The 234,564-nt window shown below is 42.2% G+C and overlaps 1 protein-coding gene across 9 annotated transcripts; it reads left to right on the forward strand.

Annotated features, from left to right (window-relative positions):
- The first annotated feature begins 41,939 nt into the window (after positions 1–41,939).
- LOC132378224 (protein PALS2-like) lies at positions 41,940–229,666 on the forward strand. Of its 9 annotated transcripts, none has more exons than XM_059944941.1 (14): positions 41,940–42,123; positions 134,194–134,253; positions 135,143–135,247; positions 148,225–148,343; positions 152,340–152,492; positions 180,611–180,763; positions 186,456–186,683; positions 196,347–196,478; positions 200,498–200,606; positions 200,719–200,787; positions 205,865–206,026; positions 225,410–225,612; positions 227,156–227,284; positions 227,717–229,666. In XM_059944941.1, exons 3-14 carry the CDS (start codon positions 135,211–135,213, stop codon positions 227,891–227,893), a joined length of 1,671 nt encoding a protein of 556 aa, XP_059800924.1. In that variant the 5' UTR covers positions 41,940–42,123; positions 134,194–134,253; positions 135,143–135,210; the 3' UTR covers positions 227,894–229,666. The 9 variants fall into 9 exon arrangements, with proteins under 9 accessions (XP_059800924.1, XP_059800926.1, XP_059800922.1 ...); XM_059944943.1 differs by having other exon boundaries at positions 135,146–135,247; XM_059944942.1 differs by lacking the exon at positions 41,940–42,123 and adding an exon at positions 71,644–71,716.
- The last annotated feature ends 4,898 nt before the right edge of the window (positions 229,667–234,564 follow it).

Consider the following 234,564-nt stretch of genomic DNA (forward strand, 5'->3'; position numbering starts at 1 on the left):
AATTTTTAATTGGGAAAGGGCAAATTATGAGGCTATAAGGCTAGAACTTGCAGATGTGAATTGGGATGATGTTTTTGCAGGGAAATGTACTATGGACATGTGGTCGATGTTTAGGGATCTCTTGCAGGATGTTAGGGATAAATTTGTCCTGGTGAGGAAGATAAAGAATGGTAGGGTGAAGGAACCATGGGTGACAAGTGAAGTGGAAAATCTAGTCAGGTAGAACACATGAGGTTTAGGAAGCAAGGATCAGATGGGTCTATTGAGGAATATAGGGTAGCAAGAAAGCAGCTTAAGAAGGGGCTGAGAAGAGCAAGAAAGGGGCATGAGAAGACCTTGGCGAGAAGGGTAAACGAAAACCCCGAGGCATTCTTCAATTATGTGAAAACCGAAAGGATGACAGGAGTGAAGGTAGGACTGATTAGAGATAAAGGTGGAAAGATGTGCCTGGAGGCTGTGGAAGTGAGTGAGGTCCTCAATGAATACTTCACTTCGGTATTCACCAATGAGAGGGAACTTGATGACAATGAGGACGATATGAGTGAGGTTGATGTTCTGGGGCATGTTGTAATGAAGGGAAAGGAGGTGTTGGAGTTGTTAAAATACATTAGGATGGATAAGTCCCTGGGGCCTGACGGAACATTCCCCAGGCTGCTCCATGAGGCGAGGGAAGAGATTGCTGAGCCTCTGGCTGGGATCTTTATGTCCTCATTGTCCACGCGAATGGTACCGGAGGATTGGAGGGAGGCAAATGTTGTCCCCTTGTTCAAAAAAGGTGGTAGGGATAGTCCGGGTAATTATAGACCAGTGAGCCTTACATCTGTGGTGGGAAAGCTGTTGGAAAAGATTCTTAGAGATAGGATCTATGGGCATTTAGAGAATCATGGTCTGATCAGGGACAGTCAGCATGGCTTTGTGAAGGACAGATCGTGTCTAACAAGCCTGATAGAGTTCTTTGAGGAGGTGACCAGGCATATAGATGAGGGTAGTGTAGTGGATGTGATCTACATGGATTTTAGTAAAGCATTTGACAAGGTTCCACACGGTAGGCTTGGGTTGGCAAGTTTGCAGATGACACTAAGGTTGGTGGTGTTGTGGATAGTGTAGAGGATTGTCGAAGATTGCAGAGAGACATTGATAGGATGCAGAAGTGGGCTGAGAAGTGGCAGATGGAGTTCAACCTGGAGAAGCGTGAGGTGGTACACTTTGGAAGGACAAACTCCAAGGCAGAGTACAAAGTAAATGGCAGGATACTTGGTAGTGTGGAGGAGCAGAGGCATCTGGGGGTACATGTCCACAGATCCCTGAAAGTTGCCTCACAGGTAGATAGGGTAGTTAAGAAAGCTTATGTGGAGTGTTAGTTTTCACAGGGTGGCCTGTGGAAAGCAGCCAGTGAGTGAGTGGGCCAGTGAAGGAGTGGAGATTTGAGGCTTTGACTCGAGACGCTTCGACGAGAAGAGGCGGAGGACGAGTTTGTTCCCAGTTAGTCTTTTCAATGCCTCCTGAGACAGTAATGTGCCTCTCCTGTGAGATGTGGCAGTCTTGGGGGAATGCCCCTCTCCCGCAGAGTCACATCTGCCAGAAGTGCATGCGGCTGGGCGATCTGGAAGACCGTGTGAGGAATCTGGAGCAGCAGCTGGATGACCTTCAACTCATAAGGGAGAATGAGGCAGTCATAGATGAGAGCTACAGGGAAGTAGTCACACCTGGGCTGCAGGAAGCAGGTCATTGGGTGACAGTCCGAGGGGGGAAAGCGAAGGAGGGTAGACAGGTAGTGCAGGGCACCCCTGTAGCCATTCCCCGAATAATAAGTTTACCGTCCTGGATGCTGTTGGTGAGGACGACCGATCAGATGTGAGCCACGGTGGCAGGGCCGCTGGCACTGAGTCCAACCCTGTGGTGCAGAAGGATGGGACGGAAAAGAGGAGAGCTAACGTCATTGGAGACTCTATAGTTAGGGGAGCAGCCATGAGATTTTGTGGACGTGAGAATGAATCCGCATGGTTTGTTGCCTCCCGAGAGCCAGGGTCCGGGATGTCTCTGAACGGGTGCATGACATCCTGGTACGAGAGGGAAAGAAACCAGAAGTCATTATACATGTTGGGACCAGCGACATAGGCAGGAAGAAGGATGAGGTCCTGAAGTGTGAGTTTCAGGAACTAGGCAGAAGGCTGAAGAACAGGACCTCAAGGGTGGCGTTCTCAGGATTGCTGCCAGTACTATGTGATAGTGATGGTAAGAATTGGAGGAGATGGCAGTTGAATGTGTGGCTGAGGAGTTGGTGCAGGGGGCAGGGTTTATGATTTTTAGACCATTGGGATCTCTTCTGGGGAAGGTGGGACCTTTACAGATTAGATGGGTTGCACCTGAACTCAAGGGGGATCAATATCCTTGCTGGTAGGTTTGCTAGCATGGTTCGGGAAGGTTTGAACTAACTTGCAAGGGGGATGGGACCCAGAGTGATAAAGAGGTGAAAGAAGTGCATGGAGTAAAGCCAGATCTAACATATGGAGAGGCTTTGAGGAAAGAGAAGCAGAATAAAGGGTGTAAAGGTAGTAAGGTAGAAGTGCTAAAGTGTGTGTACATTGCAAGAAGCATCAGGAACAAAGGTGATGAACTGAGAGCTTGGATACATACATGGAATTATGATATAGTGGCCATTACAGAGACTTGGCTGGCACCAGGACAGGAATAGATTCTCAATACTCCTGGATTTCAGTGCTTTAAAAGGGATAAAGAGGGGGGGGGGAAGGGGAGGAGGAGTGGCATTACTGGTCAGGGATACTATTACAGCTGCAGAAAGAGTGGGTAATGTAGCAGGATCCTCTTTTGAGTCAGTACGGGTGGAAGTCAGGAACAGGAAGGGAGCAGTTACTTTACTGGGGGTATTCTATAGCCCCCCTGGTAACAGCAGAGATATTGAGGAGCAGAATGGGAGGCAGATTTTGGAAAGGTGCAAAAATAACAGGGTTGTTATCAAGGATCAGATGAAAGAAAGAAGCTTAAGAAGGGGCTGAGAAGAGCAAGAAGGGGTCATGAGAAGGCCTTGGCAAGTAGGGTAAAGGAAAACCCCAAGGCATTCTTCAATTATGTGAAGAACAAAAGGATGACAGGAGTAAAGGTAGAACCGATTAGAGATAAAAGTGGGTAGATGTGCCTGGAGGCTGTGGAAGTGAGCGAGGTCCTCAATAAATACTTCTCTTCAGTATTCACCAATGAGAGGGAACTTGATGACAGTGAGGACAATATGAGTGAGGTTGATGTTCTGGAACATGTTGATATTAAGGGAGAGAAGGTGTTGGAGTTGTTAAAATACATTAGGATGAATAAGTCCTGGGGGCCTATTGGAATATTCCCCAGGCTGCTCCACGAGGCGAGGGAAGAGATTGCTGAGCCTCTGGCTAGGATCTTTATGTATCGTTGTCCACAGGAATGGCACTGGAGAATTGGAGGGAGGCAAATGTTGTCCCCTTGTTCAAAAAAGGTAGTAGGGATAGTCCGGGTAATTATAGACCAGTGAGCCTTACGTCTGTGGTGGGAAAGCTGTTGGAAAAGATTCTTAGAAATAGGATCTATGGGCATTTAGAGAATCATGGTCTGATCAGGGTCAGTCAGCATGGCTTTGTGAAGGGCAGATCATGCCTAACAAGCCTGATAGAGTTCTTTGAGGATGTGACCAGGCATATAGATGAGGGTAGTGCAGTGGATGTGATCTACATGGATTTTAGTAAGGCATTTGACAAGGTTCCACATGGTAGGCTTATTCAGAAAGTCTGAAGGCATGGGATCCAGGGAAGTTTGGCCAGGTGGATTCAGAACTGGCTTGCCTGCAGAAGGCAGACGGTTGTGGTGGAGGAAGTACATTCAGATTGTAGGATTGTGACTAGTGGTGTCCCACAAGGATCTATTCTGGGACCTCTACTTTTCGTGATTTTTATTAATGACCTGGATGTGGGGGTAGAAGGGTGGGTTGGCAAGTTTGCAGACGACACAAAGGTTGGTGATGTTGTGGATAGTGTAGAGGATTGTCGAAGATTGCAGAGAGACATTGATAGGATGCAGAAGAGGGGTGAGCAGTGGCAGATGGAGTTCAACCCAGAGAAGTGTGAGGTGGTACACTTTGGAAGGACAAACTCCAAGGCAGAGTACAAAGTAAGTGGCAGGATACTTGGTAGTGTGGAGGAGCAGAGGCATCTGGGGGTACATGTCCACTGATCCCTGAAAGTTGCCTCACAGGTAGATAGGGTAGTTAAGAAAGCTTATGGGGTGTTACCTTTCATAAGTCAAGGGACAGAGTTTAAGAGACACAATATAATGATGCAGCTCTATAAAACTCTGGTTAGGCCACACTTGGAGTACTGTGTCCAGTTCTGGTCGCCTTACTATAGAAAGGATGTGGAAGCATTGGAAAGGGTACAGAGGAGAATTACCAGGAAGCCGCCTGGTTTAGAGAGTATGGATTATGATCAGAGATTAAGGGAGCTAGGGCTTTACTCTTTGGAGAGAAAGAGGATGAGAGGAGACATGATAGAGGTGTACAAGATATTAAGAGGAATAGACAGAGTGGACAGCCAGCGCCTCTTCCCCAGGGCACCATTGCTCAGTACAAGAGGACATGGCTTTAAGTTAAGGGGAGGGAAGTTCAAGAGGGATATTAGAGGAAGGTTTTTCACTCAGAGAGTGGTTCGTGCATTAAATTCACTGCCTGAGTCAGTGGTGGAGGCAGACACATTAGTGAAGTTTAAGAGACCACTAGACAAGTATATGGAGGAATTTAAGGTGGGGGGTTATATGGGAGGCAGGATTTGAGGGTCGGCACAACATTGTGGGCTGAAGGGCCTGTAATGTGCTATACTATTCTATGTTCTGTAAGTCGAGAGATAGAGTTTAAGAGTTGTGATGTAATGATACAGCTCTATAAAACTCTGGTTAGGCCACACTTGCAATACTAGCAACAGTTTTGGGCCCTTTGCCCCAGAAAGAATGTATTCTCATTGAAGAGAGGATGGGAACAAGTGCAGAGAGACAGAGGGGTTTAAAATGAGGGTAGAAGCAAAAAGTAGTAAGGTGAAAAGTAAAAGTGGCAGGCAGGCAAATCCAGGGAAAAAGCAAAAAGAGCCACTTTTCAACATAATTGTATAAGGGCTAAGAGTGTTGTAAAAACAAGCCTGAAGGCTTTGTGCGTCAATGCGAGGAGCATTCGTAACAAGGTGGATGAATTGAATATGCAGATAGTTATTAATGTATATAATATAGTTGGGATCACAGAGACATGGCTCCAGGGTGACCAAGGATGGGAGCTCAACATCCAGGGATATTCAATATTCAGGAGGGATAGACAGGAAAGAAAAGGAGGTGGGGTAGCATTGCTGGTTAGAGAGGAGATTACATATTAGAAAGGAAGGACATTAGCCTGGAGGATGTGGAACCAATATGGGTGGAGCTGCATAACACTAAGGGGCAGAAAACGCTGGTGGGTGTTGTGTACAGGCCACCTAACAGTAGTAGTGAGGTTGGGGATGGCATTAAACAGGAAATTAGAAATGCATGCAATAAAGGAACAGTAGTTATAATGGGTGACTTCAATCTACATATAGATTGGGTGAACCAAATTGGTAAGGGTGCTGAGGAAGAGGATTTCTTGGAATATATGCGGGATGGTTTTCTGAACCAACATGTCGAGGAACCAACTAGAGAGCAGGCCATTCTAGATTGGGTATTGAGCAATGAGGAAGGGTTAGTTAGCAATCTTGTCGTGCGAGGCCCCTTGGGTAAGAGTGACCATAATATGGTGGAATTCTTCATTGAGATGGAGAGTGAAATAGTTAATTCAGAAACAAAGGTTCTGAACTTAAAGAAGGATAACTTTGCAGGTATGAGACGTGAATTGGCTAAGATAGACTGGCAAATGATACTTAAAGGGTTGAAGGTGGATATGCAATGGCAAGCATTTAAAGATCGCATGGATGAACTACAACAATTGTTCATCCCAGTTTGGCAAAAGAATAAACCAGGGAAGGTAGTGCACCCATGGCTGACAAGAGAAATTAGGGATAGTATCAAGTCCAAAGAAGAAACATATAAATTAGCAAAAAAAAGCAGCACATCTGAGGACTGGAAGAAATTCAGAGACCTGCAGAGGAGGACAAAGGGCTTACTTAAGAAAGGGAAAAAAGATTATGAGAGAAAGCTGGCAGGGAACATAAAAACTAACTGTAAAAGCTTTTATAGATATGTGAAAAGAAAAAGAAAAAGACAAATGTAGGTCCTTTACAGTCAGAAACAGGTGAATTGATCATAGGGAACAAAGACATGGCAGACCAATTGAATAACTATTTTGGTTCTGTCCACTAAGGAGAACATAAATAATCTTCCGGAAATAGTAAGGGACTGAGGGTCTAGTGAGATGGAGGAACTGAGGGAAATACATGTTAGTAGGGAAGTGGTGTTAGATAAATTGAAGGGATTAAAGGCAGATAAATCCCCAGGGCCAGACGGTCTGCATCCCGGAGTGCTTAAGGAAGTAGCCCAAGAAATAGTGGATGCATTAGTGATAATTTTTCAAAACTCCTTAGATTCTGGATTAGTTCCTGAGGATTGGAGGGTGGCTAATGTAACCCCACTTTTTAAAAAAGGAGGGAGAGAGAAACCGGGGAATTATAGACCGGTGAGTCTGACATCGGTGGTGGGGAAAATGCTAGAGTCAGTTATCAAAGATGTGATAACAGCACATTTGGAAAGAGGTGAAATCATCAGACAAAGTCAGCATGGATTTGTGAAAGGAAAATCATGTCTGACGAATCTTACAGAATTTTTTGAAGATGTAACTAGTAGAGTGGATAGGGGAGAGCCAGTGGATGTGGTATATTTAGATTTTCAAAAGGCTTTTGACAAGGTCCCACACTGGAGATTAGTGTGCAAACTTAAAGCACACAGTATTGGGGGTATGGTATTGATGTGGATAGAGAATTGGTTGGCAGACAGGAAGCAAAGAGTGGGAGTAAACGGGACCTTTTCAGAATAGCAGGCAGTGACTAGTGGGGTACCGCAAGGCTCAATGCTGGGACCCCAGTTGTTTACAATATATATTAATGATTTAGATGAGGGAATTAAATGCAGCATCTCCAAGTTTGCGGATGACACGAAGCTGGGTGGCAGTGTTAGCTGTGAGGAGGATGCTAAGAGGATGCAGGGTGACTTGGATAGGTTAGGTGAGTGGACAAATTCATGGCAGATGCAACTTAATGTAGATAAATGTGAGGTTATCCACTTTGGTTGCAAGAACAGGAAAATAGATTATTATCTGAATGGTGCCCATTAGTAAAAGGGGAGATGCAATGAGACCTGGGTGTCATTGTACACCAGTCATTGAAGGTGGGCATGCTGATACAGCAGGCGGTGAAAAGGGCAAATGGTACGTTGGCATTCATAGCAAAAGGATTTGTGTACAGGAGCAGGGAGGTTCTACTGTAGTTGTATAAGGCCTTGGTGAGAACGCACCTAGAATATTGTGTGCAGTTTTGGTCCCCTAATCTGATGAAAGACATTCTTGCCATAGAGGGAGTACAGAGAAGGTTCACCAGATTGATTCCTGGGATGGCGGGACTTTCATATGAAGAAAGAATGGATCGACTAGGCTTATACTCACTGGAATTTAGAAGATTGAGGGGGGATCTTATTGAAACGTATAAAATTCTAAAGGAATTGGACAGGCTAGATGCAGGAAGATTGTTTCCAATGTTGGGGAAGTCCAGAACGAGGGGTGACAGTTTAAGGATAAAGGGGAAGCCTTTTAGCACCGAGATGAGGAAAAACTTCTTCACACAGAGAGTGGTGAATCTGTGGAATTCTCAGCCACAGGAAACAGTTGAGGCCGGTTCATTGGCTATATTTAAGAGGAAGTTAGATATGGCCCTTGTGGCTAAAGGGATCAGGGGGTATGGAGAGAAAGCAGGTACAGGGTTCTGAGTTGGATGGTCAGCCATGATCATACTGAATGGCGGTGCAGGCTCGAAGGGCCAGATGGCCTACTCCTGCACCTATTTTCTATGTTTCTATGTTTCTAAGAGAGTCCAGAGGAGGTTCATGAAGATGATTCTGGGAATGAAGGGGTAACATATGAGGAGTGTTTGGTGGCTTTGGGCCAGTACTCACTGGATTTTAGAAGGATGCTTGGGGATCTCATTGAAAGCTACTGAACGTTGAAAGCATGAGATAAGGTGGATAGGGAGAGAATGTTTTTCTATGGTGGAGGTATCCAGAACTAGAGGGCACAGTCGCAAAACTGAGGTGTGACCTTTTAGAACAGAGGTAAGGAGGAAATATTTTAGCAGAGTAGTGAATCTGTGGAATGCGCTGACACAGACTGCAGTGGAAGCCAGGTTTGTGGGTATATTTGAAGCGAAGGTTGATAGTTTCTTGATTGGTCATGGTATCAAGAGATATGATGATAGGGCAGCTGTATGGGTTGAATGCAATCTGGGATCAGCCATAATGAAATGGTGGAGTGGGTTCAATGGGCAGTATGGCCTAATTCTGTTCTATGTCTTATGTTCTTACTTGGCTTTATACAGTCCTTAACTTCCCTTGTCAGTCACGGTTGCCTACTCCTGTTATTTGAGAACTTCTTCCTCTGTGGGACATATCCTCCATATTGAAGTCCCTTATTACAATCATGTCATTACCCTTATTACTTGCCTTTTCCAGCTCTCTTTGCAATCTCAATCCCACATCTTGGCTACTATTTGGAGTCCTATAAATGATTCCATTAATGGCCTTTTCACCCTTGCAGGTTCTTAACTCCACCCACAATGATACAACATTTTCTGACCCAATGTCACCTCTTTCTAAAGATGTAATTCCACCTCTAACCACCAGAACCACACTACTGATAATACCTTCCTGCCTGTCCTTTTTGATACAAAGTATATCCTTTAATGTTCAGCTCCCAACTATGGCTCAATGATGCCCTTAAGAATCATACCGACCTATCTTTACTTGTGCCCCAATTTCATCCACCTTATTCCAAATGCTATGTCATTTAAAGGCAGAACCTTCAGCCCTGCATTCTTTGCCCTTTTGAATTTTGCTTCTGTGGTACAATTTAACTCATTGCTGTCTCTGCATTTGTTCCCCCTTTCATTGACTTGTCCTTCTTCTGCAGGTTCACAGATGAAATTAATGGACTAATGTCTACAAGTCTACTGGGGAAATCAGGGCTCTGATGGCCAAAGCCCTGTGTCTGCACGTCCACTGGGGAAATCAGTGCTCCAATGTCTGCAAGTCTGCATGTCCACTGGGTAAATCAGTGTACTGATGTCCGCAAGTCTGCTGGGGAAATCAGTAATTCAGGGCTCTGATGGCCAAAGTCCTGTGTCTGCATGTCCACTGGGTAAATCAGTATACTAATGTCTGCAAGTCTGCTGGGGAAATCAGGGCTCTGATGGCCAAAGTCCTATATTTGCACGTCCACTGGGGAAACCAGCGCACTAATGTCTGGAAGCGTGTGAGTCTTCTGGAGAAATCAGTGCAACGATGACCAAAATCCTCTGTCTGTGAGTCCACTGGAGGCTGGTAATCCAGAAGTGGCCTGTCTTGTAGTTGGAGGGGAGTGAGTGAGTGAGTGAGTGAGTGTGTGTGTGTGTGTGTGTGTGTGTGTGTGTGTGTGTGTGTGTGTGTGTGTGTGTGTGTGTGTGTGTGTGTGTGTGTGTGTGTAGGGCTTGTTTGGCTGTTGTTCTGGTGTTTTTGCTTGATTTGTTCAGTGAACATTGTGGCCATGCTATGTTGGTGAAGGAACGTGTGGCAGCACATCCTTAGATTCTGTTGGTTGTTAGTGTAAATGGTGTATTTCACTGTGTTTCAATATACATGTGTTAAATAAATGAATCTGAATCAATTTTCTGAGAAAAAATTCAGGCATCATCTTTCAGCATCTCCCCTTTCTGTCCCTTATCCCTGTATCCAATACTCCTTCAGATCTGAACAATGAATATTGTTTTACTTTTCTTTTTAATCTTCCTTTCATATGGCTGACCAGGAGCAACAGCTAAATATCCAGTTAAAGGTCTGATAACCACACTAATGCTCTCAAGCATAGGATATATATCTCTGTAACCATCTAATTCATTTCCAGAAGAGTGTATTGTTGTGTCTTCCATGTTGTGGCTACTAAATTCCCAAAATGAATATTACCTTTAAATGGGAACTAGAAAATCATTCAACTGCCTGTAAATTATTTCAGCAAGTGTAGACGTCAGAGCGTATTCATCAGACCTCCATCTTCCGAGGCGCTTCCTTGCAACCAATAATATTTCTGAGGTTTTCTCTGTAATCATTCCTCAACCCCAGCCAATACATTTACATGCTCACTTTCAGCATTATTTGTAAAACAAGTGCAAATTTTTAATAAATATCTGCAGTTCTTTAATCTTGCATGATTAAGACTGTACCCTTCATCAGTCAAAGTGATTAAGAATTTCAACATTATAAGATAAGATTAGCTTTATTTCTCACATGTTCATCAAACCATACAGTGAAATACATCATTTGCATCTAGGACCAACACAGTCCAAGGAAGGGCTGGGGACAACCCACAAACTTTGTCACACTTCTGGTGCCAACGTAGCATGGCTGTAACTTACTAAGTGTAACCTATGTTTCTTTGGAATGTCAGAGGAAACCCATGCAGTTACTGGGAGAACATACAAACTCCTTACAAACAGTGGTATGATTGAATCTAAGTCACTATTGATGTAAAAGCATCATGCTAACTACTACACTACCGTGTTTCTGCTTTTTTGTTTCCTTTTCCTGGGTGTCAACATCTCAGATGAACTACCTTGGACACAACACATTGATACAATCAGAAAGCAGGCTCTACTCCATTAGCAGGCAGAGGAGATTTGGTATGTCACCAAAGGCTCTTGCAAAATTTCTTCAGAGGTATAACCATATAACAATTACAGCACGGAAACAGGCCACCTCAGCCCTTCTAGTCCGTGCCGAATGCTTACTTTCACCTAGTCCCACCTACTTGCACTCAGCCCATAACCCTCCATTCCTTTCCTATCCATATACCTATCCAATTTTTTAAATGACAAAATCGAACCTGCCTCTCCCACTTCCACTGGAAGCTCATTCCACGCAACTACCACTCTCTGAGTAAAGAAATTCCCCCTCGTGTTACCCTTAAACTTTTGCCCCCTCTCAACTCATGTCCTCTTGTTTGAATTTCCCCTACTCTCAATAGAAAAAGCCTATCCACGTCAACTCTATCTATCCCCCTCATAATTTTAAATACTTCTATCAAGTCCCCCCTCAACCTTCTATGCTCCAAAGAATAAAGATCTAACTTGTTCAACCTTTCTCTGCAACTTAGGTGCTGAAACCGAGGTAACATTCTAGTAAATATAGTGGTTGGTACAAACAGTGGAAAATATTCTGTCTGGTTGTATCACCACCTGGTATGATGTTGTCAATGCAGAGAATTGCAACAGTCTACAGAGGATTGTAGTCTCAGTCACAGATACATCCATCCCTGCCATTGTGGACATCTTCAAGAGGAAGTACCTCAAGAAGGAGGAATCCATTTAAAGACCACATACCCTTTTCTCATTAATACCATCAGGGAGGAAGTACAGAACATGAAGATACCCACACTGTACAGGAACAGCTTCTTCTCCTCTACTATCAGTTTTCTGAATGGTCCATGAACCCATGAACACTACCTTGTTATTAATCTTTTGGACTATGTTTATTTTTGTAACTGATCATAATTTTTATGTGTTGCACCTTATGGAATACCCCTGTATTTAACAATAAATAAGTTAGGAGAGCCATGAGAAAGCCTTGGCGAGCAGGATTAAAGAAAACCCCAAGGCATTCTACAAGTATGAGAAGAGCAAGAGGATAAGACGTGAGAGAATAAGACCAATTAAGTGTGACAGTGGAAAAGTGTGTATGGAACTGGAGGAGACAGCTGAGGTACTTAATGAATACTTTGCTTCAGTATTCAGCAGATGGAGTTTAATGCTGATAATATCACGAGGTGGGGACAAGGGTGCTGGGAGAGGACCCACAAGGAGGACACAAACACTTCTTTCTTAGGTTCAATAAAATATCGTTTATTACTCACTACACAGAAAATTGGGAAATCAAGGAGGACAAAGAGGAACATAAACCTCGGACTAGGGGACTAGGGACTTGGATTGCCGCGGACCTGGGACTTGGAAACTTGGAACTGGGATCACCACAGCCAAGACTTGGACAGGGTGAACATGGACAGCCGCGGACCTTGACAGTAGGAATGTGGACAGGCACGGCAATGACTGGGACCCTGGGGACTACGAGACCAGGACCTTGATTCACCACAGCCAGAAAACATGGACACCATGGATTGCCTCAGCCAGAAACATGGACACCAAAACAGAGGACAAGGAACCTTGAGCCAGGACTCCGCCTTCAGATCACGCATCAAGCCGGGACTCTTCTTGGGGGGGATAGACACAGACATTGGGCATGAACATCGAGCTGGAACTCCGCCTTCAACTCAGGCACCGAGTCGGGACTCTTCTTTGGGGGATAGACATAGACATTGGGCATGAACATCGAGCTGGAACTCCGCCTTCAACTCAGGCACCGAGTCGGGACTCTTCTTCTAGAGGTAGACACAGACACTGGGCATGTACATCAAGCCAGGACTTCACCTTCCACTCAGGTACCGAGCCGGGACTCTTCTTCGAGGGGTAGACACAGACACTGGGCATGAACATCGAGCCAGGACTTCGCCTTCCACTCAGGCACCGAGCCGGGACTCTTTGAGTGGTAGACACGGAAAATGGGCATGAAGTTGAGTCAGGACTCCGCCTTCAACTCACCCCTGGCAGATTGACCTTGCCCGGACCCACTTTGGTGAAGGAAGGAGAATTGCTAGTACTCCACTGCAGGCTGGATAACTCTGGCATGAGGTAGTGACAGCGACTTGCTAAGGCTTCTTAACACTCTTGACCCGAACGGCTAAAGCAGGGTCTTACAAGCTGCCGGTTCAGGTCGACAGTAGATCACCTTAATTGCCAAGCTCAAGGGACATGTGAAACGGAATTAGAAGGGAACAAAGAGTCAATGGTCCGGATCATAAGGCAACCTAACTAAATTTAAAGGGGAACCCATCCGGACCATGACAGCTAAGTGTGAGGTGTTACATTTTGGTAGGAATAATCCAAATAGGACATACATGGTAAATGGTAGGGCATTGAAGAATGCAGTAGAACAGAGTGATCTAGGAATAATGGTGCATAGTTCCCTGAAGGTGGAATCTCATGTGGATAGGGTGGTGAAGAAAGCTTTTAGTATGTTGGCCTTTATAAATCAGAGCATTGAGTATAGGAGTTGGGATGTAATGTTAAAATTGTACAAGGCATTGGTAAGGCCGAATTTGGAGTATCGTGTACAGTTTTGGTCACCGAATTATAGGAAAGATGTCAACAAAATAGAGAGAGTACAGAGAAGATTTACTAGAATGTTACCTGGGTTTCAGCACCTAAATTACAGAGAAAGGTTGAACAAGTTAGGTCTTTATTCTTTGGAGCATAGGGGGTTGAGGGGGGACTCAATAGAGGTATTTAAAATTATGAGGTGGATAGATAGAGTTGACGTGGATAGGCTTTTTCCATTGAGAGTAGGGGAGATTCAAACAAGAGGACATAAATTGATAGTTAGGGGGTAAAAGTTTAAGGGGAATTTCTTTACTCACTAGAGGCAGGTTCGGTATTGTCATTTAAAGTTGGATAAGTATATGGACAGGAAAGGAGTGGAGGGTTATGGGCTGAGTGCGGGTCAGTGGGACTAGGTGAGAGTAAGCATTCGGCATGGACTAGAAGGGACGAGATGGCCTGTTTTCGTGCTGTAATTGTTATATGGTTATGTGGTTTATGTGGTTCACTACAGAAAAGGATCTTGGCAATTGTAGGGAGGCTTACAGCGGATTGAAAAGCTTGAGCACACAGTATAGGCATTCCTTCTTAGGAGGATGTGCTGGAGGTTTTGGAAAACCTCCATCAAGTTGGATAAGTCTCCAGGTCCAGATGAGATGTATCCCAGGCTTCTGTGGGAGGTGAGGGAGGAGATTACTGAGCCTCTGGCAATGATCGTTGCATCATCAATGGGGACAGGAGAGGTTCCAGAAGATTGGAGAGTTGCAGATGTTGTTCCCTTATTGAAGAAACAGAGTAGAGGTAGCCCACAAAATTATAGACCAGTGAGTCTTACCTCAGTGGTTGGTAAGTTGGTGGAAAAGAACCTGTGAGGCAGGATTTATGAACATTTGGAGAGGCATAATTTAATTAGGAATAGTCAGCATGGCTTTGTCAAAGGCAGGTTCTGCCTTAAGAGTCTGGTTGAATTTTTTGAGGATGTCATTAAACCTTTGATGAGGGTAGAGCAGTAGATGCAGTGTATATGGATTTCAGCAAGGCATTTGATAAGGTACCCCAAGGCTTATTGAGAAAGTAAGGAGACATGGGATCCAAGGGGACTTTGCTTTGTGGATCCAGAACTGGCTTGCTGAAAGAAGGCAAACAGTCACTGTAGACGAGTCATATTCTGCATGGAGGTTGGTGACCTGTGGTGTTCTGCAGGGATCTGTCCTGTGACCCCTTCTCTTCATGATTTTTATAAATAACCTGGATGAGGAACTGGAGGGATGGGTTAGTTAATTTGCTGATGACAGAAAGGTTGGAGGTGTTGTGGATAGTGTGGAGAGCTGCCAGAGGTTACAGTGGGACATTGATAGGATGCAAAATTGGGCTGAGAAGTGGCAGATGGAGTTCAACCCAGATAAGCGTGAAGTGATTCATTTGGTAGGTCAAATATGATGGCAGGATATTGTATTAATAGTAAGACTCTTGGCAGTGTGGAGGATCAGATGGATCTTGGTGTCTGAGTCCATAGGACACTCAGAGTTGCTGCTCAGGTTGACTCTGTAGTTAAGAAAGCATACGGTGCATTGGTCATCATCAACCATAGGATTGAGCTTAAGAGCCGAGAGATAATGATACAGCTATATAGGACCCCGGTCAGACCCCACTTGGAGTACTATGCTCAGTTCTGGTCACCTCACTACAGGAAGGATGTGGAAACTATAGAAATGGTGCACAGGAGATTTACAAGGATATTGCCTGGATTGGGGTGATGCCTTACGAGAATAGGTTGAGTGAACTTGGCCTTTTCTCCTTGGAGCGCTGGAGGATGAGGTGACCTGATAGAAGTGCATAAGATGATGAGAGGCATAGATCATGTGGATAGTCAGAGACTTTTTCCCAGGGCTGAAATGGCTAACATGAGAGCGCACAGTTTTAAGGTGCTTGGAAGTAGGTACAGAGGAGATGCCAGAAGTAAGTTTTTTTTATGCAGAGAGTGGTGAGTGCATGGAATGGGCTGCCGGCAATGGCAGTGGAGGCGGATACAATAGGGTCTTTTAAGAGACTCCTAAATAGGTACATAGAGCTTAGTAAAATAGAGGGCTATGGGTAAACCTAGGTAATTTCTAAAGTAAATAAATGTTCACCACAGCATTGTGGGTCAAAGGGCCTGTATTGCATCTAGTTTTTCTATGTTTCTATGTTTTACTGCTGCAAAACAACAATTTTTACAACATGCCAGTGATAATAAACCTGAGTCTGATTAACATTAAAGCCTGTTGTTATATATCAGATTTTTCTTCCATCATGGGATGGTGATATTATTTTCCGTAGGATGGTGGAGTGCAGAACTAGGGGGCATAAGTTTAGGGTAAGAGGGAAGGATTTAAGAGGGGATGATAGGTTACATTTTTTACACAGAGGATGGTGAATATATGGAATGAGCTACCAGAGGAAATGGTTGAGGTAGGTACAATAATATCATTTAGGAAGCATGGAGGGGCAGGGCTGAGAGAGATATGGGCTAAAAGCAGGAAAATGGGACTAACTGGGTGGCAACCTTGGTTAGCATGAGCTGGTTGGGCTAAAGAGTCTGTAGCTGTGCTATATTGCTCTATAAGAGTCAAAGTCAAAGTAAATATATTATCAAGGTATGTATGCATGTCACCATATACTTCCTTGAGATTCATTGTAGACATTCATGGTAGAACAAAGAAATACAAGAGAATCAATGAAAAACTACACACAGAGACTGACAAGCAAGCAATGTGTAAAAGAAGACAACCTGTGCAAATACAAAAAAGGTAAATAATACTGAGAACATGAGTTGTAGAGTCCTTAAAAATAATCCATAGTTTGTAGAATCTGTTCAAAGACATATCCTTCCTCATTAAAAGCTTTAAAGTTCTCATGATTTTTCAATGTTCAGAGACTGAATATATTTTGTTACATGTCTCACTTTCAGTTTTTTGTACAGTATTTCTGCTCTTTACACCTCCTTATATGATCTGCATTTATATTCGGCTAAGACCGTCCCCTAAATAATGATCACTTTGCTAATCTATCGAGTTGCAGCTTAACACTGGACCTGGTTAACTTCGTTATTGCCCTCCCTCTCACCCTGAAGGTTCCAATTCAAAATGTCTAGCTGACAACTACTTTTCTGCTTCCACACCTTTATTTATCCCAGTCCTTGTTCGTTGTTTTTGACTACAGCTATCTAGAAAACCATAACACATAGGAACATAATTAATCCATTTGGCCTATGAAGTCTACTCTGCATTCCATCAAGACTGATTTATTATCCCTCTCAACCCCATTCTTTTGCTTTCTGCCCATAACATAAGAATCTGTCTATCTTCATTTTAAGCAACCAAAAACAAATTTCACAACATATGCCAGTGATACTGGTTTTAATTCCGATATACCCAATGACTTGGCAATGAATTCCATGGATTCACCACAGTCTGGTTAAAGAAATTCCTCCTCAATTCTGTTCTAAAGAGATGTCCTATCTGTTCAGAGGCTGTACCCTCTGGTCCTGGACTCACCCACTATTGGAAACATCCTTTCCACATCCACTCTGTCAAGCCTTTCAATTTTCAATTGGTTTCAATCACAGGGAGAATGTGCAAACTTCTCACTGATAGCATTTGAAGTAGGAATTAAACTCAGGTTGCTGGAGCTGTGAGGTAGAAGCTCTCCTGGCTGCATCACTGGTTGTATACCTGTGGCACCTGTTAAACAGAGGCTCTCCTTAAAGCATCACTGTACTGGCCTATTGTGTACCTGTGCTGCCCATGGTGATCACATACACTACATACTTACAAGTAGAACCTTACAGTACATTTGTGCTTAATAATAAAATGCATTCCCTACTTTAATCAAATACGTAACTGCTTTTATTCCATTCTATTTTAATAGTTAAAGTCTGAAATTATCATCGTGCCTTCACCTAGCTTCAGATCTCCTCACTTAGAGAGGAAAAAGGGATCAGACTCCTGCAATAATGGTGGTCTTCTTAACAGGTAGATGAACTTTCTTATCTCAGCACCATTGTCGGCCAGCACAACATTGCCTTCTGCAATAAAGGTGATCTTCTTAACAGGAAAGGTGAGCATTCTTCTTTCAGCACTATTGTTCTGCCCACTGCACATTGTCACAGTAATGATTATGGATCTGCAATCAGTATCTGACCAACTTATTTTGTTCACCACTTTTATGTGTCATTTTATTCCCATTATAACTGAGAATGTATCAGACAGGCCATTTACTGTATTGGCTGAGCCATCTGGCATTTCTGGCTTCTCCAAGCCTGAATGCTCGAAACCGCAGTGAGCAAAATGGTTCCGAATTGTCTTACTATCAGTGACAAAAATCACTGCTTTTTGAACACAAACACACACGATTAACCTGCTATCTAAAAACTGATTGTTCTAAGCATGTTGTAGTGTTTAACAGCCACACAAATGACCCTAGCTGACGCTAGTTAGAATCTATTCATCAACAGTCTCCAGCTTTAATTAAGCAGCATATTGTCCCAAATAAATGAAGGGAATCACACCATTTTCTCAAAATAGTTTTTTGTTCAATAGAGTTGTCCCAAAAAAAAGACTGTCTCAATTAACTGATGGCCCAGTTAACTGGAATGCACAGTATATCTGGAGCATTTAGCTACGAGTGAATATTAGGTAGAGCGGAACTGTTTACTTTAGAATAGAAAAAGCTGATGTAAGATTTAACTGACTTTTGTAAAATTATGAAGGATCTGGGCAGAATGGATAAAAGGCTTTTCTTTTTCCTTAGTTGAAATCAATAACTAGAGGCTGAAGTAAATTAGTTGCTAAAAGGATTTGAGGGGAGCTGAAGAGCATGAAGAGTCTAAACTTTCTGTATTAAAGGGTGGTAGTGAATGAAACGGTCAGCACACCTAGAAAAACATAGGGATGAATACTTGAAAAGATATCATCTAAAAGGTTACAGATAATTAAACAGGAAATGAGATTAGTCAGGATAGCTTCTTAATGAGTGGTTTGTAAACGAATACCTCCACTGCACCACACATTTCTACAAAGCTATAAAAGAAACTCAAATTTTATGATCAGTGATGAAATATAGCAGCACACACAAATTACTGGAGGAACTCAGCAGGCCAGGCAATATCTATAGAAAAAGTACAGTCAACGTTTTGGGCCGAATCCCTTTGGCAGGATGGGAGAAAAAAAACTGAGAAGTAGATTCAAAAGTAGAGGGGAGGGGAGGGGAGGGGAGAGAGAGAGAGAGAGAGAGAGAGAGAGAGAGAGAGAGAGAGAGAGAGAGAGAGAGAGAGAGAGAGACATCAGGTGATAGGTAAAACCTGAAGGGGGAGGGATGAAGTAAAGAACTAGGAAGTTGATTGGTAACAGAGACAGAAGGCCATGGAAGAAAGAAAAGTGGGAAGGATCACCAGAGGGAGGCAGTGGGAGGGCAAGGAGATAAATTGAGAGAGGGAAAAGAGGATGGGAAATGATGAAGGAGAGGGGAGGTTGGGGCATTACTGGAAGTTTGAGAAATTGATGTTCATGCTAGCAGGTTGGAGGTTAACAAAACAGAAAATATTGTTATTCCTTCATCCTAAGCATGGCCTCGTCACGACAGTGGAGGAGGCCGTGGACAGATATATCGGAATTGGAATGGGAAATTATAGCCATCTCAGCTAAACCTAATTAAAGTTGCCTACAAGAAACTTGTGATCTACAGACTGAAGCAGAAGAATTCATATTGTAGAATAAGGAAATGACAAAAACTAAACCAATACTTTTGTGTCTGTCTTCATGGAAGAAACCCTGAAAGTCTCCCCGAAAATAGTGAGGAATTAGAGGTCTAGAATGAGTGAGGAGATAAAAGAAATGAGGGTAAGTGAAAAATGTTTTGGGCGGCGTAGCAGCATAGCGGTTAATTTGTACTCCTTCCTTACCCATCTCCCTTCTTCCGAATTCTTCATCCTTCCTTTCCAGTCCTGATGAAGGGCTTCAGGCTGAAACATTGACTCTTTATTCCTCTCTATTGATACTGCCTAACCTGCTGAGTTCCTCTGGCGTTCTCTGTGTGTGTGTTATTTAGGGCATAGAAAAATTGATTATTGCATAGGAGCACGTACACATGTTAATCATCATATTCAATGTAATCATAGTATCAGAGAGTTACTATTGTAATCTGATGAACTGGCTTACTTACCAGATTTCCTGGAATTTAAACATGCAATATCAACATTTAGCTTTTACTAAAGAAAATTTTAGAAATTCTGAATAAGTTTGCAGGGAACAACCATTAGTTGCATTTACCTGCTATTGGGTGTTAATTTGCAATGTACAATGCTTGATAATAATATTGAAAACCATTAAAATGTGTTTCTCTTTATATTTTTGAGACAATCTGTTTTTCTATAGCTGTGTAAACACAATTGACATGCATAAAGCCATGCATGTGTCCTTTAATCTCATTAAATTTTGACCTAGTTTTCATTTACAGTGCCGCAAAGCTGCTTGTTACAGCTTTTTAAAATGACCAAGCAATTCAATATAAAATGTATTGCTCTCTCAGTTTTAAACCTTGGTTACTGTCAAGACTAGAAATTTGTGCTTGCTTAATGCTGCATACATAAATACAGTATATCAATCCATTTGATCTTCTAAATTGTTCTCTTCTTGAGAGTTTATTTAGTTTTCACGGTTGCTATACAACATGTATGTAGCTTCCTTCATAAAATATCTTCCATATTTATGCCTAACATATCCTTCTTTTATGACATATCTTCCACATTTCTGAGGGGAATTGCCAATAAATTTAAAATGTGAAAATAAATTTATCAAAATTATTACACATTAATTTAACCTAAGTGGAGCATATGTAACTATAAATTTTGTAAGTTTTGATGTATGTTTTATAATAAGTACTTACTTAACTTAAATGATTGATTTCAAATTTGAAATAAAATGCTCCAATTTCAGATAAACATTCTAACTACAGGGTACTGTGCAGTGCTTGGTTTGTACAAGATTGAACTCATGGCCATGATAGGTCAAAGGAAAACTGGCAGAAGACCAAGATTCAGAGTCTGTACGATGATTAAAGGTAGATGATAAAATAAAAACAAAAAACAGTAGTAGATGATGCAGGGAGGACATGAGTTGTAAGACTAACAATTTGGTACTAATCCCTCCATAAACAAACACAAATCCCCTGTTCTGTAATCATGAAAAATTTTTGAAAATGTGTTAAAATTAAATTATATGCAATTGCTGGAAAAAAATGCTACAGCTGTATTGTTTTTAGCATTTATTTTGATACCATGGAAAATGTTTTGTTGACTTACTGACTGAAACTCAACCTCAAATGGATCATATTACCCAAAGAACATGTAATACATTGCTAACAATGTATGTAATACACAATTGTTTCTTCAAGAATTTTCCTTCTATGCTTTGAAATGTGATTCTTTTGCCAGTGTTAATGTGCATGTGTACATCAATTAATTGTCTGATAGCTATACAAGACAGCACAACCTGATGGCATACCTCCTAACTCTTAGGCAAAAACACATGACATTCTGACAGCCATTTGAGAATTTGTATTTATAACTCTCAAACATTCAGTATCATAATCACAGTGATTTCTGACGAAAATACTGAGGAACTCAACAGGTCAGGCAGCATCTACAGAAAGGAATAAACTACATAACTCTGTCTTGTCAGTTACTCCTTTTTATGATTTCTTTTACACTTTTACAATCTTTGAAGTGATTTCTAACAATGATTTAATTTCAGCAAAACAGATTTTTATTGGTGAGACACTGTACACTATAAATCTACTATAAATCTCACAGCACAGATCCCTGCCTATTTTGTTTCTCAATTATCTTGTTCTTACTGGTATAAATCAGTGCATAAATTTGAGAAGAACATTTAATACTCAGTGCAACATAATATTGCTTTTGATTTTTGTGTTTTGATTATTCAAGGTAAGTTCATGGCAAACATTATGAATTAGATATGGTAGAATTAGGATGATAACATAATTATTCAAACATCATAAATAATCCTAAAGCATTTTTTATGATGAGGTTTATCTGGTAAAGGGTTGAAACTCAGTTTTTTAGTCACAGTGAACCATTTGAAATGTTTCATTGTGATAAATTTCGCACAAGTTGTTATAAAAAATCTCCATCATAATAACAAATTAATTATAAGTTTAGTATAGAACTATATCAAAGTTCCCCAAGATGAAATGTTTCTGAACAATCCTAATTCAAATTCATAGGGACAAATAACCTTTCTTCACCTGTCTTGGTTTGTCTGATAACTTGTAATGAAATACAATTTTATCAGCACTTTGTAAATAGAAAATTATTCACTCTATAGATTAATAAACATAAAAATATGCAAATTGATTCTTCTGAGTTCTGTGCATGACTGAGCATGAATTGTATTAGATTAAATAATAACATAAGATGATTTTTCCTCAATGACCACATGTTCAAATGATTCTAATCTAGCTCAGAATGCATAGAATGATGCACCACAGAATGAAGCTTCCACAAGGGTATTCAGCAATGGCAATACCTGCATCCTGTATATGAATTAAAAGAGCATTTCTGTGTTCATGTAACACCAATAATATCATACCATTTAGTTAACATTTGACATCCAGTAAATTGCTATGCATGTACTGTACATCTGTCATGAATCTACCCATTTTTCAGTATGTCTATATACCCTTACTGTTTATTGCACTTCTAGGTTTCAAAACATCTGCAGACTTTAAAATTATGTTATTGGTATTTATGTGCAAGAAAAAAGCTATGGTGATAGCACTGATCTATAGAGACTATCACCCATTCACCTTGAGAAACAAGTATTTTCTAGCTTATTGCTAAGAAAAGAAAATTCCTTGCTTCTGATGCCTCACCAGTTTTGCACTACTTCATTAATGATCAAGTTTTTATTTAATGTTGATAATATTAAATTTTAATATATACCTGTTTGAAAGATTGCATAATTTTCACTAGCAAACTTTCATCAATCTTAAAGATAAAAAAAATAAAAATTAGCTTTATTTGACACATGTACAGCAGAATATACAGCAAAATGCGCCTTTTGCATCATATCAAATTAGTGAGGATCGTGCTGGGCAGCCTGCAAGTGTCATCACAGTTCTGGCACCAACATAGCATGTCCACATATCTTATGGGATGGACTGATGCACAAACTGAGAAAGCAGGGATGAATTGGAAAGGGACAGACACAGCTGCATGGCCCAAAATATAATTCCTAGAGAAAATAGTACTGGCCATTATTGAGGCAGCTGTTGCTGAGGTTCTGGTCAGCAGCAGCAGAGCTGAAGCTGTCAAAGATGTCAGTGTGTCACCCCTAATCCTCTTGCTCATGTCCCATTTCTCTTGCAACACACACACTTTTCTGATTTATTAGTAGCAGATGTTGCAAGCAAACATCTCTCACTTTCACTGCACACCCACCCCTTTCTCTGTATTACAGTCCTCATGGCTTTCTCCTTTCAAAACGCAACAGGGTTAAGCAGCAAAGATGAAGGTTTATGGAACATGACAAAGTCAGGCATGATCAGGCAGTGAAGAAGGGAAGTTTATGGAGCTTCTCATGTTACCTATTTAATTCAGCCCAATTATTTAAGGGTCATCATAGAGTCATAGATTTTGTTCAGCACAAAAACAAGCTCTTCTGACAAGAAATAAAGTCAAAGTGGAAGTAAATTTATTATAAAATGCATATATGTCACCATATAAACCCTAACAACTCTGAGATTCATTTTCATATGGGCATTCAAAATAAATACGAAGGAAGCACAATAAAATTAAGTAAAAACTGCACACAAAGAGAGAAACAACAGATGTGCAAAAGACAACAAATTGTGCAAATACAAAAAAGCAAAACAAAAGATAAATACATAAGTAATAAATATCTAGAACATGAGTTGTGGAGTCAATGAAAGTGAGTCTATAGGTTGTGGAATCATTTCAGTGTTGGGGTGAGTGAAATTATCCACTCTAGTTCAAGAGCCTGATGGTAGAGAGATAATAACACTGGTCAACAAAGGTTTTGCTTTCTGAATACTTTTGGGTGTATTTAATGGATTTTGCTGATCATGAAAATCACCATGAAATTTCCCTATTATACACCATGGTTTTGAAATCACCTATATTTGTTATTTCAATTCATAATTCAAGTCAATTAAATTGTTGACCACAATGTAAGCTAAAAAGTTTTCTATCTTGTCCAGGCATGCCTGGGTATGCTAAGGAAGAGTGAATGCAGCTTGGGGGAGCAGGTTTTAGAAAGGCTATAAAAAAAATCGTGCACACACCGTTCCATGCATTGCATTTACATGTATATTGGTTTGTGATCACGTTGATGCACTTGTTCTACATGCATAACATATTGTATAACTGATGCACCATCAATAACTCTCGGAGACAGGAGGCAAACGATAGGCTTTTATTAGCAGCAAAACAGAGCACGGCATCTCGGAGACTGAGGGGGGAGCAGTGCCTCCAATCGCCCTTATACAGGGCTGTGGGAGGAGCCACAAGAGCAGTCAGCAGAGGGGTGTGTCCAGACAGGTATACCTAGTTTACCACAATAACATAAGGTAATTGTACTTCCGGAAGTATAACCATATAACAATTACAGCACGGAAACAGGCCATCTCAGCCCTTCTAGTCCATGCCAAATGCTTACTCTCACTTAGTCCCACCTACCTGCACTCAGCCCATAACCCTTTCCTGTCCATATACTTATTCAATTTTACTTTAAATGACAATATCGAACCTGCCTCTACCACTTCTACTGAAAGCTCATTCCACACAGCTACCACTCTCTTAAAGAAGTTCCCCCTCATGTTACCCCTAAACTTTTGCCCCCTAACTCTCAACTCATGTCCTCTTGTTTGAATTTCCCCTACTCTCAATGGAAACAGCCTATTCACGTCAACTCTATCTATCCCTCTCAAAATTTTAAATACCTCGATCAAATCCCCCCTCAACCTTCTACGCTCCAATGAATAGAGACCTAACTTGTTCAACCTTTCTCTGTAACTTAAGTGCTGAAACCCCGGTAACATCCTAGTAAATCGTCTCTGCACTCTCTCTAATTTATTGATATCTTTCCTATAATTTGGTGACCAGAACTGCACACAATATTCTAAATTTGGCCTTACCAATGCCTTGTACAATTTTAACATTACATCCCAACTCCTATACTCAATGCTCTGATTTATAAATGCCAGCATACCAAAAGCTTTCTTCACCACCCTATTCACATGAGATTCCACCTTCAGGGAACTATGCACTATTATTCCTAGATCTCTCTGTTCTACTGCATTCTTCATTGCTCTACCATTTACCATGTATGTCCTATTTTGATTAGTCCTACCAAAATGTAGCACCTCACACTTATTTGTGATAGCAAAATGTCTCACGAATGTTGCAACTGCCACGATACTTTCTGTTATATTTGTGGTGAATATACACTTAAATCTCAAAGACAGATCATGACTCCACTTATTAAGAAAGTCCATGAGCTCTACTTTGGGTGTAAAGTTGGTGACCAAGGCAAAGCCTGGGCTCCTAACATTTGTTGCACAAAATGCGCTGTTGATCTTAGAGCTTGACTCAGAGGTACTCGGAAGTCAATGTTGTCGATGTCCCAATGATATGGCAAGAGCAGAAGGAGAATGTGAGAGACTGCTACATCTGTCTGACCAGTGTGTCTAGTTTCTCTGCTAAAAACAAGAAATCCGTTGAATACCCAGTCTCCAATCAGCCTTGAGATCTGTGCTGCATGTTGATAGTCTACCAGTACTGAAGCCACCAGAGACGTGGAGTCTAGAGGAGGCTGTCAAAGAGGCCATGATGCACAAGCCAGGAATGGAAAACGACACTGATACTGATTCAGATTTTAAACCCTTTATGTCGAGTGAGCTTCATCTGATAACTCAATATTAATTAAATGTTCTGGTCAGAAACTTGAGTTTAGAAAGGGTAAAAGCAGAATTACCGGGTTCAAGACTGCAAGGGTGGAATCTGCTGTTACTAGGCAGAAAAAATTCTTCAAAGAATTTCAATATTTGAGAGAGATGTTTCCCAGAATAAAATTATGCCAAGATTAAGGAAGGCATGTTTGTTGGTCCACAAATCAAACAGGTCATCAATGACAGGCAAATCGAAGAACTTCTAGTGGAACCAGAGACAATCAGATGGAAGGCATTCAAGGGTGTTGTTGAAAATGTTCTTGGCAGCAACAGAGCACCAAGCTACATGCAGCTGATTGACAATATGCTTCAAACATGAAAACAAAGAAGTGCGATATGTCACTAAAAATTCATTTAGACTTCTTCTCTGCAAATCTTGGCTCTGTCAGTGGCAAGCATGGTGAAAGGTTTCACCAGGTCATTGTGATCATGGAGGAACTTTATCTGGGCAACTGGAGTCCATCAATGCTGTCAGATTATTGTTGGAACTTAAGGGAGAAGCCTCAGACACTGAGTACAAATGAAAATCATCAACAAAACATTTTTAGCTCAGTTGAACTATTGCAAAGTGTCAGCACCATTATGCAATTAAATGTATTACATTCACAATAAAAGTTGATTTTTTTTCTCCAAATTCCTATGTGATACAAGTAGTCTGAAATAATATTTGTGTTCAGCTTCAAGTGGTCTATCATAACAAAAAAAATTCTGAGGAAGCAACACATTCAAAAAAAATTACTGTCCAGTGTAACTGTTCCAGAATCTGGTGCTGTGGGACCTGAGTCTCATGTATCTCCTTCCAGATGGCAGCAGCAAAATGAGAGAATAGCCTGGATGGTGGGGGTGGTTGCTGTTTTCATGTGACAGTGCTCCTTATAGATTTTGCTAATGAATGGGAGGGCTTTACCTGTAAGAGACTGGGCTGAATCCACTACGTATTGTAGGTGTTTCCATTCAAGGAGATTGGTGCTTCCAAACCAGCCCATGATGCAACCAGTCAGTTTATCTCCACCATGCATTTATTGAAGTTTGACGAAGTTTCAGTTGCCATGCTGAATCTTTGCCAACTTCTAAGAAAGTAGAGGTAATGTTGTGCTTCCTTTATAATGGCACTTATGTGCTGCACTCAGAACAGATCCTCTGAAATACTAATACCAATGAATTTGAAGTTGCTGTCCCTCTTTACTTTTGATCCTCTGATGAAGATGGTTTCCTCTTCCTGTAGTCAATAATCAGTTCCTTGGATTTGCTGATGTTGCGTAAAAGGTTGTCGTTGTGGCATCATTCATCCGGATTTTCAATCTCCCTCCTAAATGCTGATTCGTCACCGCCTTTGATTCAAACAACATTCAAATCAACTGAGATGGATACTTATGCTAATTCCATTTCCCTTCATATGACTCATATCATTCTCATCTTTTCCTATCTGTGTACCTGTCTAAATGTTTTATTTAAATGTTGTTTCTTCCAATTCCTCTGACAATTTGTTCCATATATCCACCACCCTTTGTGTTGTGCACCTTGGTCTGGAGGAACATTGTATTGTTTGGTATTGAATGACAATAAATGCAGCACAAATACAATGCTTTTACCTGATCTATCTGTTGTGAGGTTTCTGACCTCTGTCTGTTGCATGCTATTCCTACTGTTTAGTATGCATTTAGTAAATCACGCCTTCCATTTGCCAATTGAAGTAAGGTTGTTGTGGGTTTGATAGCAATCATAAACTAATGTAAAACAATCTTGCTCCAGATGGCGCACAATCCTATGGATGCCATGGCTTGAGCTTCCGTATTGGCTTGGAATACACCCCATTTAATATGATGGTAGTACAGACAGACAGACATTCTTTATTGATCCCGAGGGAAATTAGGTTTGGTTACAGCCACACCAACCAAGAATAGTCTAGAAATATAGCAATATAAAACCATAAATAATTAAATAATAATAACTTAATCATGCCAAGTGAAAATGAGTCCAGGACCAGCCTATTGGCTCAGGGTGTCTGACACTCCGAGGAAGGAGTTGTAAAGTTTGATGGCCACAGGCAGGAATGACTTCCTGTGATGCTCAGTGTTACATCTCGGTGGAATGAGTCTCTGGCTGAATGTACTCCTGTGCCTAACCAGTACATTACGGAGCGGATGGGAGACATTGTCCAAGATGGCATGCAACTTGGACAGCATCCTCTTTTCAGACACCACCGTCAGAGAGTCCAGTTCCACCCCACAACATCACTGGCCTTACAAATGAGTTTGTTGATTCTGTTGGTGTCTGCTACCCTCAGCCTGCTGCCCCAGCACACAACAGCAAACATGATAGCACTGGCCACCACAGACCCATAGAACATCATCGTCCGGCAGATGTTAAAGGACCTCAGTCTCCTCAGGAAATAGAGACGGCTCTGACCCTTCTTGTAGACAGCCTCTCTGTTCTTTGACCAGTCCAGTTTATTGTCAATTTGTATTCCCAGGTATTTGTAATTCTCCACCATATCCACACTGACCCCTTGGATGGAAACAGGGGTCACCGGTGCCGTAGCCCTCCTCAGGTCCACCACCAGCTCCTTAGTCTTTTTCACATTAAGCTGCAGATGATTCTGCTCACACCATGTGAAAAAGTTTCCCAACGTTGCCCTGTACTCAGCCTCATCTCCCTTGCTGATGCATCCAACTATGGCAGAGTCATCAGAAAACTTCTGAAGATGGCAAGACTCTGTGCAGTAGTTGAAGTCTGAGGTGTAGATGGTGAAGAGAACGGGAGACAGGACAGTCCCCTGTGGAGCCCCAGTGCTGCTGACCACTCTGTCTGACACAGAGTGTTGCAAGCGCACGTACTGTGGTCTGCCAGTCAGGTAATCAATAATCCATGACACCAGGGAAGCATCCACCTGCATCACTGTCAGCTTCTCACCCAGCAGAGCAGGGCAGATGGTGTTGAACGCACTGGAGAAGTCAAAAAACATGACCCTCACAGTGCTCGCCAGCTTGTCCAGGTGGGCGTAAACACGGTTCAGCCGTAACCCAGTACACAGTAGGACCAAACCCTCCTTCCATTATTGGTCACTCTGCCTGGTACCAGCCCCAAGTGCTCCTCCAGCTATTGTAACTCCTCTCCCCCAAATCTGATTACCCAGTGCTGAACCGCTTCCCCCATTACATTCCCCCACACCACAGTCACTATCCCTATGATCCCCCAACCCCTGATACCGATGCCCTTTCCCACCGGGTAACCGACCGCTGACTGATGAACTGGCTTTCCAGTGCAGGCCGGCCCCGCCAGGAGGTCACCTCACCTTCCCGATGACTATTCAGCGCTGTACCCTCTGCCTGGGTCGCCAGGCCAAACCGACCGACTTGTGCCCAATCAGTGGTGCCAATGCCAAGCGTGAAGTATATGATGTACGAAGTTCAGTCCTGGGATTGGGAGAAAGCTCAGTACTGCAGTACTGTAATGGAGGGTGGTGGGGGGGGGGGGGGGAGAAGGGAATGTGGGGAGAAGATTGATCTGCAAGTCGGTTCTGAAGGCAAATGGTCTCTACTGAGCAAAGAATGGCAAAAAGCCCAGTTGATGTGGTTGGTAATGAGGGAAGAATCCAGTAATTGTGGAGGGGTTGGTAAACGTGGAGAGGGGACTTATTTCAGTGGGAGCAAGTTACTGGATGCAGCTTGGCGTGCACCCACGAGATAAGTTCATTGGCTCGGCCTGGGCATGGGTCGGTCAAGACAGCCTGGCAGCCCAGGTGGAGGGTGTGGCGCTGACTGGCAACCAGGAGGGTGAGGAGACCTTGGGGTGGGTCTGGCCCAAACTCGGGTCTCAGCTGTGGGTGGGGGGAGGTGGAGCCAGTGCACAGCAGCTGTGCCTCCAACAGCATCATTGCTCCAGCAGTTGATGATTTCTGGACCAAATCTCAATGAGACTAGTATCATTTCCAGAGGTTATAGAGGAACAGCTGAGGGAATCATCACCAGTGGCACCATCAAAGCCATGGGTATATAGTCGCACTGCCTCATGTGTGCCTTGGGAAAGGCAAAGGCTAAGGGAATAAACCCATATAAAAAATTTTGAAAAGAATCCTAAGGTGAATTAATGGTTTACTACGTCACCTTTGGGCAACTCCAGCAGCTGCACTGGCACCAACTGTATTGGTTCTTCCTTTCCAGTGGACTCTGCCAGTAACACCGAGGGGTCTCTTGACTTCAGGACAGCCCAAGGCCTCCATATTCTCTCGCCCAAGCCTGTGACATAATGGAGAGGACACTCCGTCGATGTCACAAGATATTGACACAACACAGGAAGTGGCAGTTCCCTGTTATAAACTCATCTGATTGGTGTAGAAAACGAGTGACAGGGCCACTCCTGATGGTGGGAGAGATCATCGCATTTCACTGGACAGCTACTGCCCACCTCAAGTTGGGCAGCTCCAGCCAGAAAGGTCCTGTCCTGCCACTGCTTGCCTGTCTCACTGGGTGTGTGGGGCTCAGAGTTCACCTTGACAAGGAAGATGTGAGTTCGCACCAGGTAGAAGGATTAAAACTAGAAAGACGCCACCACCTCTCCACCTCACAAGTTGGAACATCTGGACCTTGTGTCCCAGACTGACTGATGATCTCCAACAGAACGATGATGCATTGCAAATCAGCAATCATTGACAGGGAGCTCACTCGGCTGAACATTGACATTGCCTACCTCCAGATTCTGGTTCCATCAGAGAGTCCAATTACACCTTCTTTTAGCAGGGTCTCCCTCATGAAGACCCAAGGCAGTATGGTGTTGGTATTGCATTGAAGAATTTTACCATGGAACCAGCAACAGACAGAACAGAAAGGATCCTTGCTCTCCACTTAATGTTGCTTTCTGGCCCCGTAAGCCTCTTGAGCATCTATGCTCCAACAGTTTGTTCTTCACTAGATGCCAAAGACCAGTTCTATGAGGCCCTGGATGAGGCAATATCCAGAATCCCAAGCAGTGAAGGATTGTGCCTGCTGAGAGACTTCAGTGCTAAGAGTTGAAGCTGGCCATAAAGCATGGCTTTAGACCATAAGAGCTAGGAGCAGAATTAGGTCATTCAGCCCATTGTACCTGCTCTGCCATTTCATCATGGCTGATCCCAGATCCCATTCAACATATACCTGCCCTCTCACCATATCCCTTGATGCCCCGACCATACAGGAATCTATCAACTTCTGCTTTGAATATATCTATGGACTTGGCCTCCACCACAGTCTCCATCATTCTAAGACAAAGGCTGATCTTGTATCAATACCTGCTGTACAGCAGTTCACAGATGCCTTAAAAGCTGCAATGAAGACCAGTTCTGGAGACAGTACTTTTATTGAGTCCAAGTGGTCACATCTCCGTGATGCCATCTGCAGCTCAGCCATAACAACATTCGGAAAAAAGGAGCACAAGAACGCAGACTGGTACGAAGCACACTGGGAAGAAACAGAGCAAGTGACTGAGGCCAAGAGAAAAGCCCTGCTGGCCTATGAGTAAAACCCCTGCACCAGACACACTACGCCCTCTGAGCTGCTAGAAACAAGGCACAGCAAACTGCGCAATCTTGTGCAAACAACTACTGGCTGAATTTGTGCAGAAGATTCCAATCTGCGGCTAACAGTGTGAATGCAAGAAGGATGTTTGATGGCTTCAAGTGAGCAACAAGCCCTTCAGCCACTAAGATAGCCCATTAAAGTCGAAAAATGGGGTAGTCATCATGGACCAGAGCCTTGCATCTGGAGTCCCAGTGTGGGTTCAGAGCAAGCAGATCTACTGTGGACATGATGTTCTCACTGCGCCAGCTGTAGGAGAAGTGTCACGAGCAGCAGAAACCACTGTACACAGCCTTCATTGATCTGACCAAGGCACTCAACCTCCTCAGCAGAAGCAGACTCTTCAAACTCCTGCTGAAGATTGTCTGCCCCTTAAGATGCACAGCATCACATCATCCTTCCATAAGGATATGCACAGCACTGTCTGCTTCAGTGAAGTAACTGATGCCTTTCTAGTGAGCAGTGGAGTGAAACATGGTTGTGTCCTGGCACCAACCCTCTTTGGAATCTTCTCCTCAAAGCTCCTTCACTATGCTTTTGCAGACTGCACTGTAAGAGTTGATGGCAAGCTGTTCAACATTGCTTGTCTGTGCTCTAAGAACAAAGTTAGGACAGCCCTCTTCTATGAGATGCTGTTTGCAGATGATGCAGCATTGACGTCACACACTGAAGGATGACTCCAACAACTGATTAACTGCTTCACCCATGACTGCAAGGAGTTTGGGTTAACCATCAGTCTGAAGGACTCTAATGTCATGGCCCAGCATGCAGAATCTCTCCCAAGCATCACCATTGATGGCTGCTCTCTTGAATAGTCGACTCCTTCAACTATCTTGGATCAACCATCACCAGTTCTCTGTCCCTCAAAGCAGAGTTGCAGCTGTCATGGTCAGACTGAACAATAGAGTGTGGAGCCACAGACAGCTGACAAAGAAGTACAAGCTGCGGGTGTACCAGGCATGAGCACTCAGCACACTCCTCTATGTCAGTGAGGCTTGGACACTATACATCAGCTTAGAGAATAGGCTAAACTTGTTCCACCTATGCTGCCTCGGGTGCATTTTTCACATCTGGTAGGACAGAATCACCATCACAGAGATTCTTCAGTGGGCTGACACCTCCAGCATCCACACACTACTCAGCCACAGATGCCTCAGATGGTTGGGTCATTTCAAATGTATGGACCAGGGACACATTTCCAAGGACATGCTGAATGTGAGGTGAGTGAGGGTGTTGCGCAGGAGGAAGACCATGCTTCTGCTACAAGGATATTTGCAAGTGTGATATGAAGCTCGCAGGCATTGACCTCAACATATGGGAGGAACAGTTGAAAACCAGACAGCATGGAGGGCCACAGACAAAAACAGTGTATAATGTGCTGAGATAGCAAGGACCAACATGTTCATCAATTAGAGAACAAGAAGAAAAGCCAGAGCTGCATTACCCAGAGCGCTTTCCTCCTTCATCTGCAGCTCTGTGAAAGAGACTGTCACTCGAGACTGGGGCTGTACAGCCATTCTAGAAAGTGCAAAAAGCCCCAAGTTTGCAAACCCAAGGACCATCAGAAAAAATGTCACACTACTGTCTAGAAAAGTTCTGATGACAACGACGAGTACCCAATAGCTCTCTCATCCAACTGCTTTGGAAACATGTATCAGGAAGGACCTTTAGCCTTCCAACTTTTATATACCAGTTCTGCCATTAATGTTTCCAGTGTAGAGCCTGAAACTTTTGAGCTAGTTTTCAATGTTTCCTACAATAGACTCACTTGTTTAATGATCCCACTGTGTCTTCCAACCACCAGGTATCTCTGCTTCAAGAGATATAGACTGGCTTTAAGCTACAGTCCATTTCTCTTTGAAGCCAGACAATATTGCACTTATCCTATCGCCCTTACCCTGCACACTGCACTCTGTCAATTAACTGCAAGGTTAACTCTGGTTAGATGCAGAGCTTAATTATAATTGGAACTAACCGGTAGCATGAAGGTAATGTGTTGGTTACACTGCAATCAATGGGTGCAATTAGTCACGCATTATGGTCTCCTCTTCTGAATTATCACCTCAACCTTTCTGCTCATAAATTCTGTCCAATTAGAAAACAATTTGGCAAGCCCACGCATTCTATTTACTGCCCGGCAGAGATGTTGATATAGGTTGAGAACTCTGATTTGGAGAGTATTGCTTGAACTTCTAGGCTGTCCGCACTGATTGAAATGGATGCTACTGAGTTTTAGTCCCAAGCATCCGATGTTTGGCCACGCAGTATACAGGGATAGACAACCCATCCTTTCATCATCATATGGTCAAAGCCTCAACGGCGTTGTAGACAGCAGTTTTTCTAGAGAGATGACCATTGCTCAAGAAGCTGGTAAGCCACACATTCTCAAAACCATTAAAGTTCAGCAATGACCGATGGTCTCAGCAGCAAAGCTCAGACCTGAAAAATGGATACATTGAGCAAAGTTCCAGTGGCCTCATCATTGAACTTCTACAACTTGCCAAGGTGGTTGGCCACATGTCTAGACAGTATAATTAAGTTTTTATGGCACAATTGCTTGCCTCTTTTGTGAGACATTGTCAATATCAAAAGGGTCAGAATCAGAATCAGGTCTATTGTCACTGTCTTATTAGAAGTAAAATTCATTGTCTTATGGAAGCAGCACAGTGTAAGGACGTAAAATTACTACAATTTACAAAATAGATAATGTAAAAATGGAATAATAAGGTAGTGTCCTTGAGTTCATGGACTGTTCATGAATATAATGATTATCACATGCTGGTGATAATAAACCTGATGCGGATTCTGATGGAAAGGAAGAAGCTGTCCCTGAATTGTTGAGTGTGGGTCTTCAGCTTCCTGATGGTAGAAAGGAGAAGAAAACATGTCCTAGATGGTGAGGGCCTTTAATGACGGATGCTACCTTCTTGAGATGGAGCTGGCTGAGCTTACAAACTTTTTGCAGTCTTGTGCAGTGGAGCTTCCATACCAGGCTGTGATGCAACCAGTCAGGATGTTCTCCACCATACAAGAAATTTGCAAGAGAATTTTGTGACAGACAAAATCTCTTAAAACTCTTAATGAAGTAGGGTCGTTACATCAATGTGTTGGACCCAGGACAGATCCTCAGAGATGTTGTCACCCAGAAGCTTAAAGATGTGCACTCTTTCTGGATGGTGTTTGTTCTCCCGACTTCCCTTTCCTGAATTCCACAATTAATTCCTTAATCTTGGTGACGTTGATTGTGGGATTGTTATTGCAACATCACTCAACCAGCTGACCTATCTCACCCCTTTTAGCCACCTCTGGATCAACAGAGTGGGATCACTGTTTTTCCAAGTTTGTTTGTGATGTTCCTACCCATGATCACAGATTCCAAGACATATATTTAACACCCAGAACAAAATCATACTTTAATTTGTTATTTCCTTTTGCTTCAAATAATATAAATGTATTAAAAAGGAGGTACTTTGTTACTTTTTTCAATTCTTCCTTTTTATTTTTATTTAGAGATACAGCACGGTAACAGGCCCATCTAGTCCAATGAGCTCATGTCACCCAACTACACCCATGTGACCAATTAAACTATTAACCCGTAAGTCTTTGGACTGTGGGAGGGAACCAGAGCACAGGAGGAAACCCATGTGGTCACTAAGAGAACATACAAATTCCTTACAGCCACCAGCAGGAATTGAACCTGGGTCACTGGCATTGTAATAGCATTATGCTAACTGCAACACTACTGCGCCATACAGTATCTATGACATCCTTAATAATTTATGAGAATCAGAAATTATCTGACCTTTGGAACTAATGTAGATGATCTCACAGAACTCCAATTAATACTCTTTTACCCACTCACTTCATCATGAAATTTTTGTAACTTTCTTTATCAGCTTTCACCATGTCAAAGTCACCTAGCTTAAGTATCATCAGCAAACTTTAATCTTTCTAGCTGTTCTTCCATTCATCAATTTTATGGCTGTTAGTTGCATTCACAATGGAAATTCCTTAAGCATACCACTTTACACTCTGCCAACTGGAGTGCATGCTCATTATCCTTACCTTTGATTGTCCATGTCAGGAGCTTGTCCTCAATTCCATGTCTTCTCATTTTTGTTAATTGTTTTTGTGGAACTTTGTTGATCTCTTTCCAAATATGCATTAAATAACATTTACTGTCATTCCCATATTAGTTAACTCTACAGAAAAAACACGACTCATTTGCTAAGTTTAGAAATTTATTATAGCTCTCTGATCAGCACATATTTGTGCAAATAGTAATATTCCCTGTAACAGATATTCCACAAATGGTTATATTGTGCCCTTGTTTCTTTTAATTTTTTTAAGCAGCGGTGACATAAATTTGTGTTTCCATTCTAAGAGACAATTCCAAATGAAGTTTTGATTTGGAAGATCATGATCAATACAACAGCAATTTCCTCAAATTTATTTTAATAACTAGAGAGAGAAATGATCAATTCCTGGAAATCTGTGTTTATACCTCACCTCACTTATTTTATTATCAATATGTTTTAAACCTATAAACCTCATTAAATTTCCCTTAAGATTTCTGAATTCATAAGTGAGGACTGAAACAAATTAGCCATTCATCAAATCTGCCATTTTCTTATTTCAAATTACAAATATCAAATAAAGTTATCATTACTTTTAGGAAAAAAATACCTTTTAATATATTTTAAAAATTCCTTGTAGACCGCTTTTTCTCTTCCATTTTTCACTATTGTTCTATTCCTTGATATAAGTTTGTTATTCTATTTTATGCTAATATCCTGCACTTACAGAACAACAATGAAAACGTCATGCTCTTGATTTTTAGGGTATATATGCTTCTTGTAATATACCCAATATATTTTGAATATCTTTTATTGTTCATCTGTACTTTTACTTGTAAACAATTTTAACCATGGGATCAATTTTGATTGATCTCTCGCAATTTGAGCTGCCCTGTTAAACCACCTGTTCATGGTTATACTATTGATTTAACTCGGGGGTCGGCAACCTGCGGCTCCCGAGCCATTTGTGGCTCTTTCACCTCTGTGCTGCGGCTCCCTGTGGCTTTGGGAAATAATTGGTCAGTATTTAATTAAAATGTATTTTATGTTAGTTTGTTAGCTTTTGAAATGTAATTATGGTGATCTTGTACATTTCCTGCCACATCCGAAACGGCTCACAATTAGCCGGCATTCCGGCTAAGGGAGATAGCCTACGGGGGTTTGTGAGTACGCGTCTTTTGCAGCATCTGCGTCCATGGGGGCTGGGTTGAGGGAGGCTTAAAAGCAAGGCTGTTTAGTTCGAATAAAGCTATCTTTGACTGCAGTTTACTGACACCGCTACAACGTGTTTTTATCGCTGGCTGTCCAGACGGAAGGTGCTGAAACGCTTTGTCGCGTGTCTGGAAGAAGTGAAAACTTTCCTGGGCAGCAAAGGGCTCACCTTTCCTGAGCTGGAACAGCCAGAGTGGCTGGAAAAGCTACACTTCATGGTAGACATGACAGCGCACCTGAACACGCTGAACACAGCTCTTCAGGGGAAAGGACGTACAGCCCTGCACATGTTGGAGGATGTTTTGGCATTCGAGCGCAAGTTGACAGTGCTTGCCAGAGATTTACAGAAAGGCACTTTGTCTCACTTCCCCAATTTGAGAGAGTTCAAACAAGGTCACGACATGATAATTTCGGAGTATTTACATTCTGCAATCATCGCAATGCAAACATCGTTTGGGAAACGCTTCTGTGAGTTCAGAGAGGAAAAAAACACATTATCCTTCCCGGTCACTCCCTTAAGCATCGATCCTTCCCTACTGAATACGACTGCATTGGCAGGTGTGAGTCAACCTGATCTTGAGATGGAACTGGCCGACATAGCCGACAAAGACATATGGGTGTCCAAGTTTAGACGCTTGACAGCAGACCTTGAAGATGTTGCCCGTCAGAAGGCCGTTCTTGCTCAGAAACACAAATGGAGTGATATTGAAAACCTCACAGATGACAGCTTGCGATCCTGTGTAAAGATGAAGGTGACATCATACAGCCCTGATGTGCAGACGCTGTGCGCTGAGGTCCAGGAGCAGAAATCCCATTAACCAAGTATGATAAATATTTTAATTGCCTATTATTTTACTTATATTCATATTTTTTCATAGTTCAGTGAAATAGTCCTTTCATTTTTCAGGATGACAGCTGGCTGACGTTATTTTTGGTTTGCTGCTGGCGGAAAATTTAAGTTCGGCGTTTTTCATAAATACAAGAAGGACTCAAATAGACATTGAATATTTTACTTAAAAGTAACTTTCAACCCAACGTCTTTTTTTCGGAGTTCAAAATGTTTTTGTTGCATGCAGAAATGTAATTTCGTTTTCTCTGCAGGAGTTCATCAATTTCATAAATGCAACACATTATAGTTTGTTTATACATAGCATAAAGGCAAAAAAAAACGTTGTATGCAGTGTTATTTCATTTTAAATGTCAAACGGGTTTTGCGGCTCCCAGTGTTTTCTTTTCTGTGGGAAACGGGTCCAAGTGGCTCTTTCAGTGGTAAAGGTTGCTGACCCCTGATTTAACTCAACGTTGGTTATTTCTTTTACTTTTGCTTTAAAAGTAGATATTGTCCTGGGTGACTATAAAAAATTCACAAAAGATTCTCTTCTTTTTAGACTGATGCTATATACTTCCTCCAGTGCAAAAAAATTAAAGCTACTTACCAGAATTATTTTCACTTTTGATCTCAGTGCCCGTGTGCCCTGCTTCTTTACTTCTGATATTCTGCAAGGCAATAAGCAATTTTCAGCAAAACCTCTTTTAGTTCATCAATTTTACCCTCAGCCTGCTTACACTTACTAATTTTCCTTCCTTCCCATGCTTAAAAGTGTCTTTTATCATCAACACTACATCTTTTCCACTGTCTCTGTGCTATATAAAGATCTTCTAACCTGCATTGTGCATCTGCTGGACAGGTCCCAGTGGTTATCACCATTGAGCAATGAAGCAGAATTGATTAGAGAGCATAAGGTAAAAGAACCCTTTGGGGAAAGTAGTCATAATACGATCAAATTCACCCTGCGATTTCAGAAGGAGAAGCTCAAGTCAGATGTATCAGTATTACAGTGGAGTACAGGGTATTACAGTGGCGAGGAGTTAGCCTGAATAGAGTGGAAAACAACACTGGCGATAATGATGACAGAGCAGTAATGGCTGGAATTTCTGGAAGCAATTTGGAAGGCACAAGATACATACATCCCAAAGAGGAAGAAGTAGTCTAAAGGAAATATGGCACGACCATGGCTAACAAGAGAAGTCAAAGCCAACATAAAAGCCAAAGAGTGGGAATATATTAGAGCAAAGATTAGCGGGAAGTTAGAGGATTGGGAAGCTTTTAAAAACCAACAGACAGCAAATAAAAAAGTCATTAAGAAGGTAAAGATGGAATATGAAAGTAAGCAAGCCAGTAGTATTAAAGGGGATACCAAAAATTTCTTCCAAGACATAAAGCGTAAAAAAGGGGCGAGAGTGGACATCAGACCACTGGAAAACAATGCTGGAGAGGTAGTGATGGGGGAACAATGAAACAGAGATGAACTAATTAAGTATTTTGGATCAGTTTTCCCTGTGGAACACACTAGCAGTATAGTGGAAGTTCCACGTGTCAAGGCCATGAAGTGTGTGAAATTACCAGAACTAGAGAAAAGGTTCTTGGGAAACTGAAAGGTCTGAAGGTAGATAAGTCATCTGGACCAGATGGTGTACACCTTATAGTTCTGAAAGAGGTGGCTGAAGAGATCGTGGAGGGATTTCACTAGATTCTGGAATGGTTTTGGAAAGACTGGAAAATTGCAAATGTTATTCTACTCTTCAAGAAGAGAGAGAGGCAGAAAAAAGGAAACTATAGGCCAGTTATTGTGACTTCAATGGTTGATAAGATGTTGGAGTCAATTATTAAGGATGAGGTCTCAGGATACTTGAAAGCACATGATAAAATAGACCCTAGTTAGCATGGTTTCCACAAGGGAAGATCTTGCCTACAAATCTGTTGGAATTCTTTTAAGAAATAATAAGCAGAATAGTCAAAGTAGAATCGATTGATGTTGTGTACTTGGATTTTCAGAAGGCCTTTGACAAGGTGCTCGACATGAGGCTGCTTCACAAGCTACAATCCATGGTATTATAGGAAAGGTTCTAGAATGGATAAAGCAGTGGCTGATTGGCAGGAGGCAAAGACTGGGAATAAATGGAGCCTTTTCTGACGCAGCCAAATGGTGTTCCACAGGAGTCTGTGTTGGGACCGATTCTTTTTACGTTATATGCCAATGATTTAGATGATGGAATTGATGGCTTTGTTGCAAGGTTTGCAGATGATATGAAGATAGGTGGAGGGGCAGGTAGTTTTGAGGAAGTAGAAATGCTTCAGAAGGACTTAGATTAGGAGAATGGGTGAATAAATGGCAGATGGAATACAGTGTCAGGAAATGTATGGTCGTGCACTTCGGTAGAAGAAATGAAATGGTTAACTGTATTCTAAAAGGAGAGGAACTACAAAATCTGAGGCGCAAAGGGAGTTGGGAGTCCTTGTGCAGAACATCCTAAAGGTTAATTTGAAGGTTGAGTCTGTGGTGAGGAAGGCAAATGCAACATTAACATTCATATTAAGAGGACTAGAATATAAAAGCAAGGATGTAATGTTGAAACTTTATAAAGCACTGGTGAGGCCTCACTTGGAGTATTGTCAGCAGGTTTGGGTCCATATCTTAGAAAAGATGTGCTGAAACTGGAGATGATTCAAAGGAGGTTCTCGAAAATGATTCCAGGATTGAATGGCTGATGACTCTGGGGCTGTATTCACTGGAATTCAGAAGAATGAGGGGTGACCTCATTGAACCCTATCAAATGGTGAAAGGGCTTGATAGAGTGGATGTGGAGAGGATGTTTCCTATGCTGGGGGAGTCTAAGACCAGAGGACACAGCCTCAGAATCGAGGGTCATCTTTTAGAATGGAGATGAGGAGGAATTTCTTTAGCCAAAGAGTGGTGAATCTGTGGAGGCCAGGTCATAATGTATATCTAAGGCAGAGGTTGATATTCTTGATTGGTCAGGCCATGAAGGGATACAGGGAGAAGGCAGGAGATTGGGGCTGAGAGGGAAAAATTGGATCAGCCATGATAAAACAGTGGAGCAAAGTTGATTGGTCAAATGGACTCATTTTTTCCCGAAATTTTACGGTCTTATGATTATACCCTTTATGCTGAATTTTGTGCTTCAGTGCATTTCATACTTATGTTATCAAAGTTCAAAGTAAAATTATTATCAAAGGACATATATGTCACCATATACTACTCTGTAATTCAATTCCATGTGGGCATTCACAGTAAATACAAAGAAACATAAGAGAATATAATTTGCTCTTGCCTGGATGAAATAATTTCCAACAATACTCAACATTTAAAACATCAACATCTCATCCACCATTTTCAACCCGTATTCCTTCCACAACCAATGCACCCTGGCTTTAATATATACCTCTTTTAGCTTGTTTCAGGCAGCTCCAGATCAGTTATTTCATACGAATTGTTATTTTCCCCCTTTCAGTATATGTAAACATATATAGGGTTTTAAAATAAATCTGACAATGAAGACAATGATGATAGATTTCGCATAGTAAACAGTAAAAAGAGGTGGCAGTATGCACTTGAACAATTAGAATCAGGTTTAACATCACGGGCATTTGCAATAAAATTTGATAACTTTGCGGCAGCAATACAATGATCAATATAGAGAGAAATCTGGATTACAATAATTATATATGTGCATATAGTTAAATTAAAGTACGTAGTGCAAAAACAGAAAATAAAAAGTGTTGACGTAATATTCATGAGTTCAGGCAGAGGGGAAGAAGCGCTGAATATGTGCCTTCAGGCTTCTGTATCTCCTTCCTGACGGTAACAATGAGAAGAGGGCACGTCCCGGTGGTGGGAGTCCTTGACAAAGCTAACCCTTATTTCAGGTGGGCCAGTGGTAAATCTATAGAAAAACACACCAGAGAGATAATGGAATCAAACATAATTTTGATTTTTTCGATTTCATTTATGTTCCTTTCACAAAACATTTTAAGATGCAGTACGTGTAATTTGAGATACGACATATGGTACGTGGGGAATTTTGGAATGAACAGGTGACTTTGGACCTTGTTTCCACAGCTGGGGAGTTACTTTCCACCGTGTTAAACAACGATAAAACATTAATTGCTATTGATCAGTTTACAACTTCAGTGCTCTACCGTGAATTAATCAGAGGGATAGGTGGTGATAGCTTTTGTTCCTTTATTCAGTGATTTTACCAGGCTATGGTATAATACACAATAATTGGGTGGTCCGACCTGCTTTCCTCTTCCAACCGCCCTGGGCGGTTCACAGGGCAGCAGGTATTATTTCCACCATTTAGTAAATAGATGTATTTGTTTATTATGGTCCAGTGTAAAACTTGACAATTTTTACACAGGAAAACAATTCATTACTGCACTACATTGAGAGAGTGCAAGGTAAAACAGTAACCGACGTTCGGGGTAACATTCGCGGGGGCTTTTTTCCCTTTAATCGAAGAAACGTTTGACTGAAGGGAACCCACAACAAGCAGTCCCTTGACCACTTTCAGCACCATTGCCCACTGACCCGCCAGTATGAGTGAAATATGGCCACCGCTCTCAGAACGAAAACAGGTTGTACGTTTATACACAAACACCTAGCACGAGCTATATTTAATGTAATTAAAACCGGCCAGTCAACAGAACACACTCACTCCACGACCGCCGCTTCGGGAGCGCGGCCCCACACCACGAGCGCATGCGCACGGTGACTGCCCGAGTTTCGCCCTGCCCCCCTCCCCTTCCCGCGCGAGGCCGAAGCGGAGGCAGCACCACGTGACGCCGCGTTCTGTCGCGGCGCCGGCGCCACCGCTATCGCCTCCTCGCCATCTTCTATCAGAGGAGCCCGGTCGTTCACCCTGCGCGGCTCCGTGGACGGCGGCAGCTTTGCCCCAGTTTTCTCTCGGCTGGACCGGACCGGACCGAACCGAGCGCACGCTCTCTCACCCGGGAAGGGGCAGGTCAGTCCTGTTGTTTTATTTATACTCGTGGCTTCATCTTCCCCTTCCATCCCGATCTTAATTCAGTTCCTTTCCAGTCATTCCCCTTTAACTGGTGGCTGTGCGTGTGATCATTTCTATATCCGTGTAACATTAGAGTAAAGGGTCTAAGCCGGTATTTTCCGATGTGGAAGTGTGCAGTTACTCTTGGGGTTGGGGAGAGCAATGTGAAGGGTGACCCGCTCCGATGTGTTTGAACTTCGTCCCGTTGCTGGGCTGTTCATTCTGTGACAGTGTTAAATTGTTGTATGGAGTGCACAGTTAGTAATACTGGCATCCGTCACTAGGGCAGTCCAGGGGGTGTGTGCGTGCTTCCTCATTCAGGAAATACAGAGTACGCCAGGTCACTGAATAAAATCCTGGAAATTAATCCACGTGTACAATTAAAACTGGGATTAATCTTGTATAGCCGTTGTATGGATGTGTTATCTGAAGCGATGAGGTTGTTCGTAGTGTGTTCGAAAGTCTTTACGGTAACTTAGTATAAATTATGTCCAGGTTACACATTTTCTGTGGATGCGTCCGGTTTTACAACTATTGGGTGAAACAGTGCAATTCTCAACGGCGGTTTGTTAGTAACACATGATGTTGCCTTCTGGGTGTTCTTGCCCTGTTGCATTCACCTTCAGTGTCGAGTAGAAAAATCGCTTTAGTTTTTAAATACCAATTTAACTCAATCGCTTTAATCGGCAGTTGAATAATATGAATTGTACAAGGCAGTACTCCTAAAAGCGGGGGGGTTCTCATCCTTTATAAATCTAGGTATTTTAGGTACATTTGCACGTTTTCCTTTAATGTGTATTCAAATAATGTTGACGAAATTGTAAATGGCATTGTTTTCTTGGTGGGTAAATCTGGACACACGTGGGTGTTGACGGTGGCGGATAATTAGTGTTGATGGCTGTGCTGTGTTGAACACTGCCCTCTTTCCTTCCCTCATGTGTTTCTTCCAAGGTAAGGCAATAGTTTGTACTTTAATATTTTAAATGAGTCTGGCAATTTTGTAGCCTTAAAATTAAAATATTATGTGCGAAATACTATATATAATGAAATAATAAAGAAAAATAACTGAACTACTCAACAGGACACGCATTATCTGCCAGACAGTTAATATTTCAGGTTGATGACCTTTTGTTACTGAGTTTTAATGGAAGGTCATTTCTGCGTTCTGGATTAATAGTGTGATTTTCAAAATTTAGACTTGCAATATATTAAAATAAGATGAATTTGAAATAAGTATGCAACAGATAATTTAAAAATAGTTCTGCTTTTTATTCTGATTACAAGTAATTTCATGCTCACTCAGCGTCTATATCCCCATGTAGTCCGGTGTCTTTCAATACTTTGATTTTGCAATCTAGTTGACAATCATGTACAAATTAAACACAAAAATGGGGTGGATGGGAATAGCATCATGTGGTTTTAGAGCAAGGGGCATTATCCGTAATAAATTTAATGTATTTCTCCTTGATTGAATATGACAATACTGGCATGTCTTTTGACATTCAATTTCATGCTGTCGGAAGTCTAATTTCCTCCATTTGCAACATGTTTTGATTCTAAAGATCTATACCTTTCAGCAACTTTTAAGCATTTTTTTTCACTTTTGCTAATTGTCTTTCATGCGGACGAGGTTGACCAGGATGTTTGGATTCAAAAGTTTTAGGAGAGGTTGGACAAACCTGGGGGGTGCTGGCATGGTAGCGTAGCATTTAGTGTAACATTATTACAGCCCTGGTGACCCGGGTTCAATTCCTGCCTCTGTCTGTAAGGAGTTTGTATGTTCTCCCCATGACTGTGTGGGGTTCCTTCTTTCCTCTGGGTGCTCTGGTCTCATCCCACGTTCAAAAGACTTACATTAATTGGTCACGTAGGTGTAATTCGATGGTGCAGGCTTGTTGGGCCAGAAGATATCATGCCGTATCTCTAAATAAAAAAAATACACTTGGACTGTTTCCTCTGGAGTTTTGGGGGCTGAAGTGTAACCTTCAGGAACTGTTTAAGATGGTAAGAGGCATAAATGGGCTACAGAGTCAGAGTTATTCTCCCAGAGTGGGTATGTTGAATACTGCTGGTCATATTTGGTATGTCATAAACACAAGATACGATGCAGGTGCTGGAACTGTTGAACAACATACACACAAAATGCTGGAGGTCCTCAGCAGGTCAGTCAGCATTAATGGACAGAGTAAACAGTTGACCTTTCTAGCTGAGACACTTCAAAGTTGGTAGGAGCCTGGAATGCTCTGCCAGCAAGTGGCACGGGCAGATACACGAAGTATTAAAGTGGTATTTAGACAGGCATGTGTACAAGCAGGGAATTTAGGCCATGTGCAGACAGATGGCATCAGTGGGATTGACATCTTGACAGATACTATATTGTATTCTATATGCAAAAAAGAATATTCTTTGAAACTAGCCTCTGTTTTAGAACTAAGTTTCAAGAACTAATTTCTCCTAAAACTGTTGATAAGTTAGTATTTAAAATAAATGAATTGTAGTCCATTTATAAGCAGTTTGTAGAATTCTATGTTTTTCATTAAAGACTTAAAATATTTTGCTACCAAACTGTTGCATGTTCAATTCAGGATAGAAATTTAATATTCCTTAATTTTAAATCTCTTACTATCTTTCCTTTCGGTTAGTCCTGACGAAGGGTCTCGGCCCGAAATGTCGACAGCGCTTCTCCCTATAGATGCTGCCTAGCCTGCTGTGTTCTACCAGCATTTTGTGTGTGTTGTTCCTTAATTTAGGTGCATTTTTATGAGGTTGACAATCGTACTTTTAAACATCATCACCAATACTCTAACTATTAACAAAGACTTGTTCGATCAAGTTTGATATACTTGAGTATTTTCTTCTGTATCCCATCTCTCGGACTCCTACGGCTTGGTTATGTTGAAAAGTGTAAACTTGAAAAGATTACACAGTCTAATTGGCTAGGCTTAATAACTTAACATTTCTTATTATTCCCACCAAGTTAACTGCTCATACCATCTTCACACTTTACATAAAATATTTTTATTTTACATCTCATGCATTAAGTCAGTTCTTAAAGTGTTAATTTGTTCTGTTAATTTCTTTTGAGAAGCTTGAAAAGTTGAATATCTTCTGAGTCCTCATCAGAGTGAACTATTCATCTTTCCAGCTGCTCATCATAGATATCTTAAAATGCCATTGCTTTTTAGTACAGCTTTCAGATCCAGGGCTCATTTGCATTAATATGGCAACTGGAATTCATGTATTGTTATCATCTTTAGGAACTTCCACAATCATGCTGGTCTCTGTTGGCCTGTGAGCTAACGGCCATTACTCCCACTGTCGTTATGGGTGTTGACCTGAAACCTGACCAGTCGGTTTAGAGTAGTGGTCACCAACCTTTTTAAGCCCAAAATCCCCTACCTTGGCCTTAGTGAAAGGGAAGATCAACCCCAGATCGATTAGTTACACGCATGCGCACCGGGGCAGAAAAGACCGGAAGTAAAATCCCACACCCGGATGTAGAAATAATGTATAAACACCAGGGGTGCCCACCTTTTCTCGCACTGCGGACCGGTTAATATTGACAATATTCTTGCAGACTGGCCGACGGGGGGGTGTGAGAGTGTTAAACACGACCGGAATACAGCGATACTTGAAGCAGGTTCCTTATGTCCAGTCTATTCCACATTTTAGTTTTCGTGGCTCTCAGCACTTAGCTTATGTGCTGCTTGCTCACATTTTTTTCTGCTCAAAAAACTCAACGTGTTTGTCTTTAAGTGCAGGGTGCTTGGACTTAAGGTACCGGAGCTTTTTTTTGAGGGCTTCATTGCTTCATTAGTCTTTGGGCCTGAGCTCCAGCCTCCCGCCTGCCCCCCGCCAGATGCCTTGGCCAGGTGCGGCTGGTCATGGGTGGGGTGGGAGGACAAGGTCAGGGCCGGAGGTCCCCGTGGCGGTCGCAGTCCAGGTAGAGCGACAGACCGAGTGAGGAGTGCGACCGGGTGCCCCCCCCCCCCGTAGGATCTATCGGCCAACAAAAGTTTGTTTCAGTAGATCGCAGCGCTGTAGCTGCTCTGATACTTACGGAATCCTGAGCCTGAATTAGATTGTTTGTGAATATTTTAGCACCGGGTTCCCCACGAATATTCGGTGTGCTAAACAGGTTTACAGGCAGCACCCATCCGTCCGTGCCCCAGGCTGGTAGCAACGGAACTTCTAGCTAGCCGCGCGAGGTGGACTAGTGATCGCTGGCGCGAGGGTATCACTGCATTTAGGTGACTGATGATCTCACGTGCGTTCAAGTTCAACAGTGGACATGACAGGGAATGAGGTAAGGTGCAGTTGACGCATATAGTTTCCTCATGGCCCGGTGGTTGGGGACCACTGAATCGCACTGTGTAGTGCGGGGGAGCTACACACATGCGCACTGGGCAGAAAGAACGGAACTAAAACCCTGCAATCTGGAAACAATCTCTCAACAGTATTTGTGTATTTATTTTTCATTTTTTTCGTGATCTACTGGGAGAGTCTCAAAGATCAACTAGTCGATTGTGATCAATGGGTTGGCAACCACTAGTTTAGAGTCTAGCTCTTAGTTTTCCTCCCTAGTCTTATTATACCCACATTAACTGCTGCTTGCATTCCAGGGCACCTTCCCAAGATACTCCAAACATCTACTATTTGAAATATCATTTTTAAATTCATTATTAACAAAGGTTTTACTTTGGTGTATAGAACACTACAACATATTACAGGCCCTAGTGCTGAATATTTAACCTACCCTAAGATCAATCTAATTCTCCCTCCTACATAACACTGCATTTGATATCATCCACGTGTTTATCTAAGAGTTTAAATGCCCCAATGTATTTGCCTCTTTCAGCACCCTAGTAGTGCTTACAATGCACTCACCACTCTGTAAAGAACTTGCCTCTGACATTCCTTCTACAATCACTTCAAAATTGTGTCCTCACATATTAGCTGTAAGTGGTTTTTATGCACAGATGGTTTTCTAAATGCATATTTTTTTTGCCATAATCCCATTCAAAGCAGGCCTTTCCATAAGACATAGGGGCAGAATTAGGCCTTTCAGCCCATCAAGTCTGCTCTGCCATTTCATCATGACTACAAAATTTCCCCCTCAACCCCATTCTCCTGTCTTCTCCCCATAACCTTTCATGCCCTGACTAATCAAGAACCTATCACCCTCCGCCAGAAATACATCCAATGACTGAGTCTCTGCAGCTACTTGTGGCAACAACTTCCACAGATTCACCACAGAAATTTCTCCTCATCTCTTTTCTAAATGAACAACACTCTATTCTGAGGCTGTGTTCATTGGTCCTAGATTCCCATTGTAGGAAATATCCTCTCCTCATCCACTCTTTCTGGGCCATTCAATAGGTTTCAATGAGATTCACCCACCCCATTCTTCTAAATTCCATCAAGAGCCATCAATCACTACTCGTACGATAGGCCTGGAATCATTCTCGTGAACCTCCTCTTAATTTTGCACATCCATGAATTGTGGCTGAAAGATTATTAATTTGGGAGTTTAACATCCAAGGATACACATTGTAACAAAAGGACAGGCAGGTGGGCAGAGGGGGTGGGGTGGCACTGTTGTTGAAAAATTCAATGAAATCATTAGAAAGAGGTGACATAGGATTGGAAGGTGTAGGATCATTTTGGGTAGAGTTAAGAAACTGCAAGGGTAAAGAGACCCTGTGCAGGCAAAGATGTGATCTACAAATTACAATGGGAGATAGAAAGTGCATGGTAGAAGAAAATAAAAGTGTAGACTATTTTCTAAATGGACTCATTTCATCTGGACTCTTCTATTTCCAGGATCTACAGGTTTTCTCTTGTTTGTGAGTGTTCAAAGCCCTCGATTGAGTGGATGTGGAGAGGATGTTTCCTATGGTGGAGGAGTGTATGACCAGAGGGCACAGCCTCTGAATAGAGGAAGAATCCATTTAGAACAGAGATAAGGAGGAATTTCTTTAGCCAGAGAGTGGTGAATTTGTGGAATTCGTGGAGGCCAAGTCATTGAGTATATTTAAGGCAGAAATTGATAGATTTTTCATTAGTCAGAGCATGAACGGTTATGGGAGGAGGGCTAGATATTGGGGCTGAGAGGAAAATGGATCAGCCATGATGAAATGGCGAAGAAAACTTGGTGAGCCAAATGACCTAATTCTGCTCCTATACATCTTATGGTCTTTGAAACCTCTCTGATGTCATCACATCCTTTCTGCTCATATTACTTCAAGTGAGGTCTTGTGTATCTTATACAGCCTCAGCATTATGTCCTTGCTTTTATATTCTAGTCCTCTTGAAATGAATGCTAACATGGCATTTACCTTCCTCACCACCAACTCAACCTGCAAATTAACCTTTAGGGCAGGGGTTCCCAATGTTTTTTATGCTATGGACCAATACCATTAAGCAAAGTGTCCATGGACCCCAGGTTGGGAACCCCTGCTATAGGGAATCCTGCACAGGGACTCACAAGTCTCTATGCACCTCAAATTTTTGGATTTTCTCCAGTTTAGACAAGAATCTATGCTTTTATTCCTTCTGCCAATGTTCATGACCATGCACTTCCTGACACTGTATTCCCCCAGCCACTTCATTGTCCATTCTCCTAATCTGCTTAAATCCTTCTGTAGCCTCCCTGCTTTCTCAGCACTATCTGCCTCTCCACCTATCTTTGTATCGTCTGCAAACTTGGCCACAAAGCCATCAATTCCATCATCCAAATCATTGACATGCAATGTAAAAATAAATGGTCTCAACACAGATTTCACTGGAACACTGCTAGTCACTGGTAGCCAATCAGAAAAGGTTCCTTTTATTCCCACTCCCTGGCTTCTGCCAATCAGCCAATGCTCTATATATCTCAGTATTTTACTTGTAATACCATGGGCTCTTGTTACCCAGCCTTGTGCGGCTCCTTGTCAAAGACCTTCTGAAAATCCAAATACACAACATCCACCAATTCTCCTCTGCCTTTCCTGATGCAAAACATGAGATTCTGAAGATGTTGGATATCTAGAGTAATGCATACAAAATGCTGTAGGAACTCAGCAGGTAAAGCAGCATTTATCTCTCAACGTTTTGGGTCGAGACCCTTTTCAGATCTTCAGATCCATAGGAAAGGATTAAGCTATTTCACTGCTGTAAAATTTGTACAGCAGCGAGATGAATCAGCCAGTTGAGTGGTGTTGCAGCATCAACCATGCATTCAACACCAGGAAATCCAAGGAGTTAATTGTGAACTTCAGGAAGGGGCAGTTGAGGGAACATGCACCAGTCCTCACTGAGGGATCAGAACTGGAAAAGGTGAGCATTTTCAAGTTCCTGGGTGTCAAAACATCTCTTGACAATCTATCTTGGTTCTGAACATATTGAAGCAGCTACAAAGAAGGTGTGAGAGTGGCTATATTTCATTATGAATTTGAGGAGAATTGGTATGTTACCAAAGACACTCAAAATTTTTTTACAGATATGCTAAGGAAAGCACTCTAATTATTTGCATCACCATCTGATATGGAGGGGCAACTGCACAGGATCAAAAAAAGATGCAGAAAGTTGTAAATTCAGCCAGCTCCATCAGGAGCACCTGCATCCAGGACATCTTCAAATGCCAATGCTTCAAAAAGGTGGTATCCATCACCCAGGACAATCCCTCTTCTCATTAAGGAGGAAGTGTAGAAGCCTGGAGGCACACTCAGTGTTTCAGGAACAGCTTCTTCCCCTCGCCGTCAGATTTCGAATGGATAACAAACCCATGAACACTACCTCTTTTTTTTTTGCTCTACTTATTTAATTTATTTTATATTTTTGTGTGTATGTATATTAAGCTTTTATTATTATGTATTGCACCGTACTGCTGTCGCTAAAACAACAAATTTCACAATATATGCCAGTGAGTGATATTAAACCTCAATCTGCTTGAGTTCCTTCAGCATTTTGTATGCATTACTCTTTCCCAGTTCCACTGTTTTTTTAGGTCACCACAGCTTGTCTGCAGTACTATTTCAGCCTATTTTGCAGAATAATCTTGTGTCATAGGATCAAGACTTAAATAAATCCATCACAGCTGTGTATATCTGTCACTCATTTTACCTGCTTGCTTAACTATGCATTACCAGCACATGCACTAAATAATCTGAAAGACTTAGGTTATGTTGACATACCTGGTAAACACTTTGTAGCTTCTATGATCTCATTTTTGCAAGCTGGTCAATAAGCAATTAGCTACTGTTTTATACTGTGCTTCATTTTATTTTCTATAGCTAGACCAGGTGTAAACTGAGTTGCCGGTTTCTCACAGTCATGCAGCAGTGATTGGCAGATGTGGTTGGGCCAAAAAGCCTGTTTCTATGCTCTATAATCAGATATGGGATGTGATCACTTAATTTAAGTGATTATTGAAAGAAGAATGTCCAGTCTTTTTTTTTGTATGAATTGCTAAGAGGAGTTGTGGTTCTTTGTTTATACACAATAGTCTAATATTAGGTTTACATGATTTTGACAGTATACATCCTTTTCGTTGTTTGTACGTTTATTGTATCGTATATTTGATATAACTTCTCCTCTGATTTGTATCTATTCACTTTTTTAAAAAAATCAATAAAAAAAAGATTGAAAATGAATGAAATGAAGAATGTTAACTGACAAGAATTTCAGCAGAACTCTTTGCAATTCATAGTCTAATGCCTATATGGTACGGTACATGTACCATCTGCCAGAGAAAACAGTATGGTTTAAGAAATAATTTTTTAAAGGATCACTCTTCCCAGAGTACAATATACAACTCAGCATTTTAATGACTCATAATGTTTTCTAAAGAGAAACAATAAAATAGTATTTAGTGGTGGAATTTCTTTGGGCTGTAGAGGAGGAAGCTGACACCCGTGTGAGGGCTGATTGTTTGGTATTTAAGAGGATAAAATTGAAAGGGATACCAAAAATATAGCAAGTAGAACTGATAGTGTTTGCTATCGGTATGGTAGCTTTCGGCATTCTGAGGGATACAGAATTGCTTTCTTGGTGTCTGGACAGCATTGTGGGAGTGTCATTTTTGGAGTTAATCTTTTAAAGATTACTGAGATTTTGTAGTGAACGTACAGTATGTAGTTGATGTGATTTGACCTTTGCAATTGTATAGCAAAGTAACAGTTTACATTTTTTTTATTGATTCTTAAAATGACATCCTTCTTCACAATTCCAACATTTTGATTCCTGAAATTGGTGCTAGCAAATTTTATTATAGATCTATTTTATTATTTTATTTTATTATGACCTACCATGGCTTTGTGCGTGGTAAGTCATGTTTAGAGTTTTTCGAGGAGGTTACAAGGAAAGTGGATGAAGGGAAGGCAGTGGATGTTGTCTACGTGGCCTTCAATAAGGCCTTTAACAAGGTCATGGGAGGTTAGTTAGTAAGATTCAGTCGCTAGGTATACATGGTGAGGTAGTAAATTGGATTAGACACTAGCTCAATGGGAGAAGTCAGAGAGTGGTAGTGGAGAATTACTTCTCTGAGTGGAGGCCTGTGACTAGTGGTGTGCCACAGGGGTCAGTGCTGAGTCCATTGTTATTCGTCATCTATATCAATGCTCTGGATGATAATATGGTAAATTGGATCAGCAAATTTGCCGATGATACAAAGATTGGAGATGTAGTGGACAGTGAGGAAGGTTTTCAAAGGGATTTGAAAACCTTGCAGAGGGATTTGGACCAGCTGGAAAATGGGCGGAAAAATGGGAGATGGAGTTTTAATACAGACAAGTGTGAGGTATTGCACTTTGGAAGGAAAAACTAAGGTAGAACATACAGGTAAATGGTAGGGCACTGAGGAGTGCAGTAGAACAGCGGGATCTAGGAATACAGATACAAAATTCCCTAAAAGTGGAGTCACAGGTAGATAGGGTAGTAAGGAGAATTTTTGGTACATTGTCCTTTATAAATCAAAGTATTGAGTATATGAGTTGGAATGTTATGGTGAGGTTGTATAAGGCATTGGTGAGGCCGAATTTGGAGTATTGTGTGCCGTTTTGGTCACCGAATTACAGGAAGGATATTAATAAGGTTGAAAGAGTGCAGAGAAGGTTTACAAGGATGTTGCCGGGATTTGAGGAACTGAGTTACAGAGTAAGGTTGAATAGGTTAGGATTTTATTCCCTGGAGCATAGAAGAATGAGGGGAGACGATAGAGGTATATAAAGTTATGATGGGTATAGATAGAGTGAATGCAAGCAGGCTTTTTCCACTGAGGCTAGGGGAGAAAAAACCAGAGGACATGGGTTAAGGGTTAAGGGTGAAGAGGGAAAAGTTTAAAGGGAACATTGGGGGGGGGGCTTCTTCGCACAGAGAGTGGTGGGAGTGTGGAATGAGCTGCCAGATGAAGTGGTAAATATGGGCTCACATTTAACATTTAAGAAACACTTGGACAGGTACATGGGTGAGAGGTGTATGGAGGGATATGGTCCAGGTGCAGGTCAGTGGGACTAGGCAGAAAAATGGTTCGGCACAGCCAAGAAGGGCCAAAAGGCCTGTTTCTGTGCTGTAATGTTCTATGGTTCTATCAGAAGTTTGGTAAGTATATTTTTTAAGTAATGCCATCTGCTTTTCTCAGTTTGTAGGTGGATCTTAAGCAGTGTTTTGGATTCTTACAGTATTTGCTGTATATGGTTTATGGCAAGCCAAGTTCTGGTTTTACAACATAAGATTACCAGAGTTACTATGTATGGTTTACTGTATATGGTATTTGTATACCAGATTTACTGTGTTTACACCATAAGGTGTAGGAGTAGAATTAGGCCTTTTTACCCATTGGGTCTGCTCTGCCGTTTTATCATGGCTGATTTAATATTGCTCTCAGCTTCATTCTTCTGCCTTCTCCCTGTATTCCTTCATATGATTTGGCTAGTCAAGAATCTATCAACCTCTGCCTAAATATACATAAAGACTTGGCCTCCATTGCTTCCTGTAGCAAAGAATTCCACAGAGTCATCTATTTCTGTCTTAAGAAATTCCTCCTCATCTCCATTCTAAAAGGATGCTGCTTTATTCTGAGGCTGTGTTCTCTGGTCTTGGACTCTCCCATCATAGGAAGCATCCTCTCCACATCCACTCTATCAAGGCTTTCACCATTTGATAGGTTTCAATGAAGTCACTCCTCATTCTTCTGAATTCCAAGGAGTAGAGACCCAGAGCATCAAACGCTCTTTATTTGACTAACATAGAAACATAGAAAGCCTACGGCACAATACTGGCCCTTTGGCCCATAATGCTATGCTGAACATATACTTTCTTTAGAAATTACCTAGGGTTACCCATAGCCCTGTATTTTTCTAAGCTCCATGTGCCTGTCCAGGAGTCTCTTAAAAGACTCCGCCTCCACCACCGTCACTGGCATCCCATTCCACACACTCACCACTCCCTGCGTTTATATAAAAAAAGCAACTTACCCCTAACATTTCCTCTGTACCTACTTCCAGGCACCTTAAAACTGTGCGCTCTCGTGCCTTTCAAACCTGGAATCAGTTTCGTGAACCTCCTTTGAACCCTCTCCAGTTTTAGCACGTTCTTTCTAAAATAAGGTATTTGGTTTATGGCAAGCCATGTTCTCTTTTTACAACATGAGACTACCAGATTTTTATAAGGAATATATTGCTATTTCTGTGGTTGGAAAAAACAACTTTGTCTCTCCATAAGCTACAAATTAGTTAGTTGTCGTGTGCAGTGTTTAATCGGAACTGTATTTAAAGCAGAGCCCATTGTAAAGAAAGACGAGTCTTGAACGTCTCCATTTAGGTTGCCTATTGTCATAGTGGCTTGGTACACCTATAGTACTAGATGGCGTATGATTGTTTTATAGTTTCAAAATTTGGATTAAAAATTGAAAGCACTGAAGAAATTTTCATTAAGGCACGGCTGCTGCAAAATGACAAATTTCATGTCATATAAAGCTGATAATAAATATAATTCTGAAAAAATACGCAACTTGGAATTATTCTAGGTAATTAAGGAAGTGTCTCGTATAAATGTAAACAATGGTCATAACTCTTCTCTTTATGACCAGATGTTTGAGATTGCACGTAAATTTTCCTGTTTAAAATGGATGTCAATAATATTTAGATGTTTGTTAAGCTTTCCTTTTTTAGTTTTTGTCTAGTGTGTTTGCTTTGGAAAAAAATAGAGGTACATAAGGAGCATTTTAACTTCAAGTTAACTGCTCCTTTTAAAGTAAAGAGCTGTCTATTCACTAGGGAAGTATTGGCAAAGTTTTATCAATACCAGAAATGAAAGTTTGCATCTATAATCCGTACCCAAGAGGAAATTAAAAGGAATATTGTTCTTTTACTGTGTGTATTTATTGATACTAATAGAAGGTCTAAGTGAAAAGTATGTGAATAAGTTGCTAATATTTTCAGGATTTTTTTTGCAATACAGAACATGGAACAGTACTGAACATAAACAGGTCCTTTGGCCAGAGTGCGGAATGGAAGTGGGTCCCTCGGCCAGATCGTGGAACTGGAATGGTCCACATCCCTCTATCCCTTGCCTTTTTACATACATATATGCCTAAATATGTATTGGACATTGTATCTGTTTCTACCACTTCAATGACAGCTGCCAAATCTTGCTATATAAGCTTTTGTCTCTCACCTTAAATCAAAGCCGCCTAATATTTCCACCCCGAGAAAAAGACTGGCATTTTAACTCGGTTGTTTCCAACTTGGGGTCAATGGACTCCTTGCTTAATGATATTGGTCCATGGCATAAAAAAGGTTGCGAACCCCTGGTCCAGTTAATCTTATAATTAGAACCATAGAACATTACAGCACAGAAACAGAAACAGGCCTTTTGGCCCATCTTGGCTGTGCTGAACCATTTTTCTGCCTAGTCCCACTGACCTGCACCTGGACCATATCCCTCCATACACCTCTCATCCATGTACCTGTCTAAGTGTTTCTTAAATGTTAAAAGTGAGCCCGCATTTACCATTTCATCTAGCAGCTCATTTCACACTCCCACCACTCTTTGTGTGAAGAAGCCCCCCCCACAACATTCCCTTTAAACTTTTCCCCCTTCACCCTTAACCCATGTCCTCTGGTTTTTTTCTCCCCTAGCCTCAGTGGAAAAAGCCTACTTGCATTCACTCTATCTATACTCATCATAATTTTATACACCTCTATCAAGTCTCCCCTCATTCTTCTACGCTCCAGGGAATAAAATCCTAACCTATTCAACCTTTCTCTGTAACTCAGTTTGTCAAGTCACGGCAACATCCTTGTAAACCTTCTCTGCACTCTTTCAACCTTATTAATATCCTTCCTGTAATTCAGTGACCAAAACTGCACACAGTACTCTGAATTCGGACTCACCAATGCCCTATACAACCTCACCATGACATTCCAACTCATATACTCAATACTTTGATTTATAAATGCCAATGTACCAAAAGCTCTCTTTACTACCCTATCTACCTGTGATGCCACTTTTAGGGAATTTTGTATCTGTATTCCTAGATCCCTCTGTTCTACTGCACTCTTATTTTACAATTTTTAAAATTGTTATTATTTAAATTATTTTTATTTTGAAATTATTTTATAATTTCTGGTGAGTCGCTTTGGCATCCTCTCCAAAGCTTTCACATTGTTCCTGTAATGTGATCATGTATGGAAACAGTAAATGTTCAAATATAGAAGAATGTCCCTCCAGGATTCTTATTGGAAAAAGTGAATGTAAAATGTTAGTGAAAGGGTTCAGGGAGCTAACAATACAGTATCTAATGCTATCATTGCAGGTTATGTGGTATTTTCACTAAGATTTATAATTCCACATTTTTTTTAAAGTTGGAAGTATACCAACACTATAGTCAATTAGGAACAATAATACTTGGTTTTCTGTGAGTATTTGCATTTCACAGCTTGGTAGCTGAAGCAATTTATACGGTTGAGTACAAAGTAGGTGTTCTTCAGCGTATACACAACCATAACAAATCTAATGTGCCAACAGATGGTAGAAAAATATTGACACCGTTTTCCTCTTTGAATCTGAATGTGAAGTACATACTCAAAAGTATTAACCAAATGTCTGGTCAAAATTTATTTTGCATGAACATGCTGACAGATTTACGCTGCACAAAATCATCTTGGCTATTGTTCTAGACCAATTTTTCACAACCATTTTTAGCCCAACACTCCTCTTAAGCATAATATACTTTACAGCGTAAAAAAACATGTCTACCATATACTAACATGAGAAAAATAATTCTGCTTTAAATTTTCATTTATCTTTAAACATAACTTACACAGACCTGTGTGCTGAACAGCAGCTTTGATGTCAATGTGATCCTTGAGCTTCGTGGTTTTTAGCAGGAGTTGAAATATCTGGTTTAAGTTGTGACAGCAAAAGCCTTAAGTCCCCACTCGTAACAATGTCCAAACAGTTTCTGTTTTTTGTGAGTATGTGGTTGACTGCACTGAAGCCCTTTTCAACAAGGTAGGAAGATGGAAATAGAATGAAGAGCAGTTTGTCTCTTCTCCAAAGACCAGGAAACTTCGTGTGACAGTGTAGCCACATACCACAAAGCCAACATTATTGAAAATCCATGTTTTGCTTCTTCATCATTCTGAATTTTGATAATTTCTTGCAAGCTCTTTTCTGGTTCTTCTACTTTGCAAAGAAATTGGCTAATTACCCAGTCCAGGATTTCCTGATCATTTAAATCCTTGAGTCAATTTTGAAAATCCTTCTTCAGTGACTGCAGGTACTCTTGCAAATCATTGTCTGTGAAAGAGAGTGCCATACTTTCCATTCAGGAAAACAGAACATTCTTCTCCCAATGTTTTGCTTACACATTTCCAATTTTCTGAGAAAAGTGGACACTGCACTCTTTGCCTGCTTTAAATTGAAATTCTCACCCTGCAGTTTCATATTTAGAATTTTTCTAAATTCATATTTATTTTGTCTCTCAGATTGGCTAGGTATGCCACATCTTCACATAGGAGTTCAATCTTTTTTTCCAACCTCTTGTCAACTTTGAGCAGCAATCGGCCATGATGCCAAAAAGATCAAAGAAACATTTTGAGTAGCAGCCTTTTGATAGCCAATGCACTTCAGTGTAAAGAACCAAGCATTCAAACTCTTCATTGTTATCTTGGCATAACTGGTGAAATATTCTGCTATTTAATGGTTGAACTTTGATTTTGTTGAAAGCAGGTATTATAAGAATCGTGCTTAAAAAAAGTCGCTGGCCTGGGTTTTTGGTTGCGAGATGTTGATGATGAATTACACAATGGATTACAAACAGACTTGGAATTTCTTTTTTCGTAGATGCCACTAAACCAGCATGGCAACCTGTCATATATGGTGCTCCATCGGTTGCACAGGAAATTATGTTGCAAATCGGAATACTTCTATATTTAATATATGTTCTGAGCTTGTTGTAGATTGATTTTCCATTGATATTTAACATAGATGTAACTCCCCGGGTCGCCTCAGGCTCGCTCAGCTCGTTCTCGTCTAGGGGGAGCAGCCTTCGGCCCCGCCAAACTGGGTAATCAGCTTGTGTGGATGCTGTGTGATGTCTCCGCCTCGCCAAAGAACAAACAGGACACCATATGCGATTAAATGATTACACTTTATAAAGATTACTATAAGTGATTAATAACTATACAATATACATGAAGGAAAAAAAAATAAAGAAAAGTGCCAAACTTATCAAAGTCCGAACCACTTCGTGCACAACCGTTGGAGCTCAATTACTGAAGTCTTCTGGCCACCAGTCGATCCCCTCCGAACTCCTCGACTTGCAGCTCAGGACCACCCAAAGTGGTCAACCAAGCACATCTATCTTCGTCTCCTCTCCTCGGGGTACCTCCTGGCCTCAGACCCCTGCTTGGGGTCCGTTCCTTGCCCAGTTTACAGCATCACTTCCTCTCTCTCTCACCCCTTCGTGCCGATCTCCCTAAAAGCCCGCCAACAATAGCTTAGAGACTCAGAAGAAAGAACAGCATTAATCCCAATTGGTTAACAAAGGAATACAATTCTCATTATCATTAAATTTTAACCCAAACAAGCTTCCAGCACTCTCTCGCAACAAAGAAGCATTCCTACCTTTAACAAAACAAAGAAGCCATTTTGATTAACATACGCAGTAACAAAGAAAAAGAAGAAACCCCCCCTTTACATAGAATATAGAACGTAAAAATCTTCAGCACGTTGCAGGCCCTTTGGCTCACAATGTTGTGCGGACTATGTAACCTACTCTAGAAACTGCCTAGAATTTCCCTACATATAGCACTCTATTTTTCTAAGCTCCGTGTACCTACCTAAGAATCCTTAAAAGACCCTATTGTATCCACTTCTACTACCGTCGCTGGCAGTGTATTCCACACACCCACCACTCTGTGTGGATAAAACTTGCTTCTGACAACCCATTGTACCTACTTCCAAGCACTCTAAAACCATACTCCCTCGTGTTAGCCATTTCAGCCCTGGGAAAAAGCCTCTGGCTATCCACACGAACAATGCTTCTCATCATCTTATACACCTCTATCAAGTCACCTCTGATCCTCCATAGATCTCATGGCCAAGGAGAAAAGGCCAAGTTCACTTATTTTCATAAGGCACACTCCATGCCTTGTAAATCTCCTCTGCGTTCTCTTTATAGTATCCACATCCTTCCTGTAGTGAGGTCACCAGAAATGAACACAGTACTCCAAGTGGGGTCTAACCAAGGTGTTGTTTAGTTGTATCGTTATCTCACAGCTCTTGAACTCAATTCTATGGTTGATGAAGGCTGATACACCGTATGCCTTCTTAACAAACACTGAGTGTCCTATGGACATGGACCCAAGACCTCACTGATCCTCCACACTGCCAAGAGTGTTTAGTATTATATCCTGCCTTCAAATTTGAACTACCGAAATGAACCATTTCACACATGTCTGGGTTAAATTCTGTCTGCCACTTCTCACCCCAGTTCTGTATCTTATCGCTGTCCTGCTGTAACCTCTGACAACCCTCCAGACTATCCACAACACCCCCAACTTTTGTGTCATCAACAAACATACTAACCCACCCTTCTACTTCCTCATCCAGGTCACTTATAAAAATCACAAAGAGGAGGGGAACCAGAACAAATCCCTGTGGAAGACCATTGGTCACCGACCTCCATTCAGAATATGAACCATCTACAGCCACCCTTTGCCTTCTGTGGGCAAACCAATTCCGGATCCACAAAGCAAGGTCTCCTTAAATCCCATGTCTCATTGTTTCTGAAAGAGCCTCACATGCCTTACCAAATCCATATACACTACATCTACTGCTTTACCTGTGTGTTTTGTTACATCCTCAAAGAATTCACTCAGGCTCGTAAGGCACGACCTGCCTTTGACAAAGCCATGCTGACTGTCCCTAATTAGATTATGTCTCTCCAAATGCTCATAAATCCTGCATCTCAGGTTCTTCTCCAGCAACTTGCCTACCACTGAAGTAAGACTCACTGGTCTATAATTTCTTGGGTTATCTCTATTCCCTTTCTTGAACAAAGGAACCACATTTGCAACCCTCCTAACCTCTAGTACTTCTCTTGTCCCTATTGATGATGCAAAGATCATTGTCAAAGGCTCAGCAATCTCCTCCTGTTGTAATTTGTGCTCCACCTCCCAACCACTGTTGGGAGGCCTGTGTATAACTTCCATCAACATTCTTTATTTAACTTTTGCAGTTTCTTAACTCAACCCACAAGGATTCAACACCTTCTGATCCTATGTCCCATCTTTCTACTGATTTGATGCCAATCTTTACCCATAAAGCCACACCACCCCTTCTGCGTACCTTCCTATCCCTGTGATATAATATGTAACCTTGAACATTCAGCTCCGAACTACAACCGTCCTTCAGCACCAGGTTCAGGAACAATTATTAACCCTCAACCATCAGGCTTCTGAACAGAGGTATTAACTTCACTCACCCCAATACTAAACTGTTCCAACAACCTATACTCAATTTCAAGGATTTTTCATCACGTGTTCTTGATATTTATTGCTTATGTATTTATTACTACTATTATTTTCTTTCTGTGTTTGAAGTTTATTGTCTTTTATTCTTCTCTACCATCAGATTTTTGATGGTCCATGGGCAGTACCTCATTATTCCTTTTTCTGTACTACTTATGTTTGTGATTTATTGTACTTTTATGTCTTTGCAGTGTAGTGCTGCTGAAAAAAACAAATTTCATGCCATACAAGTCAGTAGTAATAAATCTGATTCTGATTTCTGTGTCTTGGGAGCTACCTCTCTGTGAAGGCAGATGTTGGTGAATTTCTCCAATGGTGCAGAATAGCTATTATCTGTCCAACAAGAAATATTTGAAAATGAAAGATTACAAACTGCACAGCATATTTGTGGTCTACAGAACAGCGGTGATCATGGCCCTCCCATATGCTTTGGAGGCATGGGCAGCCTACGGCAGATAACTCTGGTATTGATGAATTACCACCAATATCAATTTTGCAAAATTCTCCATATCCAATGCAGTGTTCTCTCCCCATACAATATCCAGAACAGTGGTGCTCTTCTCTGCTTACACTGCATTAATGGGCATGCAACGTTGTCTGCATGTCTAGCACATCTTCCAAAATGATCAGTGTGCACTGATCTCCATCATCGCAAGAAATTACGATGAGGAGAAAGAAAAAACAGAATATTCTCACTGATGCTTAGGAATCCATTGTTAGCAAGCATTGACAATTGAGGAAAAGAAAACATTTGGAAAGGCATTCAGCTTTTGCAGTCCCTGCAACAGGAGCATGTGTCCATGCAAAAACAATGGAAGTGCACAACACCAGATGCCGTCCTATCCTTCACTGGAGCCAACAGATCCCATGAAATAATTTTGAGTCACTTCAGAACAACAGAAAAATGATGGAAGACCTCAAGACATTACTTATGAAGGCTATTTATTTATTTGAATTGGCTGTAGAACAATAAATCTTTTTCATCATTTTGCCCAATTGTTCATGGAGGCTTATTAAGAGAAAACCTTGCAATTGAAGTCCAGCAGAGAACCTGTGATCCATGTTTTACTGATGTACATGGATTTCTTGTCATCCAAGGGCTCACTAAGATCCAAGAACAGGGGAAAACTCAAGAACAGTAGAAGTCAGTGCTGGAAGGAACATTTGGAAGAACATAAGTATGCCTCTTTCTTTAATAGTATTTTTCTTGACAAGGTTTTGGAAAGACCACACACCAGTTGAAATTCACCAAGGCTCTTGAATTTATCCTGTTGTGCTGAAACTCTAAACTCGGCAAAGACTAACATCAGTTCCATATTTGCAATCTCATCTACAACTGAGAAGTGGATTGGCAAAGGTCCAAAGAGACCATGTTAAGATGCAGAATCCCTTTGATCACAGTGATTAGAGTGATGCCCTGCTGTCTGTTGTGTGGAAAGCCATCAGTGTTTCCACCCAGTGGCTGAAGAGCTGCTCCTTGAATTTACTGAATGCACAATGGACATGATCTGCATTGTTTGAGCAATGCTAAGAGATGTGCATGGAACAGTACAACCACCATTTGTGACCCTTTTAAACCTTGCCAAGATGATTGGCCACCTGTTGGATTGGACTGATTCTTGGTGCAAGACCTCCGAAGGCAAGGCTGGAACATCTCTTTCATACCCTGATTGATCAAGAATCCATCAACTTCTGCTTTAAATACATCCAATGACCTGGCCTCCCCAGCTGCACGTAGGGTGTATGGGGTGTCAGGGAGAGGTAGTACCTCTGACGGGGAACACGTCGTACTCTTCTGAGTAGTTCGTCCGCATTGGTCCTCACCTCACCATTTACCAGTGGTTCCTCGTAGCTGTTTGCATGCAACAGTAGCCACACCCCGGGCAATGGCCTGGACTGGCCAGCAAAACCTGGTGAGGGTAGCTGATGGGCCTCAAACCCTTGGTGAGTTAGGGCTTGTCTACCTACGCATGCGAAGACTGAATTTGGTGGACTACGCAGAGGAGACCACCACTTGGGGGTCCAACGAGTAAAAAGGTGGACCCAGCAAAGCGTTGTGGAGTGCATTCAGGACACAGTGAGACACGTAGGACACTTCTGGCCATCCACTGCATCCCGACTTATCTCCAGCCGTCTTGACTCCGTTTTGCAACTGGATACAGATAGGTCAGGACGAGAGAGTGAGGCTGACGATTTGCTCAACTCTCCCTCACTTTAATCCAAGTCAAGCACAAGTCATGATTCCAAACCCATTCCACTAAAAAACTTCAAGTCCTGTGGCGATGGGCGAGTGGCGAAGCAGCAGGTGTGGATACACTGGAAGCTGTAGTCACAAACCTGCACACAGGCAGCCTAGGGCATTGGGTCGTTCTCCGCTGGAATGAAGCAGCAGTGGAACTTGGCAGCCCCCTGGGTGTCTGAGCAGTCCTCTTTAGGAATCACTCTGCTCACCTCCATGGAGGAAGGGGCTAGAAAAGGTGCCTCAAACATAGCCTGCTTCATCTTACCCTTTCCAGCACACCGTGGCTGGCGGGAATCCCACTCAGCAGTCGAACTACAAAGAAGGCGAAAGTGAAGGTGCACAACCTTTGCATGTGGAACGTGCAAACTCTGCTTGACATCACCAAGGCTGTCAGACCAGAAAGAAGAACAGCACTGGTGCCAAAGAACTAGCCCGCTATAACGTGGACATTGCAGCACTCAGCGAAACACGCCGAGCAGACAAGGGCCAGCTTACAGAACGTGGTGGTGGGTACACCTTCTGGAGCGGTCGCAGCAGCGCTGAATGACGAGAGGCTGGCGTTGGATTTGCCATCCGGTCCCACTTCGCTCGTAAAATTGCCAAGCTTCCACAGGGCATCAATGATCACCTGATGATGCTTCGGCTCCCACTTGGCAATAAGAGGAGTGCAACGCTGATCAGCGCATATGCCCCAACAATGACCAACCCAGATGACATCAAAGATAAGTTCTATGAAGAACTTGACACCCTCATAGCAGCAGTCCCACAATCAGAGAAGCTTATTGTCCTTGGGGACTTTAACGCCAGAGTGGGGACAGGTTACCAGACCTGGGAAGGGATTCTTGGAAGACATAGTATTGGCAAGTGTAACAGCAATGGCCTGCTGCTCCTCAAGACATGCGCTACGCATGACCTTGTCATCACCAACACCCTATTCCGCCTCCCTACCCGTAATAAGACATCTTGGATGCATCCACACTCTAGGCACTGGCATCTGATTGACTATGTCATCACCAGAAAGAGGGACTGGCAAGACGTGAGAGTGACAAAGGCCATGTGTGGTGCTGACTGCTGGATGGATCATCGACTCATAGTGTCCAAGTTTAAACTTCGCATCCTGCCTGTGAGAAGACCCCAAGGTCAGAAGACTGCAAAGAGGCTCAATGTCTCCAAGCTGAAGAGCAGTGTAGTTGCAGAAGAATTTCATGAAGACCTAGATAGCAGGCTGCTTGCCGCACCCCAGGATGACCACACCAGCATTGAAGAGCAGTGGACGGCTTTCAGAGATGCAGTCTACTCTACCACTCTCGAACACCTCGGACCAGCAATCTGTAGACATCAAGACTGGTTCGATGAGAACGACGAGGAGCTACAGGCACTGTTGTCAGAGAAACACCAACTGTTCAGAGCGCACCAGGACGATCCCACATCACAAGCAAAGATAGATGCCTTCGCCAGTGCAAGACGGAAAGTGCAGAAGAAACTCCGTGAGATGCAGGGTGTCTGGTTCAGCAATAAGGCCGATGAGATCCGGGGATATGCAGACAGTCATGACGCTTTAAAGGCTATGTATGGACCTCAGTCCTCTGGATCCTCCCCCCTCCTCAGTGCAGATGGGACTCGGCTGCTGACAGAGAAAAAGCAGATCTTGGAGAGATGAGTTGAACACTTCAACCAGGTCCTCAACCGCCCTGCCGAAATCAATGATGAGGCCATTGCTCGCCTACCTCAGGTGGAGGTCAACCTGGACCTTGACAACCTCCCCACAGAAGAAGAAGTCAGAAAAGCTATCAGGCAACTTTCTTGTAGCAAAGCACCAGGATCAGATGCAATCCCAGCTGAAAACTACAAAGCAGGAGGCCCATTCATGATGCAGAAGCTGACTGAGCTCTTCCAATCTATGTGGAACGAAGGAAAGGTCCCGCAACAGTTAAAAGATGCCAGCATAGTCCACGTCTACAAGAGGAAAGGCAACCGCCAGTCTTGTGACAATCACCGAGGCATCTCCCTCCTGTTCATAGCTGGGAAGATCTTGGCTCGCATCCTGCTTAATCGCCTTCTCCAACACCTTGAGCAAGGTCTCCTCCCAGAAAGTCAGTGTGGCTTCCGTGCAGGACGTGGATCTGTCGACATGATACTTGCTGCACGCCAACTCCAGGAAAAATGTCAAGAGCAGCACAGCGACCTCTTTATGACCTTCGTCGATCTGACCAAGGCATTTGATACGGTCAGCAGAGATGGCTTATGGAAGATAATGGCGATGTTTGGCTGCCCTAACAGGTTCATCACGATTGTTCGGCAGTTCCACAATGGCATGATGGTGAAAGTTTTAGATGATGGTGACGAGTCAGAAGCCTTCCCAGTGACAAACGGTGTGAAGCAAGGATGTGTTCTTGCCTCTACACTCTTTAGCATGGTCTTCTCTGCTATGCTGAATGGTGCCTTCCGTGATTGTCAGGACCGTATACGCGTCAGATACAGAACTGGCGGTGGGCTATTCAACCTCCGGCGTCTACAGGCTGTTACTAAGGTAAAGGAGACCGTCGTCAGAGACCTGTTATTCGCTGATGATTGTGCCCTCAACGCCAGCACAGAACAGAAGATGCAGTGAGAAATGGACTGCTTCTCACAAGCCTGTGACAACTTTGGACTTACAATCAACACCAAAAAGACCAAAGTTATGTACCAGCCTGCACCCAGAAAGCCCTACCAGGAACCACACATCACAGTAAAGGGGCAGAAGCTACTGGCAGTTGACAGCTTTACTTATCTGGGCAGTATTCTATCACGAGCGGTGAACATAGATGCAAGGTCAGCAACAGAATTGCCAAAGTCAGTGCTGCCTTTGGGAGACTCCGTGAGATTGTATGGGAACGGAGAGGACTCAGCCTTACCACCAAGTTGAAGGTCTATGGAGCAGTGGTTCTCACCACCACCCTCTATGCCAGCAAGACCTGGACTGTCTACAGCAGACACGCTGAACAGCTCAACCACTTCCACTTGAGCTGCCTCCGCAGACTTCTCCACGTACGATGGCAGGACAAAGTCCCAGACACGGAGGTCCTGGAGCGGGCTAGCACCCACAGCGTCTATGCCCTCCTACAGAAAGCCCAAGCCGGATGGGCTGGCCATGTCATCAGGATGTCTGACAGTCGACTGCCAAAACAGCTGCTGTATGGAGAGCTGAGCCAGGGCAAGCGCTCAGTTGGAGGGCAGAAGAAACGTTTCAAAGACTGCCTCAAAGTGTCCCTCAAAGACCTCAACATCAATCCCGGTAACTGGGAATCACTTGCTCTGGACCGCCCAACCTGGTGGAGCAGGACCACTAAAGGAGCGTATGCAGCAGAAATCAGATGCACCGCAGAGGCTCAGAGGAAACGCGCCACGCGCAAGGCTCGAGCTACTTCCACTTCCACTGCAGCACCTACCCTCATGTGTCCCACATGTGGGCGAGCTTTCAGGGCCTGGATCTCACTTTCAGGGCCTCACCAGTCACCTCCAGACCCACAGTCACAAACCCTCCACCTGACAGAAGTTGTGGTCGACTTCGACTCCAAAGGACAAACAACAGCAACAGCAGCAACTAATTCCATAGATTCTCTGCCTAAAGAAATTTATCATTTCTGTTCTGAATAGTCATCTCTCTATTTTGATGCTGTGCCCTCTGGTTCTAGACTCTCTCTCCCTCCCCCCCCCCCTCCCACCTCTCCACATACACACTATCTAGGTCTTTCAATATCTTTCATCATCTGATAGGTTTCAATGAGATTCTCCCCCCCTCCCCCCCCATTCTTCTAACTTCCAGCAAGAACAGGTCCAGAGCCATAAAACGCTTCTTGTATATTAACCTTTTCATTCCCAGAATCATTTTTGTGCACCTCCCCTGAACCCTCTCCAATGTCAGCATATCCAATCTTAGATAAGGGGCCCAAAACTGCTTACAAATACTCCAAGAGAGGCCTCTGCAGTGCTTTATAAAGTCACGGTGTTACATCCTTGCTTTTGTATTCAAGTCGTCTTGAAACGAATGGTGTTTATGGGATTCTCTTTGAGTGCAGAGCAGCGTCTATCGGCCAGACGGAAGGCAAGGAACACAGGAGGTGTATCTGTTTGGGTTACCCGGAGAAATTGGCAGCAGAACATTGCAATGGCCATAGGATTGACTTAAAACAAAACTACTGTGCTGCGCCAATGGCTTTTGGGACCACCTGGTGAAGGAAGCCATTGAAATAAAACTGGAGAAAAGAATTTTAACAAAGATGGAGATCTCGCTCTGAGAACTGAAATACGATTATAAATAAGATGGGACAGGAGAAACTTGATTGGATGAGGACTAACCAACCAGGAGGGGCAGATGATGGGCGGTATATATACCAGCGGACTAGACATGCCGAGGCATAATTTCTGATGAATTAGCAGAGTTTGCCACCAAAATGTTAGTTAAAATCGTTACCTGTACCTGACTGGAAGCCCAAGAAGAGTTTATTAGTCTATACTTTTATTTCTTCTACCAAAGTGCATGGCCGTACACTTCCTGACACCGTATTCCATCTGCCACTTCTTTCCCATTCTCCTAATCTGTCTCAAGTCCTTCTGCATCCTTTCTGCTTACTCAGCGCTACCTGCCCCTCCGCCTATCTTCATATCATCTGCAAACTTGGCTACAAAGCCATAATTCCGTCATCCAAATCATGTACAGTATAACATTAAAAAAAATAGCAGTCGCAACACCGACCCTTCAGAACATCACTAAGGCACCAGCCAGAAAAGGCTCTCTTTATTCCCACTCTTTTTGCCCTGTCAGTCAGCCAATCCTCTCAATTAATGTTGGTATCTTTCCTGTAATACCCTGGGCTCTTACCTTGTTAAGCAGCCTCATGTGCAGCACCTTGCCAAAGGCCTTCTGAAAATCCAAGTATACAGTATCCACTGTTTTTTCTTTCTCTATCCTGCTTGTTATTTCCTCAAAGAATTCCAACAGATTTGTTAGGCATGACTTTCGCTTAAGGAAACCATGCTGACTTGTTTTATCATGTACCTCCAAGTGCCCTAAGAACTCATCTGAAAACTTCTAAGATATCCCCTTTCGAAGCTCTCCTCCTGTATCAGGTCATTAGATGGAAAAAGGGAAAATTGCTGCATTTTCACCCAGTCTTGTGAAACCCTGGCTATGTTTATTCAGTTAGAGGAGGAGCATTTGGAATGACTGAGAAACTTGAGGCATATTTGAAGCACACAGTGATGGTTGTACATTGTGTACAATAATGACAGGAGACCTGTGCGGGAGAGTTTTTAAAGTGGGAAAACCATTGCTCTGGGTCATTTCCACTCTCTTGACCTCAGAAGTCCAGGTCCAGTTGCAGGAATGAGCATCACAAACTGGGGTCTTGATTGCAGTGGATGACTATGACATCTTCTGTATCTTGTCATGCCCTCCGCTTTCCACAGGCATAGCAGTACCACCTTTCTGGCTGTTGGATCTCACTGCAGATCTCATCCTCCCAGTCTGCTGCAGCTGACTTCACATGCTAGGCCCGGCATGTTCCTATCTCACTGGGGTATGAGGTCCGGCAGCTAACCTCACCTGGCTTAGCCTGCCTGTCAAAGTTGTGTACCAGGGTGCAGCCACTGGACCGTGTAAATATGAGTGAACTGTTCTAGAATGGACACAACAAGCCCCCAGCAGAGGTGCTAGCCCAGGGTTAATTAGTGTTACAAAGTTGTGCAGCACGGAAACAGGCCCTGCAGCCCAATTCCCTATACTGACCAGTCTTCCTGAGCTAGTTCCATTTGCCTGTATTTGGTCTATGTCCCTCTAAGTCAGGGGTTCCTAACTTTTTTTTATGCCATGGAGCCTTACCATTAACCAAGAGGTCTGTGAATCCCAGGTTGGGAACCCCTGCATCTTTCCTATCCATATATAGATCCAAATGTCTTTCATGCACTGTGATTGTACATGCGTATGCCACAACCTCTGGCAACTCATTTTACATGCCCACCACCCTGTGTGGAAAACATTTGACTTAAGTCCCTTTTACATTTTTTCTCCTCCTCTTAAATTTGTACCCCATTGTTTTTGACTCCTCTAGCATAGGAACAAAGAGTGACAATGCATCTTAACTACACCCCTCCTGATTTCATAATCCTCTACACAGTCACCCCTCAGTGTTAGTTGCTCCAGGGTAAGCCGGCCCAATCATGAATGAGAGGAGTATGGAAGTCTATGGTCTGGGTGCAGGTAGCTAGAACTAGGCAGACTAGGTGAGCACAGACCAGATGGGCCAAAGGGACTATCTCTATGCTGTAGTACTCTGTGATTTTTTGACTACCTAGTGTCTATAACTCACTTCCAGTCCCGACAACATCCTTGTGAATCCATTCTGTATCCTCTTCAGCTTAAGCACATCCTTCATAAAGTTTGGCAACCAGGGCTGTGTACAGCACTCCAGCTGCAACCTCAGTAGAGTCTTGTACAGGTGGGGTTGGAGAGCACCTTCATCCAAACTATCCATCTGTCTGTCAAGTAACTCCTTCCCCATTACTTTAGATAGCAAGTCTCAAAATGCCTTATCAGTTAACTCAAAACATAGGATTGGAGTGGAATAAGTCATCAATCCCGAGAGATGGATGGGGAAGTAAGAACGCTGATGAAGCAAATTGTTTAGCAATTTAGTTAGCCAGGCCATGTAGAGCTGTTTCACCACCTCCATTTTTCCATTCGTAATGATGGTAGTGGGAGAGAGATGCCAGGTGAAGAGGGAAAAAGGGGAAGGAGTGTGGGAGCAAAAATACCGACCAGCTCAATTCTCTTGTTCTTTTGCTGCTTAAATGGAATAATGCATAATGGCTGTTGTTATTGTACCACTTTAATTAGCATATTAAAAAAATGACATGCAAGTCATTTCAGCAATTGTGTCTGATAAAGGGTATATGGATCAGCACTATGTATGATTTGATGTGTTCTTAAGAATTTGTATGAGTTGTTTTATAATGTTTATTTTTAGAATTTTTACAAGTAGAATTGGTTATTTAAAAATGACATTTTGCCTCAGAAATAATAGAAATATCTTGATTCTTCTATTTCAAACTGGTCAATGTAATGGAAGCTTTGTGTTGGGCACATAAAATATATGCCCACATGATGTGTTTCTGGTGCTCTCTCTAATATGACATCCACCTGAACATGTGGACTGTAAATGTGGTTTAGTGAAGCATCAGAAAGTCGCCACTTGCAACAATATGGCAGTATTCAAGCCTGAATCTAGGGAGAACTGAGAAACTTTGGACAGTGGTAATTTTCATAACTGTTAATTAAATTGGATATTAACAGGTGGTGCCAGAATAGAACAAAACCTTTTGAACTATATTTTGCTTTAATTAGAGCTATAGAGCACTACAGCACAGAAATTAGCTCTTTGGTCCATCCAAACTGAACTGTTCTGCGTGTCCCATCAGTACATTGTATTCCCAATAAGAGAGTTCAATACCTGATCTGCTATTATGGAATGAGACAGGGCAAATGCCAGAAGGTTGTGTTGGGGAGCACTTTGCAACTGGGGATCTAGCTTCAGAGTAAATATGGAAAAAGATAGGTCTGATCTGCAGGTTGAGATTCTAAATTGGAGAATGGCCAATTATCATAAAAGGATCTGGCAGCTGATGGTTGGGATGGGCTGTTTTCTGGCAAAGGTGTACTTGGGTGATGGGGGTCCTTAATAACGGATGTTGTCTTCCTGAGGCACCGCTCCTTGAAAATGTCTTGGATACTACGGAGGCTGTACGGACACCCAAGATGGAGCTGACTAATTTTACAACTTTCTGTAGCTGCTTTCGGTGCTGTGCAGAACCCTCTCCACCCCCATACCAGACAGTGATAGAGTCTGTCAAAGTGGTCTTCACAGTACATCTATAGAAGTTCGAGTGTTTTAGGTGACAAACCAAGTTTCTTCAAACTCCTAATGAAATATAGCTGCTATTTTACCTTCTTTATAGCTGCATTGATACCTTGGGACCAGGTTAGATCCTCAGAGGTCTTGACACCCAGGAGCATGTAATTGCTCACTCTCTTCACTTCTGATCCCTCTATGAGGATTGGTTTGTTTTTCCTCAACTTACCCTTCCTGAAGTTCACAATCATTTCTTTGGTCTTGCTGATGTTGAAAGCAAGGTTGTTGCTGCAATACCACTCAACTAGTTGGTATATCTCACTACTGTACACCTTATCTCCATCTGAGATTCTACCAACAATGGGCATATCATCAGTAAACTTATAAATGGCTTTTCATTCTAGAAAGAAGGAGATGTCTTCCTTTTTCAAACAAAGGGGCTTCCCCTCTTCCACCATCAACACTGCCCTCCAACAGCATCTCTTCCATCTCACGCATGTTTGCTCTTACCCCATCCTCCTGCCAACAAAGATAGGGTCCTCACCTTCCACCACACCAACCTTCATGTCCAGCACATAATTCAATGAAACTTCTGCCATTTACAATGGGATCTCACCACCAAACACATTTTTACCTTCCACCCCCTCCCCCCCCCCCCCCCCCCCCCACTTTCGGCTTTCTGCAGTGATTGCTCCCAACATGACTCCCTTGTCCATTCATCCCTCCCCATTGAGTTCCCTCCTGGCACTTATCCTTGTAAGCGGAACAAGTGCTACACCTGCCCCTACACCATCTCCCTGACTAACATTAGGGCCCTAAACAGTCATTTCAGGTGAGGCGACACTTCACTTGTGAGTCTGTTGGGGTCATATACTGTGTTGTCTGGTGTCCTAAGTGTGGCCTCCGGTGTATCGGTGAGATCCGACATAGATTGGGAGACCATTTTGCCGAGAACCTGTGCTCAGTCCGCCATTTTTTTTTAAAAAAAGGATCTCCCAGTGGCCACCCATTTTAATTCGACTTCCCATTCCCATTCCAGTATGTCTATCCATGGTCTCCTCCACTGTCGTGATGAGGCCAAACCTAGATTAGAGCAACAATTTAACATCTGGAAGATCAAACCTGAGCTATATGATATTTTATGTATACACAATTCTTGGAGTAACAAACATGCAAGTAGGCTTAACCTGTACCTCAGTGGAGCAGCGGAGGGAAGCGGGTGGTGTTACATCTTAGAGGAGGGACCAAGCTGTGGAATTTTGTGGTAAGGTTTCTTGCTGGTGTTTCCTCTTCTCCATCCATGTTCTCAGATTCACACAGGACGCATTGCTCTTTACGTTGATGTTGGCAAGAATGTTTACACACGTGAAGGAGGAAGAGTATGAACTAATACGTGATTGGCTGTGAGTAGCTCAAGAGTATGTAAAGTGCTCTCATTGGCTGATTGTATGTTTATTGTAATGGTGGCCACTGTTGAGTTTTAAGTGTTGTTTTTGTCACTTAAAGATTAATCAGTAATTGAATAACTGCGCTATAATGAATCAGCACTATGCGGGATAGTTAATGCGGAGTCTGAATGTCTTTTTGGCAAAGTGTTTATCAGTAGCAAAATGAATCTGGTTTTAATGTAAATAGTTCTTAAAACAAGAGTGATGTGTAGTCCACAACTTTCCCATTTCAGTGAAGGACACCTTTGGTATACCATGTTTTAATGGAAGGGATGGTTATGAATGGCTCAGTGGAGTGGTAACAACATGAACAATGATGAGATGTGGTAATGACATGAACGTCACTAAAACAGGAGTAGAATATGTGTGAGAAATCATAAAGCTGATTTGGAGGAATGTGCCGCAGACAACACAGGTGTTTTAGGAATGGGGTTGAAGTGGATTCAGAGGCTATCAGTAATTTTGTGCTTGCATATGATGATCTTGAGGACCAACAAGCATAAGGAATAACTTGTAGAAGACATAAAGTCCTGGGAGTTTGAAATGACCTTACTACTGGCATTACAGTATGATAGAGAAAGGTATTATAATGCAATAAATTCTTTGAGTGATGGTGGGTGATCAGGAAACATTGTACAGTCCCAACAAATCAAATCCTGGCAAACAGGAGAAGGGCAAGTAGGAAAGTGCACTGTCCGGATTAGAGGGTACAGTTTATGACATTAGCTTATGTTGATTGGAATGTTTGAAATCCTAGGTTACGCCCACACTAGACCGGATAAATCCATAACCAAAGCTTTTTCTCTTTGTTTTGACCCTCTGTCCACACTGAAATGGTGTTTTCCTCCCCTGAAAACGGAGCTTTTCTAAAACACCCTCCAGAGTGTGTAAATTTGAAAACGCCTCTTGGGCAAGAGTAGTGGGATAACCGGAGATTTCTAGAAACGCTGTCATGATATGCCGGAACAGATGGTGGCATTTCACTGTTTTCTTGAATGCAACCCCCCACACAACCTAACAATTTCAAAAAAGACGGCAACAAGACTGAAGCCAGAAGAGTTAGAAATGTACTCACCAAATACTTTGACCCATAATTTACTGAATAATTAAATATACTCACTTTGCCCTGTTTTCTGTCCTTGCTTGTATGAAGATGGTTTACCTATTTATGCAAGTACTTCTCTAACAATAGATGTGTAACAGCTTAATGTAACATTGTATGGAAATACAAGATAACACTGATGCAGACATGCTTTATACATTTAACAAGGTGCTTTATTAATGCAACAGAGTTTGTCAGTTTTTAAATGTTCGTCGTCAGCGGGGTCATACTGTCTATGAACTCCGTCAGTTGCCTCCATACGCTCCAGTATTTGTTTTTTTTTTTAGTTTTAAGACCTCCTGCACGAGAGCCAACAGCTGTCTGTCGTTTGGCAATCTCGTTTTAAGTTTTTCTCATCTGTAACTGGACAAATGCACGCCAAGCCTTTCACGGCGAGATTCGACACCAAACATGTCGCTTGTTTTCTGTAGATGTGTCCTGTGCATGCTCAGTAGGAGGATATTCACCCAAGTACCTGTTTGTGGTCGGAGGTATTTTCAAAAACGCTTGGTGTGGACGCCTATCGTTTTTACGCAAAACCGGCGTTTTCAAAATTATCCAGTCTAGTGTGGATATAGCCCTAGTCTATCTAATTTAAAACATTATTTGTGAAGAAATATTTGTTGTTTAGGCATATTATAATGGACCTTTTAGAAATGAGACTAAATAACAAATGGATCACCATTAAAGGAGTTACTGTTACATAGGGGCAGACAGATTTTCCAAATAAATTAAATTTGTGCAAGCTTAACATCAGAATGACTGCATCACCTTTAATTGAAAATAATAAAGTAGAAATGGCTTCAAGTTTTCAAAAAGAAATGCTTTTGACAGATTTCACCAATTATCCTCTTTTCATCGTTGTTAATAGGGCTAGTATTTTAAAAATATAGTGAAGTAGTTTTATGTATTTATCTAGTAAAAAAGATCAGAGTTTGTTTTAGCGATGCATCTGTATGAATATCATTTCCTGGTGATATTTCAGTGTTTAGCATCTACAAACAACACTGCAGTTAAGATGACAATGATTAAAATTACTGAAGTAATACTTTGATTTACAGAACCAAATCTGTAAAATTGACAGGTTTCTAAAATATTCTCTTTAACTTTGTACAGTAGGTCATTCATCTTGATATAACTGTGGGGTGTTTAATGAGACAATAAGTCACTCAGAAGCTTAATTGGACTGGTCACATCAACACCTGTCAGTGGGATCACAACAGAGGCTGGAAAGGTGTATGAGCACACATTACATCATTTTTCCCTTGGTTATTCACTGTCTATAAAATGTCACATATGTAGATAAGAGCTGCTCCAATAATATACAAGCAGCCCAGCAACCTGGGCTGTGACACGAAATACAAGAGTTGGCATGTTAGACCACACTTGACTATCATGTTTTAATTCTGGTTGCCAGGCTAATAGAAGAACGAATAAATTAGAGTGTAGAAAACATTGACAAAGATGTTTCCTGGCGGTGTAGAGTTTATGATAATCCCTGTCGCTGCAAGGCAGTTATATCACAAAAGCCGTGGGTTAAAGTTACCGATACTTTTTATAAGAGAAAATGTACAATAAGTTTAGTCTTGCTAATGCTGCGTGTTTCCAGAGATCAGAAGAAATGTCACTTTGAGCAAAAGTTCATGGCCAGAAATTTCAAAATTCAATCCATCCCACAATGTGAGGGAGTAAAAATCTTTGCATTATGACTTCAACACAATGGACAGACGTGTGAATTTATAAGACTGATGGCTTGTAGAAGGAAGTTGTCCCATAACCTGGCTTTTGGTCCTGGCTTTAATGCTGTGGTACCGTTTGCTAGACAGAAGCAGCTGAAACAGTTTATGGTTGGTGTCCCCAATAATCTTCCAGCCGTTCTTTTTGCTCCTGCTGCTATAAATGTCCTCAGTGGAGGGAAGTTCACATCCACATGTGTGATGGTACAGTCTTGGATGTAAAATGAGTAGAGAAGGGCTCTTGGGACTCTGAATACAACCCTGGGGGGCAGCTGTGTTGAGGTCAGAGGTGAGGGAGCATATCCTTACTACCTGTCGGCAATCCATTAGGAAGTCTAGAATCCAGCTGCACATGGTGGAGTGCAGGCAGAGGTCTCTGAGCTTCCTATCAAGTCTGGAGGGAATTATGGTGCTGACTGCTGAACTGTAGTCCAGGAACAGCATTCTAACATTTTCATCCCTCTTCTCCAGGTGAGTGAGTGAGGATGTTGTGTAGTGCTGTGGCTATGGCATTATCAGGCTCTTCAGCCCACGATATTGTACTGACTTTTTAATCCACTATAAGATTAGTCTAATCCAGGGGTTCCCAAACTTTTTTATGCCATGGGCCCCTACCATTACCCAAGGAGTCTGTGGACCCCAGATTGGGAACTCCTGCTCTAACCCTTCTCTTCCACACATTTTTCAATCATCTATGTGTCCTTTAAGAGTCTCTTAACTGTTCCTAAAGTACCACTACCCATGGTAGGGCATTTCATACACTCACCATTCTGTGTATTTTAAAAAAACCTACCTCTGACACTTCTCCTACCCCCTGCATACGTCCTCCAATGACCTTAAAAATATGCCCCCCCCCCCCCCCCCGTATTAGTCATTTCCATCCTGAAAAAAAGTATCTGGCTTTCCACTTGATTTATGCCATTCTTTCATTTTAGTCTTCTCTATCAAGTGAACTCTCATCCTCCTTCACTCCAATGAGAAATCCTCATAAGACATGCTTTCTAATCCAGGCAGCATCCTGGTAAATCTCCTCTGTACCCTCTCTAAAACTTACACATCTTTCCTATAATGAGGTGACCAGAACTGAACACAATACTCCAAGTGTGATTTTGCCAGGCTTTTATAGAGCTACAGCATTACCTCATGGCTCTTGAACTCAGTCCCCTGACTAATGAAAGCTGACACACCATACGCCTTCTTTAACAACCCTATTGACTTGTGCAGAAGTATATGTTACCTATACTACCTTGATTAATTTTTTTGCAGGGATTTACAGGAAAAAGAAGTACAGTATAATTTCACAAAAAACTATGTAAACAGACAAAGACTGGCAAAAAAACAATGTGCAAATAAGAAACATACTAACAAAAAATAATACTGATGCAAATTTTAAAAATAAGTTAAAAATACCGGTATTGAGAACAACAGTTGTAAAGAGTCCTTGAAAGTGAGTCTATAGTATTAATCATCTGCTTTTTTTTTGCTTTAATGAAAATTTAGTACAATTTTCATTAGACATTGGTGAATTACTCAGAACTCTAAGTTGTGCAATCCAAAGTAGAAAGTGGAACTTTTTTTTTAGACAAGTTTGCAGCAGGATGCTGCATTTGGAATAGTAAATGTTTTCAGAGCAATAGTATAGTGGCAATCTGAGCTGAATTCACATCACGTGAAAGGTCAGCTGGAGTTTTGGTAGACTGTTCCGTCAGTGATCACAATGAATTGTAATGTCTACTCGGCCCACTGGGATGAACTGAAGTGAAATTACTTATTGATGAAATGTTGCCCAAAAGGGGGTTTCCAATAATTAATACAACACAAGATTGAGGTAAATTTCCTCCTGAAGAGAGAATTGGTTTAACAGTAAGATTCTATCCTCCTGCAGTACTTAAATTCTGTATACACAGTTTTCTATGTCCTATCTTCTTTTCATCTGGTGCTTAGCAATCTCAAGCCGACAACTGGCATCCCAAGCTTCTGTGTATCGAGCTCTCTCAAGGTACTGGGACAAATCCTGGTTATAGCTGTCTACATTCTTCTCTTTCAACTGCACCATTCCTTTGGATTGCCACAGATACACTGCAGATTGGTGGCTTCAGGAGGCAGAGGCACTGCATTTATCCATGGGTGCCATCAGTGAAGCCCAGTCTTGCTTGGAGAAACTGCAGCAATATGCAGGAGAAATGAACCCTTGGACTATACATCAGTTTAACCTGACAAAGATTCAGGGACCTCATTCATTTCAGGGGCAATTCCAAGCCCACGGATTAGGAAGGAACAGAGTAAGGCAAATTTCTTTTAAAAAAATATGGAACGTAGAACATGAGAGCATGGTATACGCTTTCAGCCCACGATGTTGTGCTGACCTTTTAACCTACTCTAAGGTTAATCCTTTGCCTCCTACATACCCTTCCATTTTGATAACTGGTTTACTTCCATGTCTTTAATAACTTAATTAACTGTTACTTGTTTATCCTCTTTAATAACTTTTTAAAATGTCTTTGATATTCAGTGACACTTAAAAATTGTAAGAATGCTCCAGTGCTTTGACAAAGCTAAGGTTTCATCTTTAATTTTACCTTCTGCAAAGTCGGTCATGAGTATTTGGGGATGGGATCTCAGAACATCACTGTCTGAGATCTTCCAAGGTGCAGTGATCAGCAAAACCACCTCTGTGCATCCAGACCAGATTGATGTGGGTAACCAGGAAAAATTTGCTCTGTAGGTCATCCACAAACATGTATATAAAACAACATGCTAATGAGACAAATAACTGGGCTGGTTCAGTGATGTGGTTAATAGAGTTGCTATCTAACATCACCACTACCTCCACTGACTCAGATTCATGGTCTCCAGTAGTGTCATTGTGGAATTTTCTGTTCCCTCTATGACTGTGGGTTTTGTCTGGGTGCTCCAGTTTCCTCCCACATCACAAAGGTGTGTAAGTTAATTGGCCATTGTAAATAGCACTAATGTGTAGATTACTGATAGAATAAATGAAATTGATTGCATTGTGTGAAGAATGAAACAATTCTGGTGGAGGATTACTATAAATAGATGCTTGATACTTGATGTGGACTTGCTGGACTCAGACCTGTTTTTGTGCTGTGTTGCAAATAACCTGGGGATTCCTGAGTTCACCTCACTGATCTCTGTAGGGCATAAAAACTGCAGGGAACATTTAGAACAAAATTGATGGCTTTGTTACCAGAGTTGCAGATGATAGAAAGTTAGGTGCAGGGGCGGGTAGTATTGAGGATGTAGGGAATCCACAGAAGTACTTGGACAACCTCAGAATAGAAGGACTTCACTGTGCAACAGAGATAAGTAGGAATTTCTTTAGCCAGAGAATGGTGAATCCGTAGAATTCTTTGCCGCAGATGGATGTGAAAGTTGATAGATTCTTGATTAGCAAAGGTGTCATACGTTACAAGGAAGAGGCAGGAGAATGGGGTTGAGGGGTAATAAATCAAATACGACGGAATGAGCCAAATAGCCTAATTCTGCTCCTGTGTCTTATGCTCATATGATTTTGAAATCTATGTCTGTAATTTTGCAGTTTATTGCATTTATTAAATTTTTTGAGGCGACATGAAATATTTTATTCACTCTAGCTCCAGAGAATATAATAGATTTGTCAGCACCTGATTGATCGTTTCAGTTTCATTTTATTGTTATATCTATTGTTATAAGTGTTATGATAGTTTCAGGTGTAATACTTGAAGGTAAGTCAATTAATATGGAATTAATTATTTTTTTAAAAAGGTTTTAAAGATGTCTATCCAAGAATGGAAACGGATGGAAATGTAGTCATAGAGAAGTACGGCCCAAAGTAGGCTGTAGAGCCCATCTAGTCCATAATGAAACCATTTAAGCTACCTACTTCCATCAACCTACTCAGGGAATATAGCCCTCCATACTGCTACTATTCATGTACCTATCCAAATTTCTCTTAAATATTGTAATTGAACTCCCATTCACCATTTGTGTTGATGACTTATTCTACACTCTTGCAACCCCCAGAGTGAAGAAGTTTCCCCTCATGTTCTCTTTAAAAATAGAACAAAGAAATCTTCAGCACATTACAGGTGTTTCGGCCCCCAGTGTTGTGCTGACCATGTAACCTACTCTAGAAACTGTTTAGAATTACCCTACTGCATAGCTATCTATTTTTCTAAGCTCCATGTAACTATCTGAGTCTCTTAAAAAACCCTATTGTATCTGCCTCCAACACTGTTACAGGCAGTGCATTCCATGCACCCACCACTCTGTGTGGAAAAACTTCCAAGCACCTTAAAACTATGCCCCCTCGTGTTAGCCATTTCAGCCTGAGAAAAAGCCTCTGGCTATCTTACACGATCAATGCCTCTCATCATCTTGTACACCTCTATCAGGACACCTCTCATCCTCTGTTGCTCCAAGGAGAAAAGGCCAAGTTTACTTAACCTGTTCTCAAAAGGCACGCTCTCCAATCCAGGCAACATCCTTATAAATCTCCTCTGCAGTCTTTCTATAGTATCCATATCCTTCCTGTAGTGAGGTGACCAGAACTGAATGCAGTACTGCAAATGCGGTCTGACCAAGGCCTTGTATAGCTGTAACATTACCTCTCAGTTCTTGAACTCAATCCTGTGGTTGAGTGCCAAAACACGATACACCTTCTTAACAACGCTGTCAACCTATGCAGCATCTTTGAGTGGACTTTGGACATGGACCCCAGTATTTCTCTTGATCCTTCACACTTCCAAGTATCTTACCTTTAATACTATATTCTGCCTTCAAATTTGACCTACCAAAATAAGGCACTTCACACCTTTCTGAGTTGAATGCCATGACTTCTCAGCCCAGTTCTGCATCCTATCGATGTTCCACTCTAACCTCTGACAAACCTCCAGACTATTCAAAACACCCCCAACCTTTGTCTTCAGCAAACTTACTAACCCACTCTTGTACTTCTCCATCCAGGTCCTTTATAAGACATCACAAAGAGGAGGGGTCCCAGAACAGATCCCTGTGGAACACCACTGGTCACCAACCTCCATGCAGAATACGTACCATTTACAACCACCCTTTCCCTTCTGTGGGCAAGCCAAATCTAGATTCACAAAGCAAGGTCTTTTTGGATCCCAGGCCTCCTTACTTACTGAATGAGCCTCGCATGTCACCTTTCTCCCTTAATCCATGATCTCTGGTTGTAGTCCCAGCCAACCTTAGTGGGAAAAGCTAGCTTGCATTTAAAAAGCCACCCTACATTTACTCTCTCTATACCCTTCATAATTTAGCATACCTCTATCAAATCTCCTCTGTCTTTTACAGTCTAAGGAATACAGTCCTAACCTATTCAATCTTCCCTTAATTACTCAGCTCCTCCAGACCTAGCAACATTCTTACATATCCTCTTTGTACTCTTTCAATCTTATGTACATCTTTGGTAGGTAGGTAACCAAAACTGCACACATTACTCCAAATTGGATCTCACTGACATCTTATACAACTTCAGTATAACATCCCATCTCCTGTACTCAGTACATTGATTTATGAATCCAATGTGCCAAAAGTTTTTTTTAACTACCTGTGACACCACTTTGAATAAATTATGGACCTGTATTCCCAGATCCTAGTGGCCTATCTTTGTTGGTCCTATCAAAGTGTAGAACCCCGTACTTGTCTGCTTTAAATTCCATCAGCATTATCAGCCCATTTTTCCAGCTGATACAGATCCCTCTGCAAACCATGATAGCCTTACTTGCTGCCCATTACGTCCCCAAAATTGGTGCCATCTACAAATTTGCTCATCCTGTTAACACAATATCATCCAGATCATTGACTTGGATGACAAACAACAAAGGATCCCTTCAGCAGACCACTAGTCATGGGCCTCCAGTCAGAGAGGATACCCTCTACTTCCACTCTCTGGCTTTTCCCATAAAGCCAATGTCTAATCCAATTTACTATCTCCTCCAGAATGTCAAGCCACTGAACCTTCTTGACCAGCCTCCCATATGGGACCTTGTCAAATGCCTTATGCCTTAAAGTTCATGTAGACAGCATCCACTACCTTGCCTTCATACACTGTCCTGCTAACTTTCTCAGAAACTTCTGTTAGATTGGTATGACCTACCACGCACGAACCATGCTGACTATCCTTAATCAGTTCATTTTTACCCAAATACTTATGTATTGAGTTCCTTGGAATACCTTCCAATAACTTTGCTACAACTGATGTCAGACTCACCGGCCTATACTTTCCTGGTTCACTACAGCCTTTTAAAAATAACAAAACAACATTGGCTATCCTTCAGTCTTCTGGCATCTCTTCTGTCACTAAGGATGATTTAAATATCTGTGATGGGGCCCCAGCAATTTCTGTGCTGCCTTGTGGGTACACCTTGTCAGGCTGTGGGGATCTACCTCAGGGTAGCAAATGCCTCCTCTGTAATCTGTACTGGGTCCATGAAGTTGATGCTGCTTTGTCTCAGTACAGATAAAAAACATTCATTTAAGATCTCGTTCCATCTGTTTTGGCTCCACACATGGATTCCATTCTGATTTTACAGGCAACCAGTTTTATCCCTTGCAATTGTTTTGCTCTTAACGTATCTGTAGAATCCCTTGGGATTCTCTTCACCTTGTTTGCTAGAGCAATTTAATGCATTCTTTTAGCCTTCCTGATTTATTTCTGAAGTGTTTTCATATATTTCTCATACTCCATAAGTACCACGTTTGTTCCTGCTTGCTTGTACCTGCTATGCACCTCCTTTTTTTTCCTCTTCATCAGGGCCTCAATATCCCTTGAAAACCAATGTTCCCTGCACTTGTTGTCTTTACCTTTTACTCTGATAGGCACGTACCGGCTGTGTAGAATCAAAAATTTTGATTCTGAAGGTCTTCTAATTTGCCAGAACACAGCCTGTAACAATCCAAAATTGCCAGATTATTTCTGATACCATCAAAATTAGCCTTTATCCAATTTAGAATCTCAACCCGCAGTTCAGACCTAATTTTTGCATATTTACTTTGAAATTAGTGGCATTGTCATCACTGGATACAAAGTGTTCCCCTTCCCTAAATTTCTTTCTTTCTCAATCTTTTTTATTAAAGTTAGGTATTCCCTAGCTTCTGACACCTGTGCTGTTTCGTTCCCTAATAGCAGATCCAGTATCATATGCTCTCTCATTGGATTTCTATATATGGATCATCAATCGGGATTACAGGGAAGTAGTCACCCCTGAGTTGCAGCAGGCGGGTAGTTGGGTGACCGTCTGTAGAAGGAATGGGATGGTGAATACTGAGTTAGCTCAGAGCACCTATGTGGCCATACCCCTCAATAATAAATATACAGTTTTGGGTAATGTTGTGGGAGATGGGAGATGACCTCCCAAGAGAATGCCATGGAAATGAGGTTGCTGGCACTGAGCATTGATCTGTGGAGTAGAAAGGAAAGCAGCAGAAGAGGGGAGCAGTAGTGACAGGGGACTCAATAGTCAGGAACAAGCAGGAGCTTCTGTGGATGTGAATGGCATACCCAGATGGTATGTTGCCTCCATGGTGCCAGGGTCAGGGATATCTTGGATTGTGTCCACAGCATTTTGGAAGGGGAGGGAGAGCACATGGGAGAGCTTTGGTACATATTGGTCCCATTGAAACAGGCAGGAAAAGCAATGAGGTCCTGAAAAGAGAATTTCGAGAGCCAGACAGAAAGCTGAGAAGTAGGACCTCCAAGGTAGTAATTTTTGGATTGCTGCCTTTGCTACATGTGAGGGTAGAAACAGGATGATTTGGCAGATAAATATGTGGCTGAGAAGCTGGTACAGGGGCAAGGCTTTAGTTTCTTGGATCATTGGGAGGTATGACCTGTACAAAAGTGATTAGTTGCACCTGAACCCGAGGGAGACCAATATTCTTATAGGCAGGCTTTGTTAGAGCTGTTGAGAAAGGTTTAACCTAATTTTAAACTAATTTGGTAGGGGGCTGGGAATTGGAATGAAGGAACTCAGGATAGAAGGAATGGTTAAAAAAGCAAAGATGGCATTCAGTCAGACTGTCAGGAACAGCAGGCAGACGATAGGACAAGTTGCAGCTTGCAGGCTGAGTATCAGTGCATTAGAGATGCAGAATCAAAAAAGGGTAGCAAATACAGTACTCATTGTTATATCTCAGTGCAGGGAGTATAGGAAATAAGGTGGATGATCTTGTTGCACTTTTACAGATTGTCGGGTTTGATATAGCCATCACTGAATCGAGGCTGAAGGATCGTTGTAGTTGGGAGCTGAATGTCTAAAGTTACACGTTGTATCAAAGGGATAGGAAGGTAGGCAGAGGAGATGGTATGGCTCTGCTGGTAAAGAATGGCATCAAATCAGTAGAAAGATATGACATAGGATCGGATTCGGTTGAGTTAAGAAACTTGAAGGGTAAAAAGACGTCGATGGCAGTTTAAAAACTGTCCTCCAAGCAGCAGCTGGGATGTGGACTGCAGAATACAATGGGAAATAGAAAAGGCATGTCAAAAGGGTATGGTATGATAGTATTGGGAGATTTTAACATGTAGGTAGATGGGGGAAAACCAGCTTGGTAATGGATCTCAAGAGAGTGAATTTGTTGAATGCCTGTGAGATGGCTTGTCATTGAGTCTACTAGTGGTTCAGTTATACTGGATTGGGTGTTATGTAACAAGCCATAGGTGATTTGGGAGCTTAAGGTGTAGGAACAATTAGAGGTTAGTGATGACAATATGATTGAATTCAACTTGAAATTTGATATGGAGAAAATAAAGTCTGATGTAGCATATTTCAGTGGAGTAAAGGAAATTACAGTGGTATGAGAGAGGAGTTGGCTAAACTAAATTGGAAGGCTATGCTGGCAGGATGACAGCAGAGTAGCAATGGCTTGAATTTCTAGGAAAAATGAGGAATGTGCAGGATAGATGTATTCCCAAAACAAAGAAATAATCAAATGGCAAAATAGTACAACTGTAGCGGACAAAGAAAATTAAAGCTAATGTAAAAGCAAAAGAAGCCATCCAACAGAGCAAAAAAACCGCAGGAAAATAGAGGATTGGGAAGCTTTTAAAAACCTACAGAAAGCAACTCAAAGAATCATAAGGAGGGAAAAGATGAAACATGAAATAAAACTAGCAAAAAATATCAAAATGGAGAAAGCTTTTTCAAGTATGTTTAAAAAAAAAATAAAAGAGAGATGAGAGTGGATGTAGGACAGCTAGAAAATGGGACTGCAGAAATAATAACAGGACGAGGAGTTGGCAGATGAACTAAATGAGCAGTTTGATCAGTCTTCACTGTGGAAGACACTAGCAGTGTGCGAGGTGTTGAAGGGTGTGATGGAAGAAAAGTGAGTGCAGTTACAATTACAAGGGAGAAGGTGCTCAAAAAAAACCAAAAGACCAAAAGGTATATAAGTCACCTGGTTCACCTGCACCCTAGGGTTCTGAAAGAGGTAGTGGTAGAAATTGTGGAGACATTAGTAATGGTCTTTCAAAAATCATTGGCCTCTGGCATGGTTTCAGAGGACTGGAAAATTGCAAATTTCACTCCACTCTTTAAGAAAGGAGGGAGGCTGTAGAAAGGAAATTATAAGCCAGTTAGCCTGACCTCAGTGGTTGTGAAGATGCTGGAGTCAATTGTTAAGGGCGAGGTTATAAAGTACTTGGTGACACAAGGCATGATGGACAATGTCAGCATGGTTTCCTTAAGAGAAAATTTTGCTGATGAACCTGTTGGGATTCTTTGGGGTTACAAGTAGGACAAATAAAGTGGATACAGTGGATGTTGTATATTTGGATTTTCGGAAGCCCTTTGACAAGGTGCCATTCATGAGGCTGCTTACCAAATTAAGAGCCCATTGTAGTACAGGAAAGTTACTGGCGTGTTTAGAGCACTGGCTGATTAGTAGGAGGCAGTGAGTGGGAATAAAAGGATCCATGTCTGGCTGGCTACCAGGGGTTGATCTTGGGACCGCTTTTTATGCTGTATATCATTGATGTAGATGAAAGAATAAATGGCTTTGTTGCCAAGTTTGCAGATGACATGAATATTGATGGAGGGGCAGGTAGTTTTTAGGAAACAGGTAGGCTGCAGAAAGACTTCAACAGATTAGGAGAATGGGCAAGTAAGTGGCAAATGAAATACAGTGTTGGAAAATGCATAGTCATGTACTTTAGTAGAAGAAATGGATGTGCAAACTATTTTCTAAATGGGGAGAAAATCCAAAAATCTGTGATGCAAAGGGACTTGGGAGTCCTTGTCCAGAACACCCTCAAGGTTAAATGCAGGTTGAGTTGGTTGTAAGGAAGGCAAATGCCATGTTAGCATTCATTTCAAGCTGTCCAGAATATAAGAGCACATATGTAATGTTGAGGCTTTATAAGGCACTGGTGAGGCCTCAGCTTGAGTATTGTGTACAGTTTTGGGCTCCTTATCTAAGAAAACATGCACCAGCATTGGAGAGGGTTCTGAGAATGTTCACAAGGATGATTCTGGGAATGAAAGGGTTATCATATGAGGAGCGTTTGATGGCTCTGGACCTTTACTCACTGGAATTTAGAAGGATGAAGGGGATCTCATTGAAACATTTTGGATGTTCAAAGGCCTAGATGGAGTTGATGTGGAAAGGATGTTTTCCATGGTGTGAGAGGTTAGGACAAAAGGGCACAGCCTCAGGATAAAGGGGCATTCACTTAAGCAGAGATGCAAAGAAATTTCTTTTGCTAGAGGGTGGTGAATTTGAGGGATTTGTTATCGCAAGCAGCTGCAGAGGCCACATTATTAGGTCTATTTTAGGTGGGGATTGATGGGTTCTTGGTCATGGTATAAAAGGTTACAGAGAAAAGGCTGGGGAGTGGGACTGAGGAGAGGTGGAAAGCATCAGACATAACTGAATGATGCAGCAGACTCAATGGGTCAAATGGCCTAATTCTGCTATGTTTTTATGGAGTCGTGATGGCAGCGATCTCTGCGGAAAACAAGAAACTGGAGGGGAAACTGAGCTTAGTGGTTGGATCCTGTTGGAGATGGTGTAAGTTACAGAGAATTACACCCTGGACCCAGAGGCTTGTGTGGTGGAGGTGAGGATATGAGGAACCCTATCCCTGGTGGGGTGGCAGGAGGATGGGGTGAGGGCTGACGGGCATGAAATGGAAGAGATGCAGTTGAGGGCAGCGTTGATGGTGGAGGGAGGGAAGCCCCTTTCTTTTGAAGGAAGAGGGCCTCTCCTTAATTCTGGAATCAATAGCCCCATCCAGAGAGCAGATGCAGCAGAGACAGAGGAACTGAGAGAAGGGGATGGCATTTTTACAAGTAACAGGGTGGGTATCCCTCCTAATAATTTCTCCTACGATTCCTCCCACATCCTTCAAATCAAGGTGTAGCTATGGGCACTCACATAGTTCCTAACAATGCCTGCCATTTTGTTGGCTACATGGAACAGTCTATGTTCCAAGTCTATGTTGGTATCACTCCTCAACTTTTCCTATGCTACATCAACAACTGCATTGGTGATGCTTTCTGCACCCATGTGGAGCTTGTCGACTTCGTCAACTTTGTCTGCAACTTCCACCCTGCTCTCAAATTTATCTGATCCATTTCAGACATGTCCCTTCCCTTTCTCGATCTCTGTGCCTCTATCTCTGGAGACATTTTATCTACTGATGCATGTTATAAAATCCCTTACTCTCACTGCTACCTGGACTATACCTCTTCCTGCCCTGTTACTTGTAAAAATGCCATCCCCTTCTTTCAATACTTCCATCTTCACTGCATCTGCTCTCAGGATGAGGCTTTTCATTCCAGAATTAAGGAGATGTCCTCTTCCTTCAAAGAAAGAGGTTTCCATTCCTCCACCATCAATCCTGCCCCCAACAGCATCTCTTACATTTCATGCACATCACCTCTCACCCTGTCCTTCTGCCACCCCACCGGGGGCTTCTCTTGTCCTCACCTACTATCCCACCAGCCTCCGTGTCCAGCACATGATTCTCTATCAAGTCCATCATCTCCAACGGGTTCCTACCTCCAAGCACATCTTTCCCTATCTTCCCTCCCCACCACTTCCTCCTTTCTGCAGGGATCACTCTCTTCACGATTCCTTTGTCCATTTGTACCTCCCACTGATCTCCCTTCTGGGAGTCATCCTTGCAAGTGGAACAAGTACTACACCTGCCCCTAGACCTCCTCTCTCACTAACATTCAGGGCCCCAACCAGTCCTTCCAGGTGAAGTGACAATTAACCCGTGAGTTTTTTGGGATCATCTACTGTATCTGGTGCTCCCGGTATGATCTCCTGTATAGGGAAATCTGGCGTAGATTGGGAGACTGCTTTGCCGAGCACTACATGCAGAAAAAGCAGGATCTCCCTGTGGCCACCAATTTTAATTCCACTTCGTATTCTCATTCCATCGTGTCAGTCCATGGCCTTCTGTACCTGTGCAATGAAGCCACACTCAGGTTGGAGGAATAACACTTTATATCCTGTCTGGGTAACCTCCAACCTGATGGCATGAACATTGATTTCTTGAACTTAAGGTAATGCTACTCTCGCCCTCACCAGCCATTCCCATTTCCCTTTCTCACCATATCTCCTTACTCCTTACCTACCCATCACCTCTCTCTAGTGCTCCACCCATTTCTTCCATGGCCTTCTGTTCTCTCTTATTGGACTCCTCCCTTCTCCAGTCGACTTTTCATCTTTTTTCTTCATTTCTGACACAGGGTCTTGGCCTGAAATATCAACTGTTTATTCTTCTCCATAGATGTTACTTGGCCTACTGAGTTCCTGAAGCATTTTGTGCGTGTTGCTTGGATGATGGAATTGATGGCTTTGTTACAAAGTTCGCAGATGCTATGAAGATAGGTGGAGGGCAGGTAGTTTTAAGGAAGAAGAGAGGCTACAGAAAGACTTTAGATAGATTAGGAGAATTGACAAAGAAATGGCAGATGGAATAATACAGTGTTGGGAAGTGTATGGTCATGCACTTTGGTAGAGAAAATGGAAGGGTTGACTCTTTTCTAACTGGAGGGAAAATTCAACAAACTGAGGTGGAAAGAGACTTGGAAGTTCTTGTACAGGATTCCCTGAAGATTAATTTGTAGGTTGAGTCTGCAGTAAGGAAGGCAAATGTGATGTTTCATTGCCAATTCATTGCCAAAGCACTAGATTATCAAAGCAAGATGTAATGTTGAAATTGTATAAAACTCTGATGAGGCTTCCCTTGGAACATTGTGTACTGAAATTGGAGATGTTTCAAAAGAAGTTCATGAAAATGATTCCAGGATTGAATGGCTTGACATATGAAGAACATTTGATGGCTGTGGGCCTGTGTTTTCTAGAATTCAGAAGAATGGAGGGTAACCTCATTGAAAACCAGTGAGTAATGGAAGGCCTTCATGGAATGAATGTAGAGAGGATGATTCCTATGATAGGAGAGTATAAGACCAGAGGGGAGAGCCTCAGGATAGGGGGGCATCATTTTAGAATGGAGATGCGTAATTTCTGTAGTCAGAGAGTGGTGAATATGTGGAATTCTTTGCCACGTGCAGCCATGGAGACCGTCTTTATGTATATATAAGGACCTCGGCCTTGACCCTGCCTTGTGAAGCTGGTTCGTTGACTTCCTGTCAGATTGCCGGCAGGTGGAAAGAGTGGGCTCCCTCATCTCCACCCTCTGACTTTCAATACAGGAGCCCCTCAGGGCTGTGTTCTAAATCCTCTCCTTTACTCCCTGTATACCCTTGACTGTGTCGCCACCCACAGCTGTAATCTGCTAATTAAATTTGCCGACGACACTACATTGATTGGCCTCATCTCAAATGATAATGAAGTGGCCTACAGGGAAGAAGTCATTTCTCTGACACAGTGGTGTCAAGAAAACAACCTCTTCCTCAATGTCGCAAAAACAAAGGAGCTGGTTGCAGATTATAGGAGGAATGGAGATGGGCTAGCCCCTATTGAAATGAATGGATCTGGGTTTGAGAGGATAAACAGCTTTAAGTTGATGTGTGATGAAAAAGGCACAACAGCACCTCTCAGCTCAGACGGTTGAGGAAGTTTGGTATGGGCCCCCAAATCCTAAGAACTTTCTACAAGGGCACAAGTGAGAGCATCCTGACTGGCTGCATCACTGCTTGGTACAGGAACTTTATCTCCTGTAATTGCAGGACTCTGCAGAGAGTGGTGCGGACAGCCCAGTGCATTTGTAGTTGTGAACTTCCTATGATTCAGGATATTTACAAAGACAAGTGTGTAAAAAGGGCTCGTAGGATCACTGGGGACCCAGGTTACCCCAACCACAATCTATTCCAGCTGCTACCATCAGGAAACGGTATCGCAGCTTAAAAGCTAAGACCAACAAGCTCAGGGACAGCTTCTTCCTCCAGGCCATCAGATTGATTAACTCTCACTGATTTGAGTGTATTTTTATGTTACATTGGCTGTTCTATTTATAATAAATTATAAATTACTATGATTGCACATTGCACATTTAGATGGAGACATAACGTAAAGATTTTTAGTCATGTATGTAAGAAATAAAGTCAGTTCAATTCAGTATATTTAAGGGAGAGGTTGATAGATTCTTGACTGGTCAGGGCATGAAGGGATTTGGGGTGAAAGCAGGAGACTGGAGCTGAGAGGAAAATTGGATCAGCCCTGATGAAATGGCAGAGCAGACTTGATGGGCCAAATGGCCTATTTCTGCTCCTATACGTTATTGTCTTTTGGTCTAAGAACAGTACACAGGAAAGGGTCACAGACACAACTGTGACAGGAAGGTGAGCAGGCTTGGGAAGAACAGCTGCTGGCCTCTCTCAGTAACATGGTGAATGAGTGAATTCTGCCTAGCACTCTCAACTCTGCTTGGCTCTGCCCAGCCCTAATTATTGCTGTTTGGGGTGGGCAAGGGAGATGAAAAGAGAAGATGCACAGAAATACTTTTGAGTTCACCTGGAAGAAGATGCAGCTAGAAAAACTATCCCTGTCCATCTCATTGGTCTCCAGTTGTTCATTCGTATGTACAAAGTGTCTATAAATTTTTTTGGGAGGACATACCAGCATTTACAAAATGTTTTATAAGTTGGTTCTTGTATTTAAATATTGTGTTGTTCAGTAGTTGTGAATGTGACTTATTATACTGTCACACTAAAAGTTTGGTATTAATTCCCAAATAGCATATGTAAAGATGTTTGTCCCATCCATATAGTTGGGATAAAGCCATCTGAGGGGTAGTTAAATCTGCTTTTTAAAATATAATAGATGGTTGATAAAGAAGCTTTCAGTGTTAATGCAATTTCGAAATAGCTGTTCATAATAGCTGGTGAGTTAACATGATCAAAAATCTGGCAGCTACATTGCAAGTTTGCAATGTTGTTAATTTTGCTGATTAATCTGTGCACAAGCACTAACCCTAGGGACAAATTATTGGTACTTTTGTTTGAAAGAACTATCTAATTAAAGCATTTTCATCATCTCCATTGTGGGTTATTTATTGAGTGGCCAAGTCGACGCATTCATGCTGCCTCATTGATATTCAGCAGTCTGGTTACACCCTTCCACTGTTGTTTACCAACACACTGCAGCTGACAGTCTCTTGTCTGTGCTCTGCCAACTTCAACTAGCTGACAGTGCAAGGAACCTTTGCTACTTCTCAGGCCTGAATTGTGGTAATCCCTTTTATAATTCAAGGTCTCATTCAGCATATTTATATACCATGAAAGAGTTACTTCAAACAGACCTCTTGTGAATGTTCATTCAGGGGCTAATATATTAGGTACAGGAGTGGAACCCGGTGTGGTCTTCTGCTGTAGTGTATCCACATCAGGATTCGACTTGTGCATTCAGTAAAGCTCTCCTGCACACCACTGTAGAAATGCCTGTTTATTTGAATCACTGTTTCCTTCCTGTCAGCTTGAAACAATCTGGCCATTCGCCTCTGACCTATCTCAATAATGAGATGTTTTTGCCCACAGAACTGCCACTCACTTGATGTTTTTTGTTTATCACACCATTCTCTGTAATCTCCAGAGACTTTTGTGTGTGGAAAATCCCAGGAGATCTGCAGTTTTGAGGTACTCAAATCACCAGCAATCATTCCATGGTCAAAGTCACTTGGATTACATTCCTTTCTTATTCTGATGTTTTGTCTGAACCTCTTGACCATGTCTGTATTCTTTTATGCTTTGAGTTGCTGCCACATGATTGGCTGATTAGATATTTGCATAAATGAGCCCGTGTACTTAATAAAGTGGCCACTGAGTGCATCTCACCCGTAGATGTTATAAATAGGATGCAACAGTCACTAGATTGAGGATTTGTGCTTTATTACTATTGTATCAGATAAGTTCTGGACACATCAGCACTATATTGATCACCCAACAGTGTAAGAAATGTTGGCAGGGCACATACTTTAATGCTAAATTACAAGGATCAGAACACCATTAGACTGGTAGGTAAACACTAACAAAAGATGGTGAACAGGACTAAAAATTGCATAGTGAATTGCAGAAGCATAAATCAAGGTACAGAGGACATGCCCATGTGAGCAATATTGAATATTTTTGTAAATATACAAAGTGCTGCATATGATGCACTGTGAAGATTCAAATATGCATGGCATTTAGAATATAGCGATATGTGTGATGGATCTTGTCTCATGATTTAAAAAACCTGAAATCTCTACAATTAGTTATTAATCCCAGTAATAAATTTAAATTCTTAGTTTTGTTCCCTGCAGGTTTCCAGAACTGGTAAACATTTTTAATGCTTATCTCATTTAGACGAGTCCCTAAGGAAAGAATTCAAGCTCAGAACTGCTGATAAAATGGATGGCCTAGAGTTTAGAGACAGTTGTCAATTAGAAGTTACTAATTGCAGCTGCAGGCTGCCAAATAAAAGGTATTTGTTCTGTTATTGTCACATGTACTGAGATACAGTGCAAAGCTTGTATTACATGCTGTTCATACAGATCAGACCATTATACAGTGCGTTGAAGTGGAACAAAGTAAAACAATAACAATGCAGAATAAAGTGTAAATTCTACAGAGAAAGTACAGTGTAGGTAAACGAAGTGCAAGATCATAATGAGGTAGATTGAGAGGCCAAGCATCCATTTTATCTTACGAGAGGTCTATTCAATAGGTCTGATAACAGTGAGATAGAAGCTGTCCTTGACCCTGGTGGTATGTGCTTCAGACTTCTGTATCTTCTGCCTGATACAGGAGAAAATAGAATGGCATGGAGGTGTGCCTTTATTATGCCAGCTGCTTTACTGAGGCAGCAAGAAGTATGGACAGTGTCCATAGAGGGGAGACTGGTGCTGAGCTGTGTCCACAACTCTCTTCAGTTTCTTGCTCTTGCATGCAGAGTGGGTGACATAACAAACTATTATGCATCCAGACAGAAATGCATCAATGAAAGTTGGTAAGGGTTGATGAGGACATGTAAAAATTTCTTTAGCCTCCTGAGAAAGTAGAGGTGTTGATGAGCTTTCTTGGTCATGACATCAATGTGGTTGGAGCAGGACAGGCTGTTGGAACTTGAAGGTCTTGACTCACTCAGCTTCAACACCATGTCCATCAGCTCTCTTTCTGTTGCCAATGACTGACTCTTTGTTTTTTTGACATGGTTGTTGTCATGACACTATGTCACTAAACTATCAATCTTCTTCCTATACTTTGACTCATTGTTATTTGTGATACAGCCCACTACGGTGTATCATCTACAAACTTTTAGATAGTGTTAGGGCAGAATCTAACCATGCAGTCATGAGTGTGCAAAGAGTAGAGTAGGCGGCTGAGGATACAGCTTGTGGAGCACCACTGTTTAGAATAATCTGTTACTGTCTATCCTTATTGATTATTGTCTGTTGGTCAGGAAATCAAGGATTTATTTGCAGAGCGAGGTATTAACTCCCAGGGTCTGGAGTTTGGTGATGAGTTTGCTTTGAATGATAGTACTGAAGGCAGAACTGTAGTCAACAAATGATAGACTGACGTATGTATATTTACTGCTCAGAAGCTCCAGAGATGAGCTTTGGGCCAGGAAGATGGTGTCTGCCTTAGATATGCTAAAGGAAAATGTTTTGTTTCATTTTTTTTTAATTAGGGAAGAATTTCACTTGAGATTAATTTGTCCACTCTCTTCACAAATGATTTTGCACAGTGCCTCATCTGGTCCTTTTCATTAATTCCACCACTTATATAGTCTTTTAGTGATATGCCAACATAATGCTCAACGATATAGAATAAAATACTGGGAATGTTTAACAGGTGTGATGGCACCTGTGGTGAGAAGAACAGGTCACTGCTTCAGGCTGATGACCTTTTACCAGAACTGGGAACATACATAAGAACATAAGAAATAGGGGCAGGAGTACACCATCTTGCCTGTTGAGCCTGGTTCACTATTCAGTAAGATATGGCTGATCTGGCCATGGATTCATCTCCATCTATCTGCCTTTTCACCATAAACCTCAATTCCCCTACAATACAAAAATCTATCCAACCTTGTCTTTAATATATTTACTGAGGTACTCTCCACTGCTTCTTTTGGCAGAGAGTTCCACAGATTCACCAATCTCTGGGAAAAGCAGTTCCTGCTCATCTCCATCCTGAATCTACTCCCTCAAATCCTGAGGCTATGTCCCCTGGTTGTCGTCTCACCTACCAATAGAAACAACTTTCCTGCCTCTATCTTATCTATCCCTTTCATAATTGTATATGTTTCTATACAATCTCTCATTGTTCTGAATTCCATCAGGTATAGTCAGTCTCTCATAGTCTAACCTCATTTCTGGAATCAACTTGGTGAACCTCCTCTGCACTACTTCCAAAGCTAGCATATCCTTCCTCAAGTACAGAGACCAGAACTGCATGCAGTACTCCAGGTGCGGCCTCCCCAGTACCCTGTACAATTGCAGCATAGCCTTCCTTCTCTTAAATTCAATCCCCCTAGCATTGAAGGCCAACATTCCATTTGCATTCTTGATATCCTGCTGCACCTGCAAAACAATCTTTTGTGATTCATGCACAAGCACCCCCAAGTCCCTCTGTACAACAGCACGCTGCAAATTTTTACCATTTAAATAATCTGCTCTTTTATTTTTCCTTCCAAAGTGGATGACCTTGCATTTACCAACATTGTACTCCACCTGCCACACCCTTGTCCTCTCACGTAACCTTTCTATATCTCTCTGCAGACTCTTCATGTCTTCTGCACAATTTGATTTTCCACTCAATTTAGCATCATCAGCAAACTTATACACGACACGTGGTCCCCTTTTCCAAATTGTTAATGTATGTCGTGAATAGTTGCGGGTTCAGCACCGACCCCGCTCATCACTGATTCCCAATCAGAGTATCACCATGTATCCTAACCCTCTGCTTTCTATTAGTTAACCAATTCTCTGTCCATGATACCCCAACTTTATATGCATCTTTACCTTATGGATAAGTCTTTCATTCCCGGTATCATCCTTGTAAACCTCCTCTGAGCCCTCTTCAATGTCAGCACATCTTTTCTTTGATATATAAACCTGCGATTCATTTTCTTGAGAGAATTCACAATAAATACAAGAAACACAGTAAAATCAATGAAAGGCCATATGCAACAGGACTGACAAATAACCAATGTGCAAAAGAAAACAAACTGTGCAAATACAGAAGGAAAATAACGAAGTAATAATAAATAGGCAATAAATATCAAGAATGTGAGATGAAGAGTCCTTGAAAGTGATCACATAAGTTGTGGAAACAGTTCAGTTATGGGGCAAGATAAGTTATCCCTTCTAATTCAAGAGCCTGATGGTTGAGGTCAATTATCTGTTCCTGAACCTGGTGGTGTGAGTCCTGAGGCTCTTGTACTGCCTTCCTGATGGCCGCAGCAAGAAGGGAATGTGGCCTGGGTGGTGTATGTCCTTGAATCCAATCAAAGTTATTAAAATTTCCCCTTTGGTAACAACTTGAAGCATAACGGTGCAGTTTTATAATTTGGAAAAAAAAAGTAAAAGGTTTAGATTTAGACGCAATCCATTGTATTGGAGAAGGCTAATTCTTGTGGTGAATTCCATCAGGTCTTGTAAATTATAATTTATGTCTTAGAAAATCTACGCACATGGAGGATACATTAGTTCATGCTTATGAAAATTAGGAAACTCAGCAAACAGACTAGGCACTGGGTGAAAGGTTCACTGGTTCAATAGGAAAGAACTAGAATTTCTCCAAAAAAAAGAGTTGGCAGGGGTAAGGGGGGGTCTATATTAAGTCTAGGTTAATCTGCCAGTATTTTCCTTGTAATACAAGGTTTTTTTTTCCTCTGGATTTGAAGTACCAGCTATAGAAATCAGTGTAGACCAGAGGTTTCTAACCTGTGATCTATGGACACAGTGGTATTGGTCCATGGCATAAAAAAAAGTTGGGAACCCTAGAATAGACTGAAATAGATTTATAATAAGAGGCTTTCATGATTTTTGAACTGTTTTGAAAATATGTAACTTTTTTTTAAGAAATCAGTTTATATTTAAATTGATAAATAACCCATAAAGATGAAAACACTATATCCCAGAGAATGAATAAACTGTTAGCTTGCACAAACCTGGAAGAGCAAGTCAAGAATGAGATGGACAAGATATGTGTGCCTGGCTGCCCCATAAGTTTGTGTAAATTTGTTTGGGTATTGAAAGTTGCTGAGTTCATGAATCTTGGCACCATACAGCAGCATGCTTGGTGGGCACCCCATCCACAACCATTCACTCACTCCATCACTAATATACGGTAGCAAAAGTGTGTATTATCTACAGGATCCATTGCAGCAACTCACCGAGATACTTTCAACAGTAACTTCCACACACACCACTTCTGTCTGTGACCTTGTAGCTATCAGCAAAAGGATTTAACATAACTATATGGAAGTTGTCATCCAAGCCATACACCATCCTGACTCAGAAATACAGTGGATTTTAGTTAATTGGGCCATTGGTTAATCGGGGCAGCCACTTATTTGGGACAATTCTTAAGGAATAAAAATTAATTGGAAAAAATAGCCAGGATTCCCTTTTTCTTATTGCTGCTTAATTGGGGTAGGAGACGGTTGCCAAACCGATGCTAACTAGTGTTAAGACACGTGCAGTTGTGTGGTTGTTGGACACTATGCTATGCTTAGAGCAAATAATTTTAAAGTAGCATTAGCTGTGGGTGCTTCTGTTCAAAAAGCAATGATTTCTGTCACTGATACTTCACAAGAAATAAGCAGTAAGACATTTTGGAACTGTTTTGCTCACTGAAGTTTCAAGCATTCAGGCTTAGTGATGCCAGAAACAGCCGGGAGTGAAAATGTAACAAATTCACTACTTCAACAAGTTAGGAACAATGAAGAATTTGAAAGTATTGACAACCATCTTGAATATTACAATGAAAATGAAGATTTCGAGGATGTAATTGTTGACAGCATTGTATGAAGGCAGTCTATTATCTACACTTGGTGTCTGCACTGATTTTGTTTGTTTACAGTCAAACAAAGGAATGTGGATGAATTCCCCTGTGGATAACTATTATGAACTAATGCACAGTTTTATAGTACTGTTGTAGTATTGGTAGTGTTCTAATTTGTTCTGTATTTCATTTAATGCATAATTTGTTACTCAGTTAAATAATAGTTTTCCTTTTTATATTTTTTTAACTATATCCATGAAACTTGGCTAATTGGGTCAGTTTTTTAATTGGGTCAAAATGTACTGGTCCACGTGTCCCAATTAACTGGAATCCACTGTATATTATTGCTTTTGTACTGTAAATGGGTAAAATATAGGATCTGTTTCCTGAAACAGCACTCTGAGCATACCATACGACAGCTGCCTATCCCCACCTTCTTGAGGGCAGTCATGGAGAAGCAATTAAATACTGGTTTAGCTTGCAAAGCCAAGATCCCTTGAATGATTAAAAAGAAAATATTCATGGCTATATGAAGGAGAATAAAATCATTTTATTCAGGTTCCTCAACTGAATATGGGGTGCACTTGCCATGAGAAATGTTGTGAAGGCTCCTCAATCCCATGGTTGTTGAGGTAATTGACTTGCTATTTATGCTGTAATGTTTTATTTTTCTGCATGGGTGTATTTTTTCCTGAAGGTTGAGAAGTAGTTTGGCAAACGTTAGTAGCTTCTGTAAGGGCTGAGTAAGGCATCAGATGGCCTGATGTGAGAAAGTGAAGTTCAATTAAAAGGAAACGTACTCTGGCAAAGCACAATTGGTTATTGACAATATTTGCAAAGTGGAGGATCCTGACAAGACTAGCATTTATTGCCTGAGGCTCTTTGCTTTTGAGATGGTGAACCACTTTTTTAGTCATTGCAACCCTTTATTAACTTACACAGAATTCCCACAGTGCTTTTGGTGTTCCATATTTAAATAAATGATAGATTTCCAGGTTGGGATAATATGTAGCTTGGAGGGGAATATGCAAGTGATAACGTTTCCAAGTACGTTATCCTATGTGGTACAGGTTGCATGTTTGGTAGCATCAAAGTAACTTTACACACTTTGGAGAAGATGTACATTGTAGCTGTGGTTGAAGATGAGGTGTCACCTTACTAGGAGTGATATCAAATGTTAATATTGTGAGAGCTGCACAATGCAGGTAAGTGGAGACTTTTCCATCATGCTCCTGGCATGTGCATTGAGTTCACTGGAAAGGCTTTGGAGCTTCAGAAGGTGAGTCATTTGGCACAGGAAAAACCATGACTTGAACATTGTGCAGTCAACTCACTTTTTTATGAAGGGAAGATCATTCATGAAGCAGCTGAAAATAATTGGGCCCAGAATAGTGAAAAAGGCAATCTCCCAGTATTATCTCCAGATGGGATTGCTTGTTCTTGTCAATAAATCAATTTTTAATGCATGGTAGGACTGCAGCCATTTTAGATTTTTCACCATGATGCCTGTTGACTTCATTTTTATCTAAGAAATTTGTTGTCACATTTCTTTGATGTCAAGGTGTCAACCTGAAATTATTAACCAGCTCAGTTGAGGAAGAACACCAGAGACACAAAATTATCTCTGAAACGGTTTTTATTCAGAGAGGAGTTCGCTGCCCCACGCACTTCGGGCATAAGGTAGCCAACTCCCAATTTGTTAGTTTACTAAGGTCATACTTATACCCAAAAGTACTTATACCCATTCGCAAATATGGTTACCGATTCAAATCCATCAATTGATTTGGCTATTGCATAACTAAGCATGCAAAATACTCAGAATTAGCAAAGGTTCAAGCGTAATACTTGGAAGCACTTCAAAACACTTGAAATAGGTATAACTCAAAATACTTTGCCAAACACATTGTCTTGTGGTCGCAGGTTCCCTTTTCCTTGTGGTCTCCACGTCTGGCCTGGCACCTTATTTTAGCTACCTCACCTTACTTCCCCAATAATGTACTCTCTCTTGTCCTGTCTACATATTTTGCTACACTTAACCCTCGGCCATCCCCTCTACACGTACCCCTTACCCTCTTCACATTCTCAAAGGTATTCATTCTTGGGTCACACTGTTTCTGGAATTCAGGTCTTTAGTTTTTGTTTGAATCAAGATTGTAATTGTGTGTAGGATTGTCCAGGGGAACTGAGCATTAGTTAGCAGGCAATTGTATGCAGGGCTGTCCCAGAGAACTGACCATTGGTGAGCAGGTAATTGGAGAGGATATATTGTTTCTGCCACTTCATAATGATTGTAAATTGATTGGTGAGTAATTAAGTGGAATATTTAACTTCCTTTGCTTGACAGGAAATGCTCAGACAATTTTTCAGTGTTCTGTTTTTTTTCAATTTCTAGCACCAACAGTACTTCACTTTTAAAATATTAATCTCTACATTTCTACTAGAACTGTATGATTAGAGCTGCAGCTGGTTCTAGCATGTAGTACTTTGTTGCAGCTGAGATGTCTAGACCATAATCTTACTGAACATAGCTGTTTCTAATATCACAGGGAAGTGGCTGATTGAAGTGTCAAATGATAAATCGTAGGACAGGATGGAACAGCACAGTACGGGCCCTTCAGTCCATGATGTTGTGCTGACTTACTCCATAATCAATGTAACCCTTCCCAAACCCTTCATTTTTCTTCAGTCTAAAAGTTCAACGTATAGTGCATATATGTTACCATATACAACCCTGAGACTGTTCTTTCTAGTGGGCATACTCAGCAAATCTATAGAATAGTAAATATAACAGTATCAATGAACGATCAGTCAGAGTGCAGAAGACAACAGTCTGTGCAAAATAAAATATAAACAAATAGCAATAAATAATGAGAATATGAGATAATAAGATAAAAGAGTCCTTCATGTGAGATCATATATTACAGGAAGTATATAGAAGCTTTGGAGAGGTTGACGAAGATCTTTACCAGGGTATTCCCTGGATTTAGAGTGTATTAGCTATAAGGGGAGTGTTGGACAAATTTAGATTGTTTTCTGTGGTGTCAGAGGTTGATAGGTGACCTAATAGACGTCACAAGAGACATACACAAGGAAGATAGTTTCTTCTCCTCCCCTTACCCCCCCCCCCCCCCCCCCCCCGCAAATGGGTGGAAATGTCAAACTCTAGATTTAAGGTGACGGGAAGCTTAAAGATTTACAAGAGAAATTTCTGTTACACAGAATGCTGGGGTCCTAAAGGTCTCTGCCAGGAGAAATGGTCTAGCCAGATACAATGGCAACATTTAAGAGGCATATAGAGAAACACATCATCAGTCAGGGATTGGAGGGATAAAGACCATGTGCATGCAGGCAGATAGAATTAGTTAAAAGTAGCATTAGGATTGTCTCAAGCATCATCGGCCAAAGGGCCTGTACCTGTACTGTGCTGTTCTATTCTATCTTCTCTAACATATCTAAATTGCTTTACAGGTGGAAACATTTTGGTTTGTTTGATAAGATCTTGTTGACTCTGATTTCATTCCAGAGTGGAATGTTGTAAGGCAGTGAATCATATTGCATTTCAGCCAAACTATGTTGGCATTTTACATTGCACAAGATGTTTGAAAGAAGAGATGATTCCTTGATGTGAAAGGTTTATTTTGTTGGTCTGAGGACACTAAAGTAGTTTACGACAGTTGTTTAATTTTCTGTCCTAATGGAGTGCAGAAGCTCTTCAGCCTGCACAGGTCACAGGTAATAATTTTTTTTACCAGTATTCTCTGTTACTGCATCCTTGGCTGATCCCATTGAAGCATGTTATGTGGTCATGTTTTTCTGTTTCTCTGTCTCTCGCACTCACACTTCCACGTGTTTTGTAATTTGTAAGCAATAACAGCACAATATTCCGTAGATACCAGAGATAACAATGTTAGGCAACAGACAACAGTAGAATTAGCCTCTCAGTTAAATGACCCTTTAGTCTGATACACAAATATTCTGATCAAATTTTAAATGATTCTGGTGCTAGAAATCTGAAATAAAATGTTCAGGTAGAAGGCCAAGGCCAATCAATTTTGGATACAAAAGGAAATGAAGGGATAAGTGCAAGAAAATATTGCTAAGATAAAAGATTAGCCATGATGTTTTTTTGAATGGCAGAATTGCGTACTCCAGTTTCTGTATTTTAATGGTCTTACTTTTGTTCAATCTCGTGCTCACTCCCACTGTAATTTGTAGTTTATTCTGTACAAGTGGTAAATAATAACTTGAGTTGAAGTGAGTACACATTTCACCCCACATGAAACAGCTTTAAACATATATTGGAATTGATCATGTAATTTAAAAAAGTAACTGCTGGCTAGAAGTTTGCATTGTAATGATCACTAGCAGAGATTCCCTTCCTATTGAGCTGCTGTGGAAGTTAAGGAAGACTCAGGCAAGGTCTTTTCAAAGATTCACAGTTGGTTTTCATTGTGATTCTATTCGTATTGTAAATTATGCTCAATATAATTTAAGCTGCTGCTGAGTTCTGCACTGGTTTAATTATGCCAGAATAGAGGAGCCATTCAGATTTCCTTCTGAACCCTATTTGGATAGGCCGTTTGCATGATGTAAGCTACTTCAATTATAGCAATTTCTATATGAATGAAAGTATTTCTTATTTGGCAAATCAGAGAGTGTACTTTCTAATTACTGGAGTATAGCTGTCTTCCCTCCCTACTAAGCAACCATTCAAAGGAATGTAGTTTTGTTCATTCCGGCTCTTGGGAAAGAATGTCATTAACATTTTTAAGAGTTGAATTAGTGTAATTCTTCTGTTCAAACTCCTGGCCCATTTGCATTTATTTCCAAAATCCTGATGCTATAATTGTTAACATTAATCGAGAAAACAGTTTTGACTTCCCGTAAGTTAATTTATGGAGAAGTCTAGACTCTGGGACCTGAGTTATGTAAGATGGCACTGGCCAAAATCAGAAACTTTGACCTTGAGGATCAGTGTTCAAAGCCTCTAATGAAGATGGTGCATCACAACTATTAAGTAGAAAAGCTTCTTGCTATTGAACTCTCAATCCTCTTGGAGTTCAATGTTGTCATTCTAATACTTTCCACATCTTTGGAATATGGCCACAGAGCAATGATATATCTACTGATGATTAACAGTGAACAATATGTTAACTTATCTGAATATTTATAATTCACCTTGCATTAGCACATCAACAGTTGTACTTATATTTTTCTTTTAGCTGCAGTCCATGAGATGCACAGGAGTGTCTGGAATGCAATCCAATAGAAACTTTGTTTTGAAACTAAGCTTGTATTTGGATTTCTGATTTGATCTTGGGGATAGGACATTGGGACAGAAGACTGATTTCTCGTCGTTTCCCCATCCAAGCATTGTGGTGTTCCTCTAATGTCAGGTTGCTCTTTGTTCCTCTCTCCTCTCCCCTGTCTTTGAACATTACAATAATTAAAGAAAAGTTCCTAGACCCAAGTATATAGGACTAGGAATAGGAGGGGGATGATCACTTTCTTAGGTTTGGACTTCCAATGGTCAAAAGTTTATAAGTAAATTTTAGAAAGGTGTAAGGGCAATGGGGATAATAGTAGCTTATTTAAAACTTCTCCTTTATTGATTGAGAAGGTTATTTAGGCATGAAATTAGGCAGGTGGTGTAAGTGTCATGGGGAAATCTTTGGAAAAATAATCTTTGGAATCTCCCTTGAGCCTTTACCATGCCAGAGAAAACAATACAGGTTTGTCCAATCTCTCTTTACAGCACATGCCTTCTAATCCAGTCAACACCCTGGTAAACCTCTTCTTCACCCTCTCCAAAACCTCCACATCCTTCCTATAATGGGTTGACAAGAGCTGTGTGCAATACTCCAGATGCAGACTAACCATAAATCTTTAACATATCTTTCTGACGTTTGAACTCAACAGCCTCGACTAATAAAGACAAGCATGTCATATACCGTCTTAACCACCCTATCAACCTGTGTAGCCACTTTCAGGGAACTATGAACTTGAGCCCCAAGATACCTCTGCTCAGCAACACTGTTAAGGGTCCTGTCCTTAACCATGTACTGTCTCTTTTCGTTTGAGTTACCAAGGTGAAACATTTCACATTTGTTTGGGTGAAAATGCATCTGTTATTTTTCTGGCCAGTATCCTGCTATATCCTTTGTTAACCTTCTACTCTAGCCATATCACCAGCAATCTTTATATCACAAGATATAGGAGCAGAATTAGACCATTTGGCCCATCAAGTCTGCTCCATCATTTCATTTCATCATGTCTGATCCAATTTTCCTCAGTCCCAATCTCCTGCCTTCTCGCCATATCCCTTTGTGCCCTGACCAATCAAGATCTATCATCCTCGACCCCATGACAAATAATTCCATAGATTCACCACTTTCTTGCTAAAGAAATTGCTCAATTTCTCTGTTCTAAAAGCACACCCCTCTATTTTGAGTCGTTGTCCTCTGGTCTTAGACTCCCCACCATAGGAAACATCCTTTCCACATCCATTTTATCAAAGCCTTTCACCATTTGATAGGTTTCAATATGGTCACCCCGATTCATCTGAGTTCTAATGAATACAGGCCCAGAGCCATCAAATGCTCTTCATACAACAAGCCATTTAATTCTGGAATCATTTTTGTGAGCCTCCTTTGAACCCTCTCCAGTTGCAGTACATTCTTTCTAAGATGAGGGGCCTAAACCTGCTCACAGTACTCCAAGTGAAGACCCACCAGGGCTTTATAAAATTTCAACATCACATCCTTGCTTTTATGTTCTAGTTCTCTTGAAATGAATGTTAACATTGCATTTGCCTCTTCACCACAGACTCAACCTGGAAATTAACCTTTAAGTCCCTTTACACCTCAGTTTTTTTTGTATTTTCTCTTCATTTAGAAAATAGTTAACCCTTTCATTTCTTCTACAAAGTGCATGACTAAACACTTCCCAACACCGTATTCTGTAGCCTCTCTACTTCCTCAAAACTACCTGCCCCTTCAGCTATCTTCATATTGCCTGCAAACTTTGCTATAAAGCCATCAATTCCATCATCCAAATCAATGATATATAACATAAAAAGGACTGGTCCCAACACAGACACCTGTGGTACACCACTGGTCACCAGCAGCCAACTAGCAAAAGCTCCCTTTATTCCCTCCTTTGCCTCCTGCCAACCAGTCAGAGCTAGATCCATGCTAGAATCTATCATGTTATACCAGGTCTCATAGCTTGTTAAACTGCTTCATGGGTGGCACCTTGTCTGAAAATCCAAGTACAGTATATAACATCAACCAATTCTCCTTTGGCTGTCCTGCTTGTTATTTCTTCAAAGAATTCTAACAGATTTGCCAGGCAAGGTTTCCCCTTGAGGAAACCATGCTGACTAGGACCTATTTTATCATGTGCCTCCAGGTACCCTAAAATAACATCCTTAACAATTGATTCTTCCCTATCACTGAGGTCAGACTAACTAGCCTGCAGTTTCCTTCCTTCTGCCTATCTACCCTCTTGAAGAGTGGAGTGATATTTGCAATTTTCCAGTCTTCTGCAACCATTCCAAAATCTAGTGATTCTTGAAAGATTATTACTTATGCTTCTACAATTTCTTCTGCTACCTCTTTCAGAACACTCGGGTGCACACCATCCGGTACAGGTAACTTATCAACTTTCAGATCTTTTAGTTTCCCAAGAACCTTCTCTCTAGTAATGGTAACTTCACACTTCACTAGTAACTGCTAGTGTCTTCCACAGTGAAGACTGTTACAAAATACTGATTCAGTCTGTCCCCCATTTCTACTTCTCCAACATTGTTTTCCAGTGATCTGACGTCTGGTTTTGCCTGTCTTTTACACTTTATGCATTTGAAGAAACTTTTGGTATCCTCTTTCATATTATTGGCTAGCTTACTTTCGTGTTCCATCTTTACCTTAATGACTTTTTTTAGATGTCTTCTCTTGGTTTTTAAATTTCCCAATCCTCTACCTTCCCACTAATTTTTGCTCTATTATATACTCCCTGCCATTGTTCTTTTCCAATCAGCTCCACTGTCAAGACTCTGTAATTCCCTTTATTCTCACTGTAGTACTGAAACATCTGACTTTCACTTCTCAAATTTCAGGATGGATTTGATCATTTTATGATCACTTGTCCCTACAGGTTCTTTTATCTTAAGCTCTCTAATCAATTCTGGCTCATTGCACAACAACCAATCCAGAATAGATGATGCTCTAGTGGGCTCAAACACAAGCTGCTCTAAAAAGCCATCTCATAGGCACTCTAGAAATTCCCCATCTTGTAGTTCAGTACCAACCTGATCTTCTCAATCAACGTGCATATTGAAATCCCCCATGACTATTGTAACATTGCCCTTTGGCATGCTTTTTCTGTCACCTGTTGTAATTTGTAGGCCACATCCTTGCTACTGTTTGGGGGTCTGTATACAATTTCATTCAGAGTCTTTTTATCATTGCAGTTCCTTAGCTCTATCCACAATGATTCAACACCTTATGACCCTATGTCACCTCTTTCTAATGATTTGATTTAATCTTTTTTTTTACCAACAGTACAACACTGCCCCTTCTGCCTTCCTATCTGTCCTTTCAATACAGCGTGTATCCTTGGACTTTAAACCATTAGCTGTAATCTTTTAGCCATGATTCAGTGATGCCTACAAAATCTAGCCTGCTACTCTGCAATCTCCTAACCCTAACTCTAATGCTGCAAGTTTGTTGACCTTATTCCATATATTGTGCACATTCAAATATAACACCTTCTGCCCTTTATTCACCCTTTTCAATTTTTTCCACCTTTTTCTTTGCAACTCATCCTGTTGACTGCAATTTGCACTATTAACAGCCCCCTCACTATACATTACCTTTTTGTACACGAGCTACCTCATTTCCAGCACTTATCTTCTGCCTTTTCTATGATTCTTGCATTGAAGTATCATCTGCAAACTTACTAATCCACCCATCTTCACTTTAATCCATGTTATTCATGTACATCGTAAGAGCAGTGGTCTCAGTACAGATCCCTGCGGAACACCACTAATCACAACCTCTAACAAGAATAAGTTCCTTTGACCACTACCCTCTGACTTCTATAGGCAAGCTAGTTCTGAATTTAAACATCCAATTCACCATGGATCCCATGAATTGTAACCTGGATGAACCTCCCATGAGAAATCTTATTCAATGTCTTTCAAAAATCCATGTAGACAACATCTGCAGCTCTACCCTCAATTTCCCTTATCACCTGATCAAAAAAACCCAATCAAGTTGGTAAGACATGACCTGCTCCACACATAGCCATGCTGGCTCTTCCTAAGTAGTATTTTTCCAAATGCTTATAAATCCTGTACATAAGAATTCTCCAAAGCAACTTCCTGACCAATCAAGAGTTTCCAGCGTTATCCTCAGTTTCCTTCTTGAATAGTGGAACAACATTAGTTACTCGGTAGGACCTTGCCAATGGCTAGAGAGGAAACAAAGGTATTGGTCATGGCCCTAGCAATCTCTTCTCTTGCCTCTTTCAATAACCTAGGCATATATCCCATCAGGCCCTGGTGACATATCCACCTGAATGCTCTTCATCCATTTAATTGTTTCTGGGCCTGTACTTGGCTGGAGTTTAGACAAATGACATTGAAACCTACTGAATATTGTAAGTTCTAGATAAAGTGGACCTGTAGAAGATGTTTCCTGTAGTGGGTAAGTCTAGGACCAGAGGGCACAGTCTCAGAATAAAAAGATGTCCCTTTAGAACAGAGGTAAATTTGAGGGCAGGGTGAAAGTTGGAGGCAAAGTTAATGTAGTCAATGAGCTCAGCATGCGTGCAGGAGGCAGCGCCAATGCACCCTTGTCCATTCATCCCCCCTCCCATCCCTTCCCACCGATCTCCCTCCTGGCACTTATCCTTGCAAGTGGAACAAGTGCTACACCTGCTCTTACACTACCTCCCTCACCACCATTCAGGGCCCCAGACAGTCCTTCCAGGTGAGGCGACACTTCACCTGTGAGTCGGCTGGTGTGGTATACTGCGTCCGGTGCTCCCGGTGTGGCCTTTTATATATTGGTGAGACTCGACACAGACTGGGAGACCGTTTCACTGAACACCTACGCTCTGTCCGCCAGAGAAAGCAGGATCTCCCAGTGGCCACACATTTTAATTCCACGTCCCATTCCCATTCTGATATGTCTATCCATGGCCGCCTCTACTGTCAAGATGAAGCCACACTCAGGTTGGAGGAACAACACCTTATATACCGGCTGGGTAGCCTCCAACCTGATGGCATGAACATTGACTTCTCTAACTTCCGTTAATGCCCCTCTTCCCCTTCTTGCCCCATCCCTGATATATTTAGTTGTTTTTTTTCTCTCTCTGCCCATCACTCTGCCTGTTCTCCATCTCCCTCTGGTGCTCCCCCCCTCCCCCTTTCTTTCTCCCGAGGCCTCCCATCCCATGATCCTTTCCCTTCTCTAGCTCTGTATCCCTTTTGCCAATCACCTTTCTGGCTCTCAGCTTCACCCCACCCCTCCGGTCTTCTCCTATCATTTCGCATTTTCTCCTCCCCCTCCTACTTTCAAATCTCTTACTATCTTTCCTTTCAGTTAGTCCTGACGAAGGGTCTCGGCCCGAAGCGTCAACAGTGCTTCGCTCTATGGATGCTGCCTGGCCTGCTGCGTTCCACCAGCACTTTGTGTGTGTTGCTTGAATTTCCAGTTTCCAGATTCTGCAGATTTCCTTGTGTTTGCCTCTAGTATGTTCAGTTTGGCTCCTATAACAGAGCCAGCTTTTCTACTCAGTTTATTCAGCCTGTTGGCATCATCTGTGTTGGTGCCACTGCCCCAGCAAATCACTACATAGAAGATTGTACTAGAGACAACAGATTGGTAGAACATGTGAAAGAGAGGCCTGTATACGCCAAAGAACCTCAGTCTCTTCAGGAAGTAGAGATGAATCAGGCCCCTCTTGTACACAGCCTCTGTTTTGGTGCACTGCTCAAGTCTGTCACCCAGGTGTACTTCTAGCTACTTGTAGGTCCTCACTGCTTGTAGTGGTGGATGTTAGTCATATCTGAGGAAACCTGTACAGGAGAGTTTTTAAAGTGGAAAAGCTGTTGCACTGGGCAGGTCCACTCTCGACCTCACAGGCCTGGGTTCAGTTGTACATGGTCCTCACGGGGTCTTGGTTGCAGTAGATGATCGTGATTTCCTCTGTGTCTTGTCATGCCCTTCACTTTCCATAGAATATTACAGAACCGCCTTCCTGGCTGTTGGATCTCACTGTAGATCTCATTGCCTAGTCTGCTGGAGCTGAAAGGTGAAGCATACAGCCCTAATGCAAACAAATAGAATTAGTGCTGATGGGCAAAAAAGTTGGCACGGCTGAAGAGCCTGTTTTGATTTTATTTATATCTTATCACCACTGACGACCACCTGTGTTTTGAATCATCTCAAGGATTTTTCTGCTTTGTCCTGTCTACCTTTCTGCTAGTCACCTTGGGTGGTTTTTGGGAGTATGAATTTTGTGTTTCAGAATGCACTTTCCTACATATTGGGTAGATAGTTTTGGAAAGAGTCTTTTAACATGAGCTCAGAAATCTATCTATTTTGTGAAGAGGATTCTGCTTTATTAGTAATGCTGCGGTAAGTGCTAAACCTCTAGAAAATTGTTGAATAATAGTGGAAGAATATAGAAGTTTGCTGTGATCGCATTAGGAAAGACATACTGACTTGTACCTGTACTGTTAGAATCGGTGCAATTGGATCACTATAAATTGCAGCTATTTAGCGGGGCTGAGGTATATACCTCAATCATGTCCAATTGACAACTGAAGTGTGTAGTATTTAGTTTTCCGTTGACTTTTTTTTTTACTAAGTATGTTGTAATTAATGTAACCTTTTTAGAAAGTTTCAATCAATTTCTTAGTTTAATTGGACTGAGTCAAGCCAGGTGGCTTTAAAGTTCTTGTCATATTTAATGACAGTGGATGTTCCTTTCAGAAGATTTGGCACTGGATGTTTGTCCTTGCTGATAGAATGAGCATTTGGACTTTGGTCTTTGTGTTTTAGCAGTGCTCAGTGCTGTACCTGTGCTGGGGTTTTCACAAGCATTTTATACTGGGCATATGTATAACATACGTTGTTTATACACAAAGAACTGAATAGTCACAGACGTGATGAAGCTGAACTTGTTATGAGAATTAAAAAGATGACAGATTGCAACTGAAGTAAAAGCTAATGACAATCTTCTCAGCAAAAATACTCTGGTGTTAATCAGCTTTTAGATGGAATCGTGCTGTCCCAGGATTATGTGTGCACCCCAACAGGAATGACAGATGTCACTATCTGGTTGACTGCAGTGCTGAAGGTGTACGTAAGGAATTAAATAAATGACTGCAATAGGGATTTTCATGATTGAGAACAGTGGATTTATTTTATAGCATGTTAAAGATATTAGAATAAAATGAAATGTACTTACGCAGAATTTTATATTTAAAACCAGGCATTTCAACACTTTATTGATCATAAATATGAACTGATAAAATTTAAATGGTTTAATTAATTAATGAACCCTGCAATAATTTGTGATTTTCAAAATGCCCTTATATGCCTAGATATAAAACTGAAAGTACTGGAAATACTTACCAAGCTATACAGCATTCTGAAGAAAGCAAAATTAGAATGCAGATTTTTCTAGAGCTGATTTGATGAAAGATGAAGATAATTTCCCTGTTATATACAGTACTGTACAAAATTCTTGGGCACACTTTTAATGTAGATGTTTATATTTTTGTGTGTTGCATTTTTGTGCCAGTAGAAAAGAGCAAATATTAGATTTCCAAACATGCATTTTCCAAAATATTGAATGTATCAGAGAAATAGTTGTATTTTGTTAAAGAAATGGATATATTAAGAGATAGATGTCTTTTCTAATTAAAACTTAATTACTTGGTAGATATGTAGTTGGTGGATGATTTCACGAAGATAACAATGATCAATGACATAATGAGTTGAATTAACTAAACTGATTAACTGAAACAGAAATAAGTGTAGAAGGAATCAAACTGGGCGAAGGACAATCAAACTAAAAGGTGGCAGTGTGGTAGATGTGACAGTTTAACCTTCAAATTGTCAATTCTTACACCATGGCAGGAGTGAGCATAACAACAAGATACAAGGTGGTCATCCTGCATCAGCAAGGTCTTTCCTAGGCAGAGATTTTGTGGCTGACAGGATTTTCAAGATGTGCTGTTCAAGCTCTTCTGAAGAAGCACAACAGAATGGGCAAGATTGAGAATCAGAAGCACAGTGGTCCGCTACAGAAACTGAGTGCAGCAGATAAGAGATATGTCATGCTGGCGTCACTTCTAAATTGGAAGAAGTCTAGCACTGCTATCAGCACTGAACTCTCAGAAACCACTGGAACTCAAGTACACCTGCTGTGCGGAGAAGTCTTGTCAGAAGTTGTCTTCAAGGAATAATTGCTGCCAAAAAGTCATTCCTCCGAAGCGGAAACAAAACCAAGAGACGCACAAAAACCGAACAATGCCACCAAGTGCCGAACAATGCCACCAAGTGATCTGGACTGACAAGTCAAATTTTGATCTTGACTCAAACAGGAGGCAGTTTGGCCATACTAGAGCTGGAGAGCACTATATGGATGAGTGTCTGCAACCAGCATTGAAGCATAGCAGAGGTTCTTAGCAGGTTTGGGGCTGCACTTCTGCAAACAGAGTTGGTGATCTGGTCAGAATTAATGGGATCCTCAATGCTTAGAATTACAAGCAGATTCTCATCCAGTACGTAATACCATCAGGGATGTGTCTGATTGTTCCCAACTTCATTCTGCAGCAGGACAATGAACCCAAACATGTGGCCAAAGTCGAAAAGAACTCTCTTCAGTGAAAAGGAGAATAAAGAATTCTGCATCAGATGGTATGGCCTCCACAGAGCCTGATCTTAACAGCACTGAGGCTGTCTGAGATTACCCGGAGAGACAGAAGCTAGAGAGACAACAGAAGTCTGCGGAAGAATTGTGGCAAGTTCTCCAAGATGCTTGTAACAACCTACCAGCTGATTATCTTTTTCAGGTGGTTTCAATAGGTACATTTAATGTCAGAGAAATGTATACAATATACATCCTGAAATTCTTTTTCTTCGCAAACATCCACAAAAACAGAGTGCCCCAACGAATGAATGATAGTTAAATGGCAGAACCCCAAAGCCCCCGCCCCCCAACTCCCCCTTCCCACGCATAAGCAGCAGCAAAGCGACGACCCCCACTCTCCCACTAGCAAAATGTATCAGCACCCCCACCGAGCACTCAAGCGTGCAGCAAAGCATCAATAATGACAAAAATTTGCAGTACCCCAAAGACTACTGATTCACCTGGAAATTTTGACAAAGAAGTTTGCATCTTCCATGGGGAACCCAGCAGCAGAATATAATCTGGGATGGCTAGAGGCACTTGGTTGTCATGTTGGTGATTCTCTTAATTGCCCATATCCAAAATGTAGTAATTTTTGTTGAGAAATGGTGGCAATTCAGTGTGGATCTGCTAGTACAGTTTGAGTATCTATTATCCAAAGTTCCAAGGGTTTGAAAACCTCCAAAATCCAATATTTTTTTTGGAGCACTGACAATGGAAAATTCCACAAGACATTGGGAAGGTTTCCAGGCAATGCACAGACGCACCACAAGTAGTTCTGAGAAATGACCTCACCCATGTAATTAACAGAAATTAATTAAAATTTCTAAAATGCTGTATGAAGTAAAAAATGATCTCGATCATGTATTGAAAGTGTGGATTCGTCAGTGTCAGAATGAACATATGCTACTTAAAGATATGCTGATCATGAAATCAGTAAAGGTCTACCACAATGATCTGAAAATTGAAGGTAAATATGAATATTCAGCAAGCTGTAGAAATTAAGACATTACATTTTAAAGATATTTAAAAATTTAAAGATAAAGTGCCTGCTGATCATGAAGCAGCAGAGAAATTCATCAATGAGTTTGCCAAGATCATTGCTGATGAAAATCAACATCAGAATAAATCTACAATGCTGCATTTTTTATATCTTACATGAAAACTTAAAAAAATTAAAATAAATACAGTGTACAGTAACCTTTTAATCAAAACACGGCATTGTAGGTGGAGACAGAAAGACTGCTATTTTTTGTTATTGTTCAACAGCTGATTCAGGTATTCTCATGCTGCTGTGCTGCTTTTGTTATTCTGCACACATTATATTATTATTATACTAATAGTATGGAATATTTTTTCTGTTAAGTATATTTGTGTGATGAACAAGTGTAAGACAAATACTGCTTACTAGTAGCACATAAGTTCAGAGTCAGAAATAATGGCAATCATAAGCTATCTGATTATATAGTCCAAAATGTGAAGAAATTGGAATCATTTCCAGCCCCAAGTGTTTTGGATAAGGGGTACTCAAACTGTATTTGCCAGAACAAATGGGCATTATTTTACGAGGTGTCTTCCATAAAATTCCTCTTAAATGCACTCTATTTAAAGCTAACTTTATATGAGATCATGCTCATGACAAAATGTAGTTTGAGTTATTAATACTATGTTCAATCTTTACACATTAAAGATTGACTGCCAGTCCTCAAAATCTGAAAAAAAAGCATGGGAAAATGGTACACATCATCAAAAGTAACTCCTGTGATGTCAGAAGCTGAATTAGACCACACAGATTAAGTCTTTTTCACTCATCTGCTAAGCACTTAACAGCATTTTTTTTGCTCTATACATCAAAGAAATAATGACTAGTCTAGTATTTCCCTAGGCTGGAAAAAGTATTGCAAAACGGATTATGTAAACTGAAGTCTGTTCACTTGAAGTGTTTGTCAACAGGTCTTAATTTGACAGTTTTTTTTTGTCAGAAGGAAATCATTTAATACAATTTATTTGTTAGTTTTTCATCTCAAAGAAGATGAGAGATGTATATCAATCATTTAGCAAATACTTTTGCCTTAATTGCTGCAGATATTTGATATCATTATGTCATTGCAAATGCCTTTTAAAATACCCTTAGCTCACAGATTTATATCAGGACGGTGTGCTTTTTGCTTCTTTTACAATGCAATGTCCAGATGCTTCACATCTGGAATAATTGTGACAACCCCCACCCAAATTATGTGCAGTTTATTTTTAGTATCAATTAGCAGTGTTGTGCTTTTTAATTTCAGTAGACCTGTCAATAATTCACCAATATAAATCAGCAGCTGCTGAATTTCAACCTACCTGATTAAGTCTAGAAGATCACAAATTGGCTAGTGACATATATCCACCAAGGAATACGATCACCAATTAATTCATCCATTTGCATAAATTGGCAGATTGTATAAGTTACATTCTGATTCTAATGTCTTGGCTTTAGTAAATCTTGGTGCTGAGCATTGTGGAAATAAATGAAAACTGAAGCATCGTGGACATTAAGTTTTATAGTGGATTTTATGTAGTTTAAACAGTTTGTAAGATTAATTTTTTCATAACATTTTTCAGTATTTTCTTCACTGAGGTCTTTTGTGTTTTTATTTATTCTCCTTGCTTGCTATGTCCTTTAGAATAATACAAATTGATTGTGGTTATTCATCATTGCTGGACAGTTTCATATAAAATTGATAATTCATTTGCATCATTTCTGAAACAACAGCTCCCAGCTCAACATCCTTTTGTGTGTAGAGAAACAGCTTGAGGCACTTCAAGGATGCAATCGACCAAAAATGGAATGAAGCTAAAGGAGATAGAATGGGAGGTGAATGACAGCTTTGTCAGCTGTAGGGATGAGTGATGAGTTTGGAGGACATGCAGATGAAGAGTCTAGAGCAGTTATTCACAATCATTTTTGGGTTACTATCTCCTTCCCAGCAACATCCCATGCACTCTCCCTGTCTAGCCATTACATTAAAAACTATAAAGAATTTTGATATACGATGCACAGTGGAAGAAAATAGAAGCTGCACATTCAAAGCAGTGACAAATAATTGCAAAAATTATTCACACACAAAATGCTGGTGGAACGTAGCAGGCCAGGCAGCACCTATAGGGAGAAGCACTGTCAACGTTTTGAGCCGAGATCCTTCATCAGGACTCGATCCGTCCTGACGAAGGGTCTCAGCCCGAAACGTCAACAGTGCTTCTCCCTATAGGTGCTGCCTGGCCTGCTGCGTTCCACCAGCATTTTGTGTGTGTTTCTTGAATTTCCAGCATCTGCAGATTTCCTCTTGTTTGCAAATCTGTTTAAATTGCAAATCTGTTATTCAAATCAGTTTAAGGCTACAAATAAGATTATTTAATTACAGTAAAAACAATTTTCATCAGCAATTTTAGAGCATACATTAGTAGTCCAACAATTCACTACTTTATTGCTTTTTCACCTTTCAATGAGATGAATTGGCTTGGAGCAATGGAAAACAAGTTTTGTGCAGGTTTTCATCTCAGAAGTTGAGAGATACATATCAGTCATTTAGCAAATACTTTCACTTTAATTGCTGCAGATACTTGATATCGTTATGTCGTTGCATAGAGCTCCTTATTGTGAAGGCGATAAACATCATCTTGGAATTTTTTTCCACAGTGCAGTGTAGCATTCAGGGATTCATTTCTGCAATCAAGTGTTTTGATATAACCTTTTGAACCTCAGCTTAAGATCAACATCATTTTGTAGCAAAATCAGTTCTTCCTCCATCCTTCCTGTTAATTCTTCATTACAAGTGTTCAGGCATTATTACCCAGTCTGGATTTTGGATCTGGAGAAGATCATGAACTCTCTGACATGACTTTATGCAGCTCACCCAGGTGGGCACAGTACACTGGAAGATAACTTGGTATTCTTTCCTTCCTCAACTCCGAGAGGCTTGGAAATTGGAAAAGGTTGCAACAACCAATGTTGCACTTAAATAGGATTAACTTAGACAGAAGTGTGGAGACAACTGATTTGACTTTGATAAAATTCACATCATTTCCATGCAGTTTAAAATTGATTTCATTAAACTTGGTGAATAATTCTGACAAGTAAACAATGTCATACATAATATTCTTGAGTTGACTACTGAATGAAGCATTTTAGTTTTCAAAGAATGTTATCATAGTTCTGAAAGGCATATAAAAGTGAGGCAGTCAGTTTCTTTTTGAGAGCATCTGACTTTTGCGTGTGATAGCAAACATTCAAACTATTCATCATATTCAATACAAAGCTCTTGAAATAGGAACTTGATTTTATTTACTGTTGTGTAATAGTATTTAATGATTGTGCAGCTGATCACTTGGGTTTTTCGTAGCAAGATGTTTACTGTGAATTACATAGTGAATGGTAAATATGTTAGATACAGCTTTTTTCCAAGAAAATAATAACCTCCACAGTCCTGTCGTTGATGGTGCCCCATCTGCTGCACAAGCAAAAATGGTATTGAGCAGAATGCCCTTCTCTTTGCAAAATTTGCTCAACAACCTGAAATATTAACTCCTTCTCTGTATTTGTTTGTAGTTCCCTTGCAAATAATAATGCTTGAACCATCCTTTCATCTTTTTTGAAGCAAACATAACTAAGAAGCAAAGAGTTGTTGCCTGGCAAATTCTGTTATCCCAAGTATGTTGCGTAATTCTCAGACATTTCATCTATTCATCTTTGAACAGAGTTGCCGCTGAGCAAAATTGTTTTAATTATTGGGTCTGGTGATTTATGCAAAGCTATACTCAGACCTCCCTTACTGCTGGCAGAATCAGTTCTCCATTGTATGGGGCTTTCCAGACTCAGCTGTGAGCAATAAGGTGCTTTATGAAGCACGCATAGCATCACTGTTTAGTTTTGAAGTACTGGCAAACATGTTTTGAAGTGTTGGCAAACATATTTTAAAGTGTTTTTCATTTCTGAGAGTTTTTTATGAAGTGATTGAAAATAAGCCAAGTTCCTGTTTGCTTTATCAGCGTGTATTCTCTTAAAATTCTCAAGAAACCTGGAAAGTTTCATTGCTTCATTTGGGGGGGAGAAAAAACTTCCACATAGCAGACATATTGGCTGCTGTTGGTTGCTTGGTGCTGGTATAAATCCATATTTGAGACACTACATGCTATACTATTTACAGTTTTTTGTTTGGTCTGGTTCTGCCATTTTCATTATGGATTAACGGCCATGGTCTATCATCAGTTGTTTAAGTCCAACCTCAAGCACTGCGGCCAATAAAGGCAAATGTTACAATGTCATCATAGCTCATGCAAAACTGACACACTGGTACGCTAATTGTTTTTAGTTTGGTTGATCAGTGGTGAAAATCACAAGAGGCAGCTGTTAAGCGTGGAGGGAAGTGTGGCCAAGGATAGACCTTTCTGGTTCCTAAGAGATAATGAAGGCAAGTGTGATGCCAAGGTAGATTTGAGTAGCCAGGTGAGGGTATTCCGCAAAATGGGGAATAGAAATAATCTTTGGGAAAAGATGGTGTGAGCATCTGCTGAGTAGACTGGAGCAAAGGTAGGATATGCAGGATTTTTTTTTTACATTACTGGACAATATATGTGCGTTATATATTTTAAAAAGACATGTTTAGAGTGTTTTTGCAGGAGTACAAACTTCATTTGTGAAAGTCCTATGGGGAGCTACAGAAGTGGAGGGTTGACATGCTCAACGCTAAAGGGGAAAATGGGCAGAATTCAGATTATTAATTTTTAAAGGGCATGAGTTGTTTTTGGCGTTTTGGCAAAAATGGTTCTAGGGGAATAAGAATAAAGTCAACAAGCAAAAGGCAAATGTAAGCCAGAAGGTGAGCAATTTTAAAGTTGTGGAATTCAGACAAGATAAGCTTGGGAAGGGCCTGAGGGGAAGAAACTAGAATAAAGTTCAATGTGATGGTAGTGAAAGAGCAGCAGGCAGCTAAATAGATGGTACATTTAAAAAAAATTATAGCAAATCTTTTGTATGCTCATTGTGTCATTGTAAACTCTTCCAATGCAGGAGCTGGTAACAGGTTGTGCATGTTTATGTTGAGACAATTAGGGGATTTTGGTTCTAGAACTCTTTCAGAAGAACCATAGAACATTACAGCACAGTACAGGCCCTTCAGCCCTCCATGTTGCGCTGACCCATATAATCCTTTAAAAAAAGTACTAAACCCACACTACCCCTTAACCCTCTATTTTTCTTTCATCCATGTGCCTGTCCAAGAGGCTCTTAAATACCTCTAATGTTTTAGCCTCCACCACCATTGATGGCAAGTCATTCCAAGCACTCACAACCCTTTGTGCAATAAACAAACAAATAAATAAATAAATAAATAAATAAATAGAGAAACAGATAAATAAATAAATAATATATATATAATAAAATAAAAAAAAAACACTTATCTCTGATGTCTCCCCTAAACTTCCCTCCTGTAATTTTGTACATATGCCCTCTGGTGTTTGTTATTGGTGCCCTGGGAAACAGGTACTGACTATCCACCCTATCTATGCCTCTCATAATCTTGTAGACCTCTATCAAGTCCCCTCTTATTCTTCTATGCTCCAAAGAGAAAAGTCCCAGCTCTGCTAACCTTGCTTCATATGACTTGTTCTCCAAACCAGGCAACATCCTGGTAAATCTCCTCTGCACCCTCTCCATAGCTTCCACATCCTTCCTGTAATGAGGTGACCAAACCTCAAGAGACCCTGTTATAATTTTATCCTACCACAAAGTGCTGCTTATCTTATAAAACTTCACAACAGATTCATTATTCTACTGCTTGTTTTAGTGTTCAGCCATTAGGAATTAGAATTGGTGCAGTAAGTTTATATCACATGTGTCTGCTTGCAGAGGGATATTGTTGGTTCCTGTATGGGAATTCTTTGAATTCCCTGTTTTTATTTGGGGACGTAGCTTTGTGATCATGACCTTATCTCACAGCACAGAAGCAAGTCATTCTCTTCAGTTCTTCGATTCCCTTTTTGTTCATATACTGTATAGTCATGTCTAAGAAGTGTGTGTTTATGAAATGTCCTGTTGAAATGTCCAATTCACACTGTTCTACCATATTTAGCAGAACATTCAAGTTGTAGATTTGCCCAGGCATCTCTTTGTTAAAGTTAAAGTCTGTCCTGAGCCTTATAGGCTCATCAGACTGGTGCTTATTCAGATTCAGATTCAGTTTATTGTCATTTAGAAACCACAAATGCAATGCAGTTAAAAAATGAGACAACGTACCTCCAGAATGATATCACAAAAGTACATGACAAAACAGACTACACCAGAAAATCCACATAACGTTTGGCAATCCCCAAGTCAGAAGTCCGGAGAGGCTGCTGCGTATTAATATCGCGCTACCATCTTAGCGCGTTCCCTGGAAAGGAGCTCCAAATCCACCAGACAAAACAAGACCAAAAACTCAAGCTACAAGACCTGCACAAAACCACATAGTTACAACATATAGTTACAACAGTGCAAACAATAGCATAATTGATTAAAAAAAAACAGACCATGGGTACAGTAAAAATAGTCTCAATATTAAAAGACTAAGTTCGAAAGAAACCATCACACAGTTTCCACAAGTCCTCAGGGTCCTGATAGACTTGTCATCCCACATCGGCGGCAGAAGGGAATACCCCTGCTATGGACTTCCACGGCGCCGCCAGACTCAGCCTCGCAGACACAGCACACAGTGAAAGCGCCCCAACCGCAGCAGACTCCCGAGTCCGTTGAACATCTGAGCTTCCAACCATCCCCTCCAGCACAGCTTCTCTGAGCACCATTCTCTGCTGACCATATTAAGACGCCCCTGCCAACGGCCACAGGCAACGCGACCCCAAGGACTGGGGGCTTGTTCTTCTCAGCAGAGACCCAGACCTCAGCAGCAGCAACGAAGAGGGCCTTCCTGGAGATTACCGGATGTTCCTCTGTGCTCCCACGTCCATTTTTCATCAGATTAGGATTGTGCACGGCACCCCACTTAACAGTTATCGGCTCCGGAGTGTTCGCTGCAAGCTGCGTCGCGCCGCTATCTTGGCTCTCAACCGGTTTCCATGGTGTGAAGCGACTGAGACACCCCACCCCCCATTCCCCCCCCCCCCCCCCCACCCCAGATAGGATGTCAGTCTATTGTGGCATCTCTTTGTGCTGTAATGTTATTAATTTCATTTTACAGGCATGGACACCACTGGCAAGATCAGCATTAACTACTCCAAAGAAAAAGGCTTGCTGGTCCATTTCAGAGACCTCTGTGTTTTTGTGTCTGGAGTTGCATCCAGTGAAGGGAATCTACCATCTTTACAAGTCATTAGTGTCCTCACTGGGTTTTCATCATAATCTTGTCATTTTGTCCCCAAGCAGTTGGATGACCTCCGGATTGAACGGGAGAGTGAGGAGATAATCGATCAGTTGCAGGGAAATAGACACCCTAAGTTGCAGGAAGAAGCAGGATGACTGTCAGGAGAAATGAAAATGTGAATAGGCAGTTAGTGCGGAGTACCCCATGACCATTCCGCTCAATAATAAGTATACTGCTTTGGTACTGTTGTGGGGATGCCCTCCCAGGGAGACTGGGTTACTGGTACTGAGCATTGGTCCAAGGTTTATAAGGGAAAGGGGGAGAAGAGGGGAGTAGTAGTGATAAGGGACTCAGTAGTCAGGGGTACGACAGGAAATTCTGTGGATGTGAACAGGACACCCAAAAGGTGTGTTGCCTCCCTGGTGCCAGGTTCAGGGATGTCTCTGATTTCGTCCACAGCATTTTGGAGAGGGAGGGAGAGCAGCCAGATGTTTTGATACATGTTGGTACATATTGGTTACCAATGACATATGAAGAAAAAGCAAAGAGGTCTTGAAAAGAAAATTTAGAGAACTAGTTAGAAAGCTGAGAAGCAGGACCTCCAGGTCCTATGCCATGTGCCAGTGAGGGTTGAAACAGGATGGTTTGACAGATTAATGTGTGGCTGAGAAACTGGTGCAGGGCTTCAGATTCTTGAATCATTGGGATCTCTTCTGGGGGAGGTATGACCTATTCAAAGGTGATGGGCTGCATCTGAACCCAAGGGGGACAGGTCTTGTAGACAGGTCTGTTAGAGCTATTGGGGAGGGTTTAAACTATTTTTGGTGGGTGGCGGGAACTGGAGTAAGTGGACTCTGGATAGGACAGATGGTAAAAAGGCAAAGATAGCATGCTGTCAGACTATTGGGAAGAGCATGCAGGTGATAGGACAAAATTGCAGCCAGCAGGGTGAGTATCAATGCATTAGGGATGCAGAATCAAAAAGGGTAGAAAATACAGTACTCAGTGCACAAAATATAAGAAATAAGGTGAATGATCTATTGCAGTATTACAGGTTGCCATGTATGATGTTGTGGCTGAAGGAACAAGGTTGTAGTTGGGAGCTGAATGAACAAGGTTACATGTTGTATTGGAGAGACAGGAAGGTAGGCAGAGGGGGTGGTGTGGCTGGGCTGGTAAAGAATGGCATCAAATCAGTGGAAAGATGTGACATAGGATCAGAAGACGTTGAATCCTTGTTGTGGGTTTAGTTAAGAGACTGCAAGGGTAAAAGGACCCTAACGACAGTTATATGTAGGCCTCCCAACAGTAGCTGGGATGTGGACTACAGATTACAATGGGAAATAGAAAAGGTTTGTCAAAAGGGCAATGTTATGATAGTTGTGGGAGATTTCAAGATGCACACCAATTGGGAAAGTCAGGTTGGTAATGGATCTTAAGAGAGAGAGTTTGTTGAGTGCCTGTGACAAGGCTTTTTAAAGTGGTTTGTCGTTGAGTCTACTAGGGGATCAGCTATACTAGATTGGGGATTATGTAACGAACCAGAGGCGATTAGGGAGTTTAGGGTAAAACAACCTTTAGGAACCAGTGACCACAATATGATTGAGTTCAACTTGAAATTTGATAGGGAGACAGTAAAGTCTGACATAGCAGTCTTTCAGTGAAGTAAGGAAATTACAGTGATATGAGAGTGGAGTTGGTCAAAGTAAATTGGAAGGAGATGCTGCCAGCGATGACAGCAGAGCAGCAATGGCGTGAGTTTCTGGGAAAAATGAGGAAGGTATAGGATAGATGTATTCCAAAACGAAGGAAAACTCAAATGGCAAAATAGTACAACCGTGGCAGACAAGGGAAGGCAAAGTTAACATGAAAGCAAAAGAGAAGGCATACACAAAGCAAAAATTAGCGGGAATATAGAGGATTAGGAAGCTTTTAAAAACCTACAGAGAGCAACTGAAAGAATCATTAGGGGAAAGATGAAAGCATGCTGGAAAACAATATCAAAGTAGATAGTAAAAACTTTTTCAAGTATGTAAAAAATAAGAGGTGACGGTAGATTTCGAACCACTAGCAAATGAGGCTGGAGAAATAATAATGGGAACAAGAGCTGGCAGATGAACTAAATGAGTATTTTATATAAGTACTCACTGTGAAAGACACTAGCAGTGTGTCAGATGTTGAAGGTGTGGGGGAAGAGAAGCGAGTGCAGTTATTATTACATGGAAGCAGGTGCTCAAAAACCTGAAAGACTTAAGGGTATGTAAGTCACCTGGACTAGATGAACTGCACCCTAGGACTATGAAAGAGATGTGGAGGCATTAGTAATGATCTTTCAAACATCATTGGACTCTGGCATGATTGGAAAATTGCAAATGTTACTCCACTCTTTAAGAAAGGAAGAAGGTAGCAGAAAGGAAATTATAGACCAGTTAGCCTGACCTCAGTGGTTGGGAAGATGTTGGAGTCAATTGTTAAGGATGAGGTTATGGAATACTTGATGACACGGGACAAGATAGGACAAAGTCAACACGGTTTGCTTAAGGCAAAATCTTGCCCGATCTTTGAGGATCATAATAGATAAAGTGGATGTTGTATATTTGGACTTTCAGAAGGCCTTTGACAAAGTGCCATATATGAGGCTGTTTATCAATTTAAGAGCCAGTGGTATTACAGTAAAGTTACTGACATGGTTAGAGCATTGGCTGATTGGTAGGAGGCAGTGAGTGGGAAGAAAAGGATCCTTTTCTGGTTGACTGCCAGAGACTAGTGGTGTTCCGCAGGGGTTGGTGATAGGACCGTTACATTTTATGCTGTGTATCAATGATTAGATGGTGGAATAGGTGGCTTTGTTGCTAAGTTTGCAGATGATATGAGAATTGGTGGAGGAAGTGTTGAGGAAACATGCAGACTGCTGAACGACTTAGATTAGGAGACTGGACAAGGAAGTGGCAAATGAAATATAATGTTGGAAAATGCATGGCCATGCACTTTATTTGGTAGAAATAAATGTATGGCCTATTTTCTAAATTGGGAGAAAATACAAAAATCTGAGATGCAAAGGGACTTGAGTCTTTGTGCAGAACACCCTAAATGTTAACTTAAAGGTTGAGTCGGTGGTGAGAAAGGCAAATACAGTGTTAGCATTTGTTTCAAGAGCTCTACAATCCAAGACTGGGGATGTAATGCTGAGGCTTTATAAGGCACTGGTGAGGCCTCGCCTTCAGTTTTGGGCTCCTCATCTAAGAAAAAATGTGCTGGCGTTGGAGAGAGTTCAGAGGAGGTTCACAGGGATGGTTCAGGGAATGAAAGATTTATCATATGAGGAACGTTTAATAGCTCTGTGTCTGTACTTGCTAGAATTTAGAAGAATGAGAGGGTATCTCATTGAAACCTTTCAAATGTTGAAAGGCCAAGACATGGTAGATATGGAAAGGATATGAATGAATTGACTTCGTTGCTTACATCCTTCAAATACACGAGGAGTAAAAATCTTTGTCTCTGTTCAAATGTGCAATGTGTAATTATAGTATTACTATGTAATACTATGTGCAAGATAGTATTAATAAGCTGGTAAGGAAGGTGGGCTCTGTTGTGGGCACAGAACTGGAGAGTATGACATTGGTGGCAGAGCGGAGGGTACTGAGTAGGCTACGGTCAATCATGGAAAACCCTGAACATCCTCTGCACAGCACCATCCAGAGACAGAGAAGCAGCTTCAGCGGCAGATTGCTGTCAATGCAATGCTCCTCAGACAGGATGAAGAGATCATTACTCCCCAGCGCCATTCAGCTCTACAATTCAACCACCAGGGGCAAGACATGTTAAGTGCCGGGGTTAGGACTGAGGTTAAGTTACCATTCAATGCACTTCAGTAAACTATTTAAGAACTTTTTAAAAGCTATTTATTAATGCTTTTTGGGAGGGTGATTTTAGATGCATATCATATTTATACTGAGTTAAATACTGTATGTAATTAGTTTTGCTACAATAAGTGTATGGGACACTGGAAAAATGTTGAATTTCCCCTTGGGGATGAATAAAGTATCTATCTATCTAGTAATTTATAATAAATATGTACAATAGGATAGTCAGTGTAACATAGAAATACAGTTGCATCAGCATGAGTTAATCAGTCTGATGGCCTGTTGGCAGAAGCTGTCCTGGAGCCTGTTGGTCCAGGCTTTTATGCAGCAGTACTATTCCCCGGATCGTAGCAGCTGGAACAGTTTGTGGTTGGGGTGACTCGGGTCTCCAATGATCCTTCAGCCCCTTTTTACATGCCTGTCTTTGAGAATATCCTGAATAGTGGGAAGTTCACATCTACAGATGCGCTAGGCTCTCTGCACCACTCTCTGAGAGACCTGCGATTGAGGGAAATACCAGGCAGTGATGCAGGCAGTCAGAATGCTCTCAATTGTGCCCCTGTAGAAAGTTCTTAGAATTTGGGTGGCCATACCAAACTTCCTCAACTGTCTGAGGTGAAAGGTTCGCTGTTGTGCATTTCTCACCACGTAGCCAATATGTACGGAGCGTGTGATGTGTATGCCGAGGAACATAAAGCTGTTCACCCTCTCAACCCCAGATCCATTTATATATTTAGGGCTTAGCCTATCTCCTTTTGGAGCTGTGGGTGGTGGCACAGTCATTGGTATACAGAGAATTAAGGAGGGGCTTAGGACACAACCCTGAGGGGCTCCTGTGTTGAAGGTCAGAGGGGCAGAGGTGAGGGAGCCCACTCTCACCACCTGCCAGTGATCTGACAAAAAGTCAGCATCCAGCTACACAAGGCAGGGTGAAGGCCGCGGTCTCTGAGCTTCTTGTCAAGCCTGGAGGGAATTATGGTGTTGAATGCTGAACTGTAGACCAAAAACAGCATTCTCACATCAGCATCCCTCTTCTCCAGATGTGTAAGGACAGATTGTAGAGCTGTGGCTATTGCGTCATCTGTTGATTGGTTGTGTCGGTAGGCGAATTGTAGGGGGTCCAGTGTGGGTGGCAGTATGATGTAGATGTAGTCCTTGACCAGTCTTTCAAAGCATTTGCTTATTATTGAGGTGAGTGCAACAGGACTCCAGTCGCTCAGACATGTTATCTTGGTCTTTTTAGGTACAGGGACAATGGTGGATGATTTGAAGCAGGAGGGCACTCTACACTGGGAGAGGGAGAGAGTAAAAATGCCAGTAAACACACCTGCCAGTTGTGCTGAACACATCCTGAGTACTCATCGTGGGATGCTGTCCCATCCCGCAGCCTTGAGACAGCCCACCCACTGGAAACACCTGCGTACTTCGGCCTCAGAGATGAACAAGCTTGTGGTCGCATCCTCTGCAGGTCTCCTCAGGGGCTCAGTATTGGTGACATTGAATTGAGCATAAAAAAGATTTAGCTCAGCTGGGAGAGAGGCATTGATGTTGGAAACTCCATAGTGTTTAGGTTTGAAGTCTGCAATGATGTGCAGACTTGCATAAGCTGTGTGTGTTGGTGGAAAGTTGAGTCTGAATCTTGTCTCTGTATTGTTGTTTCACTGCCTTGATGACTTTGTGAAGATTGTAGCTACATTTCTTGAGCTCGTGTTTCCCATGGTGGGGGCACAGCCTCAGGTTAGAGGAATGTCCATTCCATTTAGAACAGAGATCCGGAGAAATTTTTCACCAGATGGTGGTGAACTTGTGGAATTTCTTACAACAGACAGCTGTGGAGTCGTTGGGTTATTTAAGGCAGACCTTGAAAGGTTCTCGATTGGCCATGGCATCAAAGGTTATGGGGAGAAGACTGGAGAGGGGGGCTGAGGAGCGGATAAAAAAGATCATCTATGATTGATTGGTAGAGCAGACTAGATGGGCCATATTGCCTTATTCTGTTCGTATGTCTTACAATCCAACACTAGAATCTAGTATTTTTAAATTCCACTGCTTCCATGGTGGGGTTTGAATTATTCTGCATTCCGCAGCACAGTGGTTAGCATAACTCAATTACAGTGCCAGCCACCTGGATTGAATTCCACCTCTGTCTGGAGTTTGTACATTCTTCCTGTGACTAAATGGTTTTACTCTGCGTGCTCCAGTTTCCTCTCTGGTTGCTAAGATGTACAGGTTGGTAGGTTAAATGGACAGGCAAGCTTGTTGGGCCAGAAGGGCCTGTTATTGTACTGTATTTCTAAATAACTAAAAATAAAATTGTTCGCACAAGCATCAAAGTAGTATTTCAGTAACTTAACTAGCACACTACATCATTACTGCATTACCGTTTTGCTTTGCATAAATCTGCATTGGATGTAATTTGTTCAGTGCAGTATACGTGACTTTTTAAGTTTAGACATAAAAATTAATGACTTGGAATAGGAGTCAACTGATAATAAAACTGGGGCGATGACAAATCTATAGAGATCAATTAAAATGACTACTCAGTGACACACAAAGCAAATAATAGTGTGTTTACATGTTGACAAATTACAGTTCTAAGCAATTAAAGAATTTTCCAAGGTGTGAGCATACTTTGGAATTCTCAGTGACTAACAAATACAATGGGTCATTATTTTGACCTCTGATTAAGCACGCAACTCCCTCCTAGAAATTATGTGAGAATCTCATCGGACAAGTAGAACAGAGCACCTCGGCCAGGTAGTTCATTAAAAGTATTTAAAAATTGGGTTTAGCTTAGCTAGCCTAGCAGAGTTATAGCTTTTCACTGAAGCTGTCCTTTCCAAAAGCTCCCTTCTGCAAAATGCACACAAAAGTAGGGGAGATTCAAATAAGAGAACATGAGTTGAGAGTTAGGGGGCAAAAGTTTAAGAGTAACACGAGGGGGAATTTCTTTACTCAGAGAGTGGTAGCTGTGTGGAATGAGCTTCCAGTAGAAGTGGTAGAGGCAGGTTGGGTATTGTCATTTAAGGTAAAATTGGATAGGTATATGGACAGGAAAGGAATGAAGGGTTATGGACTGAGTGCTGGTCAGTGGGACTAGGTGAGAGTAAGCGTTCGGCACAGACTAGAAGGGCCGAGATGGCCTGTTTCTGTGCTGTAATTGTTCTATGGTTATATGGTTTATAAAATGCTGGAGGAACTCAGCAGGCCAGGCGGCATTTATGGAAAAAAAGTACAGTCTATGTTTTGGGCCAAAACCCTTCAGTAGGACTGAGGGGAAAAAAACCAAGGAGTAGATTAAAAATGGTGGGGGGGGGGGGTTGAGAAATGACAGGCAATATGTGAAACTTGGAGGGGGAGGGATGAAGCAAAGAGCTAGGAAGTTGATTGGGGAAAGAGACAGAATGCCATGGACAAAAGAAAAAGGGGGGGGGAAAGGAGCACCAGAGGGAGGCAATGGGCAGGCAAGGAGATAACATGAGAGAGGGACAGGAGGATGAGAAATGGCCACTGGGAGATCCCGCTTGTTCTGGCGGACAGAGCATAGATGCTTGGTGAAGCATTCACCCAATCTCCATCAGGTCCCACTGATATACAAGAGGCCATACTGGGAGCACTGAATATAGTATATGACCCCAACCAACTCACAGGTGAAGTGTTGCCTCACCGGGAAGGACTGTTTTGGTAGTGAGGGAGGAGGGAGGAGGTGTAGAGGCAGGTGTAGTACTTGTTCTGCTTGGAAGGATAAGTGCCAAGTGGGAGGTCAATGGGGAGGGACGAATAGACAAGGGAGTCATATAGGGAGCGATCCCTGCAGAAAGTTGGGGGGGGGTGGGGGTGTTGCAGAAAAGATGCGTTTGGTGGTGGGATCCATTTGGAGGTGGTGGAGGTTTTGGAGAATTATGTGCTGGATGTGGAGGCTGGCGGAATGGTAGGTGAAGATAAAAGGGACCCTATCACAGGTAGCGTGGCAGACATGTGTGAAATGGAAATGTAAAATGCAATAGGGCTGTTTAAACAAAAACTTCATGCCATCACACCTCCAACCTAATGGTATGAACATCAATTTCTGTAATTTCTAGTAACTGCTCCCTCCCCACCATTGCCCATTCCTATTTCCTCCTCTCACCTCATCTTATCTGCTTATCACCTCCCTCTGGTGCTCCTCCCCCTTCCCTTTCTTCCATGGTCTTCTACCCTCTCCTATCAGATTTCCCCTTCTCCAGACCTTTGTCTTTCTCCAATCTACTTCCCAGCTCTTTACTTCACCCTCCCTCCCCAACCCTCCTTGTTTCACATGTCACCTACCACCTTGTACTTGCCCTCTCCCTCTGTACTTATTCTATATCTACTCTGTTGGTTCATGATTCCCTCAGCAAAGTAAGAGCCAAGATCCCATAGTAAACACAAGAGATTCTACTGATGCTGGAAATGCTGAGCAACGCACACGAGATACTGAAGGTCAGCAGGTCGGGCCACATCTATGGAAAGGAATTAACAGTCAACGTTTTGAGCCGAGACCCTTCATCAGACTCTTCCACGTTTCGGGCAAGACCCATCTTTAGGATGGATCAGTCTTGACCTGAAATATCAATTGTTCATAGTTGTGTCGCAGTTTGTAATTGATTTTCAATAAGTGAGTGATCAGTAATTGGGAGTATGGTGTGCTGTGGGAATCGGCTGTTTGGCACTGAGCTTTTGCAGAATAAGTTAATTCATCAACATGGAGTATCAATGTCTGCTGTACATGGTTGCTGTATAGCTTATTTGCACAGAGTTGCCTGTAACTGGAATTGTAGCACCCACTTGCAGGATGTTCTACCTTATCTGGCACTAGTGCAGTTATTGCATTTTTTCTTTTTTAGTTTTATACAAATCATATACATATAAGCAGAATTGGGCCATTCGACCCATTGAGCCTGCTCCACCATTCGATCATTACTGATTTCTCTCCCCCCTCATCCCCCAAAACCCCATTGGAGGGAATGGTTGAAGAAATTCTAGATTGCTCTTTCATTGTACTTTTCCCCAGCAGTGCTGTGTGTGAAAATTACATGTCCTCTCAGTGAAATTGTTTATGGATGTCTGGTAAGACTTGATCTGATGCTCCTGTCTCTATAGTAAACCCTATATTAAATCTGATTCAGTTTTGCCAAATGAGGTGACTGCTGATTTTAGGCATCAAAATTTGGCAAGGTGCTTAATTTTTCTAGTTTGAAAAGATGGTAGCACTGGTTTTAAATTAATTGTCTTTACCACATCTATGTTCCTTGAACATACTTGGTCCTGCTTTAAATTTTATTGTCATTAGCTTCAATTACACTGCTCTATCTCCAACTCCACTTTTCTTGTCTGTATCTTCTCCACTTTTATCACTGGGGATGGAGTCTCAATCGGTATCTATAATTCACAATATCAGAATCAGAATCGTTTATTATCGCCAAGTATAAGGACACATACAGGGAATTTGATGCTGGTTTCCCTGAGTGCTCTCTGTACAGAATTAAAAGCAAACAAAAACAATAGTGCAAATAATCATAAACTATATACAATGAGGTCCACCTCATTGAATGTACAGGTAGACTTGATTTATAATAGACTAAATATTCTTAATTTCTGAAAAGGTTTATGAGAGCAAGTTGGTGTTTGAAGTAACTATCAATTTATTTAATATCTGGTGTGCACCCGGAGACCAGCTAAAGCTGATCTACCTGAGTGTGAATTTGGTATGGCTTTTTCAATTGAAGACATTACCAGTAAAACTACATTTAGATAATAAAATGCTGGCTACAGGAAGACTTAATTAAGTAACAGACTAGATCCTGATTACAGAATAAAATGATTGTCTTCAGGCCTAACAGTAAATCCAATTTTCTATTTTAACAATGGGCACGCACTGTAACATAAGTATCACGTTGCTGAAACTCTTGGGAATTGTTGCTACTGCATTCTGTGTCTATACTTCTAGGCATTGTGACTCTCTGTTGCTACATTAGCACAATCCATATCCCTATTTACTAGGTATTAGCCTTCACTATTCTTTCCTCTACAACTGGATTCTAATCCATTGCACTTTCTTTAATAGACCTGTGCCACCTTCCACACCACTGCTTTCAGTGTGACTTTCTTTTACATCAGTCGAGGATTCTTCTCACTCTTATTTATAGAGAGCTCAAACTTGTCCATCTCATGGCATTATGAACTGGTGATGGGCTTCACATAGTTCTCCTCTTATACCCAATATCCCAGCATCCCAACACACAAATTTAATGCTCACACAAATTTTCAGCTCCTCCCCTTGTCACTGAACTTCTCTGCATTTTCCCTATTGTTATAAAGATGCCCTTTAGTATCAATGATCAGAGAGGCATAGTGAGAATCTATATTTACCAGCAAGTAACCTTTACTGTGTCAACTAAAAAGCACATGGGTTCACAAACTAACTACCTGTGTACACCTCCACTAGAATTCCGTGACTCTTAATGAACTGTCAATGAAAAGGTTATGTATTACCTGGAAAAGGAGTTTATACTGGCCAGGTGTCCATGGGATCCTCGTCATCAGCGATGGCTGTTCTCTGGTTGCTGAAGAGTCATCACTGTTATGTATTTTGAGCTCCTGACTCTTGTAGTGTTCCTCATTAGTTGAATTGATGGATCTCCATCCCATTGGCTCAAGGTCACCTGATCTCCCTGGATCACCTTCTTACTGGCTCTATTCCAGGACTAAAACCAATGTTCTATGGTTTCTGCCCCCCTAACCACCCCCCCAGCCTTGTTCCTTTCAGCTCTGACTAGGTGACCCAGACAATAAGTTTGTGAACCCTTTGTAATTACCTGGTTTTCTGCATTAATTGTTCATAAAATATGGTCTGATTTTCATCCAAGTCACTATAATAGGCAAATACAATATGCATAAACTAATAACACACAAACAGTTGTACTTCTTTTTGTCAGCACAGAGTACACCATTTAAACAATCACAGTCAAAAAAGTATGTGACTCTCTAGGTAACATCTTCTACAAAAACTATTTGGAGTCAGGTATTCCAAGCAGTGAGATGAGATTGGAGGTGTGGGTTGTAGAAGTCTCCTGCCCTATTTAAATAAAAGACAGCAAAGTCAGGTTACTGACAGGGCCTGCTGTTCTCAAGAAAGATCTGTTTATGTGAACCATGCCTCGATCAAAACAACTTACTGAGAACCTTAGAAGAAGAATTGTAGAGATGCACGAAGCTAGAAAAGGCTACAAAAACTTTGTTAAAGACCCTAGTGTTCATCAGTCCACAGTAAGAGAAATGGTCTACAAAAAGAGGAAATTCAGTACTGTTGCTGTTCTCCCTAGAGGTGGGCATCTTGCAAAGATCACATCCAGAACACAATGTGCACTGCTAAAGGATGTGAAAAAGAACACAAGGGTAACAGCAAAAGACCTGCAGAGGTCTTCAGAACTTGTTAAAGTCTCTGTTCGTGTGTCCTCCAAAAGAAAAACACTGAACAAGGATACTGTTCATGGAAGGACACCTCAAAGAAACCACTGGTCTCCAAAAAAACATTGCTGCACGTCTCAAATTTGCAAAAGTTCACCTGGATATTTTACATTGTTTCTGGGTCAATGTTCTGGGGACAGATGAGGCAAAAGTTGAACTTTTTGGCAGAATGCTTGGTGGAAAAAGGGCACTGCGTACCAATACCAAAACTTCATCCCAGCTGTGAAGCATGGTGGAAGGAATGTCAGGGCCTGGACAGCTTGCAGTCATTGAGAGAACAATGAATTCAAAATTGTATCAAGACATGTTACAGGAGAATGTCAGGGTAGCCATCCGTCACCTGAAGCTTAATAGAAGTTGAATGATGCAACAAGATAAAGATCAGAAACAGAAGAGTAATTCAATAACAGAATGGATTAAACAGAAGAAAATTTGTGTTTTGGAATGGCCAATTCAGAGACCAGACTTTAACCCAATTGAGATGCTGTGGCATGACCTGAAGAAGGTTGTCCATGCAAAGCATTCCAGAAATATTGGTGAATTGAAACAGTTTTGTATGGAGGAATGGTCTAAAATTTCTCACCATTGTGTAAGTCTGATCAGCAGCTACAGGAAACTTTTACAACTAAAGGAGGTTCTACCAGTTATTAAATACACGGGTTCACATACTTTCTCCAGCCTGGAATGTGAATGATTAAATAATATGTTCAATAAATACAAGTAAAGTATAATTGTGTATTATTAGTTTAGGCAGATTGTGTTTGTCTCTTATTGTGACTTAGATGAAGATCAGACCACATTTTATGAGTAATGCTGAAAACCAGGTAATTGTAAAGGGTTCACAAACTTTTTCTTGCAACTGCATATCCATATTAAATACAGTCGGCCCTCCTTATCTGCGAGGGACCCCTCAGATACCAAAAACGCGGATGCTCAAGTCCCTTATTTTTAACTGACATGTGGCTGTTGTGTTTTACTATTTATTGTTATGGTTATTATTTAGTGTTGCGTTAGTTATGTTATTGCACTGCTCCTGGGAAAGACTGTCTCATTCCGCCCTGCAGAGCTGATGTACGGTTAGATGACAATAAAGTTTTTGAATCTTGAATCTTAACCTGTGTCAGTGCGGGTGGACTTTAGGACCCGGGGTAGCTCCAGTCCTTATTTAACCTGTCTCAGTGCCAGTGGATTTTAGGACTCAGGGCAGCACAGGACCCGCTGCCTGCAGTGTTACTGCTCCGTTGACGGAAAGTGATCATGATTGAAAATAAAGTGGAAATAATAAAGCGATCGGAAAGAGCTGAAACGCCATAGGTCATTGGAAAAGCGTTAGTCGGTCAACGATCTGGGACAATTTTAAAGGACAAACGTTTGCTGGAGAGAGAAATTCCGTTTTTTTAAATCCCGATCAGCGGTAACCTACACACATTCTCCCGTATACTTTAAATCATCTCTAGATTACTTATAATACCTAATACAATGTAAATACTATGTAAATAGTTGTTATACTGTATTGTTTAGGGAATAATGACAAAGAAAAAAAGTCTGTATATGTTCCGTACAGATGCAACCATCGTAGCTATTTTGGGAATGCTGATGCCACCTCGATGGAGAGTGGATAGGGGAGAACCAGTGGATGTGGTATATTTGGATTTTCAAAAGGCTTTTGACAGAGTCCCACACAGGAGATTAGTGTGCAAATTTAAAGCACACGGTATTGGGGGTCTGGTATTGATGTGGATAGAGAATTGGTTGGCAGACAGGAAGCAAAGAGTGGGAATAAACGGGACCTTTTCAGAATGGCAGGCAGTGACTAGTGGGGTACCGCAAGGCTCAGTGCTGGGACCCCAGTTGTTTACAATATATATTAATAATTTAGACGAGGGAATTAAATGCAGCATCTCCAAGTATGCGGATGACACAAAGCTGGGTGGCAGTGTTAGCTGTGAGGAGGATGCTAAGAGGATGCAGGGTGACTTGGATAGGTTAGGTGAGTGGGCAAATTCATGGCAGATGCAATTTAATGTGGATAAATGTGAGGTTATCCACTTTGGTAGCAAGAACAGGAAAACAGATTATTATCTGAATGGTGGCAGATTAGGAAAAGGGGAGATGCAACGAGACCTGGGTGTCATTGTACACTGGTCATTGAAGGTGGGCATGCAGGTACAGCAGGCGGTGAAAAAGGCAAATGGTACGTTGGCATTCATAGCAAAAGGATTCGAGTACAGGAGCAGGGAGGTTCTACTGCAGTTGTACAAGGCCTTGGTGAGACCGCACCTGGAGTATTGTGTGCAGTTTTGGGCCCCTAATCTGAGGAAAGACATTCTTGCCATAGAGGGAGTACAAAGAAGGTTCACCGGATTGATTCCTGGGATGGCAGGACTTACATATGAAGAAAGACTGGATCAACTAGGCTTATACTCGCTGGAATTTAGAAGATTGAGGGGGGATCTTATTGAAACGTATAAAATTCTAAAAGGATTGGACAGGCTAGATTCAGGAAGATTGTTCCCGATGTTGGGGATATCCAGAACAAGGGGTCACAGTTTAAGGATAAAGGGGAAGCCTTTTAGGACTGAGATGAGGAAAAACTTCTTCACACAGAGAGTGGTGAATCTGTGGAATTCTCTGCCACAGGAAACAGTTGAGGCCGGTTCATTGGCTATATTTAAGAGGGAATTAGATATGGCCCTTGTGGCTAAAGGGATCAGTGGGTATGGAGAGAAAGCAGGTACAGGGTTCTGAGTTGGATGATCAGCCATGATCATACTGAATGGCGGTGCAGGCTCGAAGGGCCGAATGGCCTATTCCTGCACCTATTTTATATGTTTCTATGATCCTGATTCTCCTGTGATCTTTAAGTTCTTGAGGTTTTAGTGCTTTACATAGCCAGCCAGCCAGCCATCCCTAGCACTAACACTTCCACGAATTGCAGCTTCTTTCTGCTTTATTGTGCGAATGCTGGATTCGTTCTTACCGACCTTATGGCCCACTTTGGAATGCGACATGCCACTTTTCAAAAGATCTAATATTTCTAATTACTTGGTGAGAGATAGCACTTTACGCTCCCTCTTAGCCTTTGAGGAATTGCTTTGACTGCGTAATTGCTTTTTAGGACCCATTTTTTCCACAGAAACAAAGTAGCGAACAACTGATATGCAGGGTGAACAATGCTTGGACAGCAAGTGCTGGAGGGAGAACTTCGAGGTTTTTCTGATTCGCGGTTGGTTGAATTTGCCCATGCGGAACTCACGGATAAGGAGGGCTGACTGTAGTTAAGTTAAAAATAGTGGTGCAAAAACAGAAATAATTTTTTAAAAAAGTGAGATAGTGTTCATGGTTTCAATGTCCATTTAGAAATTGGATGGCAGCGGGGAAGGTGCTGTTTCTGAATCATGAGTGTGTGCCTTCAGGCTCCTGTATCTCCTTCCTGATGGTAACAATGAGAAGAGAGCATACCCTAGGTGATGGGGGTCCTTAATAATGAATGCTGCCTCTCTGAGGCACTGCTCTTTGAAGATGCCTTGGATACTAAGGAGGCCAGTACCTGTGATGGAGCTGACTAATTTTAAATGTTTCTGTAGCTTATTTGATGCTATGCAGCAGTCCATTTACCAGGCAGTAATGCAGCCTGTCAGATTGGGCAGATCGAGTTTGCGGGTTGATGCTCTTTTGTGCTGTATTATTTACTTGCGTGAGGGAGAGGTTGTTTGGGGGGCGATTGATGTTTTAGTTATTTGTGTGGGGGGGGTCAATGTTCTTGCTCTGTTTTGTGTGGGAGAGAGGGTTTAGGGGTTGATGATAGGGAAGCAGTTTGTTTTTGTGGGGGGGTTGGTTTGATATTTCTGAATGACTTTCATGTTCTTTCATTGTTTCGTGGCTGTCTGGAGAAGACAAATTTCAGAGTTGTATACAGTTGATAATAAATGAACCCTTGAACCTTTGTTCTTCAGGGTAGATCTCTAGAAGTTTTAGTGTTTTAGGTGACAAAACCAAATCTTCTCAAACTCCTAATGAAATGTAACCGCTGTCTTGCTTTCTTTATAGCTGCATTGATATGTTGGAATCAGGTTAGGTCCTCTGAGATCTTGTCACCCAGGAAGTTGAAATTATTTGCTCTCTCTACTTCTGATCCCCCCCTATGAGGATTGGTTTGTGTTCCCTCATTTTACCCTTCCAATCAGCTCTTTTGTCTTACTGACGTTGAGTGCAAGGTTGTTGCTGCGACACCACTCCACTAGCTAGAGTATCTCACTCCAGTATGCCCTCTTATTTCCATTTGAGATTCTGCAAATTTATAGATGGCATTTGAGCTGTGTCTAGCCATACAATCATGGGTGAGAGAGAGTACAGCAGTGGGCTAAGCACACATCCCTGAGGGGTGCCTGTGTTGATTGTCAGTGTGGAGGAGCTGATCTTCCGGTTGGGAAGTTGAGGATCCAATTATAGAGGCCCAGGTTCTGTTGCTTTTTGATCAAGACTGTAGGAATGATGGTGGTAAATGAACAGCATCCTAACATAGTTTCTGTTCTCCCCATGACCAGGTGGGTTTCCTGTGGATGCTCCAATTTCCTCCTACAGTCTAAAGACAGACAAGTTAGTAGGTTAGTTGACCACATGGGTGTGTAATTGGGTGGTGAGGGCTTGTTACTGTGCTGTATCTCTAAATTAAACATAACCACTGTCTTATTATTTTAAGACAGATGTTGTAAGATTCTCCTGTTCTTTACAGCTTCTGCCCAACTAATTCCTTTTATTTGTCAAACCACCATCTCCTTTCATTGTCAAAACTGTGGCTTTTTAAAATATGTATACAGTAGATTTGAGAAATAAATATGGTTAGCATCTCTTATTTTCTTCCAATAAGCCATGTGCAATGTAATAACTAAATTGTACAATAAAATTAGTGAGTCACTTGAACTGCATACAGTGCAGCATGAGTAACATCAGCATATATACATTCCAGGGAGGTACTTGAGGTCACCCTTAGCGATGTGAGAGATTTGATTTCTGTGTAGACAGTAATATGTTGCAGCCTTGGATTAAGATGCGAATTTTGTTGCTTATGCTTTATATTTTAATTATTTTCCATGTCAGTGGATCTGTTTTGTTTAATTCTTGAGATAAAGTATTCTTAAATGAAAATCTGGAGGTTAAAAGAACTTGTAGTCTTTAGGCTGAAGCTTTAAGGCATGTAGGCGTGTGTGGGAGAATGAATTTTATTAACTGGAATAAGCAAATATTTCCAGAGACTAGATTATCCCTTTCCAAGTGAAACATTGTATTAGGTCCATTTTGAAGTTATTTGGACTACTATTTGGTTGAATGTGGGGCATTAGTTCTGGATTTATTTGAAGTTGTGGGCTTATGTATTTAAATGCCAAAACCACTGAAATACCAGTTACAAAGAACCATGTTGTGAGCAGTTTGTATCTGTTACATCTTCATGTTTTAATCTATTTTTCACCTCTCCCCATGCTTTTTTTCTTTCAGTAGGAAGGAACTGCTACCTAAAGAAAAATATAGCTGGGTCATAATATGAACAGTCCAGTTAATTTTGGATGATTGAAAGGGGCTTGGATCAGCAAATGAATGAAGGTAAAATGAAATGTCCAAGAACGCATAATGTAATTAGAATTCCACTTTGACCAAATGATGCATTTTAGTGTTTGCTTCCTTTCCTGCTTTACCGATAAATCTGTATCCTAGTTCTACACTTAAAGCTCTAGTTCAGATAATGGCTGCAGCTTTAACCGTCGGATAACCAATAGTGATAGGATACAGTGAACCCTATCCATATTTAATAAATGCAGTGTGCAGAACAAGTCGCATTCTAACAGCATATTAACTATTTCAAGTGGTTGTTGCAATGCTCTTTATTGGTTGCTTGGGTAACCTGCAATTTTAATGCTGTTTGGGGGAGAGGGGGAAGAATAAGCATGATGTACATAAACATTATGAATTAGGAACAGAATGCTACAGCAGGGAAATAAAGCTCAAGCCCATTGTTCTCAGGAAGCTGATACATAATGCTTTCATCCAAAAAATTAGACCAATTAAAATGGAGATTTTCCTTTGACATTTTAAAAATAGCTAGAAAAAGCTGTAACATTTCTTTTCAGGGTTACACTCAGTAAAGTTGCTGTTTACAGCTATATTCAAGATTATTCTGAAATAATATTTAAGCAGTTGGAGCAGAAATAATTTGGGCTTTGAATGAAGTATCTCCTCAGTGTAGAAGATTAACATTTTTTGAAGGGACAGCAGAGGACATTGACACTCTACTGCATCTAACTGAATCGATTGCTACAATCACTGGTCACCCAAAATGGGAATATTCAATTCCCCAGCATCAATGTTACCCGAGTTCAGTTTGTTTTAAAACTGTTGCCATTGATAGTTGAAGCAGGTTATGTAACAGAAGAAACAACTACCTTTACAGATAGGCAACACGAGTGAATCTGCAGATGTTGGAAATAAATAAAAACACAAAATGCTGGCAGAACTCAGCAGGCCAGGCAGCATCTATGGGAGGAGGTAATAACGATGTTTTGGGCCGAAACCCTTCATCAGGAGTGAAGTAACATGGGATGGTTGAGGGGGGATAAGAAGTGGGGGGAGGGATATAGTAGAGAGCTGGGAAGAGATAGGCTGGAGGGAAATGGGCTAGGGAGAAGGTGGAGAATTATGGAAAATAAAAGAGAAAGAAAGGTAGGGCTGGGGGGGGAAAGAAAGAGAAAGAGAACCAGACTAAAATAATAGGGATGGGGGGCAGGGGTATCAACGGAGGTCAGTGAGTTGGATGTTCATGCCGGCAGGACGGAGGCTACCTAGGTGGGAGATGAGGTATAGTTTAGCTTTTGCCAAATAATTTTCGGCATTATGTGTGCTGGCTTAATTCCACCATTTCAGGGCTGAGGGTTTAAAATTGTGTTAACATAGGGTATCTAATTATAAGGGAGGCCTTTCATTATAGACCATAAGACACTGGGGTAGAATTTGGCCATTTGGCCCGTCGAGTCAGCTCTGCCATTTCATCATGGCTGACCCACTTCCCTCTCAACTTAATTCTTCTGCTTCCTCCTTGTAACCCTTCATGCTCTGACTGATCAAGAATTTATCAATCTCTGCCTTAAATATACTCAGTGGCCTGGCCTCCACACTGTTTTGTGGCAACAAATTCAACAGGTTCATCACCCTCTGGCTAAAGAAATTCCTCCTCATCTCCGTTCTAAATGGACGTCCCTCTATATTGAGGCAGTGTCCTCTGGTCCTAGACTCTGCCAATATAGGAAACATCCTCTCCACATTCATTCAATCGAGGCCTTTCAACATTCAATAAGTGTCAATGAGATTTGCTTCCCTGCCACCATTCTCTAAATTCCAGCAAGTATAGGCCTAGAGCCATCAAATGATCCTCACATGATAAGCCTTTCAATCTCAGAATCAGTTTTATCATTTTTGTGAACCTCCTTTGAACCCCCCCCCATGTCAGATAAAGGGCCCAAAACTGCTCATAGTACTCCAAATGAGCCCTCACAAGTGCCTTTTGAAGTCTCGACATTACATCCTTGCTTTTATATTCTAGACCTCTTGAAATGATTGCCAACATTGCATTTGCCTTCCACGCCAACTAACTCAAACTACAAAAATTCAAATTTTTGAATTTTTTTCCCTTTTAGTCTTTTAGACAGATTAGCAGAATGGGCAAAGAAGTGGCAGATGGAATAGTGTCAGTAAATGTATGGTCTATGCTTTTATTCTTACTACCGAAGTGCATGATCATACACTTTCTGACACTATACATCTGCCACTTCTTTGCCCATTCTGCTAATCTGTCTAAAGTTCTCCTGCATGCTCCCTGTTTCCTCAACTCTACCTACTCCTCCACTTATCTTTATATCATCTGCAAACTTGGCCATCAGTTCAATCATCCAAATCTTTGGCATACATATAATGTAAAAAGAAGCAGCCCTGCCCAATACCTGTAGAACACCACTAGTTACTGGCAGCCAATCAGAAAAGGCTCCCTTTATTCCCACTGGCTGCCTCCTGCCAATCAGCCAATGCTCTATCCATGCTAATAGCTTTATTGTAATAGCATGGACTCTTAACTTGCTAAGCAGTCTCATGTGTGGCATTTTGTCAAATGCCTTTTGAAAATCCAAGTACACAACATCCACCAATTCTCCTTCATCTATCTTGCTTGTTATTTTCTCAAATCATTCCAACAGATTTGCCAGGCAAGATTTTCCTTTAAGGAAACCATGTTGACTATGGCCTATTTTATCACATGCCTCAAGTTACCCCAAAATCACATCCTTAACAATCGACTTAAACATCTTCCCTACCACTGAAGCCAGGCTAACTGGTCTATCATGTACCACCTTCTGCCTCCCTCCCCTTTTGAAGGGTGGAGTGATTCCTTTGGAACCATGCCAAAATCAATTGTTTCTTGAAAGTATTATTACTAATGCATCCTCAGTCCCTTCATCTACCTCTTTTAGAACCCTGGGGTGTTATCCCAGTGATTTATCTACCTTCAGACCTTTTGGTTTCCCAAGCATCTTCTCCCTAGTAACAGCAGCTACACTCACTTCTATCCCCTGACACTCTCGTACAACTGGCATACTGCTAGTGTCTTCCACTGTGAAGACTGATACAAAATACTAATTCAGTTCAGTCAGCATTTCCTTGACCATCATTACTACCTCACCAGCATAATTTTCCAGGAGTCCAATACTACTCTGGCCTTTCTTTTACTCTTTATATCCTGAAAAAAGTTTGGTATCCTAGTTGATAATTATTGGCTTGCTTACTTTCATATTTCATCCTTTTCCTCCTTATGATTTTTTAATTGCCTTTTGCTGGTTTTTAAAAAGCTCAATCCTCTAGCTTCTCACTAATTTTTGATCTATTATATGTCTTCTCATTTGCTTTTATGCTGGCTTTGACTTTCAACATCAGCACAGTTGTGTCATCCTGCTTTTAAAATACTATACAAGCTGGGTTTTTTTTGCTTACCTGAAGCCAGTTGCTACAGGCAAACTAATTCCAGAATATATGATGATATTAAGATCCTATTGCAATTAAATGTTATAGCAATCAAAATTCCACCTGATTTTCATTGTCCAGTAAGACTTGATGACATAAGAACATAAGAAATAAGAGCAAGAGTAGGCCAACTGGTCTGCCATTCAATAAGATCATGGCTGATCTGACCATGGACTCATCTCCACTTACCTGCCTTTTCCCCATAACCCTTAATTCCCCTGTCTTAAATATATTTATGGAGGTGGTCTCCACTGCTTCATTGGGCAAAGAAATTCCACAAATTAACCACTCTCTGGAAAAAGCAGTTCCTCCTCATCTCTATCCTAAATCTATTCCCCAAATCTTGAGTCTATATCCCTTAGTTCAAGTCTCACTTACCAATTGAAACAACTTTTCTGCCTCTATCTTATCTATCCCTTTCATAATTTTATATGTTTCTATAAGATCTCCTCTCATTCTTCTGAATTCCAGTGAGTTCAGGCCCAAGTGACTCAATCTCTCCTCGTAGTCTAATCCCCTTAGTATATCCTTCCTATTTTATGTGCCACAGTCCCAAGGAGACACCTTATTCCCTGAAGGGAGAGAGGTTAAGTGAGCAGGGGAATCAGCATATTTGCATGCCACAGTCCTGAGGAGACATTGGAATGTGTGTAATTAGGTAATTAGCAAGATCCAATAAAAAGAAATTGGGTTTAAATGGAGTGGCCATTGTGGGAACAGTCATTGTGTGAGTGAGCCAGTGTTGGAGTGGGGAGCTGAGGCTTCAGTGAGGAGAGGCTAGGCTGCAGGTATATATTTTTTTCATTATTTATTCCTTTTTTCCTTATTTCACATTTAGAGCAGTGGGTGTGCCAGGCAGAATAGTGGAATGCACCTCTTGCAGGATGTGGGAGGGTAGGAAAACCCCCAGTGTCCCTAACCTGCAAGAAGTGCATTTAGCTGCTGCTTCTAACAGACCATGTTATGGAGTTGGAGGTGGAACTGAATGAACTTCAGATCATTCAGGAGATTGAGGGGTTGATAGACAAGACATATAGGGAGGTATTTACGCCTAAGCTGTAGGACACAGGTAACTGAGTGACCGTTAGGTGGAAGAAAGAGGATATGTAGCCAGTGCAGGCTACCCCTGTGACTGTTCCCCCTCAACAATAGATATACCGCTTTGGATACTGTTGGAGGAAATGACATAGCAGAGGAAAGTCACAGCAGTGTGCCATGGAGTCTGACTCTGCGACTCAGAAGGGAAGGGGTGGGGAAGTGGAAGAGACTAATTGTAGTGATGGGGGATTTGTTGGTTAGAGGTACAGAAAGGAGGTTCTTTGAACGAAAATGAGATTCCGCATGGTTTGTTGCCTCCTGGGTGCCAGGGTCAGGAGCATCTCAGATCAAGTCCTCAGTATTCTTAAGTAGGAGGGTGAGCAGTCAGAGGTCGTAGCCCATATCAGTACCAATGACATGGATCCGATGTTTGTCGAGGTCCGCAAAGTGAATTTAAGGAGTTCGGTACTAATTAAAAGGACAAAGCATCCAGATAGTGATCTCAGTATTGCTACCCATGCCACATGCTAGTGAGGCCAGAAATAGGAAGATCACACAATTTAACAAGTAGCTAAAGAATTGGTGCAGGAGGCAGGGCTTCAGATTTTTGGATCATTGGGCTCTCTTCCAGGGAAGGTTGGGCATGTACAGAAGGGATGGTTTGCACTTGAACTGTAGGGTGACTAATCCTAGCAGCCAGTTCTGTTGGTGCTGCATGGGATGGCAGATTTAAACTAGACTTGCAGGGGGATGGGAACCAGAGAGCCGAAACAAAGAGTGGAGTGTTTGTGGAGAAAGATGTTAAGGCTACATACAAAATCAGGAATCAAAAGGATGAGGATGGTGGAGCTAATGCTCTGAGCTATATGAATAACTGAACAACATTAGCTATCCTCCAATTCTCCAGAACCTGAACCTTGGATAAGGATGGTTTCAATATCTCTGCTAGGACCCTGCTATGTTTCCACAGCATCCTTAGAAACACCTTTGCAGGCCCTGGGAATTTATTCACCCTAACTTGCCTCAAGACAGCAAACATCTCCTCCTCTTTTATGTCTCTGTCTAAATGTGCAATTTATAGTAATTTGTAATAAATATATGTACAACAGGACAGTCAATATAGCATAGAAATACAATTGTATCAGTATGAATTAAGCAGTCTGATGGCCTGGTGGAAGAAGTTGTCCTGGAGCCTGTTGGTCCTGGGTTTTATGCTGCGATACCCTTTCCTGGATGGTAGCCCCTGGAACAGTTTGTGGCTGGGATGACTTGGGTCCCCAATGATCCTTTGGGCCCTTTTTATCATGTTAATGTGCTATCATGTTTGCTGTTGTGTGCTGGGGCAGTAGGCTGAGGGTAGTAGACGCCAACAGAATCAACAAACTCATTTGTAAGGCCAGTGATGTTGTGGGGGTGGAACTGGACTCTCTGATGGTGGTGTCTGAAAAGAGGATGCTGTCCAAGTTGCATGCCATCTTGGACAGTGACTCCCATCCACTCCATAATGTTCTGGTTAGGCACAGGAGTACATTCAGTCAGAGACTCATTCCACCGAGATGTAACACTGAGCGTCATAGGAAGTCATTCCTGCCTGTGGCCATCAAACTTTACAACTCCTCCCTCGGAGGGTCAGACACCCAGAGCCAATAGGCTGATCCTGGACTTATTTCCACTTGGCATAATTAACTTATTATTATTATTTATGGTTTTATATTGCTGTATTTCTACCTATTCTTGGTTGGTGCGACTGTAACGAAACCCAATTTCCCTCGAGATCAATAAAGTATGTCTGTCTGTCTGTCTTATGCACTTGTCTCTGTAACTGTCTTGAATCATGGGAAGTTCAAATGCGCTGGGCTGTCTGCAGAGTCCTGTGATTGAGAGAGGTACATTTCCCATACCAGGCAGTGATGCAACCAGTCAGGATGCTCTCAATTGTGCCCCTGTAGAAAGTCTTGAGGATTTGGGGACCCATATCAAACTTCTTTAACTGCCTGAGGTGAAAGAGGCACTGTTGTGCTTTTTTCACCACACAGCTGATACGTACAGACAAAGTGAGATTCTCGGTGATATGTATGTGGAGGAACTTAAAGCTGTTCATCCTCAAATCCAGATCAATTAATGTCAATAGGGGTTAGCTTGTCTCAATTTCTGCTGTAGTCCACAACCTGCTCCTTTGTTTTTGCGACATTGAGGGAGAGGTTGTTTATTTGATACCACTGTGTCAGAGTGAAGACTTTTTCTGTCTCGTTATTATTTGAGATAAGGCCAATCAAATTAGTAATGTCAGCAAATTTAATTAGCACATTGGAGCTGTGGGTGGCGTCACAGCCATGGGTATCCAGAGAGTAAAGGAGGGTCTACAGCCCTGGGGGCTCCTGTGTTGAGGATCTAGCTACATAAGGCAGGGTGAAGGCTGAGGTCTCTGATCTTCTTGTCAAGCCTGGAGGGAATTACAGTGTTGAATGCTGAACTGTAGTCCATGAACAGCATTCTCACATCAGCATTCTTCCTCTCCAGATATGCAAGGATGGTGTGTGGAGCTGTGGCTATTGCGCCATCTGCTGATCGGTTGTGTTGGTAGGTGGTCCAGTGTGAGTGGTAGCATGCTGCTGATGTAGTCCTTGACCAGCCTCTCAAAGCATTTGCTGATTATTGAGGTGAATGCGACGGGACGCCAGTCACCTTGGTCTTTTTCGGTCAGGGACAATGGTGGATGATTTGAAGCAGGAGGGGGAGAGGGAGAGAGTGAAAATATTTGTAGACACATTTGCCAATTGTGCCACACACATCCTGAGCCCTGGGATGACACCTGGTCCCACAGCCTTGTGACTGTCCACTCATTGGAAATGTCTGCATACTTAAGGCTCAGAGGTCACTAAGGTCACTTTGGCGGCTTTCTTTGGGGGCTCAGTGTTGGTGATATCAAACCAAGTGTAAAAAAGGTATAGCTCATCTTGGAGAGAGGCAGCAATGTTGGCAGCACTACTGTGCTTAGCTCTGAAGTCTGCAATGATTTGCAGGCCTTACCATAAGCTGTGTGTGTTGTTGGTGGAGAGTTATGTCTGGATCTTGTCCCAGTATTATAATTTTGCTGCCTTGATGTCTTTACATAGATCATGACTGCATTTCTTGAGCTCCTGCTGACTCCCTGCAATGTACATTCTGTGTCACACACTAAGTGCTGCATGCACGGAACCGTTGATCCAGGGTTTCTGGTTTGGATAGACACTGACTGATTTCTGGGGGGCAACATTTTCGATACACTTCTGGATGAAACTCGTGACCTCATCCGTGAACTCAAGAGACATCCTTATCATAAAAGACATTCTAGCTGATGTCATCAAAGCAGTCCTGTAGCATGGAGACCGAATGGTCAGACCAAGAATGGACGATTCTAACTATGGCAGCCTCTTGTTTTAGCTTCTGCCTGTACACCAGCAAGGTGGAGGAGTGACCCAACTTTCTGAAGGGCAGGCGAAGGAGCACTTTGTAAGCATTGTGGAAGAGAGAGTAGCAGTGATCGAGTATGCTGTTTTCCCATGTGATTTGAAAGATTTATACTAAATTATGAGGGGTATGCATAGGGTAAATGCAGCAGGCTTATTTCACTGAGGTTGGGCGAAACAGAACTGGAGGTCATGGGTTAAGGGTGAAAGGTGAAATGCTTTAGGGGAACATGAGGGGGAGCTTCTTCACTTGGTGAGAGAATGGAATGAGCTACAAATGATGGATGGGGATCAATCAACATTTAAGAGAAATTTTGGATAGGTATATGGATGGGAGGGGTATGGAAGGCTATGGTGCATGTGCACATTGATGGACTGGGCAGATAGTTTGGCAGGGACTAGATGGTCCTGTTTGTGCTGTAGTGTTGCTGTAGACTATGGTTTCAAAATGGCAATTGGTGATGACAGTCATACATATCTACTAGTTTTTTTTCGATTTCCATGGGGAAGTTTATCCCCCACATATTTATTGTGCTTCTCCATCCTCAATAAGCACAGGATAAGTGTCAACCTTGCCAATTTAATCTGATTACATGAAATCAACAATCAGCATTTGGTTAGTCTCTGACTCCTGATCACCACTGTTCACTACATGCTCTTCTCCCGGTGTTCATATGGATTATCCCTGTCTCCTCCTTCAATGTCTCCTTGAGAACTTAGCCTCCAGATTCGGGGGAGTAGATTTAGGATGGAGATGAGGAGGAACTGCTTTTCCCAGAGAGTGGTGAATCTGTGGAATTCTCTGCCCAATGAAGTGGTGAAGGCTATTTCAGTAAATATATTTAAGACAAGGTTGGGTAGATTTTTGCACAGTAGGGGAATTAAGGGTTATGAGGAAAAGGCAGGCAAGTGGAGATGAGTACATGGCCAGATCAACCATGATCTTATTGATTGGCGGAGCAGGCTCGATGCACTGGATGGCCTACTCTTGCTCCTGTTTTTTACGTGTCAAAGGTTTCCTGGTAAGATAAATAGCCTCAGTGTTTGGATCCAGTGCTCTGAGTAGTCGTCACAAACTGGGGCCTTATTTGGTTGTAATAGATGACCATGTCTACTTATGTACCTTGAAAAGCCCTTCGCTCTCCACAAGAATATTGCAAAACAGCCTTCCTGGCTGTTGGATCTCACTGTTGATCTTATCTGCTCAGTCCACAGGAGCTGACTTCACACTGGGGGTATGAAACTCACCAGCTACCCTCACCTAGTTTAGCCCCCCCCCCCCCCCGATGAAATTTTGTGCAATGGTGTGGCCTCTCCATGCAAACAGCAACTGGGAGCTACGGTGAGAACCAAGTGTTGGGTGGGGCCCATATATAGTGAACTGCCCCAGAATTGACACAACAAGCTCCTTCACCAGAGGTGTTGCCCCTTCCTGGACACCCCATACACCCTGGAAATATAAATTGCCCTAAATGTGGGTAGCAAGCAAATTAGAGGGCAGTTAATAGGGATGTCAGGGTTAATAGATGATGGGAACAAAATTGATGGTATTGAGAGTTGGCATAGATAATGGCCTTAAATGGTCACCACCTATGTAATATGGAATGTGTGAAGGATGCCAAATGATATTTGGGTTGCTGTTCATTCACAACTCAATGGAGCAGGATGTGAAGCTACTAATGAAGTAGATTTAATGCATCCAATGAACATGCCTTTGAGTTAAGCAAAAGAAAATAATATGCTTGAAATAAAAAAGGGGTTATTTGCTGTCGGTCTGCTCTCTGCATGTGGCATTGGAGACTTTTCATGGTCTCCACCTCTCAGAATAATTACTTTTAACTTAATTAGTTTTGCACTTCAAAAATCAAATTACCTATTCATTTTGGTTAAGTAATTGAAATAAGATGACACAGGAGACATCTTGTGCAAAGAAAAGTTAATTCTTTAGTAGAATAATTCCTGCTCTGTATTTTTTGATATATTTTTTTAATGTTGTCAGCATCTCACTTGAGCCTCCCTGGCCTTAATTTATAATTTTTCTCACCCATTTTTTCTTGTTTGTCTTGTGGTTTCGCTGGTGTTGCTAGTGTTACATACCCCGTAACTGGGCCACTTACCAGCAAAGATAGAGAGGTCTGTTGAAGTCTGATGGTACTACTTTTAATGGTATTTATTGATAAAAATACACAAAAATAATATCAATGCATACATATTGCATACATATAATACAATATAATATAATAATATCAAACATACATATAATACACGTCGTCAATACTAAATCTAAAAGCGCTGGTATAATAATAATCAATAAGAAATAGCTCTATCGTTGTCGGGGGATAATGTATTGTCCGATGGAAATATAAAAGTAAATTCAGTTCATTCAAGCTGCAGCTTTTGGTTGGAGAGAGAGACGGATAAAAACTTGCCCATTCCTTTTATGATGTTGATCCTTCGAGAGTCGTTGGGGCTGATTTCTCCTTTAGCTAAGCCGCCTTCCGTGGTAGGGCCCCAATCCCGGGCAACGGGAAGGGATACACGTGGGCCCTCCACCGGCTATCGCTATTAAATGCCGTCACAGAACTTCTAGCATTTCTCCTGGTGCGTGTGTGAAGGGCTGTTCCCCAGACCCTCTTTTATCCTGACTCACAGGGTGTCAGATGTCAATCAGGGTGGAATGATGCCATCCCCCAACCAGCCCACGTTGCCTGAGGGCTTCCATGAAGCACAATATTCAATACACAATTCCGTCTCCAAGAGACAATGACCTGTTCCGTGGCTTTGTATCGCTGGGGCCAGGACATTCCAAACGTCTCTCTCTCTCATTTCCTGGGTCTCCTGAGCAATCTTGCGATTCTCAAAAAGGGGGGGGGGGGGCACAGGCGTAACACTAGTCACACAATCCAGTTTTTGGTGAGGGTCTCGTGCCCTTGTAGGTGTGGACTTTAAAAATTCAGACGACAGGATGCAAAAGCACATTCAGTGGAAAGAAGATTATTGTGTGCCGAAAGATGGAAAATTTTTTGGGAAAAGTGCAAAAATATTTACAGCGGAAATAATGGAAAAATAGCAAAAGTGACATGAGAAAAATACAGATATATATACTATCAGACCTTTAGGACTGCAGCTTTAACTCTTCTGTCTGAAAGTAATTAAGGCATTTGATAAGGTTCCACATGGTAGGCTTATTCAGAAAGTTAGAAGGCATGGGATTCAGGGAAGTTTGGCCAGGTGGATTCAGAATTGGCTTGCCTGCAGAAAGCAGAGGGTCGTGGTGGAGGGAGTACATTCGGATTGGAGGGTTGTAACTAGTGGTGTCCCACAAGGAACGGTTTTGGGACCCCTACTTTTCGTGTTTTTTATTAATGACCTGGATGTGGGGTAGAAGGGTGGGTTGGCAATTTTTCAGACAACGCAAAGGTTGGTGGTGTTGTGGATAGTGTAGAGGATTGTCGAGAAGATTGCAGAGAGACATTGATAGGATGCAGGAATGAGCTGAGAAGTGGCAGCTGGAGTTCAACCTGGAAGAGTGTGAGATGGTGCACTTTGGAAGGTCAGACTCCAAGGCAGAGTACAAAGTAAAAGGCAGGATACTTGGTAGTGTGGAGGAGCAGAGGGATCTGGGGGTACATGACCACAGATCCTTGAAAGTTGCCTCACAGGTAGATAGGGTAGTTAAGAAAGCTTATGGGATGTTAGCTTTCATAAGTTGAGGGATAGTGTTTAAGAGTTGCGAGGTAATGATGCAGCTCTTATAAAACTGGTTAGGCCACACTTGGAGTACTGTTTCCAGTTCTGGTCACCTCACTGTAGGAAGGATGTGGGAGTATTGGAAAGGATACAGCAGAGATTTACCAGGATGCTGCCTCGTTTGGAGAGTATGGATTATGATCAGAGATTAAGGGAGCTCGGGCTTTACTCTTTGGAGAGGAGGAGGATGAGAGGAGACATGATAGAGGTATACAAGATATTAAGAGGAATAGATAGAGTGGACAGCCAGCACCTCTTCCCCAGGCCACCAATGCTCAATACCAGAGGACATGGCTTTAAGGTAAGGGGTGAGAAGTTCAAGGAGGATATTAGAGGAAGGTTTTTTACTCAGAGAGTGGTTGGTGCGTGGAATGCACTGCCTGAGTCTGTGGTGGAGGCAGATACACTAGTGAAATTTAAGAGACTACTAGACAGGTATATGGAGGAATTTAAGGTGAAAGGGCTATATGGGAGGCAGGGTTTAAGGGTCGGCACAACATTGTAGGCCGAAGGGCCTGTACTGTGCTGTACTATTCTATGTTCTACCTCACCACATGCTCTGTCTTCACTTACCAAAAAAAGACTGTAGGAATCTCTGCCTCCAGGAGAAAAGGGTAGGCCATTCTTTGGAATGCAGGGTAGGAGGGTTTGTTACCATGAGTCTGAACAATTAGACAAAAGCTAACATACAGGAACTCACATCCTTCAGAATTACAAATGTCCATAATGGCATTGCGCAACAAAATCAATCAATTGACGAACCATTTCCAGGAGCCAGCACTTTTCCCCATCCCCCAAAATTAACTGTCTCACTGAGCCCGCCCTGAGCATATGCACTTGATAAGCATGAACTCAGCACTGGCAGATGGGACAATGGAATTACAATGCTACTGCGGAGAGAGGGGAGGAGGAGAAATTACATCTGACAGATCTGCTCTGTCAGAAGGTGATTGGTTGAAAAATAGGGGGGATTTCAAAGTTTTTTTTTACATTGTGTGATGAGTGTGCTGCTAGGGGTGGTGGAGGCAAATACATTAGGGAGCATTTAGTAAACTCTTAGATAGGCACATGGATGGTAGAACAATGGAGGGCTATGTAACAGGGAAGAGTTAGATTGAACTTGGAGTAAGTTAGAAGGTAAGCACTACTTTGTGGGCCAAAGGGCCTGTGCTGTACTGAACTATTTTCTGTGAATATAAATAGCGTTTAAATTTCTGTTTTCTAATTAATTTTTATTGCTACATGGTGCCCAGTTTAAAGTTCCCTTTTGTACGTTTTCTGTAGCAATGCAGCAAGTGTTGGACAACCTCAATGAGTTGCCCACCTCAACAGGAGCGAAGGAGATAGATCTGATCTTCCTCAAAGGAATAATGGAGAGTCCAATTGTCAGATCTCTTGCCAAGGTACTGTGATTGCAGCTCTTTAAATGTCTCCCCTTCCCTTTATATCATAAAAGCATGTTAACTGCATGATCATTTATTAATAAGGCACTGCAAGTGTTAAGATAGGTTGCAGAAATTGTAGGAAATAGTGATAGGGATGAGAAAAGCAGAGATTTGAGGATGATAACAGAAAGGTTTGTGAAAGAGATTGACATCAATTTTTCAGTCAGGAATGAACTGTCTCCCATGTTACTAGAGGATCTTTAAGAAGTAACTTCCTGAATGAAGGCACTTCCAAAATGTTTGGCAGGACCCAGCTCATTCAAGGAGCATCAGTATTGACTGAACTATTTATGACAAATGACTAAGCCAAACTGCTGTCTTACAGGATGTCAAAATTGTGAGTCTGAGCATTTGTTGACATTCACAGTTTTGTGGGATGCCCCAGTAGTGTAATGGTTAGTGTGACACTATTACAGATCAGGGTGTTGAAATTCAGAGTTCAATTCCAGCATTGTCTGTAAGGAGGTACAAACTACAGAAGGCTATTTTAAGAGTGGAGAAACCATTGTGATTGAAGTTAGAGGTGCAATCGGATGCCCTCAACTCAGTCCTTTACTTCTTACAAAGTGAAACCTCATCATGAATGGCTGTGATGCTTCAATCCCAGATGAGCTAAGTGCCTTTTAAACGTGCTTTAAACGGAAGAATAAAACTACACTTGTACACATTCCTGCTGCATCTGGTGATCTTGTGATCTCTATCTCAGAGGCTGACATCAGAACATCTTTCATGAGGGTGAATCCTTGGAAGGTGTCAGGTCCTGATGGTGTACCTGATAGAGCAGTGAAAACCTGTGACAACCAATTGGAGGGTGTGCTCAAGGATATCTTCAATCTCTCTGCTTCAAGAAGGCAACAATCACACCAGTGCCCAGAAAGAGCCTGGTGAGCTGCCTCAATAACTGTCGCCCAGTGGCACTCACATCTAACGTTGCTGGAGTGTTTTGAGAGGTTGGTCATTGCCAGAATCAATTATGATGTAAGTAGGAGATTGACATCTGTTGTAATTTGCCTATTGCCACAATAGGTCTACAGCAAATGTAATCTCATTGACTCTCCACTCGGCCCTGGATCACCTGGACAACAACAATGCTGTTGTTTATTGATTACAGCTCAGCGTTCAACATGATTATACCTTCAGTTCTAATCAACAAGCTTAAAAACCTGGGCCTCTGAACCTTCTTCTGCAACTGGCTTCTTAACTTCACCGGGAGACCTCAGCTTGTGTCGATCCCAAATAGCATCTCCTCCCCACTGACAATCAACATTGGCGCACTTCAAGGATGCATGCTTAGCCCACTGCTCTACTCTCTCTATACCTACAGCACATATCAAATGCCATTTGTAAATTTGCCAATGACGCAACTATTGCTGGCAGAATTTCAGATGTTGAGGAGGAGGCATGTCGGAGCTAGTTGAGTGGTATTGTAATAACAGCCCTGCACTCAATATCAGCAAGACCAAGGAATTGGACTTAAATGAACACATACCCATCCTCATCGAGGGATCAGCAGTGAAAAAGGTGAACACTTTCAAATTCCTGAGTGTCAACATCCTAACGATCTATTCTGGGCCCAACATATTGATGCAACTACAAAGAAGGCATGGCAGCGACTATATTTCGTTATGACTTTGAGGAGACTTGGTATGTTACCAAACACTTGCAGATTCCTATGGAAATACCATGGAGAGCATTATAACTGGTTGAATCACTATCTGGTATGGAGGGGCTACTGCGTAGGATCAGAAAAAGCGGCAAAATGTTGTAAGCTCAGCCAGCTCCATTATGGGTACTAACCTCCTTAGCATTCAGGACGCCTTAAAAGGGGAATACTTCAAAAAGGTGACATCCGTCATTAAGGACCCTCATCATCTAGGACATGCCCTCTTCTCATTGCTACTATCAAAGAGGAAGTATAGGAGCCAGAAAACACATCTCAGCATTTCAGGAGCAGTTTCTTCCTTCCCATCTGTCATCAGCTTTCTGAATGGAAAATGAAACCATGAATATTCCCTCACCCTTTTGCTCTCTTCTTTTGCTTTTTTTTAAAAATTTTAATTTGTCTATATATATAATATATATATTTCTTATTGTGATTTATAGGTTTTGTTTTCATTATTATGTATTGCAATGTACTGGTGCTGCAAAATGACAAATCTTATGACATGTGCTAGTGATGATACTCCCTGTAACTGCATGGCTTTCCTCTCTCCGTCCAAGAGCATACCATTTAGTAGGTTAGTCATTGAAAATTGTCTTGTGATTAGACTAGGGTTAAATAGGTTGCTGCCAGTGCGACTCATTGGTCCAGAAGGGCCTGTTCTGTGTTGTCTCTCTAAAAAAAAACGCAAGTAAATATTATTTAAATTAGTCTAATACTTCAAAGTTTGAAATAAATTTATTATCAATGTACATATATATCACCATATAAAACTCTGAGTTTCATTTTCTTGTGGGCATTCACAGGATATACGAGAAACACAATAGAATCAATAAAGGACCACCCCCAGCAGGATGGAGAAACCAATATAAAAAGACAACAAACACTGCACATGCAAAAAGAAAGGAGTAATAATAAGTAAATAAGCAATAAATATTGAGAACATGAGGTGAAGAGTCCTTGAAAGTGAGTCCAAAGGTTGTGGGAACAGTAAGAGTCTGGTGGTTGAGGGGTTTAATTTATTTGCAGCTGAATTTGAAAATCCTGTAAATGCAGTAGTCTTAGTGCACAGTGAGTGCCAGCTACAGGATATGTTCAGCCATAGGAAAACCATTTTCAGTTGTTCTTAGAAACCAGTCATAATCAGGTGGTTGAGAGCATTTTGTAATAGATTAATTTCTGCATAAATCCCAAATCCGAGCAACACACACAAACTGTTAGAGGAACTCAGCAGGCCAGGCAGCATCTATGGGAAAAAAAAAAGCATAGTGGATGTTTGAGGTCGAAACCCTTCAGCAGGAGTGGAGAAAAAAGCTGAGGAGTAGATTTGAAAGGTTGGGGGGAGGGGAGATAGAAACACCAGGCAATAGGTGAAACCTGTAGGGAGGGGGGAATGAAGCAAAGAGCTAGGACATTGATTGGTGAAAAAGACAGACGGCCATGGAAGAAAGAAGGGGGGGTGTGGTAGCACCAGAGGGAGGTGATGGGCAGGCAAGGAGATAACGTGAGAGAGGGAAATGGTGAAGGGGGGGGAGGCATTATTGGAAGTTTGAGAAATTGATGTTCATGCATTCAGGTTGGAGGCTACCCAAACGGAATATAAGGTGTTGTTCCTCCAGCCTAAGTGTGGCCTTATCACAACAGTGGAGGAGGTCATGGACGGACATATCAGAATGGGAATGGGAAGTTGAATTAAATTGGGTGGCCACTGGGGGATTCCACCTGATTTGACAGATGGAGCAAAGATGCTTGGCAAAGCGGTCTCCTAATATATGTTGATCCTAAGCCAATTGGGTTTTTCAGTTCCTGGATTGGCTATTTCCAAAGATAAATAGAAATGGAAAAGAATCTAGTCTCATAAGCACCCTTTTTTTCAAACCTTTATCCTAACTTAATTTTATTCTCCTCACATTCCCATCAGGCCCCAGTCCCTTTCCCAGGTTATTTCACTCTCCCTACTACACTTTTCTGCAATTCTGATGTGTATTGTTAGAACCATAGAACATTACAGCACAGAAACAGGCCTTTTGGCCCTTCTTGGCTGTGCCAAACCATTTTTCTGCCTCATCCCACTGACCTGCCCCTGGACCATATCCCTCCATACACCTCTCATCCATGTACCTGTCCAAGTTTTTCTTAAGTGTTAAAAGTGAGCCCATATTTACCACTTCACCTGGCAGCTCCACACTCATTGCCTTTTAAGTAATTAACTATTTCTACTTTGGCCCACAGACTGCAGCTGTGGAGATGGGAATGTGTTAGGGGTGATATGTGTACTACCTTGTTTGTTACAGGCTCATGAACGACTTGAAGACACCAAGCTAGAAGCTGTGAGAGAGAATAATGTGGATCTTGTGAAGCAAATTCTTGAGGACATCAGCTGTGTCACCCATCACAATGAGTATGCGGCAGAGTTGGCTATAATTCTCAAGGCGCCACATTTTCAGGTGCGGGTTGCAATTGCGTAGTTTTTCTTTCTTGGTTTTCTCTATGAACATAAATTGTATGAAAGACTAATAATACATTGTACCAATGATTTTGACAAATCATTAAGTGAAAGACTTGTTTCTAAAGTACTGAAGGAAAGCTTACAAGCTGCTTCCAGTGTCTGTATGTCTTGAAAGTGTGTATAATATTGTGATGCTGCTAAAGGTACTAAATATTTGGAAAAGAAATTGCTTTAATGTCTAATTTAATTAAAGTAAATTAGTTAATCTGTGCGTTACAGAAGAGCACGCATCATAATACAGTAGTCTCTGCTTTATTATTTTGTATGTTGTTATGACACATTATTGCACATTATTTTTTAATCTTATTTATTTATGAGATGTGGGTGTCGCCAGCTAAGCCAGCACTTGTTGCCCATGAGAAGGTAATGATGAACTGCCTTCTGGAACCACCACAGTCCCTGAGGTGTAGGTATAGTCATAGTGCTATTAGGGAGGGAATTCCATGATTTTAACCCAGCGACAATGAAGGAATGGCATTATGTTTCAAAGTCAGGATGGTGAGTGACTTGGAGGAGGATTTCCAAGTAGTATTTCTAGGTATCTGCTCTTCTCATCCTACTGATGGTAATAGTCTTGGGTCTGGAAGGGTCTGCCTTAGGAACTTTGGTGTGTTGTTTCAGTACATCTTGTAGATAGTACACATTGCTGCAACTGTTTTCAATGGTGGAGGGATTGAATGCTTGTGGAATGGGTACCAATCAAGTGAGCTGCCTTGTACTGGATGGTGTCAAGCTTCAGCGGCCTTTTGGACCTGGTGTTACTTTAATTTTTAAATTTAATTTTGAGGCACAATTTTTGATTAGGGCACATGGATAACAGAGTGACTATCTACAGTCACCAGATACTGCTACAATACAGAGATCACCCAAAAACAAACCTTCATGAAGATCTGCTGGTTAAATTACATGGCCTCGGCTTGCTGAGGGGAGCGGGCCTACAGTACTCGGAGTCGCTTGATGCTGATGGCTGGAGGAAGCGGAAGCGAAGAAAGTGGGCAAGGGTCCGTGCCAGGCAAAAAGCAAACCCTAGCCAGCTGGCTGTCCCATCCATTCTGCTCTCCAATGTCTGCTCCCTGGACAATAAATTGGACTACATCCAACTCCAACGAAACACTCGGTGGGAGTATAGAGTCTGCTGTGCGTATGTTTTCACAGAAAGGTGGCTCACCGATGGAATCCTGAATACAGCCATTCAGCTGGACGGGCTCGCCTTGTTTTGAGTGGACAGGGATGCAGCTCTTTCCGGTAAGACTTGCAGTGGTGGCTTGTGTGTTTACATCAATACAGAATGGTGCAAGAACTCTGCCCTGGTTTCCAGATACTGCTCATCGCTAGTGGAGTTTGTGACTGTTAGATGCAGATCATTTTATTTACTACGGGAATTCACCACTGTCCTTATAGTCGGTGTCTACATTCCCCCCCCCCCCCCAAGTGCTAATGCTAAAGAGGCACTCTGTGAACTGTATGGGTGCATTAGCGAACTGTAGAACACACACCCTGATGGACTGTTTATTCTTGCTGTAGATTTTAACCATGCGAACCTCAAGTCAGTGCTCCCCAAATTCCATCAGTATGTGGACTTTGCAACGAGGGGGGAGAACGCATTGGACCTTGTTTACACAAATGTCCCCAACGTGTACCAGGTGGAGCCCTGCCCCCACCTCGGTTACTCAGACCACATCTCTGTTATGCTCATCCCAGCATATAGACTGCTCGTCAGGTGCTCCAGACCAGTTCAGAAGCAGGTGAAAACCTGGCCAGCAGAAGCCATCTCTGCTTTTCAAGACTGCTTTGAGCACACTGACTGGCACATGTTCAGGGAGGCTGCAACCGATGGTGACTCTACCAACTTAGAGGAGTACATGACATCAGTGACTAGCTACATCAGCAAGTGCATCGACGATGTCACTGTGTCCAAGACCATCATTACACGTGCTAACCAGAAGCCTTGGATGACCACGGAGGTTTGTGCGCTGCTGAGGACCCGTGATTTCGCCTTCAGAGCAGGCGATAAGGCAGCCCTAACAACAGTGAAGGCCAGACTGTCCCGGGCCATCAGAGAGGCAAAGTGTGCACACGCCCCGCAAATCCACAGCCACTTCCAGGACAACGGCAACACGCGGCGCATGTGGAAGGGCATTCAGGACGTCACCAACTGCAGGACATCACCTGATTGTGCGGGTGCTGCCTCCCTCCCAGATGTGCTGAACAATTTCTACGCTCATTTTGAGGTGGAAAACAACGTGGCGGCGTGGAAGTCCACCCTTCCTCCAAATGACCAGGTGCTATGTCTCACTGTGGTCGATGTGAGAAGAACCCTGTGCAGGTCAACTCACGGAGGGCTGCTGGACCAGACAACATCCCTGGTAGACTGCTCAGAGGATGTGCAGACCAGCTAGCAGATGTTCTCACTGACATCTTCAGCATCTCCCTGAGCAGCGCCGTCGTTCCAACATGCTTCAAGGCTGCCACCATCGTCCCTGTGCCGAAAAAGTCTTCAGTGTACTGTCTCAATGATTACTGTCCCAATGCAGTCACATCCATCATCATGAAGTGTTTCGAGAGGCTCGTCATGAGGCACATCAAGACCCTGCTGCCCCCCTCACTGGACCCCCTGCAGTTCGCATACCGTCCCAACTTTTCAACATGTGACGCCATTGCCATCACTCTCCACCTGGACCTAACCCACCTGGACAAAAAAGACATGTATGTTTGAATGCTGTTCATAGTCTTCAGTTCAGCATTCAACACAACCATTCCTCAGAAACTGATTGGAAAGCTGAGCCTACTGGGCCTGAACACCTCTTTCTGCAACTGAATCCTAGACTTCCTGACTGGAAGACCTCAGTCAGTCCAGATTTGAGGCAGCATCTCCGACACCATAACACTGAGCGTGGGGGCCCTCAAGGCTGTGTGCTCGGTACACTGCTGTTCACTCTGCTGACCCATGACTGTGCTGCAACACACGGCTCGAACCACATCATCAAGTTCGCCGATGACATGACCGTGGTGGGTCTGATCAGCAAGAACGATGAGTCAGCATACTGAGAGGAAGTTCAGTGACTGGTGCAGAACCAACAACCTGTCTCTTAATGTGAACAAAACAAAGGAGATGGTTGTTGACTTCAGGAGAGCACGGAGCGACCACTCTTCGCTGAACATTGATGGCTCCTTGGTAGAGATCGTTAAGAGCACCAAATTTCTTGGTGTTTACCTGGCGGAGAATCTCACCTGGTCCCTCAACACCAGCTCCATAGCAAAGAAAGCCCAGCAGCATCTCTACTTTCTGCAAAGTCTGTGGAAAGTCAATCTCCCACCCACCATCCTCATCACATTCTACAGGGGTTGTATTGGGAGCATCCTGAGCAGCTGCATCACTGCCTGGTTTGGAAATTGCAAGACCCTGCAGTGGAAAGTGAGGTCAGCTGAGAAGATCATTGGGGTTTCTGTTCCCGCCATTACAGACATTTACACTACACGCTGCATCCGCAAAGCAAACAGCATTATAAAGTATCCCATGCACCCCTCATACAAACCCTTCTCCCTCCTGCCGTCTGGGAAAAGGCACCGAAGTATTCAGGCTGTTACGACCAGACTATGTAACAGTTTCTTCCCCCAAGCCATCAGACTCCTTGATACCCAGAGCCTGGACTGACACCAACTTACTCTCCTCTACTGTGCCTATTGTCTTGTTTATTATTAATTGTTTTGCCTGCACTGTTTGGTGCACTTTATGCTGTCCTGGGTAGGTCTGTAGTCTAGTGTAGTTTTTTTATCTGTTGTTTTTATGTAGTTCATTGTAGATTTTGTACTGTTTCATGTAGCACCATAGTCCTGAAAAAGATTGTCTCATTTTTACTGTGTACTGTACCAGCAGTTATGGTCAAAATGACAATAAAAGGTGATTTTCCTTGACTTGACTTGAATGTTGATGGAGCTGCAGTCATCTAGGCAAGTGGCAAGTATTCCATTACACTCCTGACCTGAGCCTTGTAGCTGGTGGACAGGCTTTGGGGATTCAGGAGTTGAGTTACAAGCCGCATGATTCCGAGCTTTTGACCTGCTCTGGTAGCCACAGTGCTTATGTGGCTAGACCAGTTCAGTTTCTTGTCAGTAGTAACCCCAGGATTTTGATAGTAGGGGATTGAATGATGATGAAGCCACTGAATGTTAAGGGACAATGTTTAGAGCCTCTCTTGATGGAGATAGCCATTGCCTGACACTTGTGTGGCGCATATTTTACTTGCCATTTGTCAGCCCAAGTCTGGATGTTGTCCAGGTCTTGCTGCATTTGGGTATGAACTGCTTTACTATCTGAGGAGTCACCAATAGTGCAGAACATTGTGCACTGATCTGCGAACATCCCCATTTCTTACGATGGAAGGAAGGTCATTGATGAAGCAGTTGAAGATGGCTGGTCCGAGGACACTTCCCTGAGGAACTCCTGCGGTGATGTTCTGAGGATGAGATGTTTGATCTCCAACCACCATAACCATCTTCCTTTGTGTCAGGTATGATTCCAACCAACGGAGTGTTTCCCCCCAATACCCATTGACTCCATCTTAGCTAGGGCACCTTGATGCCATACTCAGTCAACTACTGCCTTAATGTTGAGAGCTACCACTCTCACCTCACCTCTGTTACTCAGCTCTTTGGTTCATGTTTGGACCAAGGAGGTGATGAGGTCATGAGCTGAGTAGCCTTGACGGAACGCAAACTAGGCATCCATAAGCAGGTTATTGCCGAGTAGGTGCTGCATGATAGCATTGTTGATAACCCCTTCCATTACTTTGCTGATGAGAGTGGACTGTAAGGGTGGTGATTGGTTGGATTGGACTTGTTCTGTTTGGGCAATTTTCCATGTTGCTGGGTAGATGTCGGTTTTGTAGCTGTACTGGAACAGCTTGGCTAGTGATGCAGCATGTTCTGGAGCACAAGTCTTCAGGACTAGTGCCGGGATTTTGTCTGGGGCCCATAAGCTTTGCAGTATCCAGTGTTTTCAGCCGTTTATTGATATCATGTGGAGTGAATCGGATTGGCTGCATACTGACATATGGGATACTGGGGACTTATGGAGGAGACCAAGCTGGATCAGCTACTTGGCACTTCTAACTGAAGATTGTTGCAAATGCCTCAGCCTTATCTTTTGCACAGGTGTGCTGGGCTCTTCTGTTGTTGAGGATGGGGAATATTTGTGGAGCTTCCTCGTCCAGTGAGTTGTTTGATTGTCCACTACTATTCACAGCTGGATGTGGCAGGACTACAGAGCTTAGATCTGATCTGTTGGTTGTGGGATCACTTAGCTCTTTCTATAGCTTATGGTGTTTGGCATGCAAGTAGTCCTATATTGTGGCTTCACCAGGGTGATGCCTCATATTGAGGTATACCTGGTGTTGTTCTCAGCATGCCCTCCTGCACTCTTCGTTGATCTCCTGGCCTGGTGGTAATGTTACAGTGGGTGAGGTTACAGATTGTAGTTGAGCACAATTCTGCTGATGGCCAGTAGTGCTCATGGATGCCCAGTCTTGGGCTGCTAGATCTGTTCGAAGTCTATCCCTTCTAGCACAGTGGAGGGTTTCTTCAGTATGGAGAATTTAGTCTCAATTCTTCAATTTAGTCTCCACAAAAAATGCAGTGGTCATTTCTACCAATACTGTCATGGACAGATGCTTTCACAGCAAGCAGGTTGGTGAGAATGAGATCAAGTGTGTTTTTCCCTCTTGTTGTTTCCCTCACCACCTGCTGTAGTCCCAGTCTAGTAGCTATGTCCAGGTGGACCCAACCAGCTCGGTCTGTGGTGGTACTGTTGAGCCACTCTTTGTGATGGACATTGAAGTCCCCCACCCAGAGTACGTTCTGTACCCTTGCCGCCCTCAATGCCTCCTCCAAGTGCTTCTCAACATGGAGTAGTACGGATTCATCAGCCGAGGGAGGACGGTATCTGCTAATCACTAGGAGGTTTCCTTGCCCATGTTTAACCTGGTGCCATGAGAGTTCATGGGGTTCAAAGTCAATGTTGAGAGTTGCTAGGGTGATGCTGGAGTCTGGAATATTAACTGTAAGGTATGATTCAGTCAGTGCAACTGTATCAGACTGTTGCTTGACTAGTCTGTGAGTCAGCTCTCTCAACTTTGGCATGTCCCAGATGCTAGTAAGGAGGACTTTGCAGGGTCGATAGAGCTGGTTTTGCTGTTGTTGTTTCTAGTTCCTAGGTCTGTCCAGGTTTATTTCCTATTATTTTCTTTTTAGCGGATACAACTGAATGGCATGCTAGGCCATTTCTGAGGGCATTTAGGAGTCAACCAAGGGTCTGGAGTCACATATAGGCCAGACGAAGTAAGGATGGCAGGATTCCTCCCTTAAAGGGCATTAGTGAACCAAATGGGTTTTTATGACAATTGACATGGTTTCATGGTCATCAGTTATTTTCATTGAATTCATGGTGGGATTCGAACTCATGTCCTCAGCTTATAAATTGGGTCTCTGGATTACTGATCCAGTGGTAATTACTACTACACCAAATTTCCCCCTGTGATTATTGTGTATATTAAACGCCACTGGCACAGAGTCTGGCCCTGTAGCTTAGAGGGGTAGGGAAAAGAAGAGGATGGCAGCAGTGATAGGGGACTCTATAGTTAGGGGTACAGACAGGCGATTCTGTGGACGCAGGAAAGAAACTCAGATGGTAGTTTGCCTCCTGGGTGCCGGGGGGATGTTTCTGATTGTGTCCACGATATCTTGAAGAGGGAAGATGAACAGCCAGAGGCCGTGGGACATATTGGTACCAGCAACATAGGTAGGAAAAGGGAGGAGGTCCTGAAAGCAGACTAAAGGGAGTTAGGGAGGAAATTGAGAAGCAGGACCTCAAAGGTGAGTATAGGAATAGAATGAGGTTGAGGATAAATGCATGACTGAGGGATTGGAGCAGGGGTCAGGGATTCAGATTTCTGGATCATTGGGACCTCTTCTGGGGCAGGCGTGACCTGTACAAAAAGGATGGGTTGCAATTGAATCTGAGGGGGACAAATATCCTTGCGAGGAGTTTTGCAAAGGCTATTGGGGAGAGCTTGAACTAGAATTGTGGGGGGGTGTGGGCATTGAACTGAAGTGACGGAGGAAAGGAAGGTTGGCTCACAAATAGAGAAAGCTTGGAGACAGTGTGCAAGGGAGGATAGGCAGGTGATAGAGAAGAGACACACTCAGACTGATGGTTTGAGATGTGTCTATTTTAATGCGATGAGTATTATGAATAAAGCAGATGAACTTAGAGCATGGATCAGCACTTGGAGCTATGGTGTTGTGGCTATTATAGAGACTTGGATGGTGCAGGAGCAGGAATGGATACTTCAAGTGCCAGGCTTTAGATGTTTCAGAAAGGACAGGGAGGGAGGCAAAAGAGGTGAGGGTGTCGCACTGTTGATCAGAGATAGTGTCATGGCTGCAGAAAAGGAAGAAGTTATAGAGGAGTTGTCTACGGTGTCTCTATGGGTGGAAGTTTGGAATTGGAAGGGAGTCAATAACTCTGCAGGGTGTTTTTTTTATAGACCACCCAATAGTAACAGGGACATCGAGGAGCAGATAGGAAGACAGATTCTGGAAAGGTGTAATAACACTGGACAACAAATTTTTTCAAAAGTGTTGCTTCCTCAGAATTTTTTTTGTTTATGATAGACTGCTTGAAGATGAACACAACTATAATTACAGACTACTTGTATCACGTAAGAAATTGAAGAAACAACAAACTAACTTTTATTGAATATAATGTGTTTAATTGCATAATGGTGCTGATGCTTTGCAATAGTTCAACTAAGTTAATATTTTGTTAATGATATTTATTTATACTCAGTGTCTGAGGCTTCTCGCTTAAGTGTCCAAACAATAATTCGCCAGCATTGCTAGATTCCAGTTGCCCTGGTATCTTTTCTCCATGACCGCAATGTCCTGGTGAAACCTTCCACCACGCTCGTCACTAGCAGCACCAAGATTTGCAGGGAAGAAGTCTAAAGGGGAATGCAGAAAATGAATCTTTAGTGACATGTTGCATTTCATGGTTTTATATGCTTGAATCATGCTTTCAACCAGCTGCATGTAATTTGGTGCTCTGCAGATGCCAAGAAAAATTTAAACAACTTCCTTCCGTGTGATTTCCTCTGGTCCCACTAGATGTTCTTCAAATTGCCTGTCATTGATGACCTGTTTGATTTGTGGACCAACAAAATGCTTTCCTTAATCTTGGCATCAGTTATTCTGGGAAGCATTTGTCTCAAATATCAAAATACTTCATATAAATTTTTGTGCCTGGTAATAGTAAATTTCATCCTTACAGTCCTGAATCCAATAATTATTACTAAAACCTGTCCTGCCATTCCACAGCCACGCCGCCTAAGCATGCCCAAGCACACCTGGACAAGATAGGAAACTTTCCAGCTTACATTGTAGGCAACATTTTAATTGATTTGAATTATGAATTGAAATAACAAACAAGTGATTTCAAAAAATGGTGCGTGATAGGGAAATTTCATGGTGATTTTCAAGATCAGTAGCCTAAAATTCATACGATACACCTAGAGGTATTCAGGAAGCAAAATCTTTGTTGTCCAGTGTAATAAGAGGGTTGTTGTGAGAGATTTTTATCTCACAAATATTGATTGACATCTCCCTAGAGTGGGGGTTTCAGATGGGGTGGAATTTGTTTGGTTTGTTCAAGAAGGTTTCTTGATACAATATGTAGATAAGCCTACAAGAGGAGAGGCTGTACATGATCTGATATTGGGAAAGGAACCTGGTCAGGTGTCAGGTCTCTCACTGGGAGAGCATTTTGGAGATAGTGATCATAATTCTACCTCCCTTACCATAGTATTGGAGAGGGATAGGAACAGGCAAGTTAAGAAAATGTTTAATTGGAGTAAGGAGAAATATGAGGCTGTCAGGCAGGAGCTTGGAAGCATAAATTGGAAACACATGCTCTCAGGGAAAGGTGTGGAAGAAATGTGGTAAATATTCAGGCAATATTTGCGTGGGGTTCTGCGTAGCTATGTTCCAGTGAAACAGGGAAAGGATGGTAGGGTACAGGAACCGTGGTGTGCAAAGGCTGTTGTAAATCTAGTCAAGAAGAAAAAAAGAGCTTACAAAAGGTTCAAAAAATGAGGTAATGATAGAGATCTAGAAGATTATAAGACTAACAGGAAGGAGCTTAAGAATGAAATTAGGAGAGCCAGAAGAGGCCATGAGAAGGCCTTGGCAGACAGAATTAAGGAAAACCCCAACGCATTCTACAAGTATGTGAAGAGCAAGAGGGTAAGACGTGAGAGAATAGGACCAATCCAGTGTGATAGTGGAAAAGTCTGTATGGAACCAGAGGAGATGGCAGAGGTACCTAATGAATACCTTGCTTCAGTATTCACTACGGAAAAGGATCTTGGAATGACTTGTAGTGGACTGAAAAGCTTGAGCATGTAGGTATTGTGCTGGAGCTATTGGAAAGCATCAAGTTGGATAAGTCACCAGGACCAGATGGGATGTATCCCAAGCTACTGTGGGAAGCGAGGGAGGAGATTTTTGAGCCTCTGGTGATGATTTTTGCATCATCAATGAGGATGGGAGAGGTTCCAGAAGATTGGAAGGTTGCAGATGTTCTTCCCTTATTCAAGAAAGGGACTCACCCACCAGGAGAAATAACCTTTTCACATCTCCTTTGTCCAACCCTTTCAATATTCAAAATGTTTCTATGAGATCTCCTCTCATTCTTCTATACTCTAATGAATACAGCCCAAGAGCTGACAAATGCTTCTCACATGTTAGCCCCTGCATTCCAGGAATCATCCTCGTAAATCTTCTCTGAACTCTCTCCAACATGAGCACATCCTTTCTAAGATAGGGGGCCCAAAACTGCACACAGTATTCTAAATGAGGTCTCACCAGTGCCCCATAGAGCCTCATCAATACCTCATTACTCTTATACACTATTACTCTTAAAATGAATGCCAACATAGCATTCGCTTTCCTTACTGCCGATCCAACCTGGTGGTTAACCTTTAGGGTATCCTGCACAAGGACCCCCAAGTCCCTTTGCTCTTCTGATTTTTTAATTTTCTCCCCATCCAAATAGTAATCTGCCCAATTATTTCTTCTTCCAAAATGTACAACTGTACATTTCTCAACATTGTATCTCATCTACCATTTCTTTGCCCACTGTCCTAAACTGACCAAGTCTCTCTGCAACCTTTCCATTTCTTCAACACTTCCTGCTCTTCCACCTAACTTGGTGTCATCCGCAAACTTAGCCACAAAACCATCTAATCCATAATCTAAATCATTGATATATAGTTTAAAAAGCAGCGGCCCCAACACTGACCCCTGCGGAACACCACTAGTAACCAGCAACCAACCAGAATAGTATCCCTTTATTCCCACCCTTTGCTTTCTGCCTATCAGCCAGTGCTCCACCCATTTCCAATATCTTTCCTGTAATTCCATGGGCTCTTATTAAGCAGCCTCTTATGTGGCACCTTATCGAAGGCCTTTTGAAAATCCAAATACGCAACATCCACAGCCTTTCCCTTGTCAATCTTATTTGAGATTACCTCAAAAAATTCCAATAGGTTGGTGAGGCAGGATCTTCCCTTCATGAAACCATGCTGGCTTGGGCCTATCTTATCATGTACCTTGAGGTATTTCATAACCTCATCCTTGAGGATCAATCCAATAGCTTTCCAACGATCGGCGTTAGACTAGTAGGTCTGTAATTTTCTTTTTGCTGCCTCCCTCCTTTCTTAAACAGTGGAACTACATTTGCAACCTTCCAGTCCTCCAGAACCATGCCAGAGTCTATTGATTCCTGCAAGATCATTTCCAATGCCTCCACAATCTCCAAAGCCACCTCCCTTGGTGTGGGACTTGCAGAGGGACATGCAGGTGTAGATGTCCATGTTATGTATGTGAGGAGCAAGAAGTGCACTGGACTAAGCATTTTTATTGAGCTGTTTTAGTAATGGTACACACTGGACACGTATATTGTGGGAGCTACGAACTGGGCTCACCAAGATGAAAACGTGTTTACTTGAAAGTCCGTGCAAAAAAAGAGGGAGTTACGTGCTCGACCAGTTGGGGAAGCGCAATCATTGCACTGTGCAATCAATTGTCTGTAAATGCCAGTTCTTGTAATCAATCCAATACGGTTCAGACTATGTATGTTCACATCCTTTCTCTTCATTGGTTTTGGGACACCTGTCAGAGTTCCTGTCAGAATACATATTGTCAACAGTATACACTGTAGTTATTTGCACTGGGAATGAATGGTTGGATAGGATCAGTCAAAGGATATGTTTTGTCCTGGAGTGTTGAGCTTCTTGGTGATGTTGAAGCTGCATTGATCCAGGCAAGCTGAGATTACATTCCTTGCTTGTGTTTTTGGGTTGGTTGCTGCAAGATATCTGAAATAGAAATGTAAAATGCTGGATATGTGCAGGGCTGACAGCATCTGTGGAGAGAGAAATGGATTTAACATTTCAGCCTGTGACCTTTTATCACAACACTTTATTTGCTGAGTCCTTCCAGAGTTTTCTGTTTTCTTGTTGGATTTCTGCTTTTCATTCACTAATTAATGAGACATCTGTCTTGGAGTTTTTATTAATGTAATCGTCATTGATCCTCTTCTGTGACCCCTGCAGTGGCAGGAAAGCTTTTAAAAAAAAAACTGCTTTGTAAGTTGCAGCTTAGTTTTTAATTTGCATCGAGTAATTCATGTTTTAAGGCTTCTGAGCAAACTCAATACACCTGCTAAAATTTTATTCTTGATGATTTGCAAGATACTGAATTACCCAGTTTGTATATTTTCATTTGGTACATAATTTTGGGGGTTGCAGATGATTGAAATTACTTCCCTGTGGTAGCTGTACCAAATGTTCTCTTTTTTTGGCAAGTGCCTTTAATAAATGACAGCATAGCTCCACATTTTGAATTGTCATTGCAGTATGTGCTGTAAACATTTCTGAATATCTGCCAGATGAATTACAATGATGTTGAAGGTTTTACATCCCATAGCACTATGCCCTAGTAGGCATAATCCTTTTATCTTTTCTGATGAAAATCAGGTTTACCAGGTAATTGAGATTGTTTCATTTGCTCTAGGGTCGGTTCTGAGCTTAACACCATTATTTAGAAGGTAGGACAAATATCAGAAACCTGTCAGGAACACATGAGTCAAAAAATAGAGATTTCAACTTTGTTTTGAGGTCTTTGTATCTGTTACAATTCTCATAAAATCAATTCTTACATTTTCTGTTTGGAAAAGTTTGGATGAAATCTGAGCATGACAAATCAAAGTCGAGAACAGTGTTTCCCAACCATTTTTAGCCCAATATCCCCAAAGCACCTTCATACTTGCCAATGCTCCTCTTGGGCACAATATACTTTCTGGCACCTCCATAGTGTAAAAAACATGACTACCATATGCTAACATGAGAAAAATGATTCTGCTTTAAATTTTTATTTGTCTTTAAACCTAGTTTACACAGTACCTGTGTGCAGTACAACAGCTTTGATATCAATGTGCTCCTTGAGCTTGATGGTTTTTAAAAAGTGTTGAAATATCTGATTCAAATTGTGACAGCAAAAGCCTTTAGTCCCCACATGTAACAATGTCTAAGTAGTTTCTGTTCTGTTCTTCAGTTCATTGCACTGAAGCCTCTTTCAACAAGGTAGGAGGATGGACATACAATGAAGAGCAGTTTGGCTCTGCTCCAAAGCTCAGGAAACTTTATATGACAGTGTAGCCACATACCACAAAAACCGCTATTTTTGAAAAGCAATTTTGCTTCTTCTTCATTCTAAATTTCGATAACTTCTTGCAAGTTCTCTTCCACCTTGCAAAGAAATCGGTTAATTACCCAGTCCAGAATTTTCAGATAATTCAAATCCTTGAATCAATTCTGAAAACCCTTCAGTGACTCCAGGTGTAAGCAGTACTCTTGCCAATCACTGTCTGTGGAAGAGAGTGGCGTACTTTCCATGCAGGGAAACTGTGAGAGCATTCTTCTCCCAATGTTTTGCTTATATATTTGAATTTTCTGATTAAAAATGGACACTGCACTTTTTGCCTGGATTAAGTTGAAATTCACACCCTGTAGTTTCCTAATGTTCATTTTGTCACACAGATCGTCTAGGTATGCAATATCCCCACGTAGAATTTTGTCATTATGATGAGCTACAGAGCTATTGCTCAGAGAAATTGATTTTAAAATGCTGGTATCCATTTGGAGAACAGTGGTGAGCACTTCTGATACCGCAGACATTACTAATCTTCCACCAATTGTATGAAATTTTCCACACTTTACTGTCATTTTGGAAATGTTATAAGAAGCAATGAGACCACTATCAAGGTCATTTTGCTTTCTTAGCAAATAACTCAAGTGTATAACTTTTCAAATGCTTCTTAGTATTTAACTAAATACCATAAGCTTATTGAGTAATGCAATGTTAGCATTCATTTCAAGAGGTCTAGAATACAAGAGCAGGGATGTGATGCTGAGATATTATAAGGCACTGGTAAGGCCTCACCTTGAGTATTGTGAACAGTTTTGGGCTCCTTATCTAAGAGAAGATGTGCTGGCATTAGAGAGGATTCAGAGGAGGTTCACAAGGATGATTCCAGGAATGAAAGGTTTATCATATGCGGATCATTTGATAGCTCTGGGTGTGTATACACTGGAATTTAGAAGGCTGTGGGGTGATCTCATTGAAACCTTTCAAATGTTGAAAAGCTTAGACAGAGTAAATGTTGAAAGGATGTTTCCCATGGTGGGGGAGTCGAGGACAAGAGGGCACAGCTTCAGCATTGGGGTGTCATTTAAAACAGATGCAGAGAAATTTCTTTAGCCAGAGGGTTGTGAAATTATGGAATTTGTTACCACAGGCAGCTGTGGAGGTCAAGTCATTGGGCGTATTTAAAACAGAGTATGATAGATTCTTGATTGGACACAGAATCAAAGGTTATGGGGAGAAAACTGGGGAGAGGGGCTGAGGAGAGGTAAAAGGATTAACCATGATTAAATGGTGGAGCAGATTTGATGGACCAAATGGCCTAATACTGCTTCCATGTCTTATAGCCTTATAGTAATACTGTAAGTAGCCTTTACAGGGTGTCTTTTACAAAAGTGTTCCTGCAATCTTGATAGTTTCATGGCTTCATTAGACAGTACAGTATTACAAATAAGACACAAGGGGTGTTGCTGATCTGACTGGAATGTAATAAAACCATACTCCAGGTATCTTAACATTGGATTGACACACCTTCAGTAGTTTCTGTTCCTTGACGGGATAGAATTCAAATCTTCATCAGCTTCTGACTCATAGAGATCATGCCATACGTATTTATCCATCATTAATGGGGCTAACTTAAACTAAAAAATAACACAACTGGGAATGCCTGTTAGATGTTGATGACGGCAGCAAGTTGACCCAGATGGAGTGATGGTCGCAGCACACAAAAGAATGGCAAGGCAAAGATTCAGATTGGAATCTGTATGTTAGTTTGGATAGAGTTGGTGTTTGGCAAGTTACCTTTACAATATTCCAGTTAGAGTGATTGCCCAATGGTGTAAGGTCTCATCATCCCCAAAGAAGGTTCTTGACTGCATTATATAAAGCCACGATTGCTTCAAACACGTCAAGGAGTTCTTGGGGTCCGCAAGTTCACTGATTGATTCTGTTTCACCATTTGGTTCCAGCCAGAGTTCTATTGTTGAATGACCTGTTTTCCATAGATCTGTAGAGAAAGTTGAGAGTACTTTACTTACCAACTATTAAAATACTTATTATCTGTTCCATGCCACGAGTTGGGAGAACTGAATGGTCACCCTGGTTGCTAATTTATGCATTCCCAATAATGTCTGGTTGGTAAGGTTGGATGAGATTGCCGAGTTTCAGGTGAATTTTAGAAAAAGGGAGGAGGTCCTAAAAAAAGAATACAGGGAATTAGGAGGGAAACTGAGAAGTAGGACCTCAGGGGTCGTAATCTTGGAATTGCTGCCTGTGGCACACAACAGTGAGAATAGGAATAGAATGAGGTAGGAGATAAATATGTGGCTGCAGAATTAGAGCAGGAGGCAGCGATTCAATTTCTGGATAATTGGGACCTCTTCTGGGACAGGTGGGACCTGTACAGAAGGGATGGGTTGCATTTGAATCTGGGGGAGACCAATATTCTTGCAGACAGGTTGACTAGAGCTGTTGGGAGTGGATTAAACTAATATGGCAGGGAGATGGGAACCAGAATGATAGAGCTGTGGATGAGCCAGTAGGTTTACAAGTAGATGATGGGTGTAACATGAATGTAAGGAAGGACAAGCCAATGACTGAATACAAATGCAGACAGCAAAGAGTTAGATTAGATCACAGAGGCAAAATTCAAAAGGGCGAAGGATGTGTGACTGAAGGTGCTGTATTTAAATGCACCTAGCATTGGGAATAAGGTGGACAAACGCACGATGCAATTAGAGATTGGTTGGTATGATGTTGTAGGTGTCACTGAGTCGTGGCTGAAGGAAAGCCATAGTTAGGAGGTAAGCACCAAAGGATATACTTTGTATCAGAAGGACGAATAGGATGGCAAAGGCAGTGGTGTAGCTCTGTTGGTAAGAATGGAATTGCATCTTTAAGAAGAAGTGACATGGGGCCAGAGAATGTTGAATCTTTGTGCGTGGAGTTAAGAAACTTCAAGGTTTAAAAAAGCATTATGGGAATCGTATATAGGCCTCTGAATAGTAGCCAAGATGTGAGGTTGAGATTGCAAAGGGAGCTAGAAGAAGCATGTAATAAGGGTAATGACACAATTGTAATGGGGGAATTTCAATATGCAGGGGTATTAGAAAGATGAGGTTGATGTCAGATTTCAAGAGGTGGAATTTGTTAAATGTCTATGAGATGGCTATTTAGAGCAGCTTGTACATGAACCTTCTCGGGGAAGGGCTGTCTTAGATTGGGTGTTGTGTAATAACTTAGATCTTAGGGAGCTTAATGTAAAGGAAAGCCTAGGAGGCAGGATTATGATTGAATTCATACTGCAATTTGACAGTCATGTCAAGAAAACAACCTCTCCCTCAGTGTCACAAAAACAAAGGAACTGATTGTGGACTACAGGATGAATGGAGACAGGCTAACCCCTATTGACATCAATGGATCTGGATTTGAGAGGGTTAACAGCTTTAAGTTCCTGGCAAAAGCATCACTGAGGATCTCACTTGGTTTGTACATACTGGCTGTGTGGTGAAAAAGGCACAACAGTGCCTTTCACCTCAGATGGTTGAAGAAGCTTGGTATGGGCCCCCAAATCCTAAGAACTTTCTACAGGGGCACAATTGAGAGCATTCTGACTGGCTGCATCACTGCTGATATGGGAACTGTACTTCCTTCAATCACAGGACTCTGCAGAGAGCCTAGTGCGTCTGTAGATGTGAACTTCCCACTATTCTGGATATTTGCAGATGGGAATGTAAAAAGAACCGGAAGGATCATTGGGTACCCAAGTCACCCCAACCACAAACTGTTCCAGCTGCTACTATCCGGGAAACAGTACTGCAGCATAAAAGCCAGGACTACAGGCTCCAGGACAGCTTCTTCCACCAGGCCTTCAAACTGATTAATTCATGCTGACACAACTTTATTTTAATGTTATATTGTTGTACATCCTATTTATTTATTGCACATTGCACATTTAAACGGAGACGTAAAGATTTTTACTCGAGTATATGAAGGATGCAAGTAATAAAGTCAATTCAATTCGGAAGCTTAAGTCATATGCATCAGTATTGCAATGGAATAAAAGGAATTAAAGAGGCAAGAGGGAGAGGGGAGCTTACCCAGGTGGATTGGAGGAGGATATTGGCAGGGCTGACACAGAGCAGAAATGGCTGAAGTTTCTGGGAATAGTTCACAAGGCACAGGATAGATATGTTCCATGGAAAAATAGTTCTTAAATAGTTGGGGTAAGCAACTGTGGCCTACCCCTGCCAAAAAAAGGCAGCTAAAAAAGCTATAAGAAGGGAAAAGGTGACATATGAAGACAGACTAGTCAATAATATAAAGCAGGATACCAAAAGTTTTTTCAATTATATAAAGAGTAAAAGGGAGGTGAGAGTTAATATTGGACCACTGGATAATGTTGCTGGTGCGGTAGTAATGGGGGACAAAGAAACGGTAAATGAACTTCATGGATACTTTGCATCAGTCTTCACTGTGGAAGATGCTAACAGTGTGCCAGAGGTCTGTGAGTGTCAGGGAGTAGGAGTGAGAGCCCTTGCTATTCTAAAGGGAAAAAGTGCTAGGCAAACGGAAAGGTGTTAAGGTGGATAATTCACTTGGACCAGATTGACTACATCCCAGAGTCCTAAGAGAGGTTGTTGAAGAGATGACGGTTGCATTGGCCATGATCTTTTAAGAATCACTTGATTCTGGCATGGTCCTGGAAGACTGGAAGATTGCAAATGTCACTCCGTTCTTTAAGAAAGGGAGGAGGCAAAAGAAAGGAAATTGTAGGCCAGTTGACCTCAGTGGTTGGGAAGGTGTTGGAGTTTATTATTAGGAATGAGGTTTCAGGGTACTTGGACACTAATGATAAAGTAAGTCAAAGTCAGCATGGTTTCTGTAAAGGGAAATCTTGCCTGACAAAGAGAGTTCTTTGAGGTACGAACAAGCAAGGTGGACAAAGGGGAGGCAGGAGATGTCAATTATTAGGATTTTCAGAGGGCGTTTGATAAGGTTCCACATGTGAGGCTACTAAACAAGGTAAAATCCTATGGCATTACATGAAGATACTGGCATGGGTAGTGGAATGGTTGACAGGCAGGAGGCAGCGAGTGGGAATAAAGAGGGCCTTTTCTGATCAGCTGCCAGTGACTAATGGTGTTCCTCAGGGGTCAGTATTGGGACTGCTACTTTTCACATTCTTTGTCAATGATTTGGAGAATGGAATTGATGGCTTTGTGGCAAAGTTTGCAGATGATTCAAAGATAGGTGTAGGGTTAGGTAGTGCTCAGGATGTAATGTAAGTGTGAGGTGCTACATTTTGGTAGGAATAATCCAAATAGGACATAATTGGTAAATGGTAGGTCATTGAAGAATGCGGTAGAACAGAATGATCTAGGAATAATGGTGCGTAGTTCCCTGAAGGTGGAATCTCATGTGGATAGGGTGGTGAAGAAAGCTTTTGGTATGCTGGCCTTTATAAATCAGAGCATTGAGTATAGGAGTTGGGATGCAATGTTAAAATTGTACAAGGTATTGGTAAGGCCAAATTTGGAGTATTGTGTACAGGTCTGGTCACCGAATTATAGGAAAGATAGCAACAAAATAGAGAGAGTACAGAGAAGATTTACTAGAATGTTACCTGGGTTTCAGCACCTAAGTTACAGGGAAAGGTTGAACAAGTTAGGTCTTTATTCTTTGGAACGTAGAAGGTTGAGAGGGGACTTGATAGAGGTATTTAAAATTATGAGAGGGATAGATAGAGTTGATGTGGATAGGCTTTTTCCATTGAGAGTAGGGGAGATTCAAACGAGGACATGAGTTGAGAGTTGGGGGCAAAAGTTTAAGGGTAACATGAGGGGGAATTTCTTTACTCAGAGAGTGGTAGCTGTGTGGAACGAGCTTCCAGTAGAAGTGGTAGAGGCAGGTTTGGTATTGTCATTTAAAGTAAAATTGGATAGGTATATGGACAGGAAAGGAATAGAGGGTTATGGGTTGAGTTGCGGGCCAGCGGGACTAGGTGAGAGTAAGCGTTCGGCATGGACTAGAAGGCCGAGGTGGCCTGTTTCCGTGCTGTAATTGTTTTATGGCTATGCAATTGCAGCTGGACTTGGACAAATTGGAACAATGGACAAAAAGGCGATAGATGGAATGCAGTGTTGGGAAATGTATGATGATGCACTTTGGTAAAAGGAACAATAGTGCAGAATATTATCTAAGTGGGGAGAAGGTTTAAACTTAATCTGGGAATATATGTCCATAATTAATTTCAAGTGGCAGATAAGATTGTAAAGATAGCTTTTGGTACATTGGCCAAATTTCGATAGGTACATAGATGGCAGGGCTATAGAGGGGTAAGGTCTGGGAGAAGACAGCTTATATGGTTTGGCATGGACTAGATAGGCAGACGGGTCTGTTTCTGTGCTGTACTTTCCTATGACTCTATGATAGGAACATTGATGTATTAAAGGATCTTCGTGTGTGTCCTCATCTCCCTGAAAGTTGCAACAGAAGTAGATAAAGAAGTTATGGCAGGCTTGCCTTCATTGGGACATTGGGTATAAATTTAGGAGAGTCATGTTGCAGCTGTGTGAGACTTCGATCGTATTAGAGTATTATGTATACTTCTAGCCTATTACAAGAAGAATGTGGAAGCTTTGTAGAGAGTGCAGAAGAGGTTTAATGAGAACTTACCGTGGTGAGCGAGAATTAGCAATAAGGAGAAGTTGCACAAACCTGGATTGTTTTTTAAGCACTGGGCACGGAGGGGCTAACTGATAGATGTCTATAAAGCTGAGAGACAGGACAGTCTTTTTCCAGGATGGAAATGTCAAATATTGCCTTAAAGGAAGAGGGAGAAGTTTAAACTATAAATGTAAGGAAGTTTTTTTTAAACAGAATGGTAGACCCTTGCAATATGCAGTCAGGGGGACTGGTGGGAGCTGATACAATAGTGACATTTCAGAAGCATTTTTACTGGCAAGGAATGGAGGCATATAGATCATGTGTGCGCAGATATAGTTAAATTTGGCAACATTGTTGACATAGTTATTGTGGACCTAAATGGCATCTTCCTGTGGTGTATGGTTTTGTGTTAGAATTAGTAACTCAGATGCACTCAGCTTGGTATTTAGACGTTGGTTGGGATATGTATTGAAAACATATCTCACATTTCATTGATTTACAAAAAATTCAAAATATAAAGTAAATCTATGATTAAAGTACATATACGTCACACCTACCCTGAGATTCATTTTGTTGCAGGAATTCACAGTAGAACAAAGAATTACAATAGAATCAATGAAAAACTATGCTAATAGACTGACAAACAAGCAATGTGCAAAATAAGACAAACTATGAACGTGCAAAAAAATCAAATAATAAATAATGCTGAGTGTACGTTGGGAGCACATGTAAATTTCTGATTCATATATTTGACAGGCAATAATCCAAGCTGGAAGCATAATTTTGGTACACCCTTTAATTAAAGTCTTTAATATGCACTGTCCCAATCCTAAAATAAGAAATGTATGCTTTTCCTTGTCATTAAGTGCAATTTATTAAACTAGCTTGTATTCCTTTTTATATGCAAAGAATAGACTTTTCCTTAGGCACCTTGACACATTAATGGCTCTGCTGGTATCTGTTTTATTTAAATTAGTGACACTAGAAAATGCTGGAATGCTTAATATTTAATCTTTCAGGTCAATAGCGCTTCATGAAAACTTGGAAAGAGGAAAAGCAGTTGCAGGATGATGAGGCAGAAGATGAGATCCGTGTTGATGCGATAGATTTAAAAGTTCCATGTACTTTTCTATGAAAGAGCAATATTAAATAACCTTAGCACTTGGGGTTTGTGTGATGTGTATCATCTGTGTATTCACTTTTAATTTGATTTCCCCTGGACCTTGTGGCTTAAATGAGGTGTAACACTTAGATGTACCTCAGGTATATTCATGGATTAGGCTTGTAGCCACTTGGGATTGTGAGAGTGGATAGGAAGATGGACTTGAGGTAAAGGATCAACCATGGTAATGAATGCACAGCCAAATAGTGTACATCTGATATTTCTGTCTATATTCCTATTAACAGCGAGAAGTAGCAAGAGGAATATATTTTTCTTGATTACTTGTCAATGTGGTAGCAATGGAGCATGGAATTCATTACTGCAGCACCACAATCCCTTCTCCCCAACCCTCACTGCCCAAACTGTTGCCTTCATTCCCTCTGACCTTTGTGGACCCATACACCCTTTGTCCCACTTTTGGCAGCTCTGTGTACCAGGTCACATCTATTCTCAACCTCTTTGTCCTTTTCTGTCTTTCCAGCTCTATGACCAATTTTTTGATCCCTATTCCTAATATTTCCTCTTTTGTCTCTGCATGTATTTTTGTCTGATTTGTCAAACGTTGCTACCATTACATTTGCAGAGTAGGTCATCTAGCCCAACAGGTCTGTGCTAGTATTTGTATTCTATGCCAGTCTCTTTAACTGGGTCTTTTGTTTCCATTCTCCCTTGTATTTTTTTATCTTGTTCAAGTTCAATTTCAGTTTATTGTTTTTCAAATGCATACTGTTAAATAAAACAATCACTGGACCAAAATGCACTACACGGTACATATAACTCACACACATAACATGTAAGGTAATAATACCACTAGTAAATTAACAAATAACGTACATTTACGGCCCTAGTTAAAAAGTAAGCAGTTATAACACTGCTCAATGCTTTATACATGGTAGCAGCCACTAAAATGCTGTTCTTTGAATAGGAATTAATGTGGAAAGAAGCCTTCTATCTCAATTGGTTGTAGAAATACTCATAACACTATTCCAAAAAAGTAGATGGAAGTGATCCTTCATGTTCTGGCCAATATTTATATCCTCCTGTCAACAGTTCATAAGTGAATTTTGGCACCTGAAGTTTTACTGAAGCTGTTTTGCTGTGTGCACACTGGCTGCTGTTGAATATAGTGTTGATGTACAGAAGGATCTAAGAGTCCAAATCCATAGCTCCTTGAAAGTGGCTACACAGGTTGATAGGATGGAATAGAAGGAATATGGCATGCTTGCTGTTAATTGAGTTCAAGAGTTGGGAAGTTGTATTTCAGCTGTGTAAAACTCTACTTAGGCTGCATTTGGAGTATCGCATTCAGTTCTCATCTTCCCTTTGTAAGAAGGATGTCAAGGCTTTGGCGAGGATGCAGAAGAGGTTTGCCAGGATGCTGCCTGTATCAGAGGACATGTGCTATAAGGGGAGGCTAGATTAATTACGGTTATTTCCTCTGTCATAGCAGAGGCTGAGGGAAGGTCTGTAAACTTTTACAATCTTAAAGGTTTATAAGATTGAGGCATGGATTGAGTATATAACCAGTATCTTTTTTCATAGAAACATAGAAAACCTACAGCAAAATTCAGGCCTTTTGGCCCACAGCTGTGCCAAACATGTCCTAACCTTGGAAATTACCTAGGGTTACCCATAGCACCTCTATTTTTCTGACCTCTAGGTACCTGTCCAGGAGTCTCTTAAAAGTCCCTATCGTATCCACCTCCACCACAGTCGCCGGCAGCCCATTCCACGTACTCACCACTCACTGCGTTTAAAAAAAAACTTAACTCTGACATCTCCTATGTATCTGCGTCCAAGCACCTTAAAACTGTGCCCTCTCGTGTTAGCCTCTGACTATTCACAAACTAATTAACTGGTAAACATCCATGACTACAGCAATGGACCTTGTGGGATGCTACTTAACTAGCTTTTAGTCTGAGCAGTCATATTTTAACCCCCTGATTTTGCAAACATGAGGAAATCTGCAGATGCTGTGAGTTCATACAACCTTCACCTTTACCTGTGAGTCGGCTGGAGTGCCCAGACTGTCCTTCCAGTGAGTCAGCTGGTGTGGTATACTGTGTCCGGTGCTCCCGGTGTGGCCTTTTATATATTGGTGAGACCCGACGCAGACTGGGAGACCGTTTCGCTGAACACCTACGCTCGGTCTGCCAGAGAAAGCAGGATCTCCCAGTGGCCACATATTTTAATTCCACGTCCTATTCCCATTCTGATATGTCTATCCATGGCCTCCTCTACTGTCAAAATGAATCCAAACTCAGGTTGGAGGAACAACACCTTATATACCGGCTGGGTAGCCTCCAACCTGATGGCATGAACATTGACTTCTCTAACTTCCGTTAATGCCCCTCCTCCCCTTCTTACCTCATCCCTGACATATTTAGTTGTTTGCCTGTTCTCCATCTCCCTCTGGTGCTTCCCCCCTCCCTCTTTCTTTCTCCTGAGGCCTCCCGTCCCATGATCCTTTCCCTTCTCCAGCTCTGTATCACTTTCGCCAATCACCTTTCCAGCTCTTAGCTTCATCCCATCCCCTCCAGTCTTCTATCATTTCGCATTTCCCCCTCACCCCACTACTTTCAAATCTCTTACTATCTTTCCTTTCAATTAGTCCTGATGAAGGGTCTCGGCCCTAAATGTCAACAGTGCTTCTCCTTATAGATGCTGCCTGGCCGGCTATGTTCCACCAGCATTTTGTGTCTATTGTTTAACTCCTGATTTTGCTCTCTTTTACAACTATCTTGCTATCCAATCTATTATTTGTTATCTGTCTCCATGTTTTTTGACTGCAGTTACAAGCCTAACATGTGGTTGATCAACAGCTTTTTCCAAATCAAATGTCTGGGTGTTTATTCTCTTTGAAGAACCTAAGGTTAGTTTCTACATTACAGTTGTTTGAAGAACAGACAGTTGCTGTGTTGGAAAAATGAACATACTTATGTGAAGTTATTTTTGGCTTATTTCAGCACGTTTGAAGGCGGTGGTGATCTTATAATGGGATCTTTGTTCCTGTCCGTTATCCATAACCTTAAATCATGGCCCCTCTGGAAAATGCTCAACACTTCAGCTGTAAAGCATTTACAGTATACAGGATACTGTTTTAAAACTCAGATGACTTCAAAGTCCGTTGGTGGCTTTGGGTGACTGGCCAGCTCACTCCATCCAGTTTTCGATTTCCTCCATGCATGAGGTAGTTGTCCTATCTCAAGTTATTTTCATCCCCACATTCCTGGATCAGGACTAACTTTAGTTAGGTTGATGATCCAGTAGTGCCCATCTTCAAAGTCGACCATCTATACATGGCAAAGATTGGTTCTGTGTTATACATTAAGAACATAGGTAAGTACAGCACAGTACAGGCCTTTCAGTCCACAATCTTATGCCAGTGTTTTAACCTACTCTGGATCAATAAAACCCTTCCCTCCCACATAGCCCTTTGTTTCCTATCACCCATGTGCCCATCTAAGAGTTTCTTAAATGTCCCTAATGTATCTGCCTCTACCATCACCCCTGGCAGGGTGCACTCCCACCACTTCTGAAATTACACCCCCCGCCCCCATCACCTTAAAATTATGCCCTTTTTCTATTTCCCACTAGGGATTAATAATGTATTTATTATTATTTTTATTACTATTATTATTATTATTATTAGCCATTTCAGATCTAGGAAAAAGTCGCTGGCTGTCCACTCTATCTGTGTTTCTTATCATCTTGTAAACCTCTATCAAGTTACTGCTCATCTTTCTTTGCTTCAAAGCAAAAAGCCCTGGCTTGTTCTGTCTATCGTCAAAAGGTATGCTCACTAATCCAGCAGGATCCCGGTAAATCTCTTCTTCAGTCTCTCTAAAGCTTCCACATCCTTCCTGTACTTCCTGGCCAGTAGTGAACACAATATTGCAAGAGTGATTTAACCAGGCTGCAGCATTACCTCAAGCTCTTGAATTCAATCCCCCAATTAAGTCTGGTGGCGTATTGTCATGAGGGGCAAGCAGGTGATGGGACTTACTTAACAGCCAACAGGCTGAGTATCCAATCATTAGGGTTGCAAAATCAGAAAGGATAGCGAATACGGTACTCAAGGTATTGTATCTAAATGTTCTTCTTTCAGTTAGCCCTGACGAAGGGTCTCAGCCCGAAATGTCAACTGTACTTCTTCCTCTAGATGCTGCCTGCCCTGCTGCGTTCCACCAGCATTTTGTGTGTGTTGCTTGGATTTCCAGCATCTGCAGATTTCCTCTTGTTTGCATATCTAAATGTGTGTACTATAAGAAATAATGTGGATGATCTTGTTGCAATATTACAGATTGCCAAGTATGATGTTTTGGCCATCATTGAATAGTGGATGAAAGATGGTTGTAGTTGGGAGCTGAATGTCCAAGATTACACATTATATCGGAGGGATAGGAAGGATAGTGTGGCTCTACTGGTAAAGAATAGCATCAAATCAGTAGAAAGATGTGCCATAGGATTGGAAGATGTTGAATCCTTGTGGGGTGAGTTAAGAAACTGCAAGGGTAAAAGAACGTTGATGGCAATTATATGCAGGCCTCCCAACAGTGGCTGGGAGGTGGACCACAGGTTACGACAGGAAATAGAAAAGGCGAGGCAAAAGGGCAAAGTTATGTAGTCATGGGAAATTTTAAAATGTAGGTCAATTGAGTAAATCAGGTTGGTAACAGATCTCAAGAGAGTGAATTTGTTGAATACCTAAGAGATAGCTATTGAGAGCAGTTTGTCGTTGAGCATTTACATGAGGTATTATGTAATGAATTGGAGGCGATTAGGGAGCTTAAGGTGGAAGAACCCTTGGGAACCAGTGATCACAATATGATTGAGTTCAACTTGAAATTTGATAGGGAGAAAGTAAAGTCTGATGTAGCAGTATTTTAGTGGAGTAAGGGAAATTACAGTGGTATGAGAGAGAAGCTGGCCAAAGTAAATTGGAAGGGGCTGCTGGCAGGTATGTCAGCAAAGCAGCAATGGCATGCATTTCTGGGAAAAAATGAGGAAGGTGCAGGACATGGTGTATTCCAAAAATGAAGAAATACTCAAATGGTAAAATAGTAGAACTGTGGCTGACAAAGGAAATCAAAGCTACTGTAAAAGCAAAGAAAGGGCATACAATAAAGCAAAATTAGTGGGAAGATAGAGGATTGGGAAGTTATTAAAACTTACAGTGAGCAAATAAGAAAATCATTAGAAGAGAAAAGATGAAATATGAAAGCAAGCTAGCAAATAATATCAAAGTGGATAGTAAAAGTTTTTTCAAGTATGTTAAAAATAAAAGAGAAATGAGAGTGGATATAGGACCGCTAGAAAATGAGGCAGGAGAAATAATAACAAGGGACAAGGAGATGGCTGATGAACTAAATAAGTATTTTGTGTCAGTTTTCACTGTGGAAAACAGTAGGAATATGCCTGATGTAGTGTGTGAAAGAAGAGAAGTGGGTGCAGTTGATGTTACAAGAGAGAAGGTGTTCAAATAAAGGTACATAAATCACACAGACCAGAGCAACTGCACCCAAGGGTTCTGAAAGACGTAGCGTTAGAGATTATGGTGGCATTAGAAATAATCTTACAAAAATCATTGGACTCCAGCATGGTGCCAGAGGACTGGAAAATTGCAAATGTTACTGTACTGTTTAATAAAGGAGGAAGGCAGCAGAAAGAAAATTATAGACCAGTTAGCGTGACCTCAGTGGTTGGGAAGATGTTAGAGTCCATTGTTAAGGATGATGTGATGGAGTACTTGATGACACAGGACAAGATGGTACAAAGTCAGCATGGTTTCCTTCAGGGAAAATCCTGCCTGACGAACCTGTTGGAATTCTTTGAGGAGATTACAAGTAGGATAGATGCAGTGGATGTTGTATATTTGGACTTTGATGAGGTGTCACACATAAGGCTGCTTACCAAGTTGAGGGCCCATGGTATTACAGGAAAGTTACTAATATGGTTAGAGCATTGGCTGATTGGTAGGAGGCAGCGAGTGGGAACAAAAGGTTCCTTTTCTGGGTGGCTGCCAGTGACTGCTGATGTTCTGCAGGGGTTGGTGTTGGGTCCACTTCTTTTTATACTGTATAAAAATGATTTAGATGATGGAATAGATGGCTTTGTTGCCAAGTTTGCAGATGATACGAAGATTGGTGGAGAGGCAGGTAGTGTTGGGGAAACTGGTGGGATGCAGAAGGACTTAGACAGATTAGGAGAATGGGCAAGAAAGTTGCAAGTGAAATACAATGTTGGAAAATGCATGGTCATGCACCTTGGTAGTAGAAATAAATGTGTGGACTATATTCTAAACAGGGTGAAAATGCAGGAATCTGAAGTGCTGAGGGTTTTGGGAGTCCTTGTGCAGAGCACCCTGAAGGTTAATTTGCAGGTTGAGTGGATGGTGAGGAAGGCAAATGCCATGGTAGCATTCATTTCAAGAGGTCTAGAACATGAGCAAGGATGTGATGCTGAGGCTTCATAAGGTACTGGTAAGGCTTCACCTTGTGTATTGTGAACAGTTTTGGGCCCCTCATCTTAGAAAAGTTGTGCTGGCATTGGAGAAGGTCCAGAGGAGGTTCACAAGGATGATTCCAGGAATAAAAGGGTTATTATATGATGATGCCTCTGGGTCTGTACTTGCTGGAATTCAGAAGGATGAGGGGGATCTCATTGAAACCTTTCAAATGTTGAAAGGCCTTGACAGAGTAGATGTGGAAAGGATGTTTCCCATGGTGGGAGAATCTAGGGCAAAAGGGCACAGCCTCAGGGTAGAGGGGCACCCTTTCAAAACAGAGATGTGGAGAAATTCCTTTCGCCGAAGGGTGGTGAATTTGTGGAATCTGTTGTCACATGCAGCTGTGGAAGCCAGGTATATTTAAGGCAGAGACTTATAGGTTCTTGATTGGACATGGCCTCAAAAGTTATGGGGAGAAGGCAGGGGAATGGGGTTGAGGAGAAGATTTAACAAAAAAGACCAGCCATGATTGAATAGCGGAGCAGACTCGATGGGCCAGATGGCCTAATTCTGCTCCTATGTCTTATGGTGTAATGGAGGCCAATATGCCATACGTCTTCTATCTTGAATTATCCTCATCCCCACATTTGAGTCATGACTAACTTTAATTAGGATGATGTTCTGTTTGTGCCCAGATTCAAAGTCATCCATGGGTCCTTTGCTGAACATTAAGAAAATGTTCCATAATAACCAGTTCTTCTTCGAAAAGTGAACAAGTTCAGGGTGTGGTGCACTGAGGTTTGAAGCGGCATGATGAAGGTGATTGGTGGGAGAAGAAATTATATATTTAGTACAGCATCCTGATGCCCAATACGTACATGAAAATTCCTTATTGAATAATTGATGCAGTGTTGTTCAGCAAAGGTGGGAATGATCACAGAATAATGTTGAAAGTTTATTGTGAAATGCGTGAATGTTTTAGAAATTTTGTTACATTAATGGTTTTTGTAAATGTTTTCAGTCACTTTTGGAAGCCCATGATTTAGTTGCATCAAAGTGCTATGAAACACCACCCTCAAGCCCCAGTCTCCTAAACGATTCCTTGTGTAACCAGACGGCATCAGGGGATGCAGTTCGTATGATTGGAATTCAGAAGAAAGCCGGTGAGCCTTTGGTAAGTCTCTTTGGGGGAGAAATTGAAATGTGATAGTGGACTATTTTCTTCTTTATATATTTAGAATTTAGTATCTGTGAAACTGAAGTTTCAAAGGACATTTATTATCAAACTATGTATGCAGTGTACAACCCTGAGATTCATCTTCCTATAGACAGCCATGGAACAAAGAAAAATCTGGGTCCTGTTCAAAGAAAAATATCACCTCCCCCCACCAAATGTGCAAGGAAAAAAAAGCATATTGTACAAATGGCAAAATAGATTTAAAAAAAAACGAAGATCACGGAATGTAAAACACAAAATCAATAGTCCAGGCATATTCAGTTCAGTTTTGCGTTGTGTCATTTGTTATCTGCAGGTTGCCTGATCAAAGCCACCCAAAACAGCAACAAGTAAAGGAGCGACCAGAAACACATCATAACATGTACTACAGAATACACTCTTCAAACCAAGTTGATTAAACCATGTCCAACATCCAGGATTCCAGCACAATCGTCTGTCAGCATAGAACATGAGGGAGAGAGAAACCATTCGAATGCAGGTCTTCCTCTGCAGAGAGCAGGAGGGAGAGAGGCACTGTCACATGCAGACACCTTCTGGCAGCAGTGAGCGAGAGGCTAAAAGACAGTGCTGAACACCTGCTCGCCTTCCACTCTCACCTCGATGATTTCAATTTTTCACAGTGCTTTAATTGGTGTGAAACTGAGTCAATTGTGGGCTTGAGCCCCACCTCCAGGTTTCTTGGCTCCAAACTGCACACTTTGCTTAAAACCAACCTCATCAAATCCCCTCGTAGACAGCAAAGTGCCAGATCGCTCAATTAGTCCAAAAGCACACCACCAAAATGTAGGTCACAGGCTCTAACTTCAGCAGAACCACGTCTGAAAGAAAAATAAGATGAAAGAGTGCAAGTCCAGTCCTGCCGGAGGGTCCCAAAACGTTGACTGTACTTTTTTCCGTAGATGCTGCCTGGCCTGCTGAGTTCCTCCAGCATTTTGTATGGATCGCTTGGATTTCCAGCATTTGCAGATTGTTTCTTCTTTGTAAAAGTGAAAGTAATTTCTTGAACCATCTGAAGGATATTGCCCTTGGTCGCATCTTCCGGAATTACAGTGCTTCATTAACTAGGCACAAAGGAATGCAGATGTTGGAATACAGCAACACGCCATCTGCTGGAGGAACTCAGTGGGTCAGGCAACATGTGGTTGAGACTTAACATGAAAAGCATAGCCAGTAGAAATTGGTTAGGGGAAGTGTGAGTCAGGAGCTGCCAAGCAATGGATGGATCCAGGTGAGGAAGGATTGCTGGGCAGATGGAGCCAAGTGGGAGTGTAGATATTAAAGTAAGTACACCATATACAACCTCGAGATTCATCTTCTTACAGGCACCCACAAAACAAAGAAACACAACAACATTCTCCCACATTCATTCTCTCTCTCTCTCCCCCTCTCTCTCCCTCTCTCTCTCCCACTCCCTCTCTCCCTTTTTCCTCCTCTTCCCCACCCCCCCCCCCCACACACACACACAGGCCACACACATCCAATGTGCAAAAGAGGACAAATTGCACAAATAGTAAAAAAAAAAGTTAACAACTTATGCATGGAACATGAAGTGCAGTGTCGCTGAAGAAGTCTCCAAATGTGAGCCCACAGGTGCAGGACCGGTTCAGAGCTGAGGCAAGTGAAGCCTGTCCAGGAGCCCAGTAGTCACAGGGCAACATCTGCTTCCAAACCTGGTGGCATGGGATCCAAGACTGCTGTACCTCACAGCCGACAGGAGTAGCAAGAAGAGAGTGGGGCTGGCCAAATGCAACCAGACAGTACTGACTATCTGTTCTTTTCCTCTCAGCAGCAATGATTTTAATCTTGCTCAACACTTTAAACAGCATGGAATAATGGAGTCAAAATGGGTTCATCTTCCACTATAAGGCCTCAACGTGGCATCCATCCCCAGCAATGGCTGGCACGGCTGTAGATACACTCTCGGAAGTCTATATAACCATATAACAATTACAGCATGGAAACAGGCCATCTTGGCCTTTCTAGTCCGTGCCGAACGCTTATTCTCACCTAGTCCCACCAACCTGCACTCAGCCCATAACCCACCATTCCTTTCCTGTCCATATACCTATCCAATTTTACTTTAAATGACAATATCAAACCTGCCTCTATCACTTCTACTGGAAGCTTGTTCCACACAGCTACCACTCTCTGAGTAAAGGAATTCCTCCTTGTGTTACCCCTAAACTTTTGCCCCCCCTAACTCTCAACTCATGTCCTCTTGTTTGAATCTCCCCTACTCTCAATGGAAAAAGCCTATCAACGTCAACTCTATCTATCCCCCTCATAATTTTAAATACCTCTATCAAGTCCCCCCTCAACCTTCTACGCTCCAAAGAATAAAGACCTAACTTGTTCAGCCTTTCCCTGTAACTTAGCTGCTGAAATGCAGGTAACACTCTAGTAAATTTTCTCTGTACTCTCTCTATTTTGTTGGCATCTTTCCTATAATTCGGTGACCAGAACTGTACACAATACTTCACCAAATCCGCCAGGGAATTGCAAAAGCACCAATTGGTTCGAAACTATATCCCATAAAGGGAAATTACAGGCTGCAGTCTGCAACGATCATAATTTAGAAGTATATCTACTAGAGTATCTAGCAGTTTTATGAGCTGCTGGCAAAACAACACTGTTGGTTGCCAGTGAGGAGGTACAGGAGCCTGAAGACATACACTCAACACTTTACAAACAGCTTCTTCCCCTCCACCATCAGATTTCTGAATGGACAATGAACCCCACTATTTTTTTTATTTGCTCTCTTTTTGTACTATTTATTTAATTTTTAAAAAATACATTTCTTGTTATAATATAGTTTCTTTTATGATTATATATTACAATGTACTGCTGCCGTCAAACAACTTTCACGAAGTATTCCAGTGATATTAAACGTGATTCTGATTCTGATTAATCGGTTGGATCAGGACATTACTAGCAAAGACTACAGAGTTATATAAAATATTTGAAGGGTTTCATTATTCAGTTTTTTTCTCTATCCAATCTAGCTCTACTGATATCAGATATCCTCTGACACCTTTGTGTGTGTGAAATGAAGGAATTGGCTGCAATAGCCTGATGCAATTTGTTGGATAATTAGAAATTGTTGCAGTATTTCTCCTTCTCTGGTTGTGATCAGTGAAATCATCTGGGAATCACGTGGAGCCAGCTTGCTCTGATTTCTGATGGAATACTATTCAGAAGGGTGGAGGCAGTTTTAAAGGATCATTTTGGGTCCACATACATTCTTTGGAATGTAAACATTCTGGCACATTTTACAATAAAAATGACAGCAATTTGATGAAGAAATTTATTTTTAGAATTTGTGTAAGGGGAAGAAATCACACTGATCCTCTTCTAATTATTTGTTTAATAAAATCAGTAAAGAAGTTAAAGTTTATTGTTATTTCAAATGTATATACATATACCACAAAAGTAAACAATATTAACAAATAAAAAGATGCATTTATGACAAAAGTTTTAAAAGTAAACAGTATAACACTACTTGCACTTCATATGTGATGAGACTTGGTTGGTGGCAGGGAGTTCAGCAGTCTCAAATCCTGGGAGAAGAAATTTTCCCATCTTAACAGTCCTTGTCTTAATGCTACGTTACCTTCTGCCTGATGGAGATTGTTGAACAGATGGGAGGGATCATTGATAATGCTGAAGGTCCAGCGTATGCAGTGCTCCTGATAAATATCTTGAATGGATGGAAGTGGTACCCTGATGATCCTCTTAGCAGTCCTTGCAATCCATTGTAAGAACTTGTGGTCAGATGCCTGATAATTACCATACCAGATGGTGATGCAGCTGGTCAGGACATTCTTGTTAGTACTACTGTTAAAATTGGATGGAATGCGGGGAGGGGTGTGGAGAACCTAATTCCAATGTTAGTTCATTGAAAAGAAAAGGTGTTTTTTGTTGATTAGGATTCTTTTTTGATTGATTCTGTAGTGATCAACTTTAAACGTTATAATCTTAATGGGCATTATTACATGACTGAACAGTACTTAGGGTCTCTACAGTTCTATACAATTTTCTTCCACCCTGATGTGGCTAACAGAAAAATACTGTACATTCTACTTTAGAGTTTACCTCTTCTATTGTTCAGATTTAGTCATGATCGTGTTCATGGATTGATATGAAAATGCTTTAATTCCATGAGTAATTCTGTATAATTTTCATATTATTCTGAAAGAAAAAAATGTTTTATTGTTGCACTGCTTTTGTAGTGTGAGAAAGATGCTTTCTTATTTGCAGCGATAAATTTTGCAGCCAATTTTTGCCCAAACTTAATTTCCTTAAATGGATGCATTTGTGTTGATTTGGTTGTTGAGTTAAGCAACAACCAACAGAACCGCTCTACAGATGCCATAGCATCTGTCTTGCACCTGGCCTTGACACACCTAGAAAACAGGAACACTGTCAGAATGCTATTTCTGGATTTCATTTTGGCATTCAACACTGTTGTTTTCACAGACCTTGGTGAACAAGCTCCTACACCACTGTGCATCTGGGCATTGGACTTGCTAAACAACTGATCTCAGATGGTCAGGATGCACAACCACTCCTCCCTTCACATCATCCTGAACATGGATGCCCCTTAGAGTTGTGTGCTGAACCCACTGCTCACAGTAACTGCATGGCCCAACACCCGGGTGATCATGTTGTCATTCTCATTTATGACATGACAGTGTTGGGTCTCAACAACAACGATAAGATGGCCTACAGAGAGGAAAGGCCTGGTGACAGGCAAATAATCTCTTCCTCATTGTCAACAAGAAAAATGAGATGGTTATTGACTTCAGGAGAACTCATAATTCACTTTACATCAGTGATACTGCAAGCATTTTCAAACTCCTGGGAGTGTTCACAACCCCTCATGGTCCCAGAATATGTTTTACACAGTCAGAACCTCTGCTCTGTGAGGAGGCTGAAAAGAGTGAGGCTATGCACCTCTATACTCAACAGACATGTAGTAGAGAGCATCCTAACAACTATGTCACTACATGGTATGAAAACTTCACTAGGAACTGGAAAGCTCCTCAACAGGTAGTTAAAACTGTGCAATGCATCACTGGCACCAGCCTACCCATCATATATACAGAAAGGTGCTGGGAAAGGGCCTGTAATATCATGAAGGATCCTACCCACCCTGCTCATGGACTGTTTGTCCCACTCCTGTCGGAGGTGGCTACTTAGCATCCATGCCAAGGCCACCAGAATCAAGAACAATTACTTTCTCCAAGTAGTAAAGCTGATCAACACCTCCACCTACTAAGCCACTCCTTCAGACTTGCAACCACCACGGTCAGAGTCCACTTATGTACTGACACTCCTGTGCCTACCATCACTTTATGTACATGCAATCAATCTATGTATATAAGCTATTTTATGTATTTATATTTATTGTCTTTTTGTGTATTTTATTGTATATTTGTGTTTTTTGACTGCATTGGATCTACCATCATGAGTATAGAAGGGCTAAACTCTATAAACTATAAGCAATAGAAGGGCTAAACTCTAAAGTCAAGAACAATATTTGTTGTTCTTTACACTTGTGTACTGGAAATGACATTCAACAATCTTGAAAGGCATCTAATCAACTATGATTATTTTACTTGCTTTGTAGGGTGTTACCTTTAGGGTGGAGGACAGTGAACTGGTAATTGCAAGGATTCTTCATGGTGGTATGATTGATCGGCAAGGTCTTCTGCATGTGGGGGATATCATTAAGGAAGTCAATGGCACTGAAGTTGGATCCGACCCAAAGGTACTGCAAGAAATGTTGAAGGATTGCAGCGGTGGAATTTCATTTAAGATTTTGCCCAGTTATAAAGAAACTCCTGTGCCCTTGCAGGTAAGAGATTTTACTGAACACTTTAAAATGAAATACCACATAGATTTTAAACACGAGATTCTGCTGTTTCTGGAAATCTAGAGAAACTCATAAAATGCTGGAGAAACTCAGCAAGTAAGGCAGCATCTATAGCATTTTGGGCCAAGACCCTCCATCAGGATCTCTTGAAAGGCCTGTGCTTGAAACATTGACTATAGATTTGTAAGGATTTATTATATTATTCTATAGCAATTAAATTCATTGGAGTTCATGTTCTATAGAAACATTTTTTTGGGTTTTTCTCTTGAGCATTTTATTTTATGTTTGATCCTGGGATTTGTTTATGTTTTAACTTTTTTTTAGTCGTTCAGTATTTAATATTGGGTACTTGTACTGCTGGAGAAAATGGCATCAGCAAGGTTTGGGACTGGCTGCTGCTCTTCATCTTGTTCATTCAGACAGCCATTTATGTTTTCCCAATCCTTGGTCTTGTTTGTCCACTGGTTTAACTTGGAATGGTGAGAGTGGTGTCTGCAGAGACACCAAACCTTAAAGGAGCAGCTCCACTGTTTTTTTTATGCCACGGACCCCTACTATTAAGCAAGGGATCCGCGGGACCCCAGGTTGGGAACCCCTGCCTTAAGGGAATCATGCAGCATAAAAAAGACTTTATATATTTTCTGGTAGCTAAATAATACATAATTAAGCAATAAATATACAGAACCTAAGATGAAGTGAGTTGAGTTCAATGGGAACAGTTCAGTGTTGGGGTGAATGAAACAGAGTGAAGTTATGCCCTCTGATTCAAGAGCCTGATGATTGGAGGGCAATAAATGTTCCTGCAACTAGTGGTGTAACTCCTAAGGCTCCGGTACCTCTTTCCTGATGGCAGTGGTGAGAAGAGATCATGGCATAGATAGTGAGAGGCCTTAATAATCTCTTGTGGCAGTGCTCCTTGTAGTGTGGAGGGCTTTTATTGTGATGGACTGGGCTGCAACCATTACTTTTTGTAGACTTTTCTATTTTTATGCATTACTGTTTCCATAACAGGCTATGATACAACCAGTCAGGATCCACCATGCATCTATTTAAGTTTGTTAAAGTTTTAGAAGACATGTGAAATCATCACATCACTTTCTGCTTTCCTATCAGATTTCTCCTTCTACTTCAGCCTTTTCCCCTTTCCGTTTATCACCTCCCAGCTTCTTATTTCATCCCCCTCCCGCACCCATCTGGCTTCACCTATTGCCTTCTAGCTTGTCCTCCTTCCCTTCTCTCCTTCTTATTCTAGCATCTTCCCCCTTCCTTCCCAGCCCTAATGAGGGGTCTCAGCCCAAAGCATTGACTGTTTATTCATTTCCATAGATGCTGCCTGATCTGCTGATTTCCACCAGCATTTTGTGGCTTTGCTCTGGATTTCCAACATCTGCAGAATCTCTTGCATTTAAGAGTTTACATATTGTTAACTATTGTTAACCCTCAACAATTCTTCCTTTGGCTCTTCACACTTTCTCTAGAATTGAAGGATTGCCATGGGCCACAGCTATGCCTGTGTCTTCGTTGGCGACGTGGAACAGCCTATGTTCCAAGGTTTCCCTGGTAATGCTCCCCAACTCTTCCTCCACTACATTGATGACTGCTTTGGTGCTGCTTCATGTACCCATGCTGAGGTCATCAATTTAATCAACTTTGCCTCTAACTTCCACCCTGCCGTTAAATTCACTTGATCCATTTTTGACACCTCTCTCCCCTTTCTTGATCTCTCTGTCTCTCTCTGGAGACAAACTGTCAACCAACATCTTTTTTTTTTGAACCTACTGATTTCTAAAGTTTTGACTATAACTCTTCACACCATATCTCCCCTTCCTCAGTTCTTTCACCCCGCCGCATCTGTTCCCAGCTTTCCTTTCCAGGACACCAGAAATGCCCTCTTCCTTCAAAGAACAGTGTTCCCCTTCCTCCAGTATTGATGCTATCCTCACCCACATCTCCTCCATTTCCCAAAACTCTGCACTCACCCCATCTTCCCGCTGCCTTAATAATGATATTGTTCCTCTTGTCTTTACCTATTACCCCATGAGCCTTCGCATCCAATACATCATTCTCTGCAACTTCAACTGCTTCCAAAGGGATCCTACCAATAAATACATTTATACACACTCCCCCAGCTTTCTGCAGGAATTGTTCCTTCCATGAATCCCTTGTGCATTCGTCCTTTCTGCACTTATCTTCCTCCCAGCACTTATCCCTGTAAGCAGCTAATTACACCTGCCCATTCACCTCCTTCCTCACCTTCATTTAGGGATTTAGGGCCCAAACTATCTTTCTAGGTAAGGCAACACTTCACCTGCAAATCTGCTGGTGTTATCTATTGTGTCCAGCACTCCCAATGTGGCTACCTCTACACTGGCGAGATCTGTCGTAAATTAGAGGACTGCCTCGACAAGCACCTCCACTACATCCACCAAGAGTGGAACTACCCATTGGCTAAGCATTTTAATTCCAAATCCCATACCTGTGCTGACAGGTCAATCCAGGGTCTCCTTTTGTGCCAAGATGAGGCCACCTTCTGGAGGAGCAACACCTGATATTCCTTCTAAGTAGCCTCCAACCTGATGGCATGAGTATTGATTTCTCCTTCCACTAAATAAAATCCCCTTCACCTCTCCTGTTTTTCTATTTCCCATTCTGGCCTCATTCCTCTTCTCAGCTGCCTATCACCTGGGTCCCCTCCTTCTTCTCCTTCTTCCATGGTTCACTCTCCTCTCCAGCCCTTTATTTTTCCAGCCTGCGTGTATCACCTTACAGCTATCCTCCTCCTTTCCCCCCCCCCCACCCCCACCTTTTCATTCTGGCATCTTCTTCCTTCCCAGTCCTGATGATTGGTCTTGATCTAAAATATCGACTGTTTATTCATTTCCAAAAATACTGCCTGACCTTCTAGGTTCCTCCAGCATTTTGTATGTGTTACTCTGCATTTCCAGCATCTGCAGTATTTCTAGTGTTTATGATTTACATATTGTTAAGTCTATTGATGTGGATCCAGAACTCCATGAAACTTAGATTTCACTGGTAGCTGGAAGTGGTGTGTATTCAGTATTTTACCTGACTATTAATTTATTCCCAAGTATCATCTTCAACATTTTGGTAGCACTCTTCATTGGTATGTTCTAATTTTTATGAATCTACTGTGGCGACCCATTTCCTGGCGTATCCGAACCGACTCACAATGAAATAGCCTACGGGGGTTTGCGAGCACAGAGCTTTGGAGCCTCTGCGCCATGGGGGGCCGGTTGACAGAGGCTTAAAAGTGAGGCTGAAGTTTTCGAATAAAGTTTTTTCCTTCGACTGCAGTTACCGACTCCGTGTCGTAATTTTAGCGCTGCGTGTAGCACACCGCTACAATTGGTGACCCCCGACGGTCCAAACGATTTTTGGACCAGAAATGACCGACGCCGCCTCTGTTCATGCTGTTTCGTTGAAACTGCCGGGTTTCTGGACACAGCGCCCGGACCTATGGTTCCAGCAAGCTGAAGCCCAATTCCACGTTCGCCAGATCACCTCAGAAGACATCCGCTACTGCTACGTGGTGAGCTCCCTCGACCAGGACCAGGTCGCGGAGTTCGTACAGTCGCCCCCGGCAGACGGCAAGTACACGGAATTCAAAGCTCTGCTCCTCAGGACTTTCGGACTCTCACGGCGTGAGCGGGCTGCCCGTTTACTGCACCTGGACGGCTTGGGCGACAGACCTCCATCGGCTTTAATGAATGCGATGTTGTCTCTGGCCGACGGACACACATGCCTCATGTTTGAGCAGGCATTCCTGGAGCAGCTGCCCGAGGACATACGCCTGCTGCTGTCCGACGCGGATTTCAGTGACCCCCGGAAGGTGGCAGCCCGGGCGGACTTGCTGTGGAACGCCAAAAAGGTGAGCGGAGCGTCCATCGCACAGATCTCCCAGCCACGATCCCGGCAGCAAACCAGTCCAGGCCTGGCCGCTGAGCCCGCCAACCCCCGGCCCAATGAACACTGGTGCTTCTACCACCAGCGGTGGGGCGCAGAAGCCCGCCGTTGTTGCCCGCCCTGCAAGTTCCCGGGAAACGCCAGGGCCAGCCGCCGCTGATGGCTACGGCGGCTGGCCATCGGGATAGCCTCCTGTATGTGTGGGATAGCAGGTCGGGACGCCGGTTTTTGGTCGATACTGGGGCTGAGATCAGCGTTTTACCTCCGACGAGTTACGACACCCGCAGCAGGGCACCGGGTCCCCCCCTGAGGGCCGTGAACGGCAGCACCGTAAGGACCTATGGCACCCGTCAGGTGCAGCTACAGTTCAGCTCCAGCCAGTTCACGTGGGACTTCACACTGGCTGCCGTAGCCCAACCGCTTCTGGGTGCGGATTTTTTGCGGGCTCACAGCCTACTGGTCGACCTGCCCAGGAAGAGACTGGTACACGCTGAGACCTTTCAGACGTTCTCCCTGGGTGCAGCCCAGTTGCCAGCCCCTCACCTCGGCTCCATCACGCTGTCCGACAACGACTTCACCAGGGTCCTGGCGGAGTTCCCATCGGTTCTGGCACCGCAGTTCACAGCGGCCATGCCCAGGCACGGCGTACAGCACCACATCCCGACCCAGGGACCACCCCTCCACGCCCGTGCTCGGCGGCTTCCCCCGGTCAAGCTCCGACTGGCGAAGGAGGAGTTCCAGAGGATGGAGGAATTGGGGATCATCCGGCGGTCCGACAGCCCGTGGGCCTCCCCCCTGCACATGGTGCCCAAAGCGACGGGGGGCTGGAGACCGTGCGGCGACTACCGCAGGCTGAACAAGGCTACCACACCGGACTGCTACCCTGTGCCGCACATTCAGGACTTTGCAGCAAACCTGCACGGCGCACGGATCTTCTCCAAGGTAGATCTCGTCCGAGGGTACCATCAAATCCCGATGCATCCTGACGACGTCCCCAAAACGGCACTCATCACCCCTTTCGGCCTTTTCGAGTTCCTCTGCATGCCGTTCGGCCTGAAGAATGCCGCACAGACGTTCCAGCGGTTAATGGACACGGTGGGATGGGACCTGGACTTCGCGTTCATCTATTTGGATGACATCCTCATAGCCAGCGGCAGTCGTCAGGAGTATCTGTCCCACCTCTGTCAACTCTGCGCCCGTCTGAGTGAGTACGGTCTTACAATCAACCCCGCCAAATGCCAGTTCGGACTCGATACCATTGACTTCCTGGGCCACAGGATTACTAAAGACGGGGCAACCCCTCTGCCCGCTAAGGTAGATGCGGTCCGCCACTTCCCCCGACCCACCACGATCAAAGGCCTTCAGGAATTCGTAGGTATGGTCAATTTCTACCACCGCTTCCTCCCTTCAGCTGCCCGGATCATGCGCCCCCTGTTCGCCCTGATGTCGGGTCCGAGCAAGGACATTACCTGGGACGAGGAGTCCGCCGCCGCTTTCATTCAAACGAAGGAAGCTTTGGCGGACGCCGCAATGCTAGTACATCCCAGAATGGACGCCCCTACCGCCCTCACAGTGGACGCATCAAACACGGCAGTCGGTGGGGTGCTGGAGCAACTCATCGCAGGTCGCTGGCAACCCCTGGCGTTTTTCAGCAAACACCTGCGACCACCCGAGCTTAAGTACAGTGCTTTCGAACGGGAACTGTTGGCGCTCTACCTGGCAATCCGGCATTTCAGGTACTTCCTAGAAGGTCAGCCCTTCACCGCGTTCACGGACCACAAACCGCTTACCTTTGCGTTTACGAAAGCGTCCGACCCCTGGTCGTCCCGCCAGCAACGCCACCTGTCCTACATCTCTGAGTACACGACGGATGTCCGGCACATCTCGGGTAAGGACAATGTCGTAGCGGATGCGCTCTCTCGCCCTACCGTTCATGCCCTTTCCCAAGGGGTAGACTTTGAGGCACTGGCAGAGGCGCAGCAGGCGGATGAGGAGATTCCGAGTTACAGAACCGCAGTCTCCGGTTTGCAGCTCCAGGACCTCCCCGTGGGCCCAGGTGAGAGGACCCTACTCTGTGACGTCGCCACCGGCCAGCCCCGTCCAGTCGTCCCGACAGCATGGCGGCGCCGCGTTTTCGACTCCATTCATAACTTGGCGCATAACTTTCCAGCAGGTTCGTTTGGCACGGACTCCGCAAACAGGTCAGTGAATGGGCCAAAACGTGCATGCACTGCCAGACGGCCAAGGTGCAGCGGCACACCAAAGCCCCACCGCAGCAGTTCCATCCCGCCCACCAGCGTTTCGACCACATTCATGTGGATATCGTGGGCCCCCTGCCAGTGTCGCGCGGAGTGCGGCACCTCCTGACTATCGTGGACCGGTTCACAAGAAGGCCAGAGGCGGTCCCGCTCACCGACACCACCTCCGAATCTTGCGCCCGAGCCCTGATCGCCACCTGGATATCTCGCTTTGGTGTACCAGCCCACATTACCTCCGACAGAGGCGCCCAGTTCACCTCCAGCCTGTGGTCAGCTATGGCCAGCCTTTTGGGGACTCAGCTGCACCACACAACTGCCTACCACCCACAGTCGAACGGGCTAGTGGAGCGTTTCCACCGTCACCTGAAGTCGGCCCTCATGGCCCGCCTACGAGGAGCCAACTGGGCGGACGAGCTTCCCTGGGTCCTACTCGGCATCCGCACAGCGCCCAAGGACAACCTGCACGCCTCGTCGGCCGAGTTGGTATACGGCGCGCCCCTGGTCGTCCCCGGGGAGTTCCTACCAGCCCCAAGGGGGCAAGAGGAAGAACCCGCAGCAGTCCTGGGCAGACTACGCGAGAAGCTCGGTAACCTGGCCCCCATACCCACTTCACAGCACGGGCGGAACCCGACCTGCGTACCCAAAGACCTGCAGAACTGTAAGTTTGTGTTTGTACGAAGGGGCGGGCATTGGCCGCCGCTGCAGTGGCCATACGAGGGGCCGTTTATGGTGCTGCGGAACAACGGGTCCACGTTCGTGCTGGACGTTGGGGGGAAAGAGGAGGTTTTCACGGTGGACCGCCTCAAACCGGCCCATGTGGACCTGGCGCAACCGGCCGAGTTTCCGGCGCCTCGGCGCAGAGGCCGACCTCCCAAGCAGGTTCTGGCCCAGACTGTGGACATTGGGGGGTGTATCGCCGGTTCTAGGGGGGGGGGGGGGGGTTATGTGGCGACCCATTTCCTGGCGTATCCGAACCGACTCACAATGAGATAGCCTACGGGGGTTTGCGAGCACAGAGCTTTGGAGCCTCTGCGCCATGGGGGGCCGGTTGACAGAGGCCTAAAAGTGAGGCTGAAGTTTTCGAATAAAGTTTTTTCCTTCGACTGCAGTTACCGACTCCGTGTCGTAATTTTAGCGCTGCGTGTAGCACACCGCTACACTACTATCATTTAATCTGTTTTAGTATTGTAATATTTAATCCTCAGTTATTGAAATACAGCTTATTTTTACCCTTTCCTTGTGACATTTCAATGCATATATTGAAGTGTTAGAAGGCAGAGTTCTACAGAGCTCTGATTTGGTTTGGGTGGTGGTGTTGCTTATGTCATTTAGACAAAAGGGTGAGGGAATGATCTTAAAAAAGAGAGTCTAACCACCCTTAGCACTTAATGATATTGTCAACACTGAGTGCCCCACCATTAACATCCTAGGGGTTACCATTGGCCAGGAAATAAATAAAACTAGCCTCATGAATATGGTGGCTATTAGAGTAATTCCAAGGGTGGATATTCTGCAGCAAGCAGCTCCTTTGCTGCCCCCAAAATCTTTCCGAAGTGCTAGTTAAAAACATGATGCTCTCCATTTACCAGAACGAGTTGAGCTCCAGCTCATGTTGTCATGAACAAAGAACTTACTGACCAACCTGAACATTTGTTCCCTACAACACAAGCACACAGTAGGTATCATCGACAAAATGCATTAATGTTACTTGTTCTGAAAACTTCACCCAGAGCTGTACCTCCTACCAAGGACAGCAAGTGTATGAGAGCCCCCCCCATCTGCTGATTCCTTCCCAAGTTTAGATTCAGATTTATTTATCACGTGTACATCAAAGCACATTAGCCCTGAGAACTGAGCTTGGATGAGACTAGAACTAGAGGTCATGGGTCAAGGGTAAAAGGTGAAATGTTTAAGAGGAACCTGAGGGGGGAAACCTCTTCGCACAGAGGGTGGTGCGAGTGTGGAACGAGCTGCTAGTGCAAGTGGTAGATGCCGATTTGATTTCAACACTTAAGAGAAATTTTGATAAGTAGATGAATGGGAGGGATATGGAAGTCTGTGGTTTGGGTGAGGGTCAATGCGACTAGGCAGGTTAATGGTTCGGCATGGAGTAGGTGGACCGAAGTGCTTCATTTTTTGTGCTGTAGAGCTCTATGGCTCTATGACACTCTGGTGCAACCACATATTCTGGCACTAACCCACATATTCTGCACCATCCTGACTTAGAATTCCATTGCCACTCTTTAGTCATCATTGGATCTTAATCCTGGACCCCCCCCCACTCAATAGCACTGTTGGGGCACTGTCACTTAAGACCATAAGACATAGGAGCAGAATTAGAATCACTTGGCCGATTGAGTCTGCTCTGCCATTCAATCAAGGCTGATCCTTTTTTTCCCCTCCTGAGCCCTATCCCCGGCCTTCTGCCCATAGCCTTTGATGCCATGTCCCATCAAAAACATATCAAGCTCTGCCTTCACAGCTGCCTGTGGTAATAAACTCCATAAATTCACCTCCCTCTGGCTAAAGAAGTTTCTCTGCATCTCTGTCTTAAATGAATGTCCCTCTATCCTGAAGCTGTGCCTTCTTGTCCTCGACTTCCCCCATCATGGAAGCATCCTTTACACATCTACTCTATCCAGGCCTTTCAACATTTGAAAGGTTGTAATGAGATCCCCCCCCCCCCCCCCGCAATCTCCTTTGTGCTCAATGACTCTGACATTACAGTGCAACAACACATTCCATACTATCCTGACTTAGAATTCCATCGACACTCCTTAATCATAATTGGATCACAATCCTTGTACTCCCCACCCAATAGCACTGTCGGAGCACTGTCACATTGGATTTTAACCCTGAAACTCCCCACCATTGGATCTTAACCATCACCAGAATTACCATAGCAGTTAAGGAAGGCAACTCACCACCACTTTCCCAAAAGCAATTGGGGAATGGGCAGTAAATACTGGCCTTGTCAGACACACAGAAATCCCAGCAAATTAATTAAACAAAGATGTCTGTTTGTTTCCATTCTACCACTGCTTTTGTTCCCTGCATCTCTTCCTTCTCTGCAATATAAATCGTGATTATCAAATTTTCATCTTGATGAACATCCATCAGTTCTGTTTCCAACTCCATTGATTCATACTACCAATTTCAATACTTCATTCAAGGATCCTGGAATACAGCTCATTTAGGCCAGATGCTTCCTAATTTTCAGAAATGCAGAACTTTACAACCTGTTAGAATAATTATTTTAGTCAATTTTTGCTGCTGTCTATAAGGAGTTTGTGTGGCCTCCTCGTTACTGTGTTGGTTTCTACTAAGTTTTCCAGTTCCGTACATATTCCAACTACATGCAGACAGGTTAGTGGGTTTAATTGGATGGTACAGGCTCATTGGGTCATAAGGGCCTGTATCTAAATAAAAATAACAATAATAATTTTATTATAATCTTTTGCAGGTCTTTGTGAAATGCCATTTTGATTACAATCCAGCCAATGACAGTTTAATCCCATGCAAAGATGCAGGGTTGAAGTTTTCTAGAGGGGACATCCTTCAAGTTGTGAATCGAGAAGATCTCAACTGGTGGCAGGTTGGCTCAACTTCCACTTTAATGGAGTTGAGAAATATTTTAAAGCATATGTTTTTCTACAAGTCTTAAAATATCCACTAAAAAATGCAGTCATTTTGACTTATCCAAACCCCCAAAAAAGAATAACACATTTTAATAGAATTTTGGGCCATTACAACTGTGTTAAGACACAGCACGTTACCTTTGCATCTTCCAACAACTTCCTCCGTTAAATAGTGACTGGGAAATGTAGATTTTCAAAAGGTCATGAATGTTAGACAATAAGACATAGAAGCAGAATTAGGCCACACAGCTCATCGAGTCTGCTCCACCATACCATCGTGGCTGATTTATTATACTTATCAACCCCATTCTCCTGCCTTCTCTTTGTAACCTTTGATGCCCTGGCTAACCAAGAACCTATCAACTTCTGCTTTAATTATACTTAGGGATGTGGCCTCAAATGAATTGCCTCCTTTGCAGTAAATTCCACAAATTTACTACCTTCTGTCTAAAGACATTCCTCCTCGTCTCTGTTCTGAATGGATGTCTCAGCAATGCGGTGTCATAGAAAGGCAGCGTCCATTATTAAGGACCTCAGGCATCCAGGGCATGCCGTTTTCTTACTGTTACCATCAGGTAGGAGATACACAAGACTGAAGGCACACACCCAGCAATTCAGGAACAGCTTCTTCCCCTCTGCCATCCGATTCCTAAATGGACATTGAAGCTTTGGGCATTACCTCACTTTTTTTAATATACAGTATTTCTGTTTTTGCACATTAAAAAAAATCTTCAGTATAAGTAATTGATTTGTTTTATGTTTTATTTTATTTATCATTTTTTCTCTCTGCTAGATTATGTATTGTATTGAACTGCTGCTGCTAAGTTAACAAATTTCACGTCACATGCCGGTTTTAATAAACCTGATTCTGATTGTATTCTCTGGTCCTAGACTCATCCACTGTAGAAAACATCTTCTCCACATCCATTCTCTCTAGACCTTGTCTATAGTTTCGATAGGTTTCAATGTGATTCCCTCATATTGTTCTAAATTCCAGCATCTACAGGCCCAGAGCCATCACTTCTTATAAGTTAACCCTTTCATGTCTCTGGCCCGACCATGGGCTACTCGTTCTCTGGCCTGTCCACTGGCACATTCAACACCCCGGCCAGCTGCTCCGAGCAGCGAGCAGATCACTCATGCGGTAGATCTGCTGAACCCATAGTTTTGCTATACTGTAGTTCTTGGAGTCCAGCATAATCTTATGATCATCAAAAAAAGAAAGTGCACTTTTGAATGCCCCTTGAGAGGCTGCTGCATTCAAACTTGCCACCATCTTCCTGGAACACCGGATCATCAAGTGCTATGTGACCAATGCCTTAGAAATCAGCATCACATCCTATATAAGAATATTCTAGTCTTCTCAAAATGAATGCATTTACCACTGTTCCTGCTGATTCAGCCGACAAGTTAAACTTTAGGGAAACCTGCACAAGGACTCCCAAATCCCTTTGCAACTCGGATTTTTGAATTTTCTCCCCATTTAGAGAGTAGTCTACTCTTTGTTCCTTATATCAAAATGCATGACCATACACTTCCCTGCATCTTATTCCATCTGCTACTGCTTTGCCCATTCTTCCAATCTGCCCAAGTCCTTCCGCAACACTAATATCCCTCTACCTATCCTTATACTGTCTGCTAACCTGGCTACAAAATCATCAGTTCTATCATCCAAATCATTGACATATAACGTGAAAAGAATCAGTACCAATATTGACCTTGCTGAACGCCACTTGTCACCTGCAGGCAACCAGAATAGACCCCCTTAATCCTGACTCCTTTACCTCCTGCCAGCCAGCCAATTTTCTATCCATGCTAATATCTTTCCAGTAATACCATGGACTCTTATTTTGGAGCCTCATTTGCACCACCTTGTCAAAGGCTTTTTGAAAATCCAAGTAAACAACATCCATTTACTCTCCTTGGTCTATCATGCCTATTATTTCCTCAAAAAGTTCCAACTGATTTGTCAGGCAAGATTTTTCTTTAAGAGAACCACACTGGCTTCAGCCTACTTTATCATGTGCCTCCAAGTACCCCAAAAACCTCTTCCTTAATAATGGACTCCAAGATCTTCCTAACCATTGAAGTCGGGCTTAACTGGCTTATAATTTCCTTTCATCTGCCAAAATTGCACGTTGCCTTTTTTTTGTTGTGTAACTGCAGTGGCCAACTTAGAAGGCACATTGAATATTGATGTTTATTGTTGGAGGATTTGAGTCCAAGAATCAAAACGCCTTACAACAGTTATTGCCCTTTGGTGAGGATGTGCCTGGATGGATGATGGTGTGAATTTTTACTCATTGTAAATAAAATAGAATATATATGCTCAGGGACAGGGTTTCCCAAACTTTTTTATGTCATGGACAAATGCCATTAAATGGGGGCATCTGTGGATCCCAGATTGGGAATCCCTGCTGTAAAGGGAGTGCAGCAGAAGGTCACCAGCAGGCTCCTGAAATGAGTGGGAGGCAGCAGAAAGGAAACTATAGTCCTGTTAGCCTGACATCAGTGGTTGGGAAGTTGTTGGAATCAATTGTTAGGGATAAGATTACAGAATATCTGGAGGCACGTGACAAGATAGGCCAAAGCCAGCATGGTTTCCTGAAAGGAAAATCCTGCCTGGCTAACCTACTGTAATTTTTTTGAGGCAATTACAAGCAGGCTAGACAAAGGAGATGCAGTAGATATGCATCTTGGATTTTCAGAAGGCCTTTGACAAAATGCTGCACATGAGGCTGCTTAGCAAGATAAGAGCCCATGGAATTACAGGGGAGTTACTAGCATGGGTGGAGCATTGGCTGATTGGCAGAAAACAGAGAGTAGGAATAAAGGGATCCTATTCTGCCTGGCTGCCACTCACTATTGGAGTTCCACAGGGGTCGGTGTTGGGGCCGCTGCTTTTTACGATGTATGTCAATAATTTGGACTATGGGATTAATGAATTTGTGGCTAAATTTGCCGATGATACAAAGATAGATGGAGGAGCGGGTAGTGCTGAGGAAACAGAGACTTAGATAATTTAGGGGAGTAGGCAAAGAAGTGGCAAATGAAATACAATGTTGGAAAGTGTAAAGTCATGCACTTTGGAAGAAATAAAAGGACAGTCTGTTATTTAGATGGGGACAGAATTCCAAATGCAGAGATGTGAAGGGACTTGGGAGTTCTTGTGCAGGATGCCCTAAAGGTTAACCTCCAGGTTGAGTCAGTGGGAAGAATGCGAGTGCAATGTTGGCATTCCTTTCTAGAGGTATAGAATATAAAAGCAGGGATGTGATGTTGAGGCTCTAAAAGACACTCGTGAGTCCACACTTGGAATATTGTGTGCAGTTTTGGGCTACTTATTTTAGAAAGGATATTCTGACATTGGAGAGAGTTCAGAGGAGATTCAAGAGAATGATTCCAGGAATGAAAGGGTTACCGTATGAGGAACATCTGGCAGCTCTTGGGCTGTATTCCCTGGAGTTCAGGAGAATGCAGGCAGATCTCATAGAAACATTCCGAATGTGAAAAGGCCTGAACAGATTAGATATGGCAAAGTTATTTCCCATGGTAGGGGAGTCCAGAACAAGAAGGCACGACTTCAAGATTGAAGGATGTCCATTTAGAGCAGAGATGCAGAGAAATTACTTTAGTCAGAGGGTGATAAATCTGTGAAATTTGTTGCCACGAATGGCTGTGGGTGCATTTAAGGCAGAGATAGATAGGTTCTTGATTAGCCAGGGCATGAAAGGGTACGGAGAGAAGGCAGAGGAGTGGGGATAATTGGAAGAATTGGATCAGCCCATTGCAGAGCAGACTCAGTGGGCCAAATGGCCTACTTTTGCTCCTATATCTTATGGTCTTATGTAAATGGATATGTGATAACGGATGCAGTTGGTGGTCTGTGAAAGGCATGCTTCTGTGGTGTATGACTTTGACTTTGTAAATACCATGACTCCCAGGAACTAATTGGACTGGTTGTATTTCATTTCAGGCTTTTCACATGAAGGGAGGAGGAAGTGCAGGTCTAATTCCCAGCCAGATGTTGGAAGAAAAAAGAAAAGCCTTTGTTAAACGGGACTGGGATCTCTCAGGTTCCTCTGGTGAGCTTTTTAGTGTTGCTCTTTAGAGATCGATATAAAGTGTTTATAAATGCTTGTGAATATAACAGAAAAATATTTAATTGTCTCAAGTTCTGTTTCAATCTTTCTTCAGGGCCATTTTGTGGAATAATAACTGGTAAAAAGAAGAAAAAGATGATGTACCTCACAACAAAAAATGCAGGTAAATCGATGGAGGGCAAGTAGATTGAGGATTGTCTAACTGGTAGGAAAGAAAAGTAGGGATAGGAAGTTAATTTTCAGTTTGGCAATGTGCGACCATGGAGATGCCACAAGGATCAGTGCTGGGACCACAGCTGTTCGGGGGTGTATGGTAATTTGAAGGAAGAAAATGGACTGTAGCCATATTTGCAGATGACATGACAATAGATAGAAAGTGAGCTGTGAACAGGATAGAACCTGCTCACAGAGGGTTATCAGTGGAGTCAGTGAACTGGTGAAAATTTGGCCAATGCAACTATATGTGAACAAAGAAGGTTATTAAGTTGCAAGATAACAGGGAGAGCTACCGTGCAAAGGGAGTTGCGATACCTATCTGTGAAGGTCGAAGTTGACAGACAGATAAAACATCTCAGGGCCCTTATGTGTTGATGAGCAGAGGGATCTTAATGTCCAAGTCCATAGTTTCCTGAAAGTGATTACATGGGTTGGTACGCTGGAAAAGAAGGCATATGGTATGCTTGCCTTTGTTGTTGGAGGAATTGTGTTCCAGGAGTCAGGAAGTTTTCCTGGAGCTTTGTAAAACTAGTTAGGCCACATTTGGTGCATTGCATTTTGTTCTAGTCTGCCCATTATAAGAAAGATGTGGAGGCTTAGGAAAAAGTGCAGAAGAGGTTTTCCAGGGTTAGAGGGCATGTGCTGTAAGGAGAGATTGGTCAAATTTCAGTTGAATTCTTTGGAGTGATTGAGACTGAAGGGAAATCTGATGAAGGTTTATAAGAAAATGAGTGACATGGACAGAATAGACAGCTGGTAGATTTTTCCCAGGGCAGCAAAATAGCAAAGTGGTAAGTGCAATCACTTTACTGCACCAGCTGTAAGATTGGGGTTCAATTCTCAGCATTGTCTGTAACAAGTTTATATGTTCTCCCTGTGAATGCATGGGTTTCCTCCCTTATCCCGAAGACGTGTGCAATATAGTGAGTAAGTTTTGGGCATGCATGCAACACTTTCAGGCTGCTCAGCACAATCCTCACTGATTTGGTTTGATGCAAATGATTCATTTCACTGTATGTTTTCATGTACATGTGACAAATAAAGCTAATCTTTAATCTTTAGGGTTGAAGTGTCTAATACCGGGAGCATGTCTTTTAAAGTGAGAGAGAGTAAGTTCAAAGGAGATGTGAGGGGCAAGTTTTTCTTTCACAAAGAGCTGTGAGGCCTGGAATGCACCACCTGTGGTGGTGATGAAGGCAGATATAATGGGGATGTTCAAATTGGATCGAAATCCTAAATCCAGTGGCATTGTGGAATCACCTTTAGAAGATCTGCAGATGCTGAAGAATCTACTTAGCACCATCATCTCAGGCATTTAAGCAAGGGCAATGAATGCTGGCTTTATGCATTCATCATTATTTAATTATATTAAATTGTTAAAGATTATTATTTAATTATAATACTGCCTCCTCTGTATCTATATCTGGGGCACCTTAACACTAAAGCCTGTTGTGATGATGCCCCCATAATACTATTGTTTTGTAGCAGTTAATTACATCCTGTCATTTGGAAGATGGGGCTTTACAGTTGTATTAAAGTTATAAATGACCTGAAATGGGTAAGAATGGCACCGTTATCATCCTCCCATGAAAATTGATCAGGTTGGCTGACCACGTTTTAATCCAACCATTGAGATCCTTTTTTTAATTTTAAACTATTAGGCCAAAGGGCCTGTTTCAGTGTTGTGGGATGCCAATACTATGATTATTTTAGTGCCACTTGAAATTGTCCTACAGGTTTGTTAGTCCAGGCATTTGACAGTTTATTTAGTAATATAACCATGATACTAACATCAGAATCTAAATCAGTTTCAATATCACTGGCATAAAGCTGATTCTGATGGGGGTCTCTATAGTTGATTGAGAGTGGGAAGGGGGCAGGGAGGGTGGATCATGGTTGACAAAAAGGGAAGACAGAAGGGAGGGAATAGGAAGCACGAGAGAGACATTCTGTAATGATAAATAAACCATCTGTCTGGAAACACATGACCTTGCTTAGTGTCTGAGGGCCGGATGTGTCAGCACCCACACCCTGGCCTAGTACTCCTTTTCTGCCACCTGTTGCACACCTCTCCCATGAGGTGTGTATATGTATGTATATATATATTTAAATGGCATGCAAGAAGAGAGGAAAATAGGTAGTATACATGGGTTCATTGTCTATTCAAAAATTTGATTGCAGAGGGAGAGCTGTTCCTGAAACGTTGCATGTGTGCCTGCAGGCTTCTGTTCACCTCCTTGGTGGTAGCAGTGAAAAGAGGGCATGCCCTGGGTGATGAGGGTCCCTAATGATGGATGCTGCCTTCTTGAAGGTGTTTTAGTATAGCTCCAAAGAAAAAGCACATTGGCATGGTACACTGATGTCTAATGCAGACTGCATCGTGCTACCTCATGGTTAAATATTGGGGTGCAGGGACACATCATTCAGCATGAGAAAGGGTGCTTACTGCAGTGTCCTGCCCTACTACAACAGTAAAGCCAGAACAGACAAATATAAGAAATCAAAACTTTTTACAGGTTTCAGACTTGATGCTCAGTATGCCAGAATGCAACAGAATACAAATCAGTAAAGCAAAGAGAATGTTCGACTGTTGCCCATAAGGCAGTCTGGAGTCCATCGATCTAAAGGTATGATGGATGGGATCTTCACTAGCAAAGAGTAAGAAAGTGGCTCTAGCTAGCATGTGTGTCCTTATTGCCATCACTGTCAACCAGTAGGACTGTGGAACATCCTCCTCAAATTCAGCTATTCACAGATATTCGTCACCACTTACATTTCAGTTTTATTTATCTATAATGGAAACATAGAGTGAAATGCATTGTTTGTATTACCGACCAGCATAACCTAAGGATGTGCTGAGGGCAGCCCGCAAGTGTTGCCACATATTCCGGCATGTAGCATGCCCACAGTGCTCTGAACATTAACACAAGCAACAACAGCCACCAAACAGAACAACAATAAGACAAAACCCTTTCCCTCTCTCCCACACATCCATCCACAGACAGGCCTCCATCTGCAGGACAGGCCATTTACAGACCTAAGACTTTTAGCCCTTGGCTCCAGACTCCCAGACTTGCAAAGTCACACCTGCTGTACCAAATGCCTCTTGAGTTCTGGATTATGTATTGCAGGCATCTTGAGGCACTTGAAAAATACTTTCAGTACTGTCTCCACACAATCCTTGAGACCAATATGTGGACCATTGTCTGTGACCTCAGCAGGGAACATCTACAGCACTGTGGCTCCATTTAAGCCATGTTGACTTTAGGGAAGCCGCACTGGACAGTGCCCAGTGCCAGAGCATTATTGCTTTGTTCTGAATTCTGTTAGAGGAAGCTTTATGATTGAAACTGCCTTGCAGAAATTCACCTTCTGCACTAATTTCTGGGAACCTCTTGCCCATGACCACTTGAAGTGGAGAAGAGCATTTTGTATGGAATTAAGAATCTTCAATTCTTGCATTGGGTGCCCATCTTTTCATCAAGGTCAGAAGAAAGAAACACCTCAGCAAGCCAATTACCCACCTGTTTTCCCTGTCAGGTATCTCCTGCCCCGTTCATGGAAGGAAGACTGCAGCCCTTACAATTGGCTTATCAATTATCTCAGACTTCACCAGAGGGAATTAAGTCACCTATTACTAAGGTGACATTCACCATTAAAGATCCCACTTTCTGGTTCTTGCTCCCTTCTCATTGTTGTCATTAGGCAGGATGTACAGGGGCCTGAAGACTAACGCTTCAAGGTTCAACAACAGACAAAATGTTGGAGAAACTAGCAGGTCAGGGAGCAACTGTGGTGGGAAATAAACAGTCAACATTCCCGGTCGAGATCCTTCATCACCTTTCTTGATGAAGGGTCTTGGCCAAAGTGTCAGCTGAGGTTTTGTTGGTTTGGATTCTATGTACTTACTGTACATCTGCCTGGATGTTGATTTGTGCTCTCATTATCACCTAGGGAGATTGAACTCGGCTGCAAAACAGAGTACAATGTGAACCAAATTGTGTTTAATTTGGGTAACATATGTGTTATTAGTCTTTCACAAACACCATTGTCTTATTATTTCAAAGTTATTGGAACTGTCATCTGTTGTATTGTGATATTATAGGAAGGATATGAAAACTTTAGGGAGATGCAGAGAAGATTTACCAGGTTGCTGCCTGGGTAGAGAGCATGTTTTAGGAGAATTGTTTGGATGAGCTAGGGCTTTTCTCTTCAGAGCAAAGGAAGATAAGAGGTGACTTGATAGAGGGGTACAAGGTGATAAGACGCAAAGATCAAGTGGACAGCCAGAAACTTTTTCCCAGAGCAGAAATGGCTAATAAAAAGGGGGCATAATTTTAAGGTGATTGGAGGAAAGTATAGGGGAGATGTCACAGGTAGGTTTTATTACACAGATGTGTGTGCATGGAACACTTGCCAGAGGTGGTGATAGATGCAGGTAATTTAGGGGTATTTCAGAGACTCTTAGATAGACACATGAATGATAGGAAAATGGAGGGCTGTGTAGGAAGGAAGGGTTAGACTGATCTAGGTTAAAAAATCACTCATCATTGCAAGTTAAAGAGTCTGTACTGGGCAAGGAAAAATGTTGTATATAGCTGAGCCTTACAGATGGCATTGAAATGATGAAACCACCTATTTGTGAAAAGAATCATTGATTAAAGAATTAACATCAACTGAAATGATCAGTGAATTCTCTTTCTACTCTTTGGATAGTGTCATGGAACCTTTGACAATGTGTTGGAGAAGGTGAGAGTGCAAGGTAACAGAAGTTATTACTAATGTCTAAGAAAAAGTGTGGTACTGAGGGAGTCAAATTATAAACTGAAATTGAATTCAGGTGTTAAGTCTGAAAAGCTGCATAGTGCCCAGAGTGAAGATGAGGGATTGTTTCTAAAGGTTGTGTGTTCTGAATTATATCAGTGTGATTTCAATTCACTGCATGCCTTCCATGTTGTTAGAAATATATACACTGATGAGCATTTGATTTTGTTTTTTATTTGTTTATGCTGGTTAACAACAAGAATTTGATCGGCATGAAATTATGATCTACGAGGAAGTAGCGAGGATGCCACCCTTTCAAAGAAAGACTCTAGTGTTGATAGGAGCACAAGGTGTGGGACGACGGAGTTTAAAAAATCGGCTCATCGTAATGAATCCCATGCGGTTTGGAACAACTGTCCCATGTAAGTTTTGCTTTGCAACTGCAGATTTTGAATGTTTGGGAACAAGAGTTCCTTTTTCTTGTTATTACCTGGTGTCCGCTGCTGATCTCTGCAGCTAGAAACAGAAAACCTACAGCACAATGCATGCTGAGCTCGTTGAGCTACATCGACGACTGCATTGGCGCTGCCTCCGGCACGCATGCTGAGCTCGTTGACTTCATTAACTTTGCCTCCAACTTTCACCCTGCCCTCAAATTTATCTTGTCCATTTCTGACACCTCCCTCACCTTTCTTGATCTTTCTGTCTCCATCTCTGGAAATAGTTTATCTACTGATATCTAATATAAGCCTACTGACTCTCACAGCTACCTGGACTATTCCTCTTCCCACCCTGTCTCTTGCAAAACTGCTGTCCCCTTCTCGCAATTCCTCTGTCTCTGCTGCATCTGCTCTCAGGATGAGGCTTTTCATTCCAGGACAAAGATGTCTTCCTTTTTTTTAAAACAGAGGGGCTTTCCTTCCTCCACCATCAACTCTGCTCTCACCCCATCTGCCCACCACCCCACTTGGGATAGGGTTCCCCTTGTCCTCACCTACCACCCCACTAGCCTCTGGATCCAACATATAATTTTCTGTAATTTCTGCCACCTCCAATGGGATCCCACTACCAAGCACATCTTGCCCTCCCCCCTCTTTCTGCTTAGCGCAAGGATTGCTCCCTTTGCGACTCCCTTGTCCATTCATCCCCCCATCCCTTCCCACCGATCTCCCTCCTGGCACTTATCCTTGTAAGCGGAATAAGTGCTACACCTGCCCTTACACTTCCTCCATCACCACCACTCAGGGCCCCAGACTGTCGTTCCAGGTGAGGCGACACTTCACCTGTGAGTCGGCTGGTGTGGTACACTGCGTCTGGTGTTCCCGGTGCAGCATTTTATATATTGGTGAGACCCGACACACACTGGGAGACCGGTTTGCTGAACACTACACTCTGTCCGCCAGAGAAAGCAGGACCTCCCAGTGGCCACATATTTTAATTCCACATCCCATTCCCATTCTGATATGTCTATCCATTGCCTCCTCTACTGTCAAGATGAAGCCACACTTGGGTTGGAGGAACAACACCTTATATTCCGTCTGGGTAGCCTCCAACCTGATGGCATGAACATTGATTTCTCTGACTTCCGTTAATGCCCCTCCTCCCCTTCTTAACCCATCCCTTATTTATTTATCCCCCCCTTTATTTTCCTCTCTCTGCCCCTCTCACAATCACTGCTTGCCTGTTCTCCATCTCCCTCTGGTGCTCCCCTCCCCCTTTCTTTCTCCCTAGGCCTGCCATCCCATGATCCTTTCCCTTCTCCAGCTCTGTATCCCTTTTGCCAATCACCTTTCCAGCTCTTAGCTTCACCCCTCCCCCTCCTGTCTTCTATCATTTTGGATTTCTCCCTCCCCCTCCTATTTTCAAATCTCTTACTATATTTTCTTTGAGTCCTGAAGAAGGGTCTTGGCCCGAAATGTCGACTTTACTTCTTCCTATAGATGCTGCCTGGCCTGCTGTGTTCCACCGGCATTTTGTGTGTGTTGCACAATACCGGCCCTTTGGCCCACAACGTTGCGCCAAACATGCACTTACTTAGAAATTACTTAAGGTTACCCATAGCCCTCTATTTTTCTAAGCTCCATGTACCTATCCAAGAGTCTCTTAAAAGACAATATCATATCCGCTTCCACCATTGTTGCCGGCGGCCCATTCCACGCACTCACCACTGGCTATGTAAAAAAAAAACTTAATCCTGACGTCTCCTCTGTACCTACTTCCAAGCAGCTTAAAACTGTGCCCAGTCGTGTTAGCTATTTCAGCCCTGGGAAAAAGCCTCTGACTATTCACACTATCAATGCCTCTCATCACTTTATTCACCCCTTTCATAATCCCCCCGCTCCAAGGAGAAAAGGCTGAATTCACTCAACCTATTCTCGTAAGGCATGCTCCTCAATCCAGGGAACATCCTTGTAAATCTCCTCTGCACCTTTTCTATAATTTCCACGTCCTTCCTCTAATGAGGTGACCAGAAATGAACACAGTACTCCAAGTGGGGTCTGACCTGGGTCCTATATAGCTGTAACATTATCTCTCAGCTCTTAAAAATCTTATGGTTGATGAAGACCAATGCACCATATGCCTTAACCACAGAGTCAACTTCCGCAGCAGCTCTGAGTGTCCTATGGACTCAGACCCCAAGATCCCTCTGATCCTCCACACTGCCAAAAGTCTTACCATTAACTATATTCTGCCATCATATTTGACCTACAAAAATGAACCACCTCTCACTTACCTGAGTTGAACTTCATCTGCCATTTCTCAGCCCAGTTTCGCATCCTATCAATATCCCGCTGTGAGCTCTGATGGCCCTCCACACTATCCACAATACCCCCAACCTTTGTGTCATCAGCAAATTTGCTAACCCATCCCTCCACTTCCTCATCCAGATCATTTATAAAAATCATGAAGAGTAAGGATCCCAGAACAGATCCCTGAGACACACCAATGGTCACGGACTGCCTTGCAGAATATGACCTGTCTACAACCATTCTTTGCATTCTGTGGGCAGGTCAATTCTGGATCCACAAAGCAATGTCTCCTTGGATCCCATGCCTCCTTACTTTCTCAATAAACCTTGCATGGGGTACTTTATCAAATGCTTTGCTGAAATCCATATACATTACATCTGCAGCTCTACCTTCATCAATGTGTTTAGTCACATCCTCAAAAAATTCAGTCAGGCTCATAAGGCATGACTTGCCTTTGACAAAGCCATGCTGACTATCCCTAATCAAATTATGCCTCTCCAAATGTTAAAGATGTTTTAGAAAAAACTTTGGGGTTTGGAAATGTGTGTAATCTCGATGAATCAATATTTCCATGTTTTAATATTTATTTAGCAATTGATCTGTCCGCAGACTTGGAAGTAACTGAAGTTACAGAAATTGGTTTCACAGATGTGTAATGAATAGGAATATAACATTTTGAAATTAATTTTCTAGGCATTAACATGTTTTCTCCCCTCTGCTGAAAGTTAAGCATTCACAGATTAGACAAAATCAGTACATAAGTGGTCAAAACGGATCTTTTTTTTTCTTATGGACTTTTTTTTCCCCATGATGATCACAGTTCAAAGTAAAGTTATTATCAAAGTACATAAATGTCACCATATACAACCCTGAGTTTCATTTTCGTAAGGGCACATCAATAAATACAAGAAACAAAATAGAATCCATGAAAGATCACACCCAACTGGACAGATAACAACCAGTGTGCAAAAAAAAGCCCCAACAAATTGTGCAAATATGAAGAGAAAGAGGGAAAAACAATAATAATAATAATAATAATAATAATACATTCATACAGTGGCATGCAAAGGTTTCGGCATCCCTGTTCAAAATTTCTATTGCTGTGAATAGTTAAGTGAGTAAAAGATCCACTGATCTCCAAAAATCATAAGGTTGTAGCGGTGTGCTACACGCAGCGCTAAAATTACGACACGGAGTCGGTAACTGCAGTCGAAGGAAAAAACTTTATTCGAAAACTTCAGCCTCACTTTTAAGCCTCCCTCAACCTGCCCCCCATGGCGCAGAGGCTCCAAAGCTCTGTGCTCGCAAACCCCCGTAGGCTATCTAATTGTGAGTCGGTTCGGATGTGCCAGGAAATGGGTCGCCACATAATCCCCCCCCCAGAACCGGCGATACACCCCCCAATGTCCACAGTCTGGGCCAGAACCTGCTTGGGAGGTCGGCCTCTGCGCCGAGGTGCCGGAAACTCGGCCGGTTGCGCCAGGTCTACATGGGCTGGTTTGAGGCGGTCCACCGTGAAAACCTCCTCTTTCCCCCCAACGTCCAGCACGAACGTGGACCCGTTGTTCCGCAGCACCATAAACGGCCCCTCGTATGGCCGCTGCAGCAGTGGCCGATGCCCGCCCCTTCGTACAAACACAAACTTACAGTTCTGTAGGTATTTGCAGGTCGGGTGCCGCCCGTGCTGTGAAGTGGGTATGGGGGCCAGGTTACCGAGCTTCTCGCATAGTCTGCCCAGGACCGCTGCGGGATCTTCCTCTTGCCCCCTTGGGGCTGGTAGGAACTCCCCGGGGACGACCAGGGGCGCGCCGTATACCAACTCGGCCGACGAGTCATGCAGGTCGTCTTTGGGCGCTGTGCGGATGCCGAGTAGTACCCAGGGAAGCTCGTCCGCCCAGTTGGCTCCTCGCAGGCGGGCCATGAGGGCCGACTTCAGGTGACGGTGGAAACGCTCCACTAGCCCGTTCGACTGTGGGTGGTAGGCAGTGGTGTGGTGCAGCTGAGTCCCCAAAAGGCTGGCCATAGCTGACCACAGGCTGGAGGTGAACTGGGCGCCTCTGTCGGAGGTAATGTGGGCTGGTACACCAAAGCGAGATATCCAGGTGGCGATCAGGGCTCGGGCGCAAGATTCGGAGGTGGTGTCGGTGAGCGGGACCGCCTTTGGCCATCTTGTGAACCGGTCCACAATAGTCAGGAGGTGCCGCGCGACACTGGCAGGGGGCCCACATGAATGTGGTCGAAACGCCGGTGGGCGGGATGGAACTGCTGCGGTGGGGCTTTGGTGTGCCGCTGCACCTTGGCCGTCTGGCAGTGCATGCACGTTTTGGCCCATTCACAGACCTGTTTGCGGAGTCCGTGCCAAACGAACCTGCTGGAAACCATCCGGACAGTTGTCCGGATGGAGGGATGCGCCAAGTTATGAATGGAGTCGAAAACGCAGCGCCGCCAGGCTGTCGGAACGACGGGACGGGGCTGGCCGGTGGCGACGTCACAGAGTAGGGTCCTCTCACCCGGGCCTACGGGGAGGTCCTGGAGCTGCAAACCGGAGACTGCGGTTCTGTAACTCGGAATCTCCTCATCCGCCTGCTGCGCCTCTGCCAGTGCCTCAAAGTCTACCCCTTGGGAAAGGGCATGAACGGTAGGGCGAGAGAGCGCATCCGCCACGACATTGTCCTTACCCAAGACGTGCCGGACATCCGTCGTGTATTCAGAGTTGTAGGATAGGTGGCGTTGCTGGCGGGACGACCAGGGGTCGGACGCTTTCATAAACGCAAAGGTAAGCGGTTTGTGGTCCGTGAACGCGGTGAAGGGCTGACCTTCTAGGAAGTACCTGAAATGCCGGATTGCCAGGTAGAGCGCCAACAGTTCCCGGTCGAAAGCATTGTATTTGAGCTCGGGTGGTCGCAGGTGTTTGCTGAAAAACGCCAGGGGTTGCCAGCGACCTGCGATGAGTTGCTCCAGCACCCCACCGACTGCCGTGTTTGATGCGTCCACTGTGAGGGCGGTAGGGGAGTCCATTCTGGGATGTACTAGCATTGCGGCGTCTGCCAAAGCTTCCTTCGTTTGAACGAAAGCGGCGGCGGACTCCTCGTCCCAGGTAATGTCCTTGCTCGGACCCGACATCAGGGCGAACAGGGGGCGCATGATCCGGGCAGCTGAAGGGAGGAAGCGGCGGTAGAAATTGACCATACCTACGAATTCCTGAAGGCCTTTGATCGTGGTGGGTCGGGGAAAGAGGCGGACCGCATCTACTTAGCGGGCAGAGGGGTTGCCCCGTCATTAGTAATCCTGTGGCCCAGGAAGTCAATGGTATCGAGTCCGAAGTGGCATTTGGCGGGGTTGATTGTTAGACCGTACTCACTCAGTAGGGCGCAGAGTTGACGGAGGTGGGACAGATGCTCCTGATGACTGCTGCTGGCTATGAGGATGTCATCCAAATAGATGAACGCGAAGTCCAGGTCCCGTCCCACCGCGTCCATTAACCGCTGGAACGTCTGTGCGGCATTCTTCAGGCCGAATGGCATGCGGAGGAACTTGAAAAGGCCAAATGGGGTGATGAGAGCCGTTTTGGGGACGTCGTCAGGATGCATCGGGATTTGATGGTACCCTCGGACGAGGTCTACCTTGGAGAAGATCCGTGCGCCGTGCAGGTTTGCTGCAAAGTCCTGAATGTGCGGCACAGGGTAGCGGTCCGGTGTGGTAGCCTCGTTCAGCCTGCGGTAGTCACCGCACAGTCTCCAGCCCCCCGTCGCTTTGGGCACCATGTGCAGGGGGGAGGCCCATGGGCTGTCGGACCGCTGGATGATCCCCAATTCCTCTATCCTCTGGAACTCCTCCTTCGCCAGTCGGAGCTTGTCCGGGGGAAGCCGCCGAGCACGGGCGTGGAGGGGTGGTCCCTGGGTCGGGATGTGGTGCTGTACGCCGTGCCTGGGCATGGCCGCTGTGAACTGCGGTGCCAGAACCGATGGGAACTCTGCCAGGACCCTGGTGAAGTCGTTGTCGGACAGCGTGATGGAGCCGAGGTGAGGAGCTGGCAACTGGGCTGCACCCAGGGAGAATGTCTGAAAGGTCTCGGCGTGGACCAGTCTCTTCCTGGGCAGGTCGACCAGTAGGCTGTGAGCCCGCAAAAAATCCGCACCCAGAAGCGGTTGGGCTACAGCGGCCAGTGTGAAGTCCCACGTGAACTGGCTGGAGCCGAACAGTAGCTGCACCTGACGGGTGCCATAGGTCCTTACTGTGCTGCCATTCACGGCCCTCAGGGGGGGACCCGGTGCCCTGCTGCGGGTGTCGTAACTCGTCGGAGGTAAAACGCTGATCTCAGCCCCAGTATCGACCAAAAACCGGCGTCCCGACCTCCTATCCCACACATACAGGAGGCTATCCCGATGGCCAGCCGCCGTAACCATCAGCGGCGGCTGGCCCTGGCGTTTCCCGGGAACTTGCAGGGCGGGCTTCTGCGCCCCACCGCTGGTGGTAGAAGCACCAGTGTTCATTGGGCCGGGGGTTGGCGGGCTCTGCGGCTGAGCCTGGACTGGTTTGCTGCCGGGAGCGTGGCTGGGAGATCTGTGCGATGGACAGATGCTCACCTTTTTGGCGTTCCACAGCAAGTCCGCCCGGGCTGCCACCTTCCAGGGGTCACTGAAATCCGCATCGGACAGCAGCAGGCATATGTCCTCGGGCAGCTGCTCCAGGAATGCCTGCTCAAACATGAGGGAGGGTGTGTGTCCGGCGGCGAGAGACAACATCTCATTCATTAAAGCCGATGGAGGTCTGTCGCCCAAGCCATCCAGGTGCAGTAAACGGGCAGCCCGCTTGCGCTGTGAGAGTCCGAAAGTCCTGAGGAGCAGGGCTTTGAATTCTGTGTACTTGCCGTCTGCCGGGGGCGACTGTACGAACTCTGCGACCTGGGCCGCTGTGTCCTGGTCGAGGGAGCTCACCACGTAGTAGTAGCGGGTGTCTTCTGAGGTGATCTGGCGAACGTGGAATTGGGCTTCGGCTTGCTGGAACCATAGGTTCGGGCACTGTTTCCAGAAACCCAGCAGTTTCAACGAAACCGCATGAACAGAGGCAGCGTCGGTCATTTCTGGTCCAAAAATCGTTTGGACTGTCGGGGTCACCAATTGTAGCGGTGTGCTACACGCAGCGCTAAAATTACGACACGGAGTCGGTAACTGCAGTCAAAGGAAAAAACTTTATTCGAAATCTTCAGCCTCACTTTTAAGCCTCCCTCAACCTGCCCCCCATGGCGCAGAGGCTCCAAAGCTCTGTGCTCGCAAACCCCCGTAGGCTATCTAATTGTGAGTCGGTTCGGATGTGCCAGGAAATGGGTCGCCACAAGGTTAAAGATGAAACATTCTTTTCGAGTCAAGTCAAGTCACTTTTTTTTTTGTCATTTCGACCGTAACTGCTGGTATAATACACAGTAAAAACGAGACAGTGTTTTTCAGGACCATGGTGCTACATGAAACAGTACAAAAACTACACTGAACTACGTAAAAACAACACAGAAAAAAACTACACTAGACTACAGACCTACGCAGGACTGCATAAAGTGCACAAAACAGTGCAGGCATTACAATAAATAATAAGCAAGACAATAAGCACAGTAGAGGGCAGTAAGTTGGTGTCAGTCCAGGCTCTGGGTATTGAGGAGTCTGATGGCTTGGGGGAAGAAACTGTTACATAGTCTGGTTGTGTGAGCCCGAATGCTTCGGTGCCTTTTCCCAGATGGCAGGAGAGAGAAGAATTTGTATGAGGGGTGCGTGGAGTCCTTCATACTGCTGTTTGCTTTATGAGTGCAACGTGTGGTGTAAATGTCTGTAATGGCAGGATGATCTTCTCAGCTGACCTCACTATCCGCTGCAGTGTTTTGCGATCTGAGATGGTGCAATTTCCGAACCTCCGAACCAGGCAGTGATGCAGCTGCTCAGGATGCTCTCAATACAACCTCTGTAGAATGTGATGAGGATGGGGTTGGGAGATGGACTTTCCTCAGCCTTTGCAGAAAGTAGAGACGCTGCTTAGCTTTCTTTGCTATGGAGCTGGTGTTGAGGGGCCAGGTGAGATTCTCCGCCAGGTGAACACCAAGAAATTTGGTGCTTTTAACGATCTCTACCAAGGAGCCATCGATGTTCAGTAGAGAGTGGTCCTCTGTGCCCTCCTAAAGTCAACAACCATCTCTTTTGTTTTGTTCACATTCAGAGACAGGTTTTTGGCTCTGCACCAGTCTGTCAACCGCTGCACCTCCTCTCTGTAAGCTGACTTGTCGTTCTTGCTGTTGAGACCCATCATGGTCGCGTCATCGGCAAACTTGATGATGTGGTTCGAGCTGTGTGTTGCAGCACAGTCATGGGTCAGCAGAGTGAACAGCAGTGGACTGAGCACATACCCCTGGGGGGTGGGGGGGGCCCTGTGCTCAGTGTGATGGTGTTGGAGATGCTGCGTCTGATCCAGACTGTCTGAGGTTTTTGACATTTTAAGCAAGATTAGTGTATTATTTTTGTTTTGTACAATTTTAGAGTGAAAAAAAGGAAAGGAGCACCATGCAAAACTTTGGGCACTGCAAGAGATTTGAGCTCTCAGATATCTTTTACCAAGGTCCTAGACCTTAATTAGCTTGGGCTATGGCTTGACAACAGTCATAGTTAGGAAAGGACAGTTGATGCAAATTACAAAGCTTTATAAATATCCTGACTCCTCAAACCTTGTCCCAATAATCAGCAGCCATGGGCTCCTCTAAGCAGCTGCCTAGCACTCTAAAAATTAAAATAAATGATGCCCACAAAGCAGGAGAAGGCTATGAGAAGTTAGCAAAACGTTTTCAGGTAGCTGTTTCCTCAGTTCTTAATGTAATTCAGAAATGCCAGTTAACAGGAATGGTGGAGGTCAAGTTGAGGTCTGGAAGACCAAGTAAATTTTCCAAGAGATCTGCTCATAGGATTGCTAGAAAGGCAAATCAAAGCCCCCATTTGCAAAAGACCATCAAGAAGACTTAGCAGACTCTGGAGTGGTGGTGCACTATTCTACTGTGCAGTGACACCTGGACAAATATGACCTTCATGGAAGAGTCATCAGAAGAAAACTTCTCCTGCGTCCTCACCACAAAATTCAGCGTCAGAAGTTTGCAAAGGTACAACTAAACAAGCCTGGTGCATTTTGGAAACAAGTCCTATGGACTGATGAAGTTAAAATTGAACTTCTTGGCTGCAATGAACAAAGGTATGTTTGGAGAAAAAAGGGTGCAGAATTTCATGAAAAGAACACCTGTCCAACTGTTAAGCATGGGGATGGATTGATCATGCTTTGGGCTTGTGTTGCAGCCAGTGGCACGAGGAACATTTCATTGATAGAGGGAAGAATGAATTCAATTAAATACCAGCAAATTCTGGAAGCAAACATCATACCGTCTGTAAAAAAAAAAGCTGAAGATGAAAAGAGGATGGCTTCTACAACAGAATAATGATCCTAAACACACCTCAAAATCCACAATGGACTACCTCAAGAGGCGCAAGCTGAAGGTTTTGCCAAGGCTCTCACAGTCACCCGACCTAAACATCATTGAAAATCTGTGGATAGATCTCAAAAGAGCAGTGCATGGAAGACGGCCCAAGAATCTCACAGAACTAACACGAAATCTACAGATGCTGGAAATTCCTGACGAAGGGTCTCGGCCCGAAACGTCGACAGTGTTTCTCCTTATAGATGCTGCCTGGCCTGCTGTGTTCCACCAGCATTTTGTGTGTGTTGTTATCTCACAGAACTAGAAATTTTTTGCAAGGAAGAATGGGCAAAAATCCCCCAATCAAAAACTGAAAGACTTAGCTGGCTACAGAAAGCGTTTACAAGATGTGATACTTTTAGGTCAAACAATGTTATTGCCGAAATCTAATGAAATAGAAACTTTAATTCAAAAAGGAAAAACTAAAAAATTTATTTCTTGTATGTATAGCTTGATTCAAAAACAGGCAATTAAACGAGTCCATAAGTCAAGACAAAAATGGGAAAGTGACTTGAATATTAAAATTGAAGAAACAAATTGGTCAAGACTATGTCTTGATAGTATGACAAATACAATAAATGTCCGGTTAAGATTAGTGCAATATAATTTTTTTTACATCAATTATATATTACACCACAAAAAATAAATAAATAAAATCCAAATTTATCCGATCAGTGTTTCCGATGTCACCAAGAAATCGGTACTTTTTTACATTCTACTTGGTCTTGTTCTAAAATTCAACCTTTTTGGACAAATTTAAGAGTTTTATTGGAACACAACTTCCACATAATCTAATATTATTTTTATTAGGCGATATTGAAGGGAATAAAATCGAAATCCAAATTGAATAAATATCAGGAAGAATTTATAAAAATTGCACTGGCAGTAGCCAAAAAGGCTATTGCAGTTACTTGGAAATCGGATGCATACTTAAGTATAGATCGTTGGAAGAATGAAATTTCCAGCTGTATTCCACTTGAAAAAATTACTTATAATTTAAGAGATAAATATGAAACATTTTTGAAAATTTGGCACCCTTATTTACAGAAAACAGGATTAAATATATAGGTGCTTCGAAGATAAAATAATTGGTTAGTTGGGGAAAGAAATAAATATATATACTAAAATTATTACGAACTCCATGGAGCATGTGGGGATCTTACGCTATCCAGGCACTTTCTTTCTTTCTTCTTTTTTTTCTATAGGGATGTTAGGGGGGAGGGGCTAAGGGGAGGCAGGAAGGGTATATTTTTTTTCTATTTCTTTCTGTAATTATTTGAAAACTCAATAAAAAAAAAAGTTTTAAAAAAAAATGTGATACTTGCCAAAGGGGTGTTACTAAGTACTGACCATGCAGGGTCTCCAAACTTTTGCTTCAGGCCCTTTTCCTTTTTTGTTATTTTGAAACTGTAAAAAATGGAAATAAAAAAGTAATCTTGCTTAAAATATTAAAGAAATGTGTCATCTTTAACTTTATGCCTTTTGGAAATCAGGTCATCTTTTACTCGCTTAGCCATTCACAGTAACAGAAATTTTGACCAGGGGTGCCCAAACTTCTGCATGCCACTGTAAATAAGCAATAAATATGGAGAACCTTTGATGAAGTGAGTCCAGTTCAATGGTAACAGTTCAGTGTTGGGGTGAATGAAGTAGATTGAAGTTCTGCCCTCTGGCTCAAGAGCCTGATGGTTGAGGGATAATAACTGTGTCTGGTGTGAGTCCTGAGGCTCCTGTTCCTCCTTGCTGGTAGCAAGGAGAAGAGAGCATGGCCTGGATGGTGGAGGTCCTTGATGATGGATGCTGCTTTCTTGCAACAGCATTCTTTGTAAATGTACTCAGTGGTGGGGAGGGTTTTGCCTGTAATGGATTGGGCTGAATCAATTTTTTTTTAGGCTTTTCTGTGCAAGGGTAGTGGTGTTTGCATACCAGACCATGATGCAAACAGTTAGTATACTCTCACCACATATTTATAGAAGTTTGCCGAAGTTTTAGATGATATGGCAAATCTTCGCTAATTTCTAAGGAAGTAGAGGTGCTACCATATTTTCTTCGTAATGGCACTTATGTATTGAACCCAGGACAGATCCTCTGAAATGATAACACCTTATTTTTCTGCCTCCTAAAGTCAATAATCATCTCTTTGGTCTTGCTGACATTGTGAGAGGTTATTGTTCTGGCACTACTCAGCCAGATTTTCTATCTCCCTCTTATAAGGTGAATTGTCACCACCACCTTTGATTCCGCCAACAATGGTAATGTTGCATCAAACTTAAGGATGGCGTTGGAGCTGTTCTTTGACTGACAGTCATAAGTGTAAAATGAGTAGAGCAGGGGGCTGAGCACATAGCCTTGTGGTGCACCTTTGCTGATGGAGATTATGAGGGAGTTATTGTTGCCAATCCAAACTGACTGGGGTCTGCAATGAGGAAATGGAGGATCCAGTTGCACAAGGAGCTTTTGAGGCCTAGAATTTGCAGTTTAATGATTAGTTTTGAGGGGGTGATAGCATTGAATGCTGAACTGAGGTCAATGAAAAGCATCCTAATGTATACACTGTCACAAAAATCACCCTTGTAATAATGATCAGTGAGGCACAGAGAATCTGTTTTTACCGACAAGTAACTTTTATTGTTTCAACTGAAAAGCACGTGGGTTCACAAACTATCTACCTGTGTGCACCCTACTAGAATCCTTGACACTCCAGGAACAGTCAATGAAGAGAAAAAGGTATTACCCTGGAAAGGGCCAGGCGTTCCTCATGGTCCCAATCTTTACATGTCTGTGAGGTCCTCCTTATCCGCAGTGGTTGGTCTCTGGATACTAGGGAGTTATCACCACTGCGTATTTGGAGCTCCTGACTCTTACAGTGTTCCTCATTAATTGAACTGGTGGATATCCATCCCATTGGCTCAAGGACACCGGACCTAACTGGGTCACCTTCTTATTGGTCATAGGACAGGGCTACAACCAACATTGTTTCATGGTTCTGCCCACCCCAGCCTTGTCTTTCATCTCTGGTCCAAACCAGTTAAATGAGGCAACCCAGACAGAGTCCAACAAGATTACAGATTGCTTCTTTGGTAGGTCTGGCATTTTACATAATAAGTAACTACTCATCCAAGAATGGTGTCTGATTTAGCAGGTCATTACCTGAAGTTCCTTGTGTCCACAATCAACTTCTCTGATTAGATTATCCTGGTGCAAGGTTCAGTTCAGAGTCCACAAAATGGGGGGAATCAAAGAAAACAGGTTTGTCTTCTTCCACTGTCCTTGATTAGACTGAAGTTTCTTCTGGCCAACAGTGCTTTCACTGTTCAGATGTTCCAGGATTGAGTGAAGAGCCAATGAAATAGCATCTGCTGTTGATCTGTTGTGATGTAGGCAAACTATAGTGGATCCAAGTTGCTTTTCCAGTTGGAGATGATATATTTCATCAACAACCTCTCAAAGCACTTCATCACTGTGGATGTAAGTGCTGCTGGATGATAGTCATTGAGGCAGGTTACCACAATCTTCTTGAGCACCGATATAATTGAAGCCTGCTTGAAGCAGATGGATACCACAGACTGTCGAACTGAGAGGTTAAAGATATTGATAAACACTCCCACCAGTTAACCAGAACAGCAATGTCTGGATAATTTTATTTTACTTTAGGGCAGGGGTCGGCAACCTTTACCACTGAAAGAGCCATTTGGTCCCGTTTCCCACTGAAAAGAAAACACCGGGAGCCACAAAACCCATTTGACGTTTAAAATGAAATAACACTGCATACAACGTTTTTTTTTGCCTTTATGCTATGTATAAACAAACTATAATGTGTTGCATTTATGAAATTGATGAACTCCTGCAGAGAAAACAAAATTACATTTCTGCATGCAACAAAAACATTTTGAACTCCGAGAAAAAGACGTTGGGTTGAAGGTTACTTTTAAGTGAAATACTCAACGTCTATTTGAGTCCTTCTTGTATTTATGAAAAACGCCGAACTTAAATTGTCCGCCAGCAGCAAACCAAAAATAACGTCAGCCAGCTGTCAACATGAAAAATAAAAGGACTATTTCACTGAGCAATGAAAAAATATGAATATACGTAAAATAATAAGCAATTAAAATATTTATCATACTTGGTTAATGGGACTTCTGCTCCTGGACCTCGGCGCACAGCGTCTGCACATCAGGGCTGTATGACGTCACCTTCATCTTTACACAGGATCGCAAGCTGTCATCTGTGAGGCGTGCGCGATGTTTGTTTTTAATAAAGTTCATGTTGGAGAACACCTGCTCACATACATATGTGGATCCAAAGATCGACAGGACTCCAAGCGCATACTTTTTAATGTTTACATAAATGTCGGGGATAGCATTCCATGTTTCGAACACAAGTTTGTCCGGTTTGAGGAGGTTTTCAATATCACTCCATTTGTGATTCTGAGCAAGAACGGCCTTCTGACGGGCAACATCTTCAAGGTCTGCTGTCAAACGTCTAAACTTGGACACCCATATGTCTTTGTTGGCTATGTCGGCCAGTTCCATCTCAAGATCAGGTTGACTCACCCCTGCCAATGCAGTCGTATTCAGTAGGGATGGATCGATGCTTAGGGGAGTGACCGGGAAGGATAATGTGTTTTTTTACTCTCTGAACTCACAGAAGCGTTTCCCAAACGATGTTTGCATTGCGATGATTGCAGAATGTAAATACTCTGAATTTATCATGTCGTGAGCTTGTTTGAACTCTCTCAAATTGGGGAAGTGAAACAATGTGCCTTTCTGTAAATCTCTGGCAAGCACTGTCAACTTGCGCTCGAATGCCAAAACATCCTCCAACATGTGCAGGGCTGTGCATCCTTTCCCCTGAAGAGCTGTGTTCAGCATGTTCAGGTGCGCTGTCATGTCTACCATGAAGTGTAGCTTTTCCAGCCACTCTGGCTGTTCCAGCTCAGGAAAGGTGAGCCCTTTGCTGCCCAGGAAAGTTTTCACTTCTTCCAGACACGCGACAAAGCGTTTCAGCACCTCCCCTCTTGACAGCCACCGATATGCGCTTTCCAGCTCGTCCAGTAACAAGCGGAATTGACGGTGATTTAAACTTTTTGCCATTATTTTATTGACAATCTGAATGACAACATCCATTACTTCTGTGCATTCTGGAGGAAATGTTTGAGCGCACAGTGCCTCTTGGTGCAAGATGCAGTGAAAAGTCAGCAGCTTTCTGTCCAGCGACTTCTGCAGTAAAGCCACAAATCCCTTGTGCGCTCCTGTCATACTTGGTGCCCCATCAGTAGCTACTGACACCAGGTGGGTGGTCTTTATTCCTTTGGCTCTTAAACAATTCAAGACAGCCTGACAGATGTCCAAACACAGATGTGTTTGGCCTTTTAGAGGTATCAACTCAATCATTTCTTCCTGTGGCCTGGCAGTTTACATACCGGCAGAACAGCGCTATTTGTTCAATATCACCTTTGTCTTTAGACTCGTCACAGGCAATAGAGTAGGCCACAGCTGAAATGATGTCTTTAATTTGCTGTCTTGTGATGTCTTCTGCCATTTTTATGGTTCTGTCTTTGACAATCTTTGCAGAGAGGGGCATATCCCTGATTTTCTGCACAATTTCACTCTTGTTTTTAAAGTCCGTGAATAGATGTTCTGAAATCTTAATGAAAGATTCTTTTATATATTCACCATCTGTAAACCGCTTCCCATGCCTGACTATTTCCTGAGCGGCAACAAAACTAGCATATGTAGTTGATTTTCCAGACTTCATCCACTTCTTGAAATGATTTTTGCTCAGATCAACCTTCCGCATCAGTTCCGAAATGACTTTTTTTCTCTCATCTCCATCCGGATATTTTTGAGCAAAGGCTGCGTGTTTATTCTGGAAATGTCTTGCGACTTTTGACTTTATGTTGTTTGCTAGTTTCTCATTGCATATTAAGCATACCGGTAAACCAGTCTTGTCAGCAGTGAAAGCAAATGAATCTGCCCACGTATCATTAAACGTTCTGTTTTCTTCAGTCACTTTTCTTTTTTTAGAATTCTCCATAGTTAGCCTACCTTGGATCGAAAAATTAAAGAAATCGTGCACTGGCGGGTGTCAGGCATTGGCAGTGGTGACGTATATTAATAGTGACAAAAAACACATTTTATTTAGATTGTACAAGATCACCATAATCTTCAAATTTAGAATTACATTTCAAAAACTAACAAACTAACATAAAATACATTTTAATTAAATACTCATAATTTATTTTCCAAAGCCACAGGGAGCCGCAGCACAGAGATGAAAGAGTCGCATGCGGCTCTGGAGCCGCGGGTTGCCGACCACTGCTTTAGGTGAATACTGCAGTGTCTACAGTTTGTCAACAAATTGTAATTTAACCCCAAAAACAGCCTTGGGAGGAAAAATCAGACAAAATAGGTAGAACCAAGGAAGGAGCTGGTACTTTTATCAGGAGGTGCATTTCTTGAGGAGGCGAGGGAACCACGATTAAGGGAGGACATTGCAGAGTGGAGGCCTTGACTGGGAGAATGATTCCCTTTGCATAGGAATCTTAAACTAGGGACATACCAAAAAAAATCGCCCATTAAATTTGGAAAGGAGAGGATTTTCTTCTCACTCAGGATGACAAATCCCTAGAGTTCTCTACCCCAGACAGTTGTGGATGGTAGTTGAAGTAGGGGATTAGACGATTTTGAGAAAGAGTCAGGAAAGTGGATGCAAGACCAAGAATAGGTGAACATGATCTTACTGCGTGGTAAACAGAACTTGATATAACCTACTACTGCTCCTAGTTCTTGTTAGTGGAGCATAGGCATTGGAGTTTCATCAAGCACAGACCTCCAGAGTATTGATCACAGAGGATGCTGTTCTCTTTTTTTTTATCATTCTATTTATTTATTTATTAAATTTTAGAAATTGCAAAGAATAAATGTAATAGTAAAAAAGTAAGAAAGATAATACTAACCCTCCCCCCCCCCCCCAACCCTTATCTAAAGAGAAAAAAAAAGAAAGAAGAGAAAGATTGCCTGGATATTGGAGGATCCCCACATGCTCCATGGAGTTCAAAATAATTTTGATATTTATTTTTTACTTTCCCCAATTACTATAATTTTATCTTCAAAGGACCTATGTATTTAATCCTATCTTTTGTAAGTATGGGAGCCAAATTTTCAAAAATATATCATATTCATTTCTTAAATTATACATAATTTTTTCAAATGGAATACAACTATGTATTTCATTATTCCAACGATCCATAGTTAAATATGAATCAGATTTCCAACTAACTGCGATAACTTTTTTGGCTACTGCCAATGCAATTTTTATAAATTTTTTCTGATACTTGTTCAATTTAAGTTTCGGTATTGTCCCTTCAATGTCTCCTAATAAAAATAATAGTGGACTATGTGGGAATTGTACTCCAGTACTTTGTTCCAATAGAAGTCTTAAATTTATCCAAAATGGTTTAATTTTAAAACAAGACCAAATAGAATGTAAAAAGGTACCAATTTCTTGATTACATCGAAAACATTGGTCAGACAAATTTGAATTTAATCTATTTATTTTCTGTGGTGTTATATATAATTGATGTAAAAAAAATTATATTGTATTAATCTAAGTCGAACATTTATTGTATTTCTCATACTATCTAAACATAATCTTGACCAGTTTTTCCCATCAATTTTAACATTCAAATCAGATTCCCATTTTTGTCTTGATTTATGAATTCCTAATTTAATTATTTGCTTTTGAATCAAATTATACATACAAGATGTAAATTTTTTAATTCTTCCTTTCTGAATCAATATTTCTATTTCACTAGGTTTTGGCATCAACATTGTTTGTCCCAGCTTTTCTCATAAATAGGCTCTTAATTGAAAATAACAGAAAAGAGTGTTATTTGATATTTTATATTTATTTTTTAATTGATCAAACGACATCAATATACCTCCTTCGAAATAATCACCTATGTATTTAATCCCCTTTTGGAACCAATTATGTAAAAGTTTATTGTCCATCGTAAAAGGAATAAGCCTATTTTGAATTAAAGTTCTTTTTGCTAATAAAGATTTCTTTATCTCATCATCTATATTTACCTTATTCCATAAATCAATCAAGTGTCTTAATATAGGAGATTCTTTTTTTTCCCGTATCCATTTGGATTCCCATTTATATACAAAATCTTCTGGTATATTTTCTCCTATCTTACCCAATTCTATTTTAATCCATGCCGATTTTTCTTCATCAAAAAAAGATGCAATAAATCTAAGTTGATTTGCTTTATAATAATTCTTAAAATTTGTAAGTTGTAACCCTCCTAGATCAAATTTACATGTCAATTTTTCCAATGATATTCTTGACATCTTACCTTTCAGGATGCTGTTCTTCATTGGACAGTGTTAGTGCAGTAGCAGAGGCAGAAATGTCACTGATTCAGATTTATTTATTATTTGTACATTGACACATATAATGAACAGTGTCCTTAAGGACGTGCTGAAGACAGCTTGCAACAGTTGCCACAGATTCTGGCCCAACATAACATGCCCACTGTGCTCGGCAGAAAAACACAAAATACAACAAAACAGAACATACCAAGTGATAAAGTCCACAACAGCAAAACAAACCTCATTTCTTCTTAGTATACACACAGTCCTCTACCTCTTGGACAGACCTCCAGCCTTCAACTTCTCCAGCGAACTCAGAGTTTCGCAGACTTGGGGCGCTGGCCATCGGTCTTGAATTCTACAGCGGATTTGCAGAGTTTCACAGATTTGGGGCTCCGGCCATCGAGTTTGACTTTTGGATTTCAAAGGTTAATTTTATTGAAAAAGTATTTATGCAGAATACAACTTTGAGATTTGTCTTCTCTAGCTAGCCACGAAATACAAAAAAACCATGGAAGTTGTTGAAAGAAAAGACCTCAACCCCCCCCCCCAAAAAGAAAAGAAATGAAAAACTTGCAAACCCCAAGCCCCCAACCCCTCCTTTGCAAATAAACTAACATATCGCCCACAAGGGGGAAAAATGGCAACAATAACATCAAACTCCAGACCCTTCTCTCACACACAAAGAAACTAACCGATCCCCCACCTGGAAAAAACACCAACTAGAACATCAGACATCAAATCCCTTACCCTCACCTGTATAAAAACTACATACCTGCCACAAGGACATCAAACCCCCAACCTGCCAATCAACAACATGAAAGAAAACACAGAAAACTGAAGACCAATATAAACTACTACCACACAAATAATCACATAAATCAACCTTTGATTTTCAATCTGGAGGTTGTTCCAATTATATATTATAGAACATAGAATACTACAGTGCAGTACAAGCCCTTTGTCCTATAATGTTGTGCCAACCTTTTAACCTACTCCAAGAATTTAAATAGGCACTTGATGTCAGTGCAAGCTTAGAGCCAAGAGGCCTGTTCCCATGCTATGTCACAGTGACTATCACCTCCAAAGGATGTTGCTTCTACCCGTGCTAGTTTTGCAAAATCAAATAAAACTTTCTACTTGCTGTGTTAAAATACTTGTTTTTCATATTTACTGCAGTTACTTCAAGGAAACCGAGAGATGATGAACAGGATGGGCATGCTTATAGGTTTGTATCAAGAGCAGAAATGGAGGTAGACATCAAAGCTAGCAGATACCTGGAACATGGGGAGTATGAAGGAAACCTTTACGGGACAAAGATCGACTCCATCCATGAGGTTGTTCACACAGGACGAATGTGCATTTTGGATATTAATCCACAGGTAAAATAATGTGAAAGCTCAGTATATCAGCAATTTAGCAATGAAATTAGCCGCACTAATTGCATAATGACAGAAGAGTGCTTGAGGGAAAGCAGGAATTTAAGTCTGATAATATTGCCGCAACTAAAAGATTTATAAAATCTGGATGGCTTTTCCTCCCAACTCAAAAATAATTGACAGAAATTGATGTTTACAATGGCCTTTTAATCATGAATAAACCCAAGAGAAGCTGCAATATCAGTGTTTCAATGAGTTGTATGTACCTTCCAACCAAGCTACTCCTAATCAATGTAATTTTCCTGTTAATTATTAAATAGGAGAAACCAAAGCAGAATGTGTTTGATGATGGCAGTGGTGAAGGTAGGAGATATTGACTAGGAACCCTATCATTCTGGGCAGTTGATGAATTATTTTGAACAAATGACAAGGAGTATACAGTGAAGTTATTAGGTCAGAATGACCCTTTCTTAATCCACTGCTTCCCCTCTGCTCTTGATTACTTTCTCCATTACTCCTTGATGACATCTCCTAGAAAAAGGTTTTATTGGCATCCTTATCTTCTTTTCTCTTAGAACATAGAATAGTACAGCACATTACAGGCCCTTTGGCCCACAATGTTGTGCCGACCCTCAAACCCTGCCTCCCATATACCCCCCCCCACCTTAAATTCCTCCATATACCTGTCTAGTAGTCTCTTAAACTTCACTAGTGTACCTGCCTTCACCACCGACTCAGGCAATGCATTCCACGCACCAACCACTCTCTGAGTGAAAAACCTTCCTCTAATATCCCCCTTGAACTTCTCACCCCTTACCTTAAAGCCATGACCTCTTGTTCTGAGCAATGGTGCCCTGGGGAAGAGGCGCTGGCTATCCACTGTCTATTCCTCTTAATATCTTGTACACCTCGATCATGTCTCCTCTCATCCTCCTTCTCTCCAAAGAGTAAAGCCCTAGCTCCCTTAATTTCTGATCATAATCCATACTCTCTAAACCAGGCAGCATCCTGGTAAGTCACTTCTGTACCCTTTCCAATGCTTCCACATCCTTCCTATACTGATGCGACCAGAACTGGACACAGTACTCCAAGTGTGGCCTAACATGTGACCTTCATGTGTGAAATCCCAGGACAGCAAACTTTTGAGCATGGAAGGCATCACACCTGACCGAGACTCTTTCCAACCAGAGTTTCCTGGTTAGAATAGGAATAATTCTCATGATTACTTCCTTCAATTACCCCAGCATTCAGGAATATTATAGTGCATTATGTTACCCCTAAGATTAGCCTGATCCATTGCTATATTAAGTCTTTCAGTTTGTTCCTCGTGCTTGTTTATATACTGGTTATTAAATAGTCGTGCTTTGGGATGTACAGTTGAGATTTATGTTTGAGATTTTGTGGTTGCATGGTTTTATTTAATAAAGGAGTACTTCGAGTTCTGGTTTTGTCCTGTCTCCTGGCTTCATGTCTTATCAGTAGTTCTTGGCAAGCAAACATAACAATACATTGCCATACACTTTTAATGTGTTTGATTTACTTGCAGGCACTGAAGATATTGAAGACAGCTGAATTTATGCCGTATATTGTGTTTGTTGCTGCTCCCGAATTAGAAACACTTCGTGCCATGCACAAAGCTGTCATTGATGCTGGCATCACAACTAAACTTCTAACAGTAAGGGCTCCTTAAAATTTTGCACCTTTCAATTTTACACCACTCTTTTATTTCACTTTATGACTGATGTGCAGAAAACTGTTGCTATTACCCCATTACATTTACATTTATTGTGTACAGTCATTGCAACTTGTTCTGTAAAGTTGATTTTCGAATTGATATTTTAATCATATTATTAATCTTTGGTAACTGAGTCGTGGAGCATATTTTCCCTCCGTAACTGTCTTTTCACTCTGTGTCATGGAGTGACTGTAACTGTGTTGTGGAGCATGTTTCCCTCTGTAATTGTCTTTTCACTCTGTTTTTTCTCCATACCCGTCTTATGCATTTTTCACATGTTTCATATTGAAGTTAATCAATAACCTATTTTGAAGTTAATATACAAAAAATGAGCTATTTGTTTTAGCGGTTATTTATCTTTTTTTTTCGCAGGACACAGACTTGAAAAAGACAGTAGATGAAAGTGCTCGAATTCAGCGAGCATATAGCCACTACTTTGATTTGACCATTGTCAATGATAACTTGGACAAGGCTTTTCAGAAACTACAGACTGCAATAGAAAAACTCTTTATCGAGCCACAATGGGTCCCGGTTAATTGGGTATACTAATACATTGAGGATTAAATCTTTTCTTGGTTGCTTCGATAAGAATTGAATAACATTACATCAGATGCAGAGGCAGGAAAGCTCTGTTTTATCTCATGCCTTTATATTCTTTCTAGATTTTGTTTATAGTACACTATTTTGGCATTTTATATAAATAACTGAAGGGAAAGTGTTCTTATAAATGTAATTTATTTTAATTTTTTTCTAACTTTTTACAGCTGGTGTTTGTACCCATACATATCAAGTGAAGGAAAATAAGTTGCAATGAAATTCTTATTTGCCTTCAAGTATCTAGTTTACAGACATATATTCAAGTCTTAAGCTTTTTTGATGCAAAGTAAATTTTTTTTTCAGATTTCAAACTTCTAATTGGTCATAAAATTATTGGTTAACTAAATCTCTCTTGAATGTTTCACCTGAAGGTTTGCATCAAGTAATATATAATTTCTGTAATACTTGCAGATGATGAAATCCTTCAGGTGTTAGCAGTTAATACGTAGCTACAGTCTATTCCAAAAATGTAGTGAGTCCTCCTCCCATTTGATATTTGTAAAGAACAACTTAAGCTGATCTCTGGCCTTGAATTGTCACCATTTTATCTCTTCACCGTTTCTGCCTGCATCATTTGAGTTCAAGTTGAATATAGGCAATCCCTGTGTACTTACTATTCTGAAAAAGTCAACAGATTGCAAGTTGATATCATTATCAAGTAATTCAAAAGTTCAAAGTTAATTTATTATCTAAGTACGTACATGTCACCAAATGCTACCCTGAGATTCATTTCCTTGCAGGCATTCACAGTAGAGTGAAGATGTTGATGACTGTTCTTGACTCCGTTTTCTAAGGATAAACATTTATCAGTTACTTTATCCCTATTTTGAAAGTGTCTTGCATTTGTATAAGCACTTTCAGTACAATGGCATATGCCAAGATGCTGCATGACAACCTCCAGCACTACCTGGCAGATAGGCTAAGGAGTGAGGTAGGCGACTTTAGTGTTAGAGCTATTGTGGCCGGTCAGTAAACTGCAATTCTGGATGGCTTCCACTATACCTTTAAATATCTCCCTCTTCTATCACTTGGATCTGTGCTAATTTGTTAACCAGCATAATTATTGTTTGTCTTCTTGAAGGAATTAGAAGACAGTTTGTGAGAATGAAACCTAAGTCTATGTTCTTCTGTTTTGTCAAGTATGATCCAGAATGCATTATGGAATGTGGTTGGCTAAGAGAGCTCTTGCATTACTTAAAAAAAACTAAAGCTAGGGCTTGTCACCATTTCTTGTGATCGTTGTCTTTTTGTCATTTTCTCAATCACAGAATTGGTATTTCTACAGACATTATCTTTTCATCCTAGCCAAAGAGCCCATACTGCTGCTGATCTTTCATGTATGTCATTCCTTTCTGGTAACTGTTAACTGCTGAATTATAAACCCTCCTTTTGTGTCATGCTGACTAGTATGATTCAGAAGTACTTTAGTCATGCAATAGGCTGAAACAATTTATTTTCTCCTGAAAATAGCTGTTAGCTATTTTTAACCAAAAATGAGCAAAGCAAACATAATCTTAAAATATGTTTCTTTAAATTAAGTAGAAATTGTCCAAATCAAAATTCATGATTAGCCCACATCTATCTTAATAGTGGTGGCAATTTAAAAGATTCTTATAGGTGTTAGTTATTAATTTAAGCTCATTTTGGATTCCAAACTGTGCTACATGTGAATGGAATAGACTGTGGCTTTCTCTTCTCTCCGTTACTATTTACACAACTCTTTAACAGCTTATTAACCCACTATAGTGAAGGCAAGACAGTATGCAAAGACTTCCGTCTTAGTGATCAAATGATTGGTTATTCAGCCAATTGATGGGGTTATACATAATGTCCTCAGTATGAAGAGTTGAACTAGTTTCTTTTGCCAGATCAGAATGTTATCCTGATTTTTTAAATGCAACTGTAGATTTGTTATAAAATGAAACCTTTTGTACATAATGTGTTGCTTCCAGTGTTATGTAACTTATTGCCCATGACTAATCTTTAGATAATTGATTAGAAACAGGTGAGGGGATATTGAACCCTTTCACCCTTCCAGCAAAGTTTACACAGAGAAATATTTTAGTATTTCAGAAATTCTAGTATTTGTATTTTTATGATTTTGTTTTTTAGTTGTGATGTTAAGCATACCTTGTATGCTGAGATAAGGAGCCTAACTTTAGCTAGATATTTTAAATACTTTATGAATGAAATGTGCTGGTGATTATGTTATTCTGTGTTGATGCTTTTTTGTTGAGCTACATTTTGAGTGATTTTTTTTATATATATTTTATTGGACATTTTCTGTTCTGGCTTGCTGTTTATGTTTTCGTTTCACCTTTTCTTTGTCCCTCCAGGTTAATCTGTGGAGATCTGGATTTTCAGCTGTTTTTTTTTAATATTCATTCAACACATTCCATGCCCCATAACACTAAAAATAAAAGAGCTCATTTATCTGAGCTATGAGCCAGCTACATATCAGAAGTCCTCTTTATTCTGCAGCTTTATAATGGTCAATTTCTGGAATGCTTAACTAAATATTGCTAAAGCTTAGTTCCAATGGCAGTCCTGTCCTGCAAGTAAATTTGCAGGAGATAAGAGACATAAAGGTTAAATATCTAGCTGGAAGTGGCTTTTATCCATTTACATAAGCATTCTCAGAAAAAAAATCTTCTGAAAGTGAATGCTGCTAAGGAAGATTTCCAATAAAGGAAGTCTCTCGTACAATAAAAGAAATTCTATTTTGTGGATGTTGACAATGAGGTTTTAAAGTTCTGTTTTGGAAGGGAAAGGGACCAGTTGAAGGAGCTTTGAATAATCATTTTGAGAGGAACTGAGGAAATACAAAGTTTCAGTATTTAGGAGGTAATAAACCTCATTGAGTCCATGAGGTTTATTCCTGATGGGACACATTCTTTAATAAAGGAAGCAGCTATTATTATTGTTAAGGAGAATAAATTTATAGTAAGGATTTGAAATCCTGGTGTATTGAGACTGATGTCGACTGTTTATTATTTTCCAGTGATGCTGTCTCACCTTCTGACTTCCTCCAGCATTTTGTTTGAGATATAGATAAGATATAGGCACAAAATTAGCCATTTGGCTCATTGAGTCTGCTCCGCCATTTCGTCATGGCTGATTCAATTTTCCTTAGAACCAATTTCCTCCCCCCCCCCCCACCCCGTATCTCCTCAAGTCCTGACCAATCAAGAATGTATAAAACTCAGCTTTAAGTGTATATATATATATATATAAAGACTTGGCCTCCACAGTGGCTTATGGCAAAGAATTCCACAGATTCACCACAATGGCTAAAGAAATTCCTCTTCATCTCCATTCTAAAAGGATGCTCCTCTATTCCGAGCCTGGGTCATCTGGCCTTAGACACTCCCATCCTGAGAAACATCCTCTCCACATCCACTCCATCACTCCATCAAGTCCCTTCACCATCTACAATCACCCTTTGCCTTCTGTGGGCAAACCAATTCTGGATCCACAAAGCAAGGTCTCCTTGGATCCTATGCCTCCTTACTTTCGGAAGAAGGCTTGCATGGAGAACCTTATCAACTGCCTTACTGAAATTCATATACACAACATTCACTACTCTACCTTCAACATTGTGTTTTGTTACCACCTCAAAGAATTCAATCAGGCTCTTAAGGCACAAACTGCCCTTGACAGAACCATGCTGACTATCCCTAATCAGACTGTCTCTGCAAATGCTCATAAATCCTGCCTCTCAGGATCCTCTCCAACAACTTGCCCACCACTGAAGTCAGACTTACTGATCTATAATTTCCTGGGTTATCTCTGCTTCCTTTCTTGAACAAAGGAACAATATTTGCTACCTTCCAATCCTCCAGTACTTCTCCTGTCCCTATTCATTGCCAGAGGTTCAGCAATCTCCACTCTTGCTTCCATAAGATGTAGGAACAGATCATGGCTGATGCTTTTTTCCTATTTCCTTCTCAACCTCAGTTCCCGGCAACCTTTGATGCCATGTCCAATCAAGACCCTACCAAACTCTGCCTTAAATACATCCAACGACGTGGCCTCTCGTCCTAGGCTCTCCCAGCATGGGAAACATCCTTTCCACATCTACTTTGTCCAAGCCTTTCAATATTCGAAAATAGTCTGTGCATTTATTTCTACTACCAAAGTGTATGACTATGCATTTTCCAACATTGTATTTCATTTGCCACTTTCTTGCCTATTCTCCTAATCTGTCTGAGTTCTTCTGCATCCCATCTGTTTCCTGAATAATCCCTCCACAAATCTTCGTATCATCTGCAAACTTGGCAACAAAGCCATCTATTCCATTATCTAAATCTATACGGTATAAAAAGAAGTGGTCCCAACACCGACCCCTGCGGAACACCACAAGTCACTGGCAGCCAACTAGAAAAGGGTCTTTTTATTTCCACTCGGTGCCTCCTACCAATCAGCCAATGCTCTAACCATGTTAGTAACTTCCCTGTAATACCATGGGCTCTTAACTTGGTAAGCAACCTCATGTGTGGCATCTTGTCAAAGGCCTTCTGAAAGCCCAAATATAGAACATCTGTTGCATCCCCTTTATCTATCCTACTTGTAATCTCCTCCAACAGGTTCGTCAGGCAGGATTTTCCCTTGTCTTATGTCACCAAGTACTCCCATCACCTAATCCTTAACAATTGACTGACATCTTCCCAACCACTGTGGTCAGGCTAACTGGTCTATAATTTCCTTTCTGTTGCCTTCCTCCTTTCTTAAAGCATCATGCCACAATCCAATGATTTTTGAAAGATTATTTCTAATGCCACCACAATCTCTAATGCTACGTCTTTCAGTTTTTTGAGCACCTTCACTCTTGTAACAGTAACTGCACCCACTTTTCTTCATTCACACACTGTAGCATCGGGCATACAGTTAGTGTCTTCCATAGTGAAGACTGGCACATAATATTCATTTAGTTCATCAGCCATCTCCTTGCCCCGTTATTTCTCTTGCCTCATTTTCTAGCGGTCCTATATCCACTCTCATTTCTCTTTTATTTTTAACATACTTGAAAAAACTTTTACTATCCACTTTGAAACTATTTGTTAGCTTGCTTTTATATTTCATCTTTTCCCTTCTAATGATTTTCTTAGTTGTTCACTGTAGATTTTTAAAAACTTCCCAATCCTCTCTTCCTACTAATTTTTGCTTTGTTGGATGCTCTTTCGCTTGTTTTTACAATAGCTTTGACTTCCCTTGTCAGCCACAGTTGTACTATTTTACTGTTTGAGTATTTCTTCATTTTTGGAATACACATGTCCTGCACCTTCCTCATTTTTCCACAGAAATGCATGCCATTGCTGCTCGGCTGACATCCCTGCCAGCAGCTCCTACCAATTTACTTTGGACAACAACTCTCTCATACCACTGTAATTTCCCTTACTCCACTGAAATACTGCTACATCAGACTTTACTTTCTCCCTATCAGATCTCAAGTTGAACACAATCATATTGTGATCACTGGTTCCTAAGGGTTCTTGTACCTTAAGCTCCCTAATCACCTCTGGTTCATTACTTAACACCCAATCCAGTATAACTTATCCCTTAGCTCAATGACAAACCTATCTCAGAACCTATCTCTTAAGCATTCAACAAACTCACTCTCTTGGGATCCATTATCAACCTGATTTTCCCAAATGACCTGCATGTTAAAATCTCTCATAACTACCATAACATTGCCCTTTTGACATGCCTGTTCTATTTCCTGTTGTAACCCGTGGTTCACCTCCTAGCCACTGTTGGGAGGCTTGTGTATAACTGCCAACAACATCTTTTACCCTTGCAGTTTCTTAGCTCAACCCACAAGGATTCAACATCTTCCGATCCTACTGTCACATCTTTTTACAGATCTGATACCATTCTTTACCAGTAGTGCCACACAAATACCTCTGCCTACCTTCCTATCCCTCCGATATAATGTGTAAGCTTGGACATTCAGTTCCCAATTACAACCATCTTTCAGCTTTACACAGTTGCCTACAGTATATCTCATCCAGTCTTATCTAACTTAAAGCTTTTCAATAATTTCAGCACATCCTCTTTCTTAATGTTTATATGCTCAAGTGTTTCAGTCTGCTGTAAGTCATTCCCACAATTGCCAAGGTCCTTCACCATGGTGAATAATGAAGCAAAATATTCATTAAGTACCTCCTCTGACTCTATGCACTGTTTGCCTAGTGTGATGTAAAAATTTTGTTCATGAAGGCCTCCTACTTTCCAAGTACACCTTTACCAGAAAACAGCCTGTCCCAATCCACACTTGCCAGATCATTTTTGATACCATCAAAATTGGCCTTTCTCCAATTTAGAATCTCAACCCACAGACCAGATCTACCTCTTTGCATTTTTACTTAGAAGCTAATGGCAGTGTGGTCCCTGGATGCAAAATGTTCCCCTGCACAAAGTTATGTCACCTGCTCTACCTCATTCCCTAATAGCAGATGAAGTGTCTCACACACTACTCTCATTGGGACTTCCACATAGTAATAAGAGAAACTTTTCTGAACACATTTGACAAACTTTATCCCATCTAGTCCTTTTACAATGTGGGATTCCCAGTCAATATGTACTGTAACAGTCTGCAATCTCTTTACAAATTTGTTTCTCTA

The sequence above is a fragment of the Hypanus sabinus genome, chromosome 20 (genome assembly GCF_030144855.1).
Source record: "Hypanus sabinus isolate sHypSab1 chromosome 20, sHypSab1.hap1, whole genome shotgun sequence".
Classification (NCBI taxonomy): Eukaryota; Metazoa; Chordata; class Chondrichthyes; order Myliobatiformes; family Dasyatidae; genus Hypanus; species Hypanus sabinus.

What these genes read in the sequence shown, in the direction of transcription:
- LOC132378224 (XM_059944941.1), top strand. Translation starts at nt 135,211, where the DNA reads ATGATTGAAAGGGGCTTGGATCAGCAAATGAATGAAG. An exon ending in GGATCAGCAAATGAATGAAG is followed by an intron (nt 135,248 to 148,224) that starts GTAAAATGAAAT and finishes CGTTTTCTGTAG; the next exon opens with CAATGCAGCAAGTGTTGGAC. An exon ending in AAACTCCTGTGCCCTTGCAG is followed by an intron (nt 186,684 to 196,346) that starts GTAAGAGATTTT and finishes AATCTTTTGCAG; the next exon opens with GTCTTTGTGAAATGCCATTT.